Source organism: Micrasema longulum, unplaced genomic scaffold (assembly GCF_059751315.1).
Source record: "Micrasema longulum isolate JH-2025_06_02 unplaced genomic scaffold, ASM5975131v1 h1tg000487l, whole genome shotgun sequence".
Taxonomy (NCBI): Eukaryota; Metazoa; Arthropoda; class Insecta; order Trichoptera; family Brachycentridae; genus Micrasema; species Micrasema longulum.
Genome location: NW_028277684.1, coordinates 1,358,043 through 1,626,446, shown reverse-complemented (window position 1 = coordinate 1,626,446; position 268,404 = coordinate 1,358,043). Strand labels below are relative to the sequence as shown.

The window sequence follows — 268,404 nt, the reverse complement described above, 5'->3', positions numbered from 1 at the left end:
TTAACCAAATGTGCTATATATTTTTTATAATCCGTGTTGGATGTTGTGTGTATGAAAAAATATATAATGGGTTAAGAAAATGTAATATGTTAATTTATTTTTACACAAGTACATTTTTTATTTATAATAATATCTTTTGTTCAATATTGTTCAAATTCTAATGAAAGAGCTAGTTTTCTGCCGCCGTTTGCAGCAGATGTTTTTGGCTTTGTTACTAAATAAATATATGAAATTTTCTTTACTGGTTGTTTTTTTTCGGTCTAATCCGAAACGAATAAAAAAAACAGAACATTTGACTTGAATTTGATATTAACATTTTCAAATCAATATTCTGTGCATCAAAAATGTATTTGCGTAAGATTTTTGAACGCTTTAGCACAAGATAATTGACCTATACATGAGTCGATAAAATAAAAAAAATATGTTTCTTTGCCAGTGTTTTTAACCCATGGCGATACATTAAATTGAACCTATACAATGAATATATACTATTATATTTCTTCTAGAATCTCAACTGTTCTTGCGCTCTTTAGCTGCAAGACCTGTCGGGAAGTTTAGTGTAAAGCCGCAATTGATTTTATTTATTTTCACAAAAATGGGTAGCTACACTACACGCTTTTCAAAAACAACATGAATAGTAAAAACTCGTTCACAAAAAGGATAAAACATTGTAGGATAGTTGACAGAACAGACGTAAAATTGTAACATACTTTTCAAAGGTATTTACACATCAATATTCTACGATTACATCCCAGAACAAAACATCGTAAGTATCACCAGCGCATTGTTGTGTTTAAAAGATTATTTACAGAGGTTCCTACAATTGCCACCGGTGGCAACACGTCGCGGCTCAATTTTCTCGCTCGTTTTTTATATACTTTATACCATTTACCAACATACATTACTCGTTGTCCGAAAATCTTTTATAAAATATATGTGAGGAACGCCCTTAGCGCTGTAAACCTGATAGTGATTAAATGAATTTAACTACATATTTTCACAACAGTAAAGATATTTTATGAAAACATATTGAATTTGATATTTTTCCTTATTATTTCATAAAAAAAATTGTTTTGGTCAAGATTCATTGTAATTGACAAATGCAACAAATAGGTTGCTTTTTTTAAATAAACAAAAATTCTGAACACCTTTTATTTTTTATAAATGCACACGATCTGCAAATATGTGGAAGAAATGTAGACAAAAACAGATATTTCGACAGGTAAATATATCATTTTTAAATGGAATTTTGTTATGATCCAAAATATTATTTTTGTTACCTACTTTTAGCACCATCTTCCTCTTCGTTGTTTTCAACTTCATGCGCTTGAATAACATTATGCTACAAAAACTTTCTTTATATTTTGACAGAGTCGATTCATTTATATAAAAGCAAAAAAAAAAACAAAGTTTCAATTATTTATTTTTCTACGTAAGTTTTCATTTGTTTGTTTCATTGTTTCTCGTAAAAACGAACTTACCTTTATGAACGCGCAACCACAGCCCGCCCGCTATTTTCATATTTTCTTCCTATTCCATAACTTCATCTTGATCGGCTTAATCTGTGACTTCCATTTTCCATTTTATCTTTGACTTTCGCGGTTCTGGTGCGCGAAATAGTGAAATCAATAACTAATTTCATATTGGAATTTCGCATCGTTTGAAATATTATTTTTATTACATAACGTTGTATGAAATGTCGGTTCAAACCGTTTTGCTTGATTTTTCACTCGACTCGCACCGAGTCGGAGATGATCTTGGTCAAAAAGCTGTGTTTGATAAAATCGAGCAGCTTTTGAAAGAGCATGTTTCTCACTTGATTCTGGTAGCAGATATAAAATTGGAAGGAGGATCTTTAAAGATTCTAACTGGAAAGAATGGGTGTACTATATCTATTAGATTCTTTGACCAAGGTCTAATTACAATTAATTTAGAATATTACAAGCAAGATGATGCAGAACCGATTATAAGTTACGAGGTATGTGTTCAGTTAAGAACCCTGCAACAATTTTAGACGAGACTCACCGGTTTTCTGACTTCTTCAAAGAATAATTTTATGATATTTGTTTTTAAATTTTTATTTTATCAAGTTCTTGTTTGACTAGGATTAAAACGAAAATTTCTAAGAAAATGTTTGGTTCAACTTTATTTTCATAAAATAATCTTTTGACAACTTAAATACTCTTATTTTTCTATAAATGTTGCACTATAACATACACTATGCTAAAGGAAGCGATATCTATGTATCTAATAATATATTGCGTAGTTATGGCGTTTTAATAAATCGGTTATTTTTGTTTCTTATAATAACAGCATTTGGAAATGTGTAACTACAGTTGACTATGGAATAGAACAATACTAACTTTAGAAAAAATAAATGCACAATAATAGTAAACATGGTGTATTTTATCTCTGCATACAATATTCTTATTTCATTTCATTTATTGTCTGCACTCTTATTAAATTGATATTTTTGACTGATATCACAAATATTGACCATTTATAGTTTGTTTAAATAAAACCTGTAAGTTGTATTAAAAACATGCTGAATTTCAACATTTTGAGTGAAATATTTTATTTCTAGTCTTCCAAACTACTGGAAACTTCTATAAGGTTAACTTTGGGATGTGACCGAGCAAAATTATTCCCTACTATCAAAAGGGGATACAAATATGATGTGTATCTCACTAGCTCAGGTCAGGATTATATTTTGTGGTAGCATATTGTTACCTAAATGTTTTCACTTTTCCGTAGCAGTTTGCATTTCTTACACTACAAACATTCAATGCATGCTGTGTTATTTTCAAAACTATCCTCTTTTCCTGACATTTTTTAAAATCAAGAAATAACTAGATTAACTTGTATATAACATGTTTTCTTTTCTTTTGTCGATAATACCTCAATTACTGGTTAATTTGTGTGTATTTTTACGTGGGTGAGGCTAGCGTAGGTGTGATGTGAACATTTGAGTAGATTTCACTGTAAAATGTAACCCCTAGAATCATCTACCTTAGCTTGTCAACTATTCTTTGATCACCTTACAAATTCTTTCTCTCTTTCCCAATTGAAAATTACCACAATTTGTGCACCAAGTTGCATAATTCTTAATTTAGTCATATCAGATTTCAAACAAATAAAATCTAACAAGTAATAAAAGTTTTTCTTCATAATGAAATTTATACTTCGAAAATAGAAGTCAATCATATAACCTTTATACAATTTAATTATAATAATCTACAAGAACCATAAACAATATTTTCGGATAATAGTTTGTCCTGTACTATAATCGTTCCTCTCGACATTCCTGCCAGATGATAAATGAGATTTATTGTTGATTTAACCCCCTTATTATTACTTTAATTTTCTCTCTCCATTTGTAATATAACACCTACGTAGCAGGTATTTCTTACACGAAAACTATCTAACTTTATTTCATCAAAAGTTAGCAATTGGCACATAGCTTTCTATGGAAATTATTTTTTCAAACATTTATACTTTAAAAAAACTGCACTGCCAAATCCAATTGCTTACACTTTATGAATATTACTTCAAAACAATTTTCACAATGAGCTATCACCATTTGTACAAATTATCACACAGAATTTATTTTACAACAATGGCCCGATACTTTTAATTGACCACCGGTAACTATGATAGATTAGTTATTTCTAATGGTTAATATATTATATATAGTTTATTTGTGAAAAAATTTAACCAAGTACAGTTGTGATCAATGAAAAGCCCGTATTTCAAAGAAACCTTAACTATCAAACTCAAAAGTATTTTTTTTATTAAGTCAAAAAATTACAAAAAAAACTTATGGATACGTGTATTAGTTTATTTAGTTACAAATGCAACCAAAATGAAATTACAAAAGCTTAAGATAGTTAAATAAATCATGATTATGTTCCAAGAAGTGATATCTCCCAATATGGGCTGACTCATTAATGAGTGAACAATAGTTGGATTTTCTACTTTTGTTGTAACGGTAAGATTTTTTTTCTTTTTTGTTATATTATTTGGTACTTAAACTATACATTAAAATTAATTTATGGTAAATAAAATTCTAGTAATAATAATAATAATGATTTAATATTTTGTAACATCACCCTTCTTCTCTATAACAAGTTTTATCCTGTTAGGCATAGATTCATGCAGTGAACTAAGAATGTTTTGTGTCATCTCTTTCTCCCAAACATCAATTATTACTTTTTTGAGCTCCATGATGTTTTTCACCCTTTTTTGGCTAATTTTCCCTTCATAATTGCCCCTAAGTTTTCAATGGGATTCAGGTCGGGACTGTTTCCGGGCCATTTCATAGACGTTATTCCCGTTGATCCTTTGAAATCGGTTATCTGTAATGAGATTACATTATTTATGATGGATTTGCTTAATAAATTTTGATAAAAATATTGGTCTTGTACTCACCGAACGAGCTCTATGACACGGGTTGGAATCGTCTTGAAAAACTGGATCCTCGTAAAATTCAGTTAAAGCCCCTATTGCAGGTATGACGTCATCTTGGACAACTATTCTATGCTGTACTGTATTCATCGTTCCTTGTACAAAGTATACTGGTCCAAACCATGACTTGTCATACACCCCCATATCATGGGGTAGGGTGAATGTTTTATCGTCCTTCTCATACTCTTAGGGTGAAACCTTTCTCCAGGTTTACGTCGCACCTGCTGTCTCCTATCTAAACCAAACAAGTCAAATTTGGACTCATCGAAAAACATCACTTTCTGCCAGTCAGTTGCTGTCCGATTTCTATGATTTTTAGCTCATTCGAGCAGAGTCTTCTTCATCTTGTCTGTTAAGAGAGGCTTATTTACAATACTCCGCACCTGGAAACCCTTCTCTATCAATTTCTGGATACCGTTATTCTTGAACACATTGTCTGGCTGGCAGATTGTATTTCCCTGCGTATTTCTTCAGAAGTCATCAATCGATTATCCAACATGACCTCGACTATTTTACGATCTTCTCTTGGGGACGTATTTCTGGGCCGACCACTTCCTTTTTTACGCTCAATTGAACCAGTTTCTTTTTATTTTTTTATAAAAGCCCTCATAGAGCTTTCGTCAAACCTAACTCATCGGGCAATTTCACGAACTTTTACTTTCTCCTCCAAAAAAGCAAAATTTTTTAACTTAACGACAATTGACATTTGCTTGGAACTTTCCATATTAAGTGGACAATGCTTACTTTAAGACATGTAGCACGATACTAAAATTATTTAGCCATTTGTTATATACATTAATTAATTACCAAACCACCCCCCTAAATACAATGTAAAACAAATTTGTCAAATCAACTATTTCCAAGAAATATTGCCATTAAGTTGGATTAACGGTAAAAATTTAAGTGTGGGTTTTTTTTAATGATCGTCACTGTATATACCAATTTGTATAATATATTTTTTAAACTACTGTAATTAAATTTAATTTATTGTCAGTCAAAAATATCAGTTTGTGTTTAGTAGAAGAATTAATTATTCATTCATTTTTTTGCGAAATTCAAGTACTGTGCATTATGTTTAATTTTGATAACAAACTTTCCAAATTGCTGATATTATTCAGATTTATATGATTAATAAGCTGCTTTTATCTTAGTTTTGGCGTGAAAACCCCCCTTTAATAACCACAGAATTTGTATTTTATTAATTTATTTTAATTTATTGATATTGTCTTCGATGATTATTTTCCTGTATCTTTTGTTTATGTCCTGCATTCCCGCATTTACTATCGAGGCTATAAAAACCCTATGAATACGATTAATAAAGGTTCATATTAAAAATACTTTTAACCTTCTATCCTTCAACCATTTTAAAAAATAATTTTTCAGTATCACAAAGTATCTAAATACGGTCATATTGAAAATAGAGTCCAATAAAAATGTTTCGAATAAAAAAATATAAACAAAAATTTATTTAACACTTCCAAATAAAGTGTGAATATATCCGAAGGCAATCTCAGCTCACAACATCCGCTGTAGTCTGATAGAACTTTAGTTAGAAGCCTAAATGACCACTGTAGGTACCTAACAAATCTAAGCATTCACAAATAATATTTTACTAACCGCATCAGTAAAAGCTTAGCATTTTGGCATGTTTATAGAACTTCCTTCCCCAATTTTTTTTCTCTTTGTTTCATTATTATCCTAGACAGCGAAGGTGATGGAGACCAAATTGCGAAAACAATTATCTGCTTTCAAGGGACAAGCTTACCCTCCTCTCAAAAGGGCATTGTTCAGGAGATATTTTCCCAGTTCCGGTAAGTTCTATGTTGTTAGTAAATAAAACCTATTAAAACATTTGCGTATGAAAAATTCCTCCCACTGAATACAATTGGCATGCCCGAACACATGTAATTCCGTTTCACATGTATTCTAAAACAAAAATACTTATTCATTTAACTATTCCTTGGATAATACTTTTAAACTAAAATGGCGGTAATTGTTACGTACGGACTTTGTTTATCTCTGAATATAACCATCTTGATAATAAGTCGCCATTATTATAAATAATTTAACTTCTCTCTGAATTTATCAATCTGTAGTAGTATGATTTGTCCTTGTCCCGTTTACGTGCCAATTTATAAAATCCAATTTTTATCACACCCGTTTTCTTTTCAGATGAAAGATTGTTGGAATATGATATTGATTCAGTTGTGTATGAAAAAGTCTCCCCCTTTCAAAAAATTCAAATTGTGCATTCAAAAAGCCTTGGTAACATGCTTGTCTTAGATGAATTACAGAGTAAGTATATATTTCATTTTTATCAATATCATATTCTCTCCTAAAGATTTACCAGTGAGTTCAAAATATTGAATGAGCTTAACATTAATAATCTTTTTTTTTCTTGACATATAATATGATAATTATGTTCAATTTGTGTTTATACATTGAAATACTAAATGTTTTGATAATAATATGAATAACACTATTTATGAGCATGGGTCTTTTTTTTATATTCTGAAGCGATACTATTATATTTAAACAATTTGTAATCACATAGTTGCCTCACTGAAAGGACATTTCTTTACTCATATTGCATAATTTCTTGCAGATATTGCTGAAGCTGATTTGATCTACACTGAGACATTAATGCAAAGAGGAAAAGAGAATTATGAAGGATCTGAAATTATTATATTGGGTACATGATAATATAAAATTCCATTTAGTATTAATAATCCAAATATTTGTCAGCCCATGCTTTGTAATAGCTAAGATTTATTTATTTATTCATTTAAAATTACACTCGTTAACAGATTCATGAACTTATTACGGCTTTTTAGGCTGTGCCCATGCTAAGCCATAATAATTAACAAGAATAAAAAATACACAGTAAAACAAATTAAATTATAATAACATGTGATGCAATAGAATAACAATCCAGAAAAATAAAGTATAAATAATAAAGAATAAAATATATAAAGATGCCTGGCTTACGCACTGGAGTTCCTAGTTCAATTCTCGTTGAAATAATCAAATATATTTTTCTCAAGCCTGGGTGTTTTGTGCTATAATTCACTTCTGTGATTAAGTGTTCTGATTTTTTTTTTAAATGTAAATCAAAAATTTTAGCGCAGTTCTTTTCTAGTTCATAATTATTTATGGTCAGTTGAAAATGACCGAATATTTATGTAATTTTAATTCAGTTAAAATAAGATGTACGAGGTGTGTTCAGAACATATTACAAAAGAAATGAAGAACATTTTAGAGAAGGTAATATAGAAGTCTAGGCACGATTGTTGATAAATCCACCTGGTCCAAGAAAAAGTATAGAAATTGAAAAAATAATTTTTCAAGCGTTGCCTAGTATGTAGGTGACATAATTCAATAACACGAATCTCACCCGCATAAATAAAGGTTTCAGCTCTTTAACTTCACAAACATCAACAGATGAAAGAATTGAAGTGATATAGATGTTTCCTGCTTCGCACTGCCAAAGATTTTAATTCACTTAAAGTAATAAATATATTGTATGTAGCACTAGTTCGCAGTCAGTTAGAATATAATTCCATTGTGTGGTCTCCTCTGTATAAATTACACATTAAGAACATAGAGAGAATTCAAAAAAAGCATTTGAGATTTGTAAATTTTAAATTAAATATTCCCTTAGATAACATAAATTACACGTATTTATTAGACACTTTAAATTTAATTTTATTAGAAGATCGTAGAAAAATAAATGACCTCCTTTTTTTATTTAAAATTTTAAATTCGGAGCTCGATTGTTGTGAACTCCTGAATCTCATTAACTTCAAAATACCTAATCGAATCACTAGAAATACGGAGTTGTTTGCAACTACGAGTACATACGTGGGTACTAACTATGCACGACACTCTCCGATTCCGCGTTTACATTCCTTAGCCAACAAATTTACTTGTGAAATAGACATTTTTAATACGACAATTATCAATTTTAAAACGTTCTTAAATGCACTGTTTGAAACAAATTATTAATGTCGTAATAAAACTTTCTTTTTCATACAATTCTTTCTCTGTTTTTGATGTGTATTATTATTATCTTATCTCTTTCTGATATTAATTTATCAAATATTTTTGTGTACCGTATATTATATTATTTTCACATATATACTTACTGTTAACTAATTTTCATTATTTGTTTTTAACAAAAATTTGTTGATACCATTTTTTTTTTTTTTTATACTTATAAGTATATGAAAAAGTATATATTTTTTCTTTGAATTCTTTAGAAGTTATTTACAATTTGATTTTTATTTCAATTACTTTTATTATATCCATATAAAATATTTTTTTTCTTTTTTACTATGTAAAGTTTCACTTTTTATTTTGCATGGCAGTATGCTTCTTATTGTTTCTAAATGTATACAAAAAAGCATTGTTTATCTTTTAAATTTTTACGCACTATGTTTGTACTTAACTGTATATTTTTTGTAAATGCCCCTTGGGCGTATTGTAAAATTAAATAAAATAAAATAAATAAATAAATAAATAAATATGGACGGAATGGTGAACGTTACAGTGTGTAAAGTGGCCACTTAAACCAGCCAATGACAGGTCATAAGCCCTGTAGATGCCAAGACTTCTATATTACCTTCTCTAAAATGTTCTTCATCTCTGTTGTAATATATTAATATTCACAGCTCCCCAAGGAGTTGAATCCAGTCCTTGTCTACAAAAATTTGGACAAACTCAGAATATTGTTGGTTTGTGTGTTTCGAGGATTAGAAGAAGCGCTGGCACAAGTGCATAATATCTAATGGGGACTATTTTGAAGGCGACAACATTAATGTAGACGAATAAATAGATATCCCTGTATCCCAAAAAACTAAAATCCCTGTTATTTTTTGAACACACCTCGTAATATTCGGAAATGTCATAAAGATAAAATATTTAGTGCAAAAAAGTCATAAATAAATTCCCCAAGTATTTTGTCATTTAAAAATTATAATGAATTTTAAAGGCGGAGGTGATGGAGCACTTCTTTATGAACTATTGAAGGAGAAACCAAAATATGTCTGGATGCTAGAAATAGACGAGGATGTGATGGAAGCTTGTAATGAGCACATGAAGTCAATATGTGGGGATGTGCTTGAAACAAGGAAAGGAGATAACTACGAGGTATTGAAATAAAATATTGCAAAAGTGTCTTGTTTGCCTTCTGGTGTAATATTAGTGCGTTTCAGTCCATACTTTGCAGTCCATCCCTTGTCCGATTCCTTTTTGACTATCGTTTGATGGTCTCAAGTATTACACTTGAAACACAGTAATAATTATTGTATCTTTGTGTTTTAAGCTGTTGAGATAATATGTTCCATAATATGCCATAACTAATGTTCCAATTACTGTGCCGCTAAGAGTGGATAAGAAACTGAGAGATCTATCCCAAATTTTGAATAAAGTCTTTATTGTAGTGAAATTTATTTTCAGATAATTGTGGATGACTGTATGGTGACACTAAATAAGCTTATAAAACAAGGTAAAAAGGTGAATTACATCTTCGGTGACCTAACTGATATACCTATATCTGATACTCCCAGTGGCGAAATCTGGGATTTCATTATGCTAATTTTGGATACATCTTTCAAAGTCCTCAAGCCAGATGGAAAATTCATGACACATGTAAGATTAATAGCTCCTTTAATCGTGTGGCATTGTATTATTAGTTATCTTTAATGTAATTTAGTATTAACTTCTAGTATTCTGTGACATGTGCACAACATAGAGGTTGCGCATGACTGTGTTGAATGCTTAATACTTTAATGATTTTTTCCTGCATCTGCAGGTAACTTCAATACATATGTAAACATATGTATGAATTTGTGCTTCCACTACGTTATTAGCTCTGTTACTTATAAACATTTGTGTTGGTGTTGTAGGGCACAACAATGACAAAACAATATCTTTCTTTTCTAGGCAAACGGAGCGAGTTGTCCAGAATCACTCCAGATGTTTGAGGATCAATTGACAAAGTTAAACCATTCTGTAAAATTCGCCAAGAGCAGCGCCTTTGTACCATCGTTCCTCGAGGACTGGCTTTTTTACCAGATTTCCTTCAAAACGGAAGAAAATATGACAACATAATCCACATTGGCACTACAATAAATACTCAGATTATAATAATGAACAATTTTAAGTCACTAAATAAGTCCTAGATTTGAAGCTATCTAATTCACTTAGCTGTTATGTTATATGGCCAAAGATTTCCATTCAGCATTTATTTTTTTTGTGTTTAGTGAAAGTTAATGTTTGTAATTTTATAAATTTGGTTACCAGGGGTGGTATCCTGAACCACTCTCGTGGCACGAGAAAACAGTTTTTCAGTTTTGTATGAAAACACGAGAAAAACTGCTCTCTCGTGCCACGAGAGTGGTTTAGGATACCACCCCAGGTAACAATATTCCAATATTATGTACTAACAATGTGTTCTAGGTAATACTTACAGCCTACTACAGTAGGCTGTAAGTATTACTTTTGTATATATATATATTTTTATTATTCGTTAATTTTAGGTTTTTTATCCTATCAACCACTAGTCAACACTGTTTTAGATGTCCATAAATATGTAAATAGGATTTCTTTAATAAAAGAAATATAAATTAAATTGTGTTTTATCATTCCATCATTTTTACCATTGAAATACAATTTATTACAGTGAGATAGTTGTATAGGATACGAGCAAACTAGCGAAAAAATGACATGCTTACTACTCTGATCTAATAATAATTATTATTAATCCATAGTGCAGAGCCAATTTTACCATATAACACAAAAAAAACATATTTATCTTCATAAAACAATATGGAAATAACTTCTTTTTCAGCCTTATTCTCTCTACTGCTGGATAAAGGCCTCTTCCAAACGTCTCCATTCCTTCTTATCACCCGCTTTCACCATCCACGTTTTACCGGCAATAGAGGCAATGTCGTCGACCCATCTTTTCTGTGGCCTTCCAAAACTTCTTTTGTTTGCCCATGGTCTCCACTTTATTATTCTGGGTGTCCACCTGCCATCATTTTTTCTTGCCAAGTGTCCTGCCCACTGCCATTTCAATTTCGCTGCACGATCCATGATATCCACGACTCCGGTTCGGCAGAAATAACTTACATGTATTTAAATTAAGTAAAAGATGTTCCTAAAAAATAACAATTAAAATACATACATAATGTTGCTTATATGTACATCATTTGTGTATGTAAGATTTATAAACTTAGTATGTATCTTACATTTTATTACTTTATAACAATATTATACAATTTGTACAAATTTTCTATGGCCGTTAATAAAATAAATTTATAAAAATAAACAAATGGTAAGGAAAGAAAGAAAAAAGAATTATTCTTTACGTGAAAGAAATTAATTTTAATCTATCTATGGTCGTTACACCAGCAATATCTGTAAGTGAACTTTCCTCTTTAAAAGTATTTTTAATTTCTCATTAAGATTGCATAATTTTGTTTCAACAAAATATGCGCCAATATTTTCAAAACAAAATTATGTAATTTTCCTTTCCATTATCAATAAAAAATATGCTTAAAAAAATCTATCATTGAAAGGTACATTGTTTTATTGATCTCCTGAACAATTTTGAAAATGTTGCTAACAGATATTGCCAGCACAACGACACGTCCTTATGGCGATCTCAGCATTGATTTGTAGCCGCTGCTTAAACAGGGGTGAGAGGATCAAAGTAGAGCAGCAAAGGGGTTTACCAATCCAGCTGTAAACATTTCAGCAGTACCTGGGCAGTCAATAGTACCATATCATCTGCATAACTAATATTGTTAGCATAGACAGTATTTACATTCGACATTGGTTGAATTAAGAATTGTAAGAAGTATAAAAATGGGAAAGTATTTTCATGTTTTTACGACTAAGTGAAATAATTTGGTAGGATCTCACCCGGACCCAAGGTTTCAGATCTTTTATTTGGCAAAACAGATGGAAGAAATGTTGTTGTTTAAACATTGCCAGAATGGTGAATGTTACACAGTGTGTAGATTAACCCAATCCCAGCGGGAACTATCTTTAGACAGTCTGAAAAATCGTGCCCCGTACGCGGCAACTGTCTTTAGACACTTAAGACTTTACAGGCTGACACTTTGATAAGTGCACGATATATGGCCAAAAAGTTTGTAATGAAATATTTCCTGGACATTTGTTGATGAGTGACATCTTTGAAGAACTCCCAGTATTATATTTGTTTATATTATAAAAGATCTTAATCAGAGCGGGCGAAACAATGACCCAACAGTTTTAAACTTCCCGCTCGGCAATGACCTCGAGCTGTATCTCGAGTGTTGTATTACGTTATCTCTATAGAACTGTGCGTTGATCGTGTTATTGAACACCTTGCATTACTGCTGTACTGAAAAGATGTAAGAATTGTATTTGTAATAATAACGACTTTAAGTAATACCTACTATAATAATCATATTAAAAACCTCATTTTGTTTAGTTCATGTTTTATTTTTATTATTGTTTTTATTTTGTAAATAATCATAATATCTCAATATGTCAAACCGATGTTAAAGTGATGAGCAGATTTGTGAGGGACAGATTTTAAAGTAAGCGAGAAGTCTTTCATGTTGAAGACGATATTCGAAATATTGTTGTTTCCATATGCCATGGAAAACTCCGATATTAACCGACGATAAATTCACTTTTATTATTTTATATGTAGAATCTTAAAATCATAAGTGGAAGTATTTTTATTTTAACAATAAAAACAACATAAATATCAAAATTAGAACATAATATTGGACGAATTTCGAACAAAAAATTTTTGTTCGTTTAGTTATATTATAAACAAATGTGTTTAATATATAATCTTGGAACGTAAACACTAATAATTACTGTGCTTAAATAGTGTCTCCGCGCAGTGTTCAATCAACATATTCATAAACACGAGTGAGTACCTATAGTATGATGCTAGCGCTCTGTTCACAAATCGGTTAGAACACTTTTATTTGAATGATTTTATTTATGTAATTTCTCTGTGTACACATAAAAACTTATTTGATTATTGAAGTTGAAGTATTTAGGAAGATAACTAAACGATAAATTATACGGATAAATGAATTTGTCTCTTATAACTAGACGATTTTAAAATCTCATCCCTGATTTTTAGCGCTTGAAAAGATGCCGCCTAATACGGGTGTCGGCAAACGTAATCTATGCTCAGCGGTGAAAGAGTTAATAAACTCCGTAAATGCCTAACTTTCATATTTCTTCCCATAAACATTCTCAATGTCTGTTGAAATATCTATAAGGTATAATATGTATTAATAAAAGACAAATATGTAACAGTGCACTGTATTAAAGTTTTAAAGCAAAAATATATTTATTTTTGGCCAACAACTTTTTGAAATGAAAGCAATAGTAGCGATTTGCATTCTTACAATAATGTATCATCCAAGCATTAGCACATATTTATATGTAAATGGATATATTTTTATAAATAATTTTTATTTTTTAAATATGAATGAAACTAACAGTTTGTTGTTTTTTTTAAACTTAACAAAAATGAAAATATATAAAACAATAAATATTTTCTTTAAAATTTATTTCAAATGAATGGGGCACATTATTTTTGCTTTTTTAAATACTGTTTGTACAGCATATTAGTATACTATTTTTGTTTAGTAACATTACCTACATATTATATGCATTCTCATTACATAATGGTAGGTATATTATGTCTACTGCATGTTTTGCTACCATAAGTTTAAAGATTCTGAATGATCCCATTACTATTCTACTAATTAAAGGAATTATTTATTTGATACCACAACCAACCAGGGCCGCAATTATGAACGGCTATCTTCATCGGCATATACTGAGACGGTATAAACTAATATCGATATTTATGTATGAAAGTGTGTATATTTGTATGAAAATTCAAAGTACCTTCGTTTGTAACCGGTAATTGAACATGTTTAGAAAAAAAAATTGTAAACATATTTTATTTTTCATATGGAAAACTTAATTTTACTTTGTAGATAAAATTGAAGATAAATTTCATCTTCCCATCAGAATACGTACCCTGGTCTAATTAAAGTGGTGAAAAAACCCAGGCTCGAGAAATATCACATTGAATTTTTGTGTTCTCACCGGGAATCGAACCCGGAACCTTCCGTGCACGAGTAAAGCATCTTAGCCATTACACCACGGAGGCCCCCAAATGTGTAAATGAACATATTCTAAAAGTTGATATTTTCTATACACCAGCAAGTTTTTAAAAATATTATTTTTATACGATTAACTATTTTCAAAATTAAAAATAATGTTCCCTCACGGTATGCCATACCAAGGTGAAAGAGTACAACTAAACTGTGTTAAAAAATAGTTAAATGAGGTTGTATTTCTTAGGTATGTATATAAAATATAATGGATACCATAAAATTTTATGATACGGACTTAATAATAACTAATTTCTTATAATATGTGCAATAATACAAACCAACGCATAAAATAACAAGAATATTATTTTCTCAGACAAATTATATTTCCAATGATTGGACAGTTGTGACTTACATTTCAATGAAAGAACTATAATTCCTTCAAGTGACTTTTTTTTTCTTTCAAGCATTGTTTAAATAATTTCTTTAAATTCAAATGACATGATCCAAATGTGACACTAATTGCTGGCTTTATTTATGTAAAATATAAATAATTATTGTATTTGTGTATATGGAATTTATCTTCATATGTAAATCAATTGATAGAATATTCTTAGTTAAACATACATCTTTTTACATCTTAGTTTAAAATGGAAAAGCATTTTAATTAAAGTACAAATATTATATATAATTTATTCTGCTTGTCGCAGTCTCGCTAGTCTCTGCGTAAGTTCATCTTGTTCTTGAGAAACTGCCGTACTGGTTCCAATAGTACTGCCAGCTACACCTTGCGGTAACTCCATATTTAATTCCAATCTGAAAAAAAGGAAATTCAGATTGAGATACCCCCATTAAAAAGTCCCAAGGGGCTAAATCAAGTGAGCACGCCAGCCACTGAAGATCGCCCCTCAAAGACTAGGTATCAGGAAAGAGTTCCTGCAAAACCCCCTATTGCAGTTCCCACCGAGTGTGCCGTGGCTTCATACTGCTGAAACCACACATTCCCAATAAGATTTTGCAGAAAAAAATCTTCAATCATGTTCACAAAGCGATCAAATTCACTATAACTGCAACTCAATTAATGTTTTGGGGTCATCTCGTGGGCAGTTCTACACTTTATCATCTCTTTTCCACACTTAAATTTTTCCTGAATCTGTTTACCTATGTATTAATTAATTGCCAGTCAGGAATATGAGCTCGAGCGGCAATCTTGAGTGAGCATGGAATTTCGCTGCGTGGCAACGTTCAGGCGACCGTTGGAAAAGTAAGCCTTTACAGCAAACATGCGCTGTTCTTTCGTCCAACGCATTCTTGGTACTAAAGTGGAAGAAAGAAAAATTTCCCGAATCGATCGTTTAAATTGAACCATCCGCACTCTAGCAGCCAAACTTTGCTTTCCGGTGCCCAATTCGAATCAGCAAATTATTCAGCCGCACCTTATACATTATACATACCAAATTTATAACTTGTTCTTAGTTGTCTATGCATATGAGAGCTTACAGTATAACTTATGTATTAGTGTAAATTAACACAAAAATAAAAATTATAAATAAGAATACATGGGTATATAATATCGGCGCAACCAAGAATTAATTGCATATTTAATTTAAATAAAAAGTTTATATTTGAAGCACTAACTTTGTGGTTATTCATTATAATAAAATAAATAAAACAACTTTGTTTTTTTTTTTTTTTTTTTTTATACGCCTCCACTCGTTCGCGAGTGATTTTGGCTCTTAGAAACAAGAAAAAGAAATTTAAAGAATATACGCTTCAGTGAACGACAAAAAAAAAACCCATACCCACGAAAAAATATAATATAATGTGAGGTAGCTAAAATCAGTATGAAAGAGTTGTGACAATAAAATATTATTACTGTATAAAGTAAACGTAAACATAAAATGAAATTTCGGGCCAAAAGTAAAGAGGGACATTCAATTAGACTTATTAATTAAATTATGCAAATAATATTTAATAAATTCAAATATTTTTATTATTTGTCCTTAGGAATTTAGTCAGAAGTAAATAAGTATCCAAATCATTCTGGGCTAGTAAAAATTTTACGTTAAGAGGGAATGTATTATATTCTTCACATATATTTTGAAGGAATTCACTTCTTTCGAAGAGGGGACAGTCAAAAAACAGATGATCTAATGTCTCATCGTCATTTTCACAAAGACACATTGCCGAAGTAAAGACACCTAATCTCGATAAATGCGAGGCAACGAGACAATGTCCTATTCTCATTCTTGATATTAAAGAGATGTTCAATTTTGATTGCTTTTCGATTTCAAACCATGGTGTAACGGGGATGGAGCATTGAATACTCTTATAAAACAACCCAGTCGAACTTTGTTTTTAACCACTAATTTTTATTTTTCACCGACCGGTTTCAAAGCAAACAAGCTTCTACCGGTAGGTGAAAAATAAAAATTAGTGGTTAAAAACATACGAGTATTTAATTGTTTCCTACCCTGTTTCGAAACAATACTGCTGTGGAAAACCATTAATGATGAAGTAGGCAAGGGAGAAATAGAAAAATTAAGACCATGCTCAAATTTCAGCTTTCGAAAAACATCTCCAGAAATTAATTACGGAAGTTCATTTATTTATATGATGCCTATGTCAGACAGGCATAAATATCTTACCCTGCCTCATCAGCAACTTGCTGTAAAAGATTATCCACGTCTCCTTGCGGTACGGTAGTAGTTGTCGTCTGTGACATGGCATTTTCCATGTACGATGATTGGACATCCAAATCTTCAAACTGGCTCTCAAATTTATCCATCAACCCTGAGATTTTTTCCAAATTCATAGACTTCATCGCAGCATCCATTGCCTTAACAACCCCTGCCATGGAGTTGGTGACCTGTAAAAGTACGCGTAACATTAATTATTATAAAAAACAAAAAAATATTAAAAACAAAGTAAACTTTATAACACTTAATGTGTTTTTATCTTATATAAGACAACTATACCTTTCTCGTAGTAAGAGCGGTCTGTACCCTGCTTGCAACAGCGTCAACTCTTGCTGACATTCTGAGGTAATTTAGGGCTTGATTCTTTTGCCTGATGGCATTCTCAGCATGAATCCGGGCCCCTTCCATGTTCCCTTTTTGGATTGCTTTTTTTGTTTTGGTTTTTTCCACCCTTTCCTCTTTCTCACATTTTTTAGAATTGCGTTCTAATTCTTTTACCGCAAATTTTAAATTAAATAGATGTTCTGAGGTATGCATTAAGGAAAATATAAATATACTGATGAATATATTATACTATGTTATCTCATAATAAAGTAGTTTAAGAAACCGACATAGGTTGAAAACATATATTTTTAACAAAGTGTTCTTTTGTTACCAATTCCATTGAATTAATTTGAAACAGGTTTTGATTCCTTGGTAATGTCATGGACTTTGGATCAGGAGGTCCGAGGTTCGAAGCCCGCTCCAGAGCCACAACTTGTTTCTTATTTTTCAACAAGGTTATTTACGATTAAAAGAAAGTAGTCCCAGAATTTAAATATCTGGGTAAATCATAATGCGAATATTTATTTTTTTAGATAATGAAAAAAATACTTATACTTGTAAATTACAAATATAGAAACTATGTATGTATGATAATTTCATAAGAATACAATTATATGACGTGATTATCAAAAACAATTTTCAAGGTTATGCCAATTCTGTACTGCAAAAATCAGTCATAGTTTTCTAAAGCCAATTATAAATCATACTAAACAATACAGTGTTTAATTTAATCAGGATAAAGTATGGGATAAGGTAAAGACAGTACAATAGTACATAGATAGAATGAGTCAAGCAGTCGAGGCAAAGAGAAACTCAATGATGGAAGGAATGCTACAAATAAAAGAATGACATTACGTGTAACGCATATTGGAAGAATAATACTATTTAAAGATAGGTTAAAATATAAAATAGACAAGTAGTAACACCTCTATTAAGACTAAATTGACTATGAGTCATCACCAAAAGGATACTTTCCATTACAGATGAAGACATTTCGTTCCCCGTCTTGGTAGCTTTAAAGTACAAATACAAAAATAAATAAGCTGAGCGATGCTCAGGTTTTATTCCAACACAGTCGACACCTTTTCTAGTGAAAATATTAAATGAATGTTTACTGAATGACAGTTGGCTGAAGGCAAAATTATCAAGTTTATTCACTTTGCTACAATAATCACAATGCGTACATCTGTCAAATAGTCAAATTGTAAAATAAGCAGATATTAGAAACATAAACAAGGCAGCGTTCATTTTCACTGAGCATTTGGTTTTGGTTTGATGAATGATCACCATTCGATCTAAATAATATTATCCTTCCCTTATTAGAGATGCAAGGTGGTAAAATTACCACGGAATTTTACCAGATTTTGGTAAATTACGGTATTTTTCGGTAAGAAACGAATTCGACGTACTGATTTTTATTTTTCAAAGATATTTTCAAAGGTATTTTACGGTATTTTTCGGTAAGAAACGAATTCGACGTACTAATTTTTATTTTTCAAAGATATTACAAATACGAGTAGCTTTGTTTTATGACACTTTACATGATTGCAAAAACCAGGTTTAGATCCATCTGATGGTTGTCGAGATTTATTAGAAGTATGGGACGTTCAAGGTCATTTATAAATGTACTTTTTTTTCACTGTTTTTAATAAAAAGGTTTATTATATTTTAAAACTTAACAGGATTGGTGGACATAGGGTCCTTAATAAAACCTTAAGTTTGTGACCTTAAACGACCACCGCTTATGCCACGATTTTGAAAAAATGGTGCTTTAAATCAGTTTTTTGTGCATAATTACGTCCTTGAAGGTTTTATAGAAAAAAAATATACGAAAGTCTCATAAAATAAAATTAACTTCAAAACCGTTGCAATTTTTTTTTTCATAGGATCAATACTTTCCAAGATACACGTTTGAACATCAAATACATTTTATCAAAATAGCGGAAAAGCTCTATTAGCACTAACTTTTTACTAATTATTTGATAGTTGACCTACCAAAAGTCAACCTCATCATTCCATATCCGCTACCTAGTTGGAGCATATGGTGTTCACAAAGATCCTCCAGGCATCTCGGTCGGATGCCAGCTCCTGTGCATCCTCACAAGTCAGGTTCGCATCTCGTAGTTGTGACATGAACTACCAACTACATTAGCAGCGGAGGTCTAAGACGGAGTCAGAAATCGGTCAGAAGTCGGAGTCGAAGTCGGAATCAGAAGCAATCCCGGTAAGTGGAAACGATTCAGAAGTGTAAATTCGGTGTTATGTGGACTGTAAGGTGCCTTGGAGTTGGAGTAATTATAGACTGATTTGTGAGCGTAAGTCACGCGTGGTCATGTCTGCTGTTTAATTGTTTGAAGAGCGCGAACCACTTGTTTTACGGTACGCATTTATTTGAGTTGTTATAATTGAAAATGGATAAATTCCTGAAAAGATCATCAAAACCATCAACGTCTAGCGGGAGTAGTGGAATAAAGAAAAAACAACTTTATTACGACATTTATTTAAAATTTGGGTTTACTGTAATTGACAGTAAACCGCAGTGCGTAATTTGCTTTGAAATTTTGTCAAGAGAAAGCATGAAGCCATCGAAGTTGGTACGCCACCTAAACACAAAACATCCTAATGAAAAAAATAAACCAAGGGCGCGATGAAATCAAGCCATCTTCAAGGGCGTGATGAAAATGTCATTACAGCAAAAGACAAACTCCATGGCTTTATAAAAAAAATGAATTGTGGTCATTATCTATAAATCAAAACAACTTTGATTCATTTTCGTCCACACAGTCTTTCATTGAAGAAGTCGGAAGCGAGATCAACATCAACTCATATATATCTGGTATGAAAATGGTGTTACATAATTTGATAAAAGGATTGTGCCATTACTTCTCACTGCAAGAGATATCGGATAACACTGGGCAAAGATGGATCTTAAATCCGTTTTTAAATGCAGCTATAAACGAGGCAAATTTAGCAACTAAGCTCAAAGAGAATCTGCTGGAACTATCTGCCGATGGGATGTTACACTTGGAATTCAAGTCTGAAAATTTGGATACGTTTTGGTTAAAAAGAAAAACAGAATACCCGGAATACCCGGAAGTGTTCGATTCCATTTTCTACCTCGTACTTGTGCGAATTGGCATTTTCATCAATGGCGCGAATAAAATGTAAACTAAGAAATCGCTTAAATTTGGAAAACGATTTAATACTTAATGTGGCAAAAACGGATCCACGATGGGAGAAATTAATTGAACAAACTCAAGCGCAACCTTCACATTAAAATGAACGAAGATAAGCAAGCACCTATGTAATCATTTTCTATTTAAACACATTTTTAATATTTATCTTCTTCGTAATAACATGTTTTGAACTAGCATTTTTCTGACTTGTAAGATCGATTATAGGAAAATTTTGTTAAATATAATAATTTTAACTCTTATCGACTTTTTATTTAAGTCTTACAAATTATATGTTATATAAAAAAACTGAAGTTTTCTCGATCTCTCGCGACCCACAGGTTGAAAAACAATGCTCTAAGATATATGTATTATAGTCACTAACCACGACCAACAAAACCGTGTCGTCTTTAAAAGTAAATGAGCAGCTTATTGATGATTTTAAATTTATTTGCTATAACAGACCTTAATTATATTACAATTTTTATAAATTATGGAAAATGAATTTTTCAATAGTATGCCTCTGTGTCTTTTTTTTAAATGTCCGAACTTCAGAATATTATGTTTTTTTGCTTGGGGTAACACAGTGTTACATCTCCGCGCGTAATTTTTTTTTAGCACAGCCTTTTAAGAGTTAACAGTGTTTTACTTTTATGTGCCAATAATGCCGTGTTTCTTGATAGCAAGGAATAAAATTTAGAGTTCTTGGTTAATATAAAGTAAATAAATATATTTGCTGAGAATGTTGAAAAATCGTAGGTGATGGTTGTTAGAAAATATAGTATAAATGCGAGTAAATATAAAACCAGTTTAAACAAAAGTATTATTATATTTCAATACATAGAAGAATTCGTATAGGTAATAGGTATCTATCTAGGAAATAAAATATTAGTATTTGGGGTGTACATAAAGAGCAATATTTAAAAGAAAGTAAGTGCTAGAAACAGAGTGCTCTCAAACCTACCTTGGCATTTACATACCTACTTCCTCTTTCTACGAAAAACATAATATATTCTCGTAAATGTTCACAATTGGTAGAGTCCTGCTACCGACTGTAATGTATGAAAGTGATTTACGGAATTGGAAAAACCATTATTAAAACTAGCCTGTCAAATAGAAGAAAATTCAGCCCTTTGGGCTTCGTGTAATCGGCCCTCCGATACTCTATTTATTGGCCCTACGGGCCTCAGTTGATCGACCCATCAGGCCTCAGTTGATAAGTATTTCGGGAACCGGGATCTCATTCGTGGCAATCTATATGTAATAAAGAAGGATCTTTCACTCAAAATGATGCTGCCAAAACCACAATAAATTTACAGATATATTTCATGTCTACGGGTTCATGTCGAAAGGTGCGGTTAATGAGTGATTAACACATTGAATAGTGAAGAATGTATAATTTAGTATGAAAACACACAGTTGTTTAAAACTGTTATATGATAGTAAATTAAATAGTTAGTAGCAGTAAAAGCAAATTGTATATAACATAACATTACGAATTATATTCGAAAATGAAACATTCAAAAGTATTATTTTAAAAATGAATTGTAGGGTAACATTAAATGTTACCTCAAAATTGAAGAAATCCTCAAAAGAATTTTGAAATAAACTTGACATGGTAATAATAATACTTTTTATATACGCCTCCACTTGTTATGTCGTGTCTCATTTTCAATTTTGTCAAAAAATTAAGATGAGAGATAAATATTCATGATAATTGTTATTATAACACTAAACGCCACGTCTGTAGTAGATCGCACATTTGCAATGATAATAAGTACATAAGCGGTCAAGATGTCATTTGAAATATTGAATTCACGTATGAGACCTTTCGATTAATAAGTTTATTTTAATATATATTCTTACATTTTAGGCTCACGGGGATTAAATTACTAGAATAGCAATTCGCCCCATGTAAATAGATAAAGTTTGCACTGGAAGAAATCATGTAAAAACTTGATCTTTTGCATAATTTGCATGCGACAGATACGGTAGATGGACCAGCACGGCCTCTGACTGAAAGAATAATAATAAAAATAGGCTGAATGCTGTCGAAACAGGATCTCTCCGGCAAATGTGAAGTTCGTCAATATACGATAGATGCACATACAAGGCTGAGATCAGCAAAAATGGATGCTGCGATAGTTTGGACATTTAAAGCGAATGGGCGGCTAAAAAGATTTATGATTTAAATGTTAGGAAGTAGGAGCTGTATGTAAAAGTAAAGTGGTACGGCGTTCTATTCTCTCTGGTACCCTTTACAAGGAAGTTTAAAGGATTTTTCTTTTTTTTTGTGTCAACTTTCATTAAATAACATATTTGTTTAAAGATTATAAAATAATGAATCATTATGAAAATACCGTTTACTATACAACAATCGACTCTTATTAAATAATAATATTAGAGAAAAGTGGGCTAAGAATTCTATTTTAAAAAATGCTCATAAGAACCAGGCGGTATGCTCATACTGAATATTGAAACGATACTCGTTTTTAGGCACGATAACTTTTGTCTATGTGCATATGTCAGAAATATATGTCAGAAGATAATCTGTGGTCAGAAGTATAATGTCAATTCGTATTAACAATTATTGAATTTTTATTTATTTTGATGTTCTAGAAGTATCTTTCACAAATAAGAAATCGTTACAATGTAAAAAAATCATTTATTCATTACAGGAAAACGGTATTTTAGTATGAATATCTCAAAAGAAAAGATACCATTTCTAGAATAGAAATGGGCGGATGTTTAAGTCAAGTTTTTCAGAATGGTAGTGCTTTACTATCGAACAGTCATGGACACAGAATATCAGAAGGAACGACTTCTAAAGTTCAGACAATATTTGACGCCTTAGTAGCCAATCCCAAAGTTTCTCTTCAAAGGCTCGAAGCATTATTAGTGCAAATCCCCAAAGTAAGATAGGTGTTAATTAGGTACCTCTTACATATTATAATATTCGGTTGTTCATGATCCTTTTTATTTATTTGTTTTACAGCATGAGAATATTTTGTCTATTCACGATGAAGCTGGTTACAATCTTCTTCAGAAGGTGGTTGGTCTAAATCACATAGAGTTAGTAAGATGGCTACTGAGCAGGCATCACTTGGATGTAAACCGCTGCCCCTGTTCCCTGCCACTTCATATTGCGTGTCTCAAAGGGTCAGTTGCGGTTAAATTAATTATAAATATTGTAAATCATGGTTACTCTTTTTTCAATTATTATTTATTTATTTAACTGATAAAGTCTAATTCATGGATGCTGCCATAAAATATAATCAAATAGAAAAACTCAAACTAGAACAAAAATACAAATACCAAAGACGTGGATAAAACACAAATTATGATAGTTTCATGCCAAAATAATCTAGATTCTACATTCTGCAAAATACTCACCAGCCAGATCATTCTAGGCAGAGGCACCTGGCGCTTGGTCCTTCGGAGACAGGGCTATAACCAGGGGTATGTCAGCCTAGCCGCTAGCCAAAACTTACTCCTTAGCAAAATATTCTTGCCAATATTATTATTATAAACATTGATTCTAGTTGGAAATGAAAATAATCTAACGAATTTGCTAATTGAATTATTTACAATGACATTCTTAAACATTTCTTAAACGTTCTTAAACAGTTGCGCAATTTATTCCTTTTTGGCCATAATGATCTTGTATTTCTTCTCTCTATTTCTTTATGTTCATTTTGAAATCTTTTTTAATAAAAATACCATCAACCCACATTCGCGCAGTGTGTGAAGCCTTCTTGGACAGACTCGATGCTTTTATCCTTTGCTAAAGTTGGCTACATCGAACAATAACATTTAAAAAAAAATTGAAGTGTAGATATACTAAAGTTTTTAAATTTTAAATCAAAATTGGCAAAGTTACAGAATTTTTAATTGGTAACACTTCGAGTGCCAACCCCTGTATATGTTATGTTTGTGCGTTTTCTATTTGTATTTATTTTTGTTATTTTAAATTTTTGTATTTGGCTTAGGCCATTAATATTATAAATAAAATAAAATAAGCAGAATACACAATACCGCTGAACATATATATAGGGCTACATAATATACAGGGTGTTCTTTAAACCCTGTCACATCCGAAACCACTATGATCAATATGGGCAAGAAGACGTATTAGCATATTTAAAAAATATTTAGAACAAATATTTTGGTTTTAAATAAAAGATTTAAAAAAAACAACTGGTTGCTTACTTCTGCAGGGGAGAAAAAAGGGGAGCGCAGTCGCTCGGTTGTCGGCGCATCAGACTTCCTCTCCCCCCTCCTCATTTCTCCTCTGCAGAAGTAAGCAATCATTTGCTTTTTTTGATATATATTATTTTTAAATTTGTACGTTCTAAAAAATAATTTTAATGTGCCGATATGTCTTCTTGCTCGTACTGATCATCGTGGTTTCGGATGTCACAGGGTTTAATGAACACCCTGTATAATATAGTAGCAGGATTGGAATGGGGCTTATTCATTGCCTCTCTTCAACCTTGCACCCGTAATGTATGGACTAATTACTATATCTTTTTTCCAATTGCTATTCTAGCGTAATTGATTAGTCATGAATATTATTTCTAGTTACGAAGAGTGTGTGGAGCTTCTGTTACGTTATGGAGCTCGAATCGATGCCGAGGCTCGAATGTGCTTTCCGGGAACTCATCTACACAACTGTGAGGAGAGTGGAAAATTTTGTAAGTAATCAGCAAAGTCATACTATTGGCGGAAACTTAAGCTTCTCAACTTCTTAGGAAATTAATAAATGTATCAAGTCGATGCATTTTTAATTTTCTAAAAATACTACGCAAATTTGTAATACCAAGCTAATATGTGATAAAATAAGCGACTCTCATAAAAAAATATGCTGTCTACTTATTCCTCTAAAATTTTCATTCATTTAAATTTTCCAAACATATTTGTGTTAAATACGTTTAGAATAATATAATATATGAGTTAACATAATATGTGCAAATTTTTACAGCACTTTCTGACGGAGGGATTCCTGGAAGGCAACTCGGAAAAATTCAAAATGCCATTTATTATGCCATAGACGGAGACCAAATCGGCATTCTTAACATCTTGATGCAAAAAATGGAGGAACCGTGGGTAAGTTACAATTTTTTTTACAAATTATCTGACAGGACGATTTAAACTGTAAATAAATTATGAAAATATTTCCATGTAATACCTTGAGAGTACCAACTTTATGGCACATTTTTTCTTAAGAAAATACTACTTAGTTTAAATTGAATACCGAATAGGCTTTTTTATGCCTGCAAAACAAAAATTCACTCAAACATATATTTGACCACTTCCGTCATTATTTTAGCCGATCATTCCATTCAATAAACTCGATATTGTTACAGGTACCATTCCAAGTGAGAAAGCCATTATTGCACATAGCCTGTGAAAGAGCTGCGTGGAACTGTGTTCAACATTTGGTTTGTTTTTATGAAATTGTTCAAATCCGTTAACGATGTACATTTTAAGAGAAAAATAAAATTTTCAATATGCTGCTTTATTTTTTGCTTTATCAATTTTTAAATATAAATTTACTGCACTTGAAAAATTACTAAGGTTTAATATTTATTTATTCCAAAATTATATGTACTGCATCTTAATGTTTAAGGTCAATGTAAGATCTGAAGAATTGCACATGATAAAGGAAGAATACTATCCGATACATCAAGCTGTTCTCCATGATCTTAAATTCCTGGAATTATTAATACAGCACGGTGCTGAAACATCAGTTAGAACTTGCACACAACAAATGACACTTTTACATGTTGGTAAGGAAACTATAATATCTCCTTTTAAAATATGTCCAAATGTTTGCAGACAGGCTGGATTTTCTCCCTAGGGAGCCATTCAGATCTAAATTTGTTGCAACAGATAGGGAAATCATTTTTCAGAAGGAAATATGGAAGTCTAGGCATTTACAGAACTTAGACATTGTTGAATTAACTAACTGGTAAAAAAAGAAGTATAAAAATTGGAAAATTGTTTTCAGGGGTTGCCTAGTAGGTGAATTGGTTTAGCCGGGTGAATCTCACCCACATGATAAAGGTTTCAGCTGTTTTTCTTCACAAAAGTCAACAGATGGAAGAGTTGAGGAAATGTAAAAGTTTAAACATATGCAGAATGGTGAATGTTACACAGTGTGTAAAGTGGCCACTTAAACCAGCCAATGACGGGTCATAAGTCCTGTAAATGCCTAGACTTTCATATTCCCTTCTCAAAGGTGTTTTCGCTCTCTGTTGCAACAAATTTAAAAAAAGATTCATTTCACAATCTTATAAGTTTTCATGTTAGAATTATCTTAAGCTGATTAGTAATTTCAAACTGCAGTTTTCTGAACTATTAAGTAAAAGTAATTTATAATGATTGGTTATTCTAGTTTTGCTAGCTGCCAGAAAGAGCGCTGAAGATACGCTTAGTACAGTACGCTTGCTGTTAGACCACGGCTGTAAGGAAGTTATAAATGCTCCCGACAGTCTCGGAAACACTCCACTGCATGCACTTATTGTTAGGTAAGCTCTATATTTTTTTTCTGGCCCTATTACTTTTTTAAATAAGTAGCATTTGATTATTTAAAATACGATTTTAATTTTCATGCGGTAAGTAGGTAATAAGTTGTAGAATTGGTAAAAATAATGAAACAGTTTTACAAAAATAAATTAAACTATTAACAAAAAAATTAAAGCACCGAGGGCAGAATGAAATAAAAATCTGTAATCATTTAGCTTCATACGAAAAATAAAATACGCCATACCGTGCCGTATGCCTCAGCGAGAAAACAAATTATTAACTTCAAATCTTTATCATAATACCTACCTACCTACTTGTATTATTATGTATCCCCCAAGAAAGCAAGAGCACACACATGAAATCTCGCGTCTCGTATTTGCAATCTCTGTCACAACCGAATTGACATTTTAGCCGGAATACATATTATCTAGCCAAATTACAAAAGGACTCCGTATTGTAATAAAGCCAATCGGCGATTATCCGTATTGCATTTTGGCTGACCAAGCATACTCCACATTTAATGGTATATTTCTTCATTCATTCTGGCCAACCCAATGATCAGCCATAATGTTTCGACTAAATACAAATCGCGCCCAATCCTACATTTTAGTTCTTTTTTCTATCACTTCAAGCATTGCATGTCACACGTCCATGTCAATTCACATAGACATGCCCTATGCCCTCAAAAACGATGATACAGTAAAACCGCGATGTAACGAAACGCGATATAGCGAAAAATGCTATAATATAATATAATGCTAAAAAGGTAAAACCAATTTTTCATACAAAAAGGCATTTAAATAACGAAATCCCGTTAATATGCATAACAACATAATTTTTGTCCCGTATGAAAAAATGCCAATACCTTTACTTAAATTTACAACGAAATAAAAAAATGTTGAAAAATGAAAATATTATTTCGCACTTTCAAACCCGCGCTGCCGCTGAATCTGCCGTATGCGAACGGTTCTATGGCCTTTTCAGCGGTGCGCAGTGGTCTGTTAGCACCCAGAACGGTCAAAGTACGTGTCCAATGTGTGCCTGTGTATATCGGGCAGTATAATAGAATCGGGCAATTTTTTTTCTCCGTACAACTGGCCCAACCCAGTATATACCGTGCAAAAGTGAATATTCGATGCCTTCAAATTTTAGGTACGCTTTGGAAGAAGCAAGGTACGGTTATGACCGATGGAACAAATGGGGGGCCCTGAACTTAGCTAGACATTTGCTCAGTGCTGGAGCCCACCCTTCCATTAATAGAGCGGGAAATAGCGCCCTCGCTAGTACACTGCGTCACGTGCGAGATTGGGATGTTTGTTACGAATTGTTAAACATGATGCTAGCTCACGGAGGTAAGTGTCATATTTTCCAAACTTTTCCAATTAGTAGAAAGTAAAACGATTCTAATTAGTTTCAATACTGTGCAACATGCACTTAATATTCCTCACAAATTCATATTAAGTATTATGCAGGTAAAGGAAAGTGCCCATTTATCGGGTACCTTTTTTTAGGCAGCCTTGAAATAAAGAAAATGATCGAATTTCCTAAACTGTACCCAGTGTTTATCATGTCTGTACAGTAAAAATAATTTAGCGACCACACTTTTAAGCAATCTTTAGATTTACATGTATAAACATGAAAAAGGAGATATTTTGTGTTAGAAAAAAAGAGGTCCATATATCGGGTACCCGGTAATAGGAATAATATTTCAGGATACTTTGAAAAATTAGGAAGAAAATATTATAAATTATGTTTTAAAAATATTGATTATTCTTGTACTAAAATTACAACCCCAAGCCATTGCGAAATAGTCATGTATTGAGATTGTAGCGTGATCAAATCAACCATTAAAGCAACATCACAAATTAAATCAAATTAATCACTACCACAACATTCTACATGGGCCCATTTTTTCCTTGGAATGCATTTTATCTTTTTCTCCTTTGATTTTAGATATATATGCTTTGTTACAGTAAACACACTCTGCATCTGCATCATCTTCATCATTGGATCATCATTGTTATCTATGTCCACGAGAATATTAGTTTCTAACTAACTTCTTCCAGCTTTTTGAGAAATCAATTTGTCCAAACAATTTATTTTCTTTTTTTTTTCACATGATCTTCCAAGGAAGTCTACGATATGTGGAACTGCTGCGCTGCTTTCATATACATTTATATTAATTTATTATTTCACTATTTTCCTATATACCATCATCTTGTTTTGAACAGCTTCTATGGTTTTCTTAATTTTTGAAGGATCCAATTTCTTGCGATTAATCGATTGAGATGAAGTTGCCATGCCAAACAAATAAATTTTTAGTTATATACTTCCAAGCTGAAGCCTAACACCGGGTACCCGAATTATGAAATGCTCGCTATTTAACGGGTACCCGGTTTTGGGCATAACACGAATCTTACAAATCGCAACTGAAATACAGCAAAGCGAAGACATGTCAAAATAATGCATGTTATGCGAAATTTTCCTCATTTAAGTGCACCTAATTTTGTGGACACTTCTGGCAGTGAGTGACATGGTTTTGAAACCATATCTTGTCACCGGCAGAACACAAAAGTTGTAGACTTTGGCCTTCAGATTGTTTGGGATTTGTTTATTTCTGAAAACATGTTTGAGCTTTCCCAAAGCAGCCTAACTTAATCCGATTAGTTTGGGTAGTTCCACAGTTTGATATAATTTTCCCAATTTGATTTTGTGCCCAAGGTAAATGTACTCTTCAACAACACCAATAATTTTATTTCCACTGAATATGTTACTAGGTGTTGGCAATTTCTATAGTTTCAAAATCCTTTAAACTTGAGATCTTAGTAAACAGAATCAGTAGCCTTTATTTGAATATTTTAATCATGTTTGCCTGACTAATTTTATGTATTGTTTTTATTTTATTTTAGGGGAGCCCAATATGGTTGGTCGTGATGGTTCTGTTCCTATAATGGTATGCCTTGTGCCTTTAATAAATAAGGATCCTCTTCATCATTTTACACATTCTATGAAGGTATTATTTAATTATTTCATATACAAATATACACATATGTATTTATTTCCAGGGAACCTATGTAAAACTAGAGCATTTTAACATTAATTTGTAGTGTTCTCTAGTTACATTAGTCTCCATTTTGACTCTGCCTATTCTAGGATGGAGATTTTTTTTGTAGATTAATTATAGAAAAAGACATTTATTAAAAATTTAAGAACTACTTAAGTATAAAAAATCAACTATCTAAATATTAGAATTGAATAATAATAATTATTAGAGGATGATATGAGGAGGTTTGCCAGGTGATGATGCAGAAGCAGGATAAGTGGAGAGAAAACAAGGGGAGGCCTGTGTCCTGCAATGCATCAACAAGTGCTGATTACAATTCATTATTAGAGAAATATATAATAAAAGATTTAATCAAAACATACATTTGTAATATTAATATACATATAGGAGAATCATAGATTTTTTGTAATAATAAATATCCATATTGCATATCTAGTTTCTCCTTTTTCTAGGTTTGTTATTTAAACTGCATTCGTATTCTGCTAGAATATGGAGCCAATGCTAACTGTTCGTACCGCTGCAACTTGACTCCTCTACATGTACTTATATTCACCATCAGTGAGAACATCACTCTGAACTGTGGAGTTCCTGAAAAGAGGTCTAACTTCGAGTTCATCAAAAATCTTCTCGTCCTCCTGCTGCATCACGGCCTAGACTGCAACGTACGAGTCTCCGTCAACACTCAGCATATTCTCCAGAGTTGCGCAGATATGGTACAGAACATTCGCAGTGCCGAAGATCTTCTGTGCATTCATCAACTCAGCCTGACGCTCATCCAATATGGAGCAGATCCTGATACTCATCTCTCCAACAAAAGTCTAGTTTCCATATTTTGTAATGAAAATGATTCTCAAACGAATAGTCATATTTATCCAACGCCTGAAGCCATTGAAAATAGAAATTCATTTAGAAACGGATCTAAAAATTATATCCTGTATTATTACGTAACTTTAATTATGAAAAAAGAAAGTATCTTGACTGATCCTAATGCAAATTTTGCTAAGATAATTTACCTCTTTTACTTCACAATGGAACATGAACCTCTATACGCCTGTTTAAAAAGCCTTCACACACAATATATATCTCAAGTACCAGCTAAGAGTACCGATAACCTAGTCAATCTCATTAAAGATCTTTACAAAGCACCGCGCACGCTGAAGCAAATTGCCAGATTAAAGATTTATAAATGCATCAATAGAAAAGCAGCAGTGAATGTAAATAAACTGAATCTGCCCCTATCCCTTAAGGATTATATTCTTCATTTTGATCTGTGATTATTTACTTACCTACCTTTTCAAATAATTTTATTAAATATATTTGTCTTCCTTTTTAAATTTAAAATGTAGATATTTTTTGTATTCTAAAATAATTCTTATATCACGCAACAATATTCCTTACAATTAAGAGATGTTGCATAAAACATATTATTATCTACGTTTTACAAAATAAAACGTTGCACTAAACTACAAGACATACATTAACTGTCTAAATATTTCATTCTAATGACCAAAACTACTAGGTGCAGATTTGGAATATGTTATGTATAACAAAAATGTAGTTCATTATTTTAAGTACAAAGATAATTACATTTGTAATTTCAGGAAATCCATTGTGCCGTACTTATAATTCAGGGGTGCTATTCTGAACCGCTCTCATGGCGAGACAAAATAGTTTTTCTCATGTATTTTGCATGTAAATACGAAAGATAATATGTGCGCGATAGCGTTTGGAATATCACCCCTGGTATAAAGTTACGTCTAGGCATAGTGGGAATACCATCCTTATTCTACCACTATGCCAAGGCTTAACTGTATACCACGTTTACAAGTAAGGTCCATTTTGTCAAGAAAATCTTTTTAACTTATCAGGGTTGCTCTGCAGTGAAATATATTTTTAATAATAATTCTAAATATTGTTCTTTCTTTATACACCAAATTGCTTTGTCAAACAGAATTGTTGCCACAATTTGTTTTGTGAATTCAATGAAAATATTTTTTCTTTAATGTTTTTTATTTAAGTATAAATAATAGGGTTCATGTTTTAATTCAAATATTACGGAAGAATTAGAGCATATATAAAAATGTTACCATCGTTGAATTTGATTTGTATTTTAACAACTAGTAAATAATGTCACACCCAAATTGGTGAGCATTTACATAATAATCATTGGTTTTTTTTTTCAATACATAGTTTTGCCTTTAGAGTATACCTACTTATATATTTTCCATCTCTCTATTACGTAAAGAGTAATTTGTTCAATAATTTATTTAAAAATTAGGTTTACTTACAAACTTAAAAAATGAACTGCTCTCATTAAACATTTAAAAAAATATAATTGTTAATGTATATACTTGAGGAGCTGGCAATGAAAACGGCATAATTATGCCATTTGCTATCAAAATGTTATGATTCTAGTTTTGAAGTCCATATTTTTCATTTCTTTTTTAAAAAAGTTTTAGGAAAACACCAGTTAATGCAATAAAAAAAACAGTTAATGCAATAATACTCCTTTTTAAAAACATGTTAAAATTTACTTGGAAATACAGTCCCAAAGTCACTGTGTGGTAACCTGAGGTTACCCATACTAAATTCGTATTTCCTAGCTTTTAAAATATAATAATTGTGAAACACCCTTCACATACTCTTAGATTACAACCTTATTCATCTTAATTATTGATTTTATATTTGAAAACACCTAAAATAAAGCATTATAATGCAACTGTCATAAAACAATATTTTAACAATACTTGCACACAGCACGAGTACATTTGCATGTTACGTACTGACCATTCCTTATCTCCCAGACCCGCGCGGAGTAGAGGCAATATGAGTGTAACTGACTGTGCTTCTACACTATACTGCTGTTAAAAATTAAGTTCAATTTATTATTTAAGAAACTATAAAAGTTCAATGTCATCTTTTCATTTAATAATTTCTTTTTTATAGAATGGGATTGTCTCAATGTAATGACATTATTGTTTATGTTTACAAAACACAACACTAAGATCAAGCACTTGTTATACTAATATTATGTACTTTAGTGACAATTGATTTATTCTCCGAATGGAATCACACAAAGAAAATATTCCTGCTTTCGATTCATTAAGGAAATACTTTACCAAGTTCATAAATCTTCTTATAAACATTAATTATGTTAAAACAAACAATCTTCTCACACACGGTAATATTCACGTATGTGCTGTAATACAAATAATATAATCGCACGGATTGATAAGTATATATCAAACAGGTAGAAAAATGTTTTTATTTATAGTTTTTGTAAGTTTTGTGTTTTTATTATGTTTTATATGTATTTGAGATTATGATTCAATTATGTTTGATAAGGCATGTTTCAAAATTTTATAAAATGTTTCCCTCAGCACGGGACACCTCCCATTATCTTAAACTCGTAAAGCCCGATGGTTAAAAAAATAACTCGGGTGGCGAAGTCGGTCAAAATAGACCCAGTTTAAAAAAGTCGCTTTTTGGGCCTGTTGGCCTAAAGCAATGAGATGACATGTCATTAGTTTTTTTGTAAGATATCTCACGTTTTTTCTAATAATAATTTAAAATATAGAAGCGAAGCAAATAGCCTACAAATACGTGCTATCTGCTGAATTTTGCCTGTCGAACTACCATCTCACCGCCCGTCTGTCCCGCTCCATGCCGCTCATTGGACAGTAAGTGCGTATTAGGTATCACATTATCACTTATCATACTAATGTAACGTGATTTGGTGTCGAGTCGGGATACTCCAGTGGTACTAAGCATTTTTTTATGGAATAAAAATAATTCAGCATATTGACTGCTAGCTCCAAACATAACGTTTTGCATTGTTGTGCTTATACTACTTAGTGCGGATCCAAAACTTATAGCTGTTTTTTCATTACTCGCTTTCAGTGACCTTTTGTTATTTTGTCTGATTTCATAGATCCACCTTTTTTCTAAACTAAAAAAACTATTCATTTAATATCACGGACTTGAAGGAATATAGATGTTTGAACATAAATAAAAATAGTGAAAGTTATTCCCTAAACCAGAAGGTATAATACATGTCATAAGTCATAAGACATGTAAATTTCTGTTAATCTTGTTAAACTCCTGAAAGGGTTAAACCCATATTTGTCTACAGACATTTATAGATGCTTAAAATATAGTTGAACATATATTATGCTGATTGATAGTGCTAAGTCAATCTGAGATTTCTGTCACATGCGCCTGTCGCGCTTATTCAAGATGTATGTGCGTATTAGATACTTGGGAGTTGACGTATTTTTTACTTTGGGATTATGTCAACAACTTTTCATTATGTACACGTGATGTGAATGAATAGTTTGTATTCTTATTGTTTTAATGTTATCTAAATAGATCACGAATCGAGATTAGCATTTCATCTGTGGACGAGTTATATGAAAACTATATGTTGGAAACGAATGATCTTTGTTTAGTAATTATATTTCCGTTGGTAATAGTATTTCTAAAAATGGATTATTACTTTATCCTTTAGCATGCTGTGTTCTCCTGAGTATCGTTTGTGAATATGTCCTTATTAATATTTCAAAAAACCTCGCGTCAAAATTTACACTTGAAAATTCAAAATAAATCATTGCAACATTATTGTTTTCTTATTGACAATGAATGTGTTTTAAGCGGGATTCAAACCCGGAATCTTTATGTGTACACAATGTAAAAAGCTTTGCCATTTCATCACGGAAGCTATCAAAGTAATGTTCTATTATGTGTTTTGCTTGTGTAGAAGTTTTAAATACCCACAAAAATCTGACTAGTAAGCAGTGGTTAAAGGTTTTTATTTTTATAATTTTATTTGTATAAACGTAAGTTACATTAAAATGAAATATGTTTTTTTTATATATGGTAGAATTGGCTCTGCACTATTTAGCCATTTTACTGGAATAAAATTAATTATTGTTATATTGTCCTTAATTATTTTATTGATAAGATTTCTCTTACTCAGCAGTTAAAGATAGCACGCGCCAAAGGTTGACAATATCTCCCAATTCTTATCTATATTTATTTTATATCCACAGTGGTGACGACGAATAGGCGATATGAGATTCACGGCGACTCTAAGCACCTCTCAAACACATAATATTTTTTTGCATTTTATATATGTTTTTAAAAATAAACTGTTGACTCTGGTGTGATAATTTTCATTTATGTTTGAATTTAATTTTTTTTTCTTTTTAATATTAGACCGAACGAAAATCACAAATAAATTTTGTTTATCGCGTAATCAATAATTTTCGTATTTATAGGGTCTAAAAATCCCATCTCCGGTGGGTATGAGTTAATGTAAAAAAAATACGTAAATAATTGTAAAAGAACAAATTAGTATATTTTTAAAGAATGTTTTTTGAAGTATGAATTTATTATTTCAAGGTTTAAAAATAAGTTTATGAGATGTTTTTCAAACTAATTTTAATATTTAACTTTATCTTATTATTCAATGAAATACACAATATTTTTTTTTAGCACCTATACGATTTCGGTCTCATTAGTTTATTCCTCAGACAATAGAACCAAGATAGGTACATGAATACATCACATAATATTTTTTAAATAACCGAAATCAACAAATAAATTAAATGCATTTACATTTTTCCTTCTTTACAGTCACGACTGGTGAAATTCACTATAATTAATTACACATTATCTCAAAAATTGTAATTTTATTTTTTAGTTCTTAACACATAAAATCACTACCAGTTACAGCAGTCAAATAAATTAACCATACAAAAAACATATTATTTACAATTCGGAAACAGCACACCTTTTTATTAGTAAAGAGCGAGCAACTTTCGGTTCATTGGTATAAAGCTTCTAGGTTTACTGATTTCGTATCAGATATCCGAAACTCAAGGAATGATCGGCTAATAATCATTGTCTCTTTTCATAGTACTAAAATTATATGTGCGTCTTGCTTGGTAATAATTCGATTAAATATCTTTCTCTCAAATTAATGTTTTATATATTTGTCTCAGGGTTCTTGACATTTTGTCATTTTTGGAGATCCCGGTGGACAAATTATTCAATTAAAAATTATATAATATACCTAAAAATATGATATAATTTTTTTCTTATGTGTTAAAGTTTACTCGAAGATTAGAAAAAAAATTGTTGTAATTATTATTGTAGTTGCTGAGATATTAATCAATTAAGTGCAATTTGCAACGCCGATTGCATCATAGGAACACGGGAACAGGCGGATTAATAAGCCTATGTTAATGTGTTAGTGCCTGTCGGTGAACCAAGTAAAAATACAAATTTTGTTTGTGTTAAAACATTCTGTCACGAACATATAAGTAAAGTTTGCTAAAGATTTGAATGGCCTGTACGTGTTTTAGTTTTTGGCTGTAAAATTGAGTTCGGCTCAATTTTCCTGTTTTCTTCGCCAACTCCTCACTTGCAAGGTTGTTTTAACTCCATCTGTAATTGACAAAATTAAAAAAAAATTGGCTCTGTAATTAGTGTTGTATCAGCAACAATTGTTAAATTTAGTTAAATTAATTTTATGTAAGACAGCTAATTGTTTACTCTATACTGCAATCTGCATGAGCACAACAGTGTTTCATTGTTCCATAAATAAAAATAATTATTCTAGATTTCAATCATTTATTATATTTCTGAAAAGTAGTAAATTAGTTTACTGGCAAACCCAGATATTTAGAAGTATATTAAGTTGATGTTACTTGTTAGTACTTATGAATTTTCAAGAAATAGTTTATCGAAAGTTCTAATATTTTATTTTTGAGTCATTTTGAAAATATCATACACTAATATAAAACCGAATTTGTAACATTTTCAAAATTAAAGCGAAATATGTGTATTTACTATAAAACAGTAGGTACCTAATTAAAATTTAAAATATGTCCTTCAAGTGCTTTAGAGAAATCCAGACATAAAATGCTTTAGTGTTTTGTTGAAAAAACAAAAAAATTAAATCAACAAAAAATACCCATATTGATTATAAACTTTATTTTACTAATGTTAGCCTCGTGATTTTGAGGACTATAAGTATGTACACAACATTCTGTTATGTGAATATGTATTTTCATAGGTTTGTATTATATGTCGACAGTGGAAAGAAAAAAGTTACCAAGGGGCATGTAGCAACATTACAGAAGAGCCGATTAGTGTTTTTAAAAAAAAATAATAAACCGATTAGAGGCTTTTGAAATTTGGCTTCACAAATAAAATAATGCTGAGAATCCCCGGGACAGATTTAGTGACCAACGTGGAGGTCCTCAGACAAACCAGTGCCGAAAAAGAACTACTGTTCTCTATAAAACAGAGAAAACTCGCATATCTGGACCATATCATGCGTAGAAGCAAATATGCCCTTCTACAGCTAATCGTGATGGGGAAGATCGAAGGAAAGCGTGGAGTTGGAAGGAGACAGATGTCCTTGCTGAGAAATATCAGAACCAAAATGCCTACTCTAGAGTTATCGCCAACGTCGGGGGGGACCTGATATGGCACAGAAAAAAGAATTTTTAAATCTCATATATTGCATATTTTTTTTTTTCTTACAGAATTTAAATACGAGATTCTTTATTAATAAAAAAATATAAAAAACTTTAATTTGCTCTTCTATACAGTTGCTACATGTCGCTTAGTAACTTTTTCCTTTCCAACATCGATATTATTATCTTTACAGAAATATACAATATATATATATTGTTCAATATTTTGTCCTAAAACTTTTAGTTAGTCAATTATAATACATATTAGCAATAATATGGATATTTAATGGTAAATGTTTTTTATATTAGCGCAAAGTAATATGCATACATTTTTTTTAATCAAGTATTTATTTTTTCACAGTAAATTCTGAGGGGATATTGTATGTGCATTTTGAGCATAAAAGAATAAATTTATTGCATAAGACACGTAGTAAAAAAGTTAATTGCAAATACGCTTATAAAATGGATAAATGCAGGATAATATTTATAAATAAAATTTCTACTTTTACCTTAGCATTTTCAAAAACAGTTTTCGACCAACTTGAATATTTTATCAAAAACAATTTAAATAAGTGTACATTAGACCAGGATGCATTGGCCAACCAAACTGACATATTATAAGAGTTAATAGGACCATATACACTGAAAGATCATATTTGTTTTATTGATATGGTGTTTATTTTGTAGAATTTACTACTACCATCATGCCGTTTCTCCGTAGAGGTAGGCACAGAGAATGGACTGCCACACACGTCTATCCTGGCATATATTCCTAGCTTCTTCTACATTCATACATCTTGTCATACATGCCCTTTGGTTCTGTCTGCTTTTGACATGACCAGACTTAAGATTTTGGCTTATCTGATCATGCCACGTCTTCCTTGAATCAGTATGTAGAATTACAAATGTAATTATTATCAATTTAGTAGGTTTGTCATCAAGAATCGTATTAACACTCTTGTAAAACGGAGTAATTTTTCTATAAGCCTTTCGAGTACCGCTCCTAGGTAGAAAACAAAATTAAACAATGATTTTTATTCATCTATCTTCCTCTTTGCTTATACCATGTGATGTGCTGGGTTCAGAAGTGTCCATTTTTTTTTATGTTCTGTTCCAGTAATGATTTTCTTGGTAACTAGTTAGCTGTTAAAGACTCTATTATTGCAATAGCAATAATGAATATATGATGAATGAAATTAATGTATTAATCTAATGCTGTATTTTTTCTGAGATCTCTCTCATCTCGTGCAGGCTGGCTTCCTAGTTCATTCTATGCCTAAACATCCTGTGCCTTTTTGCTATCTTCAGTTCTTCACAATGTTGTTGTAATACAGAATTCAAAAAGGAGACTTCATTTTTAACATGTTCACTTGAGTTGATTAATTCTTATTCAATTAGAAACAGTCGCTTAAATGAATGATCAAATGAGTAATAAGACAAAACATGCCAATAATAATACATCTCTCATAAATGTACCTCTTCTGATTTTAGTGTAGTTTGAGTGTGCGGTGGTTTGTCTTATACTGTAGATGCCTTCTGAGAGCCTTAACTATGTTTGCCCACAAGGCATCAGGTTCTCTAGTCATAGACTGACATTTTGTTAGCAACTCGTGTCAGAACTACAGAATGCAGATCTGACTTGGGAGGACACACGGGAGTTGGTAGTCAACAGAAAAGCCCAGAGGCTGTATGAGGAAACCATATACTTCAACTAGGGACCGGACATAAAATGTTTGCATGTATGTATGAATTAAATTGTTAAGTTGATGTCAAATCGTTAATAAAAAAGTGATTTTAAGGATATCACCTGCTGACATTATTGATGTGATATTACATATCTATATTTGTAGGGTTTTTTGTCATAATTATCTTTTCTTGTTTTCAATGATGTCAACGTTTTCAACGGATTAAATGTTTCAAAGTCTTTTGATTAGTATGCACCCATTTTACGAATTAAAAATTTAATTTTATGTATAAATTTTTTACAAACAAAAATAAAGTAAAAAGTAGGTAAAAGTACTTTATTGTTTTTGATTCAAAATTATGACCTTTCGGCAGCAAGTAGTAGTATAAAATATAATATTGAACAAATTATGTTCTTTGTTGCGTACTTTATCGATAATTATAATTCAACCAAAGTTATAAACATTATTGTCATTGACGTATAATAAATAGACACATTATTCCTATACTTCTTACCTACATTTTATAGATATGGCAAATATTATATTGACCTCAACAATTTGAAAAGGAGATCTACAAATTTCTTTAGTTCATATTTATGTATAACTTGTTACCATATTTTTTTGTGCACTTAACTCTCACCACTAAGCACGGAGTACGTTTGCCATCACCCGTACGCAGCGACATATTTTCAAGCGCTAAAAATCACAGATGAGATTTTAAAATCATCTTGTTACAAGAGACAGAGGCATTTATCCATATAATTTATTATTCGGTTATCTTCCCAAATACTTGGACTTCAGTAATAAAATAAGTTTTTACATGTACACTGACAAATTACACCAATAAACATTATTATAAAAGTGTTCCAACAGATTTATGAACAAAGCGCTAGCATTATGCTCTATAGTACCTATGTACTCACTCTTGTTTATGAATGTTGATGGAACTTTTTATGTTTATTTTTTTAACATCGGTTTACATTTCAAGATGTGTGAGAAGTGAAATCATAAAGAAACTCATATTTATGTTATTTTTATTGTTACAATAAAAGTACTTATCTTTATAAGTTTCTACATATAAAATAAAATTTAAAAAAATATCACCGGGTTATATTTGAGCTTTCCGTGGTATTTACATAATATGGAAACAACATTTCGAATAAAGTCTTCAGCACAAAAGGATTCATTCTCAAATCTATCTCTATTAAATCTGCTCATAACTCATAAAAAAGACATTATAATTATTATTAAAAAAAAAAAAAAACATGAACTAAACAAAATGAACATTTTAAAGTAATTAATATCGTAGTTATTATTTAAAGTCATAGTAATAACTATAAATAAAATTTGTATGTCTTATCAGTACAAAAATAACACAGGTACTCAATAACATGATCAACGCACAGTTCCACAGAGATAAGGTAATATTGCACTCGAGATTTTAAAACTGTTCAGTTTTTTTTTTGCCCGCTCTGATTAAAATCTTTAATAATATAAACAAAAATAATACTTGGAGATATTCAGACAGGTCACTCGTCAACAAATGTTCAGGGAATATTTCAATACAAACTTTTTGGCCATCCATCGCGCACTTATCAAAGTATCAGCATATAAAGTCGAAAATGTCTAAAGGCAGTTGCAAAGTACGATTCTCGATTTTTCAGACTGTTATAGATAGTTCCCGCTGGGTTAAGTTGATAATTTTTTTTAAATGAATTAAGTAATTTTTTACTCGCTCAATAATTCGGATTGTATTTACGAATGAAATTATGTAATTATACCATTTTCTCATCAAACGTGGCAGCATTATTCTTCGTAGCGTCACATTTGGTCACGATCAAAATCCTCAAGAAAAAGGCAAGGAAAGTATACCTACGAATTGAAATGCCATCTTTTTTTTTTATTCCAGTAAAATGGCTACAGTGCAGAGCCAATTCTACCATATGAAACAAAATTTTATATTTGAAGCATTTATGGTGGTCTTAACAAATCCCGCCATCGCTCGAACAAGAGTGAATGGACCCACCCTGCAGTGACTCGGAGAAGCGTGTTATTAGAGATTCTCAGGCGTTTCCATAGGCTCCAGGCTCTTTGACAAAGTAGGGCAGCGAAAGTATTTACCCGTCCAGCTGTGAACATTTCGGAGGCACTGCAGTACCTAGGCAGTCCGAATAATTGCCTGTATGAATTATTATACATGACCCTTAATTTATTTCATGCTGCTTGAGTATAATTGCTTCATAGTTCCGCTACATACATGGACATCAAATACGATGTAAAGATGATTTTCTTCACTTTGTCACCGCACTGAATCTATTACGTGCTTGTAATGTGTCTATTTAATTATACGTCTTTGTTAACTGTATTTTCTTTTATGTTTTTAAATATGCATATTTCATTACTGTTAATAATAATTCAATATTAATGTTCTGTAAATATTGTTTATTTAATTACATATTTACACACACTTCTAAAAATATGTCATTCTAGGTTGTGAATGTTAAGTTTGAATTTATTCTAAATAGCTAAAGAATACAGACAATTCTTTACCGTGAAATCTGATAATTTCATAAATTGCAAGCCAAAAGGTAGTATGAGGAATGTAACGTTTTTGTCGTTTCTTCGAGAACTGTCTGAGAATAAAAAAAATTTAGTGCTTAAGTAAAGTTTAGTGTTAAAGATAAGTACAATAATATTATGGAAAATGTCAATAAAAGTGTTCTAATATTTAGTTAGTTGTAAGAGATAATTACTGTTAAAAATTTTAACATTTTATTATACAACTACCTGTCACTACCTTCAATCATGCTGTTATAATAATGAAACTTATCAAGTTATAAAACAGATTGTTAAAATGACTTTTTATTGTACTGATATTTGTGTAAAGTAATACTTGACATTACAGTTAAGATATACAACAAAAAGCTGTTGTTTTTTTGTCTTTGTGAAACATAAGAAACTGTGGCATCGCTATCTGCACTTTGACTTTCCTTAATCTGGTATTTTGAGCTAATAATTTATCTTCAAAACTGATTTAAATGAAATTATAATAAAAGTAAAAACTTTGTTATTAGTGTTACACATTTGTGTTAAACGTGTAGCACTAATAACGAAGTTTTTATTTTTTTAATAATAAAAAATTAAGTGAATGCAGGTTCAATTAATAATATTGCTTTAAAATTGTTTGACTTGAACAATTTTATTGATTATACATAAACAAAACACATTAACAAAGAATTTAATATGCACACTAATAAAAAATAAATAATAATGTTTTACTGAAAGTCAAAATTTATTTTTACCATACATTGTTTTATTTTTGAGGAACATTGTTACTATTTCTATTATGTACTGTGAAATCACCTTTTTATCCTATTTTGTTTAATATACCTATACAATGTTTGTTTGGGATTCTGGCAGCATTTAAAAATACTAAACATACTATAATATGTAAGAGAAATAATGTCAATGCTCTATGCAGAATATTCAATGTGTATAAATATTCACATTCAAAATTGAATATATTTACACATGTACGTATATACCAAGTGTGCATTTTGTTTTAGTCAAAATGATTATTAATTAGTAATAAAATCCATGTTGTTTCTTTTTCTTATCAGCCCATTTCTCTCTACTGCCAGATATAAGGCTCTTCCAAAAATTTCCATGTTTCTCTGTTTCCGCCCAAGTCCCACGAGTTCGACAATTATTTTCGTAGGTTCTCCAATTTAGTATTCTGGGGGTCCACCTATCAACTTCTTGTCTTACTACATGATTCAATTAGATTAAAAGTACTATCACTTTTGACTTCAACTATTAATAATTTAAACAATTGCCTATGAATATTATGTTTTTCCAATTTAAAATCTCTCATTTTTTGCATATGTAATGACTACACAGCACCGTAACGGGCGATGTTTTTGGACAGTAAGGAAAAGGTTAACTTGACATTCATCTTCTATATTAACCTGCGATAAAAAACATCAGTAGTATAAATTATTTTTTCATATGTATTAAGAGGCGGAGAACATTTTAGAGAGGGGAATATAGAAGTTAAGGCATTTACAGGGCTTATGACCTATCATCAGCTGGTTTAAGTGGCCACTTTACATACTATGTAATATTCTGTTATAATATTACTACCTTAATAAATTCCTAGGAGGTGAAATCCAATCCTTGTCTACAAGCATTTGGAAAAACTCAAAATATTTTATAATATATGTACTGTAATTAAATTATACCTTCAGATTACCCAGAGATTATATCAGATGATAATGTATGTATTGTTTTTAAAAATCTTAATTCATCTTAATAAAAAAATATGTATTAAGAGTGTCTTTTTCTTTTGTCGCTATCAGTTTTTGTTTGCCGTGTCTTCGGTGATACTGATATAGCGCATAAATATGTCATACGTCAGCTTGCCGTGTAAGGAAGACTGAGGGATGTAGAGGGGGCAGAAGAAAACAGCTTTTCATGCTCAGGACACAGAAGCTTTCTCTCAAGTGGTATGTCGACATTGGGGATCTGACCTTACCTGTGAAGAAATAGAAGCAGTCCACTATAAAATTTGGCCCCTCAGTTATAGTTTTCAATAAGGACTGCCAGTAATTTCAAGAGAAAAAATATTTGGAATTTCAGATTTCAAATCTAAAAACATAATGTCCTTCCAATGTTAATTTATAGTAATTTATTTGGCAGTTTGTTTTTTTATCACTACAACTGAGAACTTTTATCCAGATAAGATAATAGTAGTTAAGCATAGTTACTTACATCTTGCGCATTGTTATATTGATAGTAATCTTGAAACATCATTAGAGATGGTGGAATTATAGTATAGTAAAAAACATATTTATTAAATAAGTAATTTATTTACGTTATGTTACTTTAAATGTTTGGTGTTATTACATTTGAAGCAAATTAAAAAAGAAAGTAAGATTTTTATCTGTGGTTTAACAACATTGCAACATAACAAAACCATAGTATACACATATCTGATAAGGTCAAGATAACTATAATTTTGTTACATTTGATACAAATTATTGTAAACAAACAACCAACTAATCTTAAAATGAATGAAATATCTTAGTTATTATATAACTTAATAAAATCCTTAACATAGACAGTCATTAAGATCAGTATCATTTAATGTGAGTTAACAGGTAGATGGACTCGTAGTTGTAATAGTGGGTACCACTAGTGTTCTGCTGAGTACAGCCTCAGGAGAGGCGCACACATAATGGCCTCCGCCTACATCATTACAGGCAGGGGAGGGGGTGCGCTTGTACTGCGCAACACATGGGCAGACTGCCTTCGTATTCTATTACTTCAAACCTTCCCAAACTATAAGAAAATAATTTGCTTCTACATATTCAATAAAATACATATTCAATGTCAATTGAGCGAATGTGGGGGATCGTACATGATAACTTAATAATAAATTCCATGTACATCCAGCCCTTAGAGGAATCGAGAAAGCATTATGATTTTGGTTACATTAAATCACATTAGGGCATAAAACTAAACAAATTATAACAATCAGTTTCCTCAAATTTTATATATCTACATACATCTTCATGCAGACTCGTGTGATAAGGTGTCTTCCATTCAAATTTGTAAAGCTAATTTGCCCCAAAACGTCGCCACCCAAAACCAAATGGATACATTCAATTCCTATTTAACACATACTTAATAATAATAATTTGAGTGACGTAAATTCAAATACATAAACTGAGAACACTCCAAACATACAATATAAGTGAATTAAACTAACTTATATAACATAACTGATAAAGGTCTTAAAAGAAATAAACAAAGTATAATAAAAAGAAATTATCGATGAACACGGTGAGATATCGAACGAGTTTAATAAATTCCTAATAAAGCATGTAAGTATTCCCTCGATATAGCAGTTTACGAGAACATTGTGTGGAAGTAACTTCACAATTGCGCGCTTTGGTTGAAGAATACTCCATCAGCTCTTATTATCTGTCCATGTTTCGCTATAAACATCTGTTTAGTATACATTTTTTTTCTATTCTAATAATAAAAAAAACTTTTTTATTAAATACATACGTATATTTACTTATACTTATACAAATATTTTTGATGTGAGATGCGATTTAGAGAATTTCAGTCAAATATCAAGTAAGATAATTAAAAAATTTAAGTTATTGTACTGGGCGAAGCGGATAAATTCAAATTAACAGTGGTGAACGTATGTATTGTTTTAAAAATAAGCATTCCTTTTTTCATTAATGTACATATTAAAAACAGGTCTTGTCTGATCTGAAGGTGTGTGAATTTAACAAAGAATATAATAAGACAAATCCAGGCAAGTAATGATACATGACGAAAAAGAAAATGTGATATTGGACTTAAGTATGGTGGAGGAGAGATTAGTTCCAAAAAATACATTTACAAATATTTTTTGACATTGGATAAAGGTGAACTTTTTTATTGACAGTCATATTTTTGGATCATTCAAATGCAAGATTTATAGCACACTAGTGTAATATTGTGGGGTCTGGTTTAGTGGAAACATCAATTTATATTGCCAACATTTTCACAGTTGTATTGCACCATACAAGAGTTAGGACAGTTTGCACCAATGTAAATAATAACCGAATGCCAGAAAATAAATATTTCTGTAAAAGCTGTCATCGTCCATAAGTGTTCACATCGGGTAAATTCACATATAAAACTAAGTTTATTGCAATTCCAAATTCATTCACTAATTACAACACTCACTACCTGCACCTAAGCCAAATGCTATTAATTTTCTCCATATATATACCATGGTAGTTATTTTCTCATTTTAAATTAGTAAAAATTACAAGGATACTGAGATGAAACTACATTTCATCAGGTAAAAATGCTTTTATACATATAATCAATAACCATTTTAATATAAACTTGATAAAAACATGTGTTAATATAATTGCAGCATCGTCGTGAACTGCCAGTTCTTTGTGTTGATAATAAATACTGACAAATTAACCTTTTTACATCGATTACTATATGAGAAATAAATTTAAATGTATTAATTTAAGGAAGGCACAAAATATTGATTTTAAAAATGAAACGAAAAAGGTAAACAATCTTATCATTTTCAGCTCCAAATTACAGAGAATAGTAATGACATACCTAGTACAATGTCACCCGACATAGCTTTAAAGGGTATATATATGTATATCGCAGTCAGAACTATTCACTTCGGTGGGATGAGTATCGAGTGTCAATTGGAAAACCAAATTTGCATCTTATTTAGAAGTATTTAAATTGTATATACCAAGCGGTTAGAACAAAATTCAGCATAATTACCACCACACTCGGATTAATATAAATATATACACTCACACATTTGCATTCACTTTATAACTAGCGGGAATAAGTAATATGTATATAATGACTCGCAAAGCATGGCTGCACGATGACAGGCGGATCCGGTGCACTCCGCCGCCTGCCGGCCGCCATCTCTCCAGCCCACCGTTAGTTCAGTTATTACGAGAGATAAGTCAGGTCCTGTTGGGAGTGGTGGTGCCGTTGCACCTGGTCCAGGTTGAAGCGGACAAAGGCTTCATACTGCTCTGCCAACTTCGCACTGAGAGCCGCTTCATATTCCACACGTAATGCCGCTTCCTGCTCCCGCAGCATACGCTCGCAAATTACACGTACCTGTATTTGAACAGACAAATTTTCAACTACGCCGAATCTGCGGAGTACGAGTTGGCAATTTTGCCCAGCTAAGCCTTAAAGTGTATCTGGTAAATTGCAAATTTTACAAGAGATTACTGTTTTACAAGAGTATAATATCTCATATTTGAGAAGCTGAAATGACTTATTGGCTTAGTGAATATGCGAGGCTATCGAATATCTATTACAAAAGCAGAAAAAATGAAAACAACATTTTCCAGTTACAACTTTCAGGCTTAGCGGGGCAGAATTGCTCAGACTTCGATCTCTGACTACTGTACAAAATATTTTGTTTCACAGTACCATTAAATTTTAATTCTTTCCACTAATATACCATTGGCGGACTCCGTGGTGTAGTGGTCAAGACGCTTGACTCACGCACGGAAGGTTCCGGGTTCGATTCCCGGTGAGAACACGAAAATTCAAAATGTGATTTTTCTCAAGCCTGGGTGCCCTGTGATGTGATTCACCACTGTAATTAGGCCTCCTGGCCTGTTGTGGCGCAAAAAAATAAAAAATAAAAAAATAAATAAAAAAAAATAAAAAAAACACCATATCCTTCAATGCAGACAAGAAAGCATCTTTCTTATGTCGATAGGTCTTTTGAATTATATGTTATATCGTCGGTATACTGATCCTATGAGAATCCTTTTAAATGCATTATTGACTATACTGAGAAAAATCTATTTGAATGTTTGACTCAACAAAAGTCTTTTTTACATATTTTGGACATAATACCATTTTAGATCCTTTAAATTGTTTAGATGGAGATTTGAAAAAAATATATCAGGCAAACGGAATTTATGGTTTTTCAAAAAATGGAAATTGAGTTGTGGTAGTGGGATTTGAACCTCGGTTTACAATACTACCACGGGACCACAATCCGGTTACATACACACGCCAAGGGCGGACATATCGGCTTAAGGCAATTTCTTCCCAACTACCCAAAACCATCCGATTTGAGAAAATCAGTGGTATATTAACATATTGTAGGATTATTATAATATTTTCATTATACAACAAAGCATTAAAAAATATAAAAAATTGATTTGTTTTTACACATGATAACTTAGTAACTAAATCTCAGAGCATTCAGAGGGCTTTTCAGTATACCGACGATATGGCATAAACACTTTCTGCAGACAAATCAACTTCATTGCGGCGCCTGCATATTGTTTCAGATAGACACTGCATTTCCGTCCAAAACATTAACAACAAAAAGCAATAATGACACAGCATAAGCCAAAAGAATGCAAACATCGTGTTTTTTTACAATTTTAAATTAAAATGGGCCTTATATATCCGATATAAAATTATGCCCAGGCATAGTGGTAGAATAAGGATAACATAGTGAAAATTCTTACTTATAAACCTCGCATTAAGTTATACCCGGTATAGAGCTACGATAGCAACCATAGAAACTTATTCCGAGCTTATACCTGCATCAAACCTGGTATAATGCTGGAATAAGCTTGCGATCTGTCATGTCACATTTCAGTTGATTTATGGATTGCATTTTTCTCAAATTTAAACATTTTAGATAACATTCTGTCTTCAAATAATGCAAATAAAATTTACATTACATTCAGATAAATTTTATTTAGCATTTATTTTGCAATGATCCATGTTATATTTTGCAGTATTTATACATAAAAGAATCTAAAAGAAGTAAAATCTATTACATGAAAATATAAGCATCCAATCGTCTAAACATTTTTTAGCATATTTCATTACATTCGGTATGTAATTTTTCGTTTTTATAACCAATTTCAATTTGTGCGTGGTGTAATGTCTAAGAAATGTCAAAGTAACCTTTTCTTATACCGGGTATAGTTATTCCTTAGTATAAGCTAGGTTTAAGGAAATCTAATACATAAGGCCTTAAGGGGTGGGGTGGTCTATGAAATAATGTTGAATAAAAAAAAAATATATATTTTAGTACATATTAGCAGCATAATTTGTTCTTCATTCCCTTTCCGCACCTACTTGTGCATAGGGCACTGCATTGATATCGTATTAACGTATCATAACGTATCTTGATCATATTCAAACGAATTAATCATTTTAAATACCCACAAAAATGTTTCATTGTATTGGCCACGCCCCTGATATGTCACAATTCGGTTAAATTTTGAACTTTGTTCGTAACAATTTTAATAGAACGTCGTCACGAATTTTGACATCACAATCGTCAAGGCCAAACATATTGCATTTTTGTGGAGACATATTTTTTAACAATTTTATTTTTTAAAATATAAATGAAAACATTTTTGCACTATATTGAACTTGAAAAAACAATTTTTCTAAATCCATTTCTCATATTTTTACTAGTGATATTTCCCTATTATGGCAATACAAGGATGATATTTCAACAATGAGGTCTTTTCAAGTTTTTTAATATTATTATCCATTTTAAATAAGAAAAACAATTACAATTGCAACAGGCATTATTTTATCTGTGCGAAACTGGACCTTTAAACATATTTTGAGTTACCTGAAAACAAGGTTCACACCATAAAATAAAAACGCCATGCATTATTTTTCAGCACCACACATGAAGTGATGTTTGTTAGAAGCACACTCGGCGGAGATGACACCAAAGTAATGAGATGGCAACTGCGGGGCGTTTAGTATGAGCTCATTTTAAAACCCGAAAATTATGAATGAAAAATTGTTTTTTTATACATAGTTATATAATTTGAATAGTAAAAATCTGTCACAAATATTAAATATGTTATCAGTGTTTTTACAGATTTGTAAAAATACTTCGAGAGTGAAATACTATTTTATGGTTTAACATAAAAATAATTTTTACACTATTAACATTTAAATTAATTTTCTTTTATTTTATAAGTAACTAAAATCCCACCAAGCCACTTTCTGGGGATTCGAGATTCTAGCATTTCAATAACACATTAGGTATGAGTTTGTTAGTTCTATAAATATCTAGACTTCTATATTGGCTTCCCAAAAAGGTTTTACCATCATTGTTAAAATATCAGATAAATTTGATAAAAAGCCTTGGACATTATAAAAATACCGTTGACTAAAGATATTCTTAAAGAATATGGAATACGTCATTAGAAAAAGTAACAGCGTGGAAATTGGATAGTAGATATACCTGCTTAAATGTGAAGAGAGCCCGGAAGTGAGGATGGTGCGGTGAGTCGGCCTCCGAACCGCTAGAGGAGCCATCACTATCTGCAGCACGCACAACTCCCGCAGCCGCTGCACTACTCAGCTTTAGCTGGCGGCGATGTTGGAGACGCTTTATCTCATCACAAATTTCTTGGGCCATACGCTCTGTGAAAAAAAAAAAATTATCATTCCTTTTCCACACCTAATGGTCCATAGGGCACTACATTGTTACACCGACTACAGCATATTTTAATCAGTCTTACTTTTCAGCCAAATTATTTTAGACATCACTTACCACTTACTGCACACCACATTTGAGAACTTAATTTTAGGAACCCATATATACATAGAAAATTTTGTTTGATGTTTAACAAGAAAAGCTGTCCGAAGGAGCTCTCCGTAATCTGGTAGCCTCGGTACAGTAAGATAAACTAAAGGACAAAGATTTCTCCCCACAGAATGCAATGGGAAATAAGAGTAATTATACTAAACAGCTTATTCTGGCAATATCTGGCATTTCGGAGATGGTGCTGAAACTGCAATATTTGGGTAAATCAAAAGAATGCAAATACTGAAAAATAGAAAGGAGAAAAAAATATTCTTAAAAATGATGAGGATGATAAAAAGGATGTAAGGAGGAAACATTCGTTGGCATAAATTTAATGGTTAGTGGTTATGTTACACATATAACTTATTTGAAACAGTTCTTCAATGTACGCTATAGGAACTTTAACTTATGAACTGTAAAGTAATTCCAAAAATATAAATACGAAATATTTTAGAACTTACGAGAACTTAGTCACGAACCATAAGATGCACCAGAGTACAACCAAACGTAATCTGACACATCCTGACTGCAAATTTTGACTAATTTTGTCCGAATCTGTGTCAGAAACTCGTTTTATTGGCTGAAACCGAAACTTTGGTCAGCCACGTGAGCAATTGTAATTTTTTTAATGTCTTTAAAAATCTTATTCCAGGATTCTTGGAAAAAACTTCAAAAATATATTTAAAAAGCTGATGTGCAGTGAATTAGCTGTTAATCTGAACAAACTTTATGCGGGAAAGGTAGTACTATCCGCACGCCTGACTGGTGCTCGGCGGGAATGGTAGAAATACCTGCTACGCCGGCTCCGCTTTAAAGGCGGGAGGAACGGAAGATCTACTCGATTATTTAGTGCTTCAAGATGCTCCAAATTACACACACACATCTATAAAAAGTAAGATACGCTGTCATTTTGTTGCGTTGGGGAAACAAGGTTCTATGTAGATTCATAATTTTTTGGAGACATGTAAGTTTGAAATAAAGACATTATTTTATCTAATATTTTTTATTAATATTCTCTTAATATTGTCTTATTAAACTTAATAATAATTAAGAATTTATTTCGTTTTTCTTTAAAATTTTGATGCAGATAGAACCGATATTTAAAAATAAATATAATAAAAGTTCAATGTAAAAAAAAAAACATATTTTGTCAGATAGAACCTTGTTTCCCCAATGCGACGATTTATACTCTTGCACAACTCTTATGAGAAACGTGAGAGCTCGTGTACATGATGGTTTGTCAATTAGTTGATTTCTTACAATAACAATAAGCTTCTCATCCTTACAAGACGAAAATCCTTGATTTATCAGCTCCGCATATAGTATTTAGTAAACATAGATAAATTAAAATAGGATAGAATTCATTGGTTAAGTATACCTTGATAAAGAAGCATGTATAGCTTTGAAACCGGTCAGTAGGAAAAAAACAAAGTTGTTTTTATTTATTTTATTTTTATAAAGTTCTTATCTTTGTCATCTATGTTGCGTTCATTTAGCATTCACAAGAGTTCCGTGTGTTTTACTCTATCAAGTGCCTCTTCATAGTCTATGAAACATGCGAACACTTCTTTTAGTTGATCTCGACATTTCCGCAGTAGGATGTTGACTGCAAGCAGTGCTTCTTTTGTTCCAAAATAATTCCTGAAACCAAACTGCGTTTGGACGAGAACTTGCTCAGATTTGTTTCTAATTCGCGCATGGATAAATCTTAGAAACAGTTTCAGTACGTGACTCATTAGGCTTATTAAACGATAGTCACTGCATTTCTTCCAGAGTTGTTTTGTGGGCAGTGTTATGAACATTGACTTTAACCTATCGTGAGGAATTATAAATTTTGTTAAATAACCTGACCAAACTATCCACATTCTCCTCACTCACTAATGAGCTTCAGCAGGAATTTCATCTGGATCAGAAGTTTTCCTGTTTTTAGATGTTGCCGTTGCATGAAGTATCTCGGAACGTAGGATCGGTGGACCCTCTTGAGATCTGGCCTCAGTCTGGTCTGGTCTGGTCTGGATCTGGTCTCTGAGGTCCTGAATATAATCCTCCCAAATCTTAAGGATGTTTTTTTCTTCTAGTACTAGTTAATCATTATCGTCATACAGACAACCAGGCATTGAAGTTTTTGTTATATTCGCTCCTAAAGTTTCTTGTGGACACCGAAAGAATTGTGTTTACGATCAAGAGCCTCCAGTTCTTCACATTCTTGTCCAATCCATTCCTCTTTGGTCTTTTTAATTTCCCTTCTAATGGTACGTTTCACATTTCTGTATTTCTCAGGGTTGTCTTTTACCAACCTTAGCTCCTCCATAGGATTTTAAATTTGTTCAGTCATCCATTTTCGTATTCTCGGTACACACCCGACTCAAAATTATTTCAGCAGTGTTTATTTATATGTATATACAGGTGTTCTTTAAACCCTGTCACATCCGAAACCACGATGATCAGTATGGGCAAGAAGACATATTAACATATTTAAAAAAATATTTAGAACAAAGATAAAATATATTTCAAAAACAAATGGTTGCTTACTTCTGCAGGGGAAAAGTGAGGGGAGCGCGGCACAGTACCAGACTCCCCCCTTCCCCCTCCTAGTTTCACTTCTGCAGAAGTAAACAACCATTTGCTTTTTTGATATATTATTTTTTTAAATCTTATTCATTCTAAAAAATAATTTTAATGTGCCAATATGTCTTCTTGCTGATACTGATCATCGTAGTTTCGGATGTGACAGGGTTTAATGAACACCTGTACTGTTATATTAATAATTTTTTTTTAAATAAATTTAATTTTCGTACTGTGTTATTTTGATACCGTGTAAAGAGATTTCGGTGTACTACGCATTTATTAAAAGTTCAAGTACAAAAATATATGCAGTTATAAGCTTATTGCTAAAAGCAGTATCTTCCAGCCAGCCAAAATACACTGGTAAAAAAAAAACATACAAAGATAGACCCTAGTAAATGAATACATACTTCAATCCCATTGTCATTCCTTTTGCAACTTTAGTCTCATTTATAAAATGCACTATGGTGAAAATTTCCGCTTTAAATGAAAAAAAAAGTTAATAATAGGTGAATGTTATTGATTTGGTAGTCTTGATACGAAGAACCTCACTCTACCCCAACTTTATTTCCTAATAGTGAATTATTTACAACTCGTTGAAAATGGCCACCAAAATTTAAATATTTGGGTAAATTATAAACATACCTGTTTTCAAATGATATTAAAAAATGAAATAGTAAGTAGATACTTTAACGATAGTTATTGGAATCATAAAATGATAAGTTATAGTGACGACTCTTAAAACTTAAGCTATTACGACATAATGAGTTGCGCGATATTCAGCCATAATTTATTATACAAAAACCTGACAGAAAAACCGTTTAAAAAAACTTACACAATTATAAATACGCACTGAAGGAAATTAGGATTAATACATTATTTAGATACAATAAAATAAAGTCATATTTTAATGACAGAATACCATATGTTCGTACACTTTGTGATGACCTTTGTTTTCAATAGGTATAAAGAAAAATAAACAAACCTGGAGTTAGCTTGGGATTTCCGACGCTTTGTTCTCCGAAGGGTGAGACTCTCGATTCAGCAATTTTATACCCGGGGCTGGTGCTCGTGCTACTAGCGGCAAAAGGAGAACATCTTCGCCTCTTTGCGGGCATTTGAGACATCGACTCCCAATCCAAATTCCTCTTCAGCGTAGCGCACGCCATTTTTCTTTTACACCCAACGAAACAATCGTCCCAACAATTTTATCAAACAATTTCTTTCATCGGCTTAGAACGCAGCTATATAAATAAACGAAGCGCAGAAAATAATAAGAACGTACAAAAAGTTCGACTTCAGCAAATTATCAGAAAATATCTTAACAAAGACGATCTTCAAGGATTATAAGAATTATTATAAACGAAAAAATAGTAAAACAGAACCACAGTAGAACGGAACGATTGGCCACAGATGTACCATAGACATCTTTACACAATGCAATATTTGTAACTGATTTAAAATTTAAACCATAGAGAGGAAAAAGCCTAGTGAAAAGTAACGAAACAGTGCTTTTGGTTCTGAGTTTTTCACGATTTTCAGAACCGAGTAAAATAATAACTGGTTTTTATTAAAATTATGGATAATTTATAATGCTCGTCAATTTTATGACACCAAAGAAACTGAATGAAAATAGACTTCAAATTTTACTTATTTCTCTCTCATATTTTTAATAGGCTTTTAAGAAAAAAAGTGTCAACCTCAAAGCGTGCTCGGTGGAACAAAATTTTGTACACTTTTAATGCGTAGATAAACGTATCGAGGGGTTCTAGACCCGTCGGTATAAAGCGATGTACTAACATGAAAACTTGATGGTGGGGGGATCGGTATGTGTATCTTCGTCGGGAAAATTGTATCTTCAACTATGACGTCATACTGAAGCTATGTCATTTTAGTGCTTGGATATGTGTACTGTGACGTACTCTTCCCCCTGTTTCATATTGATGTACCTACCCAAAACTTGAAGGTGAGGAGTCGGTAGTGTATCTTCGTAATCACTTTAGAGAATTTACCTTGAACTATTTTGTCATAGTGAAGATATGACATCCTTATCTTTTTATCATAATTAAGGCCCTGGACTGGAACCTGAAGCGTAAAACTGCCCATCTTGCCTTCATACGTATTATAAATAATCGCTGGTAAGTAAGTTGTGATTGAAGCACTGATGCAGTGCCTTATGTACCACGGAAGTGGATAGGAAAATAATGGAGTAAAATTTATTAGAGTTTTATGAATATATGTCAAAAGTTTGAATAATCGGCGCGCGTACATGAGAAAATGTATAAATTTTGAAAAAGCAAGGTTTATATGTTTTACCGAGGAATTGGAGGACCGAAGGTTTGGGTTTTATTTAAAAGATTATGCTTTCCCCAGTGGAAAACATGGATACGTTTTCAAAAGAAAGGTTTTTGGAATTTTAAGTAACTCTATTTTATTTTTTTATTTTATATTTATTGGGGATATCATATGTAACAAAAATATAACAAATAAAATATACAAAATAAAACTAATGACAGATATCCACAGAAATACATTAAATGCACGTACAATACATACTAGTGTGTTTGTGAGAGTGTAAGTGAGTGAGAGGGTTGGTGAGTGGGTGTTTTATTCAAGACATTGAATCCTAATTGACTTTACAATAGACGGAACATTATTGTACTTAGTAAATGATTAGGTAAATATTATTTAAATATTTTTTTTTAACGGCGGTATTTAAAATGGGGTTATTTTCAAAATAATTAACGTGAACCAAAAGGTTATCATCATTAAAGTATTTTCGTGCTTCTATTGTTTAGGAAATCACAAAACACAAAATAATTTATTGGAAGGTTATATTTAAAATATCGCCGCGTTATTTCCCAATACAAATAAAGGTTGACTTTATGGTGAATTAAGAAAATACGTGGTTATTATCCGTATAATATTTCCCCGTGTAAATATGTTTTTTTTATGGATGAATATTTTAAACGCGTATGAAAAGCTGGTAACAACTTTTACTAACCCTTTCAGTACCTACCAGGAAAAAAAACAAGAAAAAAAAGATGTAGTTGGGGTTTACAGGGTGTAAAATAAAGGAACACAGCACCAAAGGTATATTTCATTATTTCATATATAATAAAAAAATAAAACTACAAAATACATCTAAAATAAATTCTTATGTCAAAAAAAATCAAACATTGATAAGTTTAAAAAAGAACTAATTAATTAAGAAGTTTAACAAAACGATTTCCTTTTTTACCACACTTCTGGCATTAGATCAATGACCTTTGATGTACAGCTTACACCTCTGGTGTTTGTCAATCAAGGTAAGCCCATGCCTTTAACCATCATATCTGATATCGGCTATAAGACGCATGGCAGGCAGAGTACGGTGTTGTTTGGTACTGGGTCCTGCTTCATCCGCAAAACAAAAAGGTCGACCTCGTATTTGAGTTTCATCTCGTATAGACATAAGCGCCTTAGCAATTATACGCACGAAATTCTATCAAGACCTTGGATTTCTTACCTAATTGACAGGAATGTCGTTTATACAACAGCCAAGTATTCACCACATTCATGTCAATAAGATGAAATACAATTTGAAGATACAATCTTTTGCTTCTTAAGTTTATACGGTAAAACTCTAACACATTGTTGGGGTCAACTCCACCCATAAACCTATCATATTCAGCAACGATAGTGGGACACGGTACACCAACATGGACATAATCTGCCTACGACCATCGTCTCACAGTCGTTATTGGGTTGTGTCCCAGATACAACAAAACTGGCTTCCGATTAAACCCGGAGTATCCAAAGAATCTTTTAAATATTCCATCTCCAGAAAGACATCCTCACAGTTTGATTCTCACAGTCTAATCCTCACAGTCTGATTCTCACTGCTGATTCCCACTCAACATCGAAGATATCGCCTTCCAGCACAACAGTTATTTCATCATGCGTCAATGCCATTATTATTTGTAAACAAATGCATAAAATCATATTATTTACATGTCTTCATAAATTCCTACATATTAGTTTTCAATTAGTGATTTAAATTAGTACCAAATCACCTAGAAAGTTTGTATGTATCTAGCGTATTTGTACAACACCCTTTGACGATCAATGTAATTCCTGAAGTACATGAATTCGACGATCAAAAAATGTACATAAATACATACTTATACCTCAAAACTGTATAAATATATTACTATATACATCTTTTAACCATTTAAAAATTATTCGCAATACGTAAAAGTAATATCTTACCTTATAAAAAGTTGAAATCTTTGTGACGCCCAGCCAATTTAAACCACCAAAAGAATAGTTTTAAAACTCAAATAACAGAACAAGTGTGGGCTACCAACATAAAAACTATATTTTTTCATGTAGAGAATATCTTTGACTAGATGTGTACAAACAATGGAGTAGGTTGGTTAAAAAAATAAGGAGATAATATTATTATTCTTCGTGTACCTGAGGAATGACGCTGGTATGAAAGGGTTAATTTGAGAAGAGTATAGCAAATGTGCAAAGAAATAGGGAAAAATAATTCCCATATATTTCTATTACACTTTCTGATCTTTAAACGTGTATAATCTCTGGTTTGTGCTTAATCTATGGTTTTGCTTGCTTTCTGTTTCTGCCGTCTCGGTTTGTCTTTATTGTTCCGCGGTGAACACTTTATTTTCTTGAAATAATTTTATATTCATGTATATTTTACAACACTGTTTATATCAAACAGTATGTTAACGATTCTGTGATTCAATTAAGAAACACGATGAATTTGATTGTTGTATTTATACGTGCTGCCAGCTGATGACCTAGGTGAGTCTACACAATATGTGTTAAATGCATTTCACAGATTATTTATTATATTATGATTATTGAACGATTAGTAGAAAAACGTTACTATTTATGTGGATTGTCTATAAGTCATGGTGCATCATATAAGTATTGAAATTAATAATTAGTCATCAGTTCATTTAAAATATTTTATATTTGACGTACTGTTTTTTTCGCAATCAGTGCTAACCTTTCAATTTCCTGTCCAATCCTTGAAATTCGTCTCCATAACTAATTCACCTAATGATTTTACATTTCAAACAATGAAACGTTGCAAACATGATTACATCTCAATTAGTTTTCGGTGGATCATACTAATGAGAATTACTTCTAACCGATGAATTGATCACTCAAATTTCATTATCACTTAAGATACTCAACCGAATTGATAACGTTGACAGATTACATATTCATGTGAGGGAATTCGTACATTTTGTTAATAATTATCATTATTAATCACCAAAGGTTCCCCAATTATTAAAAACTGCTAAAAGAGGTCACTGCTTGTACCTCTACCGATTTATTTTGTTTTACTAATTGTAAATTTAATTTTTAGATTTAACGACACACGCAAATTCGTAACTTAATGTGTTAATTTGATCATGTTGCGATAAAATCTCACAGCAATAGGTAACTAACATTTTTCAAATCATTCGGTGCAGGTATTTCAATACTTTCCGAATTCCGCGTAATGAATAATAATAATGTTGTTGTGATTGAAATATTTTTTTACATCTACACATTTATAATATTTATAATTCAGTTCGTCGGGTTTCGATCTCAGGGTAGTAACAACTTGATTATCATTTTGGCAGCTGAAAATGTTCCCAATATTTAAGTACCTGGGTTGGTATGTCATAAGAATGCAAATATTTACATTCAGAAAGGAAATTATTTTTCTCGGTTTCAGATATGTTTCTCTTGAAATAAGAATGACTTCTAAAAAGGTGACCAGAAAATGGGAGGTGTTTGCAGGTCGAAACAAGTTCCTCTGTAATGGCCGCCTCATCACAGCACCACACAATGGAGTGTTCTACCTCACTGTCTTCCTAATTACTTGCACGAGTGTTTTGTTTTTTGTTTTTGAGTGAGTATAAAATTCTCTAAAATGTAGGTAGAAAATAACCTAACTTTAAAAATTGACTTGTAATGGAAACCATTTTATTTCAGCTGTCCATTTTTGGCCGTTCATATAACTGCCGCTATACCATGCATCGGGGCAGTTTTGTTTATCTTCACAATGGGCTCGCTATTACGCACTTCGTTCAGTGATCCAGGAATCATACCTCGAGCGGCGTACGATGAAGCTAATTATATTGAGAAACAAATTGGTCAGTTTATTTTTATATATCGTCATTAGTGATTTGAAATGAGACATACTTATTATTTAAAAATATAATTTTGACACTATTGTTTTTAATATTTGTATAACATTTATCGCAGCGTATTTAAAGTATTTCTATATTAATCTGATAAAAATCAAACTTCATATTTTATTGATAAAATTCTTTTTCTAAACTCAATTTAAATATTGATTAGAATCTTATCCACATGAAAATCGATACATCAACTTTTTTGAAAAATCTGAAAACTGATTTTGCAATTGAATTACTAAATATTTTTTTATAAAATAATTTTAGTCTTTCAAACTAGCCTTTTTTAACACTGAGGTATAAATAAAAAGATGATGCTTCATACAATCAAGTGGTTTAAACAATGTTCCAAATGTTAAAAAAATGGTCAAACGCCACGGAGAAGGGAGATGGGAGATGAGCGTTGTTCAGTCATGCTGCATCGACATTGCCATGCAAAACGCATTGTAAAGTAAAAAGGACTAACTGTCTATGCCGCTTCACTATGAATTCAAATCTGTATTCGCACCCTTTTGCACTAATTCACTTTTGCTTAGCATATACAAAAAAAAACACTTGCGGATCAAGACCCAGGGTTGTTACTACTTACAAATTACCTTTTTATAAAGAAATTCGTTATTTTTTAATTTTTTTTTTTTAGGATTTTGATATTTTTTTACTATTAATGAAATTCAAGTATTTTGATTAGGAAATAATTGATTTTGCATATTTATCTTTCTAAATCTCATGTGTAAATTCCAATGCAATACATTCGGAGATACAAAATTAATAAATAGGCGGGTCCAAGCAGACTGAGCAGCCTCGCGAGGAAACTGTCCCCGAACCAGCGCGGCAGCCTCGGTATCATCGCGAGGCTGCTGCGCGCGGCAAGCCCAAGCCATTTGTTAGTTTGTTCAGTTGAGAGTTAAGGCAGCTTCTCCAAGTCCTCTATTTGTATAATTAGGATCACTTGTATTCCATAGCCAGGTGTTTACATCATACAGAGGTATTAATTTCAAATAATTTCATAATTATTGTGCGCCCAGAGTGCACGCGGCAAACGACTGAGGCGCCTTTGAGCAAAACAAAAAGCCGACACTCGGTTGCTCGGCCGCTCGGCTGAGGCACGTCCACACAGACCAAGCTGCTGAATTTGCCGCCAAAGCAGCTTGGTCTGTGTGGACCCGCCTAATGGGTATTCTTACTTTATATTTTAGTAAAAATATGAATTGACCAAAAATAAATGAAAATATTTTTTTTTTTAATTTCACAATATTGTTGTATAGTAAAACAAATACAATACAATAATAGTTCACACAGAAATAGACATAACTCAAAATATTTGTCAGTTGGCAGATTTAGTTTGTGGCGTTTTGAGATCTGTCTCCACCAGAAGTAGGTATAAGGAAATCAGCCACTGGGAAAATAAATTTCGTGGAAACATATACCTTTGTACAATGCATGTTTAAGGGGAGTGACAAATAAAATTGAAAGCTATATTATGGAATGAAAATGTATTTTTTATTTCAGTAAAATGAATGGTTTCGCCTTCTCTGTCACCCTCATACATCACATATAAAAATCAGGTTTGTTTCGCGGGTATAGACAGATTACACGTTTATGTTAACGCTCCTATAAGTAGTTAGTGGTGCATTGTTGAGATGTTCTTTTCAACCGTATATTTTTGTATTTAGACTATCGATATTTGACTCGTAGTCGGGTATGATCTTAATACGACGCTTGATAATGCCACCGCTGCGCTGATGTTTTATTTCGCCCCCGACAATTTCTAAAATGTAAAATAAAATTAAACATTAAAAGAAAAATAAAATATAATATCTATTATTTTCATTCATGAAATCCTGAAATGTTCATCACCCGTAATCATCACTAAGTTTAATTCAATTTAAAATTAAAAAAAATAATAATTCAGGTCTTAAAGTGTAGTGACCGGTAACACTGTTTTAGAACGCCGTACATGCAAAAAAATTGACTTTGTAAAATGTCACGTTAACGGAAAGAAAATTAATTGTTTATTTTATTTTAAAACTAAATAAAGACACATTTACTGGACGAAATGTTATTCGCCGGCTTTCCAAATATTTGTGGATATATTTTTGCTTTATGCCTACTAAGCCTAAACTCTGAAATACTCATTTTTCAGTAGAGACAAATGAAGATTTTTTGGGACTTATTTTTCTATATATTTTTTATTTTTGACATCACGAATGTGAAATTCACACATTTTATATTTCAAGTGACACTCGGTCTATGAAATGAATTAGATTTTTTAAATTTCAGGTATTTTAGATTTTAGTGCACTTAAGACATTTTAGCTCACAAAGTTTTACTCAAAATTTGTACATAAGATGTTATAATCAGCATGGACTAGTGATACTATAGAATGAGTTAAATAATTATTTAACCACTGTTTTGTTTAATCAACAATATTTTAAGTTTGTCAAAATTTTTGTAGACAAGAACTGGATTCGATACCAATAGGAGTTGTTAATATTAATGTATTACAACAGTGATGAAGACCATTTTATGGAAGGGAATATAGAAGTCTAGGTATTTTCAGAGCTTATGACCTGTCCATTGGCTGATTTAAGTGTACATTTTACACAACTGTTTAACATTCAACATTCTGCATATGTTTGAACATCTATATTCCTGTAATTCTTTTATCTGTTGTTCTTTGTAAACTAAAAGAGCTGAAACCTTTAATCATGAGAGTAAGATTCATCTGACTGAATTATTTCACTTGCGTACCAGGCAACGCCTCAAAATATTTTTTAATTTTTGTAGTTCTTATATTAATAAATCCAACTGGTTCAGGAAGAAGTATAAAAAATGAAAAATGTTTTCAGGCGTTGCCTAGTGTGAAGGTGAATTAATTCAGTCAGATGAATCTCAACAGCATCTATAAAGTTTCAGCTCTTTTTCTTTACAAAGAACAACAGATGGAAGAATGAAAGAAATATAGTTATTCAAACATGGGCAGAATGGTGAATTGTACAGCGTTCAAAGTGGCCACTTAAACCAGCAAATGACAGGTAATAAGCCCTATAAATGCCTAGACTCAAATATTCTTTTCTCAAAAATGTTCTCCATTTCTGTTGTAATATATTATTTTTTCGTTTTTATTACATAAATACATTTTTAGGTGGCAAATATAAAACAAAATTAATTTTGAAACCGTATACAAATGAGGAATATTTCTAATAATATTCTTCGACACCCGCTGCAGAGCTGTCATTATGTCGGAATACTTTACATTCGCGATATGAATTCTTGTTCTTATCAATTGAGAAAGTGTTTCCGGAAGATTTTATTTGATCTCATTGCATTTCTTCTCAAATAGATGATTAAAAAATTTTCATCACTAAAGGATGTCTTATAATATAGCATTTCGAAATTGCTCCTTCTCACCTGCATCCATACCATTTTAGATATTGAAGCTTGATCATCATTTAGGTTTTTTTTCCTATCAGTGAATAATGCATTCCCTTCACGTATTGATAAGAAACAAAGAAAGTTTTGTACAGTCATTGGAATTACATTGAATGAATTTCAACAAAATTGCACCAATGCATGTGGACTTTTGCATCATTTGAAGATATCTTTTTTTATTTCTATAATGCTTTGGCATGCATCAACCTCCATATTTATGTGTATGCCATTTAAGCAAGAATTAGTGGGTTACTTCTTTCAGGTTGGGGAACATTAAATGAAAATATGACATTTCCATTGTAATGTTTCGGTTTCGACCCGTGCAATTGTGATCAACCATACCTACTCTTGTTCCTTTTCGGGTTAGTCGCATCAGCCACTCGAGACCTTTTCTCGGGTTCATATGAAACATATTAACTCTTCTTGATCAATGAGATGAGATGATAATATAACAGATTGATGATGCTGCATGTTGTACATAATTATTGTCGTAAAAACATGCATTCAAAATGTTAAGAAGCAATAAAATCTCATGCTTCATAGATAAAAAAGTGAGTGCTATATAACACCTTAACCGTATAAGGTTGTCTGTTTCCGCATTTAAGGCATTATATCATCACCTACATAGAATTAAGAATAGTCCAGAAACCGCATACGCACATCAAACAGAAGGCGACTTAACTACTCATAATTGAGTAGGTTTACGTTTTGACCCATTAGTTTCTTTGTAGATGTCGCTCAGTACACAACTCCTGATTTGAATTCATCTATGCCGTGTTGTGTCTTTTTAAAGTGTAGAAATACTGCTAGGATCTTAAAGAAACAGGATGCAATCACATTTCATGTGTAATTAGCAAATAAATGTGTATGTAACAAATGCATTACTTAAAAATTGAATTATTTTTCCATCTGTCAGGTTGTCGAAGAAACAAAATGAACATTTCGTTAGTGTTGCCAGGGTAGTAATTTTTTTTACCCTTTGCTCTTCTAATGAGAGAACTAATAAAGTGAAAGTGAGAGGCATAGTGGGGGAATTATTGGACACAGTCCGATGTATTCAAACAAACATTTTGGAATGTCATATTGATCATATTGTTGATGAACTCGAGGACAATAATGATTTCTATGTTTCAAGTGGGTCATTTGAGGAAGTATAGTTTTTTTTTTTTTAAAATGGCTATGATGATACTTTCAATTATGGATCAATTCCTTAACCGATTTGATCAATCTGATGCTACATAAAATCCAAAATGTATATTTTAATACTATAACCATTCTTTTTATCACCATCATTGAATGTATAAAGTGTTATCATTTTTTTTTGTGAGTAGGTAATTAAAATAGAAATAAAATGAATGAAATTGAATTATATGGATTAAATGTGTTAAGTTAGTAGTGAGGGAGGAGGCGGGACATGCGCGGACGCAGGTTGTTCTTAAGTTAGATCAAGAACAGTGTAAAAACACTTTTAAATAAAGTTTCATGTCAACAATGTCAGGAATCCAACCTGAGACCTCTTGCATGGTAGGTAAACGCGTTGACAAGTTCATCACTAGGCCAACAAATTCGTAAAAGTACCCTCATTTATACCTAATATCAACATACGCGTACTGTCATACGTACTGCATTTTAGAATTGCATTTTTAGAATAAGAGTATTTTAAAAGTATAATCAAGGCATCCTAATTCTCAACATTTCATTAAATGTTAGTAAATAATAATTATTAAATATATCAATTTATTGATGATTAATTCTAATCAAATAATTAATAATAATTGTATAATTTTTATTGACATATCAAATACATAAAATTATACATTTATTCTAAATTGCTTGACTGTGTAACTATGGTTATTTATCCCATTCTAAGACAATTAAAATATAAAAACAGTCATTAATACTTAAAATAAACAAATTAAAAACAATATTTTTAGAAACAGGTAGTAAACATAGAAAAAACATAGTAAAGAACAAAATAGAAAACATAGTAAAGAACAAAGTAGAATACATAGTAAAAAGTGTAGCAAAAGACATAGTTACAAAATTTAGTTAGAAATATAGTAAAAAACATATTAAAAAAACATAGTAAAAAACGTAGTAAGGGACATAAAGAAACACAGTTAAGAATGTATTTTAAAAAAAACAATTAAAAACATAGTAAAATATGTAGTTAAAAAAACATTGCAAAAAAAAAAAAAAAAATATAGTAAAATAAAACAGTGAAAAGTTATTGAGTTATAATTATTATTATATATTTATAACAATTATTGTAGGTATATAACGACTTACCAATTTTTATATATCTACTGGCTTCAAGACGTGCCCGTCTCTTCATCGGTACACTATTTTACACCATGCAAAGTGCAAACCCCTCTATGCACTTTCACCATGGTAGTAGTAGTACAAAAATATAAAACCAATGTGCTGACACAACACGTACCGTAAGTAGCCAACATCAACGTGGACTAAAAAATAGTTTTAATAAGGGGGGGGGGAAGGAGTTTTAAATATTTCTTCAACAAAATCCATCGTTTTTAGTGTCCCGACAAAAAGACGAGCATGTGTCTAAACCGGTAGATATAGAAAAGTCGATGCGTGGTATTATACAATATTTACTACATTTAATAAAATGTATTACAACAAATTTAATGCTTTAAATTAGGGATGCAACGGTACGTAATTTTGCCAATACGATACTGATACCGGTCATTAGAGTAAATAATTGGTGGCTTAGTAGAAATAGAAAAAAAACATATAAATAATGAATAATTGTCTTTATTCTGCATTAAAGTTACCTATATTTATTAGAGACTGAAGCTTGAGAAGGTTGTAGCCTTAACCAGTTAGTTGTTAACCAAAATGTTAAATTAAATTTCGAAGAAAACATTTATTTGTATATAATAATCAAGAATATTATCAAGCAATCAAAACGCTAATTAAGAAAGTAATTATCATTCAATTACATAAAGTGGTAAAATAAACCGATACACAAGATAAAGTCAGTAATTAAAGTTAAGTTTTGGTAAATTTTTGTTAAGAAAACAAAGTTTGTTCAAATTATTAGCAGACAATCTGTTACGCAAATCATTTTGTATGAGACCTGCAGTTGAAAACAGACGCTCTGGCAACTGAGTTCTGTTGATAAGACAAGTATTATAGCTTTTAAAACTCTTAATATCAGCTGTATATAATCGACGATGTCGATATATCGGTATCGGAATCGTTACATCACATAACATTATTTAACTAAAATATTTTTTTTGTGTTTTGGATGTATTAACATAATTTTAAACAATCAAACTCTATAAACAATCTCAGCCCTATAAATATATAAAAATACATTTTTTCTATTTACGTGCCACAACTCAATTTTCAAACTCCTTTATTTTGTATTAATTTTTTTTTTTTTTCGCTCTACAATTTCATCATTATTATTATACGATTATATGCTGGCGATGCTTGCTCTTCTATATCAACATTTTTTTTTTGTTTTACATTTGTATATTCTTTCATATTCATTTTATTAGTAGAAAAAAAAATTCCAGTCGCGCAATAAGGCTAGGCGCTAAGACCAAACTGGTTTGGTTTTGTAACCTGGCGTTCGCGCGACCACACAAAAGTAGCTTATTTGCAGCTCACTAGCTAGGCCTGTGGGCGTGGCCGCAACGAGCTATTAGAAATGTATGGTAAAATTGCTCGCTTTTATGCCTCGAACACTCGCTTGTCGCGCTCGCCACCGGCCACATGACCACTATGGCCACTAGCCGCCTTTTCATACGTTTAGGATTTTGCGCCCACTGTCTCCACCGTGCTGGGCCTGCAACCTGGACACGGCCTAGTAGTAAAAATGATAATAATATTAGTACAATAATATATAAAGAAATGAATAAAATATATCATAAGAACCGATGGCATGCAATATGTTGATTCTTTATTATGTTTTTGTAATACATTGAATATGTTTCAGTTTTTCCATCTGTATTTTTAACAATTTGGGTATGTTTCAGAAGTCCCGAATTCTTGCAATTCTCCGACATTGAGGCCTCCACCTCGCACAAAAGAAGTATTAGTTCGTGGACAGCCAGTTAAACTCAAATATTGTTACACATGTAAAATATTTCGTCCACCGCGTGCGTCCCACTGCTCTCTATGTGACAACTGTGTTGATAGATTTGACCATCACTGCCCTTGGGTATGTTTATATTTTTGCAATCTACCTTTATAATAATTTACTGTTTTTAAAGCAAACTGTTTTTACTTCTCAATATTTAACTGCCTGTCAACTTTCAAAATTTCAGGTTGGCAATTGTGTTGGAAAGAGAAACTATCGTTTTTTCTACATGTTTATTGTTTCATTGGCATTTCTTGCCGTTTTTATATTTGCCTGTGGAATTACACATATAGTTCTATGTAAGTACTGTTATATTTATATTAAATAGCAATAGTGACAATTAATATATTTAAATTAATACAAAACCTCCATAGATTCAAAAAAATATGTATCATATTTTTAAAGTTGATTTTATGAATTGTTTGTTTTTAATATTATAAAATTTTTGTTAATAAATTTGTGCCATGTGTACTTTATTATAATGAGATACGTAGTATATAGTGTTGTTCAAAACTTAAACCTCAGAAATTTTCTTAATCTCTTGGTATAAGATTATTTAATCTTCCGCCTTGTGGTCCAGTGGTCAGCACGTTTGCTTACCAGGCAAGAGGTCTCTGGTTCGATTCCCGACATGGTTTTCATGAAATATTTATTATAAAAGTGTTTTTCTACAGTAATATTTCATAGACCCTGGAGTGGCACCTGAAGCGTAAGACTGATCATTTTACCCTCGTGTAACTAAAGTGATCAAGATATTCTGCGGTTGGTGTACCAATGCAGTGCCCTTTACCTTTATATTATGTACGGAATGGGAATGATGATGATTATTTGAACTTACGTAATATACAAAAGTACTTATCGTGCAATTAAAGTTACAGCAGCAACCATTTTTTTCAAGTGTCTCGAGATCCTCCCGGGCGAGCCTTGTTAGAGGCCCTGAAGGCAAGTCCCGCATCTGCTGTGGTGTGCGCAATCTGTTTTCTTTCAGTATGGTCGGTCCTCGGCCTGGCCGGCTTCCATACCTACCTCATCACAACTGACCAGACCACTAACGAAGATGTAAGTTTAACTTTTAAACCGAGTTATGATACCGAGGAATGAACTCCACTCTGCCCAAGTTTAATTTTAAAAATAAAATAAACATTTGCATTTTTATTCAGTGCGACTACTAGACAATACACGTTCTCGCTTTGAGTGGTGAAAAATCACTTGTCACTAGAAATATTTAATAGCAACATATTCACGAGTGTATCTTGAATAAGTTTTACTGATTCTCTTTTCAGGTTGAAAATCATGTTGATTGCGTGAAATTGCATTGACATTTTTTAAGTGGCTCATTAGTTGTTTATAAATTATTTCAGATATATTCAGTCGAACTTGGTTATTATGAGAAAGATGCGACCTCCTGAATTTATTTGTTATAAGCATTATTCAATATACCCGAGAAAGTGTTTTTTTATCAAGTAAACTTTTCTGCTTGCGTCCTTAATATTGGTACACCATTGAAGCAATGCTCCATCGACATTTGTACGATTGTACTATTCAAATTTTTTCATGTCTGTGATATTACTACAGATAAATAAACATCTTTATTTTTCCACAATGTTGACAGGGAAAACTTTTTACACACTTAAGCATTTTTCATGCACATTCTATTTCACAAATAATTGCCACTTTTTCATGAATTTAGAGACGCTTCCTCTTGTTAGTAGACATGTTTTTAATAATGTCAATGTTCATTTTTAACTGATCTGACATTTCTCACTCGTAATGTTTATTTTGAATCGTGTTGTGGGACTCACGGATCAGAGGTCCGAGGTTCGAACCCCACTCCACCCCAACTTGATTTTCTATTTTCTAATAGTGATTCATTTACAACTCGTTGAAAATGGCCACCAAAATTGAAATACTTGGGTAAATTATAAGAATGCTGATATTTTTTTTTTAAGAAGTAAGCCTGAACATTAAAAAAATCTGAAAAACATTGTAAAACACCTTAAAACAAGCATGTCATTCATAAACTACAAAAAAGTTGTAAATTGTAATGAAGTGCCGATACTATACTTCCTTTGGATTTTTTACATGCAATTTTAATCATTATGTGTGTTCATTTTTCAATATTGTCAGTGAAAAATCCATACATTGTGTCATAAACATAATTCGATCCCGACGCCGGAGGCATTGGTCCTTTACATTAGCCGCCCTTTGGGATTTTATTGCTTAAGTTATTTTCGAAAATTATAGTTTTTTAACAATTGAAAAGTGTTTGTGTAATTTTTGAGAATATTTTGTGCTATTATTATGAAAAGTAACTAGTTACAAAAGTGAATAATTGTATGGAGAAAATCATAAACTAAAAGGTCAACAAATGTTTCTTCATTACATCTGAGATCTCGCTATTTCCGAAATCGTTATAACGGAGTTGGACCTTAAAGTATTTTTAATAAGCTCTTTTATCATTTCATTCGTGTTTTTTTTGTTTTTTTATTTTATAAGAGCTCGTGTCGTATAGGAATCCAAGCAGTAAAAAGGAGTTGATTGAGGCCATCATCCACTCGCACTTTAGGGTTATTTATAGCTGAATATTTCCAGCGTTTGGTGGACACAATGCCTCAAAGAATCGAGGCAGTAATTAAATCTAAGAGATACCCGACAAAATATTAGAATTTAACAGTTTTGCCAAATGTCAACTATTGTATCGAAAATCTTTACCAAACCATTCTGGCAACATGTTTATGTTACTGATTCATTCTGCTTAATGTTTTTTTATAAATTTTGACGTTTCATGTAAGCATGCCAATATGCTATAGAATAATTAAGAAATGAAAATATATGGATTTACCATACTGGAACTAGATTTTTTTACCATGATTACAATTCAATCACAATTTAACCAAAAGTTTCTATAATTAATGTCACTAATGTATATTGCTGTTATGATTCTTTATGTAGGTTTTTTGTTTTCATTTTTTTATTGCTCTCGGGTGAACCCGTTAAAACACATTTAATTTTGTATTTCAGATAAAAGGATCCTTTTCTTCTAAACATGGTCAGGAAAGTCCAAATCCTTACTCTCGTGGTGGAGTTTGCAGTAATTGTTGGCATGTCCTCTGCGGTCCCGTAGCTCCATCACTAATTGACAGGTAATGAGCAAACTATATCTATTTATTTATTTATAGATAAAAACGAAAGTTTTAATATCTTTAAAATAAAAAGTGGTAAAAATATTTTCAATATGGTTTATAAAACTAGTAATTTCATAATTGGGTAGTTTCACCCCTAACGTTTTATTTTTTTCACGCAAATATGTTTTTGATCAAAAAAATATTTTTGATAAACATGGTTTATTTGCCGGTTAAATTCTTTTTTAAGAGTGTATATTGAACGCTAATGAACATTTTTATGAAAAAAAGTCTATTTTTCAAATAATGGGGGTTACACCCCTTTTCCCAAACAGGGTTTAAATGAATTTAGTTGGGTTGATTAATTTTTGCAGTTAAATGAATATTGGGTATCCTCAGAATATTAAGCTATTATCTGGTATCCGGCCGGATATTGAGTTACTATCCGGTATCCGGCCGGATAGTAAAATTAAGCTAGATAGGCTGGATTCCTGATAGCTACCAGACATCCATTTCATCTCTAATCGCTACCGACAATACCTGTTAAAAAATTACAATATTAATTGAAAATACAGTTATTAATATTATTAATTATTCAGTTGTATCAATGTTTATGTATGTATACCCAAAATTGCATTATGCATTATGGACATTGAACGGCTTTGTATTACCGTTTTTAAAAGGGTCAAACAAATGCACAATAACAACACACCTCAAACAAATTAGGTGTCGGTTGTTCTCTTCACGTTGAAACATTATCAAATATAAAATATGATCTGTGTTCTTGGAACTACAAAACTTTCACTGTGCAAGTAGGTATGTCAATAATATTTAGTATTTCAATGTGCAAGGAAAACGCTTACTCACATATTCTATTTTAAAAATGTATCCTTATTTACAGGAGAGGCGAAGTTAAGTTGAGTGAGTTGAAAGTGGAAATGGCTGCTGAGGCCCAACAAAGGGTATAAAAAACTTTGAAATATCTAATTTGGCTTTACTTTTATTACCCGTGTTTATATCACAATTATTCTCGATAGTATTGCACGCAGTTTGACCAATTCAAATTAACCCGCAGTATGGGGTCTTTTTAATAAGGATATAATATAATTGACTTCTAGTAATTTGACCAAACTCATTTTCTTTGATTTAATTTCCAATACGGTTATGAAACATACTGAAGGAAATATTTGTAAAAAAGACCCCATTTCTATGGCATTTTGTTACATGATAATAACATTTTAGGCTAATGGTTTTCCTCCGCCAATAACAACGCAGTTCCAGTACCCTATCCCCGCTCCTGTACTGCCGCACGGTAAGACCGAGTATCCATTTACATTATTTATTATATCTGAACTTGAGGGATAGAAAATCATCAATCACAATAATTCTAATTCTAAAAAAATCTTCTATTGTGATATATTAAGTAGGTGCATTTCAAATCTTATATTAAAATAAATCTTCATTTTTTGCTTGCAACGGCCATGGTAAAAGTTTTTTTTTTAAAATCCTACTATTTATGTATTAGTTTTAAGAGAACCTAACAGCTTATTTATACAAATACATATATATGCCAAAAAAAAGAATAACGTACCCCTAACTCTTTGAGGCCAAGCGCCCCGTTTCAAGGATAAAGCCTTTTTACAAATTTTCTATTAACCGCTCGAATGCCAATCTAGCGGGGCGCAAAATGTACCCCAACTGTCGAGCATTTTGCCTATGCTCTCTGGCTTTTTAGACTTTTTCTTGCGATTGTAATTTTTATGTGAAAATAGAACATAATCACTGATGGATTGCAATTCTTGGTTGGTCTCCATATAAACTGTATATTTACATGCTTTTAACTCTGCAATAACGTCTGTATAAGATTATAGCACATTCTTAGAGTGATAACTAAAATTTTATCCTTTGTCTTAGAAAAAAACAAATAAAAAAAGACTGCATCAGAAACCTGTGCATTTTTCTAGTTAGACTATCAAAAAAGTATGGTGTTTATTCAAATACTGGATAAAATGTCCAAAAATCTTTACTCTGTAGCGTTCATTAAACCAATCACCCGCATACCTGCTCTTTGTGCTAATTTGTTTATAAAAATCGTTTATCTCCAATATCTTGTATTATATATTTCTAAAATCTTTTTAAAATTGGCTATATACTGGCATAAACAATGTATATATAACTGTTAAAACATTTTTTCACAAAAAAGCCCACTTTAAATTTATTCCCCCAAAAACTACTCTCGCTTTATTTTAACTTAGCCGGATCGAAGTGGGTGACATGAATCCCCCAAAAACACATTTAATTCAATAACTTGAGTATTAGTGAAGCAAATTATTTAAAATTCTCAATTATAATATTTTATTAATATTTAGAATTTTTTTGGTATTTTTAATTTTTGAGTAACTCAATTTAATAAATATAAAATAAATCAATGAGACAGTAAAAATTCATCCGGCACCCAGTCAACTCCTGGAAATGTAAAAGCGAATACGCGGCACGTTGCGAAATAGACCATGTACAATTACATACATTTTGAGGAGTGCTCTGGTTGCCAAATATACCATATTTGTTATGAAAGTAAGTTCTTTCGCGACTTTTGCACTGATTTTTGTTTCACTCTAAAATATGTAGTGTAGCTATAGGCACAGTAGCAACAGGCAAGACAGACATATTGCACCGCATTTTTTATCTGTTTGGCCAACTCAGATCGGCCAACTGGCTCAGCATTCAGTCACTTGCACATTGTCAGCCACCTGCCAGATCTTATGGTAGTGCTTCTAAAATGTTTCTAAAAAATATACCTAATATATTAATAATATATTTTTTTGTAGTGAATTCTGCCTTCAATTTGTTACCTAAGGTAACTATAATTTTTTTTATTTGAAGTGTATTTGTAGTGTCAGTTTTGTGGTGTAATGGTCAGAGCGTTTGCCTGCCATGCAGGAGGTCTCGGGTTCGATTCCCGACATGGTTGATATGAAATATTTATTTAAAAGGGTGTTTTCACACTAGAATATTTCATAGTCACTGGACTGGTACCTAAAGCGTAAGACTGATCGTCTTACTTTCATGTAAAAAAAATGATCAAGATACGCTGCGATTGGTGTACCAATGCAGTGCCCTATGCACCATTCAGTGCGGAAAGGGATTAATGATGATGTAGATACTTTTTATTCTAGATTTTTTTTGTATAAATCGTGTTCATAGAATGGCCTTATAATAACTTATGTTCTGTTTTTCTTAGTAAGATACGTATAATACCATATAATACTATTTTTGTTCAAAATGTTTGTCTTTATAAAATGACCGCGTAATAATATATATTGTATTTTTTTATTGTAAGATACGTATAATACCATTTGTTACAGTATTTTTGTGTTTGTCTTAATAAAATGCCGAAATAATGCCCTATGCACAACTGGGTGCGGATTAGGAAATTATAAATTATGATGTTGGGTATTTTTGGAAAATAACTTATATAATATAATACATCCCGTGCTAACATTCAAACACAAAAGTAACACAAAAAATATTTTCAAATAATTTAAGCACCCATATTTTTGAAACCTTGCCTGCCACGTACTGTATGCGTGATTATTTCTTGGAAGGTTCATTCTACGAGAAACGCCGCTCTGAGTGGACTAGATGGGACCACGCGTTAGACAAAATGCGACCGTGCGTTAGACGAAATGCGTAATATTTTGTTATATATGAATAGGTACATTGGGTTCTGTTGGTACCCCATCGGCTCCGGAGTATTTTTTGGAGTTTCAATAAGGGAAAGGTTAATAAAACTATCCAAATACTGAGGTCTACGCTCCGGCATTTGAGCGGTTAAAGTACAAAAAAAATAATTACAGTTGATGCATTGAGGCTGGGTGAAACGCACGAAAAATGAGGAAATCATATGATTTAGCCATTTTAAAACAAATATTATTTTTAAATCGCTCAATAATAAAAAATAAAAAAACATAAATTAGTAAGTAAGTAAAGTAATCGAACCCGTAACGTTTATACCAACCTTAGGGACAAATCATCCATATATTCTGCTTTATGAGTTTACCGTTATATCTGATTATCGATAATAATGTTTCATAGTCACTCTATTTATGGAAGAATAAATAAAATGATTATTAATCATTACCACCATTTATATATTCCTCTAAAAATATATATAAATATTGGTAAAGCGCGCCCAGCTCCAGCCTGTTCCCAGTGAATGAAGAAATTAGCCAATTATTCATGCTTATTACACCATACAAAAATGTATGCTTTATTTTACATCTTGACTCAATTGTGGTATTTTTGTACCAAAACAAGCTTGCAGATTACAAATATTATTTAAAAATTCTCTGTTTAGAAAAAAGTATTCAAAAAATATTTAGAAAATAGCATTTTTAACATTATTTCTTAAGGACTATTTTCCTTTGATATGGTACAGTTGACATCCGACATAGGACATGTGGCGCTCAACGTGGCCATTTTTGTCATTATTCATTTCTAGAAGAAATCGGCCAGTGCTTACTGCCGACATTTCAATTAATGGAAATATATCTACTAAATTTCATAGTGGTATTTTTAATAACCTTTTTTACCAGTGTTATATTAAAATAGTTACATTCATATTGTGGTGTTAAAAATAATTGTTAAGAGTTGATTTGATAGATTATTGGTAATAATCTTCTGTTGTCAACAGCTAAGGCAGAGAGATAATGTTCACAGAACCACACAAAAAGTAGCTATTTATATATTACTTTTACATCGGTACAAATTTATGATCATTTTTTGTAGCTTACCTATTAAAATCACCATTAGCCACTGATATATATGTATGTTTATTGATTTATTTTATTTTATTTAGGAAACCAACAATATTATGTTGTTACTCTAGACTGGCACCAGAACTATACAACTGATCATCTTGCCTTTATGTAATTTATGATCGAGACAAGTTCTCATCAATCATATGCAGTGTCCTGCGCACGAAAAGGAATAGTAAATAATATTTACCCGGCATTATTTAGTTCATGTATGCAGATTGGAGTTATTGAAGATAATAATAAAAAATAGATAAGCATCACTGAAGATCGTAAATATAAAAATGTAATGAATTTTTTATTACATATCAAGTAAATCCTGTTCAGGAAAAGTAAAATTAAAAGCCTTAGACATTTATGGGTTTATCGTCCTGCTAACCACATATTTTTATAACTGTCAAAGCCAATATAATAAAGTATAATTCAAACTATAACCTACATTTTGTTTTAACCTTTTTTCTGGATAGAATATGGCGAAGTTATTGGGACGTATTTAAGGCCTCTGAATGGTAGCTACAATAACCTTTATGGAATCGATGAGAGGGACAGCGAGATAGAAAATGGTACAAGGGTGATAGAGATGGAGACCAGTCCTGTTGACCGGAATGGTGATGTGATACACACTGTGATAGAAGCCGATGGTCCTCGAGGAGGTCACCTTTACTCCAATCTCACTGACTCCCACTACATGAATCATCACCTGGATTTGGACCCGGTTGTGCTGACAGGTACCGTAACATGTACATATTTTCAACAAGTTTTGTTAGTTCTATTGTAGTTTGAATATCTCGTTCTATGTGAGATTTTCTTTCAAAATGAGGAACTTCAGTGCTACGGGAAGTTGGATTAAAAATTAGAACATTTAATTGAGTTGTGAAGATTCGAAAAAAATAATAAAATTGAACTGCTTTGCAATGTCACAGGTCTATGTGACCATGTGTTTTAAATAGCCAACAAATTAGAATGTTGTTATGCCATGGCAACCGGCAACAGATTTCCGATTTCCGGGGTAGCCACGTTTTTTGACGTTTAGCGTGTTTTTACTGTCAACTATAATTGCACCGGGTTCAACTTTTAAATGTTAGAAACAAGAACAACTGTATTTCGTGCCTACAAACTACATCGATCATGTCCAACGATATCATAAAATGCCCGCAAGGCAGCAGTTTGTACAATAAACGTCAGTTAAACCCATGTTTTCTTTGCTTCTCGTCAGTTTCATTTTATAGTTCTCACGCGTGTTTAGATGACTGACCGACCAGAACTTGTGAAGTCGCAGACGGTGTGATTTCTAAGTTTCGGTGGGGATCCTCAATTACAAAACTTTCAAAAGTTATAGCGATGATAATACAGTGACAAATTACAACTGGGAGGGAAAGCATCTTAGAGAACGGAATACGGAAGTCTAGGCATTTACAGGACTTATGACCTGTCATTGGCTGGTTTAAGTGCCCACTTTACACACTGTGTAACATTCACCTTTCACCATTTGGCCTATGTTTCAACATCCATATTTCTTCAATTCTTCCGTGTGTTGATTTTAGTGAAGTTAAAGAGATAAAACCTTTATTGTTGCGAAGAGATTCATCTAAATTTCCTTTAAATTCTTGTTTTAATTTCTTAATGTTAATGATTCCCTAGGGGGCGAAATCTAGTCTTTTGTCTACAAACTTTTGGATAAACTTAAAATATTGTAATAAAACCAACTGCATTCTGATTCTGAGTCTGTGGTAGCGCAAGTTAACGCTAAAATTAACACGGCCGCGCTTTACTTCGAACGTAGATTCTATTCCGTATTCTGGGCTGGCATTCCAAACGCTCTCGTGGCCGTATTATCTTGTGTATTTACATACAAAATACACGAGAAAAACTGTTTTCTCGTGCCAGGAGAGTGGAACCCCAGTTAATATGAGCTCGTGTTAAATTATCATGAACTTAAAATCAGACTGCTGGTCTAAGAAGAAGTTTAAAAATTAGAAAATTGTTCCAGGCGTTACCTTCAGATGATTCTCTTCGCAACAATAAAGGTTTTTTTAACTTCACCAAAATCAACAGATGGAAGAATTGAAGAAATATGGACGTTCAAAGATAGGCAAAATGGTAAATGTCGCACAGTGTGTAAAGTGGCCACTTAAGCCAGCCAACGATAGGTCAAAAGCCCTCCTGTAAATGCCTAGACTTCCATATTCCCTTCTCTAAAATGTTTTCCACCTCTGTTGTAATTTGTTAATCTTAATGACTCTCTCTAGGGGGTGCAATCCAGTCTTTTGTCTACAAACATTTGGGCAAACTCAGAATATGGTGAAAATACAGTGAATAAAAAGAAAATTAACTTTATTTTTGTTTGATAGTCCTTTACCAAATTAAAAAAGGTTAACAAAACCACTGAATTTCCTCATTCTCTTCAATCGTATAATAACAATGATATATACGCATGTAAATAATAGTAGTTACATGCATGTAACTGTTTTAAAAATATATTATTTACCTAATCATTCATAGTTAACATTATACAGCAAAACCTCATTATTATGTTCCCCAATTTTATATTTTCCCGCTAATTACGCCAAAATTTTCAGGTCCTATTTTTTTTTCTATACATTCACATTCAAGTATTCCCCCCGTATCACAAAATTCAACAGATGGAAGAGTTAGGGAACTGTGAATAAACATAGGCAGAATGGGGAATGTAACACAGTGTGTAAAGTGGCCACTTGAATGCCTAGACTTCCGTATTACCTTTTCAAAAATGTTTTCCCTCTCTTTGTTGCGACAAATTTAAATCTAAATAACACCCAAGGGGGGAAATCCAGCCTGTCTACAAACATTTAAACATACTCAAAACACTGTTGATTAAACTAACTGGTATAAGAAGCATAAATATTGAAAAATTGTTTACAAGCGTTGCCTAGCAGGTGAAATGGTTTAGCCGGATGAATCTCACCCTAAATAAAGGTTTTGCCTCTTTTACTTCACAAAAGTCAACAGATGGCAGAGTTTGGGAAATGTGGTTGTTTAAATATAGGCAGAGTGGTGAATGTTACACAGTGTGTAAAGTGGCCACTTAAACCACCCAAATTTATTTCTTTATATAATCACTTAACGCCTTTGAGGTATTACATTACGAAAATGGCACTATATAAGTTATCCATAATAATAATAATGACAGATCATAAGCTCTGTAACTGCGTAAACTCCAATATTCCCTTCTCAAAAATGTTTTCCCTCTCTGTTGCGAGAATTTTTTTTTCTAACTGAAAATCGTTCGCGCCGCACCGCAAACGCTCGCCACTATGGCCTTGTAGTAAGAGTCAGATATTAGAAACATCATTTTGCATCATCCAAACGCAAACGCTCGCCACTATGGCCATGTAGTAAGGGTCAGATATTAGAAACATCACTTTGCATCACCCAAATGCAAACGCTCGCCACTATGGCCATGTAGTAAGGGTCAGATTTTAGAAACATCATTTTGCATCATCCAAACGCAAACGCTCGCCACTATGGCCATGTAGTAAGGGTCAGATATTAGAAACATCACTTTGCATCACCCAAATGCAAACGCTCGCCACTATGGCCATGTAGTAAGGGTCAGATTTTAGAAACGTCATTTTGCATCATCCAAACGCAAACGCTCGCCACTATGGCCATGTAGTAAGGGTCAGATATTAGAAACATCACTTTGCGTCACCCAAATGCAAACGCTCGCCACTATGGCCATGTAGTAAGGGTCAGATTTTAGAAACGTCATTTTGCATCATCCAAACGCAAACGCTCGCCACTATGGCCATGTAGTAAGGGTCAGATATTAGAAACATCACTTTGCACCATCCAAACGCAAACGCTCGCCACTATGGCCATGTAGTAAGGGTCAGATATTAGAAACATCACTTTGCATCATTCCAACAGAAGCAATATTACTGATGATTGAACTGTTAATTCTATATGGATAGTAAGGTAAATATCTGGGGTATTGTGATGTAAGGCAGCATTTCCCGACCTTGTTAAGCATGTGGACAGGTGAAAACAGGAGAAAAATTTGGAGACCGGTAGCGCTTATTTATGTAGTATTTTGTTTATTGGTTTTTAATATTATATTATAACGTATAGATATAACAAATGACGCTTTTTTTAGTACAGGAATTTTTAAATGGGCATCACTGCAGACCGGCAGAAAATCTCAACAGACCGGTACCGTTCTGCGGACCGGCGGTTGGGAAACGCTGATCTAAGGTGATGAAATCTCAAATTAAAACTGTTTAAATCCTGTGAGAAATAAATTAGAACTTATGTGAACAAACTCGATGCCTTTTCGATCACGCTCCTTGCTGCTGTTAGTCATTTTATTACAAAATTCTTTCATAATCCCAGATAAAATAAGTTAATATTACTCAAAATACATAAAAACCACTTCAAAGTAATTAAATTTACACTGTGATTCAATCAAACTTTGGGAATATTTCAAAACGTTAGAGTCGCCTGTTTCCGTACAAACTTATATTGGAGTTTTGACACACGGTCGGCTGCGGTGCGCTGAATTAATTCTAACAATATATCAATTTATTTGTCAGTTCGGAGAAATACTTTGAGCTGAATAAACATCGGTTTAAATTGTAAAATTTAAAAATGAATATAAGGTGGGATGTGGGACTGTGTAAGTACATCAAATATCTGGTGTCGGCCGGCGATTAATTTGTGTCTCGGGTCGTAATTCAAAAATGCTGATTTCGAAGTTCTCCAGTTGTAGTTATCACCCCACCACGATATTGTCTTACTTTTAATATTCTTTTAATACCCTTTCTTTGATAAAAATTTCCTCCGCAGGTTCAAAGCACAATCTTGCAGGGGACAAAGAAATGTGCCACCACATTGAGATGATTCATACTGTGCCTTCCTCCTCTTCCAAGCTGTCGGTGGACCCGTCGTCGCAGGCAGCCAGCTACAGCCAGGGGGTGGCGGGGGATGCCTGGGCCGAGCGGGCGCCGGGGGCCACGTGGGCCGAGCGCCCGGCGCTGCTGAGCGCCAGCAAGCTGCGCCTGCTGCACGACACCACCATGATAGACACGGCGTTGGACCTCGACAGCCTGGACGGGTCCACAGTCTCCCTGTGGCCGGCCAACGTCTGACATCACGAAGTGCGACTCCTCCGCATGTAGCGCGCAGGATTCGCGCCAACTTATTTCCCCTCCCACTCCGAGCCTCCTAAACGAGTGATCAATGTGATTATCTTTGAAAATTATTGCAACAGAGAGGGAAAACATTTTTGAGAACGGAATATGGATGTCTAGGCATTTACAGGGCTTATGACCTGACATTAGCCGGTTTAAGCAGCCACTTTACATGCTGTGTAACATTCACCATTCTGCTTATGTTTGAACATCTGCATTTCCTCAACCCTTTCATCTGTTGACTTGTAAGTTGTTGTAAAGTAGAAGATTAAACTTACTCAAAATATTAATGAATGTGATTATCGACTGAGCGAACTTCTTGTTTCCTTATTGCGACGCTACGAGGTTGATCGTAATAAAATTAATGTAAGCAATTTTTTTATAATGTATTTTATTTATGGTAACCCTCTACAAATAATTTATTATAAAATGTATTGTATAAACAAAGTACTATATTATAAATGTAAGGATCCAGACTCCATATGTGTAATCGTAATGCGTAAGATAAATTATAATTGATCAATATTTGTTATTTGATTTTTAAAACTTTTTTAAAAAATACATTTTTTTTATAAAGAACCGTGTGTTTCTTATTTACTGTATATATACTGTCATCTAGAGTAGACATCAAAGTCTGTTGTGTCCGTGTTGCTATGACAAATTTTTCAATGTTCTTCTTTGTATGGTGTAGGTATCTTTTGATTCTGATGGCAGAGAAAAATCGGATGGATTGTTATCCAATTGCTCTGTTGTATATAACGTTTTGAACAGAATAACTGGCTTGTCATTTTCAGCGTGTATTTAAATTAAAACCCCTATCAGATTTTAAAAATGTTATTTGTTAAATCTTTGGCAAAAAAAACGATTTATGGGCCAGTTTGAACAAAACATCCTGTTACCTCGTTTAAAATCATATTTTTGTCGTTTATTTTATTTTCTTTTATATCTTCTACTTTGTTTAAGCAGCAGGTACTTGACTTTTCTTAGGGTCGGCTGATGTATTATTTTTCTGTAATCTGGTTTTTGTCTTGGATAATGTGTTTTCAAAGTAGTATGTAGCGACAACCCTAGACGTGGGCAAAATTGTCAAAACACAAGCTAAGAAATCTAAGACCCACTTAAATATCTATTGTGTTTGTTCAAATAGATCTACAGAAATACTTTTTATGGCGTTATTATTATTTATGCAATGAAATATATAAAACTTACTTGCCTCGTTTCAACATAAACTCCGCAACAACAAAAGTTTTGACACATTTTATAGATATACAAAAACAGATCGTCAAGTTTAACTTCAAATTTAAAGATATCAATTGAAACTGGCGGTAAACTGAATATTTAGTTTTGCCATGGAACTATCAAAATGTACTTACCAAATGTAATTCTAATGGTACCAGTAATTTTTCTAACTTTAATACATGATTCTGTTAAGGATTTCGGCAGTGGGCAAAATTGTCATGGCTGGGCAAAATTCTCATGTTTGACGGTACGTAATATCAAAATAAAATTTTATCTTTCAACTGGAAATACATTGAATAATAAAAAAATCTTTACTAACCGTTTATTTCTTTATTGTGATTATTTAATTTTTTCACAAATAACTATCGGCGCGCTTAAAAACATGCTAAGCAAATGCTCAAATAAGCGATCACAATGAACATGCTTAAGTTATCACAGTCATAAGTCAACGCGTGTGTAATCTTTAAGTCAACGCTCGTGTCGCTTTGTTTTTTGTTTTCCTCGTAAATAAATACAGTTCATTGGCGAAAAATCGGCATTTACCATAAAAAATAATACAATATACTCGTATTGAATTTGCAAAATAGTATAGAGTATCTAATACAAAAAGTGAAAATTAAATTACAAACAATTTCTAAGGCGAATGCTTTTCTTGATATTTGGCTTGCCAACCGCTGGCTAAATGCAATAAATATCATGTTAAATAATGAATAAAAAAATTAAAATAGCAGTTTTGGAATATTTTCCATATTTACACCGGTGAAATTTAAATATGTGATTGCGCAGCAGGATTATACGTCGCGCAACGTAAATATTTTGACATTTAATATTAGGTGTTCACGGATGTTCCATTGTGATCGCGAATACGATAAACAACCATGGCGAGACATTGTTATCACGTCGCTTATTAGCACGTAGATGGTTATTTGTGATTGAGCTATTGGAGGCCCAATTACAGTGGTGAATTATATCACGGAACACCCAGGCTTGAGAAAAATCACTTTTTTTTGTGTTCTCACCGGGAATCGAACCCGGAACCTTCCATGCGTGAGTCAAGCGTCTTGACCGCTACACCACAGAGGCCGCCATAATATACAGGGCGGCCGGAGAAGTGACCTCCAAAGGTAAAATGAAGGTGCCTCATATTTAGGGGTATCCAAATCACCCCCGGCAACATAAATAGCCCGTAAAAACCCGTAGAACCCGTAAAAAAAGAACTTGGGTATTTATTTATTTTTTCCGTTCCATTCTAACACATTTTTTAAAGTTATGCTTATACGTATACCTTACACCAATGAAACACTAACTATGACATTGAAAAAAAAGTTTTGAGAGTGTTTCTATTCGAGACAAAAAACATTAAAAAAATGAACAAAAAACGTCTTTAATTGGTGTGCATTAAACTGAAATATTGAATTTAAAAAATAATTATTTAGTAAATAAAACACCCTAAAGCATCTTTAAAAAATACTTATTATTTAATTAGAACAACATTAATATTTTGTATGACCGCCTTTGGCCTTTATCAAACTATTTATTCGTCTTGACATGGATTTGTACAGCTTACTCGAAAATTCTGCGGAAATTTCTTCATACTATTCTTGTTCCATTACATTTTTGAACTCCTGCACCGTTTTCGGAGATTTCTTTCTATTTTTTTTCCATTACGGCCCATAGATTTTCTATTATGTTTAAATCTGGCCATGAAAGGGAATCGATTCCCAATGATTCTTTGAGCTGCGATACCTGATGAAGAAAAACATCAAAATTAGTCTCAACAATGTTAAATGCAATAAGGTACCTAAACCATGTACACTCACAGAACGAGCCCGATGGCAAGGCGCAGAATCATCCTGAAATACAGGGTCATCAATTTCTTCAGTTATGTTCAATTGTTGGCACAATACCCTCTAAAATTATTTCATTATATTTTTCAGCATTCACTCACCCTTCTATCATTATTAAATTATCAACACCCAATTTTGTGATGCATCCCCACACCATGATATAAGGCGAATGTTTAACTGTGGGTGCAAGACATTCGTCACTATATCGTTCTTCAGCTCGGCGGCGAACTGTCTGCAGACCGTCTTGACCAATAAAATTCAATTTTGATTCATCAGAAAATACAACTCTTTCCCAATCATTCTCTGTCCATTTTTTTTTTTTTTTGCCTATTCCAAACGGTTTTTTTTTCATTTTCTGATTCAATAGAGGTTTTTTTGCAGGTCTTCTGGCCAGTAATCCAAATTCTAGTAGTCTATTTGTGACTGTGCGTACACTAACACTGACACCGGTGGTTTCCTGTAGTTGTGCTCTTCGTTCTGGAGCTGATGCGAACCGAATTCTTAATGATATTTTTTTTAGAACACGATCATCACGTTTTGAAGTTCAGCGTTTTAATCCTGTGCCCACTTTTCGATTTAGTGTCCCACTTTCTTTGTTTTTTTGAGATTTTGAATATTCGACCGGATCGGTTTTTTTTTTTCAATTTCTGAAAAGTTTTATCAGTATTTTTTTTGTAATCTATTTTGTTTAAATTGTACTTTCACGCATAAAATAATCCGATTCGTAACATTAATGGAAGCTACAAAAGTTTTGATCTAAAATGCAGAATTTAAGTTCGAGCGAGTCAGTCTTGAACTTTCAACTTAAAATTAAAACTCCAAAAGAGCAATTCCTTAGTTTCTGAGTAACTTTAAAAACTGGGCTAGACTCTAAGCTTTTGTAATAATACAAAAAAGGAGTACTTAATAAGCTATTATTTGCTGAAATCAGCCTTCAAAGATACTGAGGTGGATTTTCTTGATTTAACAATAAGACTAAGTTCCATTATGTAAATGGCCGTCACTGTTAATAAATTTAATCTAATAAAAGTTGGTCTACATGTTGCTGGGTAATCGGCAGTTACCATTTTCCTAATACATCTTTTTAAAATTTTTCATCCTGTACATTAGTAAAATTACCCCAAAAAATAATACCATTTTTCAAAATTGAATAAACGTAACACATTCATTGTTAGATATTTTATTCAGTTTACCTAATACAAATAAATAAAACTGCTTATTTTAGCGACAACAGTATTCACGTATTCTTTCCAGTTTTAGTGGTATATTAAAATTTAATGGGGATGCTTGGTTAGGCTGAAAATGTATAATTTTTGTTTTCTCTGTATTTAAAGATAGGTTTATAAATGATATAACGAGTGTATTTTTTAAATAATCAACTAGCATTATTTGCTTTCCGTTGTTTTGCAATAACTGCGTACCCACATTTTTGTTGATTAAAAAATATAAAAATCGCACCCATTCTAATTCTAATTCGACTGTAGCAGCATTAAAAAAAATAAACCACTACATTCATTGCTTCAGAAATAATTTACATCTTAGACAAAATGACAACTACGTGTCAAACAATCTCTAAAATTGAAAAGTGTAAAACTTTTATTCAATATTCTAACTCACTTAAAATAATAAACCAAAACCTAAAAAGTAGATTTTTTAAAATGAATTTAGCTATCTACAGATCTCTGTCAACCCAAAATATAACCCCGTTTGTCAAATCTCTGGATGAACTGCTCACTATTCTTGTTCATACGAAAAACATAACTGTTATCCGAGATATGAATATGAATATTCTATGCAACAGAAACAATCAGACTGATGAATACAAATCTACCTTGCTTTACCATGGACTGATCTGACCATCTGACAAGACGAATTCGTGTCAAAAATAATGAATAGTATTTATTTATTTATTTAACACTTTATATGCATATACAATATATATTTCTTCCTACCTACCCAAACCGTTCAGTTTGAGAAAATTACAAATACGTGGACATATTGAATCTTACAATTTTATACAAAAATTAAAAACAAAGATTGACAAAAAAAAAAAAAAATAACACTATACTATGAATAGTGGAGAGGGGATGGGAAGGAAAGAAGAAGGATAAAGGAACAATTTAAATATTTAGATAGTGACATTTAAATCTTGACTAAATGCAAATAAAGAAGGGGCCGTCTCTAACATTAGCGGGTAGACTATTCCACAATCAAGCGGCTACTACTGTGAAAGAGGAGGCAAGAAAATTAGAGCGATGACAGGGTATTAAAAGGGTTCTCTCGTTACTAGAACGAAGTGATAGTCCGTGTTGTGAAAGAGGTTGGAAGAGCTCTCTCAGATAAACGGGCGAAGTGGAATTATTAAAAATATTGTGAAGAAGTGATAGAATGTGAATGTTTCTTCTATGCCTGATACTGAGCCAGTGTAGTTGCGTGCGATACTCGGCTGTGTGGTCAAATTTGCGAAGATCAAAGATATAACGTATAAAAAAATTCTGCAATCGTTCTTTATAGATCGTCTATGGATTTTATTGTATTTATTAAAAATAAATATTTTGTCTTCAGCAGAGATGTGATGATGTCAATGACACTAGCCTATTATATATAATATGTATTCCTTACGCAGGAACAAATTAATTAAACTCCAATATAGCTTCCCTGTAAAAAAAGTCACCCCTCGCAGTGGCCTCAATCATGGTAGGCGAACGCGTCAACCACTAGACTACGAGGTGGACTTATGCGAAGTTGATTTTATTTAAAAAGATTTTCAAGTTTGAGTAGCCATAGAGTTTTATTGTCCAATAATCTGGTTCAATTTTACACCGAAAACCGTATTTTCCACCCGCCCGGACACAGAATAATCGTAATAATCATCATCATCAACTTTTCCGCGCGTAATGATCCATATGGCACTGCATCGGTACACTGATCGCAGCTTATCTCGGTAACTTTTATTACATGAAGGTAAGATCATCAATCTTACGCTTAAGTTGTTAGTTTAGGAAATTCAATGTAAAAGTTTTTGAAAAAAGAGTGCAAGAGATATTCATAATTTGAATTGAAAAACTGAGCCCCATTGTATCACGTAATTGTCCACGCGTTTTGTTTGTTTATTCGGAGGATCTTCTAAAAATGAATTCACTTCAGTCTTTATTGAAAGGCCAGCACATTTTTAACACATACTGAGGTCCCTAATACTAAATCCTTAATTTAGCGCGGTGGCGGTCCCTAGAAAGGCCGTTTTCCCGTGTTGACGTCCGTAACAAGTACATACAATAATATACATGCTTACTACTAACTTGTATCATAATATTTTGATAGTCCTTTTTGGCGTGCCGTAACCGGATATTTTAATAACCATTTTCTCGATAAAAATCGAAAAAGTCGAAAACTAGGCGTGAAAGTAGAAAATATAATACATATATAAATATATATATTATTCCTATTATCTACGCTAAAAACTGTCCAGAACGAATGCCAATAGGTATAGGGGTACTGGTTGTTTAATTAAAGCTGGCGCGTTCGCAAAACTCACACAAACGCATTTAAAATCTACAGGATGTTGATTAAAAAAAGGTCATATTAAATTTTTACCAAATGTGCTATCTTTGTTTATTTATTTCGGAAAAACAACAGTTGTTATACTATAAGAATCTTATATTTTTATTGTTTATCAAAAAGTGTGAATACATATTTTCTATACCGTTGTACTGTGCATTTTAATTACATTTTATTAATTATTATTATAGTGAACACAAAATATTAAATAAAAAAACATGCTTGTTTAAAAATAAATAAATTTATGACATTTTATTTAATGGTTGTTTTTTTTTATCTAATTTAAAATAGATTTTTAAAAACGTGAAATATAACATATAGATTTTTAAAATCAATATTCTGTACATAAAAAAAATGTTTTTGCGTAAGTTTTGCGAAAGCATCAGCACTGGATAATCGACCCATACATGATTAAATGAAAATATATATTTATAAACCAGTGTTTTTAATCCATAGCCTAATGCATATACATCGAATACGAGTACATATTATTATATTTTTACCATTCAAAATCGCAGCGAAATTCAAATGAACACAGAAGCATTGTGTATATATTTTTTTCCTTATTATTAGCAACTAACAACGCAACAGTTGTCTATGTCACGCTCATGAGCGCGTCTGAGCGCGAGAGAGATGAGATTATTTTCATAATGCGTATGCCGTGCGATGTCATACCATGAGCTTATTCACAGATACTACACAATGCGTTTGTGTAAGTATTGCGAACGCGCCAGCTTTAAAAAAAACACCAGTAAGTAACGGAAAGGGGAATAATAAATGCCGGTAAGTGGGTGACTTGCGATTTTAGGGACTTGCCGAGAAAATATGCCCCCCCTGTCACTTGGAGCATTTGAAGTATTTGAACATTTGAAGTAAGTTTTAAGTGCCTAGAGGCTGAAGAGTATTGCCTGAGGAACGGAAGATCGTAAAAATACCCACACCGATTCCTGTGTACGTACGTAGATAATAAAATAATACTTATATTTATGTTCGCAAAATATTTTGACCCATTTGAAAGATACTAAATTATATTATCGTTTGTAGTACGGATGATCATACATCTAATGCTCATTTTTCGAATGAAGAAGTTCAGCCCTACGGGAAATTGCATATAAAAAATGTATTTTTACGCGCGGTAAAAAATAGATCATTAAATTGTACGGTGATGTATCTTGAAAACGTATGAAAAAAAATAATAATAACGAACTACTTTTCATGTCGTCACTAGTTCTTCCGAAACAACCAATGGCAAGAGGGTTGTTATAGCTAGGTTTCCGGTTTACAGAACCGGATAGAATCATCAGAACTCATCGAGAAAAAGTGGAAGAGAATTTTCTCCGTCACACGGGAAGTAATTTCTAAAAAAAATAAATTAAATCATAGCGCTGATAATATGAAACATAAAATTTGAAATAATGTTAGGCTTAGTTTAATAGTTCATTGACAAATAAAAAAAAAAATACCGCTGAACTTCCTCATCGATGTACCTACTTCAAGTTTCTCTAAATGATTTGGAAAAGTAGGTTTACCCACTCGCAATTTGCGATATTTGTACTTACGCTTTGTAACATTTTAAACCCATAATCAACTAACTATCAATATTGATTATACAAATAAAACAGTGGAAAGTGAATAATCTCAGTGAATAAAATGACCTAAATGTCGTAAGAAGATGAGGGCCGTAGCCAGACTTTGTAATCAGGGCAGGCTCAAATGTGTCAAGGCAAATACGTATGTATATCATAATCCGTCAGCACCTGATGGTGCATAGGGCGCTAGATGGGTACACTTAGTGCAGCGGATATCGATCAACCGTTACATGACGGTAAGGTTATTAGCCTTACGCTTCAGAAACATGAAATATTGCAGAGAAGAATTAATATTTCAATGGTATTTCCGTAGATCAATATGTAGCATTAGCCGGTACGAATTTAGAGAATTCCACAAAATTGATTTATATGTGAGTAATTTATATATTTTTTAAACTCGCATGTAAACAATTTTCGTGTTGTTCCGGGATATGTGTATGTCGCCGCCAAATAGTTGAATCAGCCATTCAACTGAGCAGCTGGCTGTGTAATAAATGCCGGCATTGAACTCAATGGCTAGGCCGTTCGTTAAGTGAACGTTTAATGGAAGGGTTGAACGTTGCTTAGCCTCTTTAATTTTAATACAAAAATAATGTTTTTTAAATTTATTTTGTAATGTGAAGTTACGTTATGTTAGTAAGTTAGTATAGGTTACCAAACTTAACCCAGCCTATCCTAACCTCACCCGGCGGCTTTTGGTTAGGCCGTTTCCAAAGGGCAACCTTTAACCTGCCAGCACGTTGAAAGTTGAGCTATCTTAATTGATGCAACGAACGGCTTGACTATTCAGTTGAACGCTGGCATTTAATAAACAGCCTAGCCGCCTAGTTGAGTGGCCAGTTGAACTATTTGGCGGCGACATATATACCGCGAAATGCTAGTTCATAAATAGCCAAAAATTGAACAAATTGCGCAACCGATTTTATGTGATATCTGTAATGTTTGAGAATGCCGTTGTTAATAATTAATTAGGTTGTTTTCATATCTAACTAAAACAAGTGTTTATAATAATAATAATATTTTAAAGGGGCTTTTGGCTTTCGGCTAGGGCAGGCGGAGCCTGCCTGGCGTACCCCTGGCTACAGCCCTGTGAGAGAAACAGTAAAGAGTAGGATATTGTTAATAAATCCACCGGTCCATGAAGAAGTATAAAAATTGTAAAATAAAAATTTCAGGCGTTGGCGTTGCCTAATATGTAGCTGATATAATTCAATCAGATAAATCTCACCCGCATAAATAAAGGTTTCAGCTCTAGCCTCAAAAACATCAACAGGCGAAAGAACTGAAGGATAATAGATGTTCAAATATGGGCAGAATCGTGAATGTTACACAGTGTGTAAAGTGGCGACTTAAACTAGCCAATGACAGGTCATAAGCTCTGTAGATGTTTAGATTTCCATATAAACTTCTCTAAAATGTTCTTCACCTCTGTTGAAACATGTTCATATTCACAGCTTCCTAAGGAGTTAAATCCAGTCCTTGTCTGCAAAAATTTGGACAAACTCAAAATATTGTAAGGGGTAGAGATTATTTTATAGTTTTTCCAATTCTGTCCTTGGCGACATCTTTTCTAAATTAGTAATATACCTATTATGTTTTTTTTGCTGTATTTAATTTTATTTTCTGATATATTTTTTTAATGTCTTCAATTGGCTTTATGCCATTTTGAATTATTTTCTTTCTTTTGCCGCGAAAATGTAAAACCTTTGGTATATCTTTTAATGGTTCCCGAACCCAAGAGTAGGCATTACCGTTTCAACTTTAGCTCTAACGAAGTTAGCTGCGCGCTAAGATGAATTCTTAAAATTCTCCCTTTTCACCCGTGAAATTTTATCATGAATATACCTATCCTATTTTGTACCTATTCTATTTTTAAGGTTTTTGTATATTCCTTTATTTTTTATACCGTAATTCTTAATTTAAAGTAATTTTAACTTATTTAAATTCATAAACACTTTTATAAAAAAATCTGAAAAAAGCTATTTGCCCTCAGAGTAATAATGCGTAATCTAGAGAGGAGCCCTAACACTATGTTTCATAGAACGCAAGCGATGTTGGTCTGTTGGCTAGCAACCAATTGGTGGCCATTTTGTTTTATTTGACAACATAAACATAACGGTTCGATCGGATGCTTTTGTACCTGTGCTTGGCTTTGTTTGTAAATAACTTAATTGGTTTTTTTATGTTAAAAAAATGTTGTTTTTTAAAACTTATTATATATGACAGTATGTTTTCTGAATAGAAATAAAATATGAATCGGGTTGTGGTCCCGTGGCTAGTGTATCGGACTCACGAATCAAAGGTCCGTGGTTCGAATCCCACTCTACCCCAACTTGATTCCAATTTTTTAATCGTGAGTTATTTACAACTCGTTGAAAATGCCCCTCTAAATGAAATATTTGCGTTAATTATAAGAACGCAAATATTTATTTTAATAAAAAAAATAAAAAATAAACTTGGATATTAACGTTATAATAAATAAAAATCGACTATGGTTAATTGCAGTATGTTTGGTTGCAGCAGTAGGAGCGTCAAAGGTGTTAAAGAAGTCAGTTTTCACAGGTAATTGATTCTGAATATTTTCCTATGATTTACATTGATTTTTAGCATTTAGTGTCCCGGCACGTGTATTATTTTGCTTAAAAACTTTTCTTATATCCATAATATATTTACTTCAGTTACTATTTTTTCTCAATTAAGGGGATAAATTTGTGAATTAAAGTATGTTTACTGTTGATAATTACAGTTGATTATGAGCAATATGTCAGGGCCGCACTAGGCACCCATATAAAGCTTGAGTTTTTATCGAGTAGAGGTCGATTCAAATTTTACTCGAAAATAGCAACGTTAACCTTGAAGTCGCATCTAAAATTACCTGTCCGAATTTCAGGCCGCTACGACTCGCCATTTCGGAGATGTGACGGACAAACAAACAAACTCAACAAAGGACTTCGGTTCCATGGAGTTGGGATGTATGTCTCAATAAATGTGACATTAGTATATTGTGAATAAAATGGATAAATAAATAAATAAATAAAAAAATAAACACACACATGTATTTTCAGTTTTATAAAATAAATATAGGCGATTCATATAAAAATAAATTGGAATAACCCTGCAATGATAAATACACAGGTACTTTAAAAGTAATTACAATGCAAATTAATACTCATTTGGCAATTCTCGACCCGAGTACGGCCAATTGTTTTGCTGCGAACTGTAGCTAACTTAATACCCAATAGTCATAGAATGGTTTTCCTACGTTTAGGCTCCTCTCTAGGTTACGCATTATTACTCTGAGAATTTACCTGACTAAAAAGTGTTTTATATATATTATTATAATTAGTCCACTGGAGAACTTGAGCCCTATTTGATGAGATTTTTTTTAATACACATATATAATAACAATGACTAGATACTAGTATTATGGAAGATGATTCTGGTGAAGCGAGTATTTTTGTACTTACTACACCAGGCCAAAAGGCCTTGAGAAAAATAACATTTTAATGTTTGTGATCTCATCGGAAATCAAATCCGGAAGGTTTAAAGTTTTCTTTTTTTTCCAATTAATTCGTAAAAAATATATAAGTACTTTTTAAAACCAACTTAACTTCTAAACACAGTTCTATATTTTATCACTTTATATTGTATTTAAAAAAAATTATGTTGTTTATATGCTCATCTTCTTTTTTTATACTAACTTTACTTCTAAACACTGTTCTATCTTTTGTTGCTTTATATTGTATTTTTTTAAATTTAATGTTGTTTATATACTCATATTTTATATAACTTTCATGTATGTAAAAGCCTTATGGGCGTGAAAAATTAATTAATAAAAAAAATATATATAATGTACCTATTGCAACACTACTGACTCGTCAAACTCGTTAGCGTCCACGTCGTGAACCCTATGTAATGGGATCACACTGATAACGGTGTGATCACAGCAGATAACGAGAGGATGAAAGGCGAGTTTTTGACGCCTCAAAACCAAAACCAACCAGCTAAGAATCCCGACAGAAAATCCACCAGAGAAGGCAACGGGAAACCATTCTGTTCATCTTTTCCCAGGAATCACTACGGCAAGTACATCAATAAGCAGTCGTCCTGGCTGCAAAATGTAAAATTAGCGTAGGACAGATACATGTGTTTTCGCTGTAGTGATCGCCAACGTCGGCGTCGGGGGGACCCGGCAAGGCACTAGAAGAAGAAGAATACGTCATTTACTGTTATTAAATTGGTACACATTGCATCCGCTGCACAGAATTATCTAATTTTACACCGTTCGGGAGTTCTTCGTGCTATAAATAATAATACAAAAATACCGTGGAGTAATTAATGAACGTTTTCTTTTTGTCACAACATTCGATCTAAATTGGCTATAAAAGTAAAGCGTTTTTATCAGACAAATTGCTAACATAATGTAATACAGGTGGCGGTAACGAGAGGGGCAGCTGGTGGCTCCCCGACCCTGGGGGTGGGGGGCTGGGGGCTGATGCCTACCAGCGCGGGTGATGCTAGTAATATATAATATACCTAGTACGTAGGTATAGGGTACAGGGTTTACTCTGGTGATGGAGTTTAGCGTTAGCATTGTGAATCTCCAATAAAATGCTAATTGAAGTTGTTACGTTTAATAAAACCTCAATGAATAATACATAAAATGAAAATAGTAGTAGGTACCTAATATTAGAATAGCAGTTAGCGAATTGACTAGATAATATTATATATCACTAGCAGTTACCAAGTTGGTACATCTTGATAGCACGTATAATTCAGAGCATTTAGCAGATCCAGCAGCAATTTTAGAATACTGTAAAAAAAACATAAAAAGATTTTGGCTGATAGAAAATCTCTGAGGTTAAAAAATAGATCGTTACCTTCTTTTGGAGTAAAATTGAAACCAGGGGAAAGGTGGTAGGGAAAATCCTGAATATTGCCCAATCATTTTCGGAGGGAAAAATATACCGAATATCATGGATGACCAGAAAAAGATCGTCACCTTTTAGAAAGAAAACCTTCTAGATATATTCTATTAGCATTAGCATCAATAATAGCGTGTAACATGTTACGATACTTTATTTTCATAGCACGCTAGTGATAAGAAAAAAAGCGTTAATTTTCACCACTCGTTTGTGTCGACCTGACCCTAGTGTGCGTGACGAAAATGAATTGAGCCGAGTGAATATTCCCTGTAAGTATGTTGTAAGAGGAGCTTCCAGCCGAGTGCTTGCGCAGTTTTCCGAAGTTTTCCGACCGCTTCCCGAAGAGGCCCGAGCCTCGCAGGTCGTGTAGCGCTCGACATTCTTCGACCAGGCCGTGCATTGCGCGCGCGATTTCCCGCGATGGATTTTTCCCGTGTCTCTTCATTGGGTAGCCGAAGTTTGGTTACCTGAAAATCCCTTCGCAGGGCTCGGATATTATCTGTTGAGCTTTCGGGTTCGCAGGGCTCCCGCTGAACGTCGGTCAGTACCGCGCCTTGCATTATTTACTCTCTCCGAATAATAGTGTATTGTATATAAATATATATATATATATATACTCGTACCTAACGCAAATATCCACTATGCGCTCGGTGAAACGTGAAAACTTATAATTAGAGTTATGATTAAATAATACTTCTATCGGTATTTTCGTAATTACGTGAAGAATCGACAAATTGTAAGTAGATTTATTATACTGTCTGAGCACGTTTAACAAAATAAACAAACATCCACGGGTCACGGGTCACGGGACTGAGAGCCGCGCATGGAGAATTTTTTTATTTTTTAAATGTTAAATGAAAATGTATTTCGACTGGGGAAAATAACGTCACGATATACAAGATTAATCTCTCGATTCCGGTTGACCAGCTTTTAATTTAGTAAGGCAATATATTACGGATAATAGACCCGGAAAGCAGTAACAGAGCGTTCTCAGGAAAGGTGTGATAACGCACTTTTTCTTCAATTACTGTCTGTGGGACATTTTAATGGTGACAGTAAATATTGAATTTATTCACCCATAAATACTCTTAGATTTTGATTTTTGATAGACTTGATGTTTTCAATTTCTTGTTATTTATTCACACAGCCAAAATAATGATTACGATTTGTTTACTTATACTTTGGTCAAATGCTGTAGATACATTTCTTCAACACAGCACTAAGATAACATAAATGAAGTAATCATTTGTTACCCCAGTAAATATTGGTTTAAGAGTTTACGCTACCCATTTTACCTCGCTACTGTTTGCTAACCATGTGCATATATAGGAATAACGGAACTCGGTATTTCTTTTCCACCTTCGGTAGACTATATACAGAATACAGAACATCGTATTTCACGATCTATTTAAGCATTTTTTCTGAAAATAAATTTGCATCGAGTAATTTGATTGTTTTATTCGCAAACGAGTGCTATAATTTCATATTTAGGAATCTATCTACACAGTGTAGGGCTACTAATGAATAAAAAATCACAAATTAATTCAATTTATTTTACCTTAGCCGCACCTTACACTCCACTCCACAGAGCACTGAGGTCGTAATACCAGTTTGCTTATATTTAATGATTATACGACCAGGCTTACGCTTTTGATACCAATGCATAAATAATTGTAAGTAAATAATTAAAACTCAAATGTAAAAAAATATATACATTTCTGGACATCATATTGATTGGATGATTTAGTTTATCTCCTGTATTGATTTCATCATTTTATTCATTTTAATTATTCAGTGAGTCGGGGTCGGGGGGAATATGGCAATAAAAAAATACGAGTAATTTGAATTTTTCGTATGTGGAAAAGGGAATATTCTCAAAAGTCAAATACCAAAAAATATTTGGTTTATTAATTAAGCACGACTAACCATCAAAAAGTAAAAATAAAAAATAAAAAATAAAATTTTTGATTTGAAGAAAGTAAAACACAGTCAAAATGCGATATTACCCCACTAGTGGGGTATTATGGTACAACTAAAAAGTAAGACGTACACTTTTCGCAAAAGTTTATTGTATGTACAACATACACATATATTTTTTATCTCATTTTCTTGTCCCAAATAGCACTTACGATCAAGATGAATCTTCTTCAAATTAATATAATTTATGGGCCGCATTAAAGTGCGTCCAAGTTCGTTGAAACGTCCAGAGATCTCGCGAATAGAGCCTTTTTTCTGCATAATATCTTCTTTAGCTTTCTGCAGTGCTTCCACCGTTCATCGTTTCGTTTTGTACTGTCGAGGCATTCTAAAATAAATATAAGCTCGTTAGCACAAATCCCCAACTAACTACTTATTTAGAAACTTTGCTGGTCTGTCTTAAAACTGTATTTTTTTTAATGTTACTATACCACTGTCGACTGTTTGTTTCTTTAAATAAATAAATAACTGTGGCATACTAGCCACCACGTGACATTCTTAACGTCAAAACAAAACGCATTCAAAATGGCATCACAAACAAACACAGAGTTGCGAGTCACGGACCTTATTTTACAAATTTATTCTCAGAAATTCATCGACAGTGTTTATTTTTGATACAGTAACTATCACAAATAAAGTTTCAAGAAACTTTTAGTGAATATATTTTCAGGCTTTCCTTGGGTTTTCAGCCGTAATTCAATAACAGTTTCGCTGCGATCGCCATGCGGTCCGTTCTCCATAAGTACTGTCAAAATGAAGTATTCTTCTCCAACATCACATTTAGAAGGCATCAATCTTTTTCCCTCTCTGACTCTCTCAATGTCCAAGATTCTACTCCGTATAGGAATAATGAAAAATTCGGAGTTTGGAAAAGAGAACCTTCGTATATTTGGTAATGCTTCGATGCTTCCACATCTTTATAAGTCTACCCATTACAACTTTTGCCATATTTTATGTACCTTTATTGATTTAAAAAATGTACGACTATAAAGGCACTACATTTTATCAATAAATTATATTTATGTTAAAATCTATTCTTTATATTTATATAACCTACACTACCTATAAATAATCTGTTAAGACAGTTTTATTTCTGTATCTTTGAATAATTATATGAACAGTCATGTCTATTTTTAAATCAATTTCTGTCGATCCAACCCTTAAAGATATAACCCTTTTCAACGGGAGCGAAAAACCGTTCGAAATTCGAATGTAAAAATACCAACAATTAGAAATAAAAACCTACCTTCATTGACATATTAAATATTCTCATAAAAAAACGTGTAAAAATTTCGATGGTGACATTACAAGAGCGAAATTTGTAAACGTTAGTTAACTTACTTTATTTTAATTTGTTTTGTTTTATTTTATACTTACTTCTTCTCACTACTGTTTCCTTTCGCTCTTTTTTCTTCTCCGCTTAACACCTCTTTTATTTGTCTGTTGTATTCTGCGTCCAGCTGTTATCATTTTATCTCGCCAAGTGTCCTGTCCGTAGAGCAAAATTAAAATGGCAGCGGGCAGGACACACACTTATCAAGCAAACATTATTATTGTTATGTCTATATTATTCATTTATATCTCTTTCAAACATTTTTTATTGAAATAAACAGTTTACAAAGATACATTTGTTTATTATACGCTTGAAATTGTTTATAGGAAGAAAATTGGAAAAGGCAAATAAAATTGAAAACAATTGTACATATGAAGTCGTATAAGCTGTTGTTTTATCTAATAAAATAAAATAAACACGTATGTATTGAAAAAAAGTTTTATTTCATTTGTATTCATCGTCATCATCACTCTAGTCTTATTTGAAAAAAGCTTCATTAAAACAATCTTATATTTTATTTAATAACGAACAAAGAAAGAACAAACTAAGTATCGAAAAATGGGTGGTAGGGGAGAGCGGGGTTGAATGTGCTGAATAAAAACTTTTAGTTTTTGAATTTATCTTTAGTTTTCGTCAATTCTCAATAGCATTTATAAGTTTTTTTGCGACGGTGCGACGTGCGACACGGCAAAATTAACCCCGCTGTGGGGCTGGTTGTGCAGTACATAATGTTTAGCATTTTTAATTAATAAAAAGGTTTTAAGAGTGTAAAAATAATAATAAAACAAATATCATTTGTTGATCTAATAATACAAACACTTTGAGAAAATGGAAGAAAAAATAATCAACTCTTCTTCTCATTATTAAATCAAACTTAAAATGACATCTTAATTTATTGTTCCTAACAACTGACACTCCCACTCACTGCCAATAACCGACTTATTGAACGGATTTCTTCTTTTGTTTTTGTCTCTTTCTCACAAACACCGGCCACAGAACAGAGCCTCTGTCTTCCGGGTCATAAGTTCTATTATTGTGCTCTTACTTATACAGCAAAACAGGCTCATTGTGGTATTGGGATCACTTTCACAAATATTTTTTGTACTAAAATTCAGCGTATTTATACAAATTTTGATTTTCAAATCCGGTGTGAAAATGTCCATTTGAAGATCAGAAAAAATACAACTTCATGATTCAAATAAATAAGAGAGATATATCAAGTCTTGTACCCTATGTAGACTCGTGCTACACCAGAGCCACACAATAGTTAAAAATGACAGCAGTCTTATTTCCAATAATAGTAGCCCTGGCAGTGAGCCGGCGTACGTCAATAATTAAACAAATTAAATCAACATCGTTATTAATACGTTTTTAAAATACGTTAAACTAAAATAATATATTTAAATTTGTTGCAACAGAGAGGAAAATCATTTTTGAGAAGGGAATATGAAAGTCTAGGCATTTGCGGGGCTTATGACCTGTCATAGGCTGGTTTTAAGTGGCCACTTTGCACACTTTGTAACATTCACCATTCTGCCTATGTTTGAACATCCACATTTTCTCAACTCTTCCATCTGTCGACTTTTGCGAAGTAAAAGAGCTGAAACCTTTATCATGTGGGTAAGATTAATCCGGCTGAACCGATTCACCTACTAGGCAACGCCTAAAGACAATTTTCCAATTTTCATACTTCTTTTACCAAGTAGTTAATTCAACAATGTCTCCCTAGGGAGTTGTTCATATTATACATAGGGAAAATTCAGCTAGTCTGCAAGCATTTGGACATACTCAAAACACTGTCAAAATAATATAGCTGCAATTCTATAGAAATAAAAATGTCGCCCTAGGGAGCTGTTCATATTTAAATTTATAACAAATTTAAATATGAACAACTCCCTAGGGAGGAAATTCAGCTAGTCTGCAAGCATTTGGACATACTAAAAACACTGTTAAAATAATATAGCTGCAATTCTATAGAAATAAAATCCACGCCTATAGTATGTAGCTGTAACTCTCAGATTTTCATAAAACGCTCTTTAAACCAACCGCAGCCGTTCCGATTGATTTTTCAATGTTGAACGATAAAATAATCCAGTTTTTCGCGGAATTCCTTATTACGAAAATTGCGAAAACCGATGTAGGAATTCTCGAACGCAAGATGTCCCACTTCTCTCTTCTCACCCACCCACCCTCTCTGCGTAGCGCCAACCGTTCTACGCGATAACTTTATTAGTTTATTCAATTTCGAACAATTTGATATTATTCTTGGCAAGCTCATTTATAAAGACGGAGTTATATGATAAACAAAGGAAGAATATTTATTTTCTTACGGTATTTTATATTATTTGACTTGCCACCCCATTTCGCCTAGGATTGGATTTGCATATTATATTAATTTGTCATTTTTTCCAAAGGTTACTTTCAAAAATTTACATTTATGTTTTATGACTATTCTTAATTCTATGTTTTTTTGTTTTTTTTTCATCATCATTCCCTTTCCGGACCTAATGGTGCACATGACACTGCAAGCGTACACCAATCGCAGCATATCTGGATTTTTTTGTTACATAAATGTAAAATGATCAGTCTTACGCTTCAGTTGCCAGTCCAGGGACTATGATATATTTTAGTGTAAAAACACCTTTTTAAAAAAATATTTTCATGTCAATGGGAATCGAACCCGAGACATCTTGCATGGTAGGCAAATGCGCTGACCACTACACCACGAGGCCGACAATTTTTTTTTTAGAAGAGAAATATTTGTGTTTTTGTGATTAAGTTACCCAAAAAATTTAAGTTTGGTGCATTTTTAACGAGTTGTAAATAACTTATTATTAGAAAATAGGAATCAAGTTGAGGTAGTGAGGTTCGAACTTTAGACCTCTGATTCGTGAGTCTGCAACACTAACCACGGGACCACAACCCGATTCGATATGCATATATTTTTTCTATATTATTTTTTGTAAAATCACGATACAAATTTATTCTGTCGATCGGTTTCAGAACATGACTGTTTCTTTGTCAAGGTTTTTATATGTATTGATTTTATACAAAGAAAATATTAATTATATACTATGTTGACTCGTAATTTTCCATTGAAAAAGTGATTCTAAATGTTCCCACCAGACGATTAAGGATGCACAATACGTTTCCCCTTCCAGTATTCAATAGCTATGCGCACTGTATCTCCTTATCTCAAATCATGAGGTTGTTTAATGGTGTGGAAAAAAGATATTGATGTATTTAGTGATGGTCTACTCAAATACAAAAATTCCTTGACTAAAAAAATTCAATCGTACATCTAATATTACGTTTCGTGCATTTGTTTTGAAGTATTCCATTAATTTAATATAATTGATTGTTACTTCATCTTTTTTTTGTAGCTAATTTTACTATAATTACTATTATTTAATTTATTTATTTTAATTTTATTTGGGAAACCAACAGCTTTACAAACATATGTATAGTAAACAAACAGATATAGTGTATAAACTCAGAACCAATAACAGATTTCCACCAAGTATACAAAGTTAGAAAAGAAAATATTTTTAATATTTATACAAATACATATAAGTTTAGACATATAAAAAGGTTATTTTCATGTACTCGTATATATTTTTCAATAATCAAAAGAACCGTAATTAATTAAAGAACAGATAGTGATTGTGAATTGGGCGGGATTACGAAAAAAAAACGTATTATTATTACGAGACTATTAAATTGTATAAATTACATCTATTTTGAATAAATTTTCATTAAAATTTATCTAAATTTTAATGAATTGCATTTATAACATTTATTATAAAAAAAATTTGGTCTATTTAAAATTTAAAATTTTTCTTCATTATTGGTTTTCACATAGTGAAAATGTTTAGTGTTATTATTTTTTATTTTATAAATTTATATTATACATTGTTATATCTTTTACTGTCTGTAAACTATTAATAAATAAATAATTTAACATTAATTAATAATTTAAATTATAAATAACCAACCTTATTTAAAGTATTTATTTCTACTAAATATGTATATCCGGGTCCAGGCGGATAAAGAATACTGTTATTTTATTTATTTTATTTTATTAACATAAACGGCAAACCTGCCTTTTACAAACATTTATAATACTAACATATTTGGCTTAAAATATATAATTTTTTTTTAAAACATATATTTCCTTATACCCAAGATTTATAAAACAAAAATTAAACCTAATAATTATGCAGCATATTTAGTAGAAAGTTTCAATAACAAAACATTCCACAGTAATACAACAAGAAAATCATAAGTACTGTTTCATACAGCTGGGCAAAGTGAACAAAAAACTGTATATATTATGAAATGCAGTGTTTTAGACTCTTGATGTCTATTCTTAGTTAAAAATCCTGGAAACCCCGAGTTCAATTCCTGGAAGGGCCGACTTTAAGTGTTTTTACACCGCAATATTTCATTGACTCTGGACTGACACTTGAAGCGTAATACTGATCACCTTGCCTTCCATGTAACAAAAAACAATCTAGATACACTGCAATTAGAGTACCAATGCAGTGCTCTATACACCATTCGGTGTGGGTGGGGAACCGATGATAACGAAATATGTATTTTTGTAAGGTTTGTGCCATGTATGAATTTACCGTCTTCCTTCATATATATAAAAGGCAATGTTCGTATGTGTGTCGTCGATAGGCTAAATAACTACTAGACCGATTAACGCGCGATTTTTTGCAAAATAGTGATCTTTGGCCTGGGCATTTTTATAGTTTTTCAAATCTTCAATCTGTTTCTTCAATTGAAAATTAATTATACCAAGTTTTGGAATTCAACCATAAACAAGTACTTTAACATATTACAACAGAGATGAAGAACATTTTAAAGAAGGTAATATAGAAGTCAAGGCATCTACAGGGCTTATGACCTGTCATTGGCTGGTTTAAGTGGCCACTTTACACACTGTGTAACATTCACCATTCTGCCCGACCGACAGCACCGACACAAAAAAATTATTTCTGATTGCCTTTCTAAAAAAAAAAATTGGGACAGTTTTGAGGTGCGGAAAACAGGACAACGAAACATCGATTTTGTTTATTTTAGTAAGGCATAAAAGGTCCGACGTGCAGTTGTCTTTTTCGCACATTAGGAGGGCATCTGCAAGACAGTGACAGAAAAACAATGTACGAATACTTATTTATCAAAATTCGCTGTCAGCGCAAATCTTCACAATTTATGTGATCCTAAAGACAAACGTCATTTTAACAGAATACATTTTTTTTGCGTTTATTTAATCTACTTTATATATGAGTATATACTCAAATCTAGCAATAGCAAAGCATTGCCGGGTATAGCTCGGATATAAAGAAAATAAAAATATAAAAAATAATTGCAGAACGCCTTCTAACAAGCAATCGGCATAACATCAACGCATTATTCCGGCCGAATTAAGTGTTGACATAAGTTGTGTTCATTTTTTCCAAATAAAGAGAAAAAAACAGAACGAAAAATACCACACATTAGTCTATAACGTATTACCCTTCATTAGTCAATAATTCATAGTATCTTTACCATTCACTGCGCGAATTTCGTGACAAGCTTTGACAGCTTTATTCCCTCGATTGAACACGAACAGAGGGTGTCAAAAATGCTCACTTTTATCTAAATTCCATTTTGAAGGCTTGTAATAAAAAAACACATAGTATGTAACCTAAAAGCAAAAACAAAATATCTTGTAGCGCAGAAAATTTTCTTTCGAATGACGTATAACTTCTTTTTATTTTGTTTTACTTTTGGTGCTCATTTTCAAATTTGGAAAGCAACTGACATAAATTGTGCTAACACCTAATACATAGGTAATAGGTACCCATATTGAATTTTATATAACCGGTTAAGGCTTATTTTATAATTTTGATGTGTATTTCAGAATTTGCAGAATTTTTCGATTCCCTCCTCCTCGTACGAAGTTATTTTAAAAGTTACACAACTTTTCATGATTTTCAAATTGTTTGGGGTGGATTTTTCAGATTCTTTCAAGTCAAGTCAAGAAGCCAAGTTGACGAGCTATTCATGAATTCCGGTTTTGGGCCCCTTTACCCAATCTTTCAGATCTATTCATAATTTCTTTCAGGAAGTTTTTAAAAAGATTTCTTCCTCTTTCTTTCTTTAAAATTCGAACACTCTAGCTATCTTCGTTGTCCTATCCACAATTCACACTTTACGTCCCTGTCTACTGTCAAACGGTTTCATTATTTATACTAAACTAATATTAATGTATCATCGTACATCGATAACTGCATGAAATAACTGAAAGATATATCCATATTCTAATGTGTTATGGTGTTTTATAATGTTATGATGTAACTAAATCTGAGTATTATTTTTGCCGGGGTAATAGTGGTCATTCACTGGTGATTCTGCTATTTTAAAAAAATAATTTTAATTATAATTGTAATACTTGTATTTCAATAAAAAAGTAAAAGTACTTAGAAAAATTAATGTGTTTTTTATAGTTTTTTTATATTTTTTACGCTTAAATAAATTAAATTTATACATTTAATGTGGATTTCACTACAAGCTGATCCTTAAACGGTCATTCATTGGTGCTTTGGCCCTAATGATACAAAAAAGATACGGTTTAAAGACAGACCAGCGAAGTTTTTAAATAAAAATCATACATATTAAATTGTGGTACAACAAAAGGGCGTGTTTATGTGTATTTATATGAGAGTAAGTGAAGAGGTGTGTTTGTGTGTATGTGTGTGGGAGTAAGTGTTCAGGTGTGTGTAAGTGTGAGCATCATTAAATAGCAAGTGGGATCGTATCGCAGCCAGAAACAATGAGTCTTAATTTATTTTTAAATAAATTAAGGGGCGTGTTAAATATACTAATAGATGAAAAAAAGCATTTCAGTTAAAACAAGATAGAGGAAAGAGTGGTGTGCATGATTAGTGCTACAGACTGGCAGATTGAATAAATACTTATTTTTTGTCTCGCGAAAGGGGACATTAAGATTAATTTTGGAGAGTAGGTTAAAAGAGTCTACTTTATTATTAAATCATTTATATAAATAGCATAATTCAGACATAGTGCGTCTATTTTCAAGGGTAAAAAATCCATTTTGTTTAACAGATTGTTCAACAATTCTTTCTATGTTTGTTATATATTGTGGGCTCCACACAACGGATGCAAACTCCAAGTTACTGCGTACAAAAGTGTTATATAAAGTTTTTAATGAAAGGGAGAAGACCGTTGATCTAGAGTATTATCATTATCATATCCGCACATGGTGGTGCATAGGGTGCTGCATTGGTACTTCAAATGCTAAGTATCGTGGTTATATATTAAATGAAGGTCGCTTTAGGTGCCCTAAAGTATTGGCAGTGTAAACCAATATAATGTAAAAATGCATGTCAATCTTGCCAGGAATCGAACCCGGGACCTAAATAATTTGTTCATGTAGATTTTTTCTGTCCTGTCAGGTGGCGCGGGGAGGGGTCAGGATAAGGGGCGGGCAAGATGGCGGTCCCAGAAGCCGTGGTGATGGAAACTCTGAGAGGGTGCTCGTCCAGTGCTGACCGGTGGCCGGGGCCGAGACTGGTTAAGATATTTGTCTCCAGCGCCTTTAATGGTAAGATCACGTTTGGTTTTTATTGTAGCGACAGTCCTATGGTAAAATAATAATTCTGTATCGACAGTAGCAAAATCGTTCATCCATTAAATCTTCAAATCACAAGTTTAGAGATAATGAGACAAAAATCCTACAAATCTAAATTAATATGTACAATACTTCACGTGTTGTTGATTTGCGCTTGAATTTTATATATTTAATCAACAGGTGCCCTCTAGGAGGTAGAGAGAGTGTTGCTAGCACATAGTAAGAAAGTTCAGTAGTTAAAAAAAATATGTATTTGTTAATAGACCATCAAACTATGTCCATTAAAAAAAATATATTTTTATGTATCGTAGTATTAGTGCTATGATTTTTTTTAGTATCGTTATTTTGAAATTACTCCGCACGTGACGTCACAAGTTCTCGTCGGAGAGTTCTGCTGATTGGTGAGTTGGCTCCCCGGAAACCAAAAATCTATCACAATACTATCATTGGTTTATTCGGAAGAACTTGTGACGTAGTTTAGAAGTTTAGAGTAGATCATTTTCATAATTTTTTTCATACATTTTCGAGAAACTTTGCCATACAATTAAATGATCATTTTTTTACCGCGTGAAAGAAAACTTATTTCTGAAATTTGGCTTGTTTTAATATTTTTCAACGCCGAGAAAAAGATCTCAAAAATATGCCGAGGGAAATATTGAGAGTAAGTAATCGCTAGATTTTTCAGAGTGCCAAAAGTGATGGGTAATCGGTTCCAAGCATCCAAAATATCTCGTTCATAGTGGCATTATTCTTCATTTTTCAAACCATAGAAATCTAAATTCATAAGTTTACACCTTAGTCGACGAACTTGAGCCCGGATGCTGTCTTGAAATTCTGCAAGTAAAAACTCCAAATCATCACATTGCTTCTATTTGAAACCATTTCATTTCTAAAAAATACAACTGAACATCCTCATTGTCAGAGGATAACGGAATCCCAGCACTTGTTCAAATGTCACCCCATGACCTTGACTGATTGCAATACCATGAACTTCTTATGGGGTGGTGAGCCTTTTTCATGCCACTGCATGGAATGTTGTTTTTTAATTCTGGCTCATAATGATTAACTTACGTTTTATCTCCGGTAACATTCTGATCCAAAACATTATCCTTATTGCCTTCGCAGAGGTCTAAACAGTCGCGAGAACTCCAAACGCGCTGTCGCTTTTGAAGCAGAGTAAGGGCCCGTCCAGGGTAGGGCCTTGCGCGGTAGCGAGAGCGGGCGAGACATTTCAAACTTACAAAAACGTATGAAAAACGCCACACATGGCCTGTGGCGGGTGAATGTTCGAGGTCTAAAAGCGAGCGATTTTACCATACATTTCTAATCGCTCGTTACTGCCGGATCTTCTGGCCTAGCAGTGAGCAGCAAATAACCTACCTTTGTATGGTCGCGTGGTAAGCGTTCTCAGTAACCATCTTGCTCTGACCTTTAACATATCAAAATGATGATGTTGGATTCTTAAAATAGGTGGAGATGATACTCCTATTATTTCACCTTGCTGTGTTTTCTTCAAACGCGCATCCGCTAATGTAAGTTTCTCAACGTATTTAATAGTTTGATGAAGTAGCCTAAACCAGCCGTCCAGGGCGGCTATCGTCTTCAATTGACTCTCTGTCATCTCTGAAAAGACTATACTATTTTTAAATCATGATTTTTCCAGGGTAAGAGTTGCCGTATTTTGCTGATATCTTTTTTATAGTGATATGCTGTGATTTATTCAGATTGGTGACAAATTTCATGACGGCTCGAATCCCAATTTCATCCCTACTCGATGTTTCTTCGGGATTGCCTCACTTATTCAGATGTAACTTGGAAACTATTTACTTATTTATGTCAATACTTGGTATATACGAGAATACTATTGACATGTCACAACAAAAATTCATACATATTCCAACCCCCTGGCAACCCTTTCATTCCGCGGATTTTCGAACCTACCCTCGTATACATTATTAAAGGTTTTAATTTTTTTATAAGTGCCCGGAAATTTAAGTGTCCGATGAGTTAAAAAAATATTGAGTATTTTCGTCAAATGAGAAAATTATCATTCGCGTCGAAAAAGGAAAAAAAAATATTTAATCAGTGTCATAACCCCATTATAAATGAAATATTTATAAATTGTTTTACTCAATCGTTTACTTCAAGAATAATGTATTTTGAGAAAATATAAATCAATTATTGGTAGAAAAAACATCCTTAGTACGTCATTGAGAAATCATAAAATCTTCCGATGTTCTTTTTATTTTTTTCGGGACTTTTCAGTATTCTTCAGATTTTATCCGAGTTATGTCGGCAAACTTTTTTTGGGAACCGGAAAACTTTCGCAATAAAGCGAATCATTCGGTATATAATCCTACTGCAAATCTAGTGAAAGTTCAAGTTTCAGTTTTTTTATAATAGGTAAAATTACTGTAAAGTTTTATTTTAGGTTTTTTAATTTAAAAAAAGGTTTTTACATTATGTAATCAGCTCTACAACAAATAATGAGGCAGATGGTAGGTCTTCCACTCGTTCTGTTCACAATACCTTCGCTTCGCCGTAAACCGTTTTGATTCTAGAAAAAAAATCGGTAGGTGTTATTCCTTGTGCGAGTAGGAAGCGGATCACAGCACGTGGCTCGCACTTGGCGGGATTTCTTACCGACATCTTTCACGCAACAACGTGATTTTACACACCACTCGCAAATTATACTCTTGTACAGTATTGTGCGAATTAATGCAATAAGAGTATTTTTTGTCATTTTTTACGTATAGCAACACTTACATGTCAATTTGACAGTTGTGCGCCAAAAATTATGACTTACAGTTCATTCATACTTTGGGAGCTCATATTAGTGTTTGTTGGTGTACCATCTGTTTTTTTTTCATTTTTTCAATAAAGGACTCATTTTATAAATTGCTTGCATATTAAACAGTGTTTTTGATTTGGTTTAAATCATGGATATCACGCCGAGAAAAAGGGAAAAAATTATAACCTTAAGTGAACATACATCAATGACTCAGAAGGAGATTGCAAATAAATGTTTAGTGAGTTAGGGAGCAGTCAGCAAGATTATTAAGCAGAAAAGAGAAACCGGGTCAGTTGAAGCAAATAGAATTGGGGAATGTGGAAGAAACCGGAAAACTAGTGTCCGAGATGAAATATCTTTAATCATGAATAGTAAATTAAGCCCCAGAAAAACAAGTGACGAACTTCAACGAGATTTGGCAGCCACTGGGGTGATGATACATGACTCAACAGTACGAAGAAGACTCGTTAAATCTGAAAGAAAAGCAAATCGACCACAGAAGAAACAACTCCTGACGGCACGTATAGTGAAGCAAAGGCTCATTTGGGCTAGAAAATATACAAAATGGACTGTAGAAGACTAGAAGAAGGTGCTGTTTTCAGATGAGACCCGCTTTCTCGTGCAGGGATATCGCACAAAATTTGCTAGAAAAAGTGGGGATGAAAAACTTACTGTGGCTCATATTGACCAAACGGTGAAATATCCTGTGAAGAAGATGTTTTGGGGCCGCTTTTCGTAAATGGGGACCGGATCTTTGATATCAATAGAATGAATGATGAATACCTGAAAGTATAAAGCTCTATTGGAGCAGCACTTGAGTACATAACTGAGTAAATTTTGTTCTAATTGTGGGGCTGTATTTCAACAGGACTCGGCTCCTTGTCACTTATCGAAGTTTACGCTTAAGTATTTCAATGATGAAATGATAACTCTTTCAGACTGGCCTGGAAATTCACCTGACCTTAACCCTATAGAAAATTTGTGGGTGATACAAAAATTGGACTGCACTACCATGATAAAGATGATAGAAGCTGTTATTCAGATGTGGTTTCGAGATGACAGAATAAAAGAAAATTGACGAAGTTTAATTGATTTCATGCCAAAATGTGCTCAGGCTGTTATAAAAGCAAAAAAAGGACATACATAATATTAAATAAAAAATATTTTATGATTGTACGTCGCCTGTAACTCTAAATATAAATAAAAAACGTATTTTATAATTACGAGGAATTTTATTCCATTAATTCGCACGATACTGTATTTAATTGATAACCTGCTGATTAGCCATATTTGCGTTATTTTTGTAGATCTTAATAGTTGTAACCGACCTAAACAATCCAAACTTAGAGAATTTTTTAAGAATAAATTACAAAACAACCCTGGCTTCGAAGCTTTATGTAAAGTAATAATTTTATTAATGACATGGGTAAGAAATGCGCTAGCTTATATAGCAACAAGGGGTACGCCTTGGTCGGTGGATTCGCCGGGCGTAGAGTATAATAATAAATACAAACAAAGGTATGCGCGGTTAAATGGCGGACTTCTTTCAATCTGACCAAAACCAAAAAACAGGAATACAATAATAATTTTAATTAAATTTAAAAATATTAATAAAAAGTTTGTTCATTCTTAATTTATAAAAATATTTTACTTGATTGAAGGCACAATCTTAGAACAGAAAATTGAGAAAAATACACAATTTTTAACAAATACAAATTGCTTAAATTTTTTCTAATAATAAAATTTAAATCGTAATTGATATACTGCATATTTTCACACTTTACTTCCATATTTTAAGCATTTTCCCTGCATATTTCAGTATTTTTATGTTGCATGTAATCCTGTCTTTAGTCATGAGGATGAATGACAATATCCAACAAAGACCCTCCATATACTCGTAGTTTGCCAAACCCGCAATGAAAGTAGTAGAGCCAAATTCAATTAAAATCGCGACATCGAAAATGAACATTTTTAAAAGAGTAACTCATTTATGGACAATCGAACTTTGAGAATCAAATCATGTATCTATGTGTATTATTCTAATAGGGTTTGTTATAAAGAGGCGCAGTTGGTTGGATGGCCAACTGTGAAACTGGCGTCGCGGGTTCGATTCCCGCCAGTTGCAAGAAAAAAATCCTAGAAATATTATTTTCTCAATTGGTTTGGGTGTTATGGTTTATTTTCATAACCACATTCCGTATAAAAAAGGGGCTAAGTGGGTTAATTCAATATTTAAAAATATACGAAAAATCGTTAAGCTAATTGCCCCTGCAAGAAATACAGACACAATGTCTTTTACATACTTACCTATCTACTTGCGTAGAGGAAAGTGTCCAAATATGGAATAGTATCCTTAATATGAAATATCATAATTCCTTTCGTACAAACTGTTCATGATGCGATACAAGACCATATTTTATCTCATTCACTCTCTTTAGTATCTCGCTCATTTTGACATGTCATTCTGACGAACGAAGTTCGCGGAAGTATTTTGTGTTGGCAGTAATAGAAATTTATTCCAGGTACGAAAAAGCCAGATAATTTTCGTATATTTCAAAAGTAGTACTATGATTATATATTATTAATATTTAAAGCATTAAATTTCTGGTCAAACATTTTATTAAATATTTGTATATAACCACTTATCGAATTTTCTCTGTTCACCGGTTTCGAGACGTACCCTTCTCTTCGTCAGGATACCAATTAAACCAACGTGTAAAATCCACTATACACCTTCACCATAGTGGATGGACAAAAATATTAAACCAACACGACATGCATTTTAATAAGCACATGAATTGATGATTAGGACAAACATGCACTGATTAGATTATGAAAATATTTTATGTTGTTTGGAAAATAGTTTGAAAAAATGATAGGGGGTGGCTTGCATGTTGGTTTAATTGGTGTCCTGATGAAGAGAAAGGTACGTCTCATAACCGGCATACATCGAAAAGTCGGTAAGTGGCAATGATTATATGTTCAGCAAGCTGTGTTTATGTTTGTCTAAATCGTTCAACACGTTTTATTGTTTGTTAGTTGTTTTTTGTAAAATATACAGATAAGTTTGAAACTTATCCTTAATTCCGAATGTGGAAAGTCACTATCTAATTATGGAATATTAAATATTTGAGTTCCAATGGCAAGGAGGTTAGATGAGGGCATTAGAAGCAAAGATAGAAAACTCCCGTTTTGGTGTTTTCGAGTAAAATAACAAAAACGGCTACACTAAAGAAAGTCTTTATGTTAGAAATGTTATTTTCACTGAACTTAAAGATACTAATACGATACTAATACGAAACACGAATATAAAAAACTTTCTTAATATTTGTATGGCACGGCCATTTTGAAAATTTAAATCTCAAGCCTGTCTAAGGTCGAACAAAATGGCTGATGGATATTGCTATGTTTGCTTAACACTATTTTCAAACCATCAGAAGTATGATTTTAAACTACATTTGAAACTCAACTCACGATTTTTATAAAAATTAAGTTGATAAACTACAGAATGACATCATAACCAAAAATCTTTTTTTTTGAGGTTTTTATCTTTGCTTCCAATGCCCTCAGATGTATGTTGTTATTGAAATTTTTAAACAATTTTGATAATTTTATTTAATATTTAAACTATAAAACTATTACTGAATTCAGCAAAAATGTATGACCAATCACGATTACTATTAAAAGTCTTTAATTTGTGGAACGATTTTCTTTTTTGTCAAGGAAACAAAATGGTTTTCCATATTTGGATACTTTCCTCTACAATCTACATACTAGTATAATGTTTAGAAATGCACCACAATGTTACCACATAAATTGCGAGTAATATGACTTGGCATTCCGAAATGAGGACACGATGCTTTTAGAACAAGCAAATGATTGCCTACTTTTACTCTGTTATTACTTTATAATAGGACTGAACATTTTCCGATGTCCGGGTGGAATAAAAAATACAGTGTTTGTGTGAAATATAACCAGAATCCTGGAAAGTGTTTTTGACTGAATAGCTATTCTCCGGTAAAAATCCTGAAAAAGGAAATCGTGTGGAAATAAGTCCGCCTGTTAGTGTAGTGGTTGCTGCATTCACCTACCATTCTGTAGTACCGGGTTTGATTCCTGGGAAGGTTGACACGCAATATTGATATCCGGAAGCTGGTTTCACACCGACATATTTCATTGTTCCTGGACTGGCGCCTGATGCGTAAAACTGATCATCTTATATTTATGTAATAATTTTTATTTTTGCTATTATTTAATAATGTACATGCTTCCACTTTCCATTATGTTGTATCCCAACTCAACACAGGGCTCTTGGCCTTATAGACTTTGGGATACGTTTGATTTTTTTTGTACCTAGTGTACTCGTATATGAAAACAGATTACCGATACACATGCATTTGATGTACGAATGCAGTGTCCCATGCACCTCCTGGCGCCGATAGGGAATGATGTTGATAATGATGTGTGAACCCGAACCCTGGAAGAATGTTTTCTACTCGATGGCTACTCGAGAGTAAAACCTGAGGGCAAATCTCATGAAAAGGGAAAACGACTGGAGATAAGAACGCCCTCGGTGTACCGGTTAGTGCGTTTGGCCTCCATGCCTGAGACTGAAACAAAAGCAGAAGTCTTGCGCTGGACTCATCTTTTAAGTCGTGTGCCACTTCCATACATGAGGAAGTCCAGCGGTTTAAAAAAAAAGTATTTGTCAACAGGCCCGTCTCCAGAGTAATAGGTGCTCGGGGTAAACATTAGCTCAGCGTCCCCTCATTACTGTCCCACACCCACACCCACACATCATAGCGATTTTTTTTTATCCGGCGGACTCAATAGTATGTCGGTGAACTTTATGTGTAGGTTATGTTAGGTTAAATGAATAAAAAAACGTCACATCAGGAAACATATTGTAATAAAGTTAGGAATATAAAGTAGAGAGATTGTACAGAAATATGTAGAACGATTTTTTATTTATTTTTTTAAAAAATATGATGGAGTTTTACGAGCTTTTGCGTTTGTGAATGAATGATGTAATATCTCTGAAATCTAACTTACGAGCTTCATCACTCATCATCTCAATGGAAAGTATTGCAAGTGCAACGAGTCTTTCTTTGGACATTGTTGAACGTAGATACGTTTTAAGTAGTTTAAGTTTGCTGAAGCTGCCCTCACCGCTGGCAACGGTGACGGGAATGACAAGTAGAATTCGGAGTGCGACACAAAGATTTGGGAACAAGTTCCAATCACATTGTCGTTCAATATCGACTGCGCACAAAGCACCTAATTATTTTACAGAAAGCTTAGGCGGCAGAACAGCCCGTGTTGTCGAAAAATCGGGGAGCCCGCAGCGCCCCTCTGCCGCAAGACGCCCGGGGCGGCCGCCCCGCCCTGAAGACGGCCCTGTTTGTCAATAGACCATCGAACTCAGACGGAATTATTAGAAAAATATTTTGATGCGCTATGATATTATAAAGTTTTGTAATTTTGAAATCACTCCGCCCGTGACGTCGCCGTTCGCTTCACAACACTATCATTGGTTGATTCGTGACGTAGTTCGAAGTAGATCATCCTAATTTATTATATACAGTTTCTTGAAACTTCGCCATACAAATAAATGCTCTAAGTTTTACCACGTGTGAGTAAACATCTTTTACACCCAATTTTCCCTAGCGCTAAACTTCCTCATTGACGAGTGACAGCATTCTTGAACCATAATATAAACGACTGAAGTCGATTGAAGATTTCCGGCTTGAATTGGGTTGTTTTTAACTGCTTGCTATTCAAAAAAGAGTTTAGGATTCTGACTGTCGTTTAAATATTTATTTTCATTTGTAAAAAGAGACGGGGTAATCGGGTTGTGGTCCTGTGGCTAGTGTCTCGGACTCACGGACCAAAGGTCCGTGGTTCGAATCCCACTCTACCCCAACTCGATTCCATTTTCTAATAGTGAGTTATTTACAACTCGTTGAAAATGGCCCTCAAAATTAAATATTTGGGTAAATCATAAGAGCGCAAATATTTCTTTTTATAAAAAAAAATAAAAAATAAATGTAAAAATAAATATTTGTTGAATATATATATATATATATATATAAATACGTATGACTAGATTTTTTAAATTGTTTTTTTATACATAATTTTTTTAAAGTTCTATTATTTTATTTTTATTTTTGATAATATTATATTTTTCAATTGTTGTGAACCCCTGTAGCTCAATCATAAATAACTATCGAAGTATCGAAGTAAGTATCGAAGCTAAGCATTTGATGTTTTTTTAAATATTTTTTTTAAATTTATAAATTATGTAACACAAAGTATTTTACAAGTATAATACGTTGAATTACATTTCCAGGAGTTACAACAACTCAATTCGGGACATAAATAATATATGCATTAGAAAATTACACATATTGAGAACTACAAATAAACAAAGCAAGTGTAGCACCTTTATAACTAAATATACAACAGAAATATATACGCCTAAAACCTTTTCCTACACAAGCAGAATAAATATATATAAAAAAACGCTTTTAAGAATAAAAAAAAGTAGTGAATATTAGGTGTTCACGGATGTTCCATTGTGATCGCGAATATGATAAACAACCACTGTGAGAAATTGTTATCACGTCGATAGTTATTTGTGATTGATCTACCGAGCTTTAAGCACGAGACAGTTTGTAGGGCATTCAATATACATTGCAACAGTATCAACAAATTAAGAATCAATGATTTTTGCCATTTCTAATTTACTGCGTTATCTTTTTTTTACCTAGCATGTTAAATATAATGTATCGCATAGTATTATAATAGAGTTCAATCTATAAAACAACTGTGTTATATATAAACAGCGTGGGACTTGGGACGTGAGATTTGCATAGTTCAAACTATGCTAAATACTCACCTATTCCACGGCTTCAAATGTTAACAGCAAACAAACTTGGAAATTTAGATTTATTTCATTTATCTTTTTACAAATTAAAATCATTACTTTTTACTCACTTCTTTTCTAAATTATAAAAATGTACTAAGTGTTGTATTTGTTTTACTGTTTACACTATGATACATCGCCCCTGTTACTTCAATACTTTTTATATTTAAACTCTTTATTTATTGTTAATTTGCTGCATACCTATGCCATAATTTCTTGTTTAATTTTCCTTTGTTGATTCTTTATTTTCTGCTGATTTTATGTATCTATATCATCTTCACTCGTGTACGGGTGTTTTGTATTTTGTTTCATTATAATTGTTTTTTATTATCATGTTATACTTTGTTAAAGGCGTGGCCCGTCGAATAAATAAATTTTGTTTTTGTATTATTTCATAATTTTGTAAAAGAACACTTGTGTTCATTTTAAAGGAATAAATAAAATTACTTTGTTTAATGAACCACATATTTATTATCACAAACGACTAGTTTCGGCAACTCACGTTGCCCTCTTCAAGGTTATATAATGACTAAATATACATACGTAAAAGAAACAGTGAACAGTGAACAGTGGGTGTCGAAAAGTTTATTTTTCGTATGCATATTTAGTCATTATATAACCCTGAAGAGGGCAGCGTGAGTTGCCGAAACTAGTCGTTTGTGATAATAAATATGTGGTTCATTAAACAAAGTAATTTTATTTATTCCTTTAAAAAATAACAATGAACTACAAAGTTAGTGGTACAAACATCCAAAATACTTATGTTTATGTTTCATTTCGGCATTTGCGCCGTGTACACTAATAAAATAAAATTATTTTCCTTGGCTCTTTCTGACCGAGTTTCTCCAGGGTTTGCTTGGCTACGATAGTTTAGAGACTAGAAGGAATGTGTATTTGACTACACATTTTTATCGATTTTTGCGTGGTATTGTCGATAATCCTGAGATTATGATGAGCATTGGTTTGTATGTTCCTGATAATTACCTAAGACAGCGTCAGCATATATTGTTTCATATTCCGATATACAGGACCAACCTGCCGATGGTAATATCTGTTGGAAGGGCTACCGCTATGCTTAACAACATGGCTCTAAATATTGATATATTCCGTGTATCCGAAGGGGTTTTCGGGAGCAGGATTCTCCTACTACTTTGACATGAGTCTCTTTCATGTATTTTTTATAATATGTACGTATTAAATGTATGTTTGTAATGTATGTGCTATATTTAAATAAATGAATTGAATTGAAAAAAATATAAACATATAAAAATGAAATGTTTTACAGTCCTTGGACTGGTTTCATAAATTTGCTTTGATGCGCTACGATTAGAGATATAAATATAAATCCAGTGCCCTATATTGTAATCATTGTGGTTTAAAAAATGTATTTTCGTAGCTTAAAGATACTAAATACTGTAAAATCCTGTGATTTAGGTTACACTTGTTGATCGGGAAAATTACAGATAAGTAGCAGTTGTTTTTATGTGCGTAGTTAAGATTAAAGCCGGTCGTAAACACTTTAAGTAAAAATAAGCTTTCTGTTGCGAGGTCACGAGTCACGAGTCGCGATTAATATAATCCCCATCTCAGTAGGTAATAGTGGTGGTGAAATGTAAATAAACACTCATTTTACAATATTACTAATTGTCCTTTGTTTCAGACTTCAGAGAAGAGCGAAAACAACTTTTAGAGATCGTGGGGCCAGAGCTGCAGTCCATGTATGATGGTAGACAGATAGAAGTAAGTACCTAGGACATAATTATTCAAATGTTTTTTTTTTATGATCTAATTTTGTTTATTTAAATACGTATTTAAAATAAAAAATAATTTATAATACTTACATTTTGCTTTTATTTATACTTACAAGTGTGGCTAATTCTCCAAACAAAAATTTCAACAAACTCAAAACATTGCCGATTAATCCACCTGGTCCAAAGAATTATAAAAATTAAAAAATATTTTAAGGCGTTGCCTAGTATGTAGGTGAAATAATTCAATCACATGCATCTCACCCGCAACAGTAAAGGTTTCAACTATTTAACTTCACAAACGTCAACAGATGGAAGAATCGAAGGAATATGGATGTTCAAATATAGGCAGAATGGTGAATGTTACACAGTTTGTAAAGTGGCCACTCAAAACAGCCAATGCCAGGTCATAAGCCCTATAGATGCCTAGACTTCTATGCTTCCTTCTCTAAAATGTTCTACATCTTTGTTGTAATATGTTAATATTAACAGCTCCCTAGGGGGTTGAATATTGTCTTTGTCTACAAAAATTTGACAAATTTGGACAAACTCAAATCATTTTTGCTAAGTTAATGTTTATTAAATACATTCATGGTAATTTGTGAAAATTAAGTGATTTTATTTAAAGAACGTGGAAAAATTTTAGCACTTGTTCTCCACAAAAATGAAGAGACTGAAAAAATGAAATGAGGATGTTAAAACATGTAAAATGATCCCTTCAACCAGCCAATGGCAAATTATAAGGTCTATAAATGCCTAGACTTTAAAATTGTTTCTAAAAACTGTTGCAATGGTTAGTATAAATAATACCAAAATATAATTTTTAATTAAATCTGAAAGATTTGCTTTCAGAACAAATCATTTTTCTCATCTAATTTTGTATCTACTTTAAATTTTACAGTGGTGAGTCATATTTTAATGAAAATATTTTTAACGAAAACGTTTTATCTTATCATATAAACTCTAAACATTCTCAACTATAGTGATGCCACAAAAATGTTTCAACATCATTTCTTCGGTGATTTAGGTGCCTTTGCTTTCTGATTTTATTACTTGGAATGTATCTACGCAAGATGTTTTCGCGGGTGCGGAATATTTTGCGTTTTCCCGAAAGTTAATCGGCATGTTAACGACGATAGACGACGTATTTATATTAAAAACTTGTTACGTAAGTACTCATAGCTCATAGGTAGAATGAAAGAGAGGCGTTCATAATACCACTATCGATCGCAGTAAATTTGGCGAAATTATTAATTTGTTGAGCGTAACTTAACGTAGTTATTTTTTCTCTGGCGTAATAAGAACTTCAGCCCTACGGGAAATTGGATACAAAAAATGATTTCTTGCGCGGTAAAAATTGGAGCATTAAATTGTACGGTAAAAATTCTTAAAAATGTACGAAAAAATTATAATATATATTTAAATAAAAACGCACTACTCTAAATGACGTCACTGGTGCATATGAACCATCCAATGATATGAGAGCTTTGAAGGATATCCGGTTTGGTCACCGTAAACGAACCAATCGGAAGAACTGTCATAGAACAACCTCTGACGTCACACGCGGAGTTATTTCAGAAATACAAAACTTTAAAAAATCATAGCGCTGATAATACGATATATAATTTTTTTTTTTTTTAAATTGGCTTAGTTTAATATTATATTAACAAATAAAAAAGAAAAAAAGACACTGAACTTCCTCATTAATGTATGTCGTGACGGTTCTTGTCCACGTGAATTAAGAATACCGTTATGTATGTGAAATAGAACCAGAATCCTGGTCGAGTGTTTTCGACTCGATGACTACTTTCAGGTAAAATCCCGAAAAGGGAAATGGAGTGGAAATAAGTCCGCCTCATAATATAGTGGTTAGTGCATTCGTATACCATATTTAAGGACTTGGGTTCTAAAAAAATAAAAACTGGGGTTGTGGGGATCCGGGGGACAAAGTGTTGGTCTCTGTTCATGCAACCTCTTCCCTCCTCATTAATCTGCAAATATTTTGTACTCCTTGAGAATAACTAAGTTAACTATCCTCTAAGCGTTGGCAAAGTCCCCGGCTTTTGCACCCCCGCAATGCAATATTTCACCGCCCCCTTACCCTCTTATAATACATGGTCGAGATATACCGCATTTGGTGTACCAATGCAATGCCCTATGCACTATCAGGTGCGGATAATAATATTGTTTCTCTCTCCAAAATTTTAACACTATCTTATCTCCGCCTCGAGTTCAGTGGTTTTCGGGTAGCAGGCAAGAAATAAAATGTTTTGAAAATGTGTCTTATTTAGGGACGCATCAGATACTCATATAGATGCCCATGATATCCTTGCTCAGATTAACCTTAATGTACCCAACCGTAACTTGCGTTTCAATCCTGTTTTTGCTGTGGGAAATTATAAAACCAGCATCGGATTCTTTTCCCTCTGCTGAGGATCCACGGAACGGTGAACAAAATCTCATTAAACGGTGTCTACTGTCGATGTGTTTATACAAAGTTCCGCAAAGGCAAGCATTCAAGAAGCAACCGGTGTTGTCACTCCTGACTCCTCACTCGCGATGACAAACTTACCACGTCCGCCTAGATTATGCCATAATTATACCTTTTGAAAATTTAAATAGATTTTAATTAGAGATTGTTTAGATTAATGGTGCATAGGACACTGCAATGGTTCATCAATTTCTACGTATCTTGATTATTTTTTTATACATGAAAGTAAGATGATCATTTTTACGCTTCAGGTACCAGTCCAGGGACTTTGAAATATTCTAGTGTGAAAAACACATTTTTAAAATAAATATTTCATATCAACCATGCCGGGAATTGAACCCGGGACCTCTCGCATGGTAAGCAAACGCGCTGACCATTACATCACGAGGCCGACTACGTTTATACTCACCATATATACAGGGTGTTCTTTAAACCCTGTCACATCCGAAACCACAATGATCTGTATTGGCATGAAGACATATTAGCATATTAAGAAAAATATTTAGGACAAAGAATTTTTTTTTAAATAAAATTTTTAAAAAACAAATGGTTGCTTACTTCTGCCGGGGAGAAGTGAGGGGAGCGTGGCACAGTATCAGACTCCCCCCTCCCCCTCCTCGTATCTGCCCTGCAGAAGTAAGCAACCATTTGCTTTTTTTAATATTTATTTTTTTTAAATTTTATTCGTTCTAAAAAAATATTTTAATGTGCCAATATGTCTTCTTGCTCATACTGATCATCGTGGTTTCGGATGTGACAGGGTTTAATGAACACCCTGTATATACACATACAGATGTCAATCTGTTAGGGCTTCCACAAGCCTGTTGATTGGCTTAAAAATTTTTTAGTTTTTAAATACCGATATATTGGCGATATTTTGATGTTTTCAATATACCGAAATCGGTGTATTTTTTGCCGATACAAGTAATTGTGAAATAATTTAATTTATGTAACGCAGTGTTCCGTGCACGCCTAGGTGCGGTTAAAGATGGAATATTTAACTTTATAAAAATATGTTCCTATTTTCGTTACAGATAGAGCTGGTAGATATGCTCTACGGCTGCAGTGAGTTGGAAGCAGACGATCCTCATATATTACAAGACCACCTTAAAGAAATTCAAATCTGCCATGACACCTCGAGAGCTTGCTTTTTTCTGGTAATTTGCTTTAATAATTTATGTCTAATGTCTATACCTTCCATACTGTCTATACGGGTCTTAAGAACTCATCACTGTTAGCCAGTAGACTACTAACTGGCCTCGGTGTAGAGAAGTGCTCTACTGGGCAGTCTTGAGCCCGAGCTGCCCGGTTGAGTTTCCATAAAAAAATTACTTAACTCATGCCCAAACGCTCAGTCATGCCCAACGCGTATTTAGTCGTTCTTCGTTAGATCGACCGCCAGTCAAGCGCAACGTTTAGAATCGAAACCAAAATACCTGCTTGTGTCATGAAAGCGTGTAAAAACTTCTAAGATAAACATTGTAAAAAGGATTGTGTAACTTTTCGTTATGGTAAATATTTCATGAGTGATTAACAAAGTTTAAAACAATTAATCTTCAAATATAAATGCAAAAATTTAAAAATAGTCCAGAAACCGCATACGCGCATCAAACAGAAGGTGACTAAACTACGCTTAAAGGAGTAGTACGTTTCGACCATAAGTTTCTTTGTAGACGCCGCTCAGTACGCAACTCTGGATTTGAACTCAACTATGCCCTGTTGTGCCGTTCTAAAGTGTAGAAATGCTGCTGGAATAAAAAAGAAACAGGATGGGTTTTAATTGATTTAGGTAGTGGAATTTTAGCTTCCCGCCGATGAAACTTTTTTCATTGAAAACGGAGTGGATAAAAATAATACAAAGAGTACGGCGAGATGAATTTTGGAAACCAACAAAGGGAAGCAAAATTTGCTCAATGCATTTTGAGGAGGAATGTTTTTATGACACAATATCCGTTTTATGTAAAATAAAATTTGTTTTATTTTTAAGTTCAAAGTTTATAAATTCAATTAAATGACCCTTTACTTACTTATCTACTCTGTTGTGCCAATCAATGTTTCCGCGTGTACAATAAAATTTTACAGAAATGAACAATTTGGTTTCTTTAAAATATAATTATCTTACATTTGTGTTATGATTATATTTTTCACGATCCCGGTAAAAGTGGGAGGTTTTTCGAACATAGTCCGATGTATTCGAATTTGATTCTACGCTCTTTCCGGACTATTCTTAATTCTATGTATAAATATTATTTTTTGTAAACGTCAAACTACGCCCAGCGGCGCAATTGCGAAGCTCTTCTTACAAAGTAAGGAATGCGTTTTAATAAATGCGAGTTAATATTTTTTTTGCATTCCCCAAAATTCAGTGAAAATAAATAAATGGGTCGAAATAAAAAGGAATTTAAGGAAAGCATCTCATTGAGATCCACCAAAAACTAATCTCGATTGTTAACGCCAAAATACAAACTTTTTAATGTACGAAAAATGAATATCTTCCTAGTTCATGTAGCATATGCACTATAGTTAAATGCAGCCCTGGTATAAAAAAACAAACTTAAGTTACCCAAGTAACTGTGGGTACGTTTTCGTGTCACTACTTTTAAAGTATTTTACTCTATGGGGCGCGTCTATGTACTAATATGTCAATGGACGCGTCAATATTCACATATATATCATATTCGGTCTACCAGCCAATTTTTATCTAAACTCAACCGCAAGGCGTTACAAAACAATATTTTCTAAAATACATTAAGTTTACTAAAAACTGGTGATAGAAGAATAATATCGGATATGTTTTTTTTTTGTATGAAGTTGTAAATAAAATTGTTGATTTTCCTGATTTGGTCGAATGTATCTATTTCAATATGCCTAATTGGCCGACGAGGCATCATATTCACTTTAGATATATGAATATATCCAAATCCAATTCGCACATTAATTATCTGTTCCCGAGAATTCACTCCCTCGGGAACAAATACGCTGATGACCAAAAAATAGATGTATTTGCTATAACTTTATAAAATTTCAAGAGCCAATTATTCTCAAAAATTTTTGAATGGTATTTTTAGTTTCTAGTATTTTCATATGTTTTTTATGTACATACTTTTTTTTTCATTTTTAATTGTATTTTTATATTTGTAAATTGTTTATAATCTCTGTAAATGTATGAACCCGATGTTCTCCTGGTTTTTCATTTGCTGAACAAATTATTGCAATCAATGCACAGTGAATCATCATCTCGGGTCACATCTTTACTGGAAACAGAAGCAAAATCAGAATTTAGGGGATCTTCAAGTATGACTATTAAAACTTTTTTTGAGATTTTTTCCTTATATTTACTTTACTTTATTTGTAATATCAATAACATCGATAGAGCACTGTAATAATTTTAACACTTCAGAGATAGGTAACAAAGAGACATTATAATTTTGAAGAGGATTTTCAAAGAAACTTTTGAAATAATCGGCAAAAAGATTAATAATGTCTTCGGCATTCATTCTCACAGCTATTATTTTTATAATACATTGCGGATGGTAAATCGGACGTGTTTTTATGGAATGAAGTCATTTCATCTCATCATCAAATCATTTCCGATGTTCTTAAGATGACATACACGTCGTCTTAGACGGGTGTATGTCATCTTAAGAATATCGAAAGTGTTTTGTTTTTTTCTGTAATTACTGTAATTTCACTAAAATATAATGTAATTAATTTTTTTTATGAAGCCAAATAAATGGTACATGTTATTTTGTATTTCGTTATTTTGTTTCGTTTACTCGGGATTTACAGCTTTTAATTTTTTTTAAAGTAGAAATATATTAACAATACTAGAGGCAATAAAAAAATCCACTGTTAATTTAATAATTCATAATAAATTTATAAGAAAAAAGTTTACAAACTTGTATGTGTGCGACGTTTGTATTCATGTGTGTGAATGAATGTGTGAGGGTGCGTGAGCGTGGGTGCGTAAGTAAAAAATGTAATTCAAAAGGTGTAATTGTATTAAAAAGAACGTAGGAGAAAACTTGATTTGACTATAAAGAAAAACCTTTTTACCTACTTTCGAAACCTTTAAAAAAATATTTTTCTTATGTAATGTTATGAAGTTTTGATTGTATTTTTAAAAAGTATAGTAAGTTTCAAAACCTTATTCTGAATAAAGCATTTTAATTAAAAATTTAATTCGTACATATTGCACAAAAAATGTGCAACGAGTCCCATATACACACGGTAGGTAACCAAAAAATGCAGTGCTTACAATGTATTGACTACAAAAAACAAGGTAGGTATGACAATACGCGTACGTTGAATCAAAGTGAACATAGATATTATATGCACCCACAAGTGCCAATGTATTTAAGAAAAATGTTTGCAATTGGCTGCTGCACAGTCAAAGTTCGAGATTAGCGAAAATTGACTAATCTGCTTTCCTTCCATACTTTTATTTGCTTATTATACAGGGTGTTCTTTAAACCCTGTCACATCCGAAACCACGATGATCAGTATGGTCAAGAAGACATATTGGCATTTTTTTAAAAATATTTAGAACGAAGAAAATTTGTAAAAATAAAATATTAAAAAGAACTAATGGTTGCTTACTTCTGCAGGGGAGAAGCAAGGGGCGCGGCCGCGTGGTTAACGGTGTGTCAGACTCCCCCCTCCCCCTCCTCGTTTCTCTCCTGCAGAAGTTAGCAACAATTTGTATTTTAAAAATATTTTATTTTTAAAATTTTATTCGTTCTAAAAATTTATTTTAATGTGCCAGTATGTCTTCTTGCTCACACTGATCATCGTGGTTTGGGGTGTGACAGGGTTTAAAAACACCTGTATATCTTGATATTTTTATGTTTTTTTTATTATTTATTATGGTATTATTTAATTGAGTACTCACTGTTATTTGGCACATTATTTATTACATTTATTTGTTTATAAATTTGTATAAACCACTTAATTTTATTTTTTTAATTACACTTCGACCGGTTTCGAGGTTACTACCTCATCGTCAGGAATTTAACTAACTTATAATTACACGCGTTGCTATTTATATAATAAAATATTGTATGAAAGAGACAGAAAATTTAAAGAAAGAGAGAGAAAGAAGATAAAATAAATCATAACGGGAATAGTTTTAAAAGAGGACTCGAAGTTAAATTTAATTGATTATTTATTATTTGAAGTTTTTGATTAATGGCTTTACTAATTTCTAATCGTTCTAAATTATCTAAACGAAAACCATTTTTATTGACATGCAAAATTTCTACACACGTTTCTTGATTAAATTCATGGTTTTCGGATATAAGATGATTTGCGAATTCTGAAAAATTATTATTACTCAGACATCTTATATGTTCTTTGATTCTAAAGTTGTTTCGATTTTCTGTCTCTTTCATACAATATTTTATTATATAAAAAGCAACGCGTGTAATTATAAGTTAGTTAAATTCCTGACGATGAGGTAGTAACCTCGAAACCGGTCGAAGTGTAATTGAAAAAATAAAAAAATAAAAATTAAGTAGTTTATACAAATTTATAAACAAATAAGTGTAAAATGTCATACCACAAAGTAAAAAATGTTTTTGATAACAATAATACATTATTTATTGCTCTAATTTAATAATATAGTACAGAGTGAGTTTATAAAAACCATATCTCAATTATCATTTCAATTGTGTTTTTGTATTATTTTCTACTGATTTCAATGATAGAGGAGAAGGTCGTAATATGGGCCCCATGTTTATTTTCCTAATGCAGTCTGAAAAGTAGATGTCCAAAAACTAAAAATAATATATAAGTTATTCCTTAACTAACATTTAATGATATTTTAATATAAAAATACAAACAAGTTTACGTTATTCCGAAACATGTGCGATTATTTGAAAAATTACATTTTACATTTTTTTACAATATATGCTGGTATTATGGACCTATAAAATGTATTGATATAATGAATACATGTAGAATTTTTCTCAATTAAAAAAAAGTCATCCTTAATAGATTTCCCCCTGGTTAAGTGCATTCTGAAATAAAAGATACGGATAAGGACGAAGGACAAAATGACATGACAATGCATATATGAATGATAAATAAGCAGTGAAAGAAAAGTCCGCCGCGTAATGCAGAGGTTAGTGCGTTCGCCTACCGTGCTCAAGGTCCTGGTTTCGATTCCTGGGAGGGCCAATCATTTGTTTATGAGGTATTTTTATACTGCAATATTTCATTGTCCCACGCCGGCACCTGCCTGTAACAGATGATCGGGATACGCTGCACTTACATTACCAATGCAGTCCCCTATGCGCCACCGGGTGCGGATAAGGGTTTGATGATGATGATGATGAAGATCTCGTTTAGGAAAAAACAATAAACAAAGCAACGTTCATCTTTTTAAAGAGAAAGGAGAGGAGGCGGCCTCCGTGGTGTAGTGGTCAAGACGCTTGACTCACCCACGGAAGGTTTCGGGTTCAATTCCCGGTGAGAACAGAAAAATTAAAATGTGATTTTTCTTAAGCCTGGGTACTCTGTGATGTAATTCACCACTGTAATTAGGCCTCCTGGCCTGTTGTGTTGCAAAAAAAAATAATGTAAATGTATGTAAAAACGAAAGAAACATTTTTATAGTAGGTATTTAGTATGTGTTTAGTATATTATGCGTCAAATTGGCGGAACTGAAATATAAAAACAGCTGTTCTAATTTCTAATAACGGGCGCGAAAAAGATTGTGACAGTGACAGTTGTTTTTACGAGTAGGTTTTTTTTCATGTGTTGTTGATTTCTGTCGATTTCTTGTTTATGGCACCATCTCTAAATATTTATTATTTGTTTCCGTATTTTAGGAACATGGAATGTAACCAACACCCCTTCTAACTTCTAGCTCTTACCCGAGCTTTAAGCTCGGGTTTCCTAGGACAGCGGTGCCCGTATTTCAACGGCCATAGTGAACATTGATGCGGTTGACAGCCGTCGTAACGGTGACTAGAGAGTGGTTTTCTATAAAAATGGTGTTGATAACACCGTTAAAAAATAAAACCACCCTCTTGTCACCACTACGACGGCTGTCCACCGCATCACCGTTCACTACGGCCGTTAAGATACGGGCACCGCTGTCCTAGGAAACCCTAGCTTAACGCGTTTAGAATGTTTAGATCTTAGAACACACTTTCGTAGTAGGTACAATTTAGGCCACAGAAAGACATAAAGCATGTATAATGTAACCTATATGAACTATGAACCTCTACCTATTTTTTACGTAATAAATAACCTGACCAAAGGTGTGACTATGAGAGGTGTACGATTTGTTTTTTCAATAAAACTAAAATAGTTTAGAAATTTCCGAATTTATTGATATTAATATAAAGTAAAGACATGTACATGGACATAGGCTATTGTGGAACAAGTAAATACAGTTTTTTCTACCATTTGAATGATGAATTCATGAATGATAATATCCGATGAAGGCCCTCCATATAATTTGCTGAACACACAGTGAAAGGGACAGTTAAAGTAATGGTGTTAAATTAAATTTAAATCGTGTTAGACGAAATTTAAATTTTGAAAAGAGTAACTCGTACTGGCAAAAAAACATTGCTTTTTTTGTATGAGTGAAACCGATAGGAAGACCCACGGTCTTTATTACGGTTTCGGGTATATTGAGGAATATACTTTCACTTTCATGCATTGGTGGCACCATCTTGTTGAAACCACATTTCATTGGCATACATTAGACGCAATTCGGGCCATAAAACTTTTGTGATCATGTTACGATAACGTTCGCCACTCACCGTTATCGCTTGGTCAGCCTCATTTTTTTAGGCTGGCTGAGCCCAAAAACAGCACCAAACTGTGATTGTTTGTAGATACTTGGGTTTATCTATCATACAATCTCTCTTAGATTTTCAGCTGCCCAAATGTGGTAGTTCTATTTATTAACAAATCCATTGAGATAAAAATGTGCCTCATCGCTGAAGTTAATTTTCTTTGAAAAATCAGTATTTAATTCAAGTTCCTCCAGCATCCAGTTGGTGAATGTACGGCGCTGTATATCGTTCCATTATTAATTTCCCATGTCTCTAAATTTCATTTATTGAATATGACATTTCTAAATTTGACTGACAAAAAATAGCGCACAGTTTGAATCGTACAACTCTTACAGAGACCCTATAGAAGCATTTTTACGCATTGCATTCTGAATTTGTATCCAGCTTGTTACTAAAAAAAGCTTTATGCATTCTAATAAAAGATAAACCAGTCTTGTTTCTTGTTTTATCTTTTAACAACCAATTCACCGATTTTATTTGTTGATTTCATGATAAGAGATATAAATTGCTCATTTTACCCTGTTCCACTTGAAGGTATGTAATTTGATATTGTGAGGTATTTAGATAACAACTCTGATAAAAGAGTTGTGTGAATCGATTTCAATTAGTATCAATGAATATTTTCTCTAAAGTCTAATAATAGTTACTGAACTTTTACTCCTTGTAAAAGAGTGTGATTTACCAATTTACCTGGGAAATCACATGTGACTTTGAGAAGTATGATTTTTTTACTTTGAAACAATTTGTATTTGCATCATTTCAACAGAAGCAATATTACTGATGATTGAACTGTAAATTTTATATTTGAAACACTAACTTTGTGGTTATTGATTTAAATGTAATTAATAAAAAATGGTACTAATAAAACAAGTCTTAAAAAAGCGATTCATAACAAGAAAAAAAAAAATTTATAAGGATAGTTAGGTAATATCTAAGTGATTGTAATCTCAAATTGAAGTTTTTTAAATCTCATGAGAAGTAAATGCAGGAACTTACAAAAAAAAAAAGCGAAAATCCCTTTTCTTTTTCTGTCATACTCCGTGCGCCTGTTACAGACATTTTATTCAAAAATCCTTTCATAATCCTAGATCAAGTCAGTTAAAAAAGACTCTAAATGTATATGAACCACTTCAAAGTAAAGATATTTTACTGCAATTCTATCAAACTTTGGGAATATATTGTAACGCTGTAGCCGCCTGTTTCCATACAAATATGCTTTAGAGTAACAAATTGCAACAGGGATGGAGAACATTTTAGAGAAAGGAATATGAAAGTCGACGCATTCACAGGGCTTATGGCCTGCCATTGGCTGGTTTAAGTGAAAAGGTTTCTGCTCTTTAACTTCACTAAAATTAACATATGGATGATTGAAGAAATATGAATGTTCAAACATAGGCGAAATGGTGAATGTTACATAGTGTGTAAAGTGGCCACTGTAAATGCCTAGACTTCCATGTTCCCTTCTCTGAAATGTTCTCCATCCCTGTTGTAATTTGTTAATCTTAATGACTCCAGAGTTTGAAATCCAGTCTTTTATCTACAAACATTTAGACAAACTCAAAATATTATGTATTAGAGTATTCACGGCCAGCATCCTAAATAAATAGAACCAATGTATTAATTTATTTGTCAGTTCGGAGACAAAAATTAAGCTGAGGGCACATCAGTTTGAATTGTAAAATAAGACAGGACGTGGAACTGTCTAAGTACCTAGGGTCGGCAACTGGTTAGTTTGTGTCTTGGCCTTTAAATCAAATATTAAACTGTGCCAACAAATAATTATTATCCATTTCGAATCCAATACCTACCTCAAAACTATTAGTAGGTACTCATCAAAATTATGTAAGAATTCTAATATTTTCTGTGAATACAGTTTTACTATTATTATTTTCTTTGAAAATTTCAGTGGTTATCTAGCAGTGAGAGCTATTCAGCAGGGCCATGTCTTCCCAAGCAGATCGATGGTGTCCTTTTCGGGGCCCTGGTGGAGCGCTGCGAAGCACTAAGACTGAATGCCGACCTTCTGCGCTCCTGGTACCCCATACCCAGCCATGGAAACACGCGCACCATTTCTCTCAGAGGATGGTAATCTATATTTCTATATAAGACATGTGCCCGAGACCCTAACCCTAACCTGTTCCCGTTTTTTCCAAGATATTGTAGGTTTCAGTTACACTTTTAGATCCACTTCCCTTTTCACCATTTATTGCGTAATTGTAAGCATAAATTAGTTTCTTGGTTTAATATATATTTTTTAAAATGCAAAATGCTTTCAGGAACTTGATATCGGAACGACAGGAAGTATACAAGGAAAGACAGCAAGTAATAGAAATAATTGGGAGCTGTATCGAAAATATCTTAAAAGGACGTGATCTTAGTGACCCGGATGCAGTTCAGTATGGAGAACTATTACAATGTCCCATGGAAAGGCATGCTCAGATAGTTTTGGGTAAGACTATGTTCTTTAAATATTAGGCAATTTCTAAGCAAACTAATGGGTGTATTTTATATATTTAATATATTTTTTCAGATATTTTGAAGTCTTCTAGTAAAAAAAGCGGAGTTCTGACCGTAAGAAGAGAATGGGTAGACCATAAAAAAGAAAGAGAAAACAGGAATATTTTAGATATTTTATCAAAAACCCGGATTCAACAGCTTGGAGAGCGATTCGAGAGGCTATTGCCAGAGGAAAATATTATTTGCATTAAGTAAGAAAAAAAACAATTAAATGCTTAAAAAATGGTAGATAAATAAGTTTAATGTGTTTTATTTTATCATTAAAGGGCACCTTGGAGAGGAGGCAAGGTGGACCCAGAGTCCCCCGGGCAGTGGGAGTACTTGACGGGACTTCGGGGCGGCGTACAGAAAGCCCTGGAGAGACTTATTGACCTGCATCTCAGTGAGGAACCCGACTATGGCAAGGGAAGAAAGAAGACTATTCAGGTACCTAATATTGTTCGAAATAGAATATTGTTATTTTTCTAAGTTTCATACGTAATCTAATATTATGTACATTTTTATTTCAGGAAATATTTTTAGAGCATCTTACTCATATGACTTTATTCAGAAATCATTTGCATTGCCAAAAGCTGAACATCGAAAACTTAATTAAATTAGCTAATCAAATTCAAGATCAAATGTCTGCAAATTACACGTCTCAAACCAGACACCCCCCGATTCTAGTTTATGGTCCTCACAGTTCTGGAAAAACAACTTTACTTACTCACATATATGAAAATTGTGAGAAACTTTTTAAGAAACCTGTACTGAGAATAATCCGCTTTTCTGCTGCGACACCTCGCTCCGTCTACAATCTAGAATTACTGAGAGTCATCTGCCAACAAATTTCAATTATACTAAAAATTCCCGAAGGATATCTCCCTAAAGATGCGAGCTTCGATCCATTGTACATAAACAATTGGTTCCAGAGTCTGCTTAGAAGATGCGAAGAAATGGAAAACGAAATAATGTTAATATTCATAGACAACGCGCACAAAATAAATCCATTAGAATGTGATATCGTCAATGGCCTCTCCTGGGTTCCCGTAACGCTACCCAAGAATGTATTTATAATTTGTACAAGTTCTATTCCGGTTGAGCAACTACAATTTACTCCAGGCCAGAAAGAAAAGTTCAAGTCAAGTGGGTGCTATTATCAATTGCCCAGTCCCAGTCGACCACCAGCGGAAGAGGCTGATAGACACCTGGATGATTTAGAGCAGAGGTTTGGCCACCTCGCTTTTAGTAAACTCGCTCGCTACATCACCTGCGCAGAGTTCGGTCTCACTGAAACAGAGTTACTGGAGTTGCTGATGCCCACTTCCAACAGTGACGCAATTATAAATGTCAAAGATGGTCAATTCAATTTTTCCATACTCTGCGCTGTTAAAAAACAAATGGGTAAATATCAATAGTTAACATTGATTGCAAATCATAATTTTGTATTGTTAGTGGTCTTCTTAATTTGTTTAACACTTTACAGAAAATATTCTCCTGGATAAGTACATGTCTGGCAAGTTGACTGTGGTCTGGCGAGCAGCGAGTGTATCCGAAGCAGCTCGACGACGCTACTTGTCGGCTCAAGAACCACTTCGGGCCACTCATCACGAGGTCGCTAATCTATTTTTCAGTCAGTTTGAAGAATCTGAAGATACACCGTCAGATGCTTCTGAACCTGGTAAGCGATGTATAAAACAAAATTACAATATTTCGGCCATGTATACCTATAATGCGAGAACATCAATAAATTGACAACAAACTGGACTGAAATTACAAGACAAGCTAAATTACATATACAAAAATATATGCAAGTGACACGTGAAATATGTCAAATTCAATTTGAACACTGTAGAGTTCTCCTTAGAATAGGTTTCCCTAGTGATGAGGACTCTTCGATTGATTGATTTTGTACGTATAGTATAATAATAAAAAATAAAAATACCATAAAAATAAATAACGAGTTCTTCCACCTAGTTGAATTACTTTGGCACTCAAATGGTGTTTAATAAAGCTTTGGATATGGGATTCTGGAAATATTTGTAAATGTTTCAAGGGATACGAAGCATGGATACTCAATTTTATAAGTGTATTGTACTGTAGAAAAATGTTTATTTTTATATCCATATTTGTGATAATTATAAGTTCAAAAATTTGTGATTTCATAAGTTTATTGAATTCTCGGGAGGATCAGTTGGTCCAGCAGATGGTGAAAGTGGAGTTGATGGAACTCCTTTTCAAAGCGGTCGACGTGTGGCAACGGCCCCCTTTACCCAGCGCCACGTCGAAGAATCCTGGCTCCACCTACTATTGGCTGGAGACTTTACTCGCCTGAAAGAACTGACCATCTGCAACTTTGACTTTCTGCATGCCGCTGTAAATATTTATACTTTCACTTTATATTTTTTATGAACCCCAAATTATCATATGGAGTGAATTAAGGTTTTTAATTAACTACTACTAAATTTGACTAAACTGAATTATTCATACATACATCTAGCAACGAAGTTTTGTTTTTCTTCAAATATTAGTTTATATTTAGATCAACCAGGGTCTTCAACATATTACCATTTTGTCTAATCCAAAAAAAGTCCGACCTTTTCTTTCTCGTTTGAATCTAAGTTCATATCACCGGGAAATCGTGATTCATTAAAATCATATTACAATGATTTGAATGCACGACTTGTCTATTTGTAGCATTCATGGAAGAAGATAGAAATAAGTGTTTTTAGTGGGTATCTCAAAAATGCTGATTTTGAAGTTACCAAACTGTAATAATTGCTTCACGATATTATGATTGCTTTATTGATGAAGACTCATTGTAAAAAAAGTAATGACTAATTCTTATATTTAGGTACAAACTGTGACAATCTCATACCTGCGCTGTATCTTGGAGCATGTGCGCTGTTACATTCTGGACAGGGATATAGAGCTGGTGTATAATGCAGTTCGCAAGTCTAGTGACATTCTCACTAGAGATCATATGCAGCTTGGTGCTCAGGTGTGAACTTTAGTATTATTATTACTCAAAATACTATAATCTATTAAACGTTTGTCTTTTATTATATGGTTCTCTCCGTGTTTATTATATTTATCGAGATTTGCTTGTTTGATCATTGAAATAAAATACAATAAAGATTTCAATTATGCATTTTTAATAACATAATCATATTTAAAGCAATTATTAGTAAGTAGTAAGTAGGTAATACATATATATATAAATATATTATACAACTCTGCTTACTGTCTAAACATCCGCAGAATCTTCTGATTCAGCCTCTCTCTTTGGATCCAGCATTGGATAGCTTGAATTGGGCGTTATAAGTTTTCCAAAATAATCACAAACCATATTCTTGAATTTTATTTGCCAAAACCATTTACAAGACCAGTTAAAGAGTCAGAAATAATAGCTCGTTTGAAAATGTTTTTAGGGAGACACAATCAAATTGAAAATAATAAAATGTAATTGTATTTAATTTCAAGAAAATAAAATAGCTAAAATTATGATATAAACTATGGCATCTGTGTTTTCAGATCAGTTTTATGTTTGTTATGACTCTGCTTCTTTGATTTACATGCCTGATCTAGGTCCACTTCATGCCTCATTAGTTTGTTTCATTTTCAGTTTTATAAAGAAAAGCATTTTATTTTTTATTAATATTTTTCTTACCTTTCTGTATTCATGTAATATAAATTGTGAGTTTATTTCAGATAATAAGTTGGCTGCGGCCTGTCATTGTGACTCCACATAGTGCTCTTAATGTGTTGGTAACAGCTGCAATGGCGTGGTGTGATGGTTACACTAAACCTCTACTAGTACCCCTCAATGGCTGGTATGTTACACATTTCAAACTTCATATATAATGAATTTGTTAGATGCACATTTCTAGGTATCAAATAATAATATTGAATGTTAAACTATGTATACATATAATTTAATATTCTTGTTGTTATCCTGTCCACGTAAACATTGTATAATATCATTGTAAAACTATTCTTCTACATAATTATATTTTACTAGCAAGAAATAGTCGACTATCGTCGATATCGCCGACTGTTATATGCTAGAAAATTCAACCTCATGTAATCGGAACTCCGGGACTCGTTTCATCGGCCCTGCGAACTCAGTTAATTAAGATCTTGGATGCACTATATAAGTTATCCATAATACAAATTAAAATCAATATTCATGAATCACTTTGTAAAGCGAAAATGGCAATGTATTTAGGATACAACTGAATTATTTTCAAAGTGTAAATAATAATTAAATTTAAAAGAATTTATAAATATATTCTCGAGTCATCAAAATTTTGTCCGCAAATAATAAATATTCCTTGAGATATATTACAAAAATGGTGCCATATGCGCTATCCATTATTATGAAAATGGTGCCATATGTGTTATTCGTAATTGAAATAATAATAAAAGACTATGTATACTTCCTTATTTTCGCAATGTAAAAAAAATTTATTATTACAATGTCAATTCAATTCATAGCTGATCGAAAGTGTAAATATTAAATTTAAAGGAATTAAAAAATATTGTGACTCATTTTCAAATTTTGTCTGAAAATGATAAATATTATCTATGGAATATTATTATTTTCAATAGTGAACACCTGCGAGGGCAGATAGTAAAAAAGGGTCAATTGCAAAAAAAAAACGACTTCCAATCTTTTCTAATTGTTGTTTTGCATTACCATCTTAGCTAAACAGTGTTAAATTGTTCCGAATTGGCAAATGAAATCTAATACTAGAAGAAATCATAGAAAAAAAAACCTTTTCCATTATTTGTGTAAAACAGCAACACCAGATGGGATTTAGAAGAATAATTATATTGATAATATCCCTTCCTTCTGTAATTTGAGTATTTATTTCTCTTCCCAAAGTGTCAAATATTATTTAGTATGTCAAATTTACAAGGGGTATTCAAAATGTTCAAATTAATTTTTGAAACCAATTTTCAATGGTTTTTCCTCCCAAGGGTGCAGCCTCCCATTGCTGGCACTGTAAAAGTGCTCCAGGCTACTGGGGGTGCGCGCCTACTGGCTCTGGCTCCCACTGGACAGCATCTGCTGCTGGCTCCGGAGAAAGGAGACCCGCAACTCTGGCACATCATGTCCAACTCTCTTGTGCACACTTTCAAAGGTAAATTTATTTACACAGCTCGGTACTCGGCTAACATTACATTGGGAAATCTATTTCAAATTTGACAACTAAAAAGTTCATAATATCTTCAGAGTATTATATAACATTATTAAACTTCCCACTTGATTTTCTTTGGCTAAAAAAAGTTATTTTTCTACAATCTCTGTCGATATAAAAATCAACAATTTTTTTATGGGAACTATTTGTATTTTTCCAATAATTATTTTAAGGACATTCTGGACAAGTGCTGTGTATGGCTGTTACTAAAGAATCGCAGTACTTACTTACGGGATCTGAGGATACTACGATAATTATCTGGGACCTTCAAACCTTAACAATCAAAATGAAAATTGCGTATGTACCTTTTTAACTAACAATTTACTGAATTATATTATAACCACACATGCCTACATATTTATATTTTCAATAGTTTATTCAATTTTTCCTCTTTATTTGTCTGTAAACAGAAGAATACTGTCAATAATTGAATGTTGTGTATCATCATAGGGAGCATATAGCGGCAGTACTGAGCTTGGCTTGTGTGGTCAACCGCTCATTGGTTGTGAGTGGTGGGGAAGATTCAGCAGTCATTATAACATCGCTGTCAGATGGATCATTGGTTAGTATAAATGAATTATGTAATTGAAATATCACCCCATTTACTTAAAATATTTATTATTGGTATTTTTTTTACCTATTTTCTTCCCTACATCCGCTGGCCATTTTTCAGTTTTTTTTTTACACTGAGCTTTTTCCCCAGCTTTCAGAAATTATTTGTTTATTTAAACGTCCATACATCTATTATAAAGTAATAATAATTATACAAATGAACAAGGAATGTCATAATGGCTCGAGCCAATTTTATTACTATTACTACTGATTGATATTATACTGATATTATACTGATGACTGCTTTGTTTTTGCCGTAAAATGGTTTAACATCTTGCTTGTTAACAATAAAAAGTTTTCCTAAAAACAAAATTGTAAAGATTTATTGGGTCCAAAATCTTTACATATAAACACATTTAAATCTGTAAAAACATTAACCGATAAATAGATCATTTTAAAGTCTCGTAACTTATTTTTTAGTTTTGTTTTAGAAAACAATGGTTTTAAGGTCATATCGTCACCCTTACCTGTAAAACTTGTAAATCCACAAATGGTCAAAAATTGTATTTTGTCATTTTCTGTTAGGGCTTCAAATAATCTATACATGGGTAAAACGTAAAAATTATCATTTTATCCGTACAGTTTTGCATTATTTAAAAATAAAAAAAATTAATAACAATTTATATAGTTTTTACTCTCACTTATAGTTCAATAAAAACAACAGAAAAGCCCTCAACACACTTTACCACTCCACAACACGACACTACAATGTAATCATGCCTTAACTCACCATCATGACAGACCAGACCCCAACACAACCCCACACAACAGTGTGATCCTAACTTAAGTTTGGGATTAGTTAGACCGACGATATGTGATACCTCTATTTAGATAAATAAATTTAATTTAATCAGATGTAAATTAATAACTGATATGTAAATATAAGTTATTACATCATTAATAAGATGTATTTAATATTAAATTTCAGATAATGAAATTAGATCACCACCGCGGGCCCGTAACAGGAGTCAAGGTCACTCAGGACGGAGATGTGCTGGTATCATGCTCCCAAGATGGGACAGTGTGCGCGTGGTCATCCGACACCTTCCAGCTCCTTAACACCATCTACGCGGCCAACCGCTCCCCTATCCATATGATGGACCTCTCTGACGACTCAGTCTTCCTCGTCACCCTAGAAGGCGACTATGAGATCCGCATTAGAACTTTCATCACGGGAACTGACTTGCACACCATACCCAAGCAGAAAACACCAGTAAATATATGATTTATTAAAACAAGGTAGTAGATATCACTAGCGGGTAGTCATGTTTTGTATATATTTTTAAAATTTCTCCTTATAAATATTAAAAATCCAAAGAAAAGTTTGTAAAAACAAATATAGTAGATTATAAGAAGTGTAAATCTATTATTATTATTTTATTAATCCAAAATTGTCATTCAAATGGAAATTATTATAATTTCCATTAAAATCTTCTACCCTGTGATAAAAAATATTCCCTCTGATCTGTAAATAAGACCAATAAGTGATCTTCTTTGTGTTTTTCAGGTGATGTGCTTGCGTGTGTCTCGAGACAGCTCGCGCCTCTTGGTGGGGCTGGGTGCGGGCGGTGGGCTGGTACTGTCTCTGCACACGGGTCGCCCGATGCGTGCCCTTCCAGCGGCTCAGCCCGCCCCCCTCTCAGCACTTCTGCTAACGGAAAATGATGACTTCTTGTTTGCTGCCGGTACAAAACAACTTGATATTTTCTCATTAACCAGTTTGTTGCCTTGGTAAATTTAATTTTAATTATTATTATAGGAATGTCTATAGGCTCACCGTACTCAGAATCTTTATGAGGAACTAATAGAGAGCCACGCCTGGTGTGGACTTGCCATCAATGAATTCACAACTCCTGCCAATTTATAATATTTAATATCGTATAATTTATTGATGGTATAGGAATACATACTATGTTAGATCATTGTTTAAATGAGCAGTCGACAAATATATGCATGCCCTGAGTTTCCTTATCAATTGTAGACAACATAATGAATTATAGGTATCCTACTAATTCAATAGTTATATTGTTAATTGGTAATAGTGATGGAGTAAGGAAATGTGACATTTCAGAGTTAATTGACTCCTTTATTAATAGAATAAAGAAATTAATTTATAATTTGTTATTAGGTGTACAACTTTGCTTCCGACATTTTCCTATTGATTAGCGGTAAGTAATGGTCAAAATAAATTGATCATACACGTCATGCAATAAACTTGGGCATCTATCAACATAACCTCATAGAAACATTAGTCGATTTGTGTCAGCATCATAAAATTATTCTCGATTGAAAATGACAGTTTACGAGCAAAATTCTCGTCATTTGTGTTGGAGGTTTTAATTGCATTGGACTCTGGCATTGTTGATAATTTTTTTAAGAATGAAAAAAACTCGCAAATGAATATTTTCCACAGGTGGTAACCGTGTGACTATCTACTCCTTCCGAACGGAGGACTCAATGAGCAACTTCCGTCCGATGGGAGCAGAGGCGGAGCGCCGCCACGAGAGCGTGGTAAGCGTGGCGCGAGCGCAGGCGGCCATCTTGCCCCCCGCGTGCTTGGCCGTGGGCGGCGATGGGCAGCTGGCGGGCAGCGGCTGCGCACGCGGCGAGCTGCGCACCTGGCGCCTGGCCGCGCCCGCTGCGCCACTGACCCGCGCGGCGCACGCGCGTGCTGTCACTGCAGTAGCCTTTGCCCCCTCCAACCTGCTCATGCTAAGCGCCTCTGAAGACACCACCATCTGTGTCTGGTCATTGCCGGACTGCATCCGTACGCTCACTTACAAGGTAACTGCACAGAAAGTAACTTCGTGGGCTTTAGTTATTGTAAAAAAAAAAATATTTAAAAAAATAAAATGCTAAAAGTGTACAAATTTATATTAATGTAAATAAAAATAATCCAAAATTCATCGACAACGTTCCCTTATTCACATCTAATGGTGCATAGACCGTTGATGATATTCCAATTGTAGTATTTATGTGATCATTTAGAACAGTTCTCATACTTGTTTCACCCGCTGCCTACATTGAGAATGAAAAAATTTCTATAACTCCCCAAAAAGCTTAACAAAATGCAAATTAAATCAAAGCATTTTCACTGTCAGGGGCGGGGGGGGGGGGAGGAATAATAAGAAAATGCCGTACCGACCGGGACCAATTTGTACCCTTTTATTTACCATTGGCCTCAGCCCCCCCTCAATTTTCTCTGGACCTTCCCCCTGAAGGGCTAACCACAAGGGGGGTTATCTCCCACTCTGAGAAAGACTGATTTAGAATATTCATGAAGGTAAGATGATGAGCAGGAGCGCACTGGTGCCTGAACGCACCATTCCAGCACTGAGTTAAAAGTCATTATATATATATATTTTTTTTTTTCATCTCTATAATTTTTATCCAAAGGTGAAAAAATAATTTAAAGAGCGCTTTGTATAACTGCTTAGTGTTCTTACCTTTAATTTAATAACACATTTCATTTCAAACAATTATAACTGAAGCTGTTTCCAGGCATAGTAGATTTAAATTATGGCAGAACTAAAAAACTGATCTGAAGTGCTGATCCAAGGCTCAATGTTTGGCATTGCTGAACCACAGATTAGAATTAGCTCTAGGAATGGTTTGAGTAGTTATTGTTAATAAATTACAATATCATTAATTTTTACAATTGAAATGTTTTTTTTTTGTTTCGTAACCCTCGCATCAGCCATAAATTGACAATTCCAGCCATTTTTTACGATGTTACTTTAAAAAAATCAAAGAAACGTTAGCATAATACACACCCAGGGTGGTTGTCCTAACCTCGATTTTTTACTACAATAAATAAAGAAAAAGAAAAAGTGTTCTGGCACTGCATATTTTGAGAATGCACCATTCCGGTTAAGTTCATGAAATATTGTAGTAAAAAATCGCTTACTAAATTGACTTTTTCAGAAATCGAACTTGGAACTTAAAGTGTGGTATGCAAACAGTATTTTTTCTTAAAAATATTTAATCAATATAAAGTGTATAAACAATGTTTTCTCATTCTAACAGGGGCATAATTCAGCGGTACAGGCCCTAATCGTATTGCAAGACTCTCGCCGAGTGGCTTCAGGTGACGCTGGAGGTGCCCTGCACTTGTGGCTTGCAGACAGTGGCATCCTTCTGCAAACTTGGGAGTACCCCTGCACTTCCATTGCCGTAACAAATAACATGAAGTTTGTAGTAAGTTCAACTATTTTATTGAGTAATTATTGTACTTTATTTTGACAAACACCATATGTACTTAATTGTTGTTATTATATTAATACTAAGCGAGCAGCTTAAAGCTGATATGCTTAAATCTGTTTTAACAAAAGTTAATTGTTGGCGCTCTTTAACCTATCCAAAAAGGAATCTAGTCCATATTTAAACTTATTGAGAGTAGTCTGTTGTTGTATACCAGCTCATATTGCAACCATCAACAACCATATTTTTTTCTGAAGCCTTTACTTAACATTGCTTTTTGATTTTGCGTCGTATAAATTGAATATGCCTCTTCTTTTATAAACCTATAACGATAAATTAAATTTCAGGAAAAGTTTTAACATAAATGTACTTAATATACAGCAGAGCTCTTAAAAGGGATACAATGATAGATGCTGGAAAATATGTAAAAGAAACAAGGCATAAAAGATATTGTCTCATTGAATTTTGCTTATTAGTTTTTTTAAGTTACTGGTGACTTATCAACTGGTATTGATTATGCACAGGTATGCATGAACACTGGAGACAACTCAGCGTGTATCTGGTCATTGAGTCGGGAGGATGAGCGTTGGAATGTTTGCCATGCGGAGCCAGTTACTTGCTGCGCCATCACAGCTGACTCTCTGTATCTTCTCACTGGATCCAAGGACATGTCTCTCAAGGTCTGGCAGGTCAACGGAGGCAAGCTAGCGCAGGTAACAAACAAACAAAAATATTTATTTGCTTTTAAATACCTAAAATAATACACAGAATACAGATTTCCGAGTCTTCTAACCTTCCAATCTAGACATAGATCTGAAATCATGACCGGCAAAATTCACTTAGCTATAAATCCTCCTGTCAGCCGAGATAAAGATTGCCACTTTAAATTACAATTTATGAATATTTTACTAAGATTAAAGAATGGTTAGTCAAAGATAACCTAAGGAAAATTATGTGGTTAATTTTTTTTTTGCAGGTTCTTGTAGGGCATACGGATATAGTGACTTGTGTAGCCGTTTCAGTCCTTAACAAAACTCAAGTGGTCTCTGGATCGTGGGACAATAATTTGATTGTTTGGGACATTAACACGGGAACTGATTTGCATCTTCTATCAGGACATTTGGGAAAAGTTATTTGTGTTCGAGTATCTGGAGATGGAACCATCGCCGTATCAGGTCGGTCATCAAAATCCCTTAATTTAAATCTTTAAATAATTTCAACTGTGGCTATCCCTCTTTTACACAATTTTCTGTTTTTTTCATAGGTGCTGAAGACAAGACACTCATAGTTTGGGAAACAAAAAGAGGATTAGCTCTCACTTCCCTGCAGCTGCACGCTCCACTTATACGTTTCGAGATGGCGAGCGACTGCTCAAGGATAGCTGTTCATTTAGTTGACAGAGGTGTGTAATCCAATTTGTTAAATAGATAATAAAAATGTATGACACTTTGAATTCAGTTAACTGATAATTATTATTGCACATACTTTAATGGATAAATCATTAAAAAATAATCTTAAATACAAAATATTTATAATATGTAGTACCTACATGATGCTATCAATCCAAAATGAATGCAAAAATATTACTCAATATACAAACACCCGCAGGTTGTAAAAAAAACTTTGTATTTTGTTTCAGCATTATTAGTTGGTACCTGCGGGTACCAACTAATAATATTACATTTTGAATTCCTCATCATTGTCACTGTAACATTGGCATATACATACATAATATTATAATCTATATATTGTAACATGTATAATCATTATTAGCATAACATTTTAAAGCTTTACTGACAGAATGAATTAAGTCATTAAAACAAGTTCCGAGGTAATAGTATTTAAAGCTTTTTTATTCTTTTAATGCATTATTTCTCTCAAAATTTTTTTATTTTTAAAGCTTTGAAAGAGTAGTCTTTATTCTAGGCAAAGCATAATATTTGAAATCAACATCTTGCACCTATATTTTAAAATATTTGAAATATATGAAGACTGTTGACTCAAAGCATTCTGTCAGTATAGCCTCGATATAATGTATTGTAAAATCCCACCCTTTCATTATTTATGTCTCTTACCAGACATGTTTTCAGGTTGTCTCCCGATAATTTGTCTCCACAATACTCCTGCTATTTATGTCAAGATGCCTACGTACTCCGCTCCTAAGGAAGTAGATGGTAAATATATCTACTACCTATTTAATCGATCTTATAAGAACTACATGACATAGAAAATATCATTTCTCACCACAAAAAAGAAAGAACGAAAGCGCAATTTTTGTTTCCAGATTTGAGACCCTTGGCTCCGAAAAGACCTATGAAGCGTTTACTAAAGAAGGAAGTATCTCTGGATACCTATACCTGGCAGAAGAAGTACGGCCATCTGCAGTCTTCTGCGATGATGGCTCAAGTAGATGAAAGACTCAAAAGAAGGTAACACATCACATGTACCAATTTCTCCCTAATGTAATTGACAGTAATTCATTTAGAGACATTTTCTCAAAGTTTCAATAATTTAAGTACTATATGCACATATTATTTACAGATTCTCAGTTTCTGCCTCAATGGAAGAAATATCAAAAATTCAACAAGAGAAAAACAAAGAATTGGGATCTCAGGTAATGATTTGCTTATTGGTCATGCTGTACAATAATAATTATGTTCATATAAAAAAAAAATTATATTATTAATAATTGTGTGAACGAATAACAGAGTGGCTTGGGTCCAGAGCAGGCAGCTCTCGCACAATCTCAGCACTTTGATCAGCTGGAAGCTTTATGGAATAAAATATCACCACCTCGTCGCCGCTCTAATAAAGTAAGATGTATTTTACTTCAGAGCAATCTACTTTTTTGATTGATTTTAAATTTATTCACTTTCACCCAAAAATGACGCTGCATCACAAAATTTCTTACACTCTAATCATTCAATATAATATTTTAAGATTCTTTTTTAAAGGATAGTAAACGGCAGCAGTTAAAATATATTTGTTTGCTTTGTAAAATCATAACAGTTAGGTAAAATTGTTTTACCGCATAGTTTGTGTAAAATCCTGGCGGAATTTATTTTTGCTAAATTACTCGTATATTGTGTTTTTCAGTCCCTGTCAAAACAAAGTTCGTTGATTGAATCCAGATTCGATTCTTCTGAAGAGGAACATTCCACAGAAGATCAAGGTAGTTACATATTTGTGAATTTTATTTCCCTTTTAACTTTATACATAACTGTGTGTTTTTGTGTATTTTCTAATTGAAAACCATCCCAATAAACTCCAAGTTTTCTCATAGTAAATTGTAGTGTGTATCTTATATTTAAGTAATGTATTGTTTTGTAGAGAGATGTGCATTCATATTTAATGTTTATTTTGTTTCAGAACATATGGTGGATTGAGCATATACATGGTGGTAGATTGTCCCGTTGCATTATGATGAATAATTAAATGTGTCCTTCTCACTCTCGAGCAATATATGCATTGTGTCTTCATACAACCTCCTGCCTTTTGATCTTCCTTTTGTGTTTAGCAGTAAGGATAGTGATGTAACAGCGTGCGTGTGTATGTACACTACCCTGCCCTCGATTTACCCACAGCTTCCGGCTTTTAAATAAAACTTATTTGTTCGGCAATATCAAGCAATCATAAACGTGTACTTTAACATATCAAAATGACTTCTAAGATTGCGTAAAAGTAGGACAAAATATATTTACCTGCCAAATATTTATAGTAAGCGTAGATTGTTCAGATAGCAAAAGTCAGAACTATTAAATTCATCAAATAGTAAAAAATCACTCACCAAAATAGTTTCCTTGACTAAAAACCTGTGGAATTTTTTGGAAAAATCATAAATAATGTAGTTTACTTTTAGACGAAGATTATTAATACCTACAATAAGAATTTCAGAGCACAAGATAATAAAATTGAAAACGTACAAATAGTGCATATACATATTAAAAACTACTGCACCAAATGGTTTTTTGGCAAGGTAGATCATATATTTTATTATGCCTTATCCATTTACACAAAGTATCGTTTCTAAAATTATGCTTCCCCTGTAGAAATATCGTGTGTATTCCGGAATCCTGGTGTTGTGAACATATATATGTATGCATGTCTAGGTAAGTTTTCATTTTTTGCATTTATTTTATATTCCAAAAGAGGCATATACGCACATATTATAAAACATTCTAGTACTAGTATTTAGTATTATTATGTTTATTTACATTGTTTACTTTTTATAGTCATCACTGTGTTTAGTTTCCAGCATAACACACAATTTCATTTGCAAATTAATAAAATATTTATTCACCTGCAATCTTTAATTAATTGACATCAACTGTTAGATATTTGTGACAAGCAATAAAGAAAGATGCATTTTGGTTTGATTACAAAAATATAGAAATCCGTTAATTTTATGACTGTAACATTGACATGTTAATACACATGGACATGCCCAACGTGTATTTAGTTGTTTTAGATCGCCAGACAGGTGTGAAATTCAGAATGCCTGCTTATATCACGAAAGTGTGTAAAAACCTTTTAAATAAACATAGTAAGAAGGATTGTGTAACTTTTCATTAGCAACTATTTGTTCATGACTGATTGTAACAAAGCTTAAAACAATTAATATTTCAATATAAATTTCATTTTTTTGTAAACTTCAAACTACGCCTAGCCACACAATGAGGAAGTTCAGTGTTTTATATTTATTAATGGACTATTAAACTAAACAATTTTTTTTTCAATTTTTTGGTATAGTATTATCAGCGCTATGATTTTTAATGTTTTGTATTTCTGAAATAACTCCGCGTGTGACGTCAGAACCGCGTGAAGAATGAAAATAAGTTGTCAGAGGTTCTCTTCCACTTATTCTCGATCAGTTCTGCCCATTGGTCCATTGACGGCAAGCAAACCGGAAATCTTCCATAACTTTCTTATCATCGGTTGATTTATATGAACTAATGACGTCGTTCAAAGTAGTTCTTTTCTATAATATTGTAAATAAGCTTTGCTGCACAATTTAATGCTCCAATTTTTAGCGCGCGCAAGAAAACATTTATTGTGTTCATTTCCCCATAGGGCTGAAGTTCCTGATTGCGAAGCTCATCTCACTTACAGGGCTGCACTGATAAGAATATGTTTTTAAAATATAATAAATGTAAGTTAATATTATTTTTCCATTCCCCAAAATCCAGCAAAAATAAATAAATGGGTCGAAATTATAAGGAATTTAAGGAAAGAATCTGATTAGGATCTACCAAAAACTAATGTCGATTGTTAACATTAAAATACAAAAATTTTTATATAACAAAAATGAGTATCCTCTAATTTTTGGTAGCATATGCATGCTCGCTGAATGTAGCCCTGGTGTAAATATACAAACTCAGTAACTATCGGTACGTTTTCATGTCATTAATTAAAAAAATATTTTACTCTATAGGGCGCGTCTATGTATTAATATGTCAATGCTTTCCAATAACTGTTTCCCGTTTTCAAAAATATTTTTTTTTTCTATGCATGCATTTTTCAATAAGCACAGTGATGAATTGATAGTATGAGCATTATGTCATAGTTTAAAAAATATTTGATATCTGCTATAGCGCTAAAATTATTTTTTGCTTATCGCATTAAAAAAAAACAATGTTTCAATGATAAAACAAACATAATATAAACACAACATGCATTGTTACTTTTGTAAAACTTTGCATTTCTCATAAATGAAATCCTACATAATAAATATTTTGTATACACATGTATGTGATGTGAAATGTCACAATATCATTCAACTGATCAAACAGCGTAAATGTATAGCATAGAAGCGCTATGGCAGAATCTAATAAAAATATATTAGAATACCTTTATATGATATAACCCTTATGATATTTAATGTCAATGTACACAAATATAGAATACTTTTATTTAGCACTAATGTGTTTAGATGTAAATGTACCTAATGTAATCAACCTATTCCATCTGTGATCTCTTGCAGTGACTATCATCTTAGAACCTATATTACGAATATTCTGTTGTTATCCTATTGTGTATGTAACTTGCTCCTTCGCAATAGTCGGATCGGAGAGTTATCTCGAGCCAACCGGCCATGTGAGTAAGTTGCAACTTCAGATGTATTGTGAGTTACTTTACTTAACTCCCTCTGAAGGCTAAACCTTAGGAATATGTGATATGACCTTTGCATTCACATACTCGTATTTATTTGTTATATATTATTATGTATAATTAGAAGTAAACCCTCTATGTGTATTTTACATGTGTTGTTTGTTCTTTATGATGATTCTAGGGGATTCAAAAATATTTTTAAACAATGGTCATTTTGTCTTTTTTATTCATGTAATACCAATTAAAAATAATTTACAAACTATTTTGTTTTGAATTTATGCAAATATCACAATTTGTATGTATTTTTTTCTTTAAAAATTACCTTCTTTTATAGCACTTTCACCATAAGCTATACTGTGTGAACCATGACCTCATTCTAAATAGTTCATTATTTATCGTAATACATACCTAATTTATGAACTAATTTAATGCACATCATTCCTATTGAATATTGTGTGATAAATTTATATTATCTTCAAGAATCATTATAAAAAACTTATTATAATTATATTTAATGTTAATCCATGCCACAGGTGTTGAAAATAAACTGATTATACCTAATATATATGCACACACAAATTATTATTAATTAATAAATCTGTGAAGTGTAGATTAATTCCTATATTATACCAATTATATACAAATATTGTTCTATGTTTTCTGCACTGTAATGTTTATAATGAACCAAAATCACATTTAAAAAAAATAATGACTGACTCTTCTAATTTAAAAATTATTATTACTTCATCTACCATCCATAATTGTTCATCATTCCAATCGTAGAGTAATAAGTAAACATCGAAAAAATAACAGAAATATATAAAAGCATCAATGTTTTCAAGAATCTAATATACAAATATTATATCTTCAGTATTAATCAACATATATAATTCCATTTAGGTATATACATTTGTTTTTCACTCCCAAGTTCTGTACACTGGTTTATCATCACAAATAATGGCATCATAATAAATACAAGACTTTAAGGTTTTGTACTGACATTTCTTGGTGGAACTACATTTTAATTATAATAATAAAAATACATACATATACAGTTTCATTTGTTTAGTCTCCCACCAGTCTGACGATGTCGGTCACGATGAAACCTGGTCACTGCTAAAAATTATAAATAAAAGTGGAGTTTTGTTATTATTATAATTAGATACCTATTTATATATTTTTATTATCATATGTATTTTTGTACGTATGTACGTATGTACGTATTTTTATTATTATAATTACAAGAGTTTAAATGTTAAAGAATTATACATTTTTGGAGTTAAGTTAATTGTCACAAATGACTTGTCGGCGCAATTGACTTAAAAAATACAAGAATTCACTTATTGATTACTTTGAACTCCTATGGAAAATGTATATTCCAAACTTGATTCAATTAAAATTGTAAGTTTTATTTGATTATTTTTTAACCTTTGAGAAGCTCGTTTTCCCACGGATACTCCAAATTGCACCATTATTTACCAGAATTAACTATAATATCTAAATATATTCATTTGAAAATATAAATTTAGTACCCTGATAGTCTGCAGATGTGTATATATGTATGAATTTATAGAATTCAACATTATATTATAGTATAAAATACCACATTTTAAATACCTTTAACTTTTCTTTAACATTTGAGTTCGTTTGTTGTAATCAGCAGTAGAACAAAATATCTGAAATACATAAATATGTTTTAAAATCCCGAACAAATGAACTGTTTATGTCATTCTAATGCCAGAAAATCCCAAAAATAATGTGTTGATGCTTTAATACCTTCCCTAGGTAAATGCAATATAGGACTAAACAAATTTTTATTCAGTGTTATGTTTTGAAAAAATTCTTACTTCAGTAGTAAAATGAAGGATGTTACTTTTATGAAACTATCCATAAATTATTATTGGTCTTAAAACTCTATTGAAGGTTGATAGTGACTAAATTTGGAAGTGTGCTTAAACATTTTTATAACAATTCATTGATTTAAATTGCAATTCGTTTTCTTTATTTAGATTCTACAGAAAAAAAAATAATGGGTGGCATATTTCTCATTAAAAAAATTAGTCAATCTCAAAATTCAAATTGAATATGAAGTGATATCTCATTCATTTAAAAAAAAAACTGTTTATGTTCAGGTTAATTCAAATCACTTTTAATACCCTGTATGTGTATTTTTATTGTTTTTTTTATATATTTAAAGCACTGACATTGTGGATCATTATTAATTTCAAATTTAAATTAAATAAAACAATAAAGAAAGACCACCAATCATAGAATTAACAATAGTCTCTTAATTATATGCCAACAATGTAGTTTCTGTAAAGAAATAATAAAAGTGGTCTATGAAAAGAGTTTAATTCTTTTTATTTTATTTAGAATGATTATTAACTGTTCTTTTAAGTTCATTAATCATAGCCTTCCTATATATACAGATTATAATATTATCATAAACTCTTTAAAATAAAAAAATTACTTTCAGTATTTTGAATTAACCTAATAATGCACCCACCTTACGCATTTTACATTGCAGCTTGTTTGTCTGATCTTTCCTCCCACTGCCTTACTTAAACTGTGATGAAAAAATTGTTGTTATTTTATATATTTATTATGAAAATTGTCTTTCCAAAAATATCACCATGCAATAATAATATATAAATAATTTTACAAAAGTTAGTTATACTTGTCAATATGAAAATTGATAGAGCATTTTTTTTTTAAACGAAAATTTTATCAATTAAAGTGCATATTAAAGTAATTGTTAAATAACGATAAGAAATGATAAATATATTTTTTATTCAATGCAAACAAGCTTAAATTCAAATAAAGAAAATAAAATTCCCAAGTGATCTAAATTGATTGACAATCATACTTAATATAATATATAATACACACCTACATACGGGTTATGTAATACAACAGAATTTAAATTTAATTATATTTTAGCTGTAAATTTAACTCATTACCTAATTTTTAACAAATAGGTCTCATATTCAACCTTGCGTGCCACCTATGTGTTGGTTGAAATAGTGATTTTTTAAATGAATGATAATATGGTTGGATGTAAGAAGTTAGAAGCTTGGGCAGTCAAAAGCATATTTATAAACTTCACGGAAAGCAATCATATAAAATATACTATTGTCATTATTTTAATTAAACCTTCATTTGATAAAGTATCATTAAAAATATTCCAAATGATTTTTTCAAAGTAAAACCATAGTATGTGCAAATAGTGTAGTTTAGAGCTACAGGGGTTTGAAGATTTCATTTTGCAAGATTTGTGACTGTTTTGCATTTAAACCTCAAAAAGGAGAAATTTGCACTTTAATTTTACACTCACAGTGCGAATTATTGAATGAAAATTGTAAAATACATATTTTTTATGATTTCTTAAAAAGACTTATTGTCAACCAAACATTATGAGGAAATACATACATATTTATATTATTTATTACAACTGTTATTATTATTATAGGTTGAATGAAATTTATTATGTATTTTTTCCAATTTTCTTCTTATAAATGCATTTCAACTCTTAAGACATTTTTATGATCAGACCTTCAATATTTTGTGTGCAATGTGTAAGGTATTTATTTTTTATTTAAACTATGTAAATTGTTTGAAAATAATCTTTTACTAGGACAGTAGAAATTCACATATCCAGTGATTAGCAATACTCAATATGTAGATTGTTGTGAAATCTCAATAAAAATTTTATTTAACCTAAAGAATCTGTATGTTATTTTCTCTTATGCTGAAACCGTCAAACATACTATGTATTATTGGTAAACCTCTAGATCATAGAATTAAGAATGGTCCAGAAGGAGCGTAGAATCATATTTGAATACATCGGACTGTGTCCAAAAAACCCCCCACTTTGCCCCACTTTCGCCGCCCGCATGCGTGAAGTCGGCGCGTAATGTTGCCAGATCGCAAAAAATATAATCATAACACAAATGTAAAATAATTAAATTTATAAAAAAATGCAATTTGTTAATTTCTCCAAAATTTATTCTACACGCGAAAACATTGATTGACACAACAGAGTAGATGATAAGTAAAGGGTCATTTAATAAGAGTAATTTAATTAATGAACTTTGAACTTAAAAAATAAAACAAATTTTATTTTACATAAAACTGATATTTTTATGTCATGTTAAAATAATATTTGATGTTTTAAAGATAATGTCAATCAAATAATCCGAGGGGTCCAATTTTCATTAGTTATCTTATTAGGTGAGCAAAGTAGCGTAACAAATTTGACTACCCTGGCAACACTAACAAGATGTTCATTTTTTTCCTCGATAATCTGACAGATGATCAAATAATTCAATTTTTAAGTAATGCATTTTCTACTTACACATGCATTCGCTAATTACACATGAAACGTGATCCCATCCTGTTTCTTCAAGATCCCAGCAGTATTTCTACACTTTAAAACGACACAACACGGCACAGTTGAATTCAAATTGGGAGTTGCGTACTGAGCGACGTTTACAAAGAAACTAAAGGGTCAAAACGTAAAACTACTCCTTTAAGAGTAGTTTAGTCGCCTTCTGTTTGATGCGCGTGTATGCGGTTTCTGGATTATTCTCAATTCTATGCTCTAGATTTTTTTTTTTTTTTTACTTATTAGTTACGTTCAACGCTTGTAACTTGTTCGGTGTCTTAATAACACAATTTTAGTCGAGAAGCTATTACAAATATCGTTTTGCATGCAGTTTTTATAGCATAAAGAATAGGAATTTAACTGTGCGATTGTATATTATTATATAGTCACAATTTCAATGTTAATGAGACAGTAACCCCAATTTTTTATCGATAATGAAAGAATTTAATTAACCTATTGTCTATAAAAATCATAGGTTGGTACTGAAATAATCTTGATTAATTTATTTTATTTTTGCACCACAACAGGCCAGGAGGCCCAATTACAGTGGTGAATTACATCGCAGAACACCCAGGCTTGAGAAAATCACAATAAATTTTTTGTGTTCTCACCGGGAATCAAACCCGGAACCTTCCCTGTGTAAGGCGCTTGCCTTGACCACTACACCGCGGAGGCCGCCGTCATTACAATTGACTACTAAAAAGAAATCTTCTAAAAGATATAATTTTTGATAATATATCTACTTATCTACTCTGGAAATGAAATTAAATGCATAAATTCACTATTTGACAGCTGAAATAATCTTTATCCAAAGAAATTTCAACATTTAAAATTAACATTTTTCAATTAATCGTTTCTACAATGTTACTGTGCATATTCAACTATCCAGTGTGTATCTTTGTGGGGTTCGAACTGTCATTAGGGTCGCAGTGAGTTACATCTTGCTAGAAGGTCGGATTCTATAAAATGCTGCAAACCCAGTTGCATTCTACCAGTAACACTACTACTGAATAGTCCAACTTTTTAGCGTCCAGCGCACCTTGGGAAATGGGGATCACACTCATAACGGTGTGATCACAGCAGATAACGAGAGAATGAATGACGAGTTTCTGGCTCTTCGAAGCCAAAACCAACCAGCTAAGGGAAGATAACCCCAACAGAAAAATCCACCAGAGAAGGCAACGGGAAACCACTCTGGTCATCTTTTCCCAGGAATCACTATGGCGAGTACATACAATAAGCAGTTGTCCTGGCTGCGGAATATAAGAGTAGCGCAGGACCGAGATGCTTTTGCTGTTGTGATCGCCAACGTCGGGGGGACCGTCAGGTCCAATAGGCACCGCTAAAAGTGTGTGTCTTTAAAGTATTTTGTCTTTCCTATGAAGTGTTTTAATATAAAAAATATTTTGGGTTTGTCCATATGTTTTTAGACAGGGACTGGATTTCCTTTTCTAAAAGTTTCTCCATCCTCTGATGAAATGTTTTAGTAAACTCTGCAGCAACATAATAAAGACGTTTAATCCACATAAAGAAAATCACCAATATGTATGCAGGTAAAATTCACTTTAATATTAAATTATACCGGGGCAGATTCCCGTAAATTGTAATCATAAATTCTCACTTATAGAAGTTTGAAAAATAAGCATACCAATGTTTTTAGCGTAACTTGAATTAAAAACACCTCTAATAGCATGTGATCTTTATGCTTACAGCAGTGAAAAATACTTAATTAATAAGATATTATTGAAAAAACAATACTTTCTAAATTTTTTTATTTCAAGGAAAATATCTTTAATATAAAGGATTATCATAATTTGATTAAAACTAGCTGTTTTTATTTCAGCAAGACCTAAAATAATGCTAATTTTGGGATTTATAACCGAAAAGGAACGCATATCGCTCGGCCAGCAAGCAAGTTAAATATATTTAGGATAAAAACATACATATAAAACATTCTTATTTTTAATAATATGAACTATATTTTCAAACAGTTTTCTTAATAATAAGGTACATAATTTAACTTTACATTTTTCTTTGTTTATTGACAAGCGCAGACAAAAGTCTAACTCTAGCCTTGGTTTCTTTATATTTGGCATATATTTGCATTATGGATTCTTTTTCTCCTTCGAGTATTTTTCTTCCACTCAATTCGTCATATTCAGCTTCCATGGCTTTTATACTACTTCTAAGGTTTAACTTCATGGCCTTAGCTTCTAGAAGAAGCTTGTTTAGTTCAGTAAGTGGCAAGCAATGCAAGTTTTCGTTGATGATATCTTTTTTTTCTTCTAATGGGATAATAGGTCGATCACTCGCAGTCGATTTGGCAGAAGATGATGCTCCTTCGTCAATTTCTTTGTTTTCCGAAGAAGAATCTTTGTTTTCTACATCACTATTGCTTTCTCTATCTGCTGACTCTGGAGACTCTTCTGGACTGTCCGATGGTAAAGTTTCATTTTCTAAGATCGTTGCCAATTCTCCTACATTGGTAGAATTCATTTTGTTCTGGAAAAAAAGAGAAAGTAAATTAAATATAGCAACAACATAACAGAATGTATGATCAAATGGCCGAAATTGGCCACTTAGTTTTGAAAATCCGTATCATTTTTGTACAATTTATTTAGTCTGAATATTAGAATACAAAAAGTTAACTCACAGAATCTGCAGTGGCGACCATGCGTTTGAGAACGCGATAGCGGTCATACAGGGGGCGTGCCAAGTCCCGGTCGGGGCGTGAAGAAGGTCGTCCTCTGGCCGCCTCTAGCCACAGCAGAGCGCGTTGCACAGCAGCCTTCTCTTCCAGTAATTGTGCGTTTGAACATCTCTCCAGTTGGGATGGTCGCCCATGAGCACCGCGCTTTGCTTCTAGTCGCTGAAAGTAGACCAGTATGTTCATTATATTCAATTACCTTAAAAGATTACAACTCATTAGAGATTAGAGGGAACGTTGATTAGAGGCCTAAATATTTTGAATTATTTTTCAAAAATAACAATGCTATTTAAAAAAAAATGTATTTGAATATTTAATTAAGAATTTTCCAAAACTACTGCCAATGTCACAAATAATTTTTGAAAAAATTTTTTGGTACAAAAGTTACTGTTTTCTTAATAGTTTTTTTTTTATTATGATAAAGAACAGAAACTGCAATTATTCACCACATAGGAAACTTCCTGTTATGATAAAGGAGTAAATTTTTAGTTCTTGGTTCCTTTAATAGCCTATTCTTTTTCTGTAAATCAATTTTCCTTTATGTTCAAAATAATTTTACTTTATTACAAAAATCAGGGCTGTCCAAACCAAAAACAATTCCAGGCCAAACCAAATAACTAAATAGATTGGAGAGCCGCAGAAACAAACACTTCAACTTTTTGAAGAAAAAATAAAAATACAGGGATGCCATTGTTATAATATAATTAATCTGTTATTTTTTTAGTTAATTTATTTTTTTTACAATTCTGTCAATATCAGCATTAATATTAGTTGTTGTAATGCAGTGGGTGTGTAAGTGACTTATCTGACAGTTAAGACCTATATTTAGATTTTATAAAACTTGTAGTCGAATAAGAAATTTCACAAAGAAAACTTGTTGCCATATGAATAAATATTTCATTAATATAAATGAGCCGCACTTTGGTCAGCCCTGGCATAAATCTTCATTCTTTGTAAGGGTTTACCCTGTACACATGTTTAAAAAAAAGAACTGGAATTTAATGTTTTGAAAGCAAATATGAATTATTTATGTGTTGTTTAGTAATAAAATAATGAGGTCACATTTTTTTCCCATAAGCAACTAAGCCGTTACTTAAATGAATAAATAAAACATGTACTAACTTAAATTGACTACATTTACTTACTCTTTCGATTTCCATTACTATGTCTGCTATTGGTTTCGTCTTTAGAGAATGTTCCTCAGTGGATATCATAGGCATTGCGCGAAGCAAAGATTCTCCTGGACATTTTTTAATGTTTTTTTTCTCATATTTAAGTTTTCTCATTTCTGAATACAATTTTCTTAGAGCACTATCATTCATTTTATCTGCTTGTGATGCTCTATACCCATGCAAAACTTCAAATTCAATTTCGGATTTAGCGATTTTCTTTTTTAATGTTTGTATCTTTTTATTTATTTTATTTAGCCTTTCATCTGTTTCTATATTTAAGTTTATTTCTACTGATCCGTAATCACATTTGTCAGGTAGAATTCTCTTTTGATTTTGAATTTCTGAAATCTCTCGACTGTATCCAGCAATATTGTCATCTAGCAACGGTTCGGAATCATCGTGAAAGCTGTACAGATTTTCGAAAGATTCATTATCATTAGGAAAATCAATATATTTAGTTGGGACACTCGGAACAGGACCATCCTTGCCCAATTGTTCATGGAGTAACTTGAGATCAATAAAGGGTGTTTTCTTTAATGGAGATTGGGAATGAACTACTGGACTTTGAGATCTTTCACGTAATTTTTTACTGCTTTCAGATTTGGAAACTGTACTTTTTAAACACAGTTGTTTTGTGTGCTCATTTTCTTTTTGGGAATGGTGAGGTTTTACAATGTTCTCATCGTATATTCTTTCATATCTCCCTTTAAATTTATCTCTTTCTGTAGAAATTGTGGAACTTGGTGAATTGTGTGCTGTTGATGAGGATGCATCCTTATCTTTTTGTATGGATTTAGCAAATTTTTGGGCTCTGCGAGTTGAATTTTGACGATCGTCTTCACAGTTTTTAGACATGAGATCATTTTCTTTCAAGGAAGCAGCATAGGGTCCATGATCTTCTAAAATATATTGTTTAGGCTGGCGGCGAGTGGGAATTCTGCGTGTTCGAGATCTACGCTCGCTGCTACGGGCTCGTTCAGCATCACTGTCCATTTCCCAAACATCACGTCCCAGTGCATTAGGATCCCTATTGGGTGATATTCTCTTTGGGAACAGAATATATTCGTGAATGCTAGACCTTGAGGGAGAATTATCATTTTTACTGTATTTTTGTCTGGCATTATAATATTCTACAGAGTTTTTATTATCTATGTCTTGTACTGAAAATCTAGAATATTTTTCCCCAATAATAGCGGACTTGTTAATGTCTTTAACATACACATTATCGCTACTAGTTTCTAGGCGGTTGTGCGCTCGCAAGGGAAAGTGAGTACCTTCGTGGTTTTGTTCATGCAGAGGAGCCGGTTGAGCTCGAGTTGAAGGTCTCTTGTACTTTTCAAAGTCTTCGTGTGAAGACACTCGGCGAATATTGTCTTCGGATAACACTTTGACATCCACAGTTCTCTCTTCACTGTTGGACCTTGTAACCTTGCATTCGTGAACTGAGAAGCTGCCGGAATCTTGCCTTTCTTTTCTTTTTCGGGTGAATGTTTCTCCGCAAGAATCATCCGGATTAGCGTTCTCTTCAATTTTAGGCAAAAACTTTTCCACATCCGAAAGATTGTATATCAAATCAGACTGGGACTGTCGCATTACGCAGGTCTCATGATTGGCATTGTCGACATTTAATAACGCCGCATCGGCTGGCGCAGAGGATTTCATGTAGGTGGAGACCATTTTAGAGATTACGGCACAGTTTCCGGAGGTGAGGCTGTCAGGCTCCATGTAGCGGGCTGCCTGCCGCGCCAGTTCCTGCTGCCCTTCATATGACGGGACGTCCCCTGTCTCTTGTACCACACGCTGCTCTTCTTCTGTTGCGCCGCACTATACAAAAAAATACACATATTTTAAATGAAGAATTATTCCTATTTTATAATTAACTTTACACTAGTGAAGTATTCAATTTCTAATAAGAGATTTTTGTAGCAAAATATTTTCAAAGCAGAGCCCAGCAAAAAAGCCTGATTAATGATATATGTATAATATTATGCAGGTAAGCTAATTATAAATGTTTATTTATTTTTTATTTTTTTATTTTCTTTTCTTTAGGAAACATACAGTACAGATTCATAGTTTTATATTTTACACAGTTAGACTTAACTCTTATGGACCAGTTTATATTTAGCTTATGATGCGTCATCACTGCTATGTCAATTTTCTTGTTAATCATAACATATCAAACATCTTTAGGTATTAAAGATAATCACAATTTCCTTTCCGCACCTAATGGTGCATAAGGCACTGCATTGGTACACCACCAGCAGCGAATCTTGATTAAAAAATTGTTACATGAAGGTCAGATGATCAGTCTTACGATTCAAGTACCAGTCCAGGGACTATGAAATATTCTAGTGTGAAAACACCCTATTAAATGAATATTTCATATCGACCGTGTCGGGAATCGAATCCGAGACCTCTTGAATGGTAGGCAAACGCGCTGACCACTACACCGCGAGGCCGACAAATGTTAATGCGCTTTTGCTTTTATCCAAAGTAATTACCATCAGAATAAGAGTCTATGAAAGATTTTATAAAAATGATTGTAAATTGAAGACGAACTTTTTAAAATACCATTTTTGTTAAAAATTCCGGAATTCCATGTAAATTTTAGTAATTTTAAAAAAGGAAATGTTATTTATTTAACATTCGAATCGATTAATAAAAATATAAAACATTTTGATTACGCACGATAAATAAAACATAATGCCAAACGTTATTATTATCTTACGAAATGAAACCTCTTACAAACTTACATGTCGAAAAAATAGTGCAAACTTACAAAATACACTATTTCTTGATTCAAATCAACGCGAATTTCTTGGGTTGTAAAACCAAATGTCAAACAAACTCAGGGCAAACTTCATTATGTATTTATGTTTACCACAAATTGTACTAACATATGTATACCCTGGCCACTTTTATACTCCCGGTTATTGTCTATGGTATTCGTCAAGTGACATATTTTCTGACGCGATTTTCAATATTTTCAATTTTCACACTTACTCGAATATATTTTGCAATTGCTCTTGTTTTACCCATTCAATAATAATTATTATAAAGATTACAAATTGTATAAGATATAATCGTGTCAGTAAACAAGCTTTTGAGAACGACAAAACAAATGGAAAACCAATTATTTCGTTCAAAAATAGATAGAAGCTGCAACCAGCGTTGCCAACTTCCATTAAACTGAAACTGGTAGATAAAGAAAAATAATGTTCCTTAGTTCAATAATCATACAACCTTTCAATATAGCCCTTTGTACGATATTCCATTGTAATGGTCACCCGATACCTATTTAACTCACGCCCCTCCTTTCATCCCCTCCCTCTTTTTTCAACTATTTCTCCACAATACCAAACATTTTCATAACCTAATCAGTGCATGTAAGTATTGTTTTTATATTTTTGTGCGACAACTATGGTGAAGGTGTATACACCACTATAGTGGGTTTTGCATGTTGGTTTAATCGGTGCCCCGACGAAGAGACGGGTACGTCTCGATGCCGGTAGACATGGAAAAGTCGGTAAGTGGTTATATACAAATATTTAACAACATTTAGTAAAATGTTTGACCACAAAGTTAATGCTTTAAATATTGATTGAACTTTCTTATAGAAGGCTGAAACCCCTTTCAGGGGCCCTTTCCCCTTCCTCTTTTCCCTGGAGAGAGAGGCGGGTTCCTATTTGTTGAAATCGTGCTAAACCTCCGCATATTATTATATTATATGTATATACTTTTATGAAAGAAAGAAGAAGAAGCTTAGAGCATCTTCTTTTTTCTTTTGTAAGTTTATTTATTTATTTAACTTTTTGTACATAATGCTATTTGTTCTTAGGCGGGCTTATAGCCAAATGGCAATTTCTTACAACCAACCAATAAAATAAAAGTTTTATTTTTATAATTCAAGTTACAGAACATATTAAATAGAAAATAAAGGTTAAAAAGCTAAACATAAATAAAAATATAAATAAACATATTTGTTTAAAAATTACCTTAAATCAAAACTATTACTCAATGGGAAAAGGGAAAAAAGAGGAAAAAGGAAAGGAGAGATTAAGGAAGAGAAAGGAGATGTTTCTTTAGACGTGATTTAAACAGAGATAATGACTACATTTTGTCTTTGATGGTGGATGGGAGATGATTCCATAGTCGAGCCGCATGGACACTATATGAGTTAGATAAGAAAGAGGAATTGTGGATGGATATTAAGAGAGTGCCTTGAGAATTAGAACGAAGAGGTAAACCATGAACTAATAAGCGTTGAAATTTTTCACGCAGGTATATAGGAGCGTTAGGACTATGAAGTACATTGAACAGAAGTGAGAGGGAGTGATAGTCTCTCCGCCGTCTAATTTTCAGCCATTTCAGTTGCCTACGATAATCAGAAATATGGTCATATTTCCTAAGACCAAAAATGTACCTTATGCATGTATTCTGAAGTCGTTCAAGTTTATCGAGTTGCTCACAGCTTAAATCAGTCATGGAAACATCAGCGTAATCTAGAATGGGTAGTAGTAATGCTTGTACAAGGGTGCATTTAGTATTAATGGGTAAGAATTTTTACAAGTGAGTATAGACTGAAAAATGTTTTGTGGCTTTAATTCATTAGTATGAGCTCGCCAGCATAGATGTTCATCCATTTGTACTCCTAGATTTTTTACGGATTTCCTGTATTGAATATTGGTACCATTGACATTGAGAGGATTAAGTGAAGATACGTCTAGCTTACTAAGCAATCTTTGACTACTCGCAAACATAATTTGTGTTTTAGATGGGTTTATTAGTAAACCATACTCTTTTGTCCATGTTGACACGCAATTTAGTGTATTAGACATCGATTCTAATGTTTTATTGGTTCTTTCAGGCCTGCAATGAAGATATAGTTGTAAGCGTAGAGATGATATGAACGATAAACAGGGAAAATAGTAATGGTGATAAAACTCCACCTTGAGGTACTCCAGCGGCAATATCAACACATTCCGATTGATAATCTGGTGTTTTGCATCAAAATGCACTGTTGTCTAACTAGTAAATACGATCCGAACCATTTTATAACCGGTTGTGTCATATTTAGTGTTTTGAGCCTAGCCAACAAAAGATCGAAATCTACAGAGTTGAAAGCGCTGCTGAAGTCGAGTAATGTTATCAAGGTTAGCATTTTGTTATTTATTGCGTATCTAATGTCATCTGTAACCTTGATTAAAGCTATAGTTGTACTATAGCCCGCACGAAAACCTGATTGATTGGAATCAAGAAGATTATTTAACAATAGATAATTATTTAGCTGATTATATACAACATTTGGAAAAAATTGGAAGAATAGATATAGGTATGTAATCTTTGACAGAAACTGGTAAAGAAATTTTGGAAAGTGGTATAATGAATGCTTTTTTCCGAGCTTCAGGAAAATCTTTATGTATACCACAATTGTTATTATATATTTTTATGTAACAACTTACCGACTTTTCTATGTCTACCGTCAAAACGCCAATTAAACCAACATGCAAAACCCACTATACACCTTCACCATAGTTGTTGCACAAAAATATAAAACCAATACTTACATGCACTGATTAGGTTATGAAAATGTTTGGTATTGTGGAGAAATAGTTGAAAAAAGAGGGAGGGGATGAAGGGAGGGGCGTGAGTTAAATAGGTATCGGATGACCATTACAATAGAACAGCGTACAATGGGCTATATTGAAAGGTTGTTTGATTATTGATCAATAAGACATTATTTTTTAAATCCTTTCCAATGTGAAATATTTCCGTATTATTTACTTTCAATCTTTTAAAAGATTATGATTATGTATAACTTATTGAGCGCTATTTACAATTTTAAAATACCCCAAATGGGCGTTGTGAAGGAAATGAGAATCAAACTAGTGTCATGTTATTGTGAGTCGAGTAAATAATATAAATTTTTGTTTTACTTATTACCATAGATAATAAATTATAATGTATTTAAAAAGAATGATCACTTAACGACTGTTAGCAAAATACTGTTTTAGAATTAGAATAGAGAGTCATTTTCATGCCTGAACTTAGTGGATTCTGTTTATGTACCTAGTACCTACCAGACATGTCTGCTTCAATGCAGTGCGCGAAGATAATATTCTAATTAGGTATATTAACTGCGTTCGCAAAAAATTATTCACACCTGAATTTTTCTGAAACGTTTAATTATTTTGAATACGTTTTTCAAAAGGATTGGGGTTAAAAATGGCAATCAATTCAAATCCTAATGCCAGAATTTACATGACTGATCAATAACAAAACTTTTTTGAAGCCTCATTCTTGAGTACAACCAATATAATATAATTATAATCGATATCCACCTTGTGATCATGAAGTCACGGGTTCGATTCCCGACGAAGTTTACATGAAACATTTATGTGATTAAATTCTGCGATATTTCATCTTATCTTCATGTATGCAGGTAACGAATGATCTAGATACGCGTGCCCTGTACACCATGAGGTTCTGATGGGGAAATTTCAATACTAATGAATTTATTTTGCGCGATGTATGTAAATAAGTTTTGAGAAGAAGAGAAGTAATGGAAACCTAGGAATTTAAAGAGTAGTGACCTGTTATTTGGTAAACTTGACGTTGTGATATAAATATACGTTGTGACGTAAATACGTCATTTTAATTTATATGGGCTGGGGTGGTATTCTGAACGCAAAAGCGCGGGTAGAAAACGAATTTTTAACGCGTATTTACGTACTTAATACACGCTAACAGAGCAATGTCTTCGCACGTAATTCCGTTCAGAATACCAGCCCTGGTATTCTTAAAACACATAAAAAATGCGTTTCTTACGCGCGCTTTTGCGTTCAGAATACCACCCCAGGCGTGGTATTCTGGATCTTCTCTACCCAAGGGGGTAATATCATATTCAAATTAATTACTCTCAAGGGAGAGTAATTAATTTGAAGATGATAGTGTGGCCATATATGAAGCGAAAATTAGCCGCATGGAAAAAATAAATATCCCCAAATTAAACAATTTCAAGGGGATAGAGAATATTCATAATTGCATCTCTCAAGCATCACCCAAAACGCTCAATTAGGTTGAATTGATCAAACCGCATTTGTTTTTTTTCCGTTTTTTAAAGAGTTTTATACATCATTTGACGTTTAATCATCAATGTGGCCATTATATGAAGCAAAGAGTCGTCGTGTTCAAAAAATAAAAATCCCCTAATTTAGAGTGTGATAACCCCCTAGCGAGAGGTTTTGGGGATATTTATTTTTTACATGCGGCTAATTTTTGCTTCATACATGGCCACACTGATAACTAAACGTCAAAAAATATGAACATGTGAAATTAAACATGATTATTTTCATTTAGAACATTATTGCGACCTTAAGCATTACCCAAAACACTTAATTAGATTGAATTGACCAAACAGTATTAGTTTTATTTCCGTTTTTGAAGCAGTTTTATTCACCAGTTGACGATTAATCATCAGTGTGGCCATTATGTAAAGCAAAATGTGGTCGCATTAAAAAAAATCTTCAAATTAATCACTCTCTTGGGGGTAGAAAAGATTCGTAACTGTACCCCTGGACCTGCTATCTTTTTAAACATTGTGTGGCTATGATATCAAGACTTTGTATACTCTCTTATTTTTTAAATAATGAAGTCGTATTTGCTATAACAGGCCTAAATTGTATGATTATCTTTACAAATTATAAAAAATATTCTTAACTTTAAAAAATATTTTTTTTAAATTGACCAGTAAATGTATACCATGTTACGATAGAGATGGAGAACATTTAAGAGAAAGGAATATGGAACTCTAGATATTTACAGGGCCTATGACCTGTCATTGGCCGGTTTAAGTGGCCATAACTCCTTAGGGGGTTGAATTCAGTTCTTATCTTCAAAAAACAAACTTAAACTACTGTTGAGTATATAAGCATGTGTTCAATTTTTTTTTAAATACTTGTATCTCAAAATATGTCGTCTTTTGCTTAATGTAACACGACGTCACAGCACCATATCTGGAAGGATTTTTTAGCCTGGGCTGTTCTTTTAAGAGTTAAATCTGCGCAGAGCTGTGTGAAGATTGGTGTTGGCATAAGACTAGTAGCTGGGAGCCATAAGGCCAGGATGTTCATGAAACGGAAGAAGGTACTCACGAAGCAGTGTCTGGCGGCGCCCACGATGGCCTGCAGCAGATGCGCAATGGCTGCTGGGCTGGCTGCTCGCCAACACCTCCCACGGCCGGAACCGCAGCTGCGAAGATATCAACCATCAACACATCACATATTTATATCGGTCCTACTGCTGACCTCCATCTTCCGTAACACCGACAGAATATGGAACTACCGTATTTAAAAAAAACATCTGTTTTATTTACTGGAAAAATCGTTGTAGGTTGTCATATCGGTAAGAACTAGGTACATAACCTAAGGCGATTCAAAATGAAGTACCAAAATATTTTTCAATAAAAAAAAAAATACGTGCATTATATGTAAAAATACAATTATAAAAATTAGTGATGAAGCGGATAGTCGTTTGGCCGAATACCGGATATTTGGCGAGCCCCTAAGCCAGATGGCCGGATATCCGGCCTATTGTCTCTTTTTTTCACATAAATATATTTTTAATTAAAAAATCGTTTTTAATAAATATTTTTTTATTTCCGGGTTAAACTCTTTTTCCGGGGTAACTCTGATGAACGTTTTTAAGCAAAAACTTAATTTAAAAAATAATGAGAGTTTCTTCCTTTCCCAAACACGGTCGATATCAATAAATTAATTTAGTGGCGTTGATTTCATGAAATTTTCACAGTTTAATTAATATAAGGTATCCGCCGGATCTTAAGCTACTACGCGGTATCCTGCCGGATAGTAAAATTAGACCGAATAGTACGAATACAGGATAATTACCGGATATCCGTTTCATCTCTAATAAAAAATAAAAATTTTCTCACCTTTCCCGAAACTAATAGTACATAGAGCACTAAATTGAAACACCGGTTGCAGCGTTTTTTGATAACTTACAATGTTACATTATGAATGTTAGGGTGATAGGTCGTACGCATTCGTACGGTCGGTGTCTAGAAATAAGAGAAGACAATAAAAAATATAAAAATTAACCAATTTTAAAAGTAGGCGGTTTAAAAAAAGAAGATTTTAAACCAATTTGGACTGTACTGGACGCGGTAGTTTACAACCGAGAATCGAGACCCGTGTCAAATTTTCAGCGGCTTATTACTCAACGGAATCTAATAAGAATATGCCAGGAATCCCAAGGGCGTTTATTATTTAATTTTACAACTTTTGCGGCTGGAGGTTCTTCTTATATATAATCATTAAAATATATATTTGGCATGAAATTATCTATAACATAGCATGTAATTAAATAATTCTAGTGCAGGAACATTTATTCATGTTATGGAAGAGTTCAAAAATAATTTGACTGCAGTCGTATTTCGTGTCTGACACTTCTACTACGACTAAGAACTAAGACTATTCCGGACATATTTATGCGCATGCGTAGACGCGTATCGTACGTTACGACGCGACGCGCTTATTTTATGGCGATAACAATAAAACATAATTAATTGATAAGAAATGTAAAGCTTTATGTGTCAAGATTTAAGATCCGAATGCTTCCGAGTTTACTGTTACGTTTCCTGTGTAATTGGTAGCAGTTGTGTGTTGTGTTGTTGTGTTGTTGTGTAGCGCAGATAGCGAACCGCGAAATGCGGATTGCGGAATAAGGCGGGAGAGACCCGCGACTCCTATCTATAATAATATTCTGCAGATTCTCCATCTGACAGCGAGATGTTTACAGTTTACTGTTTACATAACATTTTTCATTTACATTAATTCATCATACCCGCTTTCCGTCTGGTCTGATAAAGATTATCCAAAGCGTGAGAAATATTTACTTTTCACTTCACAAGCGCGGTGGCGGGAATTTTTCCGCGGAGCTAAATTCACACGCTTTTTCACAATCTAGGGGTGAAATTATAACTTAATTTTACCCGCGTTAACGTTAAAAAAAACTTTCACATATATATGTATGAAACAAATCAGAAGATATTTCTCAAAATTGGAAACTTATTCGGGTTTATTATTTGTCTCAAGCAACACCTTGTCGCGCAATAGATGCTGAGTATCTGAGAAAAAATCTCGAATCGCAAAATTGATGTCCAGCAAAATTTGGCTCGACTTCTAGCGCGGTTGTACAACTTACTTATGTGTTTTAGTACAGCACAGTATAATAATATTATGACGTAGACTATAAAACTTGAACAACTTATTATGTTTCCAAAAATAACACCGCATAATTTTCAAAAAATGTGTTATTTGGCAATCTTACCCAATTCGTTAGATCCAGACAAGAGGCCAATATCTTCATTTACATGTTTATAATGTTCACTCGGAGTCGTTCACTGTAAGATAGAAAAAATGCATCGCGTTCGATCATTATTAACTGCCGATCACATCGTGAGTCTAGGCGAGCATATTCCTATTCGCAAATTTGTAAATAATCAAGCGAATCAAGCTATCACCACCACCACAAAATCTCGCGCGCACGTAGTGAACCTACAACGTGTGCGTATACACGCTAAACACATATTATGGTGTATGTGTATTCTGACAGCGGCTGACTAAAAATAAAACAACCGTGAGGTAGAAAATCTGTCAGTGTTGGGTGTGAAATTAGCGATAATATTATATAGGTTCGTATATTATTCTAGCACGGGCTTACTAATACAATATTATACAACACATACACGATGCATTCCCTAATCATTATATCGGTAGAAGGTAGCTCGGTCACTAAATATACCTACTCGGTAGATATTATAAACGAAGGCCAAGGTCCATTACCCATTCAAATACTGTTTTATTCAGTCTACTGAAAGTACAGTGGGCGTGATGCTGAGTATAAAGCATAATAATAAATACAAATGCCACAATACGAGTGCTGCAGGTTGGTGTCGTGTTTGGAGACTGGTGGACTGGTGGGTAGAGACTAGAGACGAAGACCAGACAGCCTTGTGCAGTGCACACGCGTGCACTGAACTACTCTGTGATCTAACCAGTTATTACGTATGATGCGCCGACTACCTTTAATTGAAGACGTTGCAAATTTAAAACGCATTATGATTATATCATGTTTTATAGCAGTGCCTCTTTGAAGGTTGGCAAAATAATTTATTAGAACAGTTCTTCAGCAAGAGTGCTTACAGACTTACTTCAGTATGATAAGTGATGTAGATAGAGCGAGTGGCGATCAACTGGCAAGATAATTTTGAAGAGATGGAACAGCCATTATATCGTCTCGTTCTTCTTCGTTTTTTAATGGCCTTTTCACCTCTCAACTTGGGTGTTCTAGCTAAAGGTTATATCGTCGCCGGTCGGGTAAAAGTCACTAACTGACTAACTAAATTTCAAATTTCTCAAAATAATGATTTTGCTTCATGTTCATACATACCAAAAATATTGACATTTCAGCATTTGTCAGGTTTATCAATGCCATTTTTTTACAGAATAAACCGGATTGTGGTCCCGTGGTACAGGATCAGATGCCCGAGGTTCGAATCCCTCTCTACCACATTTTTAGTTCAGTAATTTAATTAAAAATAGTCCCGAAATTCAAATATTTAGGTAAATCGTAAGAGTGCAAAAAATAATTTTAAAAATTCAAGCATCTGTGTACATATATTTAGGCCTCCCGAGTGCGGGCGGAATGAAAAATAAGTATAGTCCCGTGTAGAAAATATAACTAGACTCCAAATGGAGATTAGTCAGCCTCGAGGTTTACTGGTTAGAACTTAGAGAAAAGGTCGGCATAAAATATTTATTCAATAGGGTGATTTTAACTGTTATATTACACTGCTCCTGGCCTGGATCTAAAGCGTAAGACTGATTATTGTGCCTCGATGAATCAAACGATTAAGATAAGCTGAAATTCGATTCCCAGTGCCGTGTCCTATGTGCCACTGGGTGAATGATACATGTGTATATATATATATATATATATATATATATATACGTAAACATACATAATAATAATAAGAAACACGAGTTAGTATAAAATACTCTTTTTATTTCAAATCCATACTGCAGATTCATTAACATAAACTTTAATTTACCATTTATTTTTTCAATGTCGGTAAGAATTTATTATTAATATTAAAAAATTTATTTTTTTGGATATCCTTTGAAGATCTCATGAGATCCTCGAGTGTAAATTTCTTCCCGGTGAGGAGAGTCCCAAATCTCAACCATATATTCCTCTATTGCTCTATAAATAATTCCCTCGCTTTCTCGCTGAACTATCCCAACATTGCCCCTGCATTCTAACGCGCAAATCCTAATCAATTATATTATCTTCAAATTTTAAAATTCCTGAAAATATACCATATTCGTCTGTGATGTCCGTCCGTCTATCCAAAACGGACATTGGCAAAACACTAAAATGAAGATCCACTTTAAAACAAATATTTATTTGTTATCTTCATCATTATCAGCCCCATCCGCACCTGATGGTACACGGGGCAAAGCACCGAATACAGCGTACCTCGATCATATGTTACATGAAGGAAAGGTGATCAGAGCTATGCTTCAGGTGCCAGCCAGGGGCAGTTCGTTCGAGGCAGTACACTGCAATATTTAGTTGTTTTACAAAAATGTTAAAAACTACTGTATCATTCCGACCTTAATAAGCATGGTGATGGCTAACGCGCCAACGGCCCTATCTCTTCTATAAATTTCCTTTTTTAGGATTTTTATCAAGGCAGGTCTAAACGCTGGCCAATACCTATATCGCATCTGCCAGTAAGCTGGCGGGCGTATTGGCAACGAAATCGCTAAACTACCCACACGTTGGCGGGTCGTTCAATATCTGTCCGTGCAACCCAATGTACGAATGTTAAAAGCGCCCAAACACAATGCATCCTCTCCAGTATTCGTGACGCACTAAAAGTTGGGCCGACGTGTGGGCTCGTTCACCACTGTTCCGCCAGTGTCCTTTGATCGGTGTTGAATTACCAACAATAGGCGGATCGAGCGCCGGCGCATGTGCCAGCGCGCGTGCCAGCTCTGTTAGCCAAAAATACTCCCCTCTACACGTTTGCCAATACGTATTTGCCAGCGTACTGTAGAACATATTGGCCAGCGAGTACAGCCGCCTTTAGTAGCCATCGACTCTAAAACATTCGTCCAGGTCCAGGATTCTAATGAGGAAGTTCGGTGTTTTTTAAAATATTTGTTTATTTGACAATAGACTATCAAACCAGGCCATTTAAAAAAAATATATTTATATACCGTATCTTTACGATTGTTTTAAATGTTGTAATTTTGAAATTACTCCACAAATGACGTCACGAGTTGTCGTCGGTGAGTTGAGCTGACATTTGAAATATAACCCCGTGCGTATGAAAACACGCTAAACATGGCTTCCCGGAATTAGCTATTCTAAACGGCTGTTGACCACGGCCCCGATTACAATGGGAAGCTTACTAACTAACTAACAGAGTTATCTTCGACTGTCTATAAAGATAAACCGATATTTGTGTACGAACATAAGTATATTTGTATGAACATTTAAAGTGTCTTCGTCGGTAACCATTGAACTTGTTTAGAAGAAAAATATATTTGCATATTCTGCTTTTTGTGAAACTTAATTTTACTTTGTAGATAAAATTGAAGATAAATGTTAACTTTCCATTGTAATCGGGGCCCAGAACCTATGACGTTTTAAAGTAGTTAATTTTTACTAAACGTTTTTTTAATACATTTTGGAGAATCTTCACCGTACAATTAAATGATCTAATTTTTGTCGCATGCATAAAAAAACATTTTTTCATCCTATGGCACTGACTTCCACATTCTATTTCAAACGCAGAACTATATTTTTGATCCGCCCGGATACAGAGATTATATTAAAAAATAATTTGATTTAAAGTCGATTTGAAAAAAGCCAGTCTGTTTGTCAAGAAAAGTTATCCGAATAATGTGATTAGACGTAGTTTTGTCATGTTATTGATTTAGTTATAAACTCCACGAATGTAATAAAGGCATTAACTCTTGCACACGAAAGGGTAGTTCGTTTCAACGGGATGTCGTTGTAGAATTATATTGAACATTGAACAATATAGAAATATTTGTTTAATAAGCTAAATTTATGTTCATAAATTTGTTTTGTCGATATTATCATCAAAGCTGAAAACCTGAAGATAATCCTGTCGATAGCGCACGGAATATTATTGACAAAAGACGTTTCGAGGATTTTAAACCGAAAGGAAATATTTGCATTCTTATGATTCGACAGACATCAGAACTTTTTTGAGAAAGGAATATTTCATTTTTATTTATAAATTTATTGCAAAAAAATAATATACATACTTAATAACAGGGAATCTTTATAAAACCAATTAATGTAAAATGAAAACGGAGTATTCTCTGTTTATGATAGTCTTCATCTAACATGGCACAGCCTGTTCTAAGATGGAGATTTTTTATCTTTAGAGCGTAAGTAGTCCTATACTAATAAAACAATAACATAAAAAAGAAAAACTAAAACTACTTAATTATAAATGCCTAGCTTATCAAATGTAAGAAATTAAAAATCATTATTATACAAATATAAAGTATATATATCTGCCAAGAATACATGTTACTTAAACATAAATAATATAGTATAATATATAATAAAACAAATATAAAGCAATGAAATACATAAAAATATAAATAATATGTGTACCAATTATATAAAGTACCTACTACGTTTATTGATTTACATATATTTATCAAAAAAATCTCTCGCTACACTATTTATATGTGCAGTTATTTTTATTTTAAAATTTGTTTTACATTTTGAGTCTTTTATATTTGGCAATAAATCATTAAATATTTTTGGAGCAATTACATTGTATTGCTTTTTACCAAAGGCGGTTGATACAAATGGGACAGTACAGTTAATTTGTGTTGCTGAACGAGTGTTTATATTCTGTTGGGTTCTTTTGACCTGATTTAATTTATCATAAAATTTAAGTAGTAGGCACCTTACAAACAATTGTCTTACATCCAATATCTTTAACTCAGAGAATAGATCTTCCGTTGAATACCTCAAGGGTTTTTTGAGAATGATCTTCATGATCCATTTTTCTGCTATTTTTACTGGTTCAAGGATTGAATTAGAGCAACCTCCCCAAGCTAAATTGCAATATGATAGTTTGCTTTGGCAAAAAGCAAAGTAAATTTGTCTCATAAGTTGAGCATTCAAAATATTTCTTAGGCTTTTATAAATGTATGCTGATTTCCGTATTTGATTGGATATTTCTATAATTTGATCTTTCCAGCTAAGTTTAGAATATATTATATTAGAATATAAATGTCTTGATTAGCTCCCTAGAAACTGGATTCCGGTACTTGTCAACAAAAAAATAAACATAGTCAACATACTGTTGTTTCATATAACTTATCTGAACAGAAGTATACAAATTGAAAAGCAGGCGCTTTCTCTTAAAAATTAATAATTAGTACTTTGATAAAGGGTTCGGCTTTTTTATTTCATAAAAATCAATTGGCCTGAATAAAAGAGCAATATTTTATTTTGAGTGTTTCATAGTGGGCCAAATAATTTAACATTTTTGTGGGTTTTAGCTATTTTACTTCTAAAAAACAACAAATTAAGGAAACGGGTGTTCATACATATATATAACAGTAAATATGTTATATCTATTCTGTGATGTAATTCACCACTGTAATTGGGCCTCCTGGCCTGTTGTGGTGCAAAAATAAATAAATAAATAAAAATAAATAAATGTTTTAACAAGGGTTAACTGCAGTACTGGTCTACAAAGATTTGGATATATTAAAAATATTGTTGTGGATTGAAGTAGAGAATAAAGTTTTTGATACCTAGATGCCCCATGCCTCAATTTTAAGTTAACATAGTGGGGACATAGTTATTGTTGTATTATATTATTGTAGTATACGAGTATTTAAAGTCCCAACTCAATACGGGACTTCAGTCCCATGGAGTTGGAACTTGTGTCTCAATAAATGTAAATAAATGAATATTTTGTGAATGAATAAATAAATAGTATCTAAAAATTGCAACTTATCAATTTTATTTACTTATTTTACAAAAACCATCGTAAAAATAAATACAATTTAAAGTTAAATTTATTATCAATAAAAATAAATTATATTGACGAACTGAAAAATAAATATTTTCAGTTTATCATGTTGGTATTGCCTGAAAGATCTGTTCAATTAGTTTTACTGGGATTTTGTAACATTTTAAGTCGATATTATTTTCTCTCGTGAGACGCTTCACAGAACAATATTAGAATTTTTTGTTCACCAATCTAATTAGATAATATTTTCTAAGTACGTGTTTTTACTTGATGAATTGTATTTTTAAATCTTATCATTTTAACTTATTTTATTGAAATGGAAAATGTTCAAAAACTGTTTATTTCACACCCTACCGACATTACAATTTACATTATCAAATAAAATAAATGTAGATGTGTTTTTCGCTCACCGATCAATTTAGATCCTTGAATTATATCTTTAGAAACAATACCGCACTTCCAACGTCACAATCTGTTACACAATATTGGATATTATTGACTATACGAAGCAAAGACTTGTATATTTGTAATTCATTTCGTTCTCCGCCTCTTACGAACTTGGTAGTGATTATATATTACTCTATTTATGCTGTACAAATATTATGTACTCGTACATACCTACTTGCTAGATATTTTTATTAGATTTACAGCTGAGTACACACGAACTCAATTCTGTAAGGCAAAATATTTTTAGGAGCCAATTAAATAAAATCTACGCGAAAGGTTGGCAAACACAGTTTCTTTAAATACATCAATAAGTTTTAGAATGTTTTCAAATTACCTGACACCATTTTTGATCAGTTCGAAGTTTTTGATTACCTGGCGAAATTGTAATTTTACGCTTCTGTAAATTGCAAAGGCCGCAATGGGCGGTATACGTAAGAATAATCCCCGACGATAGGGCATAAAAAATTATAATAAGGTGGATGCTCAGTGGAAGCGGCAGACCAATCGATAGATTGTGTGGAAGAGGACTAGAATGGGGTCGAAGGCAGAGAAAACTGGAGAAGAATGGCCAGAATAATTTTTTTATTCGATCAATTTGTCCCATCTCTAATGTTTTTGCAAAATGATGTAACCTTGTAAGAACGTCGTTAATAATTGGGTTTATTTTAGTTTTTTTTTTTAGTTTTAAAGCTGATTTCACATATTAATGTTGATTTATGTTTCAAGCATTGTTGTAATAAAAAAATAAATGAACACGCCAGATACAAATGATTTTTCGTGTGTCAATATAAATAACTCCTTTGACGTTACTACTAAGTTATGTCGTCACTTTTTCTGACAACTGTCATTCTAATCATGTTGCATTTAAAGGACTTTAATTATCAGATTTCAGGAAGCCGACGCTTCAAATATCTGTAGCTGTCAGTTCAAATAGAGTGAAAATAAATCGAGTGTACATTAAAAAATATTTTGATCAACTAGGGTCAAATACTCCTAAATTCTTTCCAATTTTTGTGTCTTCTTATTTTATCTTATTAGTATTTTATTTTGAACGTGTACTAATGTTTGAAAAATTCAAAGAATGTAAATAAACTGTAAAAAATGATATTTGAATAAAATACTTACGCGTAATCTTATTATGCGCTGCTAGTTTTACAAAACGTCCATTAATCTTGAAGAATTAGCGTTGACCTCGGCGCGTCAAGTCGCATCACTAATAGTTCAATAAGCACAAATCACTTGACACTCGGTGGTCGAGTCACGATGTTCTGTTGGCACTGATTAGGATCTTGGCAGAACGAGTAAGTCCATTATCGCTGATCGTCCGCGGGGGCTACGGTCGGGGGCCCCGGCGGTGGGCGCATGTCCCACTCTCGGCACATGACAGGCCTAGGGCTGCTTCAGGAAGTGGGTGGACACCAGCCGATAGCTCAGCATGGACGGGCGGCCCCAATTCTGGCTCTCCACATTATAATTTGGCTCCTGAAATACAAGATTCATCGTCAATCGTAATCACAGAATTCTATGTTAGTAAGCGATCTTTCATCCCTATAATACAATTCCTTCTTCAAATTAAGCAACTCGCTTGACTTACGGAAAAATAATAAACCTATTGATGTAAATTTTAGGCGAATCGTGCAAAGCAAGTATACCAATCAGGAAACCGGGAAAGGAAGCCCTGTCCATGTGTCCATGGTGGAAAACTGAACTCGATCATTTCAAGAAAGAAGCTACAAAGTGTAGGCACTGGCTTCAGAACTCGGGGACGCTTCGAAGAGAGACGGGAAGACACTTCCTGAGTATCTCGAAGCTAAACAAGCTTATAAAAACGCCATTGAAAAAGCCAAATCCGTAAAATACACACGAATCATCCCGAGCCTCAAATACAATAAAATAGAGTCATAACTATACAAAAAAAAACATATTTTTAGTTAAGTTGGTATACAGAATGAATAATTTAAAAAACTCTCGTATGTTTAAAAAAATACATACCTAATTCTAGGTTTACAATTTACCCGCTTGCCATGACACACTTTTCACTAATACTTATTTGAATCGAGGTTTTCTTTAAGACAGACCTAAATATATAACATATCACCATACTTTAAAGGATAAAAAAAAAAACAAAAAAATTCACTAAAGAATTCACGATTGATTAAAATAAAGCGTTTTTTTTGGCTTTTAGGCTTTCCTGGAAATTCTGTTTTCTTAAGTTTGATTCTATTTTGTCGGATGTGCGACATATTAAAAATCAAAAAAATAAAGTGTAATAGTTTTTTATTTAGAAGTAAACAAAGAAATAACCATCTATTAGAAGCAAATAAAAACCGTGTAATATAACTAATCCAGGTAAATAATAATGCAACAGTGCAAATACTCGCATATGTTTTAAATCCTCAAAATACTACTCGCGCGAATCATTAGAAACTTGCAGCAAGGAGACCGACTAACATTTCTGTATTTTACAGGAATCCTGTTTAAGAAGTATATGGGACCGTGTATAAAAACCGAATTTTCATTATTATTCCTGTAATTATCACATGTAATTTGTGTCCGGGCGGATAAAGAATACAGTTCTAAGTGTGAACTGAACCCTGAACGAGCGTTTTTAACTCGATGGCTACTCTTTAGGTATGAACCCTGATCTAGTGGAGATATGTTCACCTCGTTCTGTAGTGGTTGGTGCGTTTGTCTACCATTCTTGAGGTCCTGGGTTTGATTCCTGGCAGGGTGGACATGAAATATTAGATATTATTTATGTTTAAAACATTAACTTTGTGGTCAAACATTTTAACTGACGTTAGTAAATATTAGTTTTGAAGGTGGTTCTCCTCTACAATGTTTTAATGTTCTCTGGACGCTGCAAAATTGATGCCAATAGTGGGGAGATTGTTTATTTTTTCTTATTTAGATATAAAGAAACGATAGTACTCCAGCATGGCTTCCTAGCAGTGGCGTACCCAGAAAGTTCTGTCCCTTACTCCCAAAATATGATAACAAAACTAAAGTGAATACATTTTTACAAGATCCTCCGAATAAACAAACAAAATGCGTGACATTCACATGATCGAATAGGGGCCAGTTTTTCAATCCAAATTATTAATATCCATTGATCTCCTTTTCAAAAAACTTTGACATTGAATGTTTTTCAATAAATACAATGTTAAAGAAGCAAGACTTTTAACTTACTTATTGATTTCAGTTAGTAGGTACACGTACAATGCGTAATCTTATAGACAATTTGATATACCAGACCAAAACAGATATTTGATAGATCCTTATAGATCCTCCTAGGTGAGTTAATAATGAAGTGATATTATTATAATGTCGGCTTCGCGGTTTAGTGGTCAGCGTGCTTGCTTACCATGCAAGAGGTCTCGGGTTCAATTCCCGAGATGGTTGACATGAAATATTTATTTAAAATATGTTTTTACACTAAAATATTTCAAAGTCCCTGAACTGGCTCATGAAGCGTAAGACTGACCATCTTATCTTCGTGTAATAAAAATGATCAAGATGCGCTTCGATTGGTGTATTGTGTGGATCAATGCAGTGCCGAAATGGAGTAATGATGTCATCATAAATAAATAAAATAATAAATAATCATTTATTATTATGATTGGTCAGTATCCGGGCGGATAAAAAATACAGTTCTTTATCTAAAATTTAATCAGATTCATTAATAATAAAACTCTATGGCTACTTTTGCTTTAAAATCGTTTAATAGAAAATCGACTGCACAAAAATCCACCTCGTCGCCTATCATGATTGAGTCCACTGCGAGGGGTGATTTTTTATAAAGAAGCTGCAGTTAGATAAGTGTTCGTTTATTTGTCCATACATACGCAATATAACATGGCAAGTCTGATACAACATCAAACTAGAATCCCAACCGTTTATGCGCTCTGTAGCTGCAAGACGGGCTAGGATATTTATTTATTGTACAGCGCCCTTGAGGTGATTTTCACGAAAATGGCGCTTTATAAATTATCCAACCATATATATATATTGGCTAAATTTGTAAAACTGATCCTTGACACTATCTTGGTTGTAGGTGTTCATTTCGCAGCCCGTCTATTTAATAGACTTTCATTTCGTAAAATAGGGACTTATTTATTAGATCGCAACAAAAAACAAGCCGTCACGCGGTTTCTCCGTAAGGGTAGACAGAGAGGATAAAACGCCACACTCTGTCTGGCCACAAAAGATGTATTAACAAGTGGACAAGTAATAGTAAATTAAAATAATAAATTGTTTTCTAATAAATAAATAAAAAAATGATATCATCGTGGTCATTATTTCCTTATCCGCACTCTGTGATGCATAGGGCACCAAATTGGTCATATAATTGCAGCGTAACTTTATCATTCTTGTTACATGGGAGTTAGGTGATCATTTTTGCGCTTCGGGGGTGCTATTCTGAACCACTTTCGTGGCACGAGAAAACAGTTTTTATGTATTTTGTATGTAAATACAAAGTAAACTAAATATACAGCCCACGGCTAGTATTCCAAACGCTCTCGTGGCCGTATTATCTCGTGTATTTACATACAAAATACATGAGAAAAACAGTTTTCTCGTGTCACGAGAGTGGTTCAGAATAGCACCCCAGGTTCCAATAGAAAACATGTTAACTCCTGGAAAAAGGAATCGAGTGCAGATAGGTATAGATAAGACTGTATATAAATAGTGTAGCCATTGGCGGGTTTTCCTACCACGCTTGAAGTCCCAGATTCCTGGCAGATTGGATTTAAAATGTAGATTTAAATAGTCATTCTAGATTGTAATATTTTTCGGACCATAAGACGCACTTTTTTCCTCTGAAAATTCAACCGAAAATTGGGGTGCGTTTTATCGACCGCTGCGTTTTATCCTCTAAAACCTTTTTTTTCTAATAAATTATATATAAATTTTGGGGTGCGTCTTATGGTCCAATGCTACTTATTGTCCGCAAAATAGGGTATATCGGACTGACACCCAAATTCATTTAAAAAATAAATGTTTGATTTCATATTATTTTCTCAAATCTTTAAACTTTTAAGATCGTTTCCTAAAAGTCTGAAATTATTTGCGCTGGAAAAGTTGGAATCGAGTTGTGGTATAGTGGTATTTTAACCTCGGACCATTATTTCGTGAGTCCACGACATTTAATAATTTAATGTATTATTTTCTCACGTGTTTTTTTAACCTTGTGCAGCATTTTTTGTTAGTTAATGTATGTAACACGAAATATTCTGAAACATAAATATGTAGTATAAACTAATCCATACACACTCTTTACATATTACCTATTTTTAGTTATAAACGTTATTCTTAAAAACATCATTATTTGATTTGAACAAAAAATATTATTTTGCGTAAAATATTTTATATTTTGTACATTAATGTAGAGAATGCTCTATAATATATTGGTGGGGCCAAAAACAAAAATGGCCGATATTTAGCACGCACAGGGCTCGTGTTTAAGGCGGCCCAGTCTCGGTGAACATATTATTATTATTTTTTATTTTTTATGTGCTTTAATGTATTTTTTAAAATTTATTTTTCACCACAACAGGCCAGGAGGCCCAATTACAGTGGTGAATTACATCACCGAATACCCAGGCTTGAGAAAAATCCCATTTGATTTTTGTGTTCTTACCGGGAATCGAACCCGGAACCTTCCGTGTGTGAGTCAAGCGTCTTGGCCACTACACCACCGCCGCCAAAAATATTATATTTTGAAAAGACTTTATGGCCATTAGTTGGTCTACTCAACGCAATCATCTTATAAATCTCATAAGTCCTAACCCCTAACCATAGATAAAAAGGGAATAATGACGAGAAAAACAAACTAAAACCAGAGAAAAAATTACGAGAGTCTAAACACTCATATTACAAAGGTTTTTTTTCGGGTCACTTAAATTGTACAATGAGTGGACCCGAGGGAATAGAAAAAATTTAATGCCTCAAAATATTTAAAATCGATTTTAAAAATATATTATTGATTTTTAATAATTTATTCGCCTGTAGATAAAATCTTACCTAATATAAATAAATATAGCACAAAAGAATCCAAATTAATCCATGATTGCCGAACTGATTGAAAATTATTACTAGGGGTCTCCAAAGGAACTACTACTTTATTTTTTTTTACAGCAAAACTTTTGTTTTATCTCCCCTAACGATAAATCAACTTAGGACAGATGGTTTACCCCACTCAATGCTATTTTCGCTGCGCAAGAGATCTCAAATATAATATTTTTTTGCAGGCTTTATTTATGTTGTCGCTTCATCACACGTAAAGAACTGAGGAAGGTTAAGATAAATAAAATGTGATGCTTTGTTGTTATTTCTACAAGGTCTACCCGAGAACAGAAACAGCAGCAAGCGCGTTTCTTTTTGGCTGATTTTCACTTTCAATACCGTAAGTAGGAAGTAGGTAATCATGCCGATGCACCAAGAAAACAATAAGAATCAATTCGGTGCTTTTTTAAGCGAAATACTATTTTCTATTATTGGTGCATCAGTAAGGCGAAACATGCGGAAGGGGCACAAATCTTGTTTCAGGCCACCCGGACGTAATTCGGGCTATGGGCTGTTGGAAGGCAGCGACGCTGGGCAGGGCGAAGATGGCAGCGGAGGAACAATGGTCAACGGTGGCATCCCAAGCCCCAGTTAGCAAGAGGGGGTAATGGCTCGGCGTCAGGTGCCAACCGGCCGTAAAACAGAAACCAAAAAACAAATCTCCCAGCCGACGTGTAGACTGGAGACTAGGAGGGCTGACCCCGAGTAAATGGGACATACGGCCAATGGAAAAAGAAGCAAATATAAATGTCTGCAAATCAAGTTTTATTATTTATTTTCATTACAGTATTCGTTTTACACATCTTTAAGATTTTTAAAATTATTTCTCAATACCTTTGAATGTTATTTATACCCCTTGGGTAAGTGCGTCTTATAGTCTGAAAAATACTGTAATAAGCTCTGTTAACTCTTCAAGCACGAGCGTGACCATATGGTCACAGTGGACACTGTAGCCAAACACTATCCTCAATCTTCCTGTTTTTAAGTAAAAAAAGCTAGCATTTACAAAATTTCAGTCCCGAAAGATATCGTCACCCTAAACTGTAAACCTCGTAACTCCGTGAACAGCAACTTTTCTGGAGAGACTTAAAATGTATTTTTTTCTTTATTTAGATGTACGTGAATATATCTCAAAAATACGTTACGTCTTTGACTTATTTACCTATGTTATTTATTATTATTATATATATATATATATATATATTTATAAAAATAAATATTAAGGAAAAACAACAGTTGTTGTATAAGAATACAAAATAAAAAATAAATAGTACATACATCCAGTTAAAGATTTTCACAAATATAATGAGAGAACATGTTACATAGTAAAGAGAAAAATCATATATTATATAAGACATGAGAAAAAAAACAGCTCTTAAGAAGGTTAAGGGATAAGGAAATAGAGTAGATGAGTGGAGGAGAGGGATTTTCATAAAATAGTTGACCAATTCAAAATTTTGATATTATAATAAAATAAACATAATCAAAGGAACATAAACTTATTACACACTGACAAATGTTTTATTTTACAGTGTTTCAAAAAGTTTTTTTAACATTGCCTTTCTAGAACCAATAAACGGAGTTGACCGTATTACACTTTAGGAAAAAAATACAACTTAGGAGGTACAAATTTTTTACTTTATTGAATAAAACAACTGAAATTTGAGAAAAATTAGTACTAACAAAAAAAAACACGTACTCAATACTAAATATAAAGAAAAATTACAGTTTTAACTTAAATTTTAATATATCTGTCAAATGATTCGTTTTCATACGTAATAGGTGTGGTAGTCTGCAGGTTAACTTTTAAAGTCCTTGCAGATCGTCGAATTTTCCATTTTTTTTATTTTAAAACTATCTTTGTGAAGGCGCGGTAAATTTTCGAAAGTTCCTGTCTAGTCCAGTTATCCGAAATTGATTTTGCCATCAGATTTCTAGTTGATCATCTAATTCTAATTGTATACTGCAAATCACGAATATTGGTAACTACAAAATCCCCCTTTTTGTTCCCAGCACGATTCGTTTTGTAAAACTTTATCATCTCACAATATTTTTAAAAACCATGGTTTAAATAGTAAATATATATATATCTGGCTGCGCATTTTTATACACAGATACTGCGCACAGATACCATAGTAATCTGCTGGAACATTAATGTTTTTATTATTTAAAGGTTTTTCTTTAGTCGAATCAGCCTCCACCTGGGTGTGCCCATTTCCAAATATTTCCGTTCAATTATCATTTTATGGCCACATCGAGTATACGAGTATATCACATAGAATCTATTTTGGTACGCACAACCATCATTGTACAAAATAATCTTATTGCTTTCAAGTGGCATATTTTGTGATATTTTTTTCAATAAAAAAATGGGTGCGTTTGAAGCAAACTTTTCGGCACTTAGGCCACCTTCTGATTCGTTCCATAAATAAAAATGGCTATATTTTAAAAACGTTTTTTAAAATTACCTTTGTCATTTTATTTTTCGCTTCGAGCTTCTAATGTTTTTTTTGTTGGTGTGTATTAAATTCCACATCGGGTAAATTTCCCGTTTTATGTGCAACACAAATATCAAATATCATATTTTTTGGGACGAAAAAGAGAGATTTTATTTTATTGGAGTGCATTTGAGAATTTTGATGAAGATAGTTGATTTGCACCAATCATTTAAATAAAAACTATACAAAGCTGCTTTAGACGTCCATTTTTTAATAAGTTTTTTTTGTAAAAGTAAAAAATCCAATTTAAAACGGTAGCAATGAACACGACACGCGAAAATTGACAGATTTCAATACAAAATGGCCGGCAAAGGAGTTACGAATATTGCATTTTGACTTGTGAACTTGATGGAGTTTGGAGGTTTGTATTTTGCTGTTACATCATCTAAAACTATTTTACACATTATTGAAGTTTTCACCGAAGGTGTTAGTTTAAACGTTCAAATGGGCATCAAATCTCATTTTCGGCAAAATCGGGGTAAAGTTTTTTTTTGCACCACAACAGGCCAGGAGGCCCAATTACAGTGGTGAATTACATCACAGAACAACCAGGCTTGAGAAAAATCACATTTTAATTTTTGTGTTCTCATCGGGAATCGAACCCGGAACCTTCCGTGCGTGAGTCAAGGGTTTTGACCCACTACACCACGGAGGCCGCCAAGTTACGAGTCTTACAGACTAGGGTGACGATAGATTATTTAATACGTGGTGTACCACGATATGTATACAATGTTTAATTAGTACAAAAATATCGTTCACCTTTGAAACCGTCAAATTGCAAAAACGATTTTTGAATCCTATGAAATTTTTTCCAATCCCTTACGTGTTGTTTTCGTATCCGTTTTCTTTCAAATGCTAGAGTTATTTTTGTTCTCGCCGTTTTGATTAAAACCAAATCAATACAAGCTGCGCCGAGAGATTCAAATTGCTTTTATAAATGGATGTACAGTAGGACTCCGTTTCCAGAATACGGCCACAGAGTAATAATTCGCTATAAGCCCATTATTACCTCTATTGTATAGAACAAAGGCATCTCATTTTTTTTGTTTGGTTTTTTGTTTAACGACAAACACGTAACGGGCAGTTTCGGTTTGCGCTTGCAACTCTCGACCTAAGTACTCACCGGCCCGTGGTATTGCCGTAAACTGTGGCTAACTTCGTGGTTGATAATCATTTTATTGTTTTTGGCCGTACGGAAGACTATTAGCCAGTGGCGTATTATTACTCTATGCACAAATGTATATTCTCTAAAACTGAATGTCGGATTAATATCATTCTCTTCATGAGATAATATTTTTACAATATATTTTTTTTACATTGAGGAAATTTTGCAAATTTTTTTTTGCACCACAACAGGCCAGGAGGCCCAATTACAGTGGTAAATTACAGCACAGAACACCCAGGCTTGAGAAAAATCATTTAATTTTTTGTGTTCTCAACGGGAATCGAACCCTGAACCTTCCGTGTGTGAGTCAATCTTCTTGACCACTACACCACGGAGGCCGCTATAAGGAAGTATATATTCTAAATAATATCCATAATATGTTTTTAAAATTATTATTATGGATAACGTATATAGCGCCATTTTCGTAACATAATACCTCAAGGGCGCTTTACAAAGTGATATTTTTTTTGTGAATGTTACACAATGTGTAAAGTGGTCACTTGAACCAGCAATGCCTAGGCTTCCATATTCCCTTCTCTTAAATGTTCTCCATCTCTGTTGTCATTAATAACTCCCTAGGGGGTTGATTCCAGCCCTTCGTCTACAAAAATTTACTCAAACCTATGGTCGAGAGTCTGTCAGTCAGCTTAAGATCCTGAAGAATGCAGGCGTCGGTGCGTCTGGCTGCCCAGGGTACTTTTAGCATACGCCTCCAGCACCACATCTCAAAGGCACCTAGCATGATGCGTTCTTTTGCCCTAATTATCCATGTTTCCGCCCCATACATTTTTTTTTAAATTAAAGTTTTGACCGATCTCATTTTTTCGCTTTCGATATGCCTCTGATATGATATTATGGACTGTACTAAGAACGTTTTTAAATTAATAATTCAAAGATAAGACATGGAAGGAAAGATATGAAAAATCCGAAAAATATCTGAATATAGTAAAGGCATGGCTAGATACTAATTACTTATCTCTTAATAAATCTAAAACTAACTTCATTCCATTTCAAATCAGTTCTAGAAACTATTCACAAAATGCTTATCTTAACATCAAACTACATAATAATAATTGTCTTCAAAGTGCTCATTGTAATTGCCCAATACTGGATAGGACAGACAATGCCAAATACTTAGGAGTTATTATTGATATAAATTTAAAGTGGAAACAGAAGATTGAAAATGTTACTAATAAACTTAAGAGATTAACGTATATATTCAAAACAATTCGAAATATAATTAATGTACAGGAACTTTTAAAGATTTGTTTTGCATTGTGCCAATCAATTTTGGAGTACGGTATAATCGGTTAGTTTTTTATTTTTTTTACATTTTTTTTTGCACCACAACAGGCCAGGAGGCCTAATTACAGTGGTGAATTACATCACAGAGCACCCAGGCTTGAGAAAAATCACATTTTAATTTTTGTGTTTTCACCGGGAATCGAACCCGGAACCTCCCGTGCGTGAGTCAAGCGTCTTGACCACTACACCACGGAGGCCGCCAAAGGTTGGAGTGGTGCGAGTGATACAGTTTTAAATAGTGTATTTGTTGCACAAAAATCCATCATTAAAATAATACTAAGAGTCCCGATACAGACATCTACTGAAGAAATATTCCATAAATCACAACTTATGACACCAAAACAATTATACGCTAAAACAATACTCACTTATAGATTCAAAAACTACTCTTACTCAAATGAAAGACATAACCCCCACAATACATCACATACAAATAATATAATCACTAGATCCTCAACACATAAACAACTTAAACAAATACAAACTAATACTACTTTCGGACCTTTGTCCGAATCCCTTTGGATTTTGAGTATTATTCAATTAAAATCTATAACCTACTTCCACTATCTATTAAAGCAATTAGTAATGAGAAAATGTTTAAAAAGGCTATAAAAAAATGGATAGTGGAGCTGGTAGAAGTAAAATGGATTGTCTCATTCGCCCATACCAATGCTGAATCAACTGCTCCACAACTGTATAGCTTATGTTAGGTTTTTGTTATTTTCATTGTGTGTTTTGTAATATAAATAACATAGATGTACATAAATACCTTGTTTTTAAAACTGTCTGAATATTTGTTAATTATGTTTGTTTTTAAAGTTAGTCTTCTTTGTTTATTCTCAAATGTAATTTAAAAAAACCAAATTGTTAAGTGTCCTCGGCACGGGTAACCCCAGTGAGGTCACATTATTTTTATTATTAAACTTTGTTTATAATGGAAAAAAAGAATAAATAAAATCATCAAGTCTTCAAATGTTAAATTATCGAAATGAGCTACAATTGGAGTACCAACACAATGCTCTATGCACCACTGATAACGGATAGGGATTTGATGATGATGAAATAAAAAATAATATAATATAATGAATTTATATTTTTTTTATATATGTACTGAAAAAACAATGAAAATGCGCACTTTTTTTTATTTCTAATATTTTAGTTTATTCCACTGTTATTTGTTATGTTTCGCGGTTCAGTTTCAGGTCTCAACTAGCTAGGATTTCCTGGACATGACCTTTTTTGTTACACGTGTCTTTTTTTAAATTATGCTCAAAAAATTCAAATCAATCATAATAATATTTTAAAAATTTAATTAAATACAAATTAGAAAATATATCAATAATAATGAAATATAAAAATGAAAACAAATTTAAAATACAAAATAAATGAATAAATAATCTAAAATAAAAAATCTTAAATTGATTAAAAATTGAAAAACAACACAACAAATTTTATTATAATATATTAAAGGATTCATCCTCGTAAAAAAAGTAAATGGGGCCTATTAATAATTTCGGCGTGACTCTTAAGATAAATTATACTTGTAGTGAGACTTTTATAAACTTTTTATGTATTTGCTGTTGATTATTTTTATAATTATATGTTGGTATGGTACAAATATGACATGACTAACATGACTTAACATGACTTTTTATTAAAACTTGTTTTTAATGTTTTTCAAATAAATCTACTCCAAAGGCAGTTTTTATATGTATTCTCAGTTATAAAAAATCACATTATCTTTTATGTATTCGCTGACGGCACATAACCTACTATTTTTATAAATAGTCGAATGCGTAACGTTCTCAGGTAAGTTGACAGTAATACTAGATTACAACAGTAAGTACCAGGGTATTGCAGACCTAACCGGTTTATAATAAACAAGGACCGAATCGAAAAAACCTACCCGTTTGCCGGTATTTATGATATTTTTTAGAGTTTTACGCTAAAATGACATAATATGTGGGAACTTTTCCATTTATAGCATCTTTGTAAGATTCAACTTATCAATCATTGATCACAAAGGAACCTACCCCCGCATTACGGGAAAATGCGTGGGATCTTGAAAACAAAAGTTGAGAGGAAAACTATTCTGCTCTCGAAAAAATGTATCGTGGAAATAGACCGGTACGTTGCCATAATATACGAGATGTTTTTATTTTATTTCTACAGTAGGCACGTATTTCAATCAAAATATATTATTTGTTTTTTGTACATAGGCCGGGAGGCCCAATTACAGTGATGAATTACAGAATAGGACACCGAAGCTTGAGAAAAATCACCCATTTTTCTACTCCCGCTAATCGAACCCGGGACCATCCATCATAATCCATTACATGTAAAATAATTCAATAAAGAATATTGTCGTCTTAGTGGTGAACCGAACTGGGAAAAATATTATAGTTTTAAGAAAGATATGAAAATCAACAAAAAATACATATTTTCGTCGTAGTACCGACATTTGCTGAGCAATGTTAGTGAAACCTTTAGGAAATATTCATTACTGGAAATACTACAAAACTGAAAAAAAAAACCTAAGTTAATGATTTTCAGTCAAAATCATTCCTCGCGAAAAGGTTTATCAAATATTTTTTTGGGTATTCATCACAAAGACGACGATATATTCTCATTTAAATAATTGATTAGCTAATTCTAGTTTTTATTTCAGTTTTATAAATTTCATAAAATTATCATTTTTTTTTTTTATTTCGAAAATCTTAGTTCGTACCTCCCTTTGTTACTGTGTGCATTACAACGGATGTAATTTCAGAGCAGAGGTTAAAAATACAATTCAAATACTACACTTATATTCTACGGTGTACATTTGTTTAAGGCTGAAAGCTAAGTTACTTACATAAGCTTAAATACATGATTGTTTCATTACGAGATATTTACACGGTTAACATTATCTGCGCTGTATTGTCAACGGTAGGAAGTGTAATTTAGTACTCTTGAGATATTTGCAGTTAGAGGTGGTACGCGAGGAATGTAAATATTGAGAGAAATCATCGGTCGAGTTATCGTTCCCAGGACGTGTTACCCTTCTCCATCGACCTTCGAGGGCGTGGAGTATTCTGATACGACCAAGAAAATGCGTTCAAATGGAGTTTCCTCAACACCGACAAGTCGGATATCAAAAATGTTCTCCTGTATAACTGCGTAATACATTTCCGTTAGTGGATATTCTCAAGTAGGGCAGCGGCACAAAAGACCGGCGCGACATACAAGGAACGTCAATAATAAACAAAACGCGACCGAAGCTGACATTTTTACATCACACGTCATTCGAACAGTAAATTGCTACTCACCGGTTGTGTAAAGAAGTCCCGTGAATAACGCGAGTTTAGAGAAATGCGAAAATCACTCGCGTACGATTTGACGGAGTAAACTTTAGATTCGAAATCGGCCGAGGAAATGGGTACGTCTAGTGTGTATACAGCGATATTCGGTTTTAAGCCCTAGTGGAAGTCGTTTCGCGCAGGCGCGGCTAGGAGGCTTCTCTGTACAGATATAATACGTAGTACGGTGAGCGCGTACGGCGCGGCGTACAGCGTACACTCGCACACGTACAGTTACAGTGCACGACGGGAAACCGCTCGCGGCTAAAGGAAAACTGGCCCCACCCTGTGCCTAGTACTACCCGCACACGTACATTATTATACAACGTACAGGCGCAATGGGACACACCGGAACCAGACTGTTTCTCCGCTACTGGGTGATCCGAAATCCGCCAGTCCCGCACTAAACGGGCACACGGCACTCAGTTCTCACTATCGCAGCGCACTACGCGCTACAGTGTGTTGAATATTTCACTGACCACTGACCACTGACCGGCTACTCGAAGCCGCTCTCCAGTCCTCTCCTCCTGTGGAGGATTACCACATTAGTGGAATGGAGACCGAATTCGTAAACATCGAATCCGTCACTGCTATAATTACGATTCCGCGTGTTCGTCAATATTTGGGTAAACTCAATTGGTTACCGAGAAAAGCGTCTCAATAATAATAATTCACTCATAAAACGGTTGACACTGTTCAGTCTAATGAGGAAATAACAAATAACAACTAACCACCTCTAGGTACTCATTTCCATAACGGCTCTATTAGCGAACATTAAAAAATGAACGTACATAATACGGATAGTGCATATCGTTATAATTATTTGATGGAATAAGGGCGAGTTAGGTAGAAAAAGGTTGATTTGAAGAATAATTACGTTTTCGTTTAAAAAAAATTGGTCAAAAGTTTTTCTATTGATATTTCTTGCTAGTACAGAATTTTAATATAATATATACACATAATAAAAATGCTATATTTAGTTTTATTTATAATTTTCTCTTGTGACCGGGGTTCGTCGTAACCTGCGGGTCAGACTGACGACTAATAATAATTAATTGCTTTATAGCGACTTAATTAATCGCTTTATAGCGACTATTATCTAACTCAACTTTTTTCTATGCACTAGCCCTTAATGATAAAAATAGAGAACTCTAATGATAAAATATCTAAGCACGTCAAACGACATAATCATATCTACTAGAAATTCGAGATTATAATTGCGAAACTAATTCATTTTCAGGGATATGAAACATTATGTTCGAATTCGAGTAGTTTGAATTTTTTTTCCCCTACCCGCGCTTCTGATTCTAGTAGGTAGTTACAGTTTGTAATAGTCGCGTATTATATATATCTGGAATTAAATATTAGTAAATGTCATTCATTTTGTATTTCGCGCAAACAAACGACGATCAGCTTTCCTTACTCTTTCAATAATACCCCGATCTCTATAACAGATAGTCAAATTCGCGACTTAGGTGTTATTATTGATACGAAACTAATGTTTAATATTCATATTGAATCAGCCCTGAAAAAAACATATAAAATGGTCAGACTTACTATGCGAATATCGAAACCATTAAAACATGCAGAGACATATGAAAAACTCTACAAAACATTTGTTCGTCCCCAGCTAGAATACTGTACTCCTATTTGGTCACCTTACTAGAATGTGAGTATTAATAGACTAGAAAGGGTCCAACAAAAAAAATTAACCAAGTCGACTACCGGTTAAACATTAACTTCTCTAACCATGCTGAAAGTATGCAGTACCATGGAATAAACTCTCTTAAAAATCGAAGAATAATGTTTGACCAGTTATTTTTATTCAAATTAATAAATAATAAAATTGATTCTCCTAACCTACTTGAAAGACTTCCATTCCGTGTGCCATCTAGACCGACAAGACAAAATCTTCTGTTTTCACAGAAAACGCGTCAACCAACTATTTTAAACAATCTACAATACCTAGAATATGCGACCAATATAACAATATATTTACCGAGGCCGATATTTTTTGTGACAATGTATGTAAATTTAGGTGAAAAATTATAGAAATTTTGAGAGAAGCAGATATTTAACTTTATTATTATTATATACATATTTTTTTATTTCGTTTCTTTTACATTTATTATATTGAACATAATTTAAATTATTGTATTAAGTGTAAACAATTTTATTGTGTGTGCATGAGTTTCTTACACTAATATACGAAGAAATTGGCAATATTTGTGTACATACTGTTTGTTTACCTAATAAAATAAATAAATAAATACTAAAATATCGATCGTAAATTACGCATAAGGCCCATAACAAAAACAAATGTTTTATTTATTTTTAAAACTAAAAATCTAAATCGAAAGACTGATCGTGTGACGTGTATATCCCAAATCAATGATGGCTGATGCGGTGCGATTTGAGTAGCAATGCATTGGCCTATGATTAGCACCTTAGATGCGGATATGGAAATGATGATGATGATCCATTATAAAAACGGACGCAATTCCCACATAACGAGTGCAATAAAGTTAGTAGTATTACTTACACCGAAGTATTTATTGGCATTTTATCATAAAAATTATTTTTATATGAGCATAAAAATAATTTAATATATTACATAATATGACTTAAATGTTCTTTATCTCTGTTGTAATATGTTAATATAAACAGCTCCCCAGGGAGTTGAATCCAGTCCTTGTGTACAAAAATTTGGACAAATTTGGACAAAAATATTGTTGATAAATCCACCTGGTCCATGAAGAAGTATAGAAATTGAAAAAATAAGATTTTCAGGCGTTCCTAGTATGTAGGTGAAATAATTCAATTAGGTGAATCTCACCCACATAAATAAAGGTTTCAGCTCTTTAACTTCACAAACATCAACAGATGAAAGAATTCTTCAATACTGTACTCCTATTTGGCCACCTTACTATAATGTAAGTATTAATAGACTAGAAAAGGTCCAACAAATAAAAAATCCTTCGAATATAGATGTTCGAATATGGGCAGAATGGTGAATGTTACACAGTGTGTAAAGTGGCCACTTAAACCAGCCATTGACAGGTCATAAGCCCTGTAGATGCCTAGACTTCTATATTACCTTCTCTTAAATGTTCTTTATCTCTGTTGTAATATGTTAATAATATGACTACTTGGAATGTAAGGGTACGTGAATCTAACTAAATCTACGTACAAATGTCAGACCTACTTAGTTGTAATATTTATATATACGTATATATTATAGTTCCACCCCTTGGCGGGTGGCCAGACGTAGACGAGGGTGAGGTACCTACCCGCGCCTGCGCACCTTTATCGATCTTTCGTCTCACATTCCTTCGCCTATTGCGCTTCAGCTAAATCATCACTTTTATAAGTTAGCTATAAGTATAACATTATACAACAAACGATCGGCGTATAAAAATGGGTCTTATTCTGGTAATCTAGGTCAGCGGGAATGTCGACAAGTCGCATCAAGGAGCGGCGAAAAATAAAATATTAACACCGTGGAATTTCAATCTGCACAATCTTGATAGAGATGAGATTTATCATTTTATTATTTACGTCAAACGCGACATTCACCTGTTGCCTCTCTGTTGTACGGGGCTCACCCCTCATGCATGGGCGTGCGATTTATCATATATTATTTCAACCCGATAACTACATAACAAGATTAATGAATTAGTCAATTTAAAAACTGTACTGTTATCTCAATCAGCGGTGCTATTCTGAACCGCTCTCGCGGCCAAATATTACATTTTATCTCGCGTATTTTGTATGTAAATACGCGAAATCAAAGCTTTTTCTACGGCCGCGAGAGCGTTTGGAATTCAGAGTAATAATGCGACTTATAAAGAAGCCCTATCACTATGTTTCATAGAGCACAAGCGATGTTGGTTAGCAACAAATTGGTGGCCATTTTGTTTTATTTGACAAAATGGGCATAACGGTTCTATTGGATGCTTTTGCCGCTGTGCTTGGCTTTGTATGTAAATAACTTGGATATTTACGTTATAATAAATAAAAATCGACTGTGGTGAATTGCAATATGTTTGGTTGCAGCAGTAGGAGCGTCAAAGGTGTTAAAGGAGTCAGTTTTCACATGTAATTGATTCCGAATATTTTCCCATAATTTACATTGATTTTTGGCATTCATTGTCCTGACACGTGTATTATGTTGCTTAAAAACTTTTCTTACATCAACATATTTACTTCAGATACTATTTTATTTGTGAATTAAAGTATGTTTACTCTTAATAGTGACAGTTGATTACGGACAATATGTAGGGGCCGCACTAGGCATCCATATAAAGTTTGAGTTTTTATCGAGTAAAGGTCGATTAAAATTTTACTCGAAAATAGCAACGTTAACCTTGAAATTGCATCTTAAATGACGTGTCCAAATTTCAGGCAGCAACGACACGCCGTTTTGGAGATGTGACGGACAAACAAACAAACTCAACACATGACTTTGATTCCATGGAGTTGGGATTTATGTCTCAATAAATGTATCATTAGTTTATTATGAATAAAATGAATAAATAAAAAAATAAGCACACACATTTATTTTCAGTTTTATAAAATAAATATAGGCGATTTATAGCAAAATAAATTGGAATACCCCTGCAATAATAAATAAATAAAGTATTTACAATGCAAATTAATATCCATTTGGCAATTCTCGACCTGAGTACGGCCCATTGTTTTGCTGCGAACTGTAGCTGACTTAATACTTAATAGTCATAGAATGGTTTTCCTACGTTTGGGCTCTTCTATAGCTTGGCGCATTATTACTCCGAGGTTTGGAATATCACCGATCTACCGTATAAAAAAGAACTTCTTAAGAAAGTATTAAGCAACATAAATATGAAGAGTACTAGTACAATATGTATTTAGATAAGTACCGAGCACCTTGAAATGTCGTTTTTAAAAAAAAACCAACGCGCAATATATACCTACATAACTTATTTTATTTTCTACATTTAATTTATATCGAAATAGTTTTCATGCATTATCTTTCATGAGTTTTCATGTCTTTCTTTAGTTTTGTTCCTTTGTATATGTACCTATATGTTTATGTGATTTTGTAAACACGTCATCTGTAAACTAGTCTTTTGGCCGATATTATAATATTTTTTTAAGACAATGAAAATAAACTGATATTTTTATTTTGATAAACAAAAATATTTAAAATGTATTCCCTATGGCCGCGATTACAAATGGTATTATTATGGACGAAAATGTGTATATTTGTATGAAAATTCAAAGTATCTTCGTCAGTAACCTGTAATTATACACGTTTAGAAAAAAAATGAGAACATTATATTTTTCATACAGAAAACTTCATTTTACTTTGTAGATAAAGTTGAAGATAAATTGTAATTTCCTATTAGAATACGGACCCTGTAATGAAGAAAAATAATTTTGAAAGTAATATTTTATTATGTAATTATTATGTATCGTGTACTAACTTATCTACCTACCTACAATAAGAACAACATGTTTTTAATCTTTAGCTTTATTAATAATCTTAAGTCCGATTGAGATTGAAGACGAATGCTCGATTTGCGACTCTCTAATCATCGTGTTTGCGTTGTGAGTCGGGGAAGCGGAGGGTAATGCCGTACACCTAACTATGAACGTCATTTTATTGAAATCTATTATGTACAAGGTAATAACAATGCAATGTGCTCGGACCAAATCTATACCTACCTACCCGTCCTTCCCATTTCCTATCGCACTCTACGCAATAATAATTCTACGTGTGAGTGCCAGAACAAATATTTTATAATCAGTACAAAATCTAGCGTTAACGAATGAAGTGTTTTACTGATATTTCCACAAGCGAGCTGTGCCTGCGTCATTTCAGACCGCCAGATCCATCCAGACAAGCTGTGCCAGCGTATTCCGACCGCCAGCCTCACCGGGGTTCCAGCTTTCGTCACGCCTCATCCATCAGCAGGTTAGAGGAGTTGCGCAACCTTCCTTCTCTAACAATACCGTCCACTTACTAAATCAATTTTCCTCCTCCTAGGACGAGGTATTTTTTACACCTCATCCACTCCTCAACACAATGTGATACCCTACAGTATACTGCATTAGCCGAAGACGGATTTTGACCTTCAATGGCCTGTAGTTACAAAAAAATACGCAATTAAGAATTAAATCGTCTTTCACATTATGCTTACAAAATTAAATTCAATACCGTCACTACTTAATTTCGTAAAAATATGTACTTGAGACTTATTTTCTGATGTTAAAATGTTACCATGGCGCTCTGCTGACCGATGTAAAAATTTGCGAGGGTGCGGAACTACACTAAACGAACGAATTTCACACAGACAAACATTATGTAACTTGCTTTCTTCCGACTTAAAACTGCTGTACGGAATTGACCGCTGTACGGTAATACCCTCCGCTCCCCTGTAACTGAGTCATTTAGTTCTATAGTTAGTTTCATGGTTATTTTTCGTTATTCCTACATAATTAATATACTGCTTAAGATGTTGTAGTTTATACTTTAATGTACAATATTAGATTATTATATTTAATCAAATCTAATCCGCGCACACTTACACACACCTGAACGCTTAATCCCACACAAATGCACACAAACACACCCCTACACTTACTCTCATACAAATACACATAAACACACCCTTTTGTTGTACTGTAAATTATTGTGAAAGTAGAAAACGCAAGATTCTTCAATTCAGTCAAGATGTTTCTGAATTCAGTAATTTACTTAGAGTATATACATATACTATACTCTAAGGTCATTTATAAATATAGTTAAATTTAATTAACTATAAAATAAACGATAAATTTAAATACGAATAAAAAAAGCCATAAGATTAAAATGTTAACAATAATATTTGAAATGAAACCATAGTTCTATGATTTAAACTAAATCATTTTATTCTTTCAGATTTGGGATTGCCAAGAACCAATCAAGTAAAACATTATTTGCCAAGAATGTTTGATTCGTCGTGATATCATAACTTAAAATATTTATATAAGTTTTGCAAATATAGTTTTCGAAATATGACCTAAAGTGAGAGAGAACATTAGTGAGAACATTTTATAGATTTAAATATGCTTTCAAGTAAACAAATTATATTTTATTATCCTTTTTTTTTCTTTCAGGGTTTCCTATTTTTCCATTCATTGGGAGGCGGTACAGGTTCCGGGTTAACCACTCTACTTCTAGAACAATTATCCGAGGAATTTTCGAAAAAGAGTACTCTAGAAATTACGATATATTCATCCCCGAAAGTTCGAACTTTCATATATCAAACTCGGTATTGTTTTTTTTATTCCAGCTCGGTTGAATATTTGAACACGAGTCAAAGTTTCATTTCAGATGCCTACAGTGGCAGTAGAGCCGTACAACGCTGTCCTTTCTACCCACGGGTCTCTTCCCAACGTGGACTGCGCAATCATGCTAGACAACGAAGCTATCTACGGCATATGCCAGAAGCGCCTCAACATAGAGAGGCCCACGTACTGCAACCTGAACCAGCTGATCAGCACCGTAGTGTCATCCATCACGGCCTAGTTACGGTTCAAAGGAACCCTGAATGCTGACCAGTCGTAATTCCAAACCAACCTCGCCCATCATGTCGCCAGAGCACTCGTACCATGAGGGAGTGACAGTTCCGGGGATCACTTCCCAGCTGTTCGAGCCCGAGAGCCTGATGAGATGCGCGAACCCAACGCCGGGAAGTACATGGGCTGCTGCCTGCTGTACCACGGTGACGTCATGCCCAAGAACGTCAACGCGAAGCAAGTCCAATATTTTTCGGGTTTCAAGATCGGCATCAACGAATCTGCTACCACATTCGTCCCCGGCTCCGATCTGGCGGCTGCCCCGCGAACTATTGTTTTTTTTATTTATCAAATGATTTTTACATTTACTTATATGATAATTCATCGAATCTGCTTTCTTTTTTTTTTAAACGAAAGTAATCTTATTAGTTAGAGATTATACACATACAAGTTTTTTTATTACATTTTGTTACAAATTCATTGACTTGAAAAAAATATTTTTTTGAAATCCGTGGTTTATTGTGACAATTTTTTTTAAATTTTATTTTTGAATACTTTTAACTGAAATCTCGATTCGATGATGAATTTTGTGATTCTGTGGTCTGTTTGTAGACCTGCATACGTTTTGTTTCATATATTTTTTAAATCCCTTGAAATACTGTTTTGAATTTCGTTGACACTGTATCGGATGTTTCGCTACTTTTTACAACGAGAAAGATGAAATTCTTGAATCTTGGTCTATTTTCGACAGTTGCCCATACCTACTTCTTAGGTACCACAAATATGAATATTACGTTTATTTCTAGAGAAGAATAACATTTTTTTTATATCGAGGTATCACGATAAAGCTACATAATGTAAAATTTATTTAATGAAAAAACGAATACTTTAATGGCATAAATGGGTGCTGTTTAAATAATAAAACGTTAAACAAAATATTGTTTATTATTTATGAAATTACACGAGTAGAAAGGCATTTATTAAAAAAGCGAGCCAGAAGCAGTGATGCTCGAATGTATCGCGAAGATTAAAAAAATTAAGCTCCATGGTAAATAATTTATGGTTAGTTATTATTAAAGATCACTGTATTCGTGGTATATTACCGCCTGTACCTTCTAAAGCTCTTTTTTTGTCAAAATACTTGAAATATCTGAATGTGATATGAAAATCTGAGTTTCGTTTTGAATTTTATTTGACTGTACGTTTCTGTAAAATAAATTAATAAAAATATTCCTTTATTCAGAGGATGAATAAAAAAAAATTATTGGAAACAAATGTATTTCTATAAAGTAGGCATTAAAGCATGCAGAAATTTTAAATGCGGAAAATGACTAAAGTAAATAGATACTTTTGTAAAGTCGTGGTGCATTGGTCAGCGCATTTGCCTACCACGCAAGAGGTCACTAAAATTGTTCACGGTTCCTGGACTAGTACCTGAAGTGTAAGACTGATCATGTAACCTTCATGTAACAAAAATGATAAAGATACACTGCAAATGGTGTTGATACAGTGCCCTATGCACCATTAGGTGTGGAAAGGGAGTTTACTATGTCTTGTGAACCTAGTAGGTAGGTACAAAAAGGAAATCAGGGTTCATTATATTTATCATAATATCAATGATAAAACACTTAAAATAAAGGCAATAAAAATTCCACATTTACTTTGAATCTAATTCTGCTGTAGCTGACGTCATACTCTTTTAGTTTATTATTGTATGTTTAGCATAAATGTTAAAATCGATAGGTATGATATCTAGTATATTATTATTCTAAAAATGACTGATTGCGTCTGTCATGTACGGGCCCGTTTCACATCAATTCACTCGATCCAGTAAAATAAGGGTGGGTGGACACATATTTATTATTTTCTGTTTTGGTATTTTTTATTTAGTTTCTACTCGCGGGTGAAAATTTTGCTAAAAGAAATCAAGTGGAGATTAGTCGGCCTCATGGTGTACTGTTTCATGTTTTTATCTGCCTATTGATATGTGAAATAATTTTAAAATAATTATTAATGTCATTTTGCGGTGCCTTGGAATGTTCAACCATCGACTAAATTCCATATTGCATCGTCTAAACGCTGTGTATGACGGAGAAAGTGGTTAAAATTTCTCATTTTATTTCATTAACAATATAATAAAATTTTAAAAACACATTTGTCAGATATAACATTTTTTATTGCACAAGTAAAACTTTCAAAATAACATAAATATATGAATACTATATTTAAAATAAAAGTATAATAGTAAAGATAAAAGTATTAACTAAATGTACAAATATATTATTATCAACATTTGATAAAGGTGCGTAGGCTTAAATTATTAAAAAGGGAATGTTAACTATACACGAGACAAAGATAGGCAGACCGTCAGTTGTCTCCCGGACACTTGAGAGATTGGTAGTACTCCAGCAGAACTCTCCACGCAGAGGGCGCCATAAAACCATTAGGGGGGTCATTTCCACTGCGTGCCAAATCTAGAAACATATTTGTAATATGATGTGTTTAAAATAAACAGTAATGTTACACTGTGTATAAAGTGATCTATCAAACCAGCTAATTAAAAGTAATAAATCTCGTAAAAGTCAAGACTATCCACCTGTTGCAATATCTGTCACACATTATGTTTATTAAAACATATATATATTAACCCTTTCCCCGCGTTCAAAATTGACTTGCTTATTTTATGTATTTTACTTATTAGCTTAAACACTTATTTTGTAAGTGAGACTCTATACTATAAATTACTCACATATGCTGTGAGTGCCGTGTAGTAAAGCTGTCATAGGCGCTCAGACATATGTGAGCACTGTGGTAAATGAGTTAACAGAGACGAATATATTTATAAGAATGGAATATGGAATTCAAGCATATCCACAAAATTATGTAGACTAATTCAATCACTTTCGCAACATCGTGAGACTATGATTTTTATAAAGAAAATGAAAAAAATCTTATCCGCTTATTTATTAATTTCACTGCCTATAAATAGTTTTATCGCCACAGCAGGCAGACAAAAAATACAGGTTTGTGCGTGAAATAGAACCAGAACCCGAGATGAGTGTTTTCGGCTCGATGGATTTTCTCGGGAAAAAATACAGAAAAGGGAAATCAAGTGGAGATAATTCATCCTCGTAAAGTAGCAGTTGGCGCATTCACCTGCCAAACTTGAGATCCAAGGTGAACATGAAATATTGGTTTTACACTCAAATATTTTATTGTTCCTGGACCGGCAACTGATGCGGAAGATTGACCTTCCATAACAAAAATGATCCAAATACGCCGCAATTGGAATACAGATGCAATGCCCTATACACCACTGGGTGTGAAAAGGAAATGATAATAATGAGGGAATTGCTAATTAGACCACAAAACTATTGGATTAGAATATCAACCTGTCATTTTATAAAATTTATTTTGTATTGGAGAGTCTACTTAAGATTCTTCGACCATCTGTTGAATTCTTATAAATTTTGACATACTTAAAATATTTTTGCTAAGTAACTCGAGGGAAAATGTGGATTTAGGCGCCCCAGAAGAAGAACTGTGTTTTCTTATTAAAAGTATAATATATTTATCAATATAAACTAACCTCTCATTCGAGTTCCTGATATGAAGTCAAAATCTTGTTTTCTTGAGGGATCAAAGAAGTCCATCTTCCCACTAACTGTGTCATAAGCAGCTACTCTGAAGGGTACAATCTAAAAATATATTTTAAGATTATTGAAAATTATTGCAATAATGAATGGCTGTGCTTCACTTGCAAACTAGACTAAAGCTATTTCTCTTTTCTTTTAAAACGGAATTATAATATAGATTCTTGTTATGCCTTTCAAATACTTTTTAAGATATAGTTTTTTATGTAAATTTAAGAAAACTTTGGTTAATACAATGATATAACAGTTCAGTGATGAAAGATAGTGAAAAAATTAGTCAAATCCTTATGGATTATTCAACAATTATGTGTTAAGTTATAGTTTTCATTAACATCAAGAATTTTCAAATGTTAGTTGAATTTTCTTACCCCTAAGCATATGTACAAATTGGCTGATACATTTTTTAAAAAACTTTTAACTACTGTAAATATACTGCAATAATGATGAGATTGCCATGAGTCTTTTGGTAAAAGCATTCGAGATTTCCCTAAATATTTCTCACTACTTCTAGCCTGAAAGCAAAGATTTGGATTGTAAACTATAAATATATATTGACTGTTCTAATACAATATGTCGCAACCCACAAAAAATATGAAAATGACCCAAGTACGCAGAAGTGCTTAAAAATGTATTTTTTGTGTACTGACAAAATATCAAAGCTCACGAAAATTCTTTGACCTAAAAACAATTTACCGTAAGATATTCTTCTTCTTCGATGGCACTACGGCCCAAATCAAGCCTTGGCCTCTTTTAGCTTGCCTCCGATTCCGCCTGTCCTCAGCAGCCATTTTTCAATTTGCAACTAGTAGAAGCTGTGCTGCATCTTTTTCTACATCACTCTCCCACCTCAGTCTGAGTCTTCCAAGCCTTCTTTTACCCCTGGATCTCCAGTCATGATTCTCATACACATTAGGCATTCTTTGTACGTATCCAGCCCATCTCAACTTGAGCAGTTTTATGAGTATGTGTGTTGAGATACTAGGGGCTTCATTTTCATAAATTACTAAAACAACGTTGACCGATGGTAACAAGAATTAAATCAGAGTTATTTACTAATAAAGATAAGAAAGAAGACGTTTTTACCATCCCTGTTAAAAATGAGGTAAATGTGGGTTGCAACATATTGCACTATAACAGTCAATACATATTATTTTACCTCTAATTCTCCGAGTCCTGGAGCCATTTTAAGTACTTGAGCACCGTGTCGGGGATCGTACAGGTCACCTCCGGACACGGGATGTGGCATACCGGCCGGATCACGGCCCACTATGTACAAATTAGCGCCCGCATTCATTCTGGCCTTAGCGTGCCATTGGACCTGCAGCAGATACATAAAGGTTGGTATGTAAAAAAGATGATGAAGGAAACCAGAATGCAAAAAATCTTCTTATACATACCAATCTCACTTTCATTTTGGTTTAAACTTCGAGTGTCCAGCATAGATAGTATGTTTATATTTAGTCTGCTATTGTACAATGGAAGAATTTATAAATGAATTTGCCTTTAAAAACATTAAAATATTTTTCAATCTGATTTGATTGTTTAGTTAAAGGGCTCTATTTAGTTAATTGTTTTTTAATTGTTAATCATGATACCTACCTATTCTAAAAGTAAAAAGTATTTAATATATATGAAAGCGTGAATTCTTCCATTTCATACCTCATACTTTATAAACAGAATAGTACCTCGGTAGGTCCTGCATACATCATGGGTGAGGGGAATATTGCCAGAACAGTGTTACTAGCTTGTAGCACACCTTCCTTCAGTACAGCCTGATGTTGCTTCATTCGGATAGGAAGAGGGACGTCATCATCTTTTGTCCAACCACCTGTGAAAGAAAATACTTCCATTTCATTTTACCAGTAATAGAAGAGAAAGAGAAATAAAAAATATATAAATGAAAATATGATTAGTATTTTAAATTATGATGTCTTGCTGGTAAAACAATTTTGTGATTTTAAATTGATTGCAGAGCAGTTTGTTGATCCAGAATATAAAAAAAGTTTCCCACACCCTTAAAATGCTTTATTAAAAACTGCGAGTTCCCTGGGCATTTCCAGAGTTGCAAATTTCGGAAAACAAATGTTAAATTGCAATATTCCAAAATGTATTCAATTTCAATCTCCAAAAATTTGACCAAAAATTCTCTCTCTTACACACGCACGTGCATCCTCGCTCTCTTACATTCTAAACATTTACTTCTCCCCCCCTTCTTTTAAAAAGTTTTGTAATCATTTCGGCGAATTCATCAGTCAGTCAATGAAGAATTCACTTCCCTCGTTTCTCAATCCAATGAAGTGCATATTATGTACTTCTGGATTACCTTCTTTCAGCACAAAGATTCTAAGGCTACTAGATTATAGTGATCTCCTTCGGGCAGCTTTTTTCGTTCGACAACTAGTAATTTTTCCGTATGTGTGGGCACCGCCAAGAAGACTTATGTCCTCAGATGCGGTGTCTGGTATGTGGTGGGCAAGCTTTCCCTCCTCTTCACCACTGCCGTTCGCAGTTTACTCCATTCGCTCCACCTTGCCATGGTCCCTCAGTCTTAATGAGCAAATGTTTTTGGCACTTTAACAAGCTCGTGAAGATAATTTGAACAGCCATAGATACTCCTCATCCTTGAAGTCTGTTAACAAGGTAAAACCGGATCTTCCGTCACTGCCACTTACAAGAGGCTCTGCCCAGCAGCACGCTTTTAAAATATTTTTGCAAGTGGTTGAAAAATATACTGGCGCCTAAGAAGTGGGGGGTGGATACAAGGTAACGATGGAACACTGGAGCCCCTATCAACAAAATACCATTGTTTGTGTGTGTGCATCAGCTGTGGAAGATGATGTGGATGTCGAAAGGCCAGGATAAAATGCACTTTAGTCTGCGGTGTCAGGGAACTTGTACAAACGGAATTCCGCTAGAGATGAGGAACTCTATGATAATTTTTTTTGACATCAGATGATGAATTTAAACTTAAAATTTTAAGTAAAGGTGCAATAATTTTTATAACATATAAATCTACTATTTAATGTAAAAAGTATTTTTTAGCCGTCTACTAGGATGAAAAACCTCTAATATTTTACTTTTCTCCTATAAAAAACTACATTAGAATTTTTTTATGGATAATTTTAATTACAATATTTTTCGCTAGAGCTGATAGTGTAGAAGATATTTGTAAAAAATCATGAACATTTAAACCCCCCCCCCCCTTAGCGGACTCCCCACCCTCGAGGACTTTTAGTATGTTATGCAGTAGATACCAACAAACAATCATGCTAAGTTTCAAAACTCCGGGCTTTTTTCCCTCGAAAAGTCTAATTTGCCTGGGCTAAAAATGAAAAATATGAACTTAAAAAATGTTAGTATACTAAACCTATTACATCGTGGGATAATTACTACAACAAGGTAACATCAAAATCAGCATTTGTGGGTTACCCACTGAGTAATACCCTAATTTAATTGTTTTAAAAGTGACATTAAGTCAAACAAGGAGAGAAAAAGAATTTGGAACTAGCATACCTAGGGGGTGAAGTAGCAGGACTGGTTTCTTAAATCCCCTCTGGAGAAGCTGCTTGTGCGTGTCTGTCATTAAGAGGGCGTGCCCATTGTGAATAGGATTGCGTAACTATAAGAAAAAAGTTCGCATGTAGAAATGTACTTGAATTTGTTTTTGTAACAAATAAATATCTTTAAAATGAGCAAATTAAAATAACATTTCAAAAGTAATAGTTTAGTATTCCGGAAGTATAAAAATTGTATCTGGGATAAAATTTTATTTATGTACAAACTGTTTCCACATATTGATATTATTCGCCTTTTTACCATATTGGTTACAATTATATCACTTCATATTTTGGGTTAACTTTTATGAAACTGCTCTTTTTACAAACTGGCTTATTTGTTTGTTAGCATTAGGAATACCAAATTCAAATATTTTTAACTTCAATGTCATGTTAACTTTTTTTCCGAAATCGGTTAGGCAGTCATTAGTTTTTTTGTCGATTTTTATTGCTCAGAATTTTAATTTATTTTCAAGAACTTAATGATTGATATGTTGAAAATACCCATTATTGTTTTGTACGAGTTCCGTTGCATTAAATAAAATTATGTGTTTGTATTGAATTTTTCACTTCTCCAACAAGAAAAAGAGAAAAAGTACTTATGGGTTTGGAACAATGTAAATAATGAAAAAATGCAACAATATTTTAAATATGTCCAAACGTTTATAGAGAAGGCTGGATTATACTCCCCAGGGAGTTTATCATAATTGAAATTTATTGCAACAGAGAGGGAAACATTTTTGGAAAGGAAATATGGAAGTCTAGGTAATTACAGGGCTTATGACTTGCCATTGGCTAGTTTTGTGATCACAAGCCTTGTAGATGACTTCCGTATTCCCTACTCAAAAATGCTTTTTCTCTCTGTTGCAATATTTTTTTTTTAAAATGCTAATTCAATAAATAAAATATAAATTTAGTTAGGTAATAAAACACAGGTTAGGTTAAGACTGATTACATCATCGTAAACAAATATTGGAGCATCATAGAGATATTATACAACAAACCTGAAAAGCGAATACTGCATCAGCTCCCATATCTTTGAAGGTTTCTTTGAGTTGATTGGGAGTGAGGCGATATTCATCGAGTCCGTCATCCCACTTGATAGGGCCCAGTGCCTCCACATCACCCCCTACCAGCCAATCTCCACTCTCCTCGATCATCTGTAAAACACCGGCTTTATTTCTTTAATAATTCACATTTTCATACAGAATATCCAATGCCAGACATTGTTGTAACAAATGGTGTATAAATTAAATGAACAACTATATAAACATGATAATTTTTACAAATGAGTGATATGTAAATACCACCTTAGTGAACACTTTTTATAACAAAAACATTTAATGAACTTGAAACAATGTCGAGCATTATAAATATTTTTATAAATAACATAAAATGTAATTTGATATTGAACTCCACATCAGGATTTTCATTTCAATATCATACCATGAGTTCATGTTTATTTTTTTATTCCTAAATTTGAAACGCATAAAAAACAGTTGCTTGAAATAATATAAAAAGAAAAATGCTACAGATATTATTAATAGGGGATATTATAATACTCCCTTATAGCGTAATATAAAATATTTCTCCTCTTCTTTTCCACATCCGCTCCTAAGTGAAGCATGTGGACATTACAGAAAATTGTCACCAACGGTCCTTAAAAAACGGCAAAAGCCCACAGGTGTGAAGAAGAGGCAACTCGGGTTAAGGTTCTCTTGAGGCATCCGCAGCACTTGTGCACGCAGCGTTGGCTTCCCAAAAACCGGAAACCTATCGCAACACTCTATAATTGGTTGATTATTAAGAACCTCTGACATAGTTTAAAGTAATTCATTTTTATTATTTTTTTGTACGTTTTTGAGAAACTTTGTTTTACTTGCTCTATATTTTACAGCGTGTAATTTTTTTTTTCTATCAAATTTCCTGTAGCACTGAACTTACTCATTGTACTATATTAATACTGGCACTATACAAGCATCGAATAGCCAGCATTTAGTTTTTACCAACTATGGATATTAGACTTTGCAAGCATAGTGTTAAAAGTAAAATATTCACTTGCACACTTTCTTATGGATAAAACTTGTAATAAGTTATTTATTAGAGACATGATTAAAAGGCAGTTCTGAAAGAGGCATAATATACCATGCGGATTGCAAACTTATACTTCCATTGATAAATTATAAAATAAACATGGCGTAATTAGGATTACCAACCCTATTATTACCATGTAAGGTTCCTTATTATTTTTATTAAAATACAGGACACAGCCAAAAATAGGATGTCCTGTAAAATACAAGACAAGTTGGTCACTCTAGGTGTAATATACAAATTTTTATGCGTGCAGCACTTACAAAATGCATACAAAGCCGTACTTTGTGCAGATGTAATAAGTGCCATTAAACTATTAGCACTGAGTTTATTAGACTATTATCAAAAACATTGCTACATATAAATGCAGCTAGGTAGAGACGGGGACATGATTAAAGGGTTGGGTGATTTTCCTAATCTTTGTAAGTTGGTGTGTAATGTCTTACTTTGATATAGGGATGCCCCGGATTGTTTATCCCAAACTGCCTGGAGCAGCGCTCCTCTTTTCTGTGCGGGAAGAACTCGGGGGCCCGCAGTATGGCCACCGGCCGCCCCCGACACTCCAAAGTGAGGGCGCTGCACCCTTCCACTCGCTCTTTGTGACAGGTGTTCAGAGCCAGCACGATGGGCACCGATTGGTTCACCACATTCCCATTTTGTTGGGTTATACTGTTAAAATGGAGAGTCTAAAAAAAATAGAATTTAAAAATATTTACATACCCAAAATATTGTTGTTTTAACACAAAAACAAAAAAAAGACAAACTTTAATGATAATATTATTTGATTATAGAAATAAAAGACGAGTGATACTAAAAGATTTTTTTAAGTTGAGGAATAAAAGTGGGGAACGTGTTACAAACCAAGTAGATTTATCAAATGTAGCTTATAAATTCTATGAAAATCTATATAAGTCAAAAATCCTAAGGCCAGCCCCTTCTGTGAAATACAATTATTAAGGAAGAGCCCTAATTTGTTATGTAGGATTAGGAGATATGCCTAATATAGTTGTGGATGTAATAGACAGGGCACTAAAACTAGGGTTTCCTAGGACAGCGGTGCCCGTATCTTAACGGCCGTAGTGAACGGTGATGCGGTGGACAAACGTCGTAGTGGTGACTAGAGAGTGGTTTTATTTTTTAACGGTGTTATCAACACCATTTTTATAGGAAACCACTCTCTAGTCACCGTTACGACGGCTGTCAACCGCATAAATGTTCACTACGGCCGTTAAAATACGGGCACCGCTGTCCTAGGAAACCCGAGCTTTAGGCAAACTAAAAACAGAAGGCCAAGAGAAGAGAATATTATTTCTAAAATGTTAAAAACAACTAGCCATCGCCTAAGGGAAATCTTGGATCTTTTGTTTAACAAATGCTTGGAAGGGGCACATGTGTCATTAGATTGGAGCAACGCAACAATTATTCTCATTCACAAGAAAGGTGATGCCACAAAATTATAAAACTATCGGCCAATAAGTCTCCTCTCTCAACTGTACAAGCTTTTCACAAAGGTTAACAGGATTACGGCAAAGTTTGATCTCTATCAACCACGGGAACAAGCTGGGTCTCGTTAGGAATACGGGGCCCCAAGGACGCACACCAATAAGATGGTCAGATGATATTCAGAGGTTTGCCGGTAAACAATGGATGAGAATGGCGCAGAATCAGGAGGAGTGGAGGAGACAGAGGAAGGCCTATGTCCGGCAGTAGACTAACATGAGTTGATTCTGATGATATTTAAATCCACAAATTCGGAATAAACAGTGACCGGTTGTATCACTTTCACGGCATCTTTGAGACAGGTATCTTTATTATAAAATTAAATGTCTCTTTACAAAAACAGTAAGGATAAAGAATTCAAAATTATTTATTTATTTTATTGGGTAAACAAACAGTGTGTACAGAAATATTATCAATTTCTTTGTATACACTCACCAAAAAATTGTTTACACTTAAGACAATAATTTAGATTATGTATATAACAAATGTAAAAGATAAGAAATGAAAAAAAAAATAATGAAAATTATATAACAGTAAATGAAGTTAATAATTTTTGTTCGAAAGATCTTTTACAAAATTTGTGGATTTAAATTACTCGTCTTTTGTTTCTATAATAAAATACAATGAACTTCCACCAAGAATGTTCACTAACAAACTTGAAAGTATTATAGTTTAAAGCAGTGTTTTTTAATCTGTGGATAGCGACCCTCTGGGGGGTCGCAAAGCCTCGCCTGGAGGGTCGCAGCTACAAGAGAAGCAAAAGTAAAAACCGAGGGATGAAAAACTTGAGGGTTGGGGGGCGGCTCCAGGTCTTTTAAGATCTACCAATACCCTCCCCCTCCCAGGACCTTAGGGGGATTGCCAGAGGGTCTGCCCACAGAGGGGTCGAGTATACAAAAAGGTTAAAAAACACCGGTTTAAAGTATGTTTCATGACAAACTCTAATGGCAACATTACACCAATTTTGATTTCCCATTAAAACGGCAGGTAAACAAAAATAATGTTCCTTCCAAAGTTCCATATTCTAAAGTCACTCATAGCTTTGTTAGATTTTGCATAAATAAAAATTAAGTATATTAAAAAACCCCTCAACAGTTAAAACATTTTTTTTATAAATATATCGTCATCATCATTACCTTTCCACACCTAACAGTGGTACACCAACTGCAGCATATCTTGATCCATTTTGTTACATGAAGGTAAGATGATCAGTCTTATGCTTCAGATGCCTGTTCAGGGACTATAAAATATTCGAGTGTAAAAACACCTTTTTAAATAAATACTGTTGCCGACGTAAAAGTACATGCACCAACTTGGCGGCCCTTCCTGGGGTTTTAATGTAGCATAGGAGGCTTCAGTATGTGTAAGCGATCTACCACCTCCTCAATAAAGACTAGTATTTGTCACTTTCGGGGGTGGTGATCGCCATACTGAAGCCCACATATAGATTAGAATTCATGAAAATATTTGTATGCCCATAATGTGTTTTTATGTTGTTCTGTATAAGTGTTGATCGCCGCGCGGTCGGCGGGGAACTGCGGCCGGTAGCGGGAGGGTGGGGACCTTATACGTGGCGCGAGAGAGACCGATAGAGCCGGCAAATGTGCTCGCTATCTCTCTCGCCGCGTGATTGGTCAACCTAGCACCGCCCGCTATTGGCCTAGCCCACCGCCGCACGGCAAAATGTTGTATATATAGCCCCGCCGGGGAAAAATAAAGTCAGTCATCTCACCACACTACTAAGGCTTTCTACTCTCCACTTCACCTCCCTACCTCGCTTCAAACCGGACCTCATCGCCACCTGGATTCGAACACCGCTACCCCCCTGGACTTGGAACTCGGATACTCTTTGGATTGGATTTTGGACCCCGGATAATTTGGACCCTTGGATACTTCCCCGGAACACACCCCGCCGTTCCCACCGACGGAGAGATACCGGCCTTACAACCCGGTTGCCTGACTCAGGATTGCGGCCGCCAGCGCTACTCGCTAGCGACCCCGCAAGGGATCTCTAGGCGACGATACCTCCCCCGGAGCTTATCGTTCGTCGGCCGAGGCCCGCCTACGCCCGGCCACTCTGCGTTTGACACCAGCACCTATAGAAATACAGTTCTTGTGACGGGCGCGATTGCTACGGACGAAGCAGTGATCCGCCGCGTCTGTTACAAGTTGGTCCTTCGAGCCGGATATTCATCGCAGAGCGCCTAGAGATGACTTCGAGAACCCCTTCACTCCGCTCGGGTCGAGGAGGCACGGAACCGAGAGAAGACCCTGCTACAGATCAGGACTCAGCCGAGTCGGACACATCCGAAGATACAGTCCAGCGGCTGAGGACGCAGGTTCGAACGCTCCGTGCTTCACTACACGATCAAGACCGACGCGTGCCCTTGGAGACGAATCCCGAGCCCGCGCCGCGTACTACGGATATGGACGGCATCATGACGGTGCTGTCAAAAATGGCGATTCTACTAGAGGCTTCGCAAGGAAGAAGCCCGACTTCAGCCCCAGAGGACGTTAGCAGAGTCGGCGCCATGATAGCGCGCCAATCTACTGCCAAGGACCTACCCGCCTTCGCCGGAGAGCCGCAGGAATGGGCTACTTTCAAATCGCAGTACACTCAGTCGACGGAGATGTGCTGCCTTTCGGATCCAGAAAACCTCCTGCGTCTACAGCGTGCGTTAAAAGGACGGGCAAGAGAATCTGTGTCGTCATTACTAGTGGATCCAAGCCAAGTGAGGGTGATAATGAAGACGTTGGAGCTACACTACGGCCAGCCGGACATTGTAGCGTCTTCCTTGTTGGAAAAAGTGAGAAGGCTCCGCTGCATACAGAACGACGGATCTACGCAAGCATTAGTAGATCTGTCTAGCGCAGTTCGGAACGCGATAGCGACCTTAGAAGGCTTCGGTGGCGATTACATGTCTACGCCACAACTACTAAGTGAACTAGTGAGCAAGTTACCGCTGTGCATGAAGTCTCTCTGGTGGTACAGCAGAAGAGGAAACCGGGTGAGGCCCTCCGCGAAGGATTTCGCGCTCTTCTTGGAAGATTTAACGGAATCTTCGATGATAGGCGGCGGAATAGAGCCGCAAGTGTACAGCGGAAAACAACGCGAGAAGCCACAGAAGCGAGAACAAGTGCATACAGTGATTTCAACAGAGGGAAACGGGAAAAGTGTAGCGTCATGTGTTTTGTGCGGACGAGGACATTTACTACAAACGTGCCAGGAATACATAGAGTGTAGTATTCCGGAAAGATGGGACATAGTGAAGCGAAAGAATTTGTGTTTTTCGTGTTTATCGAACACTCATCGGGCGATAAAGTGTAGAAATGTAAAAAAGTGCGGCCTCGATGGATGTCGCCGAACACATCACAAGACATTACACGACAGAAATAGTGCCGATATCAGTGAAGCTCGGTCTAGCGCCGATATACGAGCGCCAGATAATAATGCCCGCCGCAACACGCCTGCAGCGGCGGGCGCCGGGGGAAACAGACCGACCGCGAACGAAACCCGCGCCGCGAGTTCAAATGAAAGAAACTACGATTACGGCCACAGTTCGCGGACGAATAATATAGTGACGAGCACCTACGCTCGGGAGGAACCGGTCCTCCTAAAAGTGATTCCCGTCATGTTAAGTGGTCCGCGAGGACGAGTGAACGCGTACGCGTTACTAGATGAGGGATCAACCGTGACATTGATTGACGCAAAAATAGCAAACGACATCGGCGCGCCGGGAGAGACTCGAGGATTAAAAATCCACGGTGCCGGCGGAATGTGCGTAACAGATAGTGCATCAAGAAAAGTCACAATTAAAGTGCGCGGAGTTACGGAAGATTTATTCACTCTCCGCGCAAACACAATACAGAAGCTGAGTCTGCCGCTACAGCCCGTGATTGAAGGGGAAGGCAGGATGCGACAAGTGTGCCCGCAGTTACTCATCGGCCAAGATAACGCCTCTCTCATAGTGACGAGAGAGGCACGGAGATGCGGGGAATACATCGCCTCAGTGACAGCCTTAGGAAAGGTGATACACGGTGGGCGGACACGCCAGACTAACGCCAGCATACTAATGGCGCTTAGTACAGAACAGAGACTAGAAAATCTAGTTAAACAAAATTACGCCGTCGACGCGTTAGGTATAAGTTCGACAGCCAAGATATCGCGTCAGGAGGCGCGAGCCACAGAAACCATGAGAGCCACGACACGTTTCCTACCGCAAGGACAGTACGAGACAGGGCTACTGTGGAAAGACAATCGAATATGTTTACCGGATAATCGCCGTACAGCGCTGAATCGATTTTTAAGCATAGAGAAAAAGTTCAGTAAAAACAGTGAATTCGCCGCGGCTTACAAGTTAAAGATTAAAGAATATCTAGACAAGGGGTATGCCCGGGAACTGACGCTGGCTGAAAGACAAGACACTGCGAGTGGGCTTTGGTTTTTGCCGCATTTCGCAGTGACGAACGTGAATAAACCGGATAAAATACGGATAGTATTTGACGCCGCCAGCCGCTGCAACGGGAAGTCATTGAACGACATGTTGGCCAACGGCCCGGACCTTCTCTCATCGCTTATGGGAAATATAATGCGATTTCGCGAGGGAAAGATCGCGCTGGCAGCAGATATAAGGGAGATGTTTCTCCAAATTAAAATAAGAAAAGAAGACCAGAGGGCGCAGCTGTTCCTCTGGCGCGATAGTCCCGAAGAAGAAATTCGGGAAATGATTATGACGTCGATGACGTTCGGCGCGGCGTGTTCACCGAGCAGCGCACAGTACGTGAGAAATCAAGTCGCAGAAGATCACGGGCAAGAGATGGCCGCCGCCAGGGATGCTGTGCGAAATAAATTCTACATGGACGACTATATGGATGCCGTAGACAGTGCAACAGAGGCGATACAACTGCGCCACGATGTCAGCGAACTACTACGGCGGGGCGGATTCATCCTCGCGAATTGGGCGAGTAATGATCCCTCCGTAATGGAAGCGATTCCTTCAAGTCTGAGAGGGAAAAGCGCACGCGAAATAATTAGCGGAACCTCCGTGACAGAGAGGGTCCTCGGCATCAAATGGGACCCGGTGACAGACGAGTTTCAATTTAAATTTAAAGTGTCACGGGAGGTTCCAACAGAGAGGCCTACAAAACGGCAGATGCTAAGTGAAGTTATGAGCATTTTCGATCCACTCGGTTTCGTAGGGTGTTTGACAATACGCCCGCGAATACTGCTACAAGATGTGTGGCGCTCCCACATAGAGTGGGACGAACAAGTGAATGAAGAACACGCAGAGAAATGGCGCACTTGGGTGGACATATTACGCAATACCGAGTGCGCTATACCGCGGCGCGTATCGAGCGCCAATGGCCAGCCAGTAGAGCTGCACGTATTTTCCGATGCCTCGGAGCAAGCGAGCTGCGCCGTAGCCTACATCGTGGAGGAGAACGCCGCCGGAAGGAATGCGACGTTCATGGCTAGCAAGTGCCGAGTTAGCCCGCTACGAGCGCTATCAATTCCACGCCTGGAATTACAAGCCGCGCTCATGGCCGCACGACTGGCGGCCACAATCAAGAAAGAATGCGGAAGTAATATACGCGATACCTACTACTGGACAGATTCTACTACGGTGCTGTGCTGGGTCCAGAGTGATTCGCGCATCTTCACGCCATTTGTAGCCCACCGCCTAGGGGAAATAGATGAGCTAACGAACGCTCAAGAGTGGCGGTGGGTACCAGGAAAGAAGAACCCCGCTGATCTCGGGACGCGGGACGGCGAGATACCAGACATCTCCCCGGCCGGCATGTGGTTCAGTGGGCCGAGTTTCATAAAGAAAAATAAAAGTCAATGGCCGCCGCTCAAGGTAATAACGGCGACCCCGGATACAAGCAGTGAAATAAAGTGTGCGAACAGTGCCATCGTGATGACAGCCCTCCCGGACGAAAGAAGATTTTCCTCCTGGCGGAGACTGATCAGGACTACAGCGTGGGTGTTGCGCTTCATAAACCGCTGCAGGAAAAAGAATACAGGAAGCGCGACACTCATCGCCCCGGAACTCAAGGCATCAGAGAGGGCGTGGATACTCATAAGCCAGACAGACAGTTACCACGCCGAGATAGCCGCAATTAGACGGGGGGAGTGCCTCCCGCGGAACAGCCGCCTGCTGGGCCTCACTCCCTACCTCGATAAAGATAGCGTCCTCAGAATGGGGACGCGAATTATGGAAGCCCCCGCGGTGAGCGAGCAACTAAAGGCGCCCGTCATACTGGACGGAGCGCACGCCTATACGCGTCTATTGATAAGGCATTATCACGAGTCGCGGCAACACGCAAGTACAGAGCGGACACTCAGCGAACTCAGACAACAGTTCTTTATAACACGATTACGGACAAATATAAGGAAAATTATATACGAGTGCCGCTACTGTCGAATACAGAAGGCCCGCCCGCAGCCTCCGCTCATGGGACAGCTGCCTGCCGGCCGACTCGATCATCACGTAAGGCCTTTTACCCACTGTGGGGTGGACATGTTCGGGCCCGTATACGTAACTATCGGAAGACGCCGGGAGAAACGATACGGGGCCCTGTTTACGTGCATGGTTACGAGGGCCGTGCATATTGAAATTACACCGTCGTTGAGTACTGACTCGACGGTGCAGGCCCTCAGAAGGATGGCGGCCCGCAGAGGACATCCGACAACGCTCTACTCGGACAACGGGACGAACTTCAGAGGCGCAGACAAAGAGATGGCGGCCGCCATGAAGGAACTAGCCCACGATCCCGAACTACAGAACGAGGCGACAAGGAGAGGGATCAAATGGGTGTTCAACCCGCCATCGGCGCCACACATGGGGGGAGCCTGGGAACGGCTCGTCCGGTCGATAAAGGGGGCGCTTATGGTGATTCTAAAGGAACAAGCCCCCCGAGAGGAAACGCTAATGACAGCGATAGCGGAGGCCGAGTACACAGTAAACACTCGGCCCCTAACCCACGTCTCGCTTGATAGCCGAGACGACGCTCCGCTGACTCCGATGCACTTTCTCATCGGGTCGAGCGGGGCCCAGCCGCATCTGGCCGATTACAGAGACGCGCCGCCCGAACTGTGCCTCAGAAAACAATGGCGGGTGGCGCAGAAACTAGCCGACGCATTTTGGAAAAGATGGATGAGGGAATATCTCCCGACGTTGGCACAGCGACGGAAGTGGCAACAGGCCGCCACACCGATCATGGTCGATGACCTGGTCATAATAACGGACGCCGCCCTCCCGCGGAATGAATGGCCGCGGGGACGCGTCATAGCAGTCACACCAGGGAAGGATGGACAAGTCAGGAGCGCCCGGGTCCAGACAGCCACCGGAACCTACACACGACCCGCCGTCAAGCTCGCCGTGTTGCAAATCAAGGACGACGTCGGCGCAGAGATGCCTCCTCGGCAGGGGGGAGTGTTGCCGACGTAAAAGTACATGCACCAACTTGGCGGCCCTTCCTGGGGTTTTAATGTAGCATAGGAGGCTTCAGTATGTGTAAGCGATCTACCACCTCCTCAATAAAGACTAGTATTTGTCACTTTCGGGGGTGGTGATCGCCATACTGAAGCCCACATATAGATTAGAATTCATGAAAATATTTGTATGCCCATAATGTGTTTTTATGTTGTTCTGTATAAGTGTTGATCGCCGCGCGGTCGGCGGGGAACTGCGGCCGGTAGCGGGAGGGTGGGGACCTTATACGTGGCGCGAGAGAGACCGATAGAGCCGGCAAATGTGCTCGCTATCTCTCTCGCCGCGTGATTGGTCAACCTAGCACCGCCCGCTATTGGCCTAGCCCACCGCCGCACGGCAAAATGTTGTATATATAGCCCCGCCGGGGAAAAATAAAGTCAGTCATCTCACCACACTACTAAGGCTTTCTACTCTCCACTTCACCTCCCTACCTCGCTTCAAACCGGACCTCATCGCCACCTGGATTCGAACACCGCTACCCCCCTGGACTTGGAACTCGGATACTCTTTGGATTGGATTTTGGACCCCGGATAATTTGGACCCTTGGATACTTCCCCGGAACACACCCCGCCGTTCCCACCGACGGAGAGATACCGGCCTTACAACCCGGTTGCCTGACTCAGGATTGCGGCCGCCAGCGCTACTCGCTAGCGACCCCGCAAGGGATCTCTAGGCGACGATACCTCCCCCGGAGCTTATCGTTCGTCGGCCGAGGCCCGCCTACGCCCGGCCACTCTGCGTTTGACACCAGCACCTATAGAAATACAGTTCTTGTGACGGGCGCGATTGCTACGGACGAAGCAGTGATCCGCCGCGTCTGTTACAAATACTTAATGTCAATCATGCCGGGAATCAAAACTAAGACCTCTCGCATGGCACACAAACGCGCTGACTATTTGACCACGAGGCGGACTAATTTTATAAATAAAGACAATATAAGTCGTAGAGTTGCAAAACCGGCTCTAGACGATTTTGAAAAAAAAGAGATAAGCGTATCATTTATTAATGTTTCTAAAAATCTTCAAAATAGGATGACTATGAGTCTAGAATTCCGTTCCATTGTGATGAAATATCAAAATAAATATTCGGGTGGGTTGTAAAACCCACTTTGATGTATTTAAAGTAATACAAAGCTTTTTCTGCTTCTGAGAAAAATCACAATATTATAATTTTTTTTCCCAAAGCGGGTTTTATAACTCTACAACTCATATTGCATTTTTTAAAATATTATTAATTTCACTATTTCACACTGATTAATTGCATAAGGAAAAAAAATATATAAAAAGATTTAATCACCTGTAAGTATTCGTGTTCCCGCATAAACCCTTTTAGTGGATCAGCCCATCCTTCAGCTAAAATCTGAAAACAGATTAATAATAAATTTCTAACTTACAGGGCATGAGTTACTATCCCAGTATAACAAAATATCTAATACATGGAAAAATATCACATTAGCATAATAATTATTTATAATTTGGGTGATAAATTATTATAATGAAATTATATTTTATCATGTTTTATAAATAAAATATAGCAACCCGATCTGTGCAAATGAATTACTCTTGCCAAGAAGAAAAACTATATAAAAATATCATCGTATAAAATTTAAAGTAACTTGACTCGAGTTTATTGAACGTTTCTTTGTGATTACATTATAATAAAATGTATGGTTGAAAGATTATTAATTTATAATAAATAATTTGTTTTTCGCTACAAACCTTCGAGAGTAGCAGGTAATTAAAATTTTGTATGGGAAAAATTGACATACTCTGGTCACCCCTGCTCGGCTATTAAAGAGGTCATTGATCTTGCACTCCCTATAATCTACAATATATATTTATAATGATCGGCTAATACCTGCAGCCATTGGAGATCTACTAATGTTATGGGAAGTTTTGGTAAAGTAGCTGCTTCTTCCAGGGCGTGGCTCAATCTGTTCCCGTACACAAATAATTCTGGAACTTCATCCGTGTCTTGGTGACTGCGAGGAATAATTCCCTGAAAACAGGTTCCATCTTAAAGGAATGCGGTAAACAAAACGCATATTTAAATAAAATTATGCAACATATAGTCATGTGCGTATGTCAAACTGAGTAAACAAAATAAATTACTGCAAAACAATATGTGTTTACGTTTATATAGCACTGTAAACATAAGATAAGTGTGTATGCAGGTTTGTAATATACCTTTTCTTCAAGTAGCTGAATAACTCGAAGAGTAGATTGCTCTATGGAGCAGTTTTCAGTTTTTACAATGAGATCGGGACACTCGGGTTTCTCGTACTCTTGTGTGATTCCTGTAAAACCCTAAAATGATAATTCATTTACTAGCATTTTTTTCAAAGGAATTCATTACATTTGCATATGGATAAATACTCGCTATATAGGTACTATGACACTTAAATAATTAAATTTATAAGGCTCTCCATAAAATAATTCATATAACTATTACCAACATAAAATAAAATTTAATATCTCCTAAACAATATCTCCTCCAGCCATAATTACTTCTGTTTCTCTTAAGCTATAGCTTGGCTATAGCCATCAATTTACTACCAATCTCTTTTAAACTGATGGCTTTAGCCGTCATTTTCTCCATGAGAGACACAATATTGATAGCAGTACCCAGCTTAACCGCGAACGTGTTAAGGAACAATACAGGACAAATAATGTATATACACTGATTGTTTTGCTCATTTTTACAAATAATCTGCATATATTATAATAACAAATTAAATGAAGTTAATATTATTTATGAACCGTTGCAAAATAACATAATGTTTAAAGATACGATTAAATAATACGTTTGTTTACACATGTTTTTATTACATTTATATAAATTTCATTATCATTCATGATTTCCATTTAAAACCGATATACTGCCAGGAATCGAACCCAGGACCTCGAGCATGGTAGGGAAATTTACAACCACTACTTTACAAGGCGGACTTATCTCCACATGATTTTGACACCATAGCTGCGACACAGGATGCCAGTTTTTCTATTTTATGTACTTTAAAATATAACTACCTATAAACAATACATCTGTTCTGCTTATTAAAGTTGCAGATGAAAGCCTAGGATTTTCTCATTACACACAATGGCATATTTCTGCGCAGGGTTAATCTGATCACGACAAAAGTTCATTAGAGAATGGAGGCACTAGTGGCAATTACCCATAAATTGAACGCTTAAAATTGAATCATTAAATTGACGCTTCTAACATGCCTATTTGATAATACGTCATATTGTTGGAGTGAATGGAGATTCAAATAGTAATTTATAGCCTCATGAAAAGCATATCCACTGAATTAGATAAAAATAAAAAGTGCCTCACTGTTTTTCTGGATCTTAAAAAAGCTTTTGACACAGTAAACCAAGAATAAACATAATAATGTAGGCATATGTAACAATAGTCTAGAGCTCTTTAAAAGTTATCAACAAGGACGATATCAATCTACTAAAATACATTGGGATTTCAGTAAACCAGAAAATGTGATATACAGTGTGCCACAAGGGACAGTACTCGGGCCTTTACTATTTTTAATTTATGTAAATGATCTCTGTAATATTGATTTACCAGGCAGGCTTATTTCTTACGCAGATGATACTGCAATTACAACAGAAGGAAAAACTTGGGAAGAAACATCCAACAATGCAAACAGATGTATCCAAATTGAAAAACATTGGCTTGATAATAACCTTTTGTCTTTAAATAATGACAAAACTTTATCCATAACGTATTTTAATACAAAAAAGCTTGTCTTAAATTTGATTTAAATATAATGTTTCATAAAATTAGCTGTAATATTTATAATTGTTCAAACTGTTTAAAAAATTAAAAATTTAAAAGTTGTTAAATCAAGGGATTTTTACAGACTGTCAACTAAAATGGACTGAACAAATCGAAAAGATGGGTAATAAACCAAGATATATGTAATATATATTTAAAAGACAAGTGGTATTGTTAACTAAAGAATTTTAAAATTGGTATACCATGATCTAGTTCATTCATGTCTATTATACCGGATAATTAGATGGGGTGCAGCCTTAGACACACGCATGAAATCATTAGAAATAGTTAAAAAATTAATACTTAAAATCATGCATAAAAAACCCACTCCCTTGTATTATTTAAAGAAACTGAAATAATGGATAAAAAAGAGTGCATTGCGTACTAGCTATGAAATTTGTGCACACGTGAAAACACTTATTTATAACTAATCAAAATTGAACCAGTCAGGGGTTTAACCTTAAATTCAAAGTACCTCTCTGTAAAACTAGATTAGGACAGAGACATGCACTCTTCTTGTACTATACTATGTATTTACAAATAATTTGAGAGACATGAAAAGTTTAACCACTCACATCTTTGAAAAATATGCTAAAACATGGGTCATGTATAGAGATGTAATTTATTTCTTTAGGTAAATTGCTAGCAAAATATGTTACTTTTTAGTTTTTTGAGCTAAAATATTTATATTGTGTATTTTTTATATATGTGTGATATGTGTGTGCATGTACATATCATTATGTATGTGTATTTTGTTCATGAATTCATGCTGTCACGTTAAACTGATTAAACCAATACACTCACGCACAGGCTATGTCTAAGTGGGATTTAAAAAAAATCATTTTGTTCTATTATTAATCACATGTACTGAAAATCTATATAATTATAAGATAAAAAAATTCAATAAATACAAAAAAAACATAAAAAAATATATTTTAATACATTAAAAATTCACTATGCACTATGATTTATATGCATGTATGTATGTATTATAAAACATAAATCAAGCCATAAAAAAGTCAGGGTGAAATTTGTATTTACTTTGATCTGCCCATCTCGCGCCTTCTTGTACAGTCCTTTAACATCTCTGGATTCACATACATTAAGGGGAGTATCCACAAAGACTTCGAAAAACGGAAGATCACTTTCTCTGTGTATTCTGCGAGCCATATCTCGATCCTAAAACCCAAGATAGTGAAGAATAACAATACAGAAATACCTCAAATCTAATATGAAAATCTTAGTTTGGAAAATTTTGTCTTGTGGTGTAGTGGTTAGCACTACCGTGCAGGAGTTCGGCGTGAAATAAGTTTTCAAAAGAAATCATTCAAAGTCACTGTACCAGAAACGTAAGACTAATCAACTTACTCCATATACAATTTTAAAATAAAAGATTTATAAATTTGTATAGTATTCTATCCTTCTATGTTAAGTTATTTTATTAATGTAATAAAAATTTCACAACTTTCAGGAATGGAGTGAAAACAAATAAATTATGCCATTTTTCATGTTTGTTCTATTTTTATTATCATTGGAGTTGCGTATTGCCGTAGCACCACTAAATAAGTAAACAAATCAAAATAATTTGGGTACTTACCTCAGAAAAAGGAGACACAAAACTACACAGAGCAAGAACACCACTGTCAGCAAACAGTTTGGCCACCTCTGCCACTCTTCGGATATTCTCTTCTCTGTCTTCCTTGGTGAAGCTGAGGTTCTTATTAAGTCCAGTTCGAATGTTGTCCCCATCTAGTCCATATGCAGGGATTCCTAAAAAAAAAATATTTTTTTTTGAAAAATCAAAGTACATACCTACCTCCATAAACGTGAAAATAGTTATGTAATATTGATATAAAACGTCTATGAAATGTGTTATAAATGTGATGTTTAAAATTTTAAGAGTATAAATATCATCATCATCATTTCCCCATCTGCATTGGAACTCCAATCGCAAAGTATTTAGATAATTTTTGTCACACGGAATATGGAAGGTAAAATCCATAAAATTAGGAATAGTCCAGAAGGAGCGCAGAATCATATTTGAATACATCGGACTGTGTCCAAAAATCCCCCCAAGGCGCAACAGAGTAGATAAGTAAAGGGTGATTTAATAAGGGTAATTGAATTCATGTACTTTAAACATAAAATATAAAACAAATTTTATTTAACATAAAACTGATATTTTTATGTTATTTTAAATAATGTTTGATGTTATTATTAATAAACAGTAGCGTAAAAAAATTGACTACCCTGGCAACACTAACTAAATTCCATTTTGTTTTCTTTGACAATCTGACAGGTGGAAAAATAATAAAAAAATTGAGTAATGCATTTGCTACTTACACGTGCATTTGCTACTTTCACATAAAATATGTTCCCATCCTGTTTCTTTTTAATCCCAGCAGCAATTCTACACTTTAAAACGACACAACACGGCATAGTTGAATTCAAATCGGGAGTTGCGTACTGAGCGACGTCTGCGAAGAAACTAATGGGTCAAAACGTAAAACTAATCGTTTAAGAGTAGTTTAGTCGCCTTCTGTTTGATACGCGTATGCGGTTTCTAGACTATTATTAATTCTATAGTAAAATCAGTTGTACGCTTCAGGTGGCAGTGTAAAATAAAATATTGCAATCTAGAACCACCAGTAATAGCTCCAGAAATATTGAATGACCTAATGCCAGATACAACGGATTTAAAATGCAAAATGTTTTTTTTTTTAAATAACCGCACACATAGTGAAGAGAGACTTTTGGGGAAAATATATGCGAGCACCAATAAATGCATGGACTGGACTATCCATGAAAAATGTTTGTCTTTGGTTGTTCAAAACGTAGTTTCGTATTTTGTCGCAAGATGGGGTTGAACTTAATTTGCTCTGGCAACAGGCAGCACTGTCCCGATTTTGACAAATAGGCTTGCGTTGGAAAGGTGACATTTCAAAGAATATTTTTAATGAAATAAAGCTTCGTATTGATCAATCGTGCAAAAGTTATTTCATTTCGAAAATGAATGTGTCGAGCGAGGAAATTAGTGGTATTTTGAGGTTCCTGAAAGGCAAAAATGCGTCGCAGGCCCGTGAAAAAATTGTGCAATTTATGGTGACGATGCTCTAACAACACGTGTAGCACAACAAAGATTCAAGCGGTTTCGTTCGGGAAATTTCAATGTCAAAGATGCACCTCAATCTGGGCGGCCCATCATGGAAAAAGTCGACGAAATAATGGAAAAAGTCTATGAAAATCTATATGCGACCACTCGTGAGATTGCTCAGGAGTTAAGCATTGGCCATGAAACTGTTACAAACCATTTGCATTCCGCTGGATTGGTCAAGAAGCACGATAAGTGGGTGACGCATGAACTGAGTGCAAAAAAAATATGGACCGAATTTCCGCATGCAATGAGCTGCTGAAAAAGTTCAAAAACAAGCAACTGTTGAAATGAGTGGTCACTGGAGATTAGAAATGGATCACGTACGACGATGTGTAGCGGAAACGGTCGCGGAAGAAGCGATCAGAAGCTCCAGAAACAGTTGCAAAACCAGGATTGACGAATAAGAAGGTGATTCTATGCGTGTGGTGGGACCACAAGGGGGTCATCCTCTATGAGCTGCTTCAGCCAACAAAACAATTGATTCGGATCACTACTGTCAACAACTAACGAGACTATGCGAAGTAATTAAGATAAAGCGACCAGAATTAACGAAATCCCGTGGCGTCTTCTTCCAGCAGGACAACGCGAGAATTTGAAATATTTGAAAATATAATATAAATCGATAGCCTACATTAAAAGATTTTTGATGATAAATATATATAAGCCGAAAAAATCTGAAAATGTGACATTATCGACTGCACATGATGTTCCACTAACAGGCTACAGAATGTGATTTGATATGGAATTGTAACAGTAAATATTTTGACATCTAAAAGCAGACATTAGAGGTAAATAGAGTAGTGTAGGTTTTTTGTGTGAAACGGCGTGATGGTTAGTTAGTTTTTTTTTTGGCATAATATCATTTTATAGAATCATCATCATCATTAATCCCTTATCCGCATCCGATTGGTAAAATAAATAAAGCTTATCTCGGTCATCTGTTATAGGTGTAGGATTTATGTGGTTGTGGGTTGGAGCTCCTACCCCAGTTGGAGATTGACAGAAAACAGGGGGTTGATGTTTGATGGGTGTATTTATTACATGGTTAATAAATAATGAATCGAATTATGTCGCGTGAGTGTTACGGCGCGGCGATGAGCAATTTAACTGGGTGCACTTGAACTACATGCTGGAACTGATTTGCTGCACGACTAGGTTGACTTGGTTGGGCTTATTCTTTGAGCAGACTGGGCGTTACCACGCCCTGTGGTCTCTTTATAGGCCACGTTCCTTTGTTCTTCACGTCTCCGTGGCTTAAATGTACTGCAGGACGTTGCTCTTATGTATACGGATGTTTTATATGCAATACTGTTAGTCTTGCAGAATACAATGTATTGTATTCGATAGAAAACGCTGAGTTTCTTCTTGGAGTCGTTACTCTATATTTTAGGTGAAATTATTAAGCATGTGTGTGTGTCATCGATCAACGGACAATGACCCCCACATAGGAAAGTAAGGTGATTAGCCTTACGCTTCCGGTGCCAGTCCAGGGACAGTGAAAAAAGGCAATTAAAAATCACCTTATAAAAATAAATTTCTTGTTGTCCCTCTCAGGAACCGAATCCAGGGCATCGCGCCAACCACTTCACTACGAGTGGGACATTTCTCCACTCGATTTCCTTTCACAGGATTTTTAGCCGAGTGTAGTCGTCAAGTAGACAACACTCGTCCAGGATTTTGATTCTTTTTCATACACAGAACTGTATTCTTCATCCGCCCAGACACATAATTAAATACACAATATTTCATATTGAGACGGTGTAAAGTAAAATCGAGAATTGTGAACAAAAATTTGTATATTTGTATGAAAAATTAAAGTATCTTCGTCGATAACCTGTAATTAAACATGAAAAAGAAAATATACATATTTTATTTTCCATAAAGAAAACTTAATTTTACTTTGCAGATAAAATTGAAGATAAACGTTGACTTTCCATTGTAATACGGGCCGGGCCTACAGGTTTTTTTTTTAAATACACTATTAAATATTTGTGACACCATTTTAGATAAACTATATTAGCAGAATAATGTTTTCTTTTTTAAAAATAAATACATATGTACAATATTGTACAATCCCATTACAATCTATTCAAATCCTTAATAAACCTTTGCTTATGTGCGCTTGACCGAACGTTTTCAAATAAAATAAAATCAAAAATTTATTTAATTAAATAAATCTGTGTTTTATCAATAGTTTGTTTTTCTTTATAGTTATATTCAGAAAATAATATTACATTCGATAAAAGTAATATTCTCGCAATGAAACTAATTTCATTTTAGATATGGCAATCAAAATAAAATTCAAAATTGTATTCGTTATTTTTATGAATAATAAAAGGTTTTATGTTTACCTTTGTATGTGGAAATACATAATACATAAATGTTGTATGTAAAAGGTTAATAATAAATTAATTTATTCTATAAATTTTGAGAAGTATTTTTTATTACAATTTTACAAAATATGATTTTTTGTTATCTTTAGAAGCACAGAAATCCAACAGGTAACTGCTTATGATTATAAAGAAATAATTACGTTCCCACGTGTATTATATTACCTACCTATTTGCTTTTTGTGTTAAACATGTTGTAAATGTCTTTACATCGTTAGAGAACTAAGAGAAATTAATTTATTGAAATAAAATCGTGATAACTTTGACCACGTAACATAATACACACGATTCAAAGATTTTAATACATATCTTAACTCATCGCGCCTTAGAGGCAGTTGCCGACGTAAAAGGAAAAATGAAAAAAACATTAGTACCCACTTTCGAATATACTCAGGCTGAAAACTTAAAACAAGACACAACATAATATTATAATGTAGGTACCTAATTTTTAAAATACCTAATGTTCTGAGTTATTTAAATCCGCGCGGGAATTTCGTAAAAAAAAATAATAAGGTCCGTGGTTCGAATCCTACTCTACCCCAACTTGATTCCCATTTTCTAATGTGAGTTATTTACAACTCGTTGAAAATGGCCCCCAAAATTAAATATTTGGGTAAATCATAAGAACGCAAATATTTCTTTTATAAAAAAAAAATAATAATAATATTTTGGATGTTTGTAGCACTAACTTTGTAGTTCATTGTTATATTTTAAAGGAATAAATAAAATTACTTTGTTTTATAAACCACTTTTTAAATATTTTTTTTACTGTCACATCGGACTAGTTTCGGCAACTCACGTTGCCCTCTTCAGGGTTATATAATAACTTATTATAATAAATGTATAACTTAATAACTTATTATATAACCCCGAAGTTATTATATAACCATGAAGAGGTCAACGTTAGTTGCCGAAACTAGTCGGTTGTGACAATGAAAAAAGTGGTTCATAATACAAAGTAATTTTATTTATTACTTTATTTTTTTTTTTTTTAAATAACGTCATAATATCGATGGTCTAGAACAGGAGTCTCCAAACTACGGCCCGCGGGCCAGATCCGGCCCGCCATCGCCAGTGTCATCAATCCGGCCTGCGACAGTTAAGGACCAGTGTCATCAATCAAGCCCGCGACAGCTAATGGCTTATTGTTGTTGTGATAAGTTGGATAAAAAATACAGAATGATAGTAACTCGGTTATATTTACTTGCTAGGTAAAGCTTTATAATACGCAGAAAGAATAGTAATTAACAAATAATTTAAATGAATCCAACCAACATTATAAACATATATGTATAAACATTATAAGATATAAACGCATAAACATATAAAATACTAATGAGCTATATGTAATTGTGATTTTACACTGACAATAGTTTGTAGTTGTAGACCAATTTCACTCCTACCAATTATTAAAAGAGATTAAAGATGCTCATCAGTTAACGTACATCATTTTGGAGAATGTTTTCTCACAAAAGTAAATAGTACCAAAAACAGAAAACAGCCCAGGAGCAAATTTATGCAAATTGTCAAATTGTGCCAGCGGAAGACAAAGTTTAATAAAATTCCAACAAAGCTGAGTTCTGATATTTGTTCTTAATTATCTGATTTTTATTCTTAATTATCTGAGTTATACTATTTGTTTTTAATTGTTCTTAATTACTTATATCACTGCACTGTTAAACAATAATTTCCATTTGAAGTTTCGGGGCTAGGGTTTCAATGTCGGTAACAAGAGGATTTTGAAAAATCTTAAATTCATTCGCAATAATATTTAAGTCTGAGAAACGAGAATAAAAAAATATTTTCAAGGCACTCAAAGCTACGATTGCAAAATCGACGGGAAACTCAGTCTCAGTAGTGTGGCTGAATATTTCATATGTTTTATAGTGTGTGAAACATTTTTTACGTAATTGTGATTAAAACAGCATTATTTTTTGCCGGTAAAATTTGATATTAGTGTATAAATTAGGGAAAAGCTGGTTTCCTCCTTGCAATCTCAAATTCAGTTCGTCCATATGTGTTATCAAATCGATATAGAACTCTTACTTCTACAGCCATTCGCTTTTTTGTAATTGCTTTTCATTTTTTTAATCGATCACTGATCGAAGTTCAAAAAAGCGCTGAAGGACTTATCCTCAACTTACCCGGCGTACAGCAGTATGACATGGCAAATAATTTTCTTCAATCTCTTTGATAAACTCGCGGAATTCTCGGTGATTCAGCCCAGTGAATCTGATGAAATTAACAATTGATATGACTGGTTTTAGAATTTCAGACATATCCAAACATTTCCCGCACAGAGACTTAATGATTGATACAATGTAAGATTTTGAACCACATAATTTTCTACACCCTTTAACAGAAGAGCGACTACTCCTTTATTTTCAACACAAATGTTTTTGCCTCCATCAGTTGTAATAGATTTCAAGTTTTTCCATCGAAAGTTCTTTTTATTAATGGCATTTTCAACTACCTTTAAAATATCTTCAACAATCGTGAATACTCTCAATATCAAGAAAATCTTCATATACTTCATAGCTTTTATCCACTCCTCGAAAAAAATCAACACCTCAGCAGTATTCGACACATCTGTTGACTCATCTAAGGCCAGAGAAAACCACTCAAGATGTCCATTTTCGTCAGACAGTCAAGATGATATATTTTCTGCGATGTCTTCTACCCTCCGAGCCACAGTATTTGCTGACTAACTGACAGATTGAAATAAATTTACCTTTTCAGGGCCCATTTCTTCGGTTACACAATTACGCATTTTTTTATAATTTCTCCATCGGTGAATGGTTTTCCACGTTTTGTGATTTCAGGAACCACGTGAAAGCTGGCACGAGTTGCAGCCTCTAGTTCAGTATTGAGTTTCGTAAACGAAGATTCTGACGATTTCAATCCACGCTTAAAATGTTTCTGTTCAAAAACTTCCCGTATATTTTGAGTAATTTTGAAAATGTTTCGTTTCATTTGAAACGTCAATATTGACGTTAAATGTTATATTATTTGAGAACAGCTATGGTTTCATTGCAAATCAAACATAGCGCTTTCTTACTGAACTCAATTACGAAATATTTAAAGTTCCATTGATCTTTTAATGTTCTGCATTCACTGTCTACTTTTCGCTTATTTTCCATACTAGTAAATTGCACACAAAAAAATGTCAAATTAAAATACTGTACATAGATGTCTTTTAAACACGCACACACATGTTTTAAGGAGTTACGCACTACTTTATTTCACAACAGACAGTTTCGCTTCCTTTGCCTTCCTTAGGTGGGCTGACTCGCGGTCGCGCCGCTAGCGATATACTCCAATTACTGCCATCTAGAAATGAGTGGAATACACCGGAACTTTCTCGAACCAACGAGGTTATTCGCGAAAAAGTACTACGAGCGCTATCTGTTAGCGATGGATAGAGGATACTACCAGTACCCATTTCCGTGTGTAACCACCAAATGTCGTAAAGAGTCGCAGTCGTGACGATGCAGTACAACACAATAGTAATTGAACTAGCAAATTTAGCAAGCGTATGCACACTTACGGCGCGTACTCGGCGACTAGTCTAGATGTTAAAGATAATGGCAGGAAAATAAAAACGGTTTTTCCCTTGGAACTTACTGATGTAATCAGTATGGCCCTAAGGCTGAAAAGTTTGGAGACCCCTGTTCTAGACCATCGATATTATCTCCCGCCTCCCGCGAAGTCTGGTTTCTGGGAGTATGGCGTGTTGTGATTTCAAGCGTTTATGCGCGTTTATGATTGAAATAATAATAATTTAAAAGGCACATTTTGACGAGACACTAACCAGACACTAACGAGACATAATACGATAATATTTTGTTTATATAATCCTAACGGGTTTTTAAAATTATAAATAAAAAATGCAGGAATGGGATAAATGATGACGCTATTTGTAAATACGGCTTGCGTTGTATGTAATTTAAAACAATTATGTTGTTAAATCGTATATTTTAGACAAATTTTGCTATACATAATTGTTGCCATGTTCAAAATTTTTTTTTTTTATGCAATTTTAATTTTACAACACTAAACTTTCTTTCCCGAGTCGGAAGAAAGGATACAGTTGGAAGCAGAAACTTCGCTACTCTCTGTGGTTACTCTCAGGTAAAGTGCTTCTAAAAATGTATGAATACACTATAAATGACATATTGCTCGAAGGGGTGAGCGAAATAAGAGACCTGGGCGAGAGAAACCTGGGAGAGTTTGATGTAAAACTAGATTTCGTTAACCATATTAACAACATAACAAATAAAAGCGTGAGAACTTTAGGTTTCCTGCATCGCATTGTCAAAGACTTTAATTCGCTTAAAGTAATGCATATTTTGTATGTAGCACTAGTTCGTAGTCAGTTAGACCATAATTCTACTGAGTGGTCTCCTCGGTATAAATTACACATTAGGAACATAGAGAGAATTCAAATAAAGTATTTGAGATTCGTAAATGTTAAATTCAATATTCCCTTAGATAGCATAAATTACACGTATCTATTAGACACTTTAAATTTTATTTTATTAGAAGATCGTAGAAAAATAAATGACCTTCTTTTTATATTTTAAATTTTAAATCGGAGCTCGATTGTTGTGAACTCCTGAATCTTATAAACTTCAAAATACCGAATCGAGTCACTAGAAGTACTGAGTTGTTTGCAACTACGAGTACATACGTAGGTACTAACTATTCACGAAACTCTCCGATTCTGCGTGTACATTCCTTGGCCAACAAATTTACTTGTGATATATACATTTTTAATACAAAATATATTCACTTTAAAACGTTAAAACTAATTATTAAAGTCGTAATAAAACTTTCTTTTTCATGCAATTTTTTCTCTGTTTTTGTGTATTATTATTATCTTATCTCTTTCTGAAATTAATTTTTCAAATATTTTTGTGTACCATATATTATATTATTATCTTATATATACTTTCTGTAAACTAATTTTTATTATTTGTTTTTAACATTAATTTGTTAATACCATTTTTTGCTTAAATTCTTTAAAATAAAATAGAATAAAAGCATTGATTTCAGCAAAAAGTCACCACACTAAATATAAAAAATATCTATTAGTTTTAGCTACCTGTATTTATTTTATCAATTATTTTTTTTTAATTGAAAAATGTATACTAAAATTTAAAAAATTTGGACATACTCAAAACATTGTTGATTATGGATTTTATTTATGCAAGCTCGAAATGTAAAACAACGTCATAGAAATATAAAAATAAACCACAAAAACTCAATTGCACTGAGAATTTATTTTTTTCACATTAGTTCTAATAATATGGCAAGCCACTGTAGTTACTTTCTAGTTCTATTTCACACAGAGAACTGAATTGCTCATTCTGCGCGGACACGGGGATCGTATTCTCACTTTTCGTTGCAACAGAGAGGGAAAACATTTTTGAGAAGGTAATATGGAAGTCTGGGCATTTGCAGGGCTAATGACCTGTCATTGGTTGGTTTAAGTGGACACTTTACACACTGTGTAACATTCACCATTCTGCCTATGCGTGAACATCCACATTTCCTCAGCCCTTCCAATTGTTGACTTCTGTGAAGTAACGGAGGAAACCCAGCCGGTCTGCAAGCATTTGGACATACTCTAAACATTGTTCTCACCTTTCGATATGAGGTAGGCCTCCAGGGAGAAGGCGATGCTGGTCTTGCCCGCCCCACTGAGGCCCGTGAACCAGACAGTGGAGCCTCTGAAGCCGCGGGACGAGCCGGGCAGGCAGCCCAGCGCCAGGCCGCGCTTGGCCCGCGACACTTGGTGCTGCTGCTCGCGTACGTTGGTGGCCACCTGCGCGCACTGTGGACGGAGACACGGTTAACAATCACGCACGGAACAATATTCGGATCTTTCTCACGTTAAAACATGAAAAAATTACACAGCCTGGCAAAAAGACGCACCCCCAGTAGCTCAATCACAAATAACTATCGACGTGCTTAAAAACATGCTAAACATTTGAGTGATCACAATGAACAATAATGAACATGCTTAAGTTATCGCAGTCAACGCGTGTGTAATCTCTAAGTCAACGCTCGTGTCGGTTTGTTTTTTGTTTTCGTCATAAATAAATCAAATTCATTGGCGAGAAATCGGCGTTTAGTATAAAAAATAATACAATATATTGCATTTGGAAAAAAATGAGTATCTAATAACAAAAAAGTGAAAATTAAATTACAATTACTATGGCGACTGCTTTTCTTAACAGTTGGCTTGCCAACCGCCGGCTAAATGCAATAAATAGCATGATAAATAATAAATAAAAATAGCAGTTTTCGAATATTTTCCATATTTACACCGGTGAAATTCATATATGTGTTTGCGCTGCAGGATTATACGTCGCAAAACGTTAATATTTTGATATTTAATATTAGGTGTTCACGGATGTTCCATTGTGATCGCGAATACGACAAACTATGGTGAGAAATTGTTATCACGTCGCTTATTAGCACGTCGATAGTTATTTGTGATTGCCCATTTTACAGGGGAGCAAAAACAAACTTAATGAATCTTTAATAGTATTTGCTCATTTGAATGTTAAAATGTGAGAAGAACATCGTAGCATCATAATTACCGCAATGTTATTTTCGATATTTTACTATATAAAGAATACTGAAGTTTGCGGTATATCTTGCTCAAAAAAAATCTTAGAGATACGTGACTGTTCTCCTAAAATAGAGAAAAATTAAAATGCATTTATAATTAAAAACAGACAAATTTAGACATACCAACAGTATACTTCCGGGGGCGCGAATAGTAGGAAATAGGTTCGATGGGCGCTAGTGTTCTTACGGAAGAACTTTAAAATATTTCTTAAGATTTTCACGGCCTTTCATATAACTACTGATATGTTTCTGGAATATTTGTTTAGTCAACATTATTTAAATTCAAATTATTCTCCTTTTAACACAAGCATCTTGCTTCATTGGAGAGGCAAGAGTGTTATGAGTTAAGACATAATAACCTTTTTATAATAAAATTCTAGAAAATGCTGTCATTATTCATGTCAAATTTTATTTTATGTTTATATTTATGTTTATTGTTATATTTATGTTTATTGTTATATTTATGTTTATTGTTATATTTTTGTTTATATTTATATTTATGTTCATGTTTATATGTTCATATGGTAGAATTGGCTCTGCACTTTATAGCCATTTTACTGGAATAAAAATTTAAATAAATAAATTTTTAAAAAAAGATTTTGTACAAGGCATGTTCAGAAAGCAGGTGTACTAGATCTTTGTATATTAAAAAAAAAACGTATTTGAAAACAATTGACAAGATATTATTGATACACTAAGACTTGTTGACTATTTTTTCACATAATCGCCATCCCGTTCAGCGCATGTGGTGAGCCGTGGCACAAGTTTATTTATGCCCTCCTCGAAGAACTCTCTCGCCAGCTCCTCCCCTCACTTCAGAACCAATTTCTGCACTGGCTCGTAGATTGAAAATTTAATTCCATCCATGTGAGCTTTCGGGGAGGGGAAAATATGATAATCTAAAGTCGCCAAGCCAGGGGATGGTTCAAAACATCCTAACTAAATAAGTCCGAGAGTGCCTTGGTGGCTAAGGCTATGTGTGGACGGGCGTTGTCGTGCAAAAAGCACACTCCTCTTGTCAGCATTCCCCTCCTTTGAGTTTTTGTAGGGTCTCAAAATATTGTGCATCTCTCCGAGGCAGAAATTCGATCAAAATGATCCCTTTTCGCTCCCAAAACACTGAAGCCATGATTATTTTGACTGAAATTGTGGATTTGATTTTGATGAAAACTTCCTACGCCACTTAAACACACTCGTTCTGTTTATAACACCTTCTCCGTAAACCGTTTTAATTTGCGAAAAAAATCGGGAGGTGTTATTCCTTTCGCAAGTAGGAAGCGAATCACAGCACGTGGCTTGCACTTGGCGGGATTTTTTACTGACATCTTTCACGCACCTGGAGACTACAACGTAAGTTTACGTACTACCGTGTTCATTCGATGCTCGCTGCTGCTGTCAGGAGATCCCCCTCTACCACCTAGTGTTGCCAACCCTCAAAAACCAAAAAAAAATAGCCCTTTATGGTCACAGTATACTTATTTTCTGAACATGCTTCGTAAATAATTTTATTTTGTATTCCTATACAAAATAAGATGTAGAATTTAATTCAAACATTACATCAATAGAATGTTGATTTGGTATAAGAAAAAGATTTATAATCTACTACATATATTTATTTTTCGCGTTCAAATAATGACCAATTCTTTTTCGTTGAAAAGTCATGTTTTTTAACAAGATAATATCTATTTTGGTTTCACTGCATAAATAAAATATAACGCCACAAAATATTTTGCAGTTATTTATTATGGTACCTATATATGGTGAAGTTGGTTGATTTTTTATTAAAATTTATTACTACATATGTAAAATGATTGTTATTATTTCTAATCGTATCTAAATAATGTAAGTATATAGTATTTAGTTTATCTTTTTTTTTTAAGGTCAGTGTATATTATTATGTACAAATTACTTATATATTAATTGCTTCCCTAATCAAAAACCCCACCGCACGCCCGTGATATGTACTTATATTTTTAAAATATGAAGGTAATATAAAATAGTTATTATTTTTCAATGCGTTATATTTCTCTTCTTTAAGCTTAAAATATTTTAAATACAACACTAACTACGCAATTCGACGAAATCTTGTGTCGGCGTCCCTAGGTTTATATAAAAAATTGTGGAACGATAAAAATACATAATGTATGGGTATGTCTTTAACTAAAGATAAATAAATACAGGCTATATTGACTGAAAAAACAAAATGGCTCATGGCGCGGGCGTCTTAATTTTAAATTTCCCTCGAATGATTTGTTTTGACTGTACCTAAACATTTTTAATTCTTCTAAACAAAGCGACATCTGTTTTTCCTAGTCAAATAGTTATTTTAAATATCAGATGAAGTTGCGTAGAATGTTGCGAATGTTGTATTTAATTTTGATTTTGATTGATGAAATTAAAAAATTAATGGCGGTTTAGCTGGACCAACAAACGTTATGTACTTATATCATACATAATATATTATTTAGGATGCATAATTTACTTCAACTTTTTTTTTATATCTCTATACAGGAAAATGGATTCACCTACGGATAATTAGTAAATGCATATTAAATACAATGGTAATTGCGTGATTAAAGTTAGTACTGTAATTATTATATGTATAATATTCCGCAATATAAAGTCACGCCAACAGTGGACAGGTTTATTACGGAAGGATTTATTCAATACAGGATATAACTTCTTTTTTTCAAATCGTTAGTGTATTACAATTAATTGATAATCAACCAATATTAATCAAACATAAACGTTTGATTTAAATGGGCGCAGTCTGCTTGAATTCGGTTAAATTAAATGGAATACTATATTATATTATGTACAGTGAAATGTGTAACCGTCCTTACTTTATTCATATTTCTTTACTTTCTCTTACAGATTGGCATGTAAAAAATATATAAAATAACACAAAATTCTAAAAATTAAATGGATGATTCAAATGTAAAGTGAAGCGATACTCGGGAACAATGGAACTGAATGGTTTACTTTTTGATTTAAAATACCTACCTATATGAAACACTGATATTTTGTATTAGATAAGTTATTATTTAAGTGATCTCTTAAATAGGCAAAGTTACATAATGGATAACGTATGTAGTGCAATTTTCGTAATAATACAATAGGGTATTTTCACGTTTTTTTTTTATTTTGCAAAAAAATAGAAAAAAAAATTACGATGGTAACTGTACGGTTTTTATTTTTTTATGTCCACGCGTTAATTTTTCAGAGCGGTTTAAAAACGTATACTTTGAATTGGCGCCAAAACGAACATTCGGATGCCGTATGGGCTTGTGACGTCACGCGTTACGAATTTGACTGACCGTTCAAACAAATTCATACGAATTTGTATGGCCTACGTGTTGTTTTTGTTGTAATTGGTTGTTTTAACTAATTAACGCGCATAAAATGTCTTTAGTTATAAGATACAAGTACTGTTTAATTCCGATGTGCACAAACACTACGGTGAAGACGCAAAATAAAGCTTTTTTCGCCATTCCTAGTACCTAATGAAAAAATGCAGAAAAAATGGTTTAACGCATTTGAACGTTATGAAACGAGATGTTAAAAAAAACAAACCACTATTCTTTTTTCCGTAGGTCTTGTTCAATACAAAATACTATATTTTATGGTGTAGACTGTAGACTATAAACATTTATTAACAGTAGGTACTGAAATTAGCACTTATAAAGCTTGACAGGTACTGCAATACTAAAATAGTTTATTCTTTGAACGTTATTGTTTATATTTGTATTATATTTCTGTACTTATGTTAACTAGTTTAATTTGTGGAACTATTGGTTTTCTATATGAATAAAAAATAAAATTACAAAAAAATTCCTGTATGAAAAACTACCTTATTTATTTGTGAAATTTATTGCATTTACAAAATGGCAACTGACCTTAAGATGCTGGAAAGTCTTCACACTTGCAGGAATCTATTATTTCCTAGACTTCATCGCAAATCAACGTCACCGAGTACGATTTGGTTCTAACTTTAAGTTCTGCTGGGATGACTCGACCTTTTACCATTCAAATATCACCCGTCCGTTTTACTTGAATGTAATCTATGGCACTGTCTCCGTAATTTACCCTAGCTGATGTATTAATAAGTAAATCACATTTAATAAAAAAAGGCATTAACACGCACTCGAGCAACAGAGATGTTTACAAGCAATGGTATTTTATGGATTATGTTGTGTCAAAGTCACGTTACTTCCCTTTTGCATTAAATGTACGCTAAACAATATTTTTATAGTACATGCAAATAATACAACTATTTGAATGAATACATTCTGGAAGCAAAAATTATATATTTGCTTACCTTACGGCCTTTACATTTCTATACTCGAACTTAAAAAGTTTGGATTGGATGAGAAAAAAATACCCATCATGATTATATCTATTTTGGGCAAGTTATCGGACTTTCCTTGTAAAAAACCAATTTTAGTCATAATGCTATGGATGTTTATAAATGAAAACAAAAAAAAAACAAAGGAAAAGACGAAATTTAACTAGAAAAAACAAATAAAAAGCCACAAGCCGCCCGCGTCGGAGTATCTCAGTATAGGATTTGAGTGAACGTAGGATATATAAGTCACGCGTGACGTCATCAACCCTTTTGGCCAGTTACGGGCCGTTTTATTTCTATCAAACTTTCAATAGGAAATTATAAATGAAAACATTCGTTTCAGATTTTGATAGAAATATGGTTCGAACCGTAAAAATATTCTTATAATACTGAATACATTAAAAATCATATCCCCAGTTTATGAAAATACCCTATTCTTCCGGGCGCCGACTATTCCTACTCTTGACATGTACATCTTCAAGTATTTATTGGATTTGATCGTGCCATGTCTTCCTCGTTTTCTGCATCCATCAACGTTTGCATACGTATTTATTTTAATTTGTACTATGAATAACTTATATAAAATATAGCGCATCCGAGATCCTAATTAACCGAGGCCCAAAGAGCCGATCAACAAAAGACCGTAGGGCCGATTCAATAAGGCCAAGAAAACAGAAACATTAAGGCCCGTAGGGCCGATTAAATGAGGCCCGAAAGGCCGAATTTACTAACATGTCCCTAGAAGCTGACTGTTATTATTTCAAATTACAGATTCTTCCCTATTCAATTTTAATCGCTTACTAACCGATCTTTTTGCGTAGATATTTAATACCTATATCTAAAAATTTTGTGGGATTTTAGTAGCATATTTTTATATTTTTAAAAATACTAATTATATAATATGTACAGTGTAATTGGCAATGAGGAAGTTCAGTGGTTTTTTTCAAATGTTTTATTCGTTAATAGACTGTTAAACTAAGTCAATTTTTTTTTTAAATTTTTACATATCGTATTATCGGCGCTACGATTTTTTAAACTTTTGTATTTCTGAAATAACTCCGCGTGTGACGTCAGAGGTTCATTTCCGCTTATTCCCATTCAGTTCTTCCTATTGGTCCAGAAGCAACAAGCAGACCGGAAATCTTCCATAGCTCTCAGATCATAGGTTGATTCACATGAACCAATGACGTCATTTAAAGTAGTGCGTTTTTATTAAAATATTTTTTATTATTTTTTCTGTACATTTTCAAGAAACTTTGCTGTACAATTTAATGCTCTAATTTTCACCCCGCGTAAGAAAACATTTTTTGTATCCAATTTCCCGTAGGGCTGAAGTTCCTCATTGTGCTGTATTGTTCATTTAATTAAATAAATGAACGACTGAAATTTATAATCTTCTAATTTATTAACTTTTGTTTATTTTCGACAAACTTTCAAGAATTTAGATTACAATAAACTTGCACTTTTCGTATGATTCACCGTAACATTCAAGGCAATGATGCTGCGAGATGATTTGTAGTTAAAATAATAGTAATTTGTTTATTAAATTGACTAAGACTAAACATGTAATTTATATATTATTTTGAGTGAAAGATTCTTCTTTTTTACATTTAGATTGCTTCGAAATACAAAAAATAAATTGTGAGGTACAAAGGAGCAATATTTCTATTTGCCAGAGATCATAATCAACTAAGGCGCGTAGGGCCGATAAAACGAAGCTTGGAGGGCCGATAACATGAGACCCGAAGGGCAGAATTTTCTAGCATGTAACAGTCGGTTATCGCCGACTGTTTTATGCTAGTTTTAAGATTGAAGTCTCTAAAAATGCTCATGATATTTCTGTCACAAAATCCGATTAAATGCAACCAACGCGCAACGCGAGCTCTTTGATGTATATTTTTTGAGAGGCTTTCTATTTTTTTCTAAATTACAATGAACTTCAACCATATTTTTTTCTAAAAAACTTGAATCTTCCACATATAAATGTAAATAATATATAAATTACATGTTTAGTCTTAGTCAATTTAATAAACAAATTACTATTATTTTAACTACAAATCATCTCGCAGCATCATTGCCTTGAATGTTACGGTGAATCATACGAAAAGTGCAAGTTTATTGTAATCTAAATTCTTGAAAGTTTGTCGAAAATAAACAAAAGTTAATAAATTAGAAGATTATAAATTTCAGTCGTTCATTTATTTAATTAAATGAACAATACAACACAACTGCCAATTACACTGTACATATTATATAATTAGTATTTTTAAAAATATGTTTTAAAAAGTTCGCGTTAGATTGGCATACGAAAAGGACCCTGATTTAGGGTTGAATATCAAGATAATAAAGCTCAATTCCTGTGCGCGAGTATAAAGACAGACACAATCAATCAATTCTACAGTATTAATATTAAAGATGAAGAATGGGGGTACGAAGCAATATTTTTTTTAAAACATTTACTTTAAAAAAACACCACATCACCACTTCGTTGGATTTTCATGTAAACATGCCTATGATGTTTATTGAAATAAATAATATATTATAAAACGCGTATTTTCATTATTTACTATTATTTATATTGACTAACTATAGGGTTTTGCCGTAACTAAGCACCATACTGGTTTATAATTTTGTAATTTATAATTTTAAAAACATGAATTCCACAGCTATAACATATACATAAAAGCAAATCCGAATGAAACATATTTTATTTGAAAAACCTCTTTCTTAAAACCTGCCAAATTGGTTCGAACATTTTACAATTCCTATATACGTATTATGGTATAGAATATTATATTTGATAACCAACGATATTATTTTGTTAAAATGTTTATTGACTGTACGGATTTATATTTTTTAAGGCATCTAAAATAACAACTCAACGAATGATTATAATATTGGATTTATTTAACAATTTTGTATCAACTAAATTTAAGAAGACTAATATTAGATAATGTGTACGGGGAATACGTTATTATTTAACCAGTTCTATAATATTCCATCTAAGATGACTCCTACTTTCTCTTTATTCCGTACCGACAAGATGCCCTCAAATATGATCAAAATAACGAGTACACACTACACACTACAAGACGGATGATATTTCAAATGCAACCTCACCAAACAACTATTAGTGTATACACATGACTGTTGTAGATATTTCTGTGCGAATAAAACGGGAAATTCTTATCCAAACTAGTAATACACATAATTCTGTAATCTTACTAAATGGTTAGTACGGAAATAAAATGGAAAGTAAGTAAGATCGCTTTCCTGGTAATATTATATACACAAGTGTAACGAACTCACAATTTGCGGAGAATATTCAAACATTACGTAGGTATTTATTTACTCTCGCGATATGTTATGACAAATAATATCTTTTTACAATATTATTACAACAGAAAAAAAAATTGGGAAGAATTCCTCAAAACAGATAGCTACTCAAAAAAATCACAGTGATTCGCAAAAATAACTGATCCGTAGCAATGCAACACACCGGGAAAATCCGAACCTGGCTTTGCATTCGTACATAATAAACACATTTTCATGGATAAATTGAAAAACCTATCGATTTAAATACAAAGATATTTACTGTATTTTATAAAAACTTCGAAATGGAGGTATTTGTGTAATAAAATTCCAAGAATATGAAATATGGCTACAATATTACTGCCGTCATAAGAAAGAAGGACGCATCTAACATCAGGTATCAGAAAAAAATACGCATCTACTAAAAATAGATCTATCATCCTAAAATAACCACAACCCTATTATTTTCACTAATAAATGAGACTTAACTGCAAAAAGTCTTGAAAATTACTAAATATAAAGGGCTGTTCTGACTTATATAATTATAAAAGACTGATTAAAATACTTATTTTTTCTTCTATTCCGTTTTTAAAAACATCTGAAATGAATTTACATACTCGTTTTTAATTAAATTTAAGATCTGCTGGTAATTTCGAAGCTAATTGATTATTAGGTCGGCGATACTATTTTGAAAAGCAGTAAATGGCCAGTAACGTTTATTTTATTTAGTTGAGTAGAATCAATTGGCATACTAACAAAGAAAGACGTTTACTTAATTACTGAATAAAAAGGGCGTTTCTAGTTAGAAACGTCTTTTCATTGCAGTATAACATATTTTTTTTACTAAAAAGAAGATGACAATGTAAATTTTTAAATGTATACTGTAAAATTTATTAAAATTAATATATATATTCCGTTAGGGAAAACCATAATACATACTGTCGCATAGTAATATACTTAATTTTTGTGGTATTTTTCACTCAGCGAATTTTTCAATCTCCGAGTTACAAAATATTTATTTTCTCCGTTTTTTTTAGAAACGTCCTTCTTTCTTATGACGGCAGAATAGGTGAGTCCGTATTCGGTATAACGTCAAAATCCAAAACGAATGTTTACAATAAGTCGCACGTGGTGGAGGCACTTGTGGTTTGTATTCATAACCCACATTCCTCACGATTTTAAAGAAAGTACTGCTTACGAAGAATACACCGATTTGACCGAATTTTATGACGAAATATAATAAAAGTAAGTTTACTATAAATTTTTGAGCACAAAAAGTGTACGATTCAGTTATATTAAACCGATGTTTACCTTAAAAAGAAGGAAAACACAGATTAAGTAATATATGTGAAATAACATAAGTATTGCAAATTATTTTTCAAACCACCTTCACGATTATACAATATCGTAAAAATTATATAGACGGAGTCACATAAAGGGAAAGGGCTTAAAATAATAGATATGATAAAACAGTATCAGTATGAATTATAATGTATCCCAATTTACTACATAATAAGTAAGCGCATCTTACGTATATCTTAGATTCCGCTTCTTGCTTTTTGAAATAATCGATCTTCTCCATCAATTTCTGCTGTCTTTTTATCAAACTCATTTTAGCGATTTGCTAAACATATAAACACGACACTTTGGGTAATAATTTAGTGGATATCGCCGAACGAATCCGCTTTCTATATTCCGCGATTTCGTAGGCAGTGGACATTCGCGTTTCCGTACTAAAGTCGAATGCTGGGAAAAGAAAGTATAGGATTTACCGCGAAAGGAAAGTGAGTGGTTGATAGTTGGGACACGAATCGGTGACTAAAGACTACGGACTATAAACTACCGTCTACCGACTGCCGACTGCCGACTACCCAGTAACGAGTAAGGCGGAGAGTGATCTGCCTGACGTATTTAAACTTTCCCACGCGGCAACTGTTAACACTACGAAGCCTTTGGAGGGGGGGGCGGAGTATACTCTTCTACCAAAAGTTTCAGTGTCAAATAAAAAAGCATCAATCTTTTCTACCGCCCGGTAAACAATCCGTGACACTGTACAAAACAAAAGAAAAACCCTTTTCCGTACACTTTTTAAGGTTTATTGAAAATAATCGTGCATTAAAAATAGTTTTTAAAAACAGCTAGTAAATAAACGTTGTTTTTTTAAAAAAAACTGCAAAAGCGATTGCACTGTGGAGATTGTGGACATTGCAACCGGAGGCGTATTTTGCATGTGAGTTACAAGCTACAAACGCTGCCATCATAGACATAAGAGTATATAATAATAAAAGGACATAATGAAACAATATTGCAATCCCATCATGAATAAAGGGCGACTTAAGTAACGCCAACGTAAACAATTTATTTATTAAAAACAATAGATGCTAGGTTATGCAACAATTAAACTTTCGAGCATAAGCGGAAAGATTCAAGTTTCAAGAAAAAAAATCTGACCTAATGATAGGCGTGTCAATGTGGCCCAAAATTTTGAGAATAATTGAACAAACGATACGGCGCGGCGCGGTACAGAAAATTAATATAAATATGGCGAATTTTATACGGTAGTGCTTACTTAGTACAGTGCGTTTGAATGCTCAATAAACCTATGTTAATGGGTCAGTGCCCGTCGGCGAGCCGAGTAAACATACAAATTTCGTTAGTGTTGGTAGAACTTGAATATTTGATTTGAAAACATTCCGTCACGCACACATAACCGATGTTTATTAAATATTTGAATGGACTGCACATAGGCTGCCTTTTAAGTTGTGAATTTTTATGTTAAAAATCGTTAGTAACGAATCTCATCCGCATCAATAAAGGTTTCAGCTCTTTAACTGCATAAACATTAACAGATATAAGAATTGAAAGAATGTTCAATGTTCAAATATAGGCAGATGGTGAATGTTACACAGTGTGTAAAGTGGCAACTTAAACCAGCCAATGACACGTCATAAGCCATGTAGATGCCTAGACTTGTATATTCGCTTCTTTAAAATGTTATTCATCTCTGTTGTAATATGTTAACAAATCATTTTGTTGCCTTTTAAAAATTTGGCCTAACGATTTATACACTTTCGCATACATTAGAAACAATTCTCGAAACGGTTTTTTCACTCTAAAGGTGGTTTATCCAAAACATGGTTTTGGAAGGCTCCTCGAGGTGATGAAAATTCTTGTCCAAGTATTTTTTGTTTGGCATTCGGGAACACAAAGTAGTCGTTGATAGTTAAATCGGGTAAGACATACCAATATTACGTTATTGAAAACCCGCCTGGTTCTCTCTTAAGGCTATAGTCTGGTAAAACGCACGCAAAATGAAGAAATCATACCATTTTGCCATTTTAAAACTATTGTTTTTTTTTAAATCGCGCGATAATAAAAACATATCTTAGATAAAAACAATATTTTTCAAAGGTATTTCTGTTAAAAAATATACTTAAAAGTTTTATGTTACTAAAATATAATTACTTTTAGACCGGCAGATTACGCCATTTCAAATTTGGACTAAACTTAGGTATCTGTGATCTCAATAAAGACTAAGTATTGAACTAAAATTTGTTGTAATAATTTAAAGACAATAAATTGAACATGAAAATGGCATAAGCAAAATTTTAATTTATTGTTTTTGAAAAGAAATACAAGCATTTTCATTCACATCGGTAGTCAGATGGCAGAAGGGACCATCTGTAATTTTCAAAAATGTTCAGGAGAGCTGAAATACGTCTCAATTTCAAGACTTTAATCCACAAACTTAAATATTAATTAAAACTTTTGAAAACTAAAACATAGACAAAAATACAGATGGTCCCTTCTGCCATCTGACTACTGACATACATTTTTGTGACATTTTCCTTTATTTCTACGAAAAATTATGCCTTCGGTTATACTTTAAAAATATATATTTAATGAAATATTTTAGTTAAAACCTTTATTTATAGAATTGTCTTTTTTTAAGGAAGATAGTTCTGTTTGTAATATTTAATTTAAAACAATATCTTATTTACGTTTTTATGACCTCCATACCTGCCCTTTTCGGTACCAGTAAGGGCAGGTATGAAGGTTATAAAATCGTAAATAAGATATTGTTTTAAATTAAATATTACAACCAGAATTATCTCCTTTAAAAAAAAAAAGAATACAATTCTATTAAAAAAGGTTTCAACTAAAATATTTTAATTAATATATATTTTTAAAGTATGACCGAAGGCATAATTTTACGTACAAATATAGGAAAATGTCACAAAAGTGTATGTGATTTAAAATGCTTGTATTTCTTTTCAAAAACAAAAAAATAAAATTTTGCTGCCACCATTTTCATGATCAATTTATTATCTTTATTGAGATCCCAGATACATAAGTGTAGTCTAAATTTGAAATGGTGTAATCTGCCGGTCTAAAAGTAATTATATTTTAGTTACATAAAACTTTTAAGTATATTTTTTAACAGAAATACCTTTAAAAAATATGTTTTTTATCTAATACATGTTTTTTATATTTTTTTATTGCGCGATTAAAAAAAAACATTCGTTTGAAAAGGGCAAAATCGTATGATTTCCTCATTATGCGTGCGTTTTACCTAACTACAGCCTTTCACATAATAGGGGCTCAAACTCTGCAATATAAAATACGCAAGCATCATCCCCGGCAGTGTAATGCCGCGATAGTTGTCACAATTTAATACTCATAAGCTCTGTAAATACGTAGACTTCCACGGTCACTTATCGAAAATGAATGGCAAAAAATGCATGGTAAAAAAAACTATTTTTATTTCATGTTTAAATAATTAAATGTATGAAGCGATGCCCGAAAGTACAAAGATATTATTAAGAATTTAAAAATAAATGTTTTGCTTACTGTTATTTAACTTAATATCCGTGTGTATACTTACAATCAGTAAAATTAAAGAAATTATTAAAAAATAATCATAAAAAGGTTCTCCACCTCTGTTAAGATATAAAATACATGTCTGTTCTTTATATATGTATATAAATATATGTAAAACATGCAAAAGCCTACAAGGCGTTTAAATAAACAAATGAATGTCAATGAATACGTATATTATACATAATATGTTTGATAAAAAATACACGGAATTTATACATATAAAAAAAACTTTATTCCTAAATATTAATATTGTCCCCTTTAAAGTAGTCACCATAGAATATTTCTAACACTTACGCCAGCGCTTTATCGAATCCTCGATTTCTGTCCTCTTCATCTTTGGGAACAGAGAAAAGTCGATGGAGGGCAAGTCCGATGAATATGGTGGCTGGGAGAATCAATGCGGTCTGTTTTTTTTTTATCAAAAAGTTGCGAACAAGCCGCGAGGCGTGAGCCGGTGTCCGTCATTTTTGCTTTGGAATAATCTTAATAATTCGCCGGTCACACCAAAACCCGTCTTGCTAGTCTATCAAAAACCAACCCAAAATAGCCGAAAAATTACAGATTAATTATTATAAAACATAAGTATCAATTTAGAAAAGGCTCTTACAACGAAGAAGTTCAGCGCTACGGGAAATTCCGTGTAAAAAAAATTTCTTACGCGCGGTAAACATGAAGAGCATTTAATTGCGCTACGAAGTTTCTCTAAAATGTATGAAAAAAACAATGCAAATGAACTACTTTAAATGTCGTCACAAGTTCTCCTAAATCAACCAATGATATAGTATTGTGATAGATTTCCGGTTTAGGGGAAGCCAACCCACCAATCAGGACAACTCACCGGAGAGAACTAGTGCCGTCACGCAGGAGTAATATAAAAATTACAAATTACAAAATTACTTAATTTTGAGCTTAGTTTGCATACACAAATAAAATAAAAAAATTAAATACCACTGAACTTCCTCATTACGTATTATTGTAAATTCAAATATTTCGTGAACTTTTTGATCAAACCTCGTAAGTATATTATGTAATATATATATATATATATCTCTACGATTGTTTGATTGGTTTTGTTGGAAAAAACTGCTGTTATTCTTAAATTTTATCAGCCATAAAAATCACATTATAATAATTACAGGTATGGTGATAGGATACGTATTTTTTATTTCAACTGAGTCTGTAAGTCCTAAAAACATAAACTGCTCAAGCGAGGAAAACACGTGCTGTACCGCCATTGACAATACAAAATAAATGCATAAACATTGTATCAACTAGATACGTTTTATCTTTAAGTAAATGTAATTAATCAACAGGTTTACATTTTAATAAACTTAGTTTTGTATACCAATACCGGTTTCACCACTCTTGCTACATCGTCAGAGAGGAAGATATTTATTTGAGAAGGGATCATAGATTCCTAAGCATTTACAGAGATGTTCTATGGAAACTTAGTCGCTAATCAGTAAAGCATAATAATTCAAGCAAAATATACGCGTTTTTCACTATGATTTATTATCGTATTATACAATATTTGTGTTTTTCCAAATGTTTGTAGACAAAAGACTGGATTTCACCCCCTCGGGAGTCATTAAGATTAACAAATTACAACAGGGATGGAGAATACATTAAATAAGGTAATATGGAAGTCTAGACATTTACAGGGCTTATGACCTGTCATTGGCTGATTAGAGTGGCCCCTTCTAACACATGTCATGTGTTAGAAATGGCATGTCCCATCTTTACACGAGCAATAGTTTCCAGTGTGGAGCAACGCCTTTGGTGATTATTAACTGTCCAGTCAAAACGGTTCACAGTAAAAGAAAATCTCTAAGCACTCCGAAGACACGCCGCCTATGTGAAGTTGCACAGTCAGATTGCATAATATGTGCAAATGTATTTGAATCGACGGTATTTTATGCCCAAATCTTAACCCTAGAGGGATTTTACTAAGATATTATGTAGATACATACCTATTCTATATGAAACGGTTGCTAAATGTATTTGTAAGTAGGGCTGAGCCCTCCTAATATTTTATCCCATGTTCCCGAGTAATTGGCTAAGTACAGTAGAATCAAAAGCACTCGGGACAAGGAAAGAAGATTTTGATATTTTTAAACTAATTTACCTAAAATGATCGCTTAAAATCAGTCATTAAAATATATCCTGGTAATGCTTTGACTTCCTTTCTCAAAAAATTGCCCGTGTACATAATATATAGCACCCCTAGAAGTACACTGTGGTATATCTAAATGAGGAAGTTTAGCGTTTTTTTTTTCTTCTCTTCTTCTCGATGAATTCTGCTAATTAGTCAGTGACTTACCGTAAACCGGAAATCAATCACAACTCTCTTATCATTGGTTAATTCAGAAGAATTAGTGACATCGTTCAAAGTAGTTCGTTTTCATTAAAAACAATTTTATTATTATTTTCATACATTTTCAAGAAACTTCGCCGAACAATTTAATGCTCTAATTTTTACCGCGCGTAAGAATACATTTTTTTTATATCCAAATCCCCGTAGGGCTGAACTTCCTCATTAGATATTTAGCAGGAGAGCAAAAACATTTTTTTTCAATTTATTAATGCTCGTAATTGAATGTATACTGACATTATAATGCCCAGTATTTTTTGCAGCATTTGCTCATTAGACTGTCAAAATATGTGAACAACACTGTAGCATCATAATTAATGCAGTTTTCTTCTCGCTATTTTACTTAATTGATTTAAAAGAATATTCATATTTGTGGTATATCTCAATAAAAAAATCGTAGAGATGCGACAGTGTTCTCCTAAGATAAAAAAATTATTAAACTGCATTCATAACTCAGAACAGTCCAATTTAGACTTACGACAGTGTACTTCTGGGGGTCCGATATGTATACTTTGATTTGACTATTTTACTAAGGGGACGTGGCGTGAAAAGTGCTAAAATTTCAATCCGACATTTAAAATACTTGCAGTAAAAAGAAAAGAAATATAGAAATAAAATGTAATCATTATTTTATGTCTCAGTTTCTACCTTCTCTTCTCTTCTTCGAGTTAGATAGGATAATTTTATCACACGAAATCCATAAATGAATTAAAGCTTAATTAATATTATTTATTAATAATGTTTTTAATTTAGAAAGTTGTGTGAAACTACAATGTTTAGTATATTTCAGTATATGGCCCATTTCACACCGTGGTAAAACTCCACACGGCACGATAATATAACATAGAAAGGACTTATATTTATTGTATTATCATTATTTTTTATTGTTTTTATTTATTTAATGCCAGGCAAACGCAATAACCAGTACACTATAAGGTTAAGTATTCTCCACTTAATTTTCTTTTGCAGGATTTTTACCCGAGAGTAGCCGCTAAATAAATTTCAAATAAATACGAAATAATACAATAAATGTCAATCCAGACTAATTTTACCGTGCCCTGTGGATTTGGGCGATACGTGTGGAATCGGCCTATGTGTAGGTGGTACCTACATATTACGTCGGTGTACTGCAAAAAGTCACTAAAAAAAATAAATTTTAAGCCGTTGCGTTGATACGCAAATAATAATAATAATTGTTATTGTAATACAAATATTACGAGATCGGGTATTAAACTAAGGATTCTCTATTTAAATATTTTTTTAAATTTTAAAATACAAACCTGTTTGTGTAAAATATCCCGCCATTTCCCTATAAGGGCTGCTGTCAGAGAATGGAACGCTACAGGCGCCTATTCTGACATAAATTTCCAGCTCTTTATATATTTGTAAATTGTTTATAACTTCTGTATATGTAAAAGCCTTTCGGATGTTAATAAATAAATAATATATATGTACTTCGATTGCGTCTGGTTTTGCTGATGACAATAAACCTATTAATGAGGAGCAAAACAGAGCCACAAAACTCATTGTACGAGGATTTGAAATCGGACAATAAGTTGGTTACCCAAGGAAACAAATAAAAAAGAAAGCCCTAAAATATTTCAAATCTATTTGAAAAAAGTATTGTGTAAATGGAATGTTCTTAAGGTATTCTTAATGTTTTTCACATTTTATGAACTAACGAAATAAAGGATATTCAAAATAAAAGTACATGGGAAAAAAAAAAATATTTGAAAAAACGTAAAATACAAAATCATAAAAAACAATAGAGATGTTCACTATTTAACACTTTACTATCTCTCTAAGCGAGCAGACTGCTCGTCTTTAGAAAGGGAGTTCGTTTCACTTTTTTTTAATTTCCATTTTTTTAATTTTCAACATAGGTAAAGTAAAAATATATAAATTTCGTCATATATAAGTATATCTAAATATATCTGGTTGGGGAAAACGTAATTTCGTATTTCACGCTCTTTTTTTTCAACTAAGTATATCTTGTTCATTATTGATCACATCGTACGATACGGCGTTGTAAATGTGTGAGTGTATACTACAAACGCTTTTTTGACAGTATTGCGCTTGGTAGGTTCAGTCGTGAACTATCGTGCGTCGAGTAAGGAGGTCTCAAAGGAAGAAATTCGCCATATTTTACATTTTTACCAAAACAGGAAAAACGCGTCGAAAGCGATCAAAAAAATTTGCGATGTATACGGGGCCGATACTCTTTCGGTTCGTGCCGCACAACAATGGTTCGAGCGATTTCGCTCTAGTGTAGTGGAGGTGATGAATAATGCACCACGCTCTGGCAGACCTGTCGTCGAAAATGTCAATAAAATCATGGAAAATATCAAGATAGACCGTCATGTTAGCAGTTGTATGAAACCGTTTTGAACCATTTACAGAAAGCTGGATTTTAAAAAAAGCTCGATTTTTGGGTGCCACACGAGCTGACGCAAAAAAACCTCATGGACCGAATTTTCATCTGCAAAACGCTGCTGAATCACAACAAAATCGGCCCATTTCTAAAGCGGGTGATGACTGGTGATGAATAGTGGGTCACTTACGACAATGTCAAGCGACAGAGATCGTGGTCGAAAGCCAATGAAGCGGCCCAGATCGTGGCCAAGCCAGGACTGACGGCCAGAAAGGTGTTGCTGTGTGTTTGGTGGGATTGGCAAGGAATACTCTACTATGAGCTGCTTCCCTATGCCCAAACGCTCAATTCTGCCTTTTCCTGTGAACAACTCGACTGTTTGAAGTTGGCGAACGAACAGAAGCGGCCAGCATTGGTGAATAGGAGAGGAATCGTGTTTCATCAGGACAACACCAGGCCGCACATATCTTTGAGGACGCGCCTGAAGCTCGGGAGCTCGGATGCGAAGTTCTTATGCATCCACCCTATAGTCCGGACCTGGCACCAAGTGACTACCACCTGTACCTGTTCGGCCAAAGCGCTTGAGTTACAAATTTGACCTCAATAGAGGTCTGTGAAAATTGGTTGTCCGAATTTTTTGCCAATAGGGACAAGGGCTTCTACTACAGGGGCATTATGAAGTTGTATTCTCGTTGGCAACAAGTTATGGAACAGAACGGCGCATATTTGACTGAAATCGGATGGTTGTAACACTTTTTATAAAGTTCAATGCTTTACATTCATATTATTTCCTTAAATTCCTTATAATTTCTACCCATTTATTTTTAATGGATTTTTGCTAATATTAAAATAATATCAACTGACATTCGATACATTTTTGAAAATCGCATTTCTGAATACAGTGAACCCCTGTTGGTGAGAAGAGCAGAGTTTGACATTTCCAAAAAGAACTCTATATTTGAAAATTAATTATTTAAAGTTTCTGAATTCAAGCATAAACAAGTATCTAGGTACCTACTTAAATTCAATATTTGAAATTCAATTATTTTAAGTTCTGGAATTCAATCATAAACAAGTGCCTAGGTACCTACTTACCATTAAAAAGTTACAACATCTTTTTTACGTTTATCCGAACGGGTTTTCACGAAAGATTTTTTAGTAAAGTTTTGTAAGTATACTTAAAAATGTTTGATCTTAAGAGGAAACGCGGTCTGACTTTTCTTCATGAAAACGTATTCCCGTATTTTCTCTCTGGATTATGGCACTAAGAGCAGTGTTTTTTTACACACTATGGATATTTACATATATTTATATCTCATTGAAAGTGGCCCTTAAAATAAAATATATGGGTAAATCATAAGAACGCAAATAAATATTTGCGTTCTTATGATAAATATTTTTTTTTAATATTTTTAAAAAAACGTAAAAAAGCACAGTTTTAAATATAAATTATTTTTAGACAGTTTCGAGGTTATTTTATAATTAATTTTCGAGCAATTAAAAGAAAATGAACTGAAATTTAAAGAGGTGAGAAAGTTTGTTCTTTTCTGAAGCTAATTGTCGTTATGTTATTGCAGTCATATTATTTACTTTAGTAATATTCGCCGTGTTTGTTAGTTCAAGTGGAATTTCGGCGTAATTTTATTAATTTTAGACACTGGGATTTTTCCAATTTATGTAAGAATATCGGTTAAAGAAACTCAGTTTTGACTTGTGATTGTGAACAAATTAATACTTGGTGGATTCTCGCAGTAAACTGCCCGGCCGATTTCCTGATACACGGAGATTAATGTTTACATTTTTTTTAGTAAAAAACAATATTTCACGGCTGATTTACCGTAGGTGGTGAAGTAAACAAGGTCTGGTTTCTGTCAAGGCCCCGATTACTCGTGCAGAACAAGGAAGGATAGAAGCCATATCCACTAAAACTAACTTAAGCTGTACCTTTTTGGGATACTGCAGATAATAAAACTAAACAAGTTTTCGTATCCGGCATCCAGAAAAAAATAATCTACTACCGTTCCGATCCAGTAGATTTTGAATAAAAACATTAAAAATAGCGAATAGAAATAAAAATTACACAATATACAAACACAGCTAAACCAATCTCGAAGGTATATCCTGGAAAATAAAGACGAGAAAAAAATGGAGACTAAGCGAAGTTCTAAATAAATTATAAACCAGGGTCACCAATCATTATCATCATACCTTTATACGTACCCAATGGTGCATATGACACTGAATTTGATAAACCACATGCTACGTATTTCGGTCATTTGTTACATAAAGGCAAGATGATCGGTACCTAAAGCGTAAGACCGATCATTTAACCATTAAATAAGCCCATTGAAGCTGAAATGAACCAACTGAGAAAATAGTCAAACTTTTGTATTTCAAATTTTTTTATCAAAGGGGCATTCCACTGCACTGTGACTGGTGGGACATTTGATTCCAGAATTTGTCCAAATTTGAGTTGTAACTATGCCATCAGAATTCATACAATAGTAAAATAAAGAAAATTTTACTTTACTGTTTTTAGGAAAAAGCCAAACAGGATAATTCCACAGTAAATCACGTTACATTTAACTCCAAAACTTAGTATTTTTCTGTGTGTTTTATCTATATAATATAAACAAATGTTTAAAAATATTATCAATATTATCACTGTACATTGAACATCGATTAAGGAACATTTTCCGTAAAACAATAATTCAATTAAGATAAACAAATATTTTATTAATATTTATTTTCCTTTGGTAACGCATGTTACATTGTGCGACATGGGGGCTTACTTATGAATCTGGTATAAAGTTACACCTAAGCATGATGGAAAAATAAGAATGGAAATACCATCCTTATTTTAACATTATGATAAGGATGGTATTTCCATCCGTATTCTACCACTATGCCTAGGCATTTTATACAAAGTTTATGGGTAAGGCCCATGAAGTTCTATGCACAGGTGTATAATGCTTAAACTCTGTTCAAATTAAACATGTAAGAAGAAAAAAATACCGTAACTTTAAGGAATTCTTGTTTGTTTCAATAACAATAAACAAATTTCGCTATTCGTATAAAAAAATAAATTATTTGGTAATTCACATTACATTACCTATAATCTATCCAACAAATGAACTCTACACGAATTATAAGGTCTTCGACTTGAGGCAACTATTTATAAAATAAAATCTTATATACTTCTGGAACGCTAAAGACAAAATGAGATCTCAAAAAAATATTCGGACCAGATCGGCAGAAACCATTTTTTACACAGGACCTTTTATGAATACAAGTTTAGGACAAATAAATCTCTGTTTCTTAGAACCGAAAATTTTTAACGCTTTACCTACCACTATAAGAAATTAGCGAGAATAAGAAATTAGATTTTTTTTTTTCCGTTTTTGTTAAAATCACCTCAAGGGCGCTGTACAATAAATAAATATCCCAGCACGTCTTGCAGCTACAGAGCGCATGAACGGTTGGGATTATAGTTCCTCGTCTCCAATTATGATATATAGGAGCTATATTACAGCACGTCTTGCAGCTACAGAGGGCATGGGACAATAAGAAATCTAGCCCCTATTTACATTCTAAATTTTTGTATTTGACAATAAAGTTTAGAGTTTAAGTGATATTTAAAAAAAAAAAAACTTTTTTATTTTTATTTAAAAGGTGTGTTCATAATTGCAGAGCAATAAAGAAAATTTATAGTCTGAATTTTTTCAAATTGTGTACTAAGGGAAATTTAAATTTAAATTTGTATTTGAAGCATATCTACATATCTTGATTTATTTAACGATATCTTTTTATTTATGTATTTTTTGTTGTAAATTTTTTATAATTTATATTTCAATATTTGTATATGATTATTTTATACGTTATCTTATCTGGAATTTTATTGTTTACGCTATGTTTTTTCTGGATTGTTATTCTATTCTATCACATGTAATTATAATTAAATTAATTTTTCTAAGTTTTTTTTATTGTTAATTATTATGGCTTGACGCGGGCACAGCCTTAAAAGCCTTAAAAAGTTCATGTAAACGAATGTGATTTTGAATGAATAAATAAATGATGAATATATATTTTTTTTAAATATTTAACTATAGTCCTTAAAATGTAACATGATTAAAATGACAGTTGTCAGAAAAAGTGACGACATAACTTTGTAGTAACGTCAAAGGAGTTATTTATATTGACACACGAAAAATCATTTGTATCTGGCGTGTTAATTTATTTTTTAATACAATGCTTGAAACATAAATCAACATTAATTTATAAAATCAGCTTTAAAACTAAAAAAAAAACAAAAATAAACCTAATTATTAACGACGTTCTTACAAGGTTACATCATTTTGCAAAAACGTTAGAGATGGGACAAATTGATCAATGTAAATTCATCGAATAAAAAAAATAATTTATTTGATGTTGTTCATGAAAAAAGAATAAATGTCTCATTTTTTGTGAATAATTGTGTTGAACACACTATAATAGGCTTGTTTTTGCGTTTTTTATACCAATTTTCGGAAACAGAGTTTCATGATTGCATGAAATAACTGATAAAATCGATTTGATCAGTGATCAGTAATTATCACTAATGACATTAGTTTGACAGCTGTCATTCTAATCAAGCTATATTTTAAGGACTATAGTCATAGTATTCAACATAATGCGCAAGGATGCTACGGAATAGTAACATAATTAACTTAATAGTCATTTTACAATCATATTTACGGCAAAGATTCGCTTATCTGAGCCTTTACTTAATAATGGAATATAATCTTAGGAATCTTCAGACGAAGAACCATAAACTTAATACTATAATTATTTTATTTATTATTTTTATTTTACACCACAGCAGGCCAGGAGGCCCAATTACAGTGGTGAGCACAGGCTTGAGAAAAATCACATTTTAATTTTTGTGTTCTCACTGGAAATCGAACCCGGAACCTTCCGTGCGTGATTCAAGCGCCTTAACCACTAAACCATGAAGGCCTTTGATGTGGTGGCAGAAATGTAATTTTTCACAAGTTTTATTTGTCATTTGGCGATGTTTTAATGAAAAAGTTTTTTTTTTTCAAATTCTGCCGCATTTTCACGGAAACACCCACCTTCTTCTATCTTGGTACATTTGTAGACGAATTTATGCCAAACTTCTGAAACTGGGTGAGATTTTTGTTTGTGTATTAAAGCAATTGAACACTTATGTTTTAGTTTAAATTTAATTGAATGAAAAATAAATTCAGAAATATAATAACATTTGCAGAAAAAAACTACAAAAAACTACAATTGTAAATAGCGGGACAGACCTTTGTGACCGAAGGGTTATTTTTAATCTATAAAATATATCTAAAATATTTTTAAAAATATAAGTATATATATATAAAATATAAAAAAATACATATAAAATATATTTAAAATATAGCTATAAAATAAAATATTTTATACTATTAATACGCTCGAGGCAAAGATCTACATTTCGCTGAAAACCGCACGTAAATCGGTCCAGTAGTAATTCAGTCCATCGAGGACACACATACGAACATTGCCTTTTATATATATTAGACGAGCTGAACCCGGCAATGCTTTGCTATTGCTAGATTGGAGTAGATACTCGTATTATTTATTTATATTATTTATGTGCAATTAGTATGCACATAAATAAATGACATAATTTGGTAACTACAAAAACATGATAAAAAAAGCGCAATAGATTATTAGGTCCATAAAAACAATAGTAAACAAAGACGAATAACGAATAACACATTATGATTCGTAGTTAGTTGATTGTATATTTTATATTAAATGAACACAGTCGAAAGTTGGAAATCAATTTTTGTGTTTAGTTTAAATTAGATATTCACATATACATTTTTATTTTTGTGTTTCCGATTACATAATTTGTAAGGATATGTGATGATAGGGAAATTTGATGAATAGTTATTTGAACATTGTTTTCCTGTCACTGTCTTGAAGATGCCTCCTCAATGCTTTGCGAAAAAGACGACTGCATTTCAAACCTTTTATGCCTAACTAAAATAGACAAAATTGACGTTTCGTTGTCCTATTTCCCGCACCTCAAAACTGAGCCGATTTTGTTCTTTTTTTAAAACAGAGTTTCAGAATGAAATTTTCTGAGTCGGTACGTTTTGTGTTTTTCGAAACTAGTTATCATATTTGTATACCTTGCGCCCGAAGACCGCAGATAAAACTAGACGTTTTTATGGGATTTTGTGTGGTTCTAGTTCCCATAATAAACTATTCACTATTCATCAATAAAGCATAATCATTGAGGCACGCCGCACAGTGATTCAGAATACGACATATCGAGCTGCTTAGGGTAAAAAAAACCAATAACATACAAATGGCAAATTGTAAATGATTAGGGAAGCGTGTTAGTCATCGATCTCCCACAGTAAATTTTTAGTCGATTCGTTTAAATTTTGACGGTTAATTACCTACCTAATCCCATGCGATAACAAAATCGGTTCATTTGCATAGTTTCGCCGCTAACCGCCACACTTCTTTACGTTGTTCCTTTGAGTGCATTTGTGTTATATTCATATTTATTTTTGGTTCATTAGACTTCTAGACGTAAGATATTTTTTGAGAAACGTTATTTATTTAACTGAAAAAAAAACCAGCATCCTTTATCTTTTCGATCTCTTGATGATCTATCGATGTCGTGACAATATTGTCAACCAAGCGAAATAGGGAGCTTCCATTGCCCCCATGATAAATTATGGTACGTCTTAGATGCCAGGACTTCCAGAGGAAGACATTAAGAAAAAAGTGAAAGGGTTTTCTGCTGTTATGACCAGAAAATGGATGGTAGCTTGAAAAAAGGATCAATTCTTTGCACAGTTGGCTACAAGAGGAGCTCTGGTCAGCGCAAAACCAAGGTGCTGGTGAAATTACAACTGCACAACCTGCTAGTACACCCATTTGACCTGTAATACGCTTCGTAATCACTTACAATTTGCCATTTCTATTTTATTGGCATAGAATTAAGAATAGTCCAGAACGAGCGTAGAATAATTTTTTTAAAACTTTTTTTTTAAAATAAATATTTGCGTTCTTATAATTTACGCAAATATTTAATTTTGAGGGCCATTTTCAACGAGTTGTTAGAAATTGGGAATCAAGTTGGGGTAGAGTGGGATTCGAACCACGGACCTTTGATCTGTGAGTCCGAGACACTAGCCACGGGCCAAAACCCGATTATTTGAATACATCGGACTGTGTCCAATAATTCCCCCACTTAGACACACTTTCGCCGCGCGCATACTTGAAATCACCGGGTAATATTGCCAGATCGCGAAAAATATAACCATAACACAAATGTAAGGTTAAAAAAATCAATCTGTTAATTTCTCTAAAATTTCATTTTGCACGCGAAAATATTGATTGACGCAACAGAGTAGATAAGTAAAGGGTCATTTAATAAGAGTAATTGAATTAATTAATTAACTAATTTTATTTGACATAAAACGGATATTTTTATATCATGTTAAATTATATTTGATGTATAAAAAATAATGGCGGTCAAATGTCCACCACAGAGTTGTTGAATCCGAGATCCAATTTTCATTAATTCTCTCATTAGATGAGCAAAGTAGGGTAAAAAAATTTACTACCCTAAATACACTAACGAAATTTCCATTTTGTTTTTTCGACAATCTGACAGATGGAAAAATAATTCCATTTTTAAGTAATGCATTTGTTATATACACATTCATTTGCTAATTACACATGAAATGTGATTGCATCCTGCTTCTTTAAGATCCTGGCAATATTTCTCTACTTTAAAAGGACACAACACGGCATAGTTGAATTTAAATCGGGAGTTGCGTACTGAGCGACGTTTACAAAAAAACTAAAGGGTCAAAACGTAAAACTACTTCTTTAAGAGTAGTTTAGTCGCATTCTGTTTGATGCGCGTGTATGCGGTTTCTGGACTATTCTTAATTCAATGGTTATTGGGTTTTTTACCCTAAGTAGCTCGTCATATCGTATTCTGAATCACTGTGCGCCGCGCCGATGGTAAATATTTATAGTGCCATAACCCAGGGTGAAAATACGTTTGTATGAAGAAAAGTCATACCGCGTCTCCTCTCAAGATAAAACATTATTACATAAGTATACATACAAAGTTTGCTTCATAATGCTTTTACATAACCAAAGAAAAAGGTTAGGTTTTCTTAAATGGTGTACCTTTTCGTTGATAAGTAGGAATCTAGGTACTTGTTTATAATTGAATTCCAAATCTAAAATTTAAGTAGCTACCTAAGTACTTGTTTATGTTTGAATTCCAAAACATAAAAAATAAATCATTTTTAAAAATAGAATTCTGTTTGCAAATCACTAGTTCTTGTATGTTCAATATACCATTTTAGCAAAATTGCGTTAAGAATGCCAATATGTTTATTATTTTATTACGCGTCCATTTAGCTAAAGAATTATTATTTTTTCCGTAATTAAATAGTATTTTTTTAGCGCCAATCTCCACTTACTGATTATACATATTTGACTTTTTTTTAAAAATGTCATGTAAAATTTGCGAAATGGTCTATTGAACATACAAGAACTAGGGCATCGAAATGCCAAACTCTCCTCTTCTCACCAACGGGGGTGCACTTTTTTAGGAATGCGATTTTTTTAAATCTATTATATATCAGTTAATATTATTTCAGTATTACCAAAAATCCAGTAAAAATAAATAAATGGGTAGAAATTATACTGAAATAATCTGATTGGGATCTATGAAAAACGAAAGTTCTTGGTGAACATTTTTTTTTTAAACTTTTTGAAACACAAAAAAATAACATCCTTCCATTTTTTGTACATGCATTCTCCCTAGTAAACAACGAAAAAAACATGTACGCTCCTAACTTTTTTTTTACTTAATAAATTGTCGATATTAAGAGTTATAAACGTGCTCATGGCAAAGATCTACATTTCGCTGAAAACCGCACGTACATTAGTCCAGCACGTACATTATGTGTGACCTCGATGGGCTGAATAACTATTCAGCCCATCGAGGTCACACATACGAACATTTTCTTAAATATATATATATATATAGGTAAATGCAATAAGATATTTATTATTCTGGCATATTATGAAATTGGCTTATGAAAATAACGACTCCACTTTAAACCGTTATTTAATAACAATAGTCAGTAATTACAGTGCATGCATCCCAGTCATGCATATTAATTTATGGTAGCAATATAATATGATTGGATTCCATTTAGAATTATATGTACCTTGATTAGAATCTTAAATCTAGTCAGTATAAACATCTCCAATATTCAAATTGCTACTTATGACCAAGTCTTTAAATCTCCTGACAGAAAATAATATTTCGCTTATGATTGCGACTTTGAACTAATGAACCCGGCACAAGTGACCTCTTTACTTTGTTTCATGACATCATTTTTAACAAAATTCTTAAAGCGAAGTATAAAATACGAATCTTTGAAAAAAATAGACAACGATGTAGTGGCAAGTAAATAAAACTAAGATCCATCAAAATTAACATCAACCTTATAGCAAATAAAATATCGAAATCCATATTGTAAATCTTAGATTACATTTTCTGGAAGAAATAAATGAAACGAACATTTGCACATGCTACCGCCCTTCACGTGAAGAAAATTCATATATTCAAAAAAACATCTTACACTTACCGTTTTCAATTTCTTTTTAAATTCTTTCTTCTCCATTATTTTTAACTTATAAACTCTTAGGCCTATTCTAGGAACATACTCTTATTTAGTATCCCAACTCTAATAAACATTCACTTTATTTTTTATGGTAGAATCACTTAGTGAACAGAACACAGCAGCGAAACATGGCTTACACCGAGAAAGCCCTTGAATCCTAAAAAGACATTGATATTAATATTTTTGCAATTATTAGCTTAGTTATGAAAGAGCTAACGTTTTCATTTTCATTGATTTATTCACGCCAATTTTTTATTTCGTAAAACCATATCGGAAAATCAAACTAGTAGAAACAAAACGATGAACGAATCACGTCTCGAAGATTGACATTTGACATTGACATTAGGGGTTGCCAGTTTATTAAATACGTTTACCTTTACCCTGACTTTCTGAAGAGTTCTGGATAGTTTTTTTTCTCCACTAAGTTGTCTGCCTGGTTTTCTATGGGATTTGGAATATTTCAGTTTCAGTTTCGTCTCTCATTTCTTTCAGATTTTACCAACTGCTTTATCTTAGAACACGTGTTGTACAAAATCTCGTTGTATTTTGAAAATTTTGTGCATTTTCAATATTATTGTTAAAACTTTTTAACAGCGATGGAGAGTATAACAAGTACTATAGGAATTGGTAAGCTGCCAATATTATATGATTCGTTATTATAGTTATGAATTGTATGGAAATGCTTAAGTTTTTAATACACTTTTGAAAATTTACCAATTTATGCGGTTTCCGTTAAAACTCTCTTAAGTTATTTAGTATGTAGAATATTAGGCCTTAATATTTATTATATAGTACAGTAGTCGCTTTCATTGCTACGTGTCATCAACATTTTTAAACTACCCGTAAAAAATGCACTTTAAACTCGGTGAAAAAAATAAAATATTTCAAAGTGGGTCCATTGCGCTTTAAAACTAATAAACAACTCATAAAATGTAAGTTCTTAGAACAGAATAAAGAACGTCTGAAGTAAACTTGAACGAAACATTTTACTTGCCAGAGCTTATTCCTGATCCTGAGATCAAGTAAAACTTTTAAAATATAGCTTACCGATTATTCACGGCACGTATTTGAAACGATCAGTTTACCTAGTGTCCACTTTTTACAGTTACAAGATCGGGGCGGCGATTATCTATTGAAAAGGGCGATAAAGATGAAGAAGCTCGTTCAGCTGCTTCAACGCCTACAAAGAGGAGACCAAATAAAAGATTGTCCATAAAACCAGATTTAGAAGATGTCATGGAATCAGGTGATGGTAATTCAATTAATAATATAAATAAATCTTTCAACGCCATCTTCTAAGACTAAAATCCGTAATATCTGTTTTAAAAAAATAAATTATGCAATGTAGATTTTTGTTTATATATAATAAATGTATAATGTATCTATTATCTATATTCTCGTGCAAAGACTTTCATTGCTAATAACAATATTTTATCCTCAAAGTATAGCCATCAATTATTCTTATTTTGTATCAATAGATGCACCAGCGGCACAGGAAGCTAACGAAGACAGCAAATTGTTAAAAATAATGGAAGAAAACCCAATTCCTGGTAGTCTTCCCAGGGACGTTAGTGGAGCCATAGATAGTCCCAGTCGTAATCTAAGGAAAAGAAACATGTCCACTTCACCGGATGACTTGAAAAGCAAATCTCCATCTTTGGAGAATGTTAATTTGAGGACACCTATTAAGAAATCAATAATGAAAAGAGTCGAGAATTCTCTTTTGCAAACTACCATTGATTCGCCGAAACCCAGAAAGAAACGCACGTCTATCGGAGGTGATATTGTTTTTTTGTTTTTAATATTTTTAGTTTCTGTCTACGAAATAATAGTTCTTATTTATTCTGCATTTTATTTATCAGCACTAATAAGTATTACTTTGGATCTAGGATCAGATGGTGATACACAAGAAGTGACTCCCCTAAGGAGATCTAGAAGATTGAGTACAGAACTTAACGTGGTTGTTGAGGATCCAATGCGTAAGTTTTTGCTTTTTGTAATATTAATTTTTGAAATATTCACTTGTAATTCCAAGGTCATTAGTATTGCTTTTTATAAAAGGTACATATTTATGTTTGAAATTAGTTTATTTTAGTGTATGTCATTATATTAAACAATGCCATGCCCTATACACCATCGGGTGTGGATTAGGGTTTGATGATGTTTATTTTTAATAAATTTTGAAACGCGTTTAAGAAATTGAATGTCGACTTGATAATTTGTTAATTTGCAACCTCTGTGGTTAAGACGCTTGACTCACGCTCGGAAACACAAAACTTTAATTGGACTTTTCTCAAGCCTGGGTATTCTGTGCTGTATTTCACCATTATAATTGGGCTTCCCGGCCTGTTGTGCTAGAAAAAAATGTTGTTTTCTCTATGTATAATATAAAAGGCAATGTGTCCGTAAGTGTATCCGTTATATATTAAAAGTTTAGGGATTTATGAGCGTTTTTTGCAAAATGATCCGCGTTGTCCAGAGAAAGATAAAAGCCATTAAAATTCTAGATCTCACCTTTTAAAAGAAAGTTAGGGGCCTAAATTTTTCATTTAAGAGCGCTGAACCTGTTCCCATGGTTACATAAAAGCGTAATGTATGATGTATAGATGCAAAAATTAATAACCAGTTTCACTGAAAATTTCACGGTTTGTTCTTATTAGAAGTTGATATGCCATTCCAATTCAAACAATTGCTATTTTCAATTGAACTGTCTTTTGAAATAACGATAAACAAATCACAAGGTCAATCATTACAAGTATGTAGATCGAATTTGGAAAATTCATGTTTTTCTCATACGTCACATGCTCCAGTTTAGAAAAACCAAGTGACTTGTTTGTAAATATTCCAAATGGAATCACTAAATACATTGTATATCCAAGAGCATTGCGATGGACTGAAATTTGAATACAACAGTGATTACAATTTATGTAATCCAAAACACAAAAATAATTATGTATATTGGCGGCCTCCGCAATGTAATGGTTAAGACACTTGACTCACACACTGAAGGTTCCGGGTTCGATTCCTGGCGAGAACAAGCCTGGGTGTTCTGTGCTGTAATTCACCACTGTAATTGGGCCTCCTGGCCTGATGTGGTGCAAATAAAAATATATAAATTAATACAGAAAATGGAATATGTAAATATCTAACTTTCAATTGTGTTCATTTTATTTTATTTTATTAACATAAACGGCAAATATGTCTTTTACAAAAATTTATAATACTAACATATTTGGCTTGCTATATATATTTTTTTTTTATAAACAAATTTCCTTTTGCCCAAGATTTATAAAATAAAAAAAATTAATAACAGTTTTGTTTTTAACAACTTATTTTTATTATTTCTACCGACCGGTTTTAAAGCTACTCAAGCTTCTTTATCAAAGTATATTTAACTAATGAATTCTAACCTATTGTATCCCCTCCTTTGTCCACTCCTGTCCGCCCATTTTGTCCACTTCTATCTAGTTTTAAAGATCGTATCCATCTCCTATAATTTATTTATTTCGCAGTTTTAAAATATATATAGGTTCTTTGTTTTAGGTCCCGACTAGCTAGGAAATATATGTGTTTGGACAGGACCTTCTTTTTTACATGCTCAAATAATAATAGTAAAAAAAGAGAAATAAATATAAATTAGAAAACACACTGATAATATTAAAATTCGCAGAATAAATATCAATCAGAAAATATATCATTAATAATTAAAAAATGAAACATAAATGTAAATAAAAAAATACATCATTAGTAATTAAAAAATGAAACATAAATATAAATTAAAAAATATACCAGTAATAATTAAAACATAAATGTGAATTAGAAAACATACCGAAAATAATAAAAATTGAAGCATAAATATAAATTAGAAAATATACCATTTATAATTCAAAAAGAAACATTAATGTAAATACTAATAATAATAATAAGAAAATTAAAACAAATGTAAATTAGAAAACATAAAAAATAAAAAGAATAAGGAGTCACAGATATAATTTACAGGATATAAAAAGGTCTACTCGCTCACCATTTTCTTATAAACATTGTAACTGACAGACGGCTTTATGTCAGGGCCCATCGTGTTAAAAACCCTAATACTGTAAAATGCCTCTGAAAAAAGGCAGTTCTACTTTGAGGTACCCTAAAGTTTATGCTCATTGCATATCTTATTTTAATATTTTGTTGTGTTCTATTTTTTACTGAAGACCAGAAATTTGTTAGAACCTCCGTAACATAAAGTTGCCTGACAGTTAGTAAATGTGTTGTTTCAAATAGAGTATGAGAGGGGTAGGTGGGTGGCAGTTTTAGCATTTTTTCAATATTGTTTTTTGGAGAATAGCCAATTATTCCATATGACGCCACCAATTGGAACAATGCAAAATATACTGATTTAATCGCTTTGTAATCTAAAACCTCTCTCAATGAGTAGATCACATGTATCAGTTTTTGGAGTTTTTTTTAACAGTCATAGAAATGCGAGATTCCCATCTTAGATGGCTGTCGATCACAATTCTCAAATATTTATTTCATGTACTCTTTTTAAGGGGAAGCAGGTGCATGGCACTTTATCTTGTCCAGGAATTTGGTTTATACCACAATAAAAGAACAACATGAGTGTATACTTTGCTAATGAATTCAATCCTATTTTATCCACCCTTTTGTCCAGCCATGTAGTCGGGTCGGAGCGCACCGGAGCGGCGCTTTTTATCTCAGCGGAGCAGCGCTCCGGCTCTGGTCAGGAACAAGGGGTGGTGGTGCGCTCTGGTACTTTTTTATTTAGAACTACACCGCTGCTCATGTCCACCCATTTTGTCCACTTTTGTCTAGTTTTAAAGATCGTATCCATCTCACTTTACACTTCCCGTCATTAGAAGAACAACATGACAGAAACACTTGAATTATTAGCTCCATATGTATCAATAATGTATTATTTAGTAATCACTGTAAAAATAAAATAGGGTAGAATTAATTAGTTAAGTATACCTTGATAAATAAGCTTGTGTAACCTTTCGAGTCAAGTCTTCTTCATCTTGTCTGTTAAGAGAGATTTACAGAACTTATTTACAGAATTCTGCACCTAGAAACCCTTCTCTATCACATCACACCGATCTTCTGGATACGGTAATTCTCTGACACGTTGTCTGGCTGGTAGATTGCATATTTCTTCAGAAGTTATCGATCAATTATCCAACATAACCCTGACTATTTTACGATCTTCTCTCACGGATATAATTCTGGGTCGACCACTTCCTTTTTACACTCGTTTGAACCAGTTTCTTTTAATTTTTTTATAAGAGCCCTCACAGAGCTTTCATCAAACCCAACCCGTCGGGTGATTTTGTGGACTTTTAATTTCTCCTAAAAAGGCAACAATGCTAACAAATGAGACTAAAATTATTTAGCCATTTTTTATATACATGAAGTAATTACCAAACCAACCCTCCCCCCCCCCCCCAAATACAATGTAAAACAAATTTGTCAAATCAACTTTCAAAATTTTCCTCCTTTTAAAAAACACGTACTATCCTGGATTCAAACTAAAGATATAAACTCTTTTTTTCTATGATATATTTTGTTGCCCTTTAATAATAAGGAATATTTTTATGTTTTTTTTGTATATATTTTTTATTTCCTTTTTTAATTACTATAAAAAAAATACCATATAATCTTTTACAGAATATTTTATTTTCTCTTATGTTACACAAAAATTAACTGTCTATTTATTATAGGAGCAAAAATTCATAAACATGTTCTTGTATACCCACGAATAGGCCATGCCTTTGTGGGATTTTTTGTTTACTATTTTTACTATTAATATGTATTTCATTGCTATGTAATTATCCTTTATTTTTTAATACTCTGTTTAACCACTTATGTATATTGTAGAAAACAAAAATAATAAAAATAAAAATAAATAAAAAAAACTACCATTTCTGAAAAATATTGCCACTTAAATGGATTAATGGTCTAAATTTTAGTGCGGGTTTTTATGATCATCACTGTAATGTGTCAACACATTGAATCGAGGTTGTAGAAGAATATAATACTCTCAGGTTACTTCAAACATCTCAGAATTTCCATTTTAAAGGCATCGGTAACATCTTTCGGCACTTATCAGCGGTTACAATTGATAGATTATCTCCAAGAGTATGGCATCTGAACATGGACAGGTCTCCGAAATAATATTTCTCACGATGACAATGGCGACTTCTTGATAAATGTAATTCCAAATTCAGATAAGATCCATATTTGTTTTTAATACAATCAGATAATAGATTTATGAATTGTATCATCAGATTTTCTGATGTGCAATTATTCAAAAATATATAGCAGTGGATGGATTTAATTTCACTGTCAGAATTTGTGACAAATAATCAATAAATAAATATACGTATTAAAATCATAATAAGGAAGAAAAAAGGGGCTCAGGAATTTCAACCAAAATTAATAGAATGCTTAGAGATTAATGGATCAGCTAGATTTAAATTAATTCAAATGACTTACACCAGATTTCCGTAGCCCGGTCACTCATGGTCAACCATCTTGCTGGTTCTTTGAGGACGGAAGCGAAGCTCAGAAAAACAACATTCAATAGAGGAAATCAAAAAGATAGGTGGCAACTATTTTTAATGTAACAAGGAGTGTTTGTCCACAAAATATTACCCGTTACAAACCCCTGAGACACCATAGTAAAACTATTTAGATATTTATGATTTATAAATAATTCAATTTTGTGACCATTTTCTTTTAGTCATAAATAGCTGTGTTAGAAAATGGCAAAAAAAATGTGATAGCGAGGGATTCGAACCTCAAACCTCCTGATCTGAAGTCCGCAACACTACCACACGACAACAATCCGTTATTACTGAAACAAAACATTAAATTATATTTACTGTGAAATGTTGCACTATTTTTTCACTCAATTTTATTTTGCAAACTACACTCAAGATTTTTTAATATTTTTTTTTCAGAAGAAGCTATGCTAGATCATATTCAAGTACCTATAACAAGAAGAGGCAAAAGACTAAGTGTTATTCCTCTCCAGCCCTCTGTTCCTGAAGAGAATGAAGAAGTTAAGGAAAATGAAAATGTTGCCAAAGATGACAACACTCTGGATATATCTCCAAGTAAAAAGTTCCCAAAAATGTTACCTCTCACTCCCATGCCACCCAAAATAGGTCAGGGTATGAATGAGTCTTTGAAATCACCTGGTGAATCGTTTTCCAAAAAATCACCTCAAGCAGATAACAATGCATCCCTGACAACAGAGAGAAAAAGTATGTCTCCTCAAAATACATCTCTAACTGTAAAATCGCCTCAAGTGGATAACAATACATCCCTGACTAGAAGAGGAAAAAATTTATTACTTCTTAATACATCTATAAAATCACCGCAAAAATATAATGAAACATCTCTGTATGGAAGGGAAATAAAATCACCTCGTAACGCATCTCCTCTAAAATCACCTCAAAAAGCATCTCCTCTAAAATCACCTCAAAAAGATAGTGATACATCCCTGACTAAGGGTGGAAAAAATTTATCACCTTTTAATATGTCTTCAGAAAAATCGCTCCGAGTAGACCATGATACACCTTTGACCAAAAAGGGAAAAAATACATCGCTAACAGAAAAATCACCTCTGATAGATAAGGATACATCCCTAACAAGTAGGGGGGGGAAATCATCGCCTCTTGATACATTTCTTACTATAAAATCACCTCAAATAGATAATGATACGTCCTTGACTAGAAGGGAAAAAAAATTGGCACTTCTTAATGCATCTCCTACTCTAAAATCACCTCAAGTTGATAATGATACTCCCTTAACTAGAAAGGGAAGAAATTCATCACCTCTTAGCACGTCTCTTACTGTGAAATCACCTAAAGTTGATAAAGATACATCTCTGACTAGAGGGGGGGAAAGTTTGGCAGTCCATAATACACCACCTCGAGTAGATAACAATACATTCCTGACTAGAAGGGAAAGCAAAACTTTTGATACATCACCTGCTTCAAAATCTGCTGATAATATGAGTAAAATGATGACTAGAGATAAAAACAGATCACTTGATAATAAACCATCTCCGAGTATATGTCTTGCTGTAAAATCACCAGAAGTGGATAAAGATTTTTCTCTGAATTCTACGCGAAAAATATCTTTAACTCCTACTTTAAATACTATTATGTCACCACAAGCAGTTCTAAATATTTCTTTATGCAAAATAAATCGTAAATCCCCAAATTCTTCTGATAAATCTGCTTCTGAAAAAAGTTCACAGGAAATAGAGAGTAAATTTTATCATTCAGAACGATCAAAAAAAATTATGTCTGCTTCTAAAATATTACTTAACACAGGTGTTAGTCCAGTGCATTCTAAATTGGAAAACGATGACGATAACTCAGATTTATCAAATACCAGCAATGAACATTTAAAATTAATCATGAGTGATAATGAAGACTGCGGAGATGATACGGAAACAGCTCGTCGTGGTAGTGATAGAGATGATACTAAAAGTGAATCTGTTAAATACAGTTTGCCAAAAAGAAACTCGTTGAGTAAACCAGAAATCGATTTTAATCCTAATTCAAGTAAGGAGCTAAACTGTGAAATTAATAAATGTAATACTTCCACCCAAGATGATACTCCCAAATTGGATAAATTGAATGAATCCAATATTTCAAATAATTCTTACGATACATGCTCTGAAGACAAAGAAGGAATGGAAATGATTGTAGATTCAGCGAGTGATGCTGGATCTAACTATCAATCTGGAGATAGTATGGACCTTTCCCAAAGAAAGGAAATGGAAATGAATGAAATAGTAGAAAAAGGTGAATCCTTAAATTCTGAAAGTAGTGAAGATGACAGTAACGATACATATGAAAAGGATTCTTTTGTATGTAGTTCAGAGGTTCATTCTGAAGATGAAATCAATTCAAATGATAACCTTAACATGTCATTCGGTGATAACTTAAATTTATCCAAAAAAAGTGGTTTAAATGCCAACTCAAATAAATCCACCAATTTAACTCCCATTTGGAAAGGAGAAATGGATAAATCTAATGGTCAGCCTAATTTGTCTGGATCCACACCAAGCAGTGCCACACGCAGAACAGTCAATGTATCTGGAAATACTTCACTTGGTGTTTTTGTAAATAGCATCGAGAAATCTAATACTCCTTTGAAATCAACTGGCTTAACAAACTCTTCATTATCTAAAAATACCACATTGACAAATGTATCTAAAAAAATTGATGTATATGTTAATGTTAAATCACCCAATAGTAAAGAAGTCGATTTAAAATCTCCCTTTACGACTCCGAGATTAGTGTTGAGTAAACCCGATACTGAAACATTAAATTCCAACGCAGTGTTTTGTGGCGATAACAAAAGTTTCAGCAAATCTGACATATCTGCACAAAGATTATCATTGGAAAATGGAACTAATGTTGATGAAATCTTATCCATCAGTCGAGCTGACCTTTCGGCGGATAGTGTATCCACTCCAATCATTAAAAAAATATCAGCTGATGGTCACCATACAACGAGCACTCGGAAAAAACGTTTATCTTCAATAAAATCACTCGATGTACCCATTGAGGAAAATGCTTTCCCAAATAGTCAGTCTAACTTATCAGGGTTATCTCAACTCACTCAATCCCCTAACAAATCCAAAAGTAAAGATAGTGATACTGAAATTCTAGAAAATGTTCGGAAGCTAACCTGCTCTTCCGCCAACTTATCACTTCAGAGTAATACAAAATCAAACCAAAAAAGAAATTCTCTAGATAGTTTAAATACTAGTCAAAATAAAAGCATACAAAAGTTGGCAAATATTAATGGAGTGGAGAAAAAATCACCTGGCTTTTCATCTACAATATCACCAAAACTGACTAAAAAAATTGGTGAGCATTTTTAAAATCTTCCACTTTTACTTTTTTTTTTACTTCAAAATACACATTCATAAAGTTTATTTTATTTTAGAAGATGGTGCGGATGAGAACTATTTATCTACTGGCTCTAAAAAAGATGAACGAAATAGATCTCTGGTAAGAACTAATATTATTTTATGGACAGTACAGTCCCGATAATCCAAACTAATTGGGACCCTACCTTGTTCAGATTAGCCGAAATAACTGTGATAATGTGGTTGGAAGCTCAAGAATCAGCGGTGTGAGGAAGGAGAAAATGATGAAGAAGACGTGTCACACGCAGACGGAGCAGCAGCGCTCGACCTTGCAATACAATACCTAGAGCAACAGGCCAAAACTAATTATTTCATTCCGGGGCATGTTCGGATGAACCGGACGTTCGGATTAGCGGGACTCTACTGTATATAGTTTAGTACTTAAATTTTGCTTTTTAGATGTGTGCAAAAATAAAATATATATGATTTGGTTGCAATATATTCCTCGCCGGAATATCCCGAGCCGAAGAATATTTTTTTAGGAATACAGTTTTTTTGTATTTTTATTCTATAAATATACAATAAATGCACACATATCTTTATACATTCATATTATTTTTATTCAATCTGTTTTTTACCCCCACAAAAATATTAAATTTCCCCTTTAGACTGCAGTCTGAGAGAGAATTTTAATAAATTTGAAGCGGGTATAACATTAGGGATTGAGGAACAGGCACATGAGCGATGGTTAGCTGCATGTCTTGCATGCTATTTTAGTAGATGATAATTAATGAACAATGTGTCCTCGACATCTTTATTAAAATCGGTTGGTTGTAAGTGCAGGCACAGCCAAGATATTGTATTCAAGTTAATAATGGTTGGCACAGTACTGTGGAAAACAATTTCTCAATCGTTCCTGCATAAATAACTCTGTGGTACGGAATAGTCCAATTTAGACTGATTGAAGTCTACTTTCCGTGACAGTCAATTTAGAGTGTACCTACCTTACGCTGTTGCTGTCTGTATATATAATATCTGAATTTAGAAAACGTTGGATTACATTATTTTTGTTTCTTAAACGGCATTATACCTTTAGTCTCAGAAAAAAAAAAGTCAAATACAGAAAACTTCTTGCTGAATCTTGTTACATACATAATATATTTATGTGTATATATGTATTATTGCCATCAGTCCGTTTCCCTTGTACGGGTAAGCAGAGAGGGTAGAATTCATTATGCTTTTATCCTGACATATATTCCTAATATTCATTCATCAATATCATCCTTATAAATGTAATATATTTATGACCTAGTGGTCAGCACGTTTGCCTATTATGCAAGATGTCTCTGGTTAGATTCCCGACATGATTACATATTTAAAGGGGTATTTTTACACTAGAATATTTCGTAGTCCCTGGTCTGGCACCTGAACGGTTTGACTGATTATCTTACCGTCATGTAACAAAAAATATCAAGATACGCTGCAGTTTGTGTACAAATGCAGTGTCCTATGCACGATATGATATAGTTACCTGTTTATCAAGCTTTAAAATAAAATTTACTGAACCTTATTTATTTACATAACATTTTGAGATTTGAAAATAGAGTTAAGGATAACATTTTCTCATTTTAACAGGATATCCGCGCGGAACCTATGAGTGAATTGAACTCGAATGAGATAATTACCAGCTCTGTGATGACAATCAACTCAACCACTTCAGTATCTAACTTTGAAATTGAGTCTATGCCAATTGGTGGCAAAAGGAAGTTGTCCGAGGCGGATGTTCAATGGACCAGCACTGCAGGAGAATTTCAAGTTGTCAAAAAGCCGAAAGCCAAACCGACGAGGCCTATTTCCGCATCGAATTCGGGAAGCACATCATCATTTAGGATTGTTCCTCTGAAAAAGTCTTCCAAAGCATTTCTACTTGTAGATGATAAATTGGACTCTAAAGTTACCAATTTCAAGCAAGAGATGCTCTATGGTAACAGGTGTCAGAGGAAGGACTCTTCTAAACTACTAAAAATTCAACAGAAATTGAAAGCCTCAAAAAATAAAGGATCTTACTGATTTTATTGGTTTTACGATCCATTTATTACTTATTATTTATTAATGTATTTATTATTCCATACAGCTAACTTAACAGCTAGTATGTATGTATATTTCATTCCTGTAGCATTAAGTATTTACCATTTGTTGTGAGACAGTAAAATTAATTATTACCGAATCCACTTTGACCGCTCGAATGCTGAAGTGTAGATCTCAGGTGTCAATATCAGTACCCGTTGAGTGTAGACCTGCGCTTCAAAATCTTCAAGCGGAATTTGCATTATTTTCCTAGTTATTGTGAAAAACAGATTTTCCGTACTACTTTTTGAATAAACTAATTAATACCAATCATCCAACAACGTTGAGTCGCATTCAATGGATCGCAATTTTAACATTTAGTAATTTTGTAAAATTAAGTGTTTTTTCTGAAAGATAAATATAATTCATTTGTTCATTATCAACTGTATTTATAGATAGATACAAGTAATAAAATCACCACTATTGTCAGTATTTCCATTGTTTTATTGAAATAAAATTCAACGTGGGTTTTTTTGTAAAATATTTAACAGTTAATACATTTTATTTGCCAGTTTATAGCAAATTTTATAGATTTTTTAAATATATTAAAATTTATGTAACAAAATAACAATTTTGCAAACAAATTAGCACGAGTGTGTAGATAGGTTTGAAAATTAACACCATAGACTAAAGAAGGTGCTCATTTTATCCAGTATTCGTATAAATACCATACTGCTTTACTACTTTTTTGAAAGCCTGTATATCCTACATTGGTTTTTATTGAAAAAAAATGGACAGTTTTGCGATCCAGTCTTTGTTTTACTAATTTTTTTCTATGACAAAATTTTAATTATCACTTTAAGAATGTTGTGTTATAGTCTTATATAGACATTATTGCAGAGTTTAAAGCACATATGATTGTAATCACAATCGTATACAACACAACACAAACGTGTTCTGTTTTCACGTAAAAATTATGATTGTAAAAAGATTTAAAAATCAGTACATGCAGGCAAAATGCTCGGCAGTTGGGGTATATTTTGCGTCCCGCTTGTCTGGCAATCGGGCGGTTAAATATTGTTTTCTTTCTTTTAAGATACGCAACGAGCAATCTCTTGTCTTTTAGTTACCTTGAATTAATGTTATGAAGATTATTCAAATTTGATCATGAGATTTTTCTTCATTTCATTTTTATATGGATGTTGACAACTATTTGAAGTTAAGTCACTTATTAATCAATTATATTCGTTTTTATATTTAAGATATTGCTGAATTATTTCTTACTGTGCATGATGTAATAAGTTATTAAATTGAATTAAAATAGCTTGGAATTGGTAGTGATTGTTCTGGCAACCCTCCTAAATTTAATCATTATTCTTATGTGCCTTGTTTATGTTATTATTATGCCTGACATCTGTACTGTTTAAATCTTTGATTTTCAGTTTTTTTTGTGGATTTATTATATACATGATTCACTTATTTGACAAACCTCATTTGGCCACATTTTGGGTGTTTTGAGTTGTGAAAGCTACCTTTTTCTAAGAGAATAAACCTACATTATAAGTTCACAAACATCACTTGTCCCCAATTCTACATAAAGTTACAGCTGGTAAAAAATTGAGTTTATTTGATGAACAACATATTTCCTGGACTTATGTTATTTCTCAAATAAACACTAGAATATGAATCACTATTTTTCCCTAAAAGGGAACACTCTTTCCTTCCCTGTGACTGTATTTTTAGTTTTAGTATTTCCAATGTTTCTGCCGTCAAAAGAAAGTTAAGGCTGACTGGTGAACTGGATTTACATAGTCGAAAAATACAATTGCGAATTTGTGCGTAGAAAGAATGTTTTAGGTCAGATATCACAGACCAGTGATCGGCAATTGGCAGATCTGGCCCGCGAAATGCTCCCTTCTGGCCCTGAGGGTTCCTGTTCAGTTTCTGAACCGACGTTTGTTGTACATGCAGCCGGTCGTCAATCAAGAAGTTCATTTTATTTTTTTGTAAATTAGAATGTTCAGGGTAACGAGTGTTGTAGTCTATATATCGTTTCAACACTATTCAACGTGGCGGGCGCCATAGTGCGGCTGGTTAGACGGCCAACATGAAACTGGCGTCGTGGATTCGATTCCCACCAGTTGCAAGAAAAAATCCAAGAATTTTTTTTCTGAAATGATGTTGCGCTGCATTTTTTATAACTTTTTTCCATATCCTCTTAAGCAAGCCTCTAAAATTGAGACTTAGCGGGTTATTCCTTTGAAAAAAAAAATTATTACAGCAGTTCTGTATTTGCATATTATGCACATTAGTTTTAAATCAGCTCGCGCAAGCATGAGTGACGTCAACAATCGCGTGGCCTCCAAAATGAATCAACATGTTCATACGGCCCGCCACCAGAAATAATCGCCAAACGCTGTCATAGACTTAAAAAGAGCTGTAAATTATGAAAACATTCGGGAGAAAACACTTATTTAAAATAACTAATTCAACAAATGAAAATAATAATTGAGCTACATAAAACATCTTACTCGGCATAAGCTTATATTAAAGTTATTAATAAAATTAAATATTAGTAAAAAATATTAATAACCTTAGATTAATTTGATAACAATATCCTATTGTAGTAATTTTTTTCTATTAAACTATGTTAAATAAAGATACATTAGGTAAAAACATTATTTTTAATTTTTAACATCTTAAAATCAGGTTGTGGTCCCGTGGCTAGTGTCTCGGACTCACGGCTCAACGGTCCGTGGTTCGAATCCCACTCTACCCCAACTTGATTCCCATTTCCTATTAGTGAGTTATTTACTAATTGAAAATAGCCCTCAAAATGAAATATTTGGGTAAATCACAGGAACGCAAATATTTATTTTTCCTTTAAAAAAAAAATGATCAATCAAAAGTAAATAGTGTTTTTTACACTTGTTCATCGACTTTATATTGTTAATATGACCAATTTGTGGAAATGCTTACAAAATAAATCATTTTTATTTACTAATTTTATAATTAGTAACGTACTATTTTTCTACACCATTCTGCATCATTACATTTTTTTTAATTAATTGTTAGTAACAAATAAAAACAGTTCATTGATTTTCTCAAAACATGGTTAGGTGGACAAGTGAGGTTTGTCAAAAAAGTTATTCGCATTATTTTTTTATAATAAATTGTTCCTTTTATAAATGTTTTTTGTTCTATATTCCCACTGATTTTATTAATTTGATGTTTTTTAAAAAAATGCATTCATCTAATTAACAAAAATGTTTTTACCAATTTTTGACTATGTACGTAGTTGTAAATACAGACATACAAGCTTAGAAATCTCCACCAAAAACAGAAAATTGGTTATTGATGCCAAATAAACTATACATGAAAACCTACCTACCTAAATAATAATAAATAGCGTAATTCAAAACCGTCTCCAAATCTTGCAAAAACAGATTTCAATTATACTACTTGACACCGAAAACTTAGCATTCTCATTGAGTTAGTGAAGCGTAATTAGAAATCTCTCAATTCCAAAATTTATCAAAGTTTCTCGCAAATATCTCCTAACTCCTTCAGTGGAGATTTCTAAGTTTGCTTCTAATACCCTCATATTCAATTATCAGTAGTCAAGACATTTACTGGGCTTATGACCTGTCATCAGCTGGTTTAAGTAGTCACTTTACAAACATTCTTATTTATATTATGTAACATTCACCATTTTACTTATGTTTGAACATCCATATTTCTTCAATTCATCTGTTGATTTTAGTGATGAGAAAG

The 268,404-nt window shown here is 33.3% G+C and overlaps 9 protein-coding genes and 1 pseudogene across 27 annotated transcripts; 6 read left to right on the top strand and 4 right to left on the bottom strand.

Annotated features, from left to right (window-relative positions):
* The first annotated feature begins 1,568 nt into the window (after positions 1-1,568).
* On the top strand, positions 1,569-10,727 carry Sms (spermine synthase). 4 transcript variants are annotated; one of them, XM_088227114.1, is made up of 8 exons: positions 1,839-1,978; positions 2,585-2,696; positions 6,167-6,275; positions 6,637-6,759; positions 7,070-7,156; positions 9,455-9,612; positions 9,922-10,113; positions 10,408-10,727. In XM_088227114.1, the coding sequence occupies exons 2-8, from the start codon at positions 2,673-2,675 to the stop codon at positions 10,573-10,575; spliced, it is 861 nt and encodes a 286-aa protein (XP_088083240.1). In that variant the 5' UTR covers positions 1,839-1,978; positions 2,585-2,672; the 3' UTR covers positions 10,576-10,727. The 4 variants fall into 4 exon arrangements, with proteins under 4 accessions (XP_088083238.1, XP_088083239.1, XP_088083240.1 ...); XM_088227112.1 differs by lacking the exon at positions 6,167-6,275 and having other exon boundaries at positions 1,569-1,978; XM_088227113.1 differs by lacking the exon at positions 2,585-2,696 and having other exon boundaries at positions 1,570-1,978.
* A 4,252-nt stretch (positions 10,728-14,979) lies between these two features.
* Positions 14,980-18,972, bottom strand: Chmp1 (charged multivesicular body protein 1). The gene is made up of 4 exons (XM_088227117.1): positions 18,607-18,972; positions 17,591-17,835; positions 17,261-17,481; positions 14,980-15,428 (listed from the first exon to the last, which is right to left on the bottom strand). The coding sequence occupies exons 1-4, from the start codon at positions 18,626-18,628 to the stop codon at positions 15,305-15,307; spliced, it is 612 nt and encodes a 203-aa protein (XP_088083243.1). The 5' UTR covers positions 18,629-18,972; the 3' UTR covers positions 14,980-15,304.
* Positions 18,973-23,326: 4,354 nt separating this feature from the next.
* On the top strand, positions 23,327-35,330 carry LOC148281204 (uncharacterized). Its single transcript, XM_088227111.1, has 10 exons — positions 23,327-23,721; positions 23,804-23,967; positions 25,390-25,502; positions 25,790-25,914; positions 26,175-26,249; positions 26,438-26,597; positions 27,206-27,338; positions 28,489-28,688; positions 30,246-30,349; positions 30,853-35,330. Exons 1-10 carry the CDS (start codon positions 23,545-23,547, stop codon positions 31,672-31,674), a joined length of 2,073 nt encoding a protein of 690 aa, XP_088083237.1. The 5' UTR covers positions 23,327-23,544; the 3' UTR covers positions 31,675-35,330.
* A 9,087-nt stretch (positions 35,331-44,417) lies between these two features.
* Positions 44,418-54,746, bottom strand: LOC148281203 (akirin-like). Its single transcript, XM_088227110.1, has 3 exons — positions 54,278-54,746; positions 50,383-50,564; positions 44,418-47,243 (listed from the first exon to the last, which is right to left on the bottom strand). The coding sequence occupies exons 1-3, from the start codon at positions 54,459-54,461 to the stop codon at positions 47,070-47,072; spliced, it is 540 nt and encodes a 179-aa protein (XP_088083236.1). The 5' UTR covers positions 54,462-54,746; the 3' UTR covers positions 44,418-47,069.
* Positions 54,747-57,888: 3,142 nt separating this feature from the next.
* On the top strand, positions 57,889-80,718 carry app (Palmitoyltransferase app). 4 transcript variants are annotated; one of them, XM_088227108.1, is made up of 12 exons: positions 57,889-58,101; positions 59,030-59,206; positions 59,290-59,450; positions 66,932-67,116; positions 67,223-67,334; positions 67,934-68,094; positions 70,057-70,178; positions 71,059-71,119; positions 71,400-71,469; positions 75,439-75,699; positions 79,112-79,204; positions 79,796-80,517. In XM_088227108.1, the coding sequence occupies exons 2-11, from the start codon at positions 59,052-59,054 to the stop codon at positions 79,201-79,203; spliced, it is 1,380 nt and encodes a 459-aa protein (XP_088083234.1). In that variant the 5' UTR covers positions 57,889-58,101; positions 59,030-59,051; the 3' UTR covers position 79,204; positions 79,796-80,517. The 4 variants fall into 4 exon arrangements, with proteins under 4 accessions (XP_088083234.1, XP_088083233.1, XP_088083232.1 ...); XM_088227107.1 differs by lacking the exon at positions 79,112-79,204 and having other exon boundaries at positions 66,935-67,116; positions 79,796-80,718; XM_088227106.1 differs by lacking the exon at positions 79,112-79,204 and having other exon boundaries at positions 79,796-80,718.
* Positions 80,719-93,661: 12,943 nt separating this feature from the next.
* Positions 93,662-142,912, top strand: LOC148281201 (protein qui-1). Its single transcript, XM_088227096.1, has 29 exons — positions 93,662-94,033; positions 104,074-104,222; positions 115,626-115,705; positions 119,239-119,361; positions 127,922-128,100; positions 128,292-128,464; positions 128,546-128,723; positions 128,799-128,958; positions 129,042-129,915; positions 129,998-130,192; positions 130,706-130,887; positions 131,366-131,512; positions 132,223-132,344; positions 133,495-133,658; positions 133,889-134,012; positions 134,166-134,277; positions 135,256-135,540; positions 135,835-136,012; positions 136,741-137,111; positions 138,354-138,524; positions 139,052-139,240; positions 139,504-139,702; positions 139,792-139,929; positions 140,606-140,701; positions 140,812-140,956; positions 141,069-141,141; positions 141,236-141,340; positions 141,624-141,699; positions 141,897-142,912. The coding sequence occupies exons 2-29, from the start codon at positions 104,111-104,113 to the stop codon at positions 141,911-141,913; spliced, it is 4,968 nt and encodes a 1,655-aa protein (XP_088083222.1). The 5' UTR covers positions 93,662-94,033; positions 104,074-104,110; the 3' UTR covers positions 141,914-142,912.
* Positions 142,913-150,785: 7,873 nt separating this feature from the next.
* LOC148281200 (protein FAM13A) lies at positions 150,786-184,408 on the bottom strand. Of its 8 annotated transcripts, none has more exons than XM_088227097.1 (6): positions 183,811-184,408; positions 170,594-170,950; positions 161,052-161,148; positions 152,872-154,722; positions 151,673-151,888; positions 150,786-151,521 (listed from the first exon to the last, which is right to left on the bottom strand). In XM_088227097.1, the coding sequence occupies exons 4-6, from the start codon at positions 154,621-154,623 to the stop codon at positions 151,042-151,044; spliced, it is 2,448 nt and encodes an 815-aa protein (XP_088083223.1). In that variant the 5' UTR covers positions 154,624-154,722; positions 161,052-161,148; positions 170,594-170,950; positions 183,811-184,408; the 3' UTR covers positions 150,786-151,041. The 8 variants fall into 8 exon arrangements, with proteins under 8 accessions (XP_088083223.1, XP_088083224.1, XP_088083225.1 ...); XM_088227098.1 differs by having other exon boundaries at positions 184,155-184,330; XM_088227099.1 differs by having other exon boundaries at positions 184,172-184,330.
* Positions 184,409-191,002: 6,594 nt separating this feature from the next.
* Positions 191,003-191,896, top strand: LOC148281199 (tubulin alpha-8 chain pseudogene; annotated as a pseudogene). Its single transcript, XR_015822407.1, has 2 exons — positions 191,003-191,109; positions 191,198-191,896. The product of XR_015822407.1 is annotated as a tubulin alpha-8 chain pseudogene (transcript).
* Positions 191,897-193,536: 1,640 nt separating this feature from the next.
* Positions 193,537-253,003, bottom strand: Papss (3'-phosphoadenosine 5'-phosphosulfate synthase). 3 transcript variants are annotated; one of them, XM_088227094.1, is made up of 14 exons: positions 252,624-253,003; positions 224,659-224,848; positions 215,066-215,238; positions 214,510-214,647; positions 211,863-211,982; positions 211,534-211,674; positions 210,973-211,035; positions 201,127-201,366; positions 199,594-199,749; positions 198,549-198,654; positions 196,721-196,863; positions 196,192-196,353; positions 194,972-195,080; positions 193,537-193,856 (listed from the first exon to the last, which is right to left on the bottom strand). In XM_088227094.1, the coding sequence occupies exons 1-14, from the start codon at positions 252,657-252,659 to the stop codon at positions 193,750-193,752; spliced, it is 1,884 nt and encodes a 627-aa protein (XP_088083220.1). In that variant the 5' UTR covers positions 252,660-253,003; the 3' UTR covers positions 193,537-193,749. The 3 variants fall into 3 exon arrangements, with proteins under 3 accessions (XP_088083220.1, XP_088083219.1, XP_088083221.1); XM_088227093.1 differs by lacking the exon at positions 252,624-253,003 and adding an exon at positions 234,840-235,191; XM_088227095.1 differs by lacking the exons at positions 193,537-193,856; positions 194,972-195,080; positions 196,192-196,353; ... (3 more) ...; positions 201,127-201,366; positions 252,624-253,003 and adding exons at positions 205,467-210,430; positions 234,840-235,191.
* A 52-nt stretch (positions 253,004-253,055) lies between these two features.
* Positions 253,056-265,122, top strand: LOC148281197 (uncharacterized). 3 transcript variants are annotated; one of them, XM_088227091.1, is made up of 7 exons: positions 253,056-253,286; positions 253,765-253,911; positions 254,138-254,437; positions 254,549-254,638; positions 259,628-262,561; positions 262,644-262,705; positions 264,199-265,122. In XM_088227091.1, exons 1-7 carry the CDS (start codon positions 253,256-253,258, stop codon positions 264,631-264,633), a joined length of 3,999 nt encoding a protein of 1,332 aa, XP_088083217.1. In that variant the 5' UTR covers positions 253,056-253,255; the 3' UTR covers positions 264,634-265,122. The 3 variants fall into 3 exon arrangements, with proteins under 3 accessions (XP_088083217.1, XP_088083216.1, XP_088083218.1); XM_088227090.1 differs by having other exon boundaries at positions 262,641-262,705; XM_088227092.1 differs by having other exon boundaries at positions 253,105-253,286; positions 253,765-253,905; positions 262,641-262,705.
* The last annotated feature ends 3,282 nt before the right edge of the window (positions 265,123-268,404 follow it).

Coding starts and splice junctions, on each gene's coding strand:
- Papss (XM_088227093.1), bottom strand. CDS start 234,920: ATGAGTTTGATAAAAAGACAGCAGAAATTGATGGAGAAGATCGATTAT. Junction 198,655..199,593: donor ATGCAGTATTCGCTTTTCAG/GTTTGTTGTATA, acceptor TTTTTCTTATAG/TTACGCAATCCTATTCACAA. Junction 196,864..198,548: donor CCTGCTACTTCACCCCCTAG/GTATGCTAGTTC, acceptor TTTCTTTCACAG/GTGGTTGGACAAAAGATGAT.
- LOC148281200 (XM_088227097.1), bottom strand. CDS start 154,623: ATGGAGCCTGACAGCCTCACCTCCGGAAACTGTGCCGTAATCTCTAAA. Junction 151,889..152,871: donor TAGTAATGGAAATCGAAAGA/GTAAGTAAATGT, acceptor GTCTACTTTCAG/CGACTAGAAGCAAAGCGCGG. Junction 151,522..151,672: donor TGGTCGCCACTGCAGATTCT/GTGAGTTAACTT, acceptor CTTTTTTTCCAG/AACAAAATGAATTCTACCAA.
- LOC148281203 (XM_088227110.1), bottom strand. CDS start 54,461: ATGGCGTGCGCTACGCTGAAGAGGAATTTGGATTGGGAGTCGATGTCT. Junction 50,565..54,277: donor AAATCCCAAGCTAACTCCAG/GTTTGTTTATTT, acceptor TTTTTTTCACAG/AGCGTATGGCCCAAGAAATT. Junction 47,244..50,382: donor CTCTCTTCACATTTAAGCAG/GTATATCTACTA, acceptor GTTCAAATACAG/GTACGTGTAATTTGCGAGCG.
- LOC148281197 (XM_088227090.1), top strand. CDS start 253,256: ATGGAGAGTATAACAAGTACTATAGGAATTG. Junction 254,438..254,548: donor GAAACGCACGTCTATCGGAG/GTGATATTGTTT, acceptor CTTTGGATCTAG/GATCAGATGGTGATACACAA. Junction 262,706..264,198: donor ATGAACGAAATAGATCTCTG/GTAAGAACTAAT, acceptor TCATTTTAACAG/GATATCCGCGCGGAACCTAT.
- app (XM_088227106.1), top strand. CDS start 59,052: ATGACTTCTAAAAAGGTGACCAGAAAATGGGAGGTGTTTGCAGGTCGA. Junction 68,095..70,056: donor ACCAGACCACTAACGAAGAT/GTAAGTTTAACT, acceptor TTTGTATTTCAG/ATAAAAGGATCCTTTTCTTC. Junction 71,470..75,438: donor CGCTCCTGTACTGCCGCACG/GTAAGACCGAGT, acceptor TTTTCTGGATAG/AATATGGCGAAGTTATTGGG.
- Sms (XM_088227112.1), top strand. CDS start 1,697: ATGTCGGTTCAAACCGTTTTGCTTGATTTTTCACTCGACTCGCACCGA. Junction 1,979..2,584: donor AACCGATTATAAGTTACGAG/GTATGTGTTCAG, acceptor TTTTATTTCTAG/TCTTCCAAACTACTGGAAAC. Junction 7,157..9,454: donor ATCTGAAATTATTATATTGG/GTACATGATAAT, acceptor TGAATTTTAAAG/GCGGAGGTGATGGAGCACTT.
- Chmp1 (XM_088227117.1), bottom strand. CDS start 18,628: ATGTCTTCATCTGTAATGGAAA. Junction 17,482..17,590: donor CCGCTCTTACTACGAGAAAG/GTATAGTTGTCT, acceptor GTACTTTTACAG/GTCACCAACTCCATGGCAGG. Junction 15,429..17,260: donor CAAGTTGCTGATGAGGCAGG/GTAAGATATTTA, acceptor CCTTTTTTTCAG/ATTGGAATTAAATATGGAGT.
- LOC148281201 (XM_088227096.1), top strand. CDS start 104,111: ATGGCGGTCCCAGAAGCCGTGGTGATGGAAACTCTGAGAGGGTGCTCG. Junction 115,706..119,238: donor ATGATGGTAGACAGATAGAA/GTAAGTACCTAG, acceptor TTTTCGTTACAG/ATAGAGCTGGTAGATATGCT. Junction 128,465..128,545: donor GCATGCTCAGATAGTTTTGG/GTAAGACTATGT, acceptor ATATTTTTTCAG/ATATTTTGAAGTCTTCTAGT.
- LOC148281204 (XM_088227111.1), top strand. CDS start 23,545: ATGGGCGGATGTTTAAGTCAAGTTTTTCAGAATGGTAGTGCTTTACTA. Junction 26,250..26,437: donor GGAACTGTGTTCAACATTTG/GTTTGTTTTTAT, acceptor TTAATGTTTAAG/GTCAATGTAAGATCTGAAGA. Junction 27,339..28,488: donor CTGCATGCACTTATTGTTAG/GTAAGCTCTATA, acceptor TTCAAATTTTAG/GTACGCTTTGGAAGAAGCAA.